Raw genomic sequence first — 288,358 nt, 5'->3', positions numbered from 1 at the left:
CCTCTTTTGCTGAATCGCGGTCCCTGCACGACGTGTGTTTGGTGCATCCCTGTTCGCGCGCGTCTGAAGGTGAGTGTCGAGCGCGCAGGCCTGTTCGATTTAAGTGTCATATCGACCTTCAGGGGCACGGAATCCTCGGTGTCCTGAGGGAAATTAATTGGGCTCTGTATGTACGCTACCCCCTCATATTCTTCCTGTTTAGGGGACCGCGAGGGCACCGTGTACAATGTGATATGCACGATGAACTCCAGGGCATGTCAGTGCATTCTCCCTGTCCGTGCGCCGCCAATTAACTATTTCAGGAACAAACTGTGAAAAGGTCCAAGTGCACGTGTAGAAGAAGTGCCTGCGCGAATTGCGTGCAGTTTAACTAGAGGTGTTATACATTTATTTTAGGGGACCTCAAGGTTTGTTAATACGCTGTGCGTGAAATTTAAGGTGGTGATAATCGGCAAGTTTGGAGTCCTGCCCAAGTGGGCTTTGGCTCACGTCTCATTGACGAAATGCCTAGATGTATCACGATATGAGGTTGATGAATCTGATAAATGTAGCGGGTGTCATTAATGGCGGGACAGGCATGTGTCACTTGATTAAAAAAGGGGGGCGGGGGGGACTAGGAGGTCATAGTGGCTACCGAGCATGTTTAGAGCTACATGGTTGTTGTAATTAGTGGTGAGTGTGTGTGATAAAAGTGGAAAAGAAGTTAATAAAAATGGAATGATAAGTGCACTAAGTGAGTTAAAAAAGGACCAAGTCGTAGGATGGTGAAACTAGATGTTAATCAGTAGTTGGGTTTATCTCAGGAAAGGTGAGTAGGGATGTTCACACGATAAGCTGGTGCTATGTCATAGATGTACACTAAGTGCCTCATCAGCATTGAGCCCAAAGGGGATCTTACTGTTGAGCTCTATGATGTATTTGGATTCAAGTCGTCTCAGTTTTTGTAGTCTGTTCCCTCTCCTGATGTTGGGTGCTACACTGTCCAACACAAAATAAGTGAGTTCCTCGCTTTTACCGCTGTGGTAAGCATTGATGTGAAGAGCCACAGGGTACGCTGGATCATCATTGACAATTGCCCTAAGGTGTTGGAGGATCCTCACATGGGCTGGATGTATGGTGCTCCCCACATAGATTAAATTGCAGGAGCATTTTAACACGTACACTGCGAAGTCTGTTTTGCAAGTGTAGTGTTTTCTGATTTTGAAAGGGGATTTCCTAAATGGGAATGCGACCGATTTAGTGTTAACACCATGTTGGCAGGCTTTGCACTTAGTGCACTTGTAGAAGCCAGGTTGGGAATGTAACCAGATCTTTCGGGTCGGAGCAGATGGTGCATAATTAACCAATTCTTGGCTCATTGAAGTTGCTCTTCTAAAGGTCAACTGTGGGAGTTTGGCACAACTCTGACCAATGACTGTGTCACTTTTGATCAGTGGCCAGTGTCTGTACAGGATTTTCCTAATGTTCTTATGGTGCATATTGTATCCTGTAATAAGTCTGGGCATATTGTTGATGACAGTTGTTCTGATGTCATTCGTAGCTTTGGGCTTTTTTTGGAGTAAGACCGACCTGTCTAGATGGTCACTTTTAAGTCTTGCTTTATTGAGGGTGGTAGAGCTGTAACCTCTTTCCGTGAGTCTGGCACAGAGGTTGTCTGTGCAGGAGTGGATGTATTTCTGTAAGCTGCAATTTCTCTTCATCCTTATGCATTCGGCATATGGGATGCTTTCTTTGAGGCTTGCGGGGTGGAAGCTTGTTGAGTGTAAGATGGTGTTCCCTGCAGTCTCTTTTCTGTGGGTGCGGGTCTGTATTTTCCCTCCCTCATGGAAAACCTCAACATCTAAGAAGGTGATTTTTTCTTTACTGGTCGTACAAGTGAATTTAAGATTCAGATTGTTATTGTTTATGGCATTGGAGAATTGGAGGGCGCTATCTTCTGTACCCCTCCACAAGATGAAGACGTCATCTATGTATCGCCTCTACAAGACAATGTTGTTAGTGAAGGCGTCAAGATGTTGGGTCATGAGTACTTGCTCCTCCCACCAGCCCATATGCAAATTAGCATAGCTGGGGGCGAAGCAAGTACCCATGGCCGTCCCCTGTGTTTGCTTGTACAGTAGCTTGTTGTACATGAAGGTGTTGTTCTCCAGGCACCATATATATATATATCAGGAAACAGTCGTCTCCACCAGGAAGACAACGAGGAACTCAGCGGGCAGTGGAAGGTAATTGTGAACAAAAATTCGTAAGGCATGCCGCGTTTCGGGATTCGTCCCTCATCAGATGCCTCTGCTCCCCTCCTGACTCCTTGCAGCAGTCCCTTTTGAATGTTGAATGCATCCTCCTCATTGGCGGAAAGATGGTGGACTGCAAGTACCAGCATCCCTAGTGGTGGGATGTTTGAACAGGCTGCCAGGATTTGGAAAAGTTCCGCTTGGTGCTGTAACAATTGACCCCCACTGCCCAACGCCTTCTGCAGCCTCCGTTGCGGGCAAATACGGTAAGCCCGTGGCAATACTCCGGGCTTCACAGCGAAGTCGCGGTCCCATCAGGGCCCAGTATAAGCCCTCCCATGGCTTGCAGCGCTCCAAGCACACCATTGCTACCGCAATACTCCTCCTGTGTGCCACAAAAGTGCTTGGCTCGTTGGGGCGGTTTACCTCCATTGCGCTGTGGTCGCGCAAAAAATATCAGGAAACAGTCGCCTCCACCAGGAAGACAACGAGGAACTCAACGGGCAGTGGAAGGTAATTGTGAACAAAAATTTGTAAGGCATGACACGTTTCGGGATTCGTCCCTCATCAGATGGCTGTGCTCCCCTCCTGACTCCTTGCAGCAGTCCCTTTTGAATGTTGAATGCATCCTCCTCATTGGGGGAAAGATGGTGGACTGCAAGTACCAGCATCCCTAGTGGTGGGATGTTTGAACAGGCTGCCAGGATTCTGAAAAGTTCCGCTTGTGGCTGTAACAATTGACCCCCACTGCCCAACACCTTCTGCAGCCTCCGTGCGGTAAAATACGGTAAGCCCGTGGCAATACTCCGGGCTTCACCGCGAAGTCGCGGTCCCATCATATATATACCCCTCTACTTAAACCTGGCACTAAAAAAAAAATACTAATTTTAATGGCTCCCGCAGAAATTGGTCCAAGTTCAAAAGTGAAATTTTTTCTAGGGCGCTCTATAAAACCCCACCTCTATAAAAACCCCACCATTACTCAATAGTGACGTTAATCTGGCTAACACTTTGATTACTGAGTGGATGATGGAAGCATTAGATGAAACGGCCCCTTGGACCTCCAAGACCCCTAAGCGAGGGCCTAAATCAGCAACTTGGTTCAATGAAGAACTCAGAGCGGCCAAACAGGGTTGTACGCGCTTAGAACGCAAATGGAGAATAGCTTTCTCCGTAGAAGCGAAAGAAGCTTATAATACTGCACAGAACAAATACCACTTTCTCCTGAAAAAGTCAAATTCTATATACTACAAAGAGAGGATTGATAGGGCAGAAAACTCCTCTAAAGAATTGTATGACACACTGAAAGAGATTTTGTCTCTTGAGAGGACACTTGCAACTCCTGTCAGCACTGAAGCGAGATGTAATGCAATTGCCGACTTCTTTCTAAAAAAAGTATCGATGATATACAACTCTTTCCCTGAGGAAGCTCGAAATTGCATCAGTGACCCTAAAGAGGTATCCAATGAATCTAGCACACCATCCTTGAGTGTGTTCATCGCTCCTCCCACATTGGAGCTCAAGGAAATAGCTCTAAAAATTGAATCTGACTCCCTGACCGATCCAGCAGCACCAAACAGGATAAAAGAGGGCATTGATGTGATAGTGCCTAAACTCCAGCAACTAATGGCCACATAGTTTAAGGGTGGAGAGGTTCCTAGGGCGTGGAAACATGCAACGGTCATACCCCTTAAGAAAAAGCCAGCAGCTAACCCTGAGCTATTAGATCATCTGCGTCCCATCTCTTTGGTCCCCTAAATATCCAAACTCACTGTTATGTTATATTATATTAAATTTGTACAGCGCACAGCTACTTAAAGTGTCCTGGCGCTTCACTGAAAAGGTTGTGAACAAACAATTGGTGGAACATATAAATTCACACAACCTTCTACATCCAACTAAATCTGGTTTCAGAGCATCCTATTCTACGGAATCGGCTCTCCACTTTGCAACAGAAACCATAAGAAGACAGGCAGATGCAGGTCAGATGGTTGCCCGAAGTGCCCTAAGTGCCGCCTTCGACACAATATTCCACAAGCTACTCCTTCAACATTTACAGGAGTGTGGACTGGACGAGGTAGCATTAAAATGGATGCGGTCTTTCTTGGAAGATCGTAGTTTCCAGGTTGAATAACACCCCCACCACTCCATCAAGGGGTCCCATAGGAATCGACTCTGAGCCCCACCCACTTTTATTTATTTATTGTACCTCTGGCAAGGATTATGGACATTTACAATATCGCCATGGTGTTGTACGCTGAGGATACACAGCTTGTGGTGACCCTTGTTCAAGACTCCGGTGAGTCAGCATCCCAGTTCTCATCCTGTCTCAAGGATCTAGCCGCATGGATATCAAACCAATGTCTTAAATTGAATGGGAGCAAGACAGAGGTTATGATTGTTGGGTAATCACACTATATCTTGGCCACAACCTGGTGGCCCCAGGTACTGGGGCCTATCCCAGAGCCCAAAATTGAAGTAAAAAACCTGGGTGTGTGGCTAGATACTTGAGTCACAAACTAGAAAGGTGGCGGGGAAATGCTTTGGCACACTGAGGATGCTAAAAAAAAAAAACTAGACTTTCTTACCATATCAGCCAGGAAAACCATAGTCCACACCTTGGTGACCGCGCAACTTGACTATTGGAATGTCCTGTACCTGGGTGCATCTAAAGTCTGCATAAGACGACTCCAGCACATTCAAAACACAGCCGCCTGCCTTGTTCTTAAGCTACCTAGGCGAGCATCATCAAATAAGCCTTTGATGCCCTGTAATGTAATGTAATGTAATACTACATTTCTATAGCGCACTATCACTCCAGGGAGCATCTTGGCGCTTTGGATCCGAGATTGATGTTAGGGTGATCCGCAACTGTACTGTCCAAAGAGCATTTAGCATTCATCAGTGCTTTGCATACTGTATCCGTGAGGGTGTACATCCAGGTCTTAAGAGATTTCCTGAAACACTGTTCTGATGAAATCTGACGAAGATGAAAGGGGAGTTTATTCCAAGCCCTAGAGCCAATCACTACCAGAGATTTCCCTCCCTTTGTAGCAAGCCTAAATTTAGGAATAGTAAGCAGGTTGGCAGTGGAGGACCTGAGGTTACGTGATGGACAGTAACGTGTAAAGCCTTTCTGGAGATATTTCGGTCCCTGCGAATGAAAGGCCCTAAAAGTAACAGTTAGGACTTTAAACAAAATGCGTTTATGGATGGGAAGCCAATGGAGGGCATCCAGCGCAGCAGAGGCAGAAGACTTCCTCGGCCATCTAAGCACCAGGCGGGCGACGCGTGCTGGACCATCTGTAGCCTTTGAAGGACCGCTTTACTCGACCCTGCATACAAGCTGTTACAATAGTCCAGTCTTGATGTTATTAATGCCACCACCACTGTACATCTGGCTGCCAGCGGAAGAAGATCGAAGAATTTCCTTAGGCCCTTTATGACGTTGAAGCAGGTGCCTGCCACCGCCAGCGCCTGTTGTTTGAATGGTAAGATCTCATCAAATTTGATCCCTAGATTCCGTACCACCGTAATAGTGTTCGGGGGGCTTCCGCATCCTCAGGCCACCATTGCTTGGGAGAGAAAAGATTATGAATTCCAAATGGCAGGATTTCTGTTTTACCTGAATTACATTTCAGGTGATTATTTCTCATCCAAGTGAAGGTGGCTGATAGACAGTTTTTGAGGTTTTGTTCTGCGTTTTCCATGTCCTCATCAAGGACTAGGATCAGCTGCGTATCATCAGCATACGCAATAGTGCTGATCTTAAAGGACTTGCATTGACGGCCTATTGAGAAGAAAATTTGTTTCAAAGCCTTGTGTTTCTGACCTAAGCGCCTACATGGGTTAGACCCTACCTACCTGCACAAGTTCCTCACTCCTCACAATCTTGATTGACAGCTAAGATCTACTGGAGTACAGTTACTCAAGAATCCCAGGACAAGGAAAGCGAGGATGGGTGCTTGATCCGTTGGCTATCTAGCAGCCAAGAACTGGAATACACTCCCTCTTCAGCTATGAGTGGAAACATCTGAACCAGTCTTTCCGAGAGGACTGAAACCTGGCTCTACAATCTATAGGCATAAGATTAACACACTCCTGCTTTTGTGCTTCTAGCGCAGGGATACACCTATTGAAGTAGCCAGGTACTCTATAAATGTATTATATATGGTAAAAGATGCAATAGACACGTTTCACGATTGTATACCCAATGAAATAAAGAAATTACACACTAAATCACGCAAACGGAATAAAACTAACTATGACCATCAACAAGCAAACTACATAGCGCTAATGAAAAAGCTCAGCGCAAACCCCAAAATAGTCGTGAAGACGGCGGACAAAGGTGGAAACCTTGTAATTTGGGCGAAAAGTGATTATGTTGTAGAAGGTTTGCGTCAGCTCAATGACACTTCCTGCTATAGCAAAGCTAATAAGAAAGAATACTTGAATGCTAAAATTTCATTGGAAAAACTTTTCAGCAAATATCGACGAGAAGGTTTGATCTCAGGAGAGGAATACAAATTTATGTATAAAGAATTCCCTGTCCTCCCTGTTTTCTACCTAATTCCCAAAATTCATAAAAACACCTTGCCTACTCCTGGAAGACCGATTATTTCGGCTATCAATAGTGCCGGAGAAAATGTGGGTCGCTACATTGGATGTATGACGTTACAACGCAGGCTATTACAACGCCTGCCTTTACAACGCGGTTTTTACATCGCATACCATTATAACGCATAGCGCTTTTGGGTGTTGGATAGTGAATAGTTTAATTTACTATTCCAACTCCAGCACCCGTGGACACTAGGAAAGGTTATTGGATAGTAAATTAACCTATTCCCTATCCTAGAGCGCCCCCCAGCGCAATGCGTTGTAATAGTTTGCGTTGTAATGACCGCGTTGTAATGGTAGTGCGTTGTAAAAGTTTCGTTGTAAGTGATGTTTACCCGCTACATTGACTATTTTTTACAAGAACTGGTCACCAAACTGCCTAGCTATGTGCGTGACACTGGTGACTTCCTGTCTAAAATCAAGGATTTAGAATGGCAAGAAGATATGTTGCTCATTACATTGGACGTAGAGTCCTTATATACAAGTATTGGACACACAGAGGTACTAAGGGCCACCAAACATTTTCTGGATACTCGTTCCGCTGTCTTGTATGAACATAACAAAGTCATTTTGGAATTAATGAATTGGTGTCTAAACAACAATTACTTTGCCTTCGGTAAAGAAATATGGAGACAATTACGTGGCGTGGCCATGGGGTCCTGCTTCTCCCCCAGCTACGCGTGCTTGCACGTGGGCTGGTGGGAGGAGTGGGTCCTTGGTGCTATGCATGCAGTATGGGTCAGAGAAAAGATTGTCAAATATCTAAGGTACATTGACGATATTTTTATTCTTTGGCAGGGCAGTGAGGAGGAGGCCAATTTGTTTATAAATGAAATCAATGCAAATTCCCTCAATCTCCATTTTACCTCGCACATCAGTCCTTGCCAAATAGAATTCTTAGATGTACTTATATATGTGGAAGCCAATCGATTAACATCTACCCTACATCGTAAACCCACATCTGGCAACACCTTATTACATGCCTCTAGTCTCCACCCCAAACACACTATACACAGTATCCCTCTTGGTGAAATCCTAAGAATTAAGCGTATTTGTAGCTCTACGTCTGATTTTGATAAATGTGTCAATGACCTTAGAACTCGCTTTCAGGAACGTGGATATTCCAATCGGACTTTCAACCAAGCTTTGGCTAAAGCAAGGTTGAGAAGCAGAGAGAGTCTATTACAGATGTCTGATCCTGACTCAGATAATGCTGAGTTTCCCATTCATTCCAATACACTTGCAAACACCTGTCCCAGATTCATCACTGCCTACAGCAGTGATGAGAAAGCCATCAAAAGGATTATCCACAAAAATTGGCCAATCATTCTAACAGATAACATCCTGAGCCCTACTTTACCAGAAAAACCAATCGTAACGTTCCGTAGGGCTAGAAATATGGGTGCATCTTTAGATGTTAGCAGCCCAGAATTAAAACAAAAGGATAACTGGTTAAAGGCCAAATCCGGTTTTCGCAAGTGTAGCCATTGCAGGGCATGTGAATTTGGTGAAAATAAGACACATTATCGTACACCATTCAGTCCCACAGAGATCCCAATAAAGGGTTGCTATGATTGCAAAACTGATTTTGCAGTCTATGTTCTGACGTGCACCTGTGGGCTACACTACATCGGTAGCACTAAAGCATAGGTGCACGTCAGAATCTTGCAACACCTCAGGGCAATACTGCATACTGATCCTTCCTACCCTGTAGCCCGCCTTTTGCAGCTAGACATAATAAGGATCTTAACTGCCTTAGGTACTTTGTGGTAGGATCAGTATTGCCCTTACGGAGAGGAGGCAACAGAGAGTTGTTGTTGCGACAACTCGAAACACGGTTTATCCTAGAGTTCGATAGCAAATGGCCGAATGGCCTCAACAACACTGAAGATTTTTATAATTTTCTGTAATGTCACTACAAATTCACATAATATCTCATAGGATCCGGTTGGCCCTTTTTTCACCCCCCTCTTCCAGTTGTAACTCTATGTCTGTGAACTCTGTAGAATATTCCACTGTCAGTTTCTGTAATACATATATATCTCTCTAACACAATGAGCAGTCAGGTTCCCTGTTGCTCATTCCTGCACCGAATGATAGAATTGTATCGATTACCACTACTTATGATAATCAATAGATAGTCAGGTTCCCTGTTATCTATCAGAGTCTGATATCCATAATTGTTTGCACTTTACATATGTATAATAATATGAATTTTATTTTATGCATGTGTCATATAACTTTGTGCAATTATTCAATTTGCGCCCCTCTTACCATTTTTAGATCAATGGTATACTTACTTCTCCCTCTCTTTAATCAAATGTTATCACTATTTAAATTATTTATACACTTACTGTTATATTCTTTTAGGAAAAATAATATTCTGATGAAATGATTGGTTTTAGAATTGCATTTTTAGATTGAATAATAGTTTCTGTTTGTATGACGGGTAACCTATTGTTTTTTCATAGTGCATTCTCTTACATTTACAATATAATGAATTTTACTGTCTTTTAGAATACACAGTTTGCACTTTATCTCTAGCCTCTTTGCACACTAGGCAGGGTTGTCCTAGCTTTTTTGGTTGTTAGTATTATAGCACTGTTCTGCCCTCTTTGTTGATACGATCTCAACTTTCCCACTTTTTTTATTATTGTCTATAATGATAGAAAGCAGACTTACATTATCATTAACTTTAAAGTGTACAACATTGTTTAGTGATTTTTGTTCTTACGAAACTGGATTTAACCGGATCACTACATCACTGTATGGAATTTATTCCGAGATATGCTTTCATGTATAATTATCAAATATATCGCTGTACACTTAATGCATTTATGCATAACATTATATGTGTTAGTTTAAATGATAAATATCTACTGTGATAGTCTGTTTTCCTTATCAGTTGGTCACATGACCATTTAGGAAAGAGGGCGGCAGGCGTGGCACTTAAGCACTTTAATTAGCACAAAAATTCAGCTAGACCCTGCATGTGAACAAGGGCTGCAAAGCCCGAAACGCGTCATGGTTGGTTGGCTCATGAAAAACTGAAAAAATTAAACTTACCTGAAAAGAAGTTGTGGTCTGTCTCCTGCTTCGCCGGTCCTGAGGGGATTGGAGGTGGTATTGCGGAGTTCCTGTTGATATATATATATATATATATTACCTACTTGCGGTCGCCAGTAGGTATATATAGTTAGGATTTTTTTCCTATGGGATTTTTGAAAATTCTATGTCGAATACCTTTGGCGTTTGAGGACGGAATTGGCAGAAATTTTCAGGAAAATGGAACATATTGTTTCTGAGCAGCCACTGAAAATTTGGGGGGGTTTTGTCAAGGGGGGGCCGAGAAAAAAGGGTGGTCCCAAAACGCGTTTTTCCCATGCAATTTTCCATAGGGCAGTTGGACTCACTTTTAGCTCGAACGGCTGAATGGATTTCCACGAAACTTGGCAAAATTGTAGATATTGTTTGCCCGATGTGCCTTTGCTAGGTCTCAATATATGTGCTCCAGTGGATGTTGATAAATGAATGTTAAAAAAAAAATATATATCTGTAACAGCGCTCCGGTTAGCCCCCGGTTCGCGTACCTGACGCGTAACGGAACTTCGCGAAGCGAAGCTGATTGGCTCTCCGGTGTCTGTCAACATTCTAAACAGTCCGGAGCGGCCGCCATCTTGTCTCTCGGTAGGATCGAGAGACAAGAGGTGAAGAAAAACGAAGGGGGAAATTAATGAAAGGGGGCAAGGTAGACCCCTCCTGACCCCCTAGGATTGATGAGGGGGCTATTAAAGGGTCCCGCGGGGCAAAAAAAAAAAACGGTAGCGTAACGGGAGTCCGCCATCTTGTGTTTCGGTTGAATTTAATCACAAGATGGAGGAAAAACAATGTGGGAAATAGGTATAAGGGGGCACGGGAGACGTATCCTGACCCCCTAGGTTTTCTAAGGGTGGCTAAGGAGGCTCATATATGTCGAAAAAGAAAAAAAATAAAAATTTTCGCGAGGTTAGCTGCCGGTACGCGAACCGGGTAGCGCTCTGGGAAGCAAACAAAAGTAAAAATTAGTGAAAAAAGGTACATTTGAAATTTTTAAAGAGTAATCATAGTTAAGGTAGCTCTGAAAAGAGCTTTTGGGTTCTGTGTAAGTTCTAGGTACTTATAAGTAGGTACCAATACATAGTCTTAAATTCAGGATGAAAATTCTGTTCCCCTCATCTGAGAAGTGAACTCCATCTCCTCTGTAGATATCTTGCATGTAGTAACGCAAGTTATTGTTGTAGATGGAGCCCATTCCATGGTCTCTCATGTAAGCTGAAACAGACTTATTTACATGCTTCCTTGATTTCTCAATTTGTGGATAAAATTGGTTGGACCACCTCCATTTCTGTCTTTGGCATATATTTGAATATACCAAGGCAGTTTGAGGAAAAAGTGCCATCAATTGCTCAAAGGTGTCCTTTAGAAGCATTTCCAGACCTACCCCAGTCAAAGTGCCCAAGTCATTTCCTCCACAGTGCACAATTAACAGGTATGGGTTTGGCAAATGCAAAAAGGTTTTCACCAATGGTATCAATTGGTGACATCTTAATCCTCTGTGGCCCATCCAGTTGATTTCCACATTTTGTAAATTGAGGTTGTGTACATTTCTATTATCAGCATACCTTTGAGCCCAGTGGATGTAACTATGTCCAATAATCCAGACAGAAAACATGGTGAGAGGATGTTCTGCTGCAGTCAGATGAAGTGTGGGAATGAAATGGCAGTTGAAACAGTAGGAGTTTGTTATGAAAAAAACTGTGGAGTTTCAGTGCTAATGATTCAGTAGCAGTGATTGGTGGATTATGATTGCTTAAATCAGAAAGTTAGGGTGCATGGATGAGTTCTTTGAAAGATGTAAATTGAATGGTTCAGAAAAAAATCATTTTAAATAACATTGCACTGGATAAGCAGGTGTACTGAGAGTTCAGAGTTCAGTTGAAACATTGTTGTGTGAGAGGTCTTTCAGGAGGTAGTTGCTATGGAAAAAAGGCAGAAAGGGCAGAGGGGGAAGGGTGTTCATTTGAAAAAAGTGAGGAAAGAGTTTTGATTGGCTGACATGAGGGATATGTGTGAAGAATTACAGGATTTCTGTGCCATTGCTGGTTGCAGACTCAGAAGATCATACCCTTTGCTCTGCTAAAGAAAGATTGGTGTGTGCCTGAGACTGTTTTCAAACTCAAAAAGCATTTGCTAAGGTGAGAAAAGATTCATTTACTTTAGATAGAGACTAGTATGGTTTATGGAGAAAATAAGGAAGCCAGCTGTGCATTTAAAATGTTGTTTTGTGTCAAGTGTATTCATTATATTTTCCAAAAAGAGTTTGCTTCTTTGACAAATTGTAATTGGAGAAAATGTGAAGTATTAGTACTGACAGAGTGTGCTTGTACATAAGAGCTGTGCTGTGTTTTCAAATTATGACCAGAAAATCGTTTTTTAAAAAAAAGAAATGCTTTTTACATTTTATGAGAAGGACAAAATGGTGTTTGCTTCTTTAAATAAATATTTCATTTCCCACCATGAATATGGGAGAATAATTTGCTTGTTTGTCGGTTTAAAAACACGTTTCTTGAAGTCATTTAGGTTTCACAATATGTTCTGCAAGAGTTTCATAGTCAACATGGGGGCAAATTTACAAAGCTTATGAGCCACATTCACGTCATTTTCTCCACGTTAAAAGTGACTTTAAAGGTGGTGCAAGGTCCTTGTAAATACGCCCTCATGAGTGCTTTGTAAATTTAAGTCATTTCCCCGTGGTGCAAGGTCCTTGTAAATACGCCCCCATGTGTGCTTGGCAAATTTAAGTACTGACAGGGTGTGCTTGTACATAGGAGCTGTGTTGTGTTTTCAAATTATGCCCAGAAAATCGTTTTTTTTTAAAAAGAAATGCTTTTTACATTTATGAGAAGGTCAAAATGGTGTCTGCTTCTTTAAATAAATATTTCACTTTCCACCATGAATATGGGAGAATAATTTGCTTGTTTGCCGGTTTAAAAACACGTTTCTTGAAGTCATTAAGGTGTCACAATATGTTCTGCAAGAGTTTCATAGTCAACATGGGGGCAAATTTACATAGCTTATGAGCCACATTCACGTCATTTTCCCCACGTTAAAAGTGACTTTAAAGGTGGTGCAAGGTCCTTGTAAATACGCCCTCATGAGTGCTTTGCAAATTTAAGTCATTTCCCCGTGGTGCAAGGTCCTTGTAAATACGCCCCCATGTGTGCTTGGCAAATTTAAGTACTGACAGGGTGTGCTTGTACATAGGAGCTGTGTTGTGTTTTCAAATTATGACCAGAAAATCGTTTTTAAAAAAAAAGAAATGCTTTTTACATTTATGAGAAGGACAAAATGGTGTTTGCTTCTTTAAATAAATATTTCATTTCCCACCATGAATAGTGGGAGAATAATTTGCTTGTTTGTCGGTTTAAAAACACGTTTCTTGAAGTCATTTAGGTTTCACAATATGTTCTGCAAGAGTTTCATAGTCAACATGGGGGCAAATTTACAAAGCTTATGAGCCACATTCACGTCATTTTCTCCACGTTAAAAGTGACTTTAAAGGTGGTGCAAGGTCCTTGTAAATACGCCCTCATGAGTGCTTTGTAAATTTTAGTCATTTCCCCGTGGTGCAAGGTCCTTGTAAATACGCCCCCATGTGTGCTTGGCAAATTTAAGTACTGACAGGGTGTGCTTGTACATAGGAGATGTGTTGTGTTTTCAAATTATGCCCAGAAAATCGTTTTTTAAAAAAAAGAAATGCTTTTTACATTTACGAGAAGGTCAAAATGGTGTCTGCTTCTTTAAATAAATATTTAACTTTCCACCATGAATATGGGAGAATAATTTGCTTGTTTGCCGGTTTAAAAACACGTTTCTTGAAGTCATTAAGGTGTCACAATATGTTCTGCAAGAGTTTCATAGTCAACATGGGGGCAAATTTACATAGCTTATGAGCCACATTCACGTCATTTTCCCCACGTTAAAAGTGATTTTAAAGGTGGTGCAAGGTCCTTGTAAATACGCCCTCTTGAGTGCTTTGCAAATTTAAGTCATTTCCCCGTGGTGCAAGGTCCTTGTAAATATGCCCCCATGTGTGCTTGGCAAATTTAAGTACTGACAGGGTGTGCTTGTACATAGGAGCTGTGTTGTCTTTTCAAATTATGACCAGAAAATCGGTTTTTTTAAAAAGAAATGCTTTTTACATTTATGAGAAGGACAAAATGGTGTCTGCTTCATTAAATAAATATTTCACTTCCCACCATGAATATGGGAGAATAATTTGCTTGTTTGTCGGTTTAAAAACACGTTACTTGAAGTCATTTAAGTTTCACAATATGTTCTGCAAGAGTTTCATAGTCAACATGGGGGCAAATTTACAAACGCTTATGAGCTACATTCACGTCATTTTCCCCATGTTAAAAGTGACTTTAAAGGTGGTGCAAGGTCCTTGTAAATAAGCCCTCATGAGTGCTTGGTAAATTTAAGTCATTTCTCCGTGGTGCAAGGCTCTTGTAAATACGCCCGCATGTGTGCTTGGCAAATTTAAGTACTGACAGGGTGTACTTGTACATAGGAGTTGTGCTGTGTTTTCAAATTATGACATGAAAATGGTTCATAAAGAAAAGGAATGCTTTTTACATTTATGACAATGACAAAAAGGTGTCTGCTTCTTTAAATAAATATATCACTTCTCACCATCAATCTGGGAGAATAATTTGCTTGTTTGTCGGTTAAAAAATCGTTACTTTAAGACATTTAGGTTTCACAATATGTAATGCTAGAGTTTCATAGTCACTATGATGATAATGATATACATTTAGAACTGTGTAGGAGGCATTGCTCTGTTGCATACAGTCCTCATCTTCTGCATACTCTTGGATATGCTAGACTACATCTGGACAATGAGATACCTAAGCTGAGGAAATACAGGTGATGTGATTGTGAAATGAGCAAAAATATTTGCACGTTTTTCAATTATATCACCTGTGTTTCCTAACATTACGAATCACATTGTGCAGATGAGGTTTAGGCCTTCCAGGGAGACAGAGGAGGTCTGGCCTTTGTTCAAGAGTGCAGTGGACATGACTCACTTCGTTGGTAGGCCTGCACATGTATTATCTCCTCTGTACTCTTCAACAAGCCTAAATTTCATCTGCAACCTTGAGTAGGCCTCACCTCAAACAAACCTCTGGATAGGCCACACCTTATCGGCATCCTGAACCAATCATTTAAAATGTTAGGGGCAGATTTATGATGGCCGTGCGCCTCTTTTGCGCCGCCGTTGCGTCACTTTTGTGACGCAGCGGCGGCGCAAAAGATGCGCCATGTTGCGACATATTTACAACTTGATGCATCTAGGCAGATGTGTCACGTTGTAAAGTCCTGCGCCACATGAAATCTGCGTCAGGTTTTATGTGGGCGTTTTGATGCAGGGTGGGCGTTCACTTGCATGAAAGCCCTGTAAAACTAGCACAGTGAAATTTACAAGATTTCACTGAGTCAGCTTTATGGCATTGTTGAATCAAATCCTTACGCCTGTTTGAAACAGGCGTAAGGAGTGACGCACCATGCAATGTGTGGCTTGCCCCTGTGCATTGCAGGAGTCATGTCGCGCTTGCGACGTGATTCCTGCAATTCGCCGCTTTTGCGGCACAGATGCGTTACGCATCTGTGCTGTTTTTGCCCCATGGTGCTCCGCATTGTAAATGTGGCACACCATGGGTGGCAGAGCAGCGGCGCACGTTAACTGGTGCATCCCTGGGGATGCGCCAGTTAACATAAATCTGCCCTTTTACATTTAAGTATGAGCAGGGGACACAGAGTCGGTGAGGCTTATCCAAGGTTAAGAAGAGAGTCCTGTTCACTGAAAACTTGGACATAGGCCTCACCTCCTCAGCATCGCTGGACATGGCTAAATAATATCTGCAAAATGTTACTCTTGTTAAACAATTTTACTATTATAGTCTCTGGGATTTGTCTCTTACTCTGCAACATCTCATTGTTGTTCTCTTTCTTTAAAGATAACGACAACATCAACCATGAGTGATAATGAGCAATCTGTTGATCTCGATCTTATCATTGAACTTGTCATGGAAACGTCAGTGGAAGTAGATCCCTTGGACGACTTATATCCTGTGGATGATGAAGAATATGATGAGGATGCCGATTTGTCAGAATTGTATGACATAGGGTGGGCAGCTGACCTGCTCGAGTGTATTGAACTATAAAGACTTTTAAAAATACATTTAAGTTACTGGAAATGAAAAGTAACCATGTTAACCGTTTTATTTAAATTTAAATACAACTTCAAAAACAGCTTGTGTGAAGTGTCTTTAATAAAATAGTGAAGTATGCTAATAAAATTAGTTCAGATTCACATATAAAAGAGCACAGGTCAAATGTAGAAGCATTCCATTTCTTTGCTACTATTTGTGAGTTTTAAATTTGTCAATGCACTACAAATTATTGTATGTAGAATTGACAACTAGTGTGTTAATTTTTTGACGACTGTTATTGATTTACTGTTTGGTAATAGTGGTTAATAACATTTTTTATTATATTTTACCACAGATTCAACTGCAGATCATTTCAAAATTAAAAAATGCTTTCAAGGCAAAGGAGGAGAAAGGCTACAAAACGTCAAACACAGCAGCTTAGTACATGCTTGCAGCAGTCCTCTACAATAAAAACTCGTCAAGTCACCAAAAAAGCTCCGGGTAAGACAACAAAATCTTTCCTAAGAAACATTTCCAGAAAAAAAAGTATCACAACAGAACATGTTTTAGTCCAGAAGAAGAAAGTCAATTTAAACAGGAAGGAAAGGCCCCTTAATAAAGTTAGTGGTAGAGCAGGAGAAAAATCTGTGAGTGCCGGTAGAAGGCACAATCAATTTAGGGACATTCGTAGACGAATGTTCCGCAACAGGATAATTGTAAATTTGATGAAAAATGTAAAGAAAGGTCAACAGAAACTGGCTTTTTATAAGAAAAAGTAAAATGTTGAGAAAATTATTGATCAGGCTGTGGAAATGAAGCGAAAGTTATTTATTTTGGTAATCAATAGAATTAGGAAACTAAACAAGGCAATTTATGAATTCAAAACAAATAGTAGATGGAAGAGAATAGTTAATCGTACAAATTTTTGTGAAGTATTTTCAGGAGAATGGATGCATAGTTCAAATTGTGAGGCATTTTTCAATGAGGAGAGTTACTTCCAGGACAATGATTTGGTGCATGCATTTGACACCAGTGGTCGAGCATATGAGGTGAAAGACGGTTGTCCAGTTGAAAAAGAAAAACTTGTGTCAACAGAGGCAGAAGAGGTGTTAGGTGAGGAAGTTTTAGGGAGACGTGCTAAGGGTCCAGTGTACACCTGGAAGTGTAGTAGTATTTGCAGTGTGCGACAGGATTCCATCAATTTGCTTTGTGATTTTGTACGGACATTTAATAAGAAAAGTTTAAAACAGAAAATGAAGTTGTTGCAGGAATTAGATCCATGCAGAGTGAGAGAAGTGACAGGTTTACATGGTCATTCACTGGCTTGTCTTTCCAGGAGAGTATGCCAGAGTGTTTTCATCATTTCAGGATGCTAGCAGTCCATCATAATAAAGTGAGGAAATTAGTGAGAATGTTGTATTTTGCTAGAGTCCAGCAATTAAGCTTAAACAATTAAGCAGTGCTCTTTTGCATGGTTCTGAAGTAGATGTGAAAAATATTTGTGAAGAAATTGAGTTTTGTTACTTTGCAAGTAAAGAGGAGAATGTTGAAATTGACCCAGAAGAAGAAGGTAATGTGGAAGAGAGTGTACAGATTTCCAGTACAGATAATTTTCAGAAAGAAATTGCCACGTTTCAGGTGAAATCAAGTGAGAGGCCTAATTTCACTTGTGTGTGTTGTCGACGCACTTATTATAAGAATCAGACTAAGTTAGTGGATTTATATACAAAAAGTGAAAAGGAAAATAATAGTGAATGGAAGGATTTCGCAACATACTTGATGGTAGAAAATTGTTTTGATTTGGGATCGGATCAACGTGTGTGTACTTATTGTTGTAACAAATTAAATGAAAACCGGGTGCCTGCTAGAGCGGTTCATAATAATCTGGAATTGGTTGACATTCCTTCTGAATTGAAGGATTTAAATACTTATGAATCTATTTTGATTCAAAGTGTCCATCCCTTTCAGGCTATTGTACGAATGGAGCCAAAGACAGGGAAATTGCCTCCATCAAATTTCAGAGAGGATTAAAGGGAAGAGTTGTTTATTTGCCTCTAGATTTGAAGAAAAACATTAATACAATTGGAGTAGAGAAAGTGGAGGAGGAACCTCTGGTTATCTTAGTTAATGGGGTTCCGACAAAGAGTAAGAAAATCTGGCAAGATTTAGTGGATGTTAGGAAAGTCAAAAAGGCAACATTGTATTTGATGAAAAACAATGAGTACTACAAGAATGCATGTGTTGCAGAAGAGGAAGTAAGTGAAGAAGAGGATAGCGATTTGTGTGCTGGACAAATTGAGAAAGTAGAAGCCTCTAAAAATAAAGAAATATATGAACATTATAGTGTTCATCCTTTGCATTCCAAGGAAGTCATGGGGAATGCTTTTGAGTTGTTTCAAATGAAACAAGCCAAAGGGAGTCCCATTAGTGTTTGGGAGGAAAGTTTGGAAGCTCGGTGTTTCCCACAGCTATTTCCAACAGGTCAAGGAGGAAGATATGATGAGCGACCTGATCAAATTCCTGCTTCTGAATACCGGACTTTACGATTGTATGCAGAAGATCCTAGGTTTCGTCAATGCATTCCCTATTTGTTTCATCTACTGTTTGAAAGTGATCTGTCTGGACTGTCATATGCAGTGAACCACATCTTGAAAAGTGGTGTACAGATACAAAATATCTCGGCAAGGGACTTTATGGATAAAGTCAATGTGCAAGACAGTATTTTGGATTCTCACCTTATTAATCTCATGGCATGTCAGCGTAGTACTAATGAGTACTGGTACCGTCGTCATGGTGATTTAAAATGTATGCTGAGGAACTTAGGAACTCCCACATGGTTCCTTACTCTCAGCTGTGCCGAGTATGGCTGGGAAGACTTACTTGAATTTCTACGAGAGGAAAATGGAAACATTGAAAATATCGAATTCAAGACACCCGGAGAACTGTGCTCTTTGGATCCAGTGAATGTATGCAGGTACTTCAATCATAGATTTGAAGCTATGATGTCTTTCATCATGAACAAGAAAAAGCCACCTCTTGGAGAGGTGTTGGATTTCTTCTGGAGAAAGGAGTATCAAGCAAGAGGTGCTCCTCATATACATATGCTGCTATGGATCAAAGATGCACCCAAATTTGGAACAGATCCGGATGACTTAGTGATGAGTTTCATAGAACAGTATTCTACATGTGCTGTTCCAAAGACAAAGGAAGACAAAAGCCTAAGAGAACAAGTTTTACGCTTTCAAAGCCATCGTTGTGGAAAGTACTGTCGTCGTAAATTCAGAAACAAGGACAAGTTCTACACAAAATGTCGTTTTGGATTTCCACGATCGGTGATATCTAAAGGAAGAGTGAACAGTTTGATGTCTTCGCTGCGACATAATGTGACGAGGAAATCACCCAAAAATACATACAATTTGAAAAGAAACGAAGAGTCCAAGTACATCAACGACTACAACCCAGTGATTTTGTCCATGTGGAATGCTAACATGGATATACAGTTTGTGGCTGATAACTGTATGGCTGTGGCTCGGTATGTGACATCTTACATCACAAAAAAAGAAAAGACAGAATTGAAGGATATGTGGGAGGACATTTCCCATGAAAAGAGCCTCAGTAAGAAGTTGTACAATTTCAGTCTGAAGATGTTGTCGCATCGAGAAATCGGAGCTTACGAATGTTCTGACCGGTTATCTTCAGCAAGTCTCTATGCCAAATCTAGGAGTATCATTTGGGCGAGTCTTGGTCTTGCTGCAACGCGTAATCGAGTTCTGAAACCTGTACGGGAAATTGAGTATTTGGCGGAAAAGGAGCCAAACAGTACAGATATTTTGAAGACCAACATGTTGGATACATATTATCTAAATAGAAGCAGTCACCTCGAGAATGTTTGTCTGTATGACGTTCTACAAAATTACATATTCAAGAGGAACATCAAAGAAGATATTGATAAAGGAGTGTATGCTGTAATTGGAAGTGAGGGATGTCTGGTCAAGCAAAGAAAATGCCAATTGGTAAATCATCGAAAATTGAGTGGCGAATCTCCTGAAAGAAAAGAGTTTTTCTATTTAGCTCTTTTGCAATTTTTCAAGCCTTGGCGTGCAGAAAAGGAACTGCTTGGAGATTTCCTCTGTTACGAAGACTCTTTCAATGCAGCCAAGGAGACCATAGAATGTCCTGTTTTTCCAAAATATCTAGAAATGTTGAATGCGGAAATTGAGCAGGAAGCAACAATTGCAGCCGAGATTGCTAGAGACAGTTCTCAGGACAGTCAGAGTTCTGTTTCATTGAGTCAGGATCCACTAGGAGGACCAGTTATCGAAAATTAAGCTGCCACTGCCATGATTGAAGTGGAAAGAGCCATGGCACATGCTCAGGAGGATGCGGTTAACTTAGAAGATTTGGAAAGACAACTCAACGATGAGCAGAGGAAAATATATGACGAAGTTACAAACCAAATTGATCATGGATTAAGTCATGAGAAGAAAGAGTGCTCATGTGCGTCGTTGAAGCCTGTCCGACTGTACGTGAGTGGAGAAGCAGGAAATGGAAAAAGTTTCCTAATTAAAGCAATTTCATGTTATCTGCAGAAAAGGACCGAGTAATCGCTGTCTTGTGTTGTCACCGCTCCAACTGGGCTGGCAGCACATAACATTAAAGGGATTACTTTACATCGTCTACTGATGCTGCCAGTGGAGCATGATAACAAATTACAATACCACAAGTTATCTGGAGATGCTTGTTGTGAAGTTTCCAGAGTCCTGAAGAAGATGAAACTTCTTATCATTGACGAAGTAAGCATGGTTTCTAATGTCATGCTTGCCTTTGTGCATTTGAGAATGCAGGAAGTTCTTAAAACATAGTATGATGTGTTATTTGGTGGCAAACACATCATTGTTTTCGGTGATCTTCTGCAGCTGACACCAGTGAAAGGACAACCAGTGTTTAAACTGCTTACGCATGAAGATACCAGGAAGTGCCTAGGGAGCATTGGCAACGTTAACATATGGTTAAACTTCAATTATGCTGAGCTGCGTGAAAATATGTGTCAGGCGAAGGATGAAGATTACAAGAATATTCTACAAGATGTTAGAATCGGGAAAGTGACAGAGCATGGGAAAGAAGCTTTACATGCACGATTACTGTCAAATTTGTATCCAGAAGAAGACATTCTGCCAGAGAATATTTTTCGGGAAATTACTGAGAAGAAATCTGGAATATGTTTGATGCCAACTCTTGCAGAATGTGCCATCTTCAACAACAAAATGTTGAATTTAGAAAAGCAAGAGATTGTGAAACTGGAAGCTATTGACAGAATAGAGCATATGGGAACAACAATTATTTTGTCTGAGAATTTGAAATCTAAATTGGATTCATTAGAGAAGACTATATCTAAAACTGCTGGTTTTGAAAAGACTCTGAATGTGTGCTTAAATTGCCGTATCATTTTGAGAAGGAATTTACATGTTGAAAGAGGTCTGGTAAATGGATCAATGGGTAATGTTGTTGATTTTGAGAAATACAGAAATAGAGATGGAATTGAATTTTTAAAAATTAAATTTGATGGCATTGAGGAAGTACAGCTAATTGGCCGTTGCTCTGCTAGGTTTTTGCTTGTAAAAGACTTATATGTTCGCCGTAAGCAGTTTCCTGTTTGCTTGGCATATGCGGTGACAATCCATAAATCGCAAGGTTTAAGTGTAGACACTGCATTGGTGAATATTGGCAGTTCTGTGTTCAAGGAGGGTATGGCATATGTGGCATTTTCACGAGTCAGAACTTTATCGGGATTGTACTTGATTGAGTGTGATGTCACAAACATTTGTGCGGATCTAGATTGTGTTAAGGAGTACAATAGGTTAAGAAGAGAGTATGCGCCACATTTGCCTCAATATCCTTTGTTTGAGAAACGTGTGGTAGGCCGGAAACGAAGAAATGTGACCAATAGTAGGGAGGTTGTAGCAAAAAGACGAAAAGTCGATGAACCCGAAATTATAAACAGAAAGAAAATGGATTCTGTTGAAGATGTTGTTGGTTTTCAATTTGAAAATAGTTCTGGTGTCAACTGCTATGCTAATGTAGTGGTTAATGTTGTCTTTTCTCTAGAAACTTTAAAAGAACAGATTGTGATCAATTCGGATCAAAGTTTTTGCTGTTTGTTGAATTCTGTGTTAGAGAAATGTAGCACTGATAGAACAAAAATAGAAAGTGTGTCTGAAATTCGAAATCTGTTAGACAAATGTTCAGGTCAAACGCAATTCTCTCAAAATATTGAGCAAGATTGTCAGGAGTTTTTAATGTATATGCTTGATGTATTGCAAGATGAAGGTGTAGATGTAGATCATCTGTTTGGACTTTCTTATCAATGGCAGCATGACTGCGAGAACTGTAGGGTATCAAGTACTACTAGTGTAGACTCAGAAAGATTTATATATTTAACTTTGCCAGACAGTAAATCAGTGTCCTTTAATAAGCTAGTAAAAGCAGCCGATCAAAACATGGAGTGTAGCCAATGTAAGTCTGCAATGCTGTCCACATTATTTATACGAAGATATGGCCAGTATGTCATTTTAATGTTCCAACGATGTAGGCCTGATGGAACAAAATTGACAACTTTAATTAAAAATTTTGTGGCTTCGCAGTTGTCAATATCAGGAAGGACTTTTGTAACTGCAGCAATTATATATCATGACGGTCCTTCAACAACATCAGGACATTACACAGCTTATTTGAAGTCTGGAAACGGCTGGTCATTCTGCAATGATTCTGTTTTAACTTTCAAAAAAAGATTGCCTTTTGACCTTAAAAATTCTTACCTGGTGTTTTTACAACCAAAATGTTAGGGAAGGAATCTCGGGATTTGCTCTGAGGAATTTCAAGAGGTTCTAATGGCTCCTACACTATTTGGCCTTGAGGATAAGTGTAGTACAGAGTGAAAAGTTATTTTTGAGTTTTAAGTAGTTCCTGAAAAAAAAAAGAAGGTTTCCTTACAGAAAGTGGTGGGCACGGATTAGTTAAAGGACAACAGAGTATTTCCCAAAGCAAACGGTGTTCTTACCATAACACTTGACGTCATGGAAAAATAACTGCACTTTGAATGAGTTCAGAAAAACTGTTTCTTTTAATAAGCTAATTCAAGCAGCCAATCAAAACATGGAGTAGAGGTAATGTAAGTCTGCAATGCTGTCCACATTATTTGTACAAACTTCTGGTTATGATGTCATTTTAAAATTCCAACTATATAAACCTGATGAAAGTAAGTTTTCCACTTTAATTACAAATGTTGTGGCTACACAGTCGTTGATTTTAGGAAGAACATTTGTAACTGCAGCTATTATATGACATGATGGTCCTTTGACAACATCCGCTTATTACACAGCTTATTTAAAATGTAAAAAAAGCTGGTGTTTCGGAAATGATTCCCATTTGACTATGAAACAAGGTTGCCTTTTGACTTAAAATATTCTTACTTTGTGTTTTCAGAAGAGAGAATTTAGGGTAGGTAACTGGCCTATAATGATTCTAGGAGTTGATATAATTTTATGTACTGTTTTAAATTGCTTTGTGATTAACAGTGATCAAGAGAATTAAATAATTGTAGTAGTCATAGAGGTAGTGTAAGTGTGCCTCATAGTAAGCATTATCAGTGTCATAGGAAATGTGGAACATGAGTGAGCAAGAAGGGTGAGATATTACTAGTACAGGATTGTGAAAGTGATCTTGGACGTTTTCTTTCTGAAAGTTGTGGAAAAAGAAAATGACGGGATTTGCTTAGAAGAATTCCAAGAGTTATAAATGGCTTTTACACTATTTGGCCTTGAGGAGAAGTGCGGTAGAGAGCGAGAAGTCATTTATTGTATGTAACATATTTGTCAAAACGATGGAGCTTTTCTTTCAGAAAGTGGCGGGCAGAAAATAATAACAGCACAACAGAGTATAACTGTTTATAGGACATCCTTCGACGTCATGGAAAGTAAGTTACTTTTGAGGAGTTCTGATTTCTGATTGGTTATGTTATATGGGTTTTTTAAACACAATCATTTTTTGTTTTTTTTTCCCGCTGTTATATGATGAATACCTTCAACTGTTTTTAGTGAAATTTGATATATTCTGAGAACAGCAAAAATAAACCATTTAACATGTATAATTAATTCTGTACTTTGTATTGTGAATTTTAATTTGTACTCGTCTTTTACTACCTTCTATCAATCCTCTTTACATACTCACATTGCCTTTTGTTTTATTCTCATTCACCCTTGTTCTCTAACTCCACTTATCTTTCAACCTTTGTTTCCCTATTCCAACTCTGCTTTTTTCTTTTCTCCCTTGCACCATTTTCCAGCTTTTAGACCCTCTGCTTCACTTGTCTTTTCCATCTTTCCTCCCTTTGTTTTCTAAATTAAATATTTTTGGGTTCTCTTTTTTTGGTGCAATCAGTTAGTATAACTCACCCTCACTCATTTATCTTTCTTTGTTGCCTCACTCAGTCTGTATCTAACACTCTTTCCTTCACTTCCTCTATGTCCTCTCTCGATTACTCACTTTTCCTTATTCACCCTTTCCTTATATAGTTTACCTTACTCACTTTCTTTTAGTAGCTTACACAACTTCAATTTAGTTTTCTCTTCTATCCTTCTTTTCTGTCACTGAAAGTATCTTCCTTTTTTTTCTCTCAGTAATTTACTCTATTACAATTTCTTTTTGTCTCTGTCTGTCTATCACCGTTTCTTTCTCTTTCTTTCTGCATGTTTATCTCTAACTTTATTTCTTTGTACAATTGGATGATTTTGAATCTTTTCCCTTGTCTTTTCTAATTTTTAAATACATGTTTTAATATTTTTCAAATTTTTGTTCTTTCTTTCACAGATTGAAAGTATAAAAATAACAAGTGACTAAGTTAACGACAATTATAAGGTAAGTGTTTTGTACTCTTTCCGTTACATCTCTAGCACATTTAACTTCTATTAGTTCCACTGCTTCATTTCTTTAACCCTCAGTTTCCTGCCTTTGCTACTTCCCTCATTCCTTTTTCTATTACTTACTTACTCTACTCCTTCCACTCCTTTTCTCAGTCCCTCTGTTCTCATAGTTCCTCACTCCTGTTCACTCAGTCCGTCTCTATTACTCTCACTGTCTCTGACTCATCACTCTTTCACTACTTGTTCATTATGCTTTCTCCCTGTAGTTCAAGCACTCTATATTATTTACATTTCTTTGCTGTTTCAATTATTCCTTTTCTGTCACTTCTTCTTTTCTGCTTTCTGTTTTTTCTCTCTGTTATTCCACATGTTTTAACCTTAGTCACTGTCATACATCTTGTTTTATTCCTATTTACTTTCGCTCACTGTTTTCTTAACACTTTCCCTCAGGGTTGTTCTTTTAGTCCGGTTCTATCCCTACCTCTCATTCCACATCCTTTACTGTTTTTCTTCTTAATTTGAACATTCACTCACATTCTCCAAGAAACTCTTGTTTATTATTCTTCTACTCTCCTTTTTTTCTTTCACTTCCTTATCTCAATTATACCCTCTTACATCTTTTCTTTGGTAAATAGATCTATTAAACAGTATCTCTGTGTTACTCCCTCTAGCTGTCTTTCTTTTAACATTACTCTCTGTTTCCTTCCCTTATACTCACGCTTCCTTTTTAAAAAAAAAAAAAATTCTGTTTAGCTTCCGGTACGCGAACCGGGTAGCGAACCGGGAAGCAAATCAAAAGAAATAGAGGTTGCCAGAGTGCTAAACATTCTAGCAATTTTTTATAAATGGGAGGTAGTTCTGAAAAGAACTTTTTTTTAAATTATTTTTGTTGTTTTATATTTTTTTTATTATTTTACTGAACATTTTTTTACTTTTTTTGTATTTTTTGAACGCTTTTATATTTTTTTTGTTTTTTTTGGGGGGGGAAACGAAAATCATTCATTATAAAGGGCTCAACAGGAGCAACAAAAAAAAAGATAATTTACTTTCTGGGGCGTTTTGTACATTTATGATTTTCAACAGCTCTGTTGATTAGTTTTATGCTTTTCTCCCCATAGCAAATTAATTTGCTGCAAAAAATGCAGACATGCTTCAGGTCCCCGAAGTTCATCTGGATGTTTGGGACCGTCTCCCTCGCCTCTGGTCCCGTCACTGCCTGTTCGGTTGATGTACTGGCCACAGGACGGGGGTTTTCCTGCAGGTCACGTACTTGCGCAGCACTATAATTTATAGGGTGCCACCTCTCCATGTGCCGATGCATGGTGTAATTCCCGAAGCTGTACTTTTTATTAGTCCCTCTGGACAGAACTTTGTCACAGATCAGACATGTGACGTAGCGGGCATTTACTTTTTTTTGGCCCCGGGGAAATGTGTAGAATTGCCAGATATAATTATCCTTCACATGGGACCTCCTTGGCTCTTCAGGCAAAAACTGCCTCCTCTCTTGCTCCTCTTCCTCTTCTTCCTCTTCTTCCTCCTCTTGATTAAGGATGACCTGAGGAGGTGGTCCATCCTTTTTTGGTGGTGGTGATGGTGGTGGATTGGCTCCAGCAGCTGCAGCTACAACACTTGCCATTTTAGAAAATATGGAATGTAGGTCTTCCTCTCACAAAGATGAAAGTCAGAGTGAGGAAAAAAGGTGGGGGCTTTCATCATTTGTGAAAAAAAAATGTAATGAACCAATGAAAAGTGTTATTTTCAGGTCACATGACCTGTTACGCTTACGTTACGCGTCCCGTTACGCGCCCGGTTCACTTCTGGGGTGTTGCGTTTCGCGCCTCGGGACGCGAACCGAAGCGTTTCCGGGTGCGCTAACGCGGCGCGTCATAAGACGCATTACGCGGCAACGCGATACGGCGCGCTTACGCGACGTGTCACGATGTTGTGTTCGATCGCGGGAGTTGCGCTAACGGAACTGTCACGGGGTACAATCCAGCCCCGTAACGGACTCTGCCTCTCGCTTACAGGAGAGGCCTGGTCCCTTTAAGAACGACAGGGGTTGCGCTGAGGAGGACTTCCCCCCAATGACGTGGATGACGTCCGGCCAATCGGAGAGCGACTGGGGAGGTGAAAGAGCCATAGGATACGATTCAGACAGGAAAGGGGGCAGCCTAATGACGTTCCGAAGACCCTTTTCTACAAACTGAAGGACGCAGCCGACCGTTGGCTTAAACCACAAGAAGGAAAACTAGATGAGGTGATGAACAAAATATACCTCGAACAATTTATCGAAGCCCTGCCCTATGGAACTCAAAGGTGGCTTAAGCAGCATGCCGGACTTACCTTAGAACACGCCATTGAAATGGCTAATTCCTATGCGCGGGCGCAAAATCGGCCAGTTGCAAGAGAACCAGAAAAACCCCACATCAGTAAGCTCCCGGTAAAACCAGAAAGAAAACCATTTAAACTCCCGCCTGAAACCTTCATAAAAGCCCGGCCGGTAAAACCAGAAACCCCTATTCCATCCGCTCCTCAGTGCTATGAATGCGGAGAATGGGGACACATCGCTAGGTTCTGCCGAAGAAAGAAAGAGAAAGAAGAAGAACCTATGGAGGTTGGATACCTGCCTCGTGCTATCATGTATGCACAGGAAACCGGTCCAGCCTTTTACGTAAGTGTTCTCCTTGATCAAAAAAAAATCAGAGCGTTATTGGATTCAGGGTGTCGCCACTCAGTTGTTAGGGCCGATACCCTGTCAGACTCCTCTAAGATATTAAATCGTTCAGTTAGGATCAAGTGTGTGCACGGGGACATAAGGACATATCCCTTAGCGAGCGTGAACATCGTCACAGAGAAAGGAACTCAGTTGAGATGCGAGGTAAGGGTGCTCCCACGGTTGCCTGAAGCCCTCATCCTAGGAACAGAAAACGCATGGTTCCACACCCTTATGTCTGAGGCCCTACAAAATAGCCACGCCTGCCCCATGAGCAAAAACGGTCTCCTAGTGGAAGAACCATGGGCCACTGATACCAACTTTCGTGCGGCCCAATTGAATGATGCTTCTTTGGCCACGGCATGGCGGAATGCCCAGGCAAACGCGGGGAGAGATCCGTTACGCTATCCCTGTATCATAGTAAAGGAGGGGCTGCTATACAGAAAAGCGGATGCACAGGCCTCTCCCCAGTTGATCGTGCCATCTTCGTTCCATGACCAAGTAATGTTTTTTGCCCATGCTCACCTTCTGGCTGGTCACTCTGGGGCAGAGAAAACCACCCTCTCCATTACACAACATTTCTATTGGCCAGGGGTATACGCACAGGTAAAGAGATATTGTCAGGAATGCCGCATTTGCCAAAAACGTAACCCGTATGTGCCACCCAGAGTTCCTTTGGTCCCTCTTCCTATCATAGGAACGCCTTTCGAGCGCATAGGGGTAGACATCATTGGTCCTCTTCCTAAGTCCCATCGGGGTTACCAGTATGTCATGGTTATCGTAGACTACGCTACCAGGTACCCTGAGGCATTTACTTTGCGGGCAGACACGACGAATGCCATCTCCCAGAAACTGATTGAACTATTTTCAAGGATGGGGTTCCCCAAAGACATCATAACCGACCAGGGGACCCCTTTTGTCTCTCGCTTGATGAAACAAGTTTGTTCCCTGTTACACGTAAAACATCTGCGTACCTCGGTTTACCACCCTCAAACCGATGGGCTAGTGGAACGCTATAACGGCTTGATCAAAACGAACTTGAGGAAGTTGTTGTCCGGGGATGGGAAGCAATGGGACCAATTACTTCCCCTGGCTTTATTCGTCCTAAGGAGTCAACACCAAAGTAGCATGGGGGCATCACCCTTTGAACTCCTGTTTGGACGAAAACCCCGTACACTTTTGGAAATAACCCGAGATAGTTGGGAAAAGGATGGGGCCCAGGATGCCCAAGACCTAATGGAATATGCCCAACACCTAAAAACTCGGTTACACAAACTACGGACCCTGTCCTATGACACCCTGGAAAAAGCCCAAACCAAACAAAATACCTTTTATGATAAGGGCAAGAAGTGGAGGGAATTGGCCGTAGGTGACTGGGCCCTTGTCCTTCTCCCTACTTCCACCCACAAACTGCGGAAGGAATGGCAGGGCCCGTTTCCTGTCACAAAGAAAATAGGGAGAACCACTTATACCCTGAAGCTGTCCCCCACGAGAACGCAGATATACCACATCAACATATTAAAGAAGTGGTTGGGACTCCCTCCTCGGGCACCTGCCTCTCTATCCATAGTCAGGACTGCCCCAACCACCTTGGAACAGGCAGTAGTAAACCCTGAACTCACCGAGACACAGAAAAAGGAGTTGTCAGAAGTCCTCCTTAGACATCGGTCCATCTTCTCTGATCAACCTGGCAGAACGACGTTAGCCACACATCACATACCCACTCAGGAAGGCGTAGTTATCAAACAAAAACCATACAGAGTACCGGAGGCCCGACGGGTGTTACTCAAGACGGAGGTGGAGAAAATGTTGGAAGCCGGTATCATAGTACCCTCCAACAGTAACTGGTCTTCCCCAGTGGTCCTAGTCCCAAAACCTGATGGCAGTACCCGGTTTTGTATCGATTTTTGGGCTGTCAATAAGGTCTCCAAACAAGACGGGTATCCCCTACCCAGGGTGGACGAGTTAATCGAGCGCCTTGGTGAGGCTCACTATATAACCACCATCGACCTCACCAAGGGCTATTGGCAGGTCCCTCTGTCACCTCAAGATCAGGAAAAGACAGCATTGATCACGCCTGACGGATTGTTCCACTTCACAGTGTTGCCATTCGGGTTACACGGAGCCCCAGCGACGTTCCAACGTCTCATGGACACCGTCCTTGCTCCTTACACCAAATTCGCGGCTGCCTATTTGGACGATATAGTGGTACACAGTCCCGACTGGGAGACCCATCTCAAACACTTAGACCACATCCTATTGGCGCTAGAGAAATCGGGTCTACACGTGAATTCAAAAAAATCTCGCATAGCCTTTAACCGCGTCAAGTATCTTGGATACGTATTGGGCAACGGGCAGTTGTACCCCCAAGAAGAGAAAGTTAAAGCTATAAGAGCACAACCATTTCCTGCCTCTAGAAGAGATCTCCGAGCTTTTCTCGGCCTTGTCGGTTATTACCGGCGGTTCATTCCCCACTTTGCTTCCATTTCAGCACCATTAACCGATCTGCTGAAGAAAACAGCGAGTTCCGTGAACTTTAGGAGTCCCTCTCCTCAGGTTTCTGCAGCCTTCCAAACCCTCAAAGACGTCATATCCTTAGCCCCCGTCCTGACTACCCCTGACTTTGACAAACCCTTTCTTCTACAAACTGATGCGTCAGGTGTTGGGATTGGGGCCATCTTGTCTCAATTGGATGGGGATGGCTTGGAGAAACCTATCCTGTACTTAAGCAGGAAACTCTTTCCGCGTGAGTCTGCGTACCCCACGATCGAGAAAGAGTGCCTCGCCGTGAAATGGAGCATTGAGAAATTGAGGTACTATCTTGAGGGTCGTCATTTCACGTTGGTCACGGACCATGCCCCTTTGACGTGGCTACACATGAACAAAGGCCGCAACGATCGCATTCTGCGGTGGTTCCTGTCCCTCCAACCCTTCGATTTCGAGGTCCTGCATAGGAAGGGTTCTGCTCACAATGAGTGATGTAATATGTGACGTCATCAGCAGTGCATTACACGCGCAAGTTATAGTGAGTCCAACTAACTATAACGTGGAATTTCATTGGTTTTATATCAGTAAAATTTCCACCTAACTACAACTGGTGTCAAACCTATGGTTTTTTCAGTGAATTTCATAGGTTTTGTAAATGCTACTTCCTAACTATAACGTGTGTAAAACCTATGGTTTTTTCAGTGAATTTCATAGGTTTTTTAAATGCTACCTCCTAACTATAACGTGTGTAAAACCTATGGTTTTTCAGTGAATTTTGAATGTTTTGTAAATGATAATTTTTAAATGTATTATTTGTTATATTTTTTTTACTGATTTACTACTAATGGCTAAACATTCTTTTCTCGGGGGGGGGCAACAGTTAATCGGGGTCATCAGTCATACTTCGTGTTATGGAGCTGGGGCCAATCGGGAGAAAACGGGGATGTTTTGGACATCCGTACTTGGGTGCAGAGGGGTGGGGTAATCTGGGCATTGTTTCTAACGAGCTGAGAACAGAAAGCCACTGACATATAGTCCTCCTGTAAGAAGGCCAGATTAGGGGACTTCAGTCGTCTAACCTGTCCTTTCCTTCATAGCCAATTCAAGTTCCATCATTTTACAGAAAGGAGAGGTAGTAATATGGCAAATTACACTTGTTTTGGTTTCTGTCAATTTGCCGAACACCTTTGTGTTCGAAAACCAATTAGGCTCGTGCCAGCGGGGCACGACGTTACCACACAAAGGAAGGGGGAACAGGGGGACTCTCAGAGAGAGAGAGAGTCGTCCGCATTTTAAATGAACTATTCGGTACACGTACAACATGAAGAGAGAGAAAAAGAGAGAGAGTGAGAGAGAAACGTGTACAATAATAGGCCATTTAATGCGCACACAACACGAAACAGTAGGGTCACGTTATATAGAAACATAGACTGAGGGACAACGTAAATCCATATACTACGTACACATGAATTCAGGCGGGGGGTACATGTATTATATACAGAACTCAAGACAACACATAGAACAGTACTTGGCCAAAGATATTTCCTCCTGCATGCTGCGCATCCTTAGTATCCTATTTAATTCGTTTCGCTGTCTTTTGCTGTTGGCCTCTGTTGCCAATACTTACACTTTCGTCGATTGTTCAGGAACTAACCTGGTCGGGCTAGTACTTACGGTGGAATCTTTGAATCGTTATTAGTGAATGGGTATCCAGGCTGAGGCAACGGGGGTGTTAGTCGGGGGAACAATGGGCAGTTTTGAGTTTCACGTCAATGAGGGTGTAAGTGGGAGGTGGTAAATCTTAGACATTTGATGGTTTTCCTAGTCTTCCAGGAGGAGGGTACTTTGGTAAACCTTACCCATGAATAGTCCTGAACCTTCCCCTATTTAGTTACCGTATGAACCTACTCGTAGGTGCACGTCATTCTTGGTTGCATTGTTCGTCGTGTATAGGTGCCATGCTCAGACCCCCTTTTTCCCCATTCCATCGGTCGTTCGTTCATCACTCAAGTCGTACGAAAACATCTCTCTTATCGAGTCAACGCGTGCAACGTATGTCCAGTCGGGTTACACACATCCGGTCATACACGCGTGCATTCATATCACCCATATTCATCATGTCCTCGGGGCAGTCCCCATGGTTAATGTATCATTTTTCCCCCCGGAACCCTGGCGTGTTGCTTAGGTCTTCTCCATACTTTAGTCGATGTTCCGATGTGACCTGCAGAAAGAAGGGGAAGAAGAAGGGGTGGGGGCAGCGTTTTAAAACACATCCGCGCGCATAAACCCAAAAGGCTTTTACTTACCACGTATTCGACCTATCTCCGCGGGGTGCAGTCCCTTCCATCTCGGCGTTTTAAGCCCAGAGGGAATGGTAGTGCGGGAGGCATAATCATTGATGGACTGCACATTGCATAGATTGCCCACGTGTGGTATTGCGGATCTTGTGTGGGGGGGTGTCGAAACAAAAGGGCAGTCAGTGTAAAGTGGGGTGAACTCGTGTTCTCCTTCGAGGAGGTGGGGTGGTCTACAGTGGTACCGGGTCTGGTTTAGGGGCATCTGAAACAATTTCCCTGAGATATGTGGCATACAAAGTAAACCAGAACACCGGGGCCTTTATCGATTGCCTTATGTTGCACAAAAGTAAAACAAACTTGGACCATTCACATTTTCAATATTTCTAGGTACTTTGCTTTTTAACCTTTCAGTAATCGACTTGCTTTATTTCGCCTGTATTTTACGTAGGTCGGAAACAATGGCTATGTATTTGAACTTACCAATCCAAGAGCTACGACTATATTTGTTTTTCACAAAATCTTTATTTAAAAAAATGTTGACGTACAAATGCAGGCCTGCAACCACGTGGGCCAGCCACGGAGCAGACTGGAACTGTACATGAGGACATATTTATCTGAGGAAAACATAACTGAGTCGGTGGTCGTTTTATTTCATCAAGGTACGATAAGTGCAAATAAAATCATATCGAGAATTCATTGTGGGCAAGTATCATCAGTGTCAAAAATTCGAACTTTCAATAATACTGTAATCAATGATGCGTCAGAACTTAATATCAATTCATTGTCCAAATGTTCAAGCAATACTCATCCCCTCCCGCCATGTGCTTCGAAAACTGCATACATATCTCATGATATCAAGTCTGAGCATCCGGAACACAACGGGGAATTGCGAGTTTCGTTTGTACCGGCGCCATTTTGGGTGGGGTCAGGCGGGTCCAAGTATAGTCAAAATGTCTCCCCCAACTCGGGGTTGGACCAGAATCTCTTTCAGCAGTCCAGAAGTTCCGCTAAGGGGCACCAGAAGGGACCAGTGACATGAACCATTAATCAAAGAAAAGGGAGAGGGCAACAATCTTTCCTACCGGGTCATACTGGTGTTCCACCGGAACTGATCAAATCAGTAGTCTGCAGGATTCTTGGTCATTCAAACTGAGGCTGGCGCCAGCATGAGGGCGCCGACGTCTTGTGACTGCGTCTTGGTCGTTCTGCGGGCGATCATGGCAGTCATTTCCCATTGGGGGGGCGGTTGGGGGCCCGCGGAGGTCGAGGGCCCTCCGCAACTCTCGTAGAATCTTCAAAGCTGAGGAGAACGCCTCTGGACAGGGGCCCATTTTCTGGTTGACAGGCGACCAGGCCAATCTTTTCACGCCAGGCCCATTCCTGCAAAGTCGACCGCCATTTTTAGGAGTTCTGCAGCTACCGGCAGTCACTGGGTCAAATGAGCAGACGGACTCCAGCCTGCTGGGTGAGGCGTTGTAGCACCGCCACAGTGGACGAGACCCTGCTGGGTGAGTGGAGCGTCTCTATACTGCAAGAGTGGACGAACCCTTTGCCGGGTGTGTGGACCGTCCCTATACTGCAAGAGTGGACGGACCCTTTGCCGGGTGTGTGGAGCGTTGGGGGTGCAGCTGAGGGGCCTCCACCTGGGGAGGCGGGAGAGGCTCGTCCGCACCGTCTCTCCCTCCCAGTGCACCCCACGGCGTCTCGCTGACATTTGTTATGGCCGGACCAGCCGATGAAGAAGAGGGGGGGGTCGGAGGCATATGCAAGACATCCCCCCTCCGTGGACCAGTACATTCCGGGTCGGGCCCATGCCTTCTCCGGCCGCTCTTTGCCACGGCCCCAGGAACGGGTCCCTTGGTTCATCCTGGGGACAGGCCTTGGCGCGTGGTGTCGCCTCCGGACTATTCGCGTAATGGTTCTCCACCCCAGGCCGCCGCCAACGGCTTTTGTAGACTTTCTGACGCCCAAAAACCTACTAGAAAGTAGCCCAAAGCAGCCCAACATTGCTACTTTGGGGAAGGAGGGACAGGAACGGCGTCAAGCAGACGGCGAAATGCATTGTGGGTTTGTTGTTGCAGCCCTTTGCCATGTAAATAGTTGTTTAATATATTTTTGTTCAAATAAAAACGTTTTAACCTGTTACTTTGCTATAGTGTTGTATATTTCTAATATTTGCCTAGGGTTTGTCGTTAATTTGGCGGGGTGATCGGTAGAGCCGAGCTGTCGCGCAGCCATCATGGCGTTGAGTTCGGCTTTCCTCACTAGTTTCATATTTCCTGAGGGGTTGTTCCTAATGCTTCCATTTCAGTGAGGTTGAAAAGAGATCTCATCAGTGGCCTACTGATTTTACTCGATTCCTTTTGTTTTTCGTAACGATTTTTATATTCTTTTATTTGCTAGCACGATACAGCGGCTAATCCGCATTTTCTTTATATATGTCCTTTTTATTAGGGGTGTCCTCCGGTGGAGATATTCGTTTGACGGAAGTCTCAATTATGCTGCTATCACTGCAACCAAAATTCAATGGCACAGATATCCAGTCAATACAGACTCATATATGTCTCTTCAGCCAATCATATTTCCTCCCGCAAAATTTTGTATTCAAATTTACATTTCAGTTGCTTGTCCCTCACAATATTTTCAATGTCACATAAAAGTCACCCATCACCCACTGCCATCTCTGGCTGTTTCCATGGTAACACCTCATTCTGCACCTGGCTGAAGGCACATGTCAAAAGTTCATATCTCAACGTTCTACAGCATGTAGTACTCCTCCTGCTACAGCATACAGAATGCATTCTATTACCTATAAAAAAGTGAAACACCCACGCTACAATCATATAGAATACTTCCTCTACAGAAGCCTGTGAATAACTTTAAAACATCAGCTTAACCTTTTTTTACTCTCTCATCATTGTCAAAAATTAAACACAGTACTTGTCATTTTTACATAGAATAATTTTTAGTGCATTGGCAAATTTAGTATTCACAAATAGTAGGAAAGAAATGGAATGCTTCTACATTTTACCTGTGCTGTTTTATATGTGAATCTGATCTAATTTTATGAGCATATTTGACTATTTTATTAAAGACACTACACATAACCTGTTTTTGAAGTTGTGTTTAATTTTAAATGAAACGGTTTACATTTTTACTTTTTATTTCCAGTAAATTTTAAAAATAAATGTTTATAGTTCCATAGGCTCAAGCAGGTCAGCTTCCCACCCTATGTCATACAATTCTGACAAATCGGCATCCTCATCATGTTCTTCATCATCCTCAGGATTTAAATCATCTAAGGGATCTACTTCCACTGACGTTTCAATGACAAGTTCAACGATAAGATCGAGATCAACGGATTGCTCATTATCACTCATGGTTGATGTTGTCGTTATCTTTAAAGAAAGAGAACAACAATAAGATGTTGCAGAGTAAGAGACAAATCTCAGAGATTATAATAGTAAAATTGTTTAACAAGAGTAACATTTTGCAGCTATTATTTAGCCATGTCCAGCGATGCTGAGGAGGTGAGGCCTATGTCCAAGTTTTCAGTGAACAGGGCTCATCTCTTTTTAACCTTGGATAAGCCTCACCAACTCTGTGTCCCCTGCTCATACTTAAATGTAAAGGGGCAGATTTATGTTAACTGGCGCATCCCCAGAGATGCACCAGTTAATGTGCACCGCTGCTCTGCCACCCATGGTGTGCCGCATTTACAATGTGGAGCACCATTGAGCAAAAACAGCACAGATGCGTCACGCATCTGTGCCGCAAAAGCAGCACATTGCAGGAATCACGTCGTAAGCGCGACATGTCTACTGCAATGCACAGGAGCAAGCCACACATTGCATGGTGCATCACTCCTTATGCCTGTTTCAAACAGGCGTAAGGATTTGATTCAGCAATGCTATAAAGCTGACTCAGTGAAATCTTCTAAATTTCACTGTGTTAGTTTTACAGGGCTTTCATGCAAATGAATGCCCACCCTGCAACAAAACGCCTATATGAAACCTGACGCAGGTTTCATGTGGCACAGGACTTTACAGCATGACACATCTGCCTAGATGCATCAAGTTGTAAATATGTCGCAACATAGCGCATCTTTTGCGCCGCCGCTACGTCACAAAAGTGACGCACAGCGGCGCAAAAGAGGCACACAGCTATCATAAATCTGTCCCTAACATTTTAAATGATTGATTCACGATGACGATAAGGTGTGGCCTATCCAGAGGTTTGTTTGAGGTGAGGCCTACTCAGGGTTGCAGATGAAATTTAGGCTTGTTGAAGAATACAGAGGAGATAATACATGTGCAGACCTACCAATGAAGTGAGTCATGTCCACTGCACTCTTGAACAAAGGTCAGACCTCTTCTGTGTCCGTGAACAGGCCTAAACCTCATCTGCACAATGTGATTCGTAAAGATATGAAACACAGGTGATGTAATTGAAAAATGTGGAATTTCTTTTCCTCATTTCACAATCACATCACCTGTGTTTCCTTTGCTTAGGTATCTCATTGTGCAGATGCAGTCTAGCATATCAAAGAGTACACAGAAGTTCAGCACTGTATACAACAATTTTGACATTTACAGAAGATTCAGCTTCTCCATGCCCCCTACACATTCCTAAATGTTTACAGTTTAAACAGACGGTATGTTGTTGGAGATGAAGTGAGGCCTGTCTTGCAACATGGTGCATCTTTTGCATCACTGCTGCTTTGGTTTCATGTCGCACAGGACTTTACAGCATGACACATCTGCCTAGATGCATCAAGTTGTAAATATGTCGCAACATAGCAAATCTTTTGCACCACCGCTGCGTCACAAAAGTGACGCACAGCGGCGCAAAAGAAGCACACACCTATCATAAATCTGTCCCTAACATTTTAAATGATTGATTCAGGATGACGATAAGGTGTGCCCTATCCAGAGGTTTGTTTGAGGTGAGGCCTCCATATTAATATATATCCTTAATATAATAATCCTCTAAGGATGCATACATATTTGCGTAGCGGCCCATGGCAGGAATTTGGCGTGCTCTGGCTCTGTTCCACTTCCAAACACCTTGATCCACCCCCCCCTATTCAGTGGGCTGCACGCTCCGCCCCACCCCGCCCAAACCCCCTGTTACAGAGCCCCCTACCTACGCTCCCTGCCCAGGGCTGCCATGACCCTATACCCGCCCCTGGAAAATGTATAAGACACAGCAACAGTAAAAATCAAAGAATAGGCAACATGCAGAAAAACTGCACAGTAGATAAAGAAACATATGTTTAAGATAACCCCATTGAAAAACATGTAGTAATTTTTTCAATCTGCCATGCATCTGGCCCTCCAGGACCGCTTTGGAAACTCCTGCTTTAAACCTTTACATTTCATTTTCACCACACACACGTTTTGTAAAAACCCATGTAACGGACAACAACTGCATACACAGAAAATGCAGAGCTGGCCTTACGCATATGCAAGCTGTACACCTGCACTGGATCACCAAACCCCAGGGGCCACCATGCCAATATATATCCTTAATATAATAATACTCTGACAATAGATACATGTTTCTGTGATGGCCCATGCCAAGAATTACGCATCCTCTGGCTCTGTTCCACTTCCAAACACCCTGACCACCCCCTCTTCACTGGGCTCCGCACTCCGCCCCGCCCGGACCCCCTGTTACAGGGCCCCCTACCTACGCTCCCTGCCCACGGCCACCATGACCCTAGATCCGCCCCTTGAAAATGTATAAGACACAGCAATAGTAAAACTCAAACAATAAGCAACATGCTGAAAAACTACACAGTAGATAATGAAACATATTTTTTAGATAACTCAATTGAAAAACATGTAGTAATTTTTTTAATCTACCATACATCTGGCCCTCCACGACCGCTTTGGAAACTCCTGCTTTAAACCTTTACATTTCATTTTTAAACCATACACACGTTTTTTTTCAAAGCTGCATATTAAACGCCTAAACATGTATTTAGTCGTCCACATGCAGGCACTTTCAATTACATGACTTATTTAAGTGGAATCCCTGTAATGTTGCATATCTTTCCAAAAATACACCAGTGCCTATTATTATAACGATTTTTCTTCATTCTTCATGAGTGATATTATTTTTTACATATAATGAAAATCATTATGACTTTTTAAACGACAAAGCGTACACGGTAAACATCACTCTGCATTTGCTTCCCTTTAAGAATGTAGTTTATCTACCCCACGCATGTGAACCTTGATGTTTTCATCTGGCAGCGAATTCCGGCCTTGAATCACAAGACATGAACAACAGCCTTATTGTCACACAAAGAAGTTAGCGTAGCATCTGTTCGCGAACATATCTTTCACTTAGCTAATATTCACAGACAACACCATTCCTTATAAAAGAGTGGCCTTCCTTTACAATTTACTGAGGTGACTCCCTTAATTTTAAACGCATCCTCCACTTCAAGACAGGCTATTTTTTTTATAACTACTAAGCAATGGTTTAGTGACCGGACTGCCAAAAATTATATCAAGTCATTCTGCTACTCTTCACTCCATGCTCTGCGACCTATTTCTGTGGACTTCCTGTTGAACTGCCAGTGCTGCGACGTTTGTGTTCCCATCTCGTTTATTTCAAAATGGATGTCCCTCCTGTCTTCGCAAACAAGCCGGAACACTTAGAACTATTTCGCCAGAAGATGCTTGACTACTACGGCATTTTAGCACTCTCGACTCTGAATACTTCATATCGATTATCATTTCGATATTCCTATTTCACCTGTGTACAGCCTGTATTTCATTGCCTGAGCTGTGATTTCATGTGGGCCCTGGACTTATGTCTCTGCAACTTGGTACCTCCTGAAGTGAATTACAATCATCTCATGAATCCGTTAATTGATCATGAACAGCTATGTTGCAACGGAGGGATTATGGCCTTTGCAGCGATACAAGGAGTTCTAGGTCATTGGAATATATTCGCAGCGGCGCAAGATTTCCTGACAGACAGCTACATTGAAAACCCACCGAGCTGTCCTCTGATGGTACTAGAGGCTCCGATAATAACAGATCATGAATGCTGCTTTCCTCTTTTCAATTGGATGGCTGACATGTTTTCGGATCATAACAGTGACTTCCTGTTACAAGCAGTTGCTGCCTACTTCGCCTATACAATACTTGGATGACTGTTATACAAGCCATTGACGTCCACATTTCGTTTTGCCTCCCTATCTTTTTCACGTTTTCTTGGATGAACAGACCTATTGGCTTTACTAACAGTGGACATTATGATTTCCTGCTGGTTAAATTTTGATCTTTTCTGTGGACTAAATTTTTTTTCTTCAGCTACTCGATTTTGAACTATATTTTTCATTAAAGTCTAATCTCAACAATTCTATTGTATATCTTATCTTATGTTCTTTCAAACGTACTCGAAGCAAAACTCGGTAATATATGCTACATGTGCCCTAATTAATGTGTAAATATAGAATGAGTTTTTCATAACTGTAAACACCATTTCGCATTTGAACTGCTTATTTCCGCCTCACACACCTCTGCTCGTTTAATTTTCCATAAACTAAAATATTTTTTAATACATAAGAGAAAAATATGTTCTTTCAATAATATTTCCATTGTTTTTCGTACTGTACTTCAAATGCAATACTGCAACCTTTAAAAGATATCTCAATACAGTAGTTCTTCTCAACACTGATTTGCGAACGATCCAACACATTACATACATGCACCTCTCGCCATTTTGTCGGTTTTGGCGCGTTTTTTTCCCTTACACAATAGCATAACAGAAACGTGATAGTGCTTCGCATGCAGAGAGCTCATTGATAAAGACATATTGTCTAACCACTAGCATTTTCATGTATCGTTCCTAAACTGAAAGGCCAGAGACCTTGTTCCATTTATTAACATATAATGAGCCTTATTTATGAAGGCCTTGCGCCGCCGGTGTGTCACTTTTTCCCATGTTAAAAGTGACGCACCGGCGGCGCAAGGCCTTCATAAATCTGCCCCAATATACTTCCTCATAAGAGTGTATAATTAATTTTGCTAAACCATATTCATTTTTCATCAACTATACCGTTTGTATTTTATGTACTAGTGGCTATACCGATTACTTTGTTTTTTGCAATGTCTGTACTCGTATTAGATAAGAAACTTGCCTTGAAAACAGTGCATTTCTGAATAAACATTTCAAATATACACGTTCTCTCTTTTAATCCATAATCTCAACTAAAATGATTGTATATTGAAACAGTATTCATGTGTTCCACGTAACTTCAGCTGTACTAACTTAATATTTTCTTTTGTCGACCTGATTTACTCATACTAGAACCCACAGGCCTATAACAGCCCGTGAACCCTTTCTTAGTAGGTCGCGCACCATGCAGACAGTTGTACCTCTGTAAAAAAATAATTTATTACTCTTACCAAGCACTACCGCAGTTCCGCTTCTCTCAGTGTTAATGACTGCTCCCACACTTCTACAGACCAGACGCTATGTCGTATTTCACTCCTTATCACGCTTTAATCTCCACAATAACAAACACTTCTCCGCCAGCCACCAGAGAACAGAGTGCAGATGCAGAGGCACTAAGTAGTGAAATACAACATACCCTCTGCTCTATGGAAGCAACCGAGCAGTAATTCTGAAAGAAAACATTCACTAGCGCTTCAAAAAAGCATTTCAATTATATAAATAGTTTTTTGAAAATGTTCCAACTACTTTGATGCGACTATCTGTGTGTGCCTCCACAGCAAAGTTCCTCAGCCCGGACTGAAGGCAGACACAGACAGACACACACACAATAAGATAACACAGGGCAACGGAGACGGAAAACAGAAGGGAGATGAAGATGCAGTCAAACAGCAGTAGTGAGAGAGATATTTTTATACTCCGTTTGGTACCTCAATTTACGAACACATTTACTGCACAAATCTGTGTACAACCTCATGGTCAGAACTTTTCATTTTATTTTACTCGACCACCTCCCCCTCTCACCCCACCAGTACAAGCCGCGGCCACAAACTACAATGTAATTTTGTCGTCTGTCAGAAAGTTTAAGAATTCATTAAGCATTACCACTTTTTCAAGACAGTATCACATGTAATATACCAACTTTTCATTTTATTTCACTCAACCACCTGCCCTTCTCACCCTACGCCCACCATCGCAGGCCGCGGCCACAAACCGCACTATAATTTTGTCGTGTGACAGAAAGTTTACGAATTCATTAACCATTAACATTTTTTCACGACGGTATCACATGTAATTTACCATTTCTCTCTCTATCTGCATTATCTGTCTCTCTGCTAATATCATTTTTTCACTTCATAAACAACTTCTCTCATTATATATAAAGGCTTCAAAATCACACAAATAATTACTCTTTATATTAAACATATTTTAAACTTCATATTTCACATTTAAATTAAAAATAGTTTTAGAAATACAACACATTATGACAGCCAAAAATGAGTTTAGTTTCAAACTATGAGGAAAATCAATCATTGTTTGTGAGTAAACCATATTTTACGGTACATGACAAAACAAACAGTTACAGACTTACCTTTACCAATGCTTTGTACGATGTACAACAGTGACAGTCACAAAATAGATATTCGTTTGACGGAAGTCTCAATTATGCTGCTATCACTGCAACCAAAATTCAATGGCACAGATATCCAGTCAATACAGACTCATATATGTCTCTTCAGCCAATCATATTTCCTCCCACAAAATTTTGTATTCAAATTTACATTTCAGTTGGTTGTCCCTCACAATATTTTCAATGTCACATAAAAGTCACCCATCACCCACTGCCATCTCTGGCTGTTTCCATGGTAACATCTCATTCTGCACCTGGCTGAAGGCACAGGTCAAAAGTTCATATCTCAACGTTCTACAGCAAACTAACAACACTGTTTTCCCTCCAGAAACACCTGCCTATCCACAGCTCTGTTACATGTCATTTTTTTCACACCCAATACTACTTTTTCTTTTACATAACATTAACATGCACCGTAGTCTTCAATCTTCACGTATTAGAATCAACCAATCATTTTTCCTTTTTCAACCACACCAAGCTTCATCCATTTTTTTATCCTGACTTTCAGCTTCTAACTGCCATTCCACTTCCAGAACCCATCGGAGTACGAGTGCATCTGCCTTGAAAATGAAGGTTTGGCTTTTAGGACACAGCTATATTCACTGGAGTGCAAAATATGCAGCAAGCAGACGAATTTCCAACCTTGATTTACCAAATGTGCAGATAACGTGGATTGGGCAAAGAGGATTAAGATGTCACCAATTAATACCATTGGTGAAAACTTTTATGCATCTCCCAGAACCAGACCTTATAATTGTGCACTGTGGTGGGAACGATCTAGGCACATTGACTGGGGTAGGTCTGGAAATGCTTCTAAAAGACACCTTTCGACAATTGATGACACTTTTTCCTCGAACTGCCTTGGTATATTCCAATATATGCCAAAGACAGAAATGGAATTGGTCCAATCAACATTGTGCACAAATTGAGAAAGCAAGGAGACATGTTAATAAATCTGTTTCTGCTTTCCTCAGAGATAATAGCATGGGTTCTATTTACCACAACAACTTGCGTTACCACATGCAAGACATCTATAGGACAGATGGTGTTCATTTCACGGATGAGGGAAACAGAATCTTCCTCTGCAACATCAGACTCTGCATCGGTACTTACTTATAAATGCAGAAAAAACTCAATTAACACAAGGGCTCTTTTCAGAGCCACCTTATATCAAAGCACTCAAACTTCTGATTTATCTCCATTTTCACACTCTTGTAAATAGGTGTGCACACCCGAGTGCGCGCACCCCGCAACTTAAAAAAAAAAAAGACATATATATATTTTCGCGTTTAAGGGCCTTACTGCACACCCTGAGAGAACCTACGCAGCAAAACAATCTCTACCTTCTCCCCTTTCCATGTTCCAACGCTTTGAAATGACAATATATTTACTCGCAGTGACAAAATGGCGGTCAACACTTCCTGATTACCTTCGAATCGAACGTTAACAGACGTCACGCAGCAAAAAATATTCCGCTCACGCGCAGCCGCTTGAGTGCGTGCACCCGTGCGTGCTTATAGATATATAATTGACTTTAACTTTAATTTTCTCAGCAACTACTGAACAGATTTACACCATTCCAAAAAAAGCGTAATCTGCGAGCCGGACTCTACAGTTTTGCCAAATTTCTTATAAATCCATTCACCCGTTCGACCTGTAGCCGTGTCTAAACGTCCTATGGAAAATAACATGGAGAAAACACGTTTTGGGACCCCCCTTTTATCTCAGCCCCCACTTCACCATTCCCCCCCCAAACTTTCAGGGAAGGAGCGCAGCGGACCGAGCCATCTTCTTTGAGAAATTCGCAAAGATTCATCCACCAGGGCCAAAGTTAATCCAAATAGAATGTTGAGGATTTCCTATGGAAACTAGGTCCTAACTATAACTACCTACTGGCGACCGCCAGTAGGTAATATATATATATATATATATATATATATATATATATATATATATATATATATATATATATATATATATATATATATATATATATATATATATATATACCGCGAAATGGTGGGAGCCAAAATCCTTGCAAAAGTATTTGGACGTGGGGCGCCGCATACCCAGGGGTTTGAGAATCATGATCGCTCCAACTGCGCCAATGCCCTTGCACCACTGAAGAATCCTCCCCGCAGTCCCAGCAGCAAGAAAGCCTTGTGGTTCACCATCGACCTCAAAAACTCCAAGCAATCCTGGCGCACCCTCGAGAAAGCCTGGCGTCCCGACCAATCGACAGAAAACATGACAGCCCTCAAGAACGCCATCCGCAAACACCACCAACTGATCCGCACCACCAAAAGAACTGCATTCAGAGAACGACTGGACAACAACGCCCACAACAACAAGGAACTCTTCAGCATCGTCAAAGAGCTCTCCAACCCCAGCGCCAGCAACAACGACATCACGCCCTCGCAAGACCTCTGCGACTCACTCTTCCACCGCAAGATCGCCGACATACACAACAGCTTCGGCGCCCAGACCACGCACCCAACCACTGAACCAACGCCCCCCACCACCACCCTTTGCACCTGGACACCACCCGCGTGATGAACACCATCCACTCCGGCTCCCCGGCCGACCCATGCCCACACCACATCTTTAACATAGCTGACTCCATCATCGCACCCCAACTCCGGAACGTCATCAACAACTCCTTCGCATCTGCCACATTTCCAGAGAGCTGGAAACATGCGGAGCTCAGCGCCCTCCTGAAGAAACCCACCGCAGACCCCACGGACCTCAAGAACTTTTGCCCCATCTCGCTCCTCCCTTTTCCCGCCAAAGTCATCGAGAAGACCGTCAACAAACAGCTAACCACCTTCCTCGAGATGAACGGATCCCATGACCCATCGCAGTCCGGCTTCTGAGCAAACCCCAGCACCGAGACCGCCCTCATCGCAGCTACAGACGACATCAGGACCCTGCTTGACAACGGGGAAACTGCTACCCTCATCCTTCTCGACCTATCAGCAGCATTCGACACAGTCTGCCTCCACCACGCCGGCGTGCCTCCACCACGCCGGGATCTAAGGAAAAGCTCTGGAATGGATCACCTCCTTCCTCTCCGACAGAACTCAGAGAGTCCGCCTCCCCCCCTTTCGCTCAGCGGCCACCAAGATCATCTGCAGCGTTCCTCAAGGCTCCTCACTCAGCCCCACCCTCTTCAACATCTACATGAGCCCCCTCGCAGCCATCGCATGCCAACACAATCTGAACATCATCTCCTACGCTGATGATACCCACCTGATCCTCTCCCTCACCAACTACCCCGCCACCGCCTGAGCCAACCTCCATGAAGGAATGAAAGACGTCGCGGAATGGATGAAGCTCAGCCGTCTGAAACCGAACTCAGACAAGACGGAAGTCCTCATCCTCTGACCATCACCCTCCACCTGGGACGACTCCTGGTGGCCCCCCGCACTGGGCACCGCCCCCAAGCCCACGGAGCACGCTTGCAACCTGGGCTTCATCCTGGACTCCTCCCTCACGATGACCAAGAGAGTCAACGCCGTCTCGTCATCCTGTTTCAACACCCTGCGCATGCTCTGAAAGATCTTCCGGTGGATCCCCACCGAAACCAGAAAGACGGTCACCCAGGCCCTCGTCACCAGCCGACTGGACTACGGGAATGCCCTCTATGCTGGAACCACAGCCAAACTACAGAAAAGATTGCAGCGCATACAGAACGCCTCTGCACTACTCATCCTGGACATCCCCCGTCACAGCCACATCTCTGCCCACCTGAGAGACCTGCACTGGCTCCCCGTCAGCAAGACGATCACATTCCGGCTCCTCACCCACGCACACAAGGCTCTCCATGACATGGGCCCCAAATACCTCAACAACCGCCTCAAGTTCTACACACCCACCCACCAGCTCCGATCCGCCAGCCTCGCCCTCGCCACTGTCCCTCGGATTCGCAGAACCACCACCGGAGGAAGATCCTTCTCCTACCTGGCAGCCAAGACATGGAACTCCCTCCCCTCCCACCTGCGGCTGACCCAGGACCATCTCTTCTTCAGGAAGCAACTCAAGACCTGGCTCTTAGAGCAGTAGCAGCACCCAACCCCCCTCTCAGCGCCTTGACACCCTAGCGGGTGAGTAGCGCGCTTCATTAATGCGATGATTGATTGATTGATTGATACGCCCAACCCCAATTTGATGGCAGATTGGGCCCAATGCAATTTGGACTCTTCTCGCAAACTAGTAGAGATACTAGTTAAATATGCAAAAAGCGATCTAGAGGACATGATTCCCAAATTTGAGGCTCTGAAAAGCGAAATCCAAGCACTAAATGACCCACAACAACAAAAAAATAAAATGGAAGATGAAATGATGCAAAGACTGCAAAAAGAGGAAGATAAGATAAAAGTCCACAAGACCTACAAATTTAGAAGGGATAAACAAGATTATGATAATGGACAAATATTTACTTTTTCTAGAAAATATGATACATTTCGTAACGCCACAGTGAAAAAAAGTAAACAGAATGAAAGTAGATCTACACAGGTCACTCAAGAGCCAGAAGGCTCATCGATATCGGAAATGAGTTCAGCTGCTGAGAGTGAATCAGACCCAGAAGGACGTGAGGAGCAAAATAAAGCTCACAATGGGTGAGAAACTGGAATATATTAGACGAAGTAGGCGGGAAACCCTTCGCCCCAGAGGCCATCGGTAAAAATCGGCGCAGAAGGAGGGCTGCCAAAAAACAGCAGGAGCAAAAGAGGAGGACGGGGTCGGGGGACATGGAAAAACAAACAAACCAAGCAAATATAAAACCCCTGAATAGCCAAGTAAATGCCAATACAATCCAATACAATCATCAATTTGGCTAAAATAGATTTATCTGCAGCGGAAACCCAATTACTCTCCTTAGGACTCTCGTACTGCCCGGAATCGAATTTCGAATACACGCAAACTAGGGCAGATGTCTACCAATATATACAGAGGCTCAAACTTAAAAAATTTCATAAATTGCAAACAAACACCAAAGTAGATGTGCGTCAACCATCACACAGGTCTAATACTCCTGGATTAGTAGCAGGAGATTATGACCTATTAACAGATCTTCAATTGCTGGTGAACTCAACTACACCATCTCAGACCGCCAATCCTCCCGAGGAAGGTGGGACTAGCATGGAAGGATTTCCACAAAGAAATGCGCAGGAGATGGTGACAGTGGGCAATAAGAAACCAGCAACCCCATTCAGAAATAAATCGAAATTCACCCCAGTAATGGCTAAAAACTCAAATGATGTTTTCAATGAAATGGTAGTGGCGCAAGTTAAGAAATTTAATGTGACAATCAATATGACCAAAAGAAAATTCACCAATCAGGAAGGAAGGTATGGAAAGCTAATGGATAAATTAAAGAAGGATAATAACATTGTGATTAGAAACTCCGACAAGGGGGGGGGACATAGTTCTTTGGCCGCTTTCGGAATACATGGCAGAAGCACACAGTGAACTAAACGAAATTGAATGTTATCATAGAAGTTCCCCTATCCAGTATAAAACTATGCAAGATCAGTTGCACAATAAATGACTTGCCTGAAGGAGTTTGGGACTATTGAGTCTATATGAATTCAAGTTTTTACAAAAGGAATATCCCAAAACACCCGTCATAGATTTTATACCGAAAATTCATAAAAACAAGGAACGACCGCCGGGCAGACCAATTATAGCAGCCTGCGATGGACCCTTGGAAAATCTATCCAAATATATAGATTTCTTTTTACAAGAGCATGTACAAGGGTTGGAATCTTATATCAAACATACAGGTGATTTTATATGTAAAATTGGTACACTAAAGTGGCAAGAAGGCTATCAGCTTATTACCTTAGACGTATCTTCGCTATACACCTGCATAAGGAACAGTGATGGTTTGAAAGCAGTGGAATATTTTTTATCAAAAAGACCTATTGAATTCACGCAACACAATAGAATGGTGATAGACATGTTGACTTTCTGTCTAGAACACAACTTCTTTCTTTTTAAAAAACAAATGTTCCGACAGGTCCAAGGTGTTGCGATGGGGGCTAGCTTCTCCCCCAGTTATGCCTGTATGTTTATGGGCTGGTGGGAGGAGATGGTCCTCAGGAGGCAATATCAGGACACATACAGAGAAAAGGTAGTGTCTTATTTAAGATATGTTGACGACCTAATTATTATCTGGAATGGGACAGTTAATGAAGCGGAGGATTTTATTAAATGTATCAATTCTAATGATGTGAACTTAAAATTCACATCTAGTATAAGTAACCTCAGTATCCCTTTCCTTGATGTAAAGGTTATTATACAGAACAGCAACATAAGTACATCTCTGTTCCGTAAGGAAACTGCGGGCAATACGTTGCTTCATACAACAAGCGCGCATCCACGGCACTTAATTCATAGCATTCCCTACGGGGAAATGCTTAGATTGCGGAGGATATGTCGCAGTGATGTGGATTTGGCTAAACCCCAACAAGAGAGTAAAACACGCTTTATTGACCATGGATACAGTGCTAAGATGATAGACATAGCAATCAGAAGTCTAGGTTAAAGGCAAGGGAGGATCTTTTTCAGGACAGGAAACTGTCAAAAAATACTCTAGAGAGCAGCATGTCAGGTTCTGGGGATCCTCCCAGATTAATCTTAACCTTTAGCAGACAACAAAAAGAATTACGCAAGATTATTCAGCGTAATTGGCACATAGTCAAAGACGACCCCACTATAGGCAGTTCACTCCCAGAATTTCCTTTAATAATATACAGGAAATCAACATCTATGGCCGATATTCTGGTCAAAAGTAGTCCAGAGTACAAGGAAGAAGCCGGATGGTTCACGGCCAGAAAGGGATTTTTCAAATGCTGGAACTGCAAGGCTTGTAGTCATGGGTGCAATAAAACTTCATTTCTGACAGCTTTTAGTGCAAAACGCCAAAAGATTAAGTATCACTTAACATGTAAAAGTGAATTTGTAGTGTACGTGCTAAAATGTAGCTGCAACTTAATGTATATAGGGAGTACTAAGTTGGCAGCGCATAAAATGGTGTTGCAACACAGCAGGGCTATAAACAACAATGACCCGAATTACCCAGTAGCGCGCCACTTTAAGGAACACCATGGGGGAAACACGAAGGAATTGAAGTATTATGTTATTGACACTGTCCCAATTCAAAGAAGAGGTAGAGACAGGGAAGGGACACTACGCCGTTTGGAAACCCACTATATATTGCAGCTCGATACAAAACAGCTGAACGGGCTTAATATTAGTGAGGATTTGTATACATATTTAGAATAAATAATTCTAGTTTCCCCTCTCTATGACAATAACTACTATCAACTTGTACTACATTTATTAGAGATAAACGGTTTCAAATCCATCCAATCCTGAATTACTTTTTGCACTATGATGCCATGGAATACTCAATGAAATAAATTTTAAAAAAAATATGAACACATTTTTTTCTACTTTGGGTTTTATAGAGATTTTTATGATGAATTAATTATATTTATATGAATTTTTACCATATGTATTTATTTATTACTAAATACTTAGATTGGATTTTAAAAGATTGTATTTATAATTGTGGGAATCATTTGTCAATTTCTATTTCTATATATCCTTCTACTGTAACCCCCATATTATGAAAATATGAGATTTTGCACAAACTGCTTTTTTGCACACAATTTTGCACATCATTTTGTTATATTAGCAATAATTTGAGTCAAAGGCAATGAAATTATGCTGGAGTTGAACAAAGTCTCAGGAATTGCTAAATAGGCACACCAGCACTTTCCTAATTTGTTAAGGTATTAATTTGTTAGTTTGCACATTGAGGAGTAAAACCAGGTTGTCTTACTCCCAGCACACTTTGCACTTTAGATAATATGTTTCCATTAGGGTAACATATAGGTTCCATTTTATCACTCTCAATTGTTTATGCTAGCAGGGACAAGAAGAATAAGAGGGCATTGGGGAATAATTAGGCATTTATGCAAGAGAAGGTCAAAATCAATAGATTCACAGATAACAGATATACATAGTGTGCTAATAGCAAGGATGTCACAGAGTATCAGGTTAGGACCTCTTTTGTCCTTTTACAAAATATTGTATTAAACATAGCAATGGATCTCGGTGATATACTGATAAAAATAAGCATTTGAGCCCTTATAAAGTATTTTTTCTAAATGTATTAAACATAAAAGCATAAAAGTGTATGTCTGTGAAGTATTGATACAAACAAACATCTGAGCCCGTAACTCAATATGTCTTCTATGTCCATGAATGCACTGTCACTTTAAAAATGGAGGTGGTACACGTTAATGCTGTCATGTGATCAAGGCAGGGATCTGCCGAAACGCGTCCTGATGGCGGCTGGTGGTGTTTCCAAATAAACTAAATTAACACCAAACCTGGGTCTACGCTCGTTTCTTCACTGGTTCGAGTAACTGTGCGAGGTGCGAGGTTCATGGCATATATATATATATATATATATATATATATATATATATATATATATATAAACACTGTGAGCAAGACCTGCGGTCGAAACGCGTAGGTGAATGGGGCTATGGGTGAATGGGGCTATGTGAGTCTCCTGAATAAAACCCTTATATAAAGCATTTTGGACGTGTGCAGACAATAATTTTTGCTTGGTGGAAGATATATATATATATATATATATGTATATATATATATATATATATAGATGAATGAGTACGTGCAGCAATCAAAAATATCAAAACCACAAAATAAACTTGGTAACGCGCGCAAGCACTTACACAGCGGCATAGGTAGACGTATGATGGACGGGGTGGACTCGAGACGGCATGTTGTGTCCAAGTATACACGCAGCCACGAGTGGGAAGGTGATACGAGCATGAAACAGGCAAACCAGATGACCTACTCGGTCAGGTCCTTTTATTAGGAACATCTATGGCCAAAACACGGGGAAACTGTAGCAAAGTGTGCCAAAGTTTTAGTATTTTTTCACTAGAATTCTAATAAATGCCTCCAATGGTACCTAAATGTTAGCTGTGATTTTCAACATGCTACATGACGAAAAGGTTGCAAATACCATTTTAGTACACATATTTGGGTGACTGTAATGTATTTATATTGTGTGTAAAATATTTCTGATGTAATGTTTGCCATATGTGGAAAAACTGTGAAAAGACTATCGTCACAATACAGGTTTTTGCCTTCAATGTAACCACGGCAACATCTGGTTTGAACCTGTATGCTAATTGACAAACACACCCATGGCACTCTTAGTATAAATTGAGAAACCAAATGTAGATGCAGATGTAGTGAACAAGGCGGCAACGCCGAAACGCGTCTGAGCAGATACTGATCTAATAAATCGAGTTTGGATTCAGATTCATGGTGTCAGCGCCTTCTTTAAACCGGACAAGTTTGGCAAGATTGAATATATATATATATATATATATATATTTATTTATAAACACACACACACATATATATTTATATACATATCTATATATATATATATATATCAAAACCAGTATATATATATACACACACATATGTGTGGGTATATGTGTGATAAAGTACCCCTGCTGTACATTATAAGGATTTTGCATGTCACTGAGGAGTTTGATAACCATAGACAGGAACAAGACCGAAGGGTTATTGAACTCCGTGGTGACTTGCCATATCCTTATCATGAATGGCAGGAGGGTATTTTATTCCATACTAGCAGCCCGCCCCGACGTTGTCCGAGGGCAATCAGGCTTCGGGCAGGCAGTCCGCCAAACTTTACCACACCTTCCTGTGCTCCAAACGGCCCGCTCCAGTCCACCAAAGTTTACCGCTCCTCCCCTTGCTTGACCCTCCGGGGGCAATCAGGCATCGCGCAGGCAGTCCGCCAAACTTTACCGCTCCTCCCCGCGCTCAAACGGCCTGCTCCGGTCCGCCAAAGTTTACCGCTCCTCCCTGCGCTTCTAAGTTAACCGCTCCTCCCCTTGCTTGACCTACCTCAGCCCGCTCCAGTACGCCAAAGTTCACCGCTCCTCCCCGCGCTCCTATCCTCCGCTCCTGTCCGCTGCTCCTCCAAGCGCTCCTGTCCGCCGCTCCTCCCCGCGCTCCTGATGATGTCAGCACGCATGTCGTTAGCGCACTCAGCCGGCGCTACTTCCAAGGGACTACTTTTTTTTGGATCGTATATTTTTTAAGGAACGTATATTTTTTTGTGGTATATAGCCTATGTCACTCTGCAGACCCTGACAATTCCAATGATGTATTGGGTGTTTGGATTGGCGATGTGGTTCCTGAGTTTACCCGCCTCAAAGGTTCACAGTTCTCGCTTTATAATAGTAGTATAGATAGTATAGTATGGATTTTTAGCAATTTTTTATATACATTTTTTTATCCATCTGCATAGCCTATGTCCTTCTGCTGCAACTGCCCTTTCCAACGCTGTATTGGGTGTTGTGATTGGTGCTGTGGTTACTGAGATTACCCGCCTCAAAGGTTTGGGCTCTCTCTTTATAATATTAGTATGGATAATACATTCACATACTATCACCTTTCCAAAAAAACACTTAAAACTGAGTTGTGTAGCTCTTTCATATGAAAGAGAGCGCATGTTTTCAAACATGAAGAAGAAAAATCAAACCTCTAGTGAAAAATGAAACACATGAAAAACCTCATAAATATTTGTTGCAAAAAGATATTAGAAACAGTTCTCTGCAAGTCCGTTTAAAAAAATGTGCAGTAGTTCAGAATCCGAAGAAACACATAGAAAGATTCTAAAGTTTCTACAATTATCTAAGAAAAGCAAAAAATATTCATGCTCTTTCTACTAGTTACTTTAAGCTAGAAAATAGAGCAGAAGGAAGAAAAGCAACACTTCATTTTCGTTGGTGTAAAAAGCTGATCCTTGACCTGACCTCCCTTTCATCTTGGCTGCTTTCTCTGGCAACAGGCATTGTGACATCAAAACTCAACTGTATATATCTGTGTGTGTGTGTGTGTGTGTGTGTGTGTGTGTGTGTGTGTGAGTGCATGTGCGTGTATGCTTTATTAATCTGCTAATATCACTTGCCCCCCAAGTAGGTGTTATCAACTCCCCCCTCCTCAGGGCGGTATGCTCGGGAATGTTCTGGTACTCTTTGAGCAATATCTCAGCTGTATAAAATCCACACAAATATTGTCTCAATTTACTTGGCAGCACCTGCTTCTCATCTTCTCATGTGGAAGCACATAGTTTTCCCCATTTTTTATTATAAGAAACTGACAGCTCTTGGTCCTCTATCCTCATCTCATTACTTCAAAACTTGATTGGCAGCTCATACTGCACCTTGCTTGTTGGCAGATTCTAAACCAATAAGTTTTCTCTGACAAATCTGACACTTCATTCTTTCTGGTGGCAACTCCTGTACTTTATCCATTTTGCTGGCAGCTGCCTTTTCTCATCTCCATAACTGTAGCTATCCAAAGCCAATGTTTTCATTGTGCCACATCTCCAGCCTAGTCCATACCTCTTGCACATGACGCCCTAATCTGAAAACCCTTCAACTTCACAATCTGGTTGGTTGGTTTCTGCATTCTATCGCCTTAACTGACAGCTCCTCTACCTTCCACAGAAACATCTACATTGCCACACACAAACTGCAGCTGTTGCTCCTCAATGACATAGGAATTATGACATGAAGGTGACCCATTCAGCTTCACCATAGTTCCTGCACCTAACCTCAGCATCACACCTCACTCAGCAGATATCATGCTACATTGACAGTAGGCAAGGGTGGATCTCACTCACTCATTTTTGCTTCATGGAATTCCGTGGTGTTCCAAACAAATTCAGCGAGATACCGTGGAACTCTACAAACGGGCATAACAATGCTTGTCCGCCCATTTGTGCTGCTCTTTCAGGCCAGTAGTGCATTCTGCAATGAAAAATCAGTTGAATGGCACCACACAGTCCGCATGGGCATAGCCATTTTGTTTTACCTGCTCTCTTTTGTGCATGGTGCTAAGCCTGTTTTTTTTTATCTTTACCAATCCTCCCCATCACACTCATCCACCCATCATTTACCTTCTTTTTACAGTGGGTGTCTTTCTCTGTATGAATGTTATGTTTTTATTTTATTTTTTGCTTTATCTGTGACTTTTTGTACATTTTAGTTTTTTCTTTCTTCCTTTTATTCCACTTCCTCTAGTTCTTCCTTTCTGCTTTGATGTTTTCTTTTTCCTACTTCTTTATTTATTAACCCCAGCACCATGTCAGAACAATAGGCATAAAGCGATGGTGCCATTGCAGCTGCAGCAAGTCTCTCACCTTGCGATTGCTGGCATCGCCAAGTGGTGCAACCCTGTCCAATTTTTTCGGAGGTGGAGGGTACGTCTGTGGGAGAGCCGGCTGCTGTGGTGGAAAGTGCTTCAGTGTGTGTGCCGTAGCACTGGGGTGCAGCGGCTAACACAGCAGCTGACACACCACTGGGCACACCATGAACAAGACCTGCTTGACCTGCTCGGTGTTGAGGTTTCAGGGCTTATTGAGTATTTATTTATTCTTCTTTTCTAGAACTGTTTTTTTTTTCCAAATAGCATGCTGCTCCCACTAAGGGGTCGATTACGATTCCGTCTGGAAAGGCTCTGAATGGGATTCGGATTCGGCGAATCCGATTCGGAACCTATGTTTCCGACCGAATCAGACACCTTTCTGGATGACCGATTACAATGCAAGGAAACTGTTTGGGCTGTCCAAATTGGTTCCAAACAGCATTCGGACAGCCAGAGTTATTTGGAGCCAAATTGTACAGCTCTATGGACATGTTTTCCAAATGAGTGATTACAATGACCGATACGGACATACATTCCGATTCAGTCTACCTGACACAAAAAGGCTGTCGGAATGTGACTTTGGGGGCCCGTAGCAGACCCCCCTTCACATGTAGGCCTTCGGTTGGGGACTGTTGGGGTAACTAAGGGACCCTTCTTACCTACCATGCACCGTGTGACAGGCACCATGTACCATGGGGTGCCTATCACAGGGTGCATGGTTTTCCCTAACCCTCCCTTTTTGCAATGGGAGCCTGTGTTCTCGTTTGGAAAATAGGCTCCCGTTAAAGTCAGTGCGAGTCCGACTGAACAATGTACGGAAGAATCGTAATAGGTTGGATCCGAATCGTAGATGACGAGTCTGTCGGAAATGATTCCGAAACCGATTCAGTAGGAGGAGTTTCCTGATGGCATCATAATTGACCCCTAAGAGGTAAGTTAAGTTTACATCACAAATAATATCTGATCTAGCTTGAGCTAGCCGGGTGCTACTTACTCATACTTGTCAGTACTTGCTTTGGCTGATTATTTAAGAAGTCATGCAGACTCCTCTGTCCTATCAGAGAGTTAGCATTCTCTCTGCCTTTCCTTATGTAGCTCATAAAGTTCCAGTGAGATGTAGTATCCATGCATTGAAATGGGACTCTGAGTTGGCCATCAAAAGAGTTGAGAAGTTTTTTGTTCTGAAGAAAAAAAGAGTTGAGAAGCAAAAATCCCTCGCTGTAATACTTTAGTAATTCAAAATGTAGTTTAGATTTAGGAAATTAAGAATAGGGCTGAGGTTTAGGAAATATTTAATAGGTCAACACTAGTGCCATAGGCGATCTTTTGGGGGGATTAACTGTACCTCTAATCTATTTTCCTATCGTCTTTATTTTTTTACATCAGCACCCAAGGGCAAGAGTCAATCACAAGAGGGTGAAGGGGCTACCATCACCATATCTTCAACGGGTGTAATCATCACCAGCACTGCAGCCGGTGGTTCTGCAGGCCCAAGTATGTACTTCTATTAATATTGTTTCATTAACTTTCAACTCTCCCAATTTTATGAATACGTTTGCCTTGTTTATTTTTTTCTTCTGTCTCATTTTTCTTAACTCCTCTATCCAATGTTTGTTAAACTTCTTGTAATCCCTGTATTGTCCTTTTTTCTGTATTTCATGTTTCTGTGGCTGACTTCCTCCTGTCTGTACTCTGTAGCTTTTGTCTGTCTTTTTAGTAAGCTTTCCCTCTCCCCATATATCTTGTGGTACTGCAAGACTAAGAGAACAGATTTTTGGTACTGGGAAGATTTCATGCTTCATTACACATGTTTGTTGAGAAGGCTTTCTTGCTCATGCTCAAACAGTGAAAACAAGGAGTGGCAATGGTCATGGACTTCCCCACTGTTGTGTTAGCATGCATTTAAATAGTATACCAGCAAAATCCATGACAGTGCAGCATGGCAGTAAAGTATGAGATCCCATTGCATTTGCCAACCAAAACCATATGTGCCTTATTGAAGATTCCACTCCTTCATTACACTTCAATGACTCAGAGTCATCAGAGCTCTTCCCCTCCATTCCAAAAAGTTTTTGGTTGGCGTTACTACCAGGCTTTTCTAACATCGTCAACCAACAAACCTCACAAAAGTGATAGTTTCAATAGAAGATTATGTTAACCGAACTGTAGTGAGATATTGCGGTTCTACTTTGTTCAAAAATAATAATAATTACTCAGGATGTAAATCTGGCATGTAAAATGTGTAATTATTTTTATAGCCATACAGACGACCAGTACTAGGACTAGCAGCGTCAGCAGTGTCAGTACGACAGATGCTGCCCAGGAGGCAGTTGGAGAGCGAGTCCTAGTGGTGTCAGGATTGGTTGGTGGTAAGTCACATTGCTTGCTTATTGATAAATTAAGTATACTGTATTATTTAAGTGAGGCAGATATCCCACCCATCATCATTCATCACCTCTCTGTCCATTGAATGTTGCCACTGTTGATGAAACTACAGCATATTTCATATTGGCATTGCAGTGCTGGCTGTGCCAAGTGTGTCTGCTTCAGTTACTGTGGAATTACAAAGTTTTCAATGCATTACACACCAAAAACAAGGTGTATTTCCCAGTGCCCACTCAGTCACCTCCTACTAGTACTTTACTCAATTTATCTTTCCTATGTTCTGTCCCAGCCTACCAAAATATTGAAAAATCCATTCTTGGCATGTGCCACATATTTCTGGCTAAGTGATTTATGTATATATATATATTTCATGGCTTCCATAACGGATTTACAGCTGTTCAAATTTTTCCCTTACATCATTCGTCAACCACAGTTACTGAGTAAGCTAAAGCTGAGCACATGATGATCAGTGACACCACACTATTCTATAGCAAAACCTCTACCTAGCCTACTCCCTCTAACTTACCCTGCAGTAGAGGAACTTTCCTTACTGCCAAGTGAAGGTATTTGTTTAAAATAATTGGTGGTGGACGGTGAGATCAGGGAGAAAAGTGGAAATAAGTACCTGATTGAAAATTTGGTGGATGGGATACTCCATGATGAATGTATGAAATAAAATCTATATCCCATTCCTTTCCCACTACTGCATAGCATCTTTTTTTCCACTGTATACTTACAGCAGACAAGATATCTGCATTTTATGCGTGACGTCTGTAACATAATATTATTATTATTCATCTGCCTTTTTGGAGTCAGGTGAGATTTGAAAGGCAGTCAGAGAAGAGCAGGGCCATTGGAAATGTAGTAAGAAAATAAATTGACTATTACAGCTGCCTCAGCTGCAGACTGTAGAGAGTAGCAAAGTACCCAAAACTAGCATGCCTCCATTAATTTTGCAAAACAGGAATACTATTAATTTTGCTGCATAATGCCTTACTCATTAATGAGGAGTAATTCATGTTTCTCTTTACACACAAAGTGCCTGATTATGATGTTGGGCAGACACCTATGTGGAGGCAGAACTGCCTGACTAGGAGTCGAAGGTCCTGCTGGCCACATCACGATGCAACCGCTTTCACGGCGGTCGCATTGTGTATCCTTTGTATTGCGGCATGTGCTGCTGCCTGCAATACAAAATAAACACATTTGGCATATCCCTGCACCATGTGGCAGGTACCATGCGGGCCCATATCGGAGTGCCAGGGTGGAAGGGGGGACCGCTACGGGCCCCCAAGTCCCTTCCCACCTGCCTTCTCATGGCGGGTTAACCACCATAAATGAGCCGGCGGAAAGGGACATTGTACTACCTACAGCAGTGCCTGAGCAGGCACCGCCACCATTTTAGGGATTGCAGTCCCTTCGATGGTTCGAAGGGCTCCTTGCGCAAGTCAGATCCGTGGAGTCAGTCTCTCTGACTGCTGAACATCTGCCCACCATCGCAATGCAGTGGGATGACCTACAGGGTCCAATGGCAATGAGACCACCACTGACAGCTAGATAGTGGAAGACCCACCATCATCGTAATCGACCCCAAAGTGTCTGTTTAGTTTTTTTAATAAGGAAATCTTTTTAAAGAAAAAAATCACTTAGTTTCAAACTGGTGGTATTCTGCCTTAATTCCTTGCAGTCAGCTCTTTTACGTGATGCATGTGTGGTGAAAATGTGGCCCTGTGACCAATCACATCTAAAAATGCCAATGGCCTAGGGGACCAGTAATGTACTGCTACTGTGCCACTTTATAAAGCACTGAGCATTATTTACATTTTTTCTTTTTTTTACTTTCTTGATATAGTGGCTGGTGGCTTTGGAAGTGGAGGAGGCAGAGGCTTCTGCCACTGCCCTGGGCCCCAGTACCTCCAGTCAGCCACCAGAGCCTCTATTAAGGCAGTGCCTTTGGCAACACTGTCGACAGCTGGGATCTACCACTGCTGCCTCCTCCTCATCATTATACCCAGACTTCTTCTAAAGCTGTATCCTACGTGAGCTGGTGCTGCTTCGCTGAGAGGTGGCATGCCTTCATGCCTGGATCTATGCCCTCTAATGCCCTTTTTTAAATATATTTGCTTGGGTGGGAGGGAATTTTGTTGTGGGTGGAGAGGGTGGGAATTGGGAAGCCAGTTGGACATCAATTTCTTATTTGCACATTCATTGGGGTGATTTATTTATTTGTTTGGGGAGTGGGCTGTGCCTGCTGTGGGTGGAGAGGGTGGGATTTATTGTTAAAAGAAATAAAGCAAAAAAGTTTATGCTGGAAATCTGTCTTTTGTGTTTTACTTTGCACTGCTGCCTTTTAGCGCTGCCTGTTTTTTTTATCCACTTATCAAAGTGTATACCAGTTAGTTATAGCTTACACCTAATACCCTCTGTAACTATATTGACCTCTAGGGGTTTTATGCATATGCCTATATTGCCTACAACAACCTATTCAAACAATGTAATCTTCAGTAGAAGTTAGTTACTAACTAAACTAGTTCACTTCACTCCATAGTTTGCTTACCTGAATAGATGAAGTGATGACTGCTACCTCTCTCAATCTTTCAAAATCTTTCAAAACCATATTGCAGGGTTTCCCAAGTGTCCTTCTTAATGGTGGTGGTAGTAGTAGCAACCTAGTGTGCTAACAGGGAAGACATCACAAGCGAGGTATCACTCCCACCTACGTGAACTCCAACTGTAGGATTAATCAGAAAGATTATCAATCACATGCAACTAGATTGAAAGAAAACACATAATTAGTGGGTTATGTATTTATATCATAACTTATTAACGACTGAGACCAGACTGCTGCCAAGACACAGAGAATTAATATTATAACACAAACTAGCAGTATTAGCGCTTACAAAATCTTCAAGTCAGGAGAAGTGGCCTCAGGAGGAATCAGGACAAGGCTAAGCATTTAGGCAACACAAGGCCTGAATAATCATGTTAACAAATGATGTTATTTATGTAAATTATTGATCCCTTTTATGCGCAGGTGGGTAAGTGAGGCTGGTGTGTGCTATTGTTCAGGTAATAGAATATCCCTCAGTGAGTTGATGTCGATTTCACCACATCCGCCTCACTAAGTGTGTGATCCATTTATGGTGTAAATTCATAAATCACACCTCAGTATATCTCACACAGTTATTAGCTGATTCCATTATATTACAAAGTGAGTGAAGTGAATCACACAGAGCTCAGTAGGCCTCTTAGAGTCATGTTTGTATCCCTGTGACATCAATAACTTCCTTCTTCTGGCTGTTGAGGTAGTCCCGTCCTGAGTCCTGACTCCGATTACTAAATCAGTCTGACTTCGTAGAGACCCAAATGAGATTGAGAGAGATAGACCGGTGGTGCACTGCTGGTGATGAACAAGAAGAAAAAAAATGAGAACTTTGTATAGATTTGTGTCGGCCAACTATACTGACTGAACTGGTCTCTGAAGAACTTGAGAAAAAAGTACAGCAAGGAGTGGATTCTGCGAGTAAATCTATCTGAGTGCAAAAGGCCCAATCACATTCAGGCAAAATCACCTATCAGACCCCAAACATTGCAAATCATCAAAATCAAGTTTTCAAATTAGTTGAACACCCTCCCTCACTGTCTGACACCACATGAATCATCCATCATCATGCACCATCACTCAAAAATATATCACTCATTGGTGCTATAATTACCTGTTCCAATCCAAGCATGTTATACTCAATTGTATCTCCTCTTATGATGGAAGTAAAACATCGGCAGTCTTGTAAATCAAATGATCTTTACTGGGGCACACCTGCTACAGAATGAAAAAAAGAGGGATAGGCATGAAACATAGGCAGCCATTGTGTCTGAGTCCTTGAAGAGAATGGGAAGGTTCTTCACTGCTCACTGGTCCAACTCCAATCTTGCCATACATGTGCCTAAAATTAAGTCAGACACAAACAAAATATGTAATGTTTCTCTAGCTATATCCATTGTTTTGGGCTAAGCAGTTCAACGATAATTAAAAAGGTCTATGGTGGCATACTCAGTCAGTGAAGTAGAGTTCATCTACCAGGTGGTTCTCTAAGAAGTTGGTCAACTAACGAATTTGAGACTGACCAATCACCCTCATCCTCCTCTGATGGTGTTACAGGAACAGTGTAATTGTGTGGCATGAAGTGTTGGTTCATTTTGATCATGGTCAATCTCTCAACGTTTTGAGATGAAAGACTAATCCTTCACACTGTGATAACTGCAGTAGCTGCGCTGCACACACACTCAGCAGACACACTGCTACCACAAAAGCCGGATACTTTATTGCCATCCTGCTGAGCTCTGGCCATTGGCGTATCTTTCTATACCAATAGACCAATGTGTTTTTATCCATGTAGATATTTTTTGGGTCATCCAGATAGCCCTGGAACATCCTCTGAATGGCCATTGGTGCTCCCATTAGCTCGATCTCTTTTGCCTTCGCCTCTGTATCTGATGTAAGCCCTGCCACTTGAAACCAAGCCATTGCAGAGGTTGGGTCTGATTCTTCTGTTCCTGTTGTTGTTGCTGTTGTTGCCGGAGTTCTTGTTGCTGGTGTTGGCTGCTGTGAGACAACAGCACTGTCCTCTCTGGAAGTGGAAGGCTGCACCCCAGGACTTCGGCCTGGGACTCCAATTTCCAGCTGCCCCTCTTCCATGTCTCTTTCTTGATCAACAATCCATGTCTTGGATAGTGAAATATCTCCTTCTAAAAAAGGAATGAAAGTGTCCAGTATTTTTTTGCACCCTGGGTCAAGTATTGTGGCACATATGTACTCTTTGGATGACATGATGTCTCTCTGCAACCTCTGGAACACCTTTTTAACTGGTTACGTAGCAGAAGCAAAAACCGGATAGCTTAGCTCATTGTACAGTCCTCCTTGTTCACTTCCCCGATGAAAACCTCAAAAGAAAGTAGCATCTTTGTCAGGCTTATGACTAGACCCCATTTGTCCACCTCTATGGTCATTCTTTTCCCAGTTGCATCCCCTCCTCTTTGAATGACATAGTCTTTGATCAGTTTTCACTGCTCAAACCGATGTTGCAATATGTAATAGGTCAAGACCCAATATGCAGGCATTTCCTGTATGAGGGCTTCAACTGGTACTCTATTAGCACACTGAATAACCCTCAACTGCTTCTAAGCTTTACAAAAATGGCTGAAATTAGGCAATTTCTTCTTCAGGTGGTCAGTATGTTGATGACTATGTCTTTTTTCTGGGGAGTGCTGCTACTGCTCGAAATGCCAGGTCTTGAGCAGTCTTCTGAAGGTCTGCAGCTCTTGGGTCTGCCATGGTGGATAGGCACGGTGTTCCAGGTTTTGGCGGCGAGGTGGGAGAACGATCTGCTGCCGGCGGTTGCTCTTCAAATGCGGGGGACTGTGGCGAGGGCGTGGTAGGCGGAGCGGAGCTGGCGGGTGGGGGTGTATAAACTGAGTCGTCTGTTGAGGTACGCTGGTCCAGTATTGTGGAGTGCCTTGTGTGCGTGAGTGAGGAGCTTGAAGGTTATCGCCTTGTTGACCCCTAGGTTGCTTGCGTGGTCAGTGCGTGTTGGAGCTGTTCCCAGTGTGGTCGGCCACCAGGAGTCGTCCCAGGCTGAGGGGGTGGATCCGAGGATGAGGACCTCCGTCTTGTCCGAGTTCAGCTTCAGTCATCTGTTCCTCATCCATTCAGCGACGGCCTTCATTCTTTCATGGAGGTTGGTTTTGGCAGTATTGGGGGCATTGCTGAGGGAGAGGATCAGCTGGGTGTCATCGGTGTAAGAGATCATGTTGAGGTCACGCAGTCGGACGACGTGGGCGAGTGGCGCCATGTAGATGTTGAACAGCGTTGGGCTGAGGGATGAACCCTGGGGTACGCCGCAAATGATCTTGGTGGCTTCGGAGCAGAAGGGGGAGGCAGACTCTCTGTGTTCTGCTGGAGAGGAAGGAGGCGGTCCAGTCCAGGGCCTTCTCTTGGATCCTTGCGTTGTGGAGGCGTGTTCGTAGTGTGCGGTGGCAGACTGTGTCGAAGGCGGCTGACAGGTCCAGGAGAATGAGGGCCGCAGTTTCTCCATTGTCTAGCATGGTCCTGATGTCATTGGTGGTGGTGATGAGGGCAGTTTAGGTGCTGTAGTTGCTGTGCAATCCGGACTGGGATGGGTCCAGGATGCTGTTCTCCTTGAGGTAGCGGGTTAGTTGTTTGTTGACGGTCTTCTTGATGACCTTCACCGGGAACCGGAGTAGGGAGATGGGCCGGAATTTCTTGAGGTCCTTGGGGTCCGCCTTGGGTTTCTTGAGCAAGGCGTTTATCCCAGCGTGCTTCCAGCTCTCCGGGAAAGTTGCTATCTCAAAGAAAATGTTGATGGCCTTTCAGGGATGGGGTGCGATGACGGTGCTGGCTTTGTTGAAGATGTGGTGTGGGCATGGGTCTAAAGGAGATCCTGAATGGATGCTGTTCATGATTCTGATGGTATCATGGTCATTTATGTTGGTCCAGGATAGCAGGCGGTTGGTGTGGATGATGGTTGTGGGGGCGGAGGTCTCAGTGGTTGTCGGGTGGTCATCGCGATGAAGCTGTGTTGGATGTCTGTGATCTTGCGATGGAAGAAGGTGGCCAGCGAGTCACACAGGTCTTGCGAAGGTGGGATGTCGTTGGTGTTGGAGCTGGGGTTGGAGAGTTCCTTCACGATGTTGAAGAGCTCTTTGCTGTTGTGTGCATTGTTGTCTATTAACAAAATGGGGGAACACAAAGAGTCGTGGACCTGGGTATCATACAATATTGAAAACAATGGTCCGTGACCTTTTCTTTAAGAGAACTAAATCAATCAGTACACAGTCAATATTTTCTAACATTTCAGAGCATGTCACTACGATCAACTCAAATCAATAAATGTCCAAACTACACAAAAGAGAAAGAGCAACAGCAACAATTGCAAAAAACTAATTTTTTAATTCATTCTATCTCAATCAGATGCGAAAAAAATCACATTTATTAATTGATAGAAACATATGGGTTACCCCACTAAAGTGTGCGATAGAAAGGGTGATTGGAACAGAGTGAAGTGATTAGAAAGAAGGAAATACAATTAGAGAATAACATAAAATCATTCATAATGCAGGGTCGATTGCACAGTACACCAACCTGCAGGAACCTGGCCTTAGAGCTCAATTATAAACACTTTTTTCAATAACTGGATATAACTTCCATTAATGTTTGCACAAGTTGAAGTGTACTAGGGTCCAGGTTTACAAAGTGAGAGCGTCGATGTTTCGACTCGTCTTAAATCCTATAGGTGAGTTGGACCTGGGCCATGCGAGTCTTCATCAGGACTAAAAACTATGATGGGGCAACCAAGGGTTCTTGATGACCCTGAAAAAGGAAAGTAAAAGTTCATGCTGTTGCAATAAAATGCGACTGAATTACTTCACGCAAAAAGGGGAAAAAGGGCTTACCCTGCAGGAAAGGGACCAAGTGGAATGTCTTCACTAGGTATCCTAATTGCTCAAGTTAACACCTAAAAATTTATAATAAGGTGTAATCAAAAGCTAGGTCTCGAGAAAATCAAGGGACCTTAATAAATTATATTTATCAACAATTACCTCGTTAAAGTTGTGTGAACGAATTCACTGGTATTCATGGAAGGGAAGGCATCAATCGCTTCACATTCAATTCATTTTAAAAAGTTATGCTACACCTAAAAGACATAGCAGAGTGTAAGCAGACATTCCATGCAATGTAATGTCTATCATAAAGGACTTATCATACTGCTGATATCCACTGCAGTTTACCTCGTAGTGATTCTCCTTTTGACTAAACGTAAATATCCTTTAGTCTATCAAATAATTTTCAAGGTATCACGAGGCTGTAACGATATCAAAATCAATAATGGGTGGTAAGCCATGGGTAAAATACTATTTGTGACTGTCTGTTATATACACACTATGTTTTGGCTTACCGAATCCATGGTTAATCGTTTGGTCTATAGAATAGGCGGCGTTAATCTCAGTCTATAGAGTAAGACTATATATATCGAGGTATCACGAGGCTGTAACAATATCAAGGTAAATAATAAATCATCAGCCTCACATAAAACTGTTCTCATAACATGCTTCTATGTGTGTTCTCATGGTGTTCTCTGCTTACCGAATCGATTCAGCTCCCGTGGTAATGGAAACCATCCAAAAAACGCTTGGCGTATCTGCTCCAGTTTCGAGTAAGCGTGTCTTAAGGTACCAGACAATAATGAACACAAAGAACGGACTCCAAACAACCCCGAGGCTCATATTATTCACTACTACTCGCCATCTCGTTTAATGATTAAAAAAGGGAGAGAGGGCGGAGTAGCGATAAACGTTTAAACAAACGTTTCAAAGATATTATTGTTGCCTCGGGTATTGTCCAACACGGAAATTCTATTATTACTACCGCCGGTAAAAGGTCTCAGATGGAGGTTGAGTATGTACATACTGAATTTTAATGGCTACAATTCCTAAAGTGCTCGTTTTCGTCAACAACTATAGAAATGCTAAAACTTGTTACCGAAAGCCCGACATTAACGGGCATGGATAGCAAAAACTGACTAAGTCCGCCGCCATCTTGGAGTGGAGCCCGTTATATTTTTAAAAACCTGATCTATCCCTAAATGTTAAATGCCGATTATGTATCTGGTCAGAATTTCTGTGAAGGAAAAGGGTCTTTAGTTACCCAGAAGGGGATAAATCAAATCTCATCTTGCCCATATCCTATATTGAAGCCAGATTAGAGTCTTGTTGTCAAGGTCCGGAAATGTCAGAAGTCATATTGCGGACATACCGAACACATATACAAATATACAGTGGTGGTAGATGAATGAAATAGGACACATATGTACAAAATCATTGCAAAAACAACATTAAGATTCATAGTATCTCCATCATACTACATAAACATCTGTGCAATACTAAGATTAACAATGATGCTTATAACTAAAATGTTCAATACATATACATATTCCTGTGCCCAATTATCCTATATGGAAACCTATTATGGCCTTAGCAGTGCCACCTGTCTATTAATCTCCTCTAATTCATTCAACCCTTTGTTCACTGTATTCAAAGCGTGTATCCATTTACATTCCCTCCTATTCAGAATGGCACTGAGATCTCCACCTCGCGGATTGGCCATCACCTTTTCAATGACCCACCATCTCAAGCTGTTACAATCATGTTCAATAGAGGTAAAGTGCTCCACTAGGGGTGCCCCTGGTGTCTTACACCTTATCCGGCTACAATGTTGTAAAATGTGACACTTTATTCGCTGGGTAGTCTGGCCTATGTACATAAATCCGCAAGGGCACACAATCGCATAAATTACCCCTGCGGTGTTACAGTTGCTACGTTGTTTCAGCATGTGCGTTTGGTTATTGTGTGTGAGCATAGTACATTCTATGGTCAAGAGGCATGCCTTGCACGTCCTACATTTGGTGTGCCCAATCACAGGAGGTAGCCCCCAGAGTGTCGTTTGACTCTTAGTTTTAGTAGTGGGGAGTAGAGATTTTATTAAGTGATCCCTGATGTTCATCCCCTTACGGAATGCATGCAACGGAGGAGGGATTCCGCCTAGCTCCTCACTGACTAAGTACCAGTGACGGTTGATGGATTTCTTTATAGCATTGCTCCTCGTATTAAATGTAGTTACACACACCAACCGATCTTCACTCTCTTTTTTAGATTTGGGCATAAGTAGATGTTCCCGGTGATTATGCCTTGCTCGCTTCCGAGCCTTTTTTAGAAGACGCATAGAGTAGCCTCTCTCACTCAATCTCACAATGAAGAGAGAGGACTCATCAAAATAATCCTCTTTTTTGGTACAATTTCTCCGCAACCTCAGGAATTGGCCAAATGGCAAATTGTCCCTGAGGTTACGGGGATGATGACTCGTGTACCTAAGAAGTGGCTCCCAGACTCTACCTTAATCTGGATGTCAAGAAAATGTATAGAGGTATTATCATATTCCAATGTAAACTTGATATCATCAGAACACGAATTAAGCCACTCATGGAATTTGGTCAAAGCTTCCGTATCTCCTTGCCAAATTAAAAGAACATCATCAATATATCGTGGCCATAAAGCAATATGGTTATGATACGGGTTATACTCATTAAGGACATATCGATGTTCATACTCACTCATATATATTATAGCTAGATTGGGGGCAAAACTTGCCCCCATCGCTACACCCTTTGTCTGCATATAATATTGATCTTGAAAGACAAAGAAATTCTGCGTCATAGCTAGAGTGAGCAGCTGAATGATGAAGTCAGTCGGAACCTTGTGTGGTGCAGGTCTCTGGTTCAAAACGTTCTCAATACATGTAAGGGCCGCTAGTTGCGGAATGTTTCTATAAAGGGCCGTGATGTCCATCGTGGCCAAAATACCTGAAGTAGATTCAAAAGGGCGTCCATCCACAAGCTGGATGGTATGCATCGTATCCCTTAAGTATGTAGAGGTCGATGTAGCAATAGGTTTTAAGAAAACATCTACATATTTACATAACGGTTCTAAAAGCGAACCGCACCCCGAAATGATGGATCTCCCAGGTGGGTCCTCCATCCGTTTGTGTACCTTCGGGAGCGTATATATTGTGGGCATACGAGGATGTTTATTATTCAAGTATTCATATTCATGCTTCACAATAATACCATCCTCTAGTGCTTGGCTTGTTATTCTATCTATGGGCGCACTGATTTTTTTGGTAGGATCTTTTTTGAGTAGGGCATAGTTTCCCTCTACAGCTAATTGTGACAGTATTTCACTTTTATACTTATCAGTATTTTGGACAACAATAGCTCTGCCCTTGTCCGCGGGCTTTATTACGATGTTCATGTTACCCTTCAAGGTTACCAGGGCTTCTTTTTCTTTTTTACCTATGTTATAGGGAACATATTGTCTGCCCGCCAATGCTTTTTCCACATCACGTAGTACTACTTGTTCGTATGCTACTATTTTGTGGTCCATCAAATGTTTTGGGGGATTGAACTTGGAAGGCGGTCTTAACCCACTCTCTGAAAAAACAGGTTTTTGGGGAATTTTTAGGAAATAGTGCTTAAGTCGCACTTTCCTGAAGAATTGCTGTAGTTCAACTTTCAGGTTAAAATTGTTTGCCATGGATGTTGGAACAAACGATAACCCTTTGGATAAGACTTGTGGTTCATTAGGGGTCAGTTCATAATCAGATATTGTGATGTATTCCTATAGGCTCTGTATCGATCCCCCTATTCCTGACCCTGTTCTGGTTAATAATTAACTAGCAGCCATCCCACGGTACAAAAAAACGTTATCTGATTAAGCCACACCACGGCACAGGAACGCGTTATCTGATTAGGTCATAACGCTTGCCATCTAATTAGGCAAGCACTATTCCTCCAGCCCCTGATAAGGCATACGGAGTACTCAAAACAAATCAAACCTGTGACAACCTGGGAAAATCCCTGCGGCCATTGTTTTGATTTCACAGAGAACTTCAGCAAAAGAATGTGCGAACAAGCCCGTTCGTATGACATCCTTATTGACGTATCCATGTCCATCCTTACGTCAATCTCGGCACCTTACAGGTATAAATATTACCGACATTGCCTTAAGCAAACACACGCAGTGGTGACGAGATCGGAGCTGCGAGACGTGCTGAGGAGCCCAGCAGAGAGCGAAGCCCACACGCGCTGCCCCGCCTTCCTGATGCGCTGAGAACGAGACGCTGCTTTTCTCCTGCCGAGAAATCCAGCTCCGGCACTTACAAGCAGCCTTCGCAGGCAGCTGGAATATCAAGACCAGAGACGAGAGATACCAGCCCTCAATCATTCTAGACCTCAGGTACAGAACTGAACAACCCCTTGCAGAGAATTCTTGAGTCAGTCCCTTGGCAAAACAAACTTAACTTAAACTGCTACTTATCTACTCCCACCCACGTATTAGGCTTAGGTCAGGTACACTGGGGTAGGCGTGGTTAGAAGCACCAGTTGAGTACGATTAGTCAAATGTATATATGTATGTATCTATTTTATCAGTTTTAAATATCATATGGCTTAGAAACCATATCAATGCTTCTGCAGTATTATTTTATACTTCTGCTTTTATTGTATGCACTTTACTTAACCATAAGTATTGCAATAATATCGATTCATTTCTCTTGTACGAGAAAAGAGACTGATCAATAAATACCATCTTTTATTGAACACGCCCGTCTCTTCCTTTTCTCTACAATCTGGTGAAACTAAGAATGCACGTACTGACTGAGTAAAATAAGTTGTCTTTTGTTTTCACACGACTCTAGAGATACACTCTTGATTAGGGGAGAGCAAAGTTGTCATGTTCTATGGTTGTCAGAAACTAAATCCCTTCTTGTCTATCCAGGGAGGTTAAACTCCTCCTTGCCTATTCGAGAAAGTTTCTAGTGAACTCTGAGCTAGCTGGCAAAACCAAAAACTTTAAGTCTAATATCGTCAGTGGAAGACCTAGTTAACCTCTGCCCTAGGTCTATACTATTGAAGATATTATTCCAATGCGCAGAGCCTATTGGGATAATAGGAACTACACTACATGGCGCCCAAACGTTTGGATAGGCGATAAAACTAACGCAAGACATTAGAGTAACTCAGTCGTGCTTTTTCACACAGAACCCCTTTTTTCCCATAATACTCTAAAGACGTCTGGAGTGGGTGAAAGGTCATATCCGCCAAACCTCGCAGGAGGAGACTCCTATGTATGGTTCTTGGTTTAGTCAACGTTGAAGGATACACTGTTCCAAAATATTGTGCATCTAATCTTTGTTTCCATAGAAACCTGATCTGCAAATAAATAAAATAATCTTCTTGACAATAGTATGTCAGAAACTGAAGAAGAAAGGGAGACAGCTAGAATAGCAGCTGAACTCCTAGCAGCAGACAATACTCTGCTGGAAAATGACCCAAATGCAATACTCATCCCGGTCAACATAAGGAAATCTATAACCTTAAAACTTATAGAAAATGGACTGATACCAAGAGGTGGTACAGTCATATTCATAATTGAGGCACACGAATATCGGCAGACAGAGGTATTCTATTCATGGATAAACTTTCCAGCAGCAAACGCTGTAACAAAAGAGTTCCACTATTATAAAATAGAGGAACCACCGGATATCTACACTCCTTTCGAGGAGGTGGAAATACCACTCAAATTCCAAGAGCACCTGCTCTTGTTTCATGGTGCCCTAAAACATAATAATCACATCACCAGGCTCGGTCCACTAGGTAGACCAGGAGCAACGTGGCCGGTCCTAGCCGGATATACACCACATCCAGACATTGAAGAAATGCCTGCAGCAGAGCTTTTAATACAGCTAAAACAACTAATCAAAATACATAGACAATTAGTCCAATATGTAATGCGGACTTCAACAGTCCAACCAGCAGTTAAAATTCCACAGCTGAACCCTCATCAGGGTAACACAAATAAAATTACACCACAGAACATACAGTCCTGTCTGGGTAAAGTACCCGCAAAACGGGAACAAATACCCTTCTGGCTAGCACAAAAAATCACTCAAATAGAGGCGGTGTTTCCAGACACCACCCCGGTAGAAAAACACAGGATTCTGACTATCTGTCTTCCAATGGGAATCGCACCACACGTGGAAGACTGTGACACTTGGGGTACAGTCTTTGCTTCCATATACACAAAAACACATGGTGTACCATCCATGTCAGTAATACCAGATGTGCTAAAACAAATTCAAGATGAATACGGTCCAGAACCCGCTTTAACTCTCGGTATGAAATTACTGAAGGACTTCAAGCAGGTCTCGACTATATTATTAGCCAACATAAAGGGAGAAGCAGCAAACGTGGCGATCCGCCAAAGGTTAAAAGAGGCAGATATAGCAGACCAACCAACTGAAATTGCCAGAATCATAGAGAAATCCTATGAAGAACTAGGAAGAGATAGTCTGGGTGGAATACCGGTAAAACCTCAACTGATTGAAAGTCCTGAAAAGATATTTATTAAAAATAATTTAAACACTCAAAAAAAGAGCTGGGATGGAAACAAACAATCCAATCCTAAAGAAAAAAGATTCCAGTCCAGAGGAAGGTCTCCTCGGCGGAGAGAAAGATCTCCGAACCAAGGACGCAGGTCTCCCCAAAGTGAGCCCTCTGGGAAAAAATACAACCTTAGAAATAGGGATAATATAAAGAAACCTGATAGATATCAAGATATTGATACACGTCCCTCTCAATCTTTTCAGACTTCCTCGCAGAAATCGGAAAGAAGAGGACGATCAGAACACAGGGAAGAGCACGTCAAGTCCAAAGACAAGCTCATCCAAATAAAAAGTTACAATTTCCAAAAAAGAAGGTAGCCAGTATTAAAGTAATCAAAGATGCCGAGAATACTGAGAACACAGCTGAAAAACGGAGAATGGGCTCAGACAATGCTAGACAGCGCAGCAGAAGTGAGCATAGCTCGCAAAGTCCTTATGAATCATCTGGAGACAGTGGACACGAATGAATACATTCAGGTGGAAACTGCAGACACCAGAGTTAGCAAACCTCACAAAATATATGAAATAACATTACGTATAGAGGGGGATAAGACTAGAAAAATAAGGAGACTATTCTGGGATAATCTCTCCCAGGGCTATGACATCCTTTTAGCTGAGAAAGACTGGCCACCAGAGTTTGTCAGGGAGTGTCCTCATGGCGAAGAAATAATTATGCCTGCCTTCTCAAATCATATTCCAATTCATAAAAAATATACACTTGCTAGAAAGTGGGCAGTAGCTCAAGCTCCTGCTTTATATAAAAATCATGTAGGATGGGATGAGGACTCTCCTCCTCACAAAATCCAGTTAAAATCACAACCTACTGCACAGAGGCAGTACCCAATTAAGCAAGAAGCTAAAAAACAGGTAAAAGAGATCCTAGATCAACTTGAATACCAGGGGGTGATTGAAACTTGCACCTCACAAATGAACAATCCTTTGTTTCCTGTCTCCAAACCAGACAACTCATATCGTCTAGTTTTGGATTACAGACACCTTAACTCATGTTGCAAAACATTTGCAGTACAAAACTCGCATAGTGCTGCACTAATGAATAACATAGTGCGCAAAAAATACAAAACAACATTAGACACCTCTAATGGATTCTTTTGTCAAAATATAGCACCAGAGAGCAGATATTTGACTGCGTTCTCGGAAAATGGCTTGCAAAAAAGCTTCTGCCGTTTACCCCAGGGGCACAAGAACAGCCCAGGATTATTCTCAAAGAGAGTAACAGAATTTCTACAAACATACGATGACGAGGCATTATCATATGTCGACGACATTTACCTAACAGATGATGACTTGGATACTCACTTGAAGAGAGTGAACACCATAATACTTGGGTTCGCAGCAGAGGGTTACAAATTCAACTTTAAAAAATCAAGAATTGCCCATCTAACAGTCCTGTTTTTAGGATATGAATTATCAAGTGAAGGCAAAAGCCTGGCTGACAATTTCCTAGAGAAATGTGCTGTACTCCAAGCTCCTAGAACACTAAAAAATGTACAATCAATTCTAGGCTTCCTAAATTTCGGAAGAACATACATTGCAAATTACGCAGAAAGGATCAAACCCCTTTATGATCTAATAAAACCAGATTTTAAAAGAATCAATTGGACTCAAAAACACACAGAAATTTTCAGATCTTTACAAACAGGCATGTTAATTAAAACAAAATTAGAAACACGTTACAACACACGCAATCTTGTGATTCGAGTCATCCCAGGAAGATGCGGATTCACATACCTGACCTCTAATGAGGGAGAAAAGGTACCAATTGCATACAAATCACACTTGTACACAGAAGCTGAAAAGAAATTCAGTATTAAAGAAAACATTGTTCATGCAGTTCAAACGGCTATAGCAAGAGAAAAAGACAACGCTGAAGACGTATCACAGTCAGAACAGCGGAGTCAGCCTTTGAGGCATTAACAACCCCATGTAATTTACCAACAACAACGTTGAATCCAGAATGGATACAATGGGTGAATTCAATTACAACGGACAGAGTAAAATACTACTTTGATCCAGAATTAAAGGAATTAAAATATCTAGAATATGAAATGACATACCCTCTGCCAATCGACATTCTGCCTTTACGACAGTACGCCTGTGTAATACATACAGACGGGCATGCTCAACCCTCAGTTTGGGGAGAGCTGGCTTACAAGGCCACATGCGAAATTGTAAAAGAAGTGTGGCGCGGAGGTAAATTAAGACCTCTACTTACAAAAACACACTCAGTGAAAAATAATTCAGAACAACAAACTGAAATAATAGCGTTAAAAATGGCGCTAGATAATGCCGATCGTGAATTCCCGACACTTATTGTGTGCGATTCGTATTACTGCGTCAAATCATACAATAACGATTTACAGAAATGGATTCAAAACGGTTACAAAGATGACACAGGTGCAACAATAAAGCAAAAAGTGCTTTGGGAACAAGTAGTTCTATTACAGAAAGAACTACCAAAAACTCACGTGATACACTCACTGAGTCATCAGCGTGATGGCGTTCACGTTGCAGGGAATTCATTGGCTGAGAAAGCCACAACGGCAGCAACTGAATCGGCTTCCGTAGTCAAGAAAAAGCATACAGTAAAACACATTGACGGTGAAACAGTGCTGGCGGTGAAAACGTCATCAAAAGGCGACTGCTCAGCACTACCGATCAACTATCCACTCAATTATACATACATAATCGATGCAAACTCAGTCCCTTTTGCTCGAATCCCTGGAGTGGGGGACAGAGTGATTCCAAACACGGACAGGAGAGGCTTGTTAATAGCAGACGCACATATGGGTGAAGGTCTCAGACACCTTAAACTAAAAGATTCTCTGGAAGAATTACAATCAGTGTACTGGTGGCCAGGTATGAGCCTGCATCATCACATCTTTGTAAAGAACTGCCCAGACTGCAATAGAGATCGCAGTGGCGAGAGAAACGGTATATTAGCATGGCGTTTCACTCCAGAATTGATCAACAATAAAAATTAATGCGTCCAATTAACATATAAAGACTAGTTTCCACTTGTGATGTAGACCCCAGCACTCGGCTGACGTCTGGACTGTTATAAAAAGATTTACGAGTCTATAATGGCATATACGCTAGAAGCATGCTACGTTTGGCTGAATGTTTTTTCTTCTTGCCCTAAAACATATGAAAAACATGGCCAAATGAGCATAGCATAGCGGGACTCTTCTCACTTCCTACCTGAGGGAATGGGATGGTGTAAAGAAAAAACCAAAGGCATAAAGCAATCTATAACAGCGAAGGTATTAGGTTCGGGAGCTGGGTGGGTCAAACATCTAATAAGTGTCCAACGTAGTCTAAATAACCTGCAAAGAAATTCTCTGAGGGGATTCAGTCCGTACGAATTATTGTTTGGAACTAGAATGATGATCTTAGATCTTGACAGTCAGACTTCAGTGGTTAAAGAAAAAAGCTTTGATATCAAAGATCGTTTGGCTATTTTACAGGACTTAAACGAAACAAGGAAAAACCTGAGCAACATAAAGTTGAAACAACAGCCAACGACCACTGAAGAAAAACCACCTGTCCCAGCAAGACCTGTCTGGATTCCAAAAGTTGGGGATCTAGTCAGAGTAAAGATCGCGGTAAAGAAGGAATTTGGGCCTTCTTACAGAAAAGCAGTTCCTGTCTTGTCTATCAACGGGACAAGATCAGTAGTACTACCGCCCCTTGCTGGTAAAAAGGAGAACAGGGTTGTATCAATCGACCTGATAAAACCACAATCATGTGGCCGATAACAAACAGTAGGCCAAGTGGACTCCCGATAAGTAGTAGAACACCAAGGTTTGCTACAAACACAGAGGTTCAATCTAAGAGGCTACTCACATTTGAAATGCCAACAGAACAACAACAAGGACTATGCAACAATGCTATGGAACTTAAACCTCTAAAAACCCAAATAAAAACATTTAGCAGAGACACACCAATCTACAATGAAGTAACAAATGACTATGCTGCTGCAACAAAACACACTAATAAAGCAAACAGCAATCCTGAAACAATAGGAACAATAGACAGAACGGCATCCGGTTACTTCATCAACTTCAATGATTCATCTGAAAACCTGAGTGAATCAAAGGAACAAACATCAACAAAAACCTTTAAAGACAAAGCTAAGGAACTTTTTCAACATTTGAAAGAAACCTATCTGATTTCTCCATGGATTGAATTCTGGGTGGCCTTAGGTGCAATAATCCTCATACTTTGGCTCATCATGGTACTATGTTTGGGACACTTCATTGAGGGAAAATATGCTAAAATGGACACAGCAAGCCAGAAAATCAACCTGGTCCTCAAACCACACACGTCTTCACACGTCGAGAAAAGAGAACTTTCTTCAGTCAACTTCACAGCCAATCCTATACCCGGTGGGGTAGCATGGGACAATACTGATTATGAAATCTATGGTCCGGTTGAAATCCTGGTGTATCCACATCAAATCAAGATCTCATTGAGTGACTTTGTAAAACCAAGCTCAGTTGCTGATGATTGGGACGTTGAAAGCATTAATAATATGATGTCTGACCTAGTGATGTCTGCTAAATTTACAAAACATGATTATTTGCAGGGTTCGTCTAATTATGATAAAATGTTCTGCTATAATCACTATAGTAATCATTATCTGCATAAATCTGCACAACCTAGAAATGTTTTTATAATCAATGGGAACACTGTGCAACCCCTCCAAAAGGTAGCTCAAGAACTTTTTATGACAAATATTCATATTTTTCAGGGTTCAACACAAGCAATGCAGAAACATTTTATTTCAAATTATCAAATAAGACAGGTACAAAGACCATGCTTACAAACACTAAATTGATATATTCAGACTTGTTTTTTGAGCAAATGAGTACATTTGGTGTTGATTACTGGGACAAAAATGTTGAAGTAAAAAGTGTTTGGGGTACAAAGGAATGGCAAGTACAAGGTATAGAATCATTGTTTAGAGCCTGCATGATCCCAGAACAAATTATATTTTTGAATGACACTGTTCAACAAACTACCTGTCTTGGCCTAGCCAAAATCAAAGACTTAAACAAACCGTCTATTCCAAAGCCATCAATGAACAGTAATAGCTCTATAGATGTTGAGATAGACGTAAACCATATATTAAGCCAAAACAGAACACATCCTGATTGGAAAAGTGGTTGATCTGGCCCACAGATACAAATAACTGTCAAGACAGATTCCTGAACAAAATCCAAGGGTTCACATTGACCAGGCCAGACCCTAGATATTCCCAAAGACAACACCCAGGGATAATTACCACGTACAGTGTGGGCAAGCTCTGCCTTAAATGGCTACAAACATCCACACTGGCAGAAATTAAGCAACACCTGACTTTACTTACTGATGGTGCTGACTTGCGTGATTTCATTATGGGACCGCGCAAACAGCGTCAAAAACGCTTCATAGCAGCCTCTGTATATGCAGCTTATAACGAAGCCTGGAAAATAACTCAAATTGAAACATCAGAGAGAATACGGGAAATTGACCGTATTAATTTGGAAAAATCACTTTCTGTAGTGGACAATGGGTTAATGACTCTGTCCTCCAGAATATACTCTTTGGACAGCATTGTGTCTTCAGCAATCGACATAATATCGCAAGACTTACTGTTGTTACAACACGGTCAGTCTCAATTGCGTTCTATTGTACAACTTGGCTGGACGTTACAAAATCTGCGTTCAGGCTATGTGCCTTGGCGTTTAATCAACACAACGTCACTGTTCAACATCTTTAACCTTACTGATAAACAAATCAGTATGGCACAGAAGGGTGCTGATTATACAATCCTGAGCATTGAGAAACTCGAGAGATTACCATTGACAATGTCAGAACGACCTGTCAGTGAATGGATAATACATGGAATAATTAATATTCCAATATCTACTTTCAGGTTTCAATATTGCCAAAAATATATACAGGCTGGCATGTACGAAAAATTGGGTAAAGGGTACATTAAGTCAACATGGAACTTGCCCTATTCACATGCTTGCTTGTGTCAGAAATAAAGGCCGGAAAGTGTTTCTTAGTGGCAATAATTGTGCCATGTCACTAAGCGGTACACTTCTGTGTAATGGTATTAGTTTACACGGAGCCTGTGAAAGGTCCTCAAATAACCTTTCATGTCACCAGCTAGGCACACCTGCGACACAAATAGAACCATTCTTTAGGAGACTATCGAACGGGAGTTACATTATAATCGTAGACCGCAGATGTTGTAGCTTGGTGCCCGGAATAGCTTATCTCATAACTACGACTGCGAAGGTTATGTGCTGTGAACGAGTATTGTTCCCCAGCGCAATGCCAGACAGGGAGGCAAGGTTATGGCCGAATTTGAAAATTGCTTCCATTCGAGTTGATACTTTAAGCAGAATGAAAACAGTGCTCCTTCAGACGCCGACCAGGCTCACGTCATCAACAGAAACGTATGATCTCCAAGTTGCAAGGACAACGGCAGAGATTCATTCATTGTTATCAACTAATTCCCCCATACATTTCGCAGAAATCCTGAACGAAATCTTAAATATTTCTGATACCAGTGGAGTCTCAAATGTATTTAAGACAGTGTTTTCGGGGGCTTTAACACCATTTAAAGCCATTCTGGGTATTTTTCCGGACTTTGTCCATTCCATCTTTGGTTGACTTCCTCTCCTTTTGGGACTAGTGGCAGGAATCCTATTTTTGATCCTGTTATTTCGCTATGGCAAACCGTGTCACAGACAAAACACCTGCGACAAGGGAAGAAACAATCCTAGCCATTGGATACCGGGACCGGATATCTAAAATCCTTGGACTGTCCCGGCTTAGAGACCTGAACATGACTTGGTTTCTTTCATTTAGACCAATGTGGCAAAGCTGTGTTTTACCTGTATTAAGGTGCTTGCTATGCGGAGAAGAATGCGTGTTGGACACCTGTCTGACGCTACAATCGGATGCGTCAATGGATGCAGAAACTTTGTTGGGTCCGGTCACGGCTCATGCATTGTGCTGTCCCCAGCGGGTACCAATCCTGATGACGGCATTCGTGGAGACTTCACCACTACAATTGAGGGGTAGTGAGGTTCAAGATGAAAGCAGCATCGATCAGGTACGACCTTCTGTCAGCTATGCTGATCGAAACATCAATGAAGGCAATCATGCTCATGAATGCATGGTAACATCTTTTTCTGAGTTAATGGAACTTTCACAGGAAGCTGTTGACAGTTTTTTCGAGAGTCTAAATGATATGATGTTCTCACCAGTGCAGAAATAATGACTTTTGAGCAGGCTAGCACACGGCGTTCCCAACACCCTGATTTGGCCTTCAACTTTGATAATAAAGTATTGTGAACAAGTTTTTCCAGTTTATGGACAGCGGAACATAATTTTTTCAGCGGCCCCAAAATATTTTGCAGTTTTTCGGGACACTTATCTTCTGCTTAAAGTAGAAACTATTCTTAGGGAACTACATTTCTATTTTAGGAACTTTAGAGACATTAGCTGCCCTCTGGCATGTTCATAAATATTTTATTTTGTGATGAAATGGTCTCGCATTTTTTTTCTCTTCTGTATTAAGAGCCATTTCATGTGTTAATTTTCATATTTTATTAATAATGAAGTATGAATATGCGTAATTTATTTAGCATTGTTATACTGCTTGAGTGCATATAATGCATATATATATCTTTTCGTATATTTCATGGTTTCAAAATGCATATGGATGTATTTTGGGATGGTACGGTATACACGTGCTCTACTAGTATATTTACTATGCCTAGATCTTGTAAATATGGACATAGTCTGCGTGGAGTGGGTGTGATGTATTCCTATAGGTTCTGTATCGATCCCCCTATTCCTGACCCTGTTCTGGTTAATAATTAACTAGCAGCCATCCCACGGTACAAAAAACCGTTATCTGATTAAGCCACACCACGGCACAGGAACGCGTTATCTGATTAGGTCATAACGCTTGCCATCTAATTAGGCAAGCACTATTCCTCCAGCCCCTGATAAGGCATACGGAGTTCTCAACACAAATCAAACCTATGACAACCTGGGAAAATCCCTGCGGCCATTGTTTTGATTTCACCGAGAACTTCAGCAAAAGAATGTGCGAACAAGCCCGTTCGTATGACATCCTTATTGACGTATCCATGTCCATCCTTACGTCAATCTCGGCACCTTACAAGTATAAATATTACCGACATTGCCTTAAGCAAACACACGCGGTGGTGACGAGATCGGAGCAGCGAGACGTGCTGAGGAGCCCAGCAGAGAGCGAAGCCCACACGCGCTGCCCCGCCTTCCTGACACGCTGAGAACGAGACGCTGCTTTTCTCCTGCCGAGAAATCCAGCTCCGGCGCTTCCAAGCAGCCCTCGCAGGCAGCTGGAATATCAAGACCAGAGACGAGAGATACCAGCCCTCAATCATTCTAGACCTCAGGTACAGAACTGAACAACCCCTTGCAGAGAATTCTTGAGTCAGTCCCTTGGCAAAACAAACTTAACTTAAACTGCTACTTATCTACTCCCGCCCACGTATTAGGCTTAGGTCAGGTACACTGGGGTAGGCGTGGTTAGAAGCACAAGTTGAGTACGATTAGTCAAATGTATATATGTATGTATCTATTTTATCAGTTTTAAATATCATATGGCTTAGAAACCATATCAATGCTTCTGCAGTATTATTTTATACTTCTGCTTTTATTGTATGCACTTTACTTAACCATAAGTATCGCAATAATATTGATTCATTTCTCTTGTACGAGAAAAGAGACTGATCAATAAATACCATCTTTTATTGAACACGCCCGTCTCTTCCTTTTCTCTACAATCTGGTGAAACTAAGAATGCACGTACTGACTGAGTAAAATAAGTTGTCTTTTGTTTTCACACGACTCTAGAGATACACTCTTGATTAGGGGAGAGCAAAGTTGTCATGTTCTATGGTTGTCAGAAACTAAATCCCTTCTTGTCTATCCAGGGAGGTTAAACACCTCCTTGCCTATTCGAGAAAGTTTCTAGTGAACTCTGAGCTAGCTGGCAAAACCAAAAACTTTAAGTCTAATATCGTCAGTGGAAGACCTAGTTAACCTCTGCCCTAGGTCTATACTATTGAAGATATTATTCCAATGCGCAGAGCCTATTGGGATAATAGGAACTACACTACAGTATGTTGATTATAGGACTCTCCGGTTTATGTACTACCATCTGTAGTGCTGGCGTCTCGTTTTGATTTTGCCATGGGAGTCCTGCTGGAATTATATCTGCTTCTTCCCTCTCCCTGTGTCCTGGTTCCAAGTCGCGGTTGTTGTCTAGGCGATCTTTGAAGGACGCCCTTTTGGCGGATCTGATGAGGTGATGGTGTCTGCGGGTGGCGTTCTTGTGGGCTGCGTAGCTATTCGGTTTTCGTTCACGGTGCCAGTTCTTTTCTAGCTTTCGGCAGGTTCGCTTGGAGGCCTGGAGGTCTTCAGTAAAACAGCTGGCTTTCTTGCTGGTGTGGCTGTTGGAGGGTCAAGGGTGTTGGGGCAGTCGTCAATCCACTGTTTGAGGTTGCGGGCGGCGGTGTCGGGGTCGGTGGGGTCTGCGGGTGGGCTCCGGGCGAGGGTGGTGGTTAGCTGGTCTTCGGTGACTTTGCTCCAGCAGCCGTGAGTGAACTGTTGGGTATGGTGGTGCATGGTGGGATTCTGGAAGGTGAAGTGGATGCAGCGATGGTCGGTCCACTGGAGTTCGGTGGTGTGGTTAAAGAAGACATGGGGGCTAGCAGAGAATATGGGGTCAAGCATGTGGCCGGCAGAGTAGGTGGGTGTTGTGACGAGTTGTAGAGTCTGAGTTTGGTGAGGTTATCGATCAAGGTGGTCGAGTTGGTGTTGTTGTTGTTCTCGAGTTGGAAGTTCAGGTCCCCGAGGAGGATGTAGTCCGTGGAGGAGAGGGTGTGTGTGCTGACGCAGTCGGCAAAGGAGACGCTGTACTGTGGTCGGGGTCCGGGGGGGTCTGTTCACAAGGGTTCCTCTGAGAGTGGTGTGGATCTGGAAGTGCAGGTGTTCGGCAGTGTTGAGGGTGTTGTCGGTGTTGGTCAAGATTCTGAGAGTGTTCCTGTGGATGGTGATTCCTACTCCTACTCCGTTGGTGCGGTCCCTGCGTGTGATCTTGTATCCTTCCGGGATGGCTATGGCGATGTCAGCCGCCGAGGAGGGGTTCAGCCAGGTGTCCATCAGGAAGGCAACATCAGGGGAGGTTGAGTCTAGTAGGTCCGAGCGTGTTTGCGGGCGGGGTGGGTGTTGAGAAGAATGAATCTGAGGTAGTTGCGTTCTTTACTGGTCGGTGGGTTGGCGGGTCGGATGCTGGTGAAGCTGCAGTTCCGGCAGGAGAACGGACCTTTGGTGCGCTTCGAGGCGGCCAGGCAGCAGGTGCGTGATAGTCCGGGGTTGAGTGCAAAGAGGGTGCTGGAGTTGTAGTGGAGACGGGCGTCATGGCATTCCGGGAGCCAGGGGTTCTGGCGCTGGGCGCGGTCCAGGCGTGTCCAGGCATGGACGGGCGCAGACCGTCTTGCCTTAGGCACCCATTCGGCGCGCCTAAGGCACATGGCTACTGTTGCATGACACTGAACACCCTAAAATGTTTTTTCAACGCTGAGACCTGTGGATAGCTATTGCTTAACCCCTGCAAAAGAGATCCAGTTTGCAGTGATACACATGTAAACAGTTGCTTGACAACTGCTCCACATGTCTGATGTTAGGTGGCTACTGTGAACAGTACTCTGCTGCAAAGTTTTTCCAACCAATTGCAGCACATCGTGATGGAGTGCTGGAAGAGCAACTCTGGCAAAATAAGTTTGGCTGGGAACCTTCCATTTCGGCAGAGGGCCACCACAAATTCTAAAATTCCACTTCTTCTACAAAAGAAAAAAAGAAGGAGGTCCAGCACTAACATTTTAGTCAGCTTCCCATTGTACAAACATGCCATTGGGTGATTGCATTCATAGGGCCCCTCCCTACTAAAGTTGCCCATAATAGTAGCCTACATTTATTTCTTTTCTGGTGCCACTGATGCAGGCGATATCCAGAGAGAACGAGGAGGTGGTAGGCTCAATGTGAGTCACTGAATGCTGTGGTGTCTCCATCTGACTCTTGTGCCATTTCGAGGTTGCTGAGGTGGGTGATAATAATACTTGTGCACTGCTGGGGACAGGGCTGCTTTGTGTAAAGCTAGCACCCTCTTCTTCCTCATCACCTCTCACCGTGATCGGAGCTGAGTCCCCTCTCTCATTACACCACCATCTGCAGCAATTTGTTCAAGGTGCACCACCTACTGGATTGCATGATGGTTTTTTGAATGGATCATTTGGCTTCCAGCACCATAGTGTGAACCAGGCCTACCTCAACAAACATTTGCATGGAAAACAGAGCATATTGCAATGTTATTCTACTGCTTGCTAATCATAAAGAAGTCCGAAACTGGGGAGGAGAACTGTTTTAGTGTGCCACTTGTGCCAATGCCCAAACAGCTGGAGGTAGGTAGGTGGGTGTCTAGACGATTTCCTCTCTGCAGTGTGTACTTCGACTGAGGTAGTGATAGATGCAGGTCTCAGTGGGGGCATTACAATTATGGAAGCTGGCAGTGGTGGTACCAGGGCCACATCCCTTGGAGCAGGTTGAATAGGAGGGATGATGTTGGTGTCCACTGAGCTAGCTTCCATGACAATGACTGGTTCGTCCTCTTCACCCCCTTCTATAATTGTAAGACTTTCAGGAACTTTCCTATTCCCCTGTCTATCGTGGCAGGTCACTGACTCAACCAGAGTCCAATCCATGTCCAGATCCTCATAAGGGGCTGAGAGAAATGGTGGAGCCTTTTCCTTTTTCTTGCTGGAGATTGGGAAGCCAATGGTTCAAGAAGAGGTACATCTTGCTAAGCAGGAAGCTCAACTTCCTGTTTTGCTCCTACTTCAGGAAGATCTGCTATTGCTAGCTGCAGCTCCTGTTGCCCACTTTGCTCAATTTCCTGGGACAATCCGGTACTAGTTTACAGCTGAGACAAATCCAATTCAAACTCATTGCTCCTTGCCATGATTGCAGTGGCTGCCTCACTGACAGACAAGACCTTGGGCTTAGGTGGGGTTTTGCTGTTGATGCAATAGTGCTGCTCCCAGCTTGCTGCCCAGAAGTCGATGCAGCAGGCAGTCGTTTCCAGAAAAAGGTTTGTGTCGGCAAGCAGGTGGTGGTAATCTGCTTCTTCTTCTCCTCCTCACTGTCCACTTTCTTGGTTACAACTTTCTTTGGAGTCAACAACAACAACAACAACAAATAATCTTTATTCGATTCCAAAATGAAATCATAAAAGTATACATAAATATAAAAAATACAAGCTACAATAAAAACAACGGTACATATTTACATGATACTCAATTCAATAAACATTTACTGCTGGTTTCTCATAACTAGAGCTGATCTAATAGGGGTAGGAGAGTTGGTAATTAATAAAATCCCTTCTTAACAGATAATTGCGTTCAACTTGTGATCTTGTTGAGGGGATGGGTGGAGTACTCGGGTAAAAATCATAAAGATCCCAAACAGAAATGGAGCCATCTTTCTCATAGGGCTTGGAGAATCGTAAATAGGGGACTGTGTGCCTGTCCCTAAATTTAACAAGAATTAGATCCCCGGGAATTTCTTTGGCTGATGACCCCAGCCAGCCCACCCTTCTGACGCTCAGGATACCCCCGTTTTTATTGGGTGGGAGGGGTCTATTTTTTGATAGCCAAAACCGGACTTTGTGAAATAGGTCCTGATGGCTTTCAGGTTTCCCGTGGGTAAGTGGAGGTACTCCTGCAAGAACAAGCACAAAGGGTGCTGCTTCTGGAGGCAAATTAATACAAGGTGCTCTATTAGGTTCCGCTCTAGTAGCAGAAGAATTAGGTAACACTGATTTACGAGGAATTGTAGTTGCAATTTGTGATTTTCTCTTAGGAGGTCGTATAGATGTATAGACGGTGTTAATAACGGTATTAGGTGAACTGTTGAGAGATTGACTTACAGTTGGGACAGTTTTTATAGTCAGAGGCACTTTGGGGACAGTAGGAAGAATGGAGCAGTTGGGTATAGCAGGTGGAGAAGAATTGCTTTTAATAATAGCCTCTAGGGTTGTCAGCCTATCCCCTAAGATGTTGATTTGGTCAAGCAGGGGTGATAACACGGATCTTAACATCAATTCAAGGTGGGGCAATAGTTGTAGATGGGAGGATGCTACTTCGTCCTCCAACGCTCCAGTGTGCGCCTTAGATGGGATTGAGTTAATGTCGAGCGATGGGGATTTAGTACAGTCTGTTTCGTCGTGCTTCCTTTTTGCGCAATGGCCCTGTGTAGGTCCAATTATTTGGCTGCTATCCTCCTCGGGTGGTTGGTGTGACTCAGAATGTTTATCTGCACGAGGGTCGATAGTAGAGCTTAGTACGGGGGTAGGGGCTATTACAGGAATAAAATTTGTCCCGCACAAAGTATTTAGTTCCTCCCAGTAAGACACTTTTTCTGTCCTGACAGAGGGTTGTGGGAGGGTTTGAATTGGATCTAGGAGTTGACGACAGTCATCGAGATCAGTATCACTAATATTGATGCGGGTCAGGTGGCTCTTAGTGGACGTGTCCAAATCCTGGCCCGGGCGACCTTTTTGAAAGAAGATTGGATAGGCCCCATTGGAAGACATAGTTTATGTAATATGGCTAAGTTGATTGAAACAAAATGCCCTAAGATTTTGTACAAGCGAGGAAGGGCACTGTACCTTCTTTAGGAAACATGCCAAGGGGTATGGCCCGTCCCCGTCCTTTTCGTGCCGCTGAGGGCCGTAGAGGGCCCGCCCTTTGCCCGGGCTTAGCCCCGGGCGCCGACCCGCGCGCGATCCCGCGACGCGGGGGCTCGCGCTGGCCTTAAGCGCACCTCCGGGGGCGGGACAGGATGCGCCCCTTCCCAGGCGCAAGTGGTGCTGGGAACTGTAGTTCCTGATCTCCTGCCTTGCCGCGATGGCCGGGAAGCGGCAGGCAAGAGAGAAGCAGAATGTCCGGTGGCGGCAGAAAAGCAGCGCTCGTGCTGCGGCAGTCCCAGGACCCAGATGGTGACCTCCCCAGGTCAGGTCAGTGGCAATAGTGAGTCCCAATGATGAGTCCCCCCTTTGGAGTCATCTTCAAGCTCTGTCAGTTAGCTGTGTCACTTAGGTGCACAAGTGGAAGAGAATGGAGGACTCATGTGTTGTGTTCAGGACACTTTGTGCCGGACCTCTGTCTGGAAGTACTGTGGGTGATGTCTCCTGTGTACCTTAAAGCAATCAAACAAGAAAAACTTTTAGTGTAAGAGACATTTTTGCAGTTTGAATTATTCATAGTACAGACAATATAATTTAGTGTGGTTACCTATTATTCTAAATAATTAACAATAGCGCATCCATTCGAAAGTAAAACCATACCAGCATCACATAATATTTCATTTTCAGTCAGGATAACAACTAGGCCTGGGCGGTAAATTTCGTTCCAGCAGCGAAATTTGCGGATTTTTGGCAATTCCAAGTTTTGCAGAGAAGACGGAATTGCCGAAAATTCCACAATTTGCGGCGTAGCGGAATTTTGCCCTTGCTCGCGCTTTCAAAATGCGTGTTCGCCCGTGGGGGAGCAACTCACCAGGATCCCTGTCATTCGGACGTGCCATCGGACATCCTCGTTCGTGAACAGGAAACACGCATTGCGACCGGGCGGGACAAGTGAAACAAGATGGCAGCATCCCCAAACAGGAAAAACGCATTGCGAACGAGCGGAACAAGCAATTCCCTCATAGAATTCTGCGTAGCTTGAGGAGATTTTTTACCGTTTCGCAGAACTTTGCGTAATGCGACTACGCAAATTCTGCCCACCCCTAATAACAACATACAGATGGAATTGTTTACTTTATGTGCATCTAAGGGGACACACCTATGGCACGCAGGGGGTCCAGGGTAAAATGTAATGATCCTTAAAAAGTAATGCTGGTGTGAGACTCTGGCAGGCATGGGGGTAGGGAAAATAAATAACCCTTACAAATGAATGCTGATGTGTACCTATGAAAGGCAGGAGGCCATGGGGAGAGTTAAATAGTCCTTTAAAAAAGTTAATGCTGGTATACGGCTGGGTGCCTATGGTAGGCAGGGGTGCAGGGGAAAATTATTAATGACAATACCTAAAAAATGAATGCTGGTGAACGGGAGGTGCCTATGGCAGGCAAGAGGTGGAGAGAGGGAAAATAATAAAACAATTTAAAAAAATTAAATCTTTAAAAAAATTAAAAACAATTCTACAAATTTTCTTTTAAATGTAAAGAAAAACGAAACTTGAAAAAAAATAGGAAAAAAGGTAAAAATAAATCAATAAATATATTAATAGCAATTAAAAAAAAATACAATTAACTGCTGGTGTACTAAGGGACTACGAGAAACCCACTGGGGGGCAAGGATGTGCAGGAGAAAAATAGAAAAAAATGCATGTAAAATTAGATTCTGTTCATATATGTATAAACTATAATGATCCTACAGCATATTAAACTGATATCAGGGAAAAGTAAAAAAAAAGTACAAAAAAGGCATAACCCTCTCCCATCAATCTTCCTATAAATGGCTTTCAAAACTGGACCATAGATTTACACACTGGCTGGATGCACAAAATGGCCTCCGGCCACATGGTCAACCAACAAAAACAAGAAAGGAGTCATGAACACAATAAAGAACACATGAAGACCTATGGAAAAAGGACACTGGCTGGCTGTATAAAATGGCCACCAGCCACATGGTCAAACAACAACAACAACAACAAGCAAGGAGGCATGGACAACAAAGAACACATGCAGGCCTATGGAAAAAGCAGACTAGCTGGCTAAAGAAAATGGCCATTGGCCAGATGGGCAAACAACAAACAAGAAAGCATGGACAACAAAGACGAATACATGCTGGCCCATGGCAAAAGCACACTTGCTGGCTACACAAAATGGCCACTGGCCACATGGTCAAACAACAACGACAAGAAAGGAAGCATGGACAACAAAGAACATATGCAAGCCTATGGCAAAAGGACACTGGCTGCTACACAAAATGGCCACCAGACACATGGTCTAAGAACAGCAACAAGAAGGTAAACATGGCCACAATAAAGAACACATACTGGCCTATGGCAAAAGCACACTGACTGGCTACACAAAATGGCTACCGTCCACATGGTAGTCAAACAACAGCAACAAGCAAGGAGGCATGGACACAACAAATAACACTTGCAGGCCTATGGCAAAAGCATACTAGCTGGCTTCACAATGTGGTCTCCAGCCACGTAGTGAAACAACAAGCAAGGAGGCATGGACAACAAAGAACACATGCAGGCCTATGGACCCTGACTGCACAAAATCGTGCCAGCCATGTGGCATGGAGATCAAAGACAAAAGGTGGCCTATGGCAACATACACACAATGGCCTGACAAAGGAGGCCTGGTAGCAAAAACTACCAATAATTCAGCAAAGCCCAAAACAAAAATTAAGTCAGCTATACAAAAATTTACAACATACACATCCCAAGGCATCAAACATTACTCCACCAAATTAGACTTCTTGCAGATAAAATCGAGACATACAAAAAAAAGAAAGCCCACATTTTTTATTGAATCCTATGCCATCCTTGGTCTAAATGATGTTTTAAAACAAGATATACCACACAAACAGTTGTTTAATGTATAACTAGTACTGGCTGAAGGGCAAATGGGCAGACTGAGCCATATAGTAAAATAAATTAATAGCAAAAATTAAACAAACATGGAGAAAATGTTCTGAACGGTGCAAACATTTTCCCTTACAAATGATAAAAAATTAAAGCAAAAAAACCTAGGCCCTTACGGAAACTCCATGCCACCCACCACAACCATAATCAAATTAAAAAAAATGTAATGAAAGTACAAAGGAATACTAGTGCATGCCCTCTATCAACACTCTTATACAAGCGTTTTTAACTTACTTGGGATGTCACATTAACAGGGTCCTTTTAATCCAATGGTATATATGCAGCAGGAATTGCAGACAAAGGGAGTGAGCCTGCCACCTCAAAAATATCCGAATGAAACGTGACCAGGAGATGGACAAAGCACCGGGAGGAGTCTGTTGGACCGGAAGAGGAGGTTGGAGTCTCTGGGGCATAAATATATATTTTCACACTAAAAAACAATCTGAGCGACCCGTTGGAGTAGAATATTTATTCAAAAATGTCTTTTCAATCGATTTAGCTGGATCTCGAGTAGAGAATCTGGTTGAGAAGCACCTGCGGCCACATGAACTCACCAGCACCAAGAAAATTGTGCCGCAAGGCTCTGTGGTGAACGGAAGCCGTGCTAGGGCCCAGCAAATCTCATCGCACTCGCCAGAATGTACCAAAAGAAGTCCTGTATGTGACAATGGAAATATAATTTCCTCATGCGCCAGAAGGCAGAATTTAGAGGGAACGTTATGTTGCACACGTAGTGTGGAGTTTCTGAATTCCACAAACTCTGAGAGCAGAATTATATTTCCGTCCAAGAATAATTTTCAGCCCTTGAATCTCTACCCTTTATCTCATGATGCCTGTTCATATAATCGTGGCAGATATTATAAATACACTCACCTCTTCTCCCTTACCTACACCCTACTGCACAATTTCTTCCTATGGAATAAAGCACTTGCACGTCTGTACTTCTCGTTGAGGCATCAGCATTTCCTCCTGAAACTCACGCATCTCTCTTCCTCTTCCTTTCCTTTGCAGTCCCTATTTTTCTCCTGACCATTATTTGATAACATGATCCATAACTAAAGCCGTGATAAAACACCCACATACCTCTATCCTAATATACCCAAATGTAATGTTCTTTTTGTTGAAGTGTGAGCATGGGTGTGCTACTGTTTCAAGAACATGACTAGCCAATATAAGGTGTTTGTCGAGTTCCCACTGCACAAAAGCAAAGTCTTGCTGCAGAATAAGCCCTGAATGTAACCCCTGCTTCTCACCGCCAAAGTGCATGCATAGTGGGTTGGGTTTAGTGCCAAGCCACAGACCACACCTGGCAGAGAAACCGCATAGTGGGCTTGTTCACAGTGCATTGGTCAGAGGGCATGCAAGCAAACCTAGACAATATACAGACAAATACCATGCACAGTTGGCTTTGACCACATGGCAGACTGGGAGTATTGGAATATAAATACATTGGGGTTTCACTTATTTTGTAACAAAAAAACTAAAAATACTCAAGAAAAGTTTGCTCAGAGTAAATTATGGTTTCAGAAGACTTTAAAATAGGTTTAAAAAGATTCAAACATTCTATTCAAAAACAGATAAGCTGGCAATATGGGCATGAAAGTAAATATAACTATTGAAATTGTCCGATAATGGTTAGCTAAACAAAACATAATCAAACTCTCATGTACTGCTGATGATCTCAAACATGATTTCAAAGAGGACATCACAAAAGTTGTCATTGAGGATATCCCATAGAACCTCGCCATTTACTTCATTGGTGAAATCACTTTGGGCATTCAGTACGGAGGTTAAAATGATAGACTATGGGGCCAATTTTCTTTCTAAATCCACTGTGTGTCATGTTTGCCATGTAGTAAAGAACTTGACCAGACCCTGCTTTTCAGCTAAGCCTTGAATTAAAGGCTGTGTGTGGTGAGTTAGGTCCACAACAAAATTAATTTCCAATGTACAATACAAAAGCCATGCACAGTAGGTTTATTTCACATTGGCAGAAGGTCCAATGCTTGGCTAAAAATGCAGTAAACTCTGCTGTACACAGCTGAAAGCTGTCTACAGTTGGAGGAGGCATGGTGTGCCCAGGGGTGGGAAGACGTATGATCCTTACCACAGAGCAGGTCCTGCAGCTAACACCAAAGTACATGGCTGAAACCTTTGAAGACTCTGACTCATCTTTTAGCTACTTTATCTTTTAACGTTTGGAATCAGTAACCACTGCCTCTTCACTCCACCATATATTTAACCACTTTTCTGGCACTTCTCAAAACGTGTCTTTTTACGCAGTAACTGATGATCTATCATAGCATCACATCTGTGCATTCACTGTTTTGGTTTTAGCATTATTTCCTGTATCATTAACCAGGTCATCCTTGTAGGTAACAATGTGCTCTGTAAATGGCATATCAATCAATTACATCACTGGTGATATCACATATTTCCTTATCATTAGCATCATTGATACAGAGGAAGTGTACTTTATATATATTTGTTTTTCACAAATCTTCTATTTCTACCCTCATTTAATCCCCAACCGTACTGGTCCCTTTACCATTCGATAATCAATCTCATTTACTTCAGAGGCAATAATCCTCTGATGAATCTTTCTCTACCGATAGGAGTGGTGGAAATTAGGTTGACTAAACTCACTGTTAGCTGTCCAGCGAGGACCATTAATTGACAGCTAAATCACAAATTTAAAGTCAAATGTAGATATACTACTCTCAAGACCATAATGTAAATAAAAAGAATAGCAACTGGCAATACCAACCTCCTGAAGAAGCTAAGGCGAACAGCCGCGGGCCGTGGAGGGAGTTACGGTGGGGCAGGGAGGCGGGGAGGGGGAGGGGCGGGGTGGAGGGTGCTAAAAGCAGGCATATGGATCATTGCAGGTAAGTACACAATTTAATTAATAAAACGAAATTCGTAGCGCGCACTGCATTGCAAAAAGCAATACTGTGCGCACTACGAATTTCGTTTTATTAATTAAATTGTGTACCTACCTGCAATGATCCATATGCCTGCTTTTAGCACCCTCCACCCTGCCCCTCCCCCTCCCCGCCTCCCTGCCCCACCGTAACTCCCTCCACGGCCCGCGGCTGAAGGCGAATAAGAATTATACAAACCAACAACTTTGCAGTTGCAACACAAAATAAAAGAAGTGACACCTGTTGTTCAGTCAGAGCTTGCTGATTCTTTCAACAATTTATTTAAATTATCATTATCAATAAAAGAATAAATCAACAAGACTCAATAACAAACTCAGGCAAGTTTAAGTTATGAATTATTGTATTAGTGATGCAAAGTTCATCATAATCATCAATTGTTTCACCCACTCAGTTAGAAATGTAACAGTTTTAATATGAATGCCTAGTATTTAAGCAGTCGCTAAATTAAAACTAGCCACAGGTTACAGAATCCATCCATCAAATAGGCAGAGGTAAACCTTGTCGACTGACAGCTTTATTCTAAAGGGCAGATGCATTTAGTTAGAGTCCTTTAGGAGTGAATCCATTAGCATGAAGCTTAAAAAAAGTTCAGAAGAAGTATAGTCTAAAGGCCACCGACTGTAGGAAAGAGCAGTCTAAAGTTAGTAAAAGTGCAAAAGTCGAATACCATCCAAATCTGTCTCAGTCTATAATGCCATAGAGCATTCTCCAAAAACAAGAAGCTTGTGTAGTACCTGCACAAAGGCGAAAGAAAATCTGCATCAATGAGAAGGAAAAAGATCTGCATTGCCCTTTCTTTGGGGTTTCTTCTTTATTAAATTCTTTAGTAAAGTCCTAGTGGTGTAACATCATACCACCATTGAAAGACCATCATATGGCTGTGTTCACATCATGTCACCTAAAAGATTGAAACATCGAGCTGGTTTCCAATGCCTGTCATGAGAAACAAAACTTAGAAATTCCACATAGGCCTAACGTTTCTAAAAACAAAATACAATATTACAGTACATGTATTATTATTATTATTATTATTTCTGAGCTTATACAGCACCTGGTTACACTAACCAGTGTGTCCCCGCACTTTTCTGTGGCCTCAGCATCCCCCCAACGCATCAATCCTGGTCCCAACCCCAGAGCTAATCCCTAGGGAACAGAAAAGTTTTTAATTCCTTCTAGAAAGCCACCTCCGAAGTCTCCAAACGGAGTCCGAGGGGTAGAGTATTCCATCTACGGTCTACCAGCAAGCGGAAGGATCTACCTCCCATTCAGGCCCTTCTGGTCTTAGGTATGTACAACAGACCAGCACCTTCAGATTGCAACAGCCGAGTAGGGGTATACGGAGTAAGCAAGTTGCACAGAAAGCGAGGGCCTTTCCCCTGCACAATCCTCTGGCTGACACAGAGAGATTTAAACTGAACACGCTCCCTGATCGGCAGCCAGTGTAAAGTCTCCAAGGCTTTTTTTGAGGGAGCTCTCTTGGATAGCATCAACACCAGGCGTGCGGCAGCATTCTGGATATGCTGTAATCTCTGAAGACACCTCACATTTGCTCCCAAATAGAGGACATTCCCATAGTCCAGCCTGGCAGTCGCCAAGGTATGGACCAGGGCTCTCCTAGCTGACACAGGGAGCAGATCAAGCGTCTTTCTGAGATTACGTAGAATGCCAAAGCATGTACCCGCCACACGACTGGTGTGATACTCATAAGAGATTTTAGAATGATCAGGGTAAAAATTCCTTTCCCCCAGGAACAGTTCAGGGTTCACATTAAAAAATACATCCAGGAACAATAGTGTACAGAATAAACAAGTTACATTACTCATATAAAGCATGATCCATTGTATTAAAATCAAGGGAAAGGTCAATATTTTGTGAAAAGCATCTCAAAATAAGTTAGCATTGCATGGTAGAATAAAATAAGCTTTAACTTTACCTTACTTATAATGAATTTAAACTAATTCACATAGAAATGTATGAATTTTCAAAAGTATTATTACATAATGTGACATTAAAGCATCTTATATATATGTGATGTTTATTGTATATGTGTATGTCTTTATCATGTTAATAGCAGCCCGTCCCGACGTTGTCCGGGTATGAAATAGAATGTGTGTAATGTGAGTATTTGGCAAGGGCAATTTATTTTAAAATCTCGCGGTAGACAACATTTTTTGTTTCATTAGAATAGGGACGGAGAAGGCCCAGCTGCAACCCTGGTTGATGTTAGCAGGTGCGTGTAATTGGTGTAGTGATCCGCCGCCTGAGCCCGGCTACAGCCCTGGTTGATGTTAGCAGGCGCGTGTAATGTGGTTGAATGAGAGAGTTATCAGCCGCGGGTAAATCCGTTTAATGAGAGAGTTGAGTGACAGCGAGTAGGAGAGGCTGCAGTAATTGGCCCCGCAGACACGCTCATTTGCGTGTTCCCCCGCTGGAGGCCCAGATGCAGGCCTGTTTGATGTTAGCAGGCGTGTGTTCCCCCGCTTGAGGCCCAGCTGCAGCCCTGGTTGATGTTATCAGGCGCATGTAATTAGTGTACAGATCCGCCGCCTGAGCCGGCTAGAGCCCTGGTTGATGGTAGTAGACGCGTGTAATTTCGTTGAATGAGAGAGTTCAGTAACAGCGCGCAGGAGAGGCTGCAGTATCGTTAATTACCAGGCCTCCAGATGAATGCGTTTGTCACACCCCCAGCACACGGCGACAGCAGACGATCTTCTGATTAATGTACGACCCACATGGCATGAAGGGCAAAACGTAGCACACGCCCCCATCGTTTCTCACGCCCCTAGCGTGCCCCTGGATGCGGCGCAATTGCGTTCACATGGCATGAAGGCCGGACACACGCCCCCAGCGTTTCTCATGCCCCCCGCGTGTCACGCCCCCTGCGTGCCCCTTGATGCTGCGCAGAAACGTAATTGGCGCTTGTATGTACGACTCACATGGCATGAAGGGCAGACACACGCCCCCAGCGTTTGTCACGCCCCCAGCATTTGCCACGCCCCCAGCACACGCCCACAGCCTACAATGTGATGGACGTACCACACGCCCCCAGCCCACGTCCACAGCACAATGCAGACACGCCCCCAAGGGACTACTTTGCTGGCACGGTTCTTTTACCTTTTAAATGTATAGAGGAGTTGGCCTAACGGCTAAGGCACACGACCTAGGACCTGGGGATCTGGGTTCGAGTCTTGGTAACGACGCCAAACATCCTGTGTTTCTGGGCAAATCACTTAATCTCCCCGTGCCTAACAAAAATAATGTGTGTCCTCATGTAACGTAACTGGTGCTATGTAAAGCGCTCTGATACCTGATTCAGTTCGGGTCAAGTTTGCGCTATATAAAACTCTGCAGAACAAAATATATATATGGTGGCCGTCTGCATAGCCTATGTCCTTCTGCTGCAACTGCCCTTTCCAACGCTGTATTGGGTGTTGTGATTGGTGCTGTGGTTATTGAGATTACCCGCCTCAAAGCTTGGGGCTCTCTCTTTATAATATTAGTATGGATATGTGTCTTGATAATGCATGCTGAGACCACAGTCTGTGTAATTAAGTTAGTTCACTAGTACTACACTAGATGTGCTTACTCATAATATATGTTTATTACACATTTTTCCTTCACGTAGAGGTGCTCACAACAATGAAATTGGAAGTACTAAACAAAAAATCTCCATTTAAATTTAGACAGAAATACTGACAGTGAACGCCTAATAGGTGGTACATTTATATTTTCCTTTGGCATGCAAATAGTGTGCGTTTAGTGTGGGCTAGTAGGAATGGTACCAGGGAACTAGTTTCCCGAGGTCCTGAAGAAAGGTGAGGGTTTTACAAGAAAACTGTGTTTTCTTCAGTGGAGAGTCGGTCAGCGTGACATAGCTGGGTTTCTTTTTTTTTTCAATGAGACTCCATTTCCTCTCTATATTTCAAAAGAGCCTGTAATGAAGTTACTGATCTTGGAACTTATCGCAAAAAATGGCTGTGATAGCAGTTCCAAATACAGTAAAAGGTTAGGAATTTGTTCTATCATATTCCTGGAACAGAACCACTTTAACCACTTTTGTCTCACTGTCAATCTGGAGAATGAATTGTTTTATCCCCTGTACACATTTCAGATGGACATACTTCAACATATTTTGCTAACGTTTTATCCGAGCCAAGCTATTGTACCCCTGGAACTACAAAATGCATATATTCAAATTCCTGTATGATCAGGTGATCAGGGACTCCTGGTTTTCAGTGTAGAACTTCTATCATAATGTCTTCCCTTCAGACTCAAGCCTTTGCCAAGGGCATTCACAAAGACATTCTGTCCTCCTGTAGCAATCAGGCACAAGAAGGATGTCTCCTTTTCTCCAACCTGGACACCTGGTTGGTGCCTACCTCCTGAGTATATACTGAGGGAATTACTGAGTATGAGATTGACTATGTACAGAGAGAATTCTCATTCTTCCCTGGCTCAGGACTTACAGTACATTGGAGCATGGTTCAGAATGGGCCTGGGTAGGGTTTTCCTGCCACTAGACGATGTTTAGAAATTAGGATTTAATCTTTTAAGGATCATGTCACAAGAAAGAAGCTCAGTTCTCTGTAGCATCAGCTACAGGGAACATGGCATCTGCTAATGATTTATTGGACAGAGCATTTGGGGATTCTGGTGAGATATATTCTCAAGTTGTGGTCACCTGTACAAGGAAAAATGGGGTATCCCCTTCCACTGTACAAATATATTCTGTCACAACTGGAACTGTCCCCAAATGCCCTATTGGGGGGTGGGGTGGACTCGCTCAGCAAATGTGATGTAATGCTCATGGCCTCACCCTTGATGTGACAGATGTAATAGCTAATGTTCTAGATAATCTTTCAGGGGAGATTACACATCACGGTACTCTTAACACTATGAAATAGATGAATATGAAGTTAGTATTATGTTGTGTTTTTAAACATTTACATACTTACTTATGCCTACTACCCTTCCTTGGGTATAGGCCATCAACAAGGACTCTCCAGCTATCTCTGTCCTCTGCTTTTCTTTCAGTCTGACTCCAACTATAACCCATCTCCTTGCAGTCAGCCTTGAGACCTTGGTGCCAAGTGTTTCTTGGCCTTCCTCTTTTCCTGTTCCCTTGAGGGTTCCAGGTTATGGCTTGCCTGGTGGTGTTTGGTATAGCTTGTGGAGGGTGTGACCTAGGCAGCCCCAGTGTCTCTTCAGTATTTCTTCATGAGCAACGGGTTGGAAAGTCTGCTATCACAGGTCACTGTTACTGATGGTGTTTGGCTAGCTGATTTGAAGGATGTTCCTCAGACAGGTGTTGATGAAGTTCTGGACTTTATTGGTGGTGGTCACTATTGTCCTCCAAGTTTGTGCTTCATAAAGAAGAACTGATTTAATGTTGGTGTTAAAAAGCTTGATCTTGGTTTGCAGTGTTAGGTCCTTGGAGCTCCAGGTCTTCTTTAGCTGAATGAAGGCAGCTCTTGATTTGCTGAGTCTTGTCTTGACATTGGCATCTGTGCCACCCTGCTGGTCTATCCCGGTAGGTGAAGGCCTTCAGCTCTTCCAGTGCATCTCATTCCAGAGTGACTGCAGTTGTGCTGGCCATGTTACCCACCCTTATGAATCTTGGTTTTTCCCCTGTGGATGTTGAGACCAAGTGGTGCTGATGTGGCAGCCATTTTGTCAGTCTTCGCTTGCATCTGCAGATTGGTATGCAAGAGTAGGGCCATGTTATCTGCAAAGCCCAGGTCGCCAAGCTGTGTCCAAGGTGTCCATTGGATCCCATTTCTTCTCCTTGTGCATGTCTTCATGATCCAGTTTATGGCCAACAGTAATCGAAAAGGCAAGAGCAAACAACCCAGGCAGACTCTGGGGCTCTCTTGGAAGGCTTCTGTGAGTTGTCCTCCATGGACAATCATGCATGCTCTTCCTTCGCAAGAGTTCTTGATGACTCAAGTTTATCTGGCATACTGTAGTAGCGCAGGAGTTTCCAAAGGGTCTCTCTTCATGCTGTTAAATACCTTCCCATAGTCAATGAAGTTAATATACAGGGGAGAGTTCCATTCCATCAACTGCTCAATGATGATGCACAATGTTGCAATGCAGGATCTAGATTTGCGGAAGCAAGCTTGCTGGTCTCGCAACCGAGCGTCTACTTGTTCCTTCATTCTGTTCAGGATGACTCATTTGAACACTTTGCCTTGGGTTTGACAGACAAGCTAACCCTCTGCAGTTTGCGCAGTTACTTAGGTCACCTCTCTTTGGGTTCTTGATGAGATAGCCCTCCTTCCAGTCTGATGGCACCATTTCCTCTTCCTAGATCCTTCCATACATGGGTTAGAGCATGTCTACTAATGTTTCAATGTCTGCCTTCTGCCCATCTGCAGGAATGTTGTCAGCCCATTTCTCAGGTGGTGTGCTGTAATTCTTCCTTGGTTGTTCTGCTGCAGACGATTGGCAAGTTCCTTGTCAGCTAGCTGTATGTCTACTGGAGACTGCAGCACGGGCTGTTTCAGCAGGTTTAAAAATGTATTGTTATTTAATTATGTTTCGATTTTAGGTGTTGTTGTTTATTGGTCTAAATATTGTGAGGTCAAATTTATTGCATTAGGTGCGAAGTTATGGTTTTCTTGGCTTGCCTGCTAGTTATGGATTATAGAACTATCTAGAACTTACAAATGTATGGATAAGCTAAAAATTGTAAGCCATGGTTTGCTTTGGAGTTAATTGAATGTATAAATGGTAATATCGTGCAAGCATTACATTTTTTTGCATCTAGGGGACTGCGCTGTATGTCACATGGCGAATGTTAAGAGAACCTTTGCTGCCTACCAGAAGGGTCAGCATGACATGAGAAATGCCCTCGCACACTCTACTTTTACAGTCTTTCACTCTGGGATGCAATATGTTTCGCTTAATAAAGTTAAATATTTTGACTGCACTTTATGAGGCTTTAATAAAAGCAAGAGGCTCAAAGTAACTCGGCAGAGTCTCTGTCGCAGAAAAGCTTTTAAAAATAGATAAGTTGAGAATGTGGCATTCTCACGCGTCTCCCGAGCCTTTGATTCGCCATTGTTGAGATTTCTCCAGACAGTTATTTGAGAGACACGTTATCTGAAGGGTCACTTAAGGGTCGTTAACCTTAAAACAAATGTAGCTCCTTTTGTGTGATTAAATGTGCGCGCGTGCCTTATAGATAGGGCCTTGGTCAGGAAAGCCTTGGCATATTCTATGCTAAGCAAGTTGAATTCTTTCCTCAGTAAGTATCAAAGAATTAGTTAATGTTAGCTTAACCGTATATTTACGGCTCACCTGCTGACACTGTGTGGTCTGCTTTCTAACAAAAACTGAACCCCAAAATCTCTCCAAACATATAATTGTTGCAAACTTATAATGTTATTTATTTCACGTGCACATTTTTTCCATTTTGATGAAGTTACAGTGTTATGTTTTGTACTCATCGATATTGTTGAAGTCGCCTCAGTTGTCTCTTGTAAGTTATTATGTTTACTGTAGAACACACTAATGCCCTGGGTAATGTCCACGATATATAAAACTGCTTAACTAGATAAAATAACTAACTATTCGGATCTATGCAGGAAATGGGACGGAAACATGACTGAGTAATATTCTTTGTGCAGAACTTAAGTAAACACTCTTCCAAAATCCAGCAAAATGTGCCTCCCTAAATTAATCTTGATATTTTTCATTGTCCCAGCGCATGGAAATAAAAACGGCATTTTCAAAGTGTAGAATTGATCCATGATCCTTGGCATTGAAGTGGATCACTTTTATAGTGAATGTAATCACGTGATCTGAAAAAAATGATGTCCCTGGGATTGCAAGACACCGAATGGCTGAAGTGGGCTGACTAATTGCCCCATACTGTATGCTGTGTTTGGAAGAAACAAAATGTGAAAGGCACTCATTTTGGGAACTGAAGACAAAGGTTTGGCTGCCTGCCAGAGCATATGGAATCAAAGGAATATACTGAGAAGGTTGTGAGGATTTTCGTTTACACCAACAGCATTAACAATAGCTGCATGCATAGCAGCAACCACAACTATGCAGATAAGAGCAGTGACAACAGCACTGGTGTAACGAAAGTTGAGGGGGCCCCCCTTCAAGGTACATGAAGGGGCCCCCACTCCATATTTAATATGGAGCTCTCAGGCCTGAGTACCGTGCTGAGGGCACCCCATGCAGCTTACGGTCCCCCCCTGCCCCGGGGGGCTGCGGGAGCCTGTGTTACGCCCCTGGACAACAGCTACCACATTGGCTGGTACCAGAGCAGTGACCACAGCTGCAGGTACCATAGTAGTGAGCATTGATGCCACCTCAGCAGAGACAGCAGCAGCTGCCACAACTGAAACCCAAGCAATTAATACTGCTTCCGCAGCAGCAGAAACCACAAAGGTGACCACAGCTGCAACCTTAGCAGTAACAAAACCAGTAGGGATCACAATAGGAACCCCGGTTGCCATCATGGCAGGGACAACAATAGCAACAGCAGTTGCCAGCAAAACGGGGGGAACAGCAACAACCACCTTTGTAACTTCAGAAAGATCATAACTGCTCCCACACAAGGCGAAACAGTAGCAACAACTGTCACAATAGCAGGGACCACAGCAGGATCAAATGCTGCCAACACAACAGAGGCCAAAGCTGCCACAATGACGGAGACCACAGGAGAAATCACAGCAATAACCTCAGCAGGAACAACAGCAGCAACTATTCACAACATCAGTGACCATCGTTACCACTATAGCTGTGACCACATTATGGATAGCTGTAATGTCCACACCTGCTACCATTTCAGAGATTGCCATAACAACACTTGCAAGCAAGGCAGAGATAACAACAGTGAGCATAGATTCAACAGGGACAACAGCACCTACCACAACCGCAAGATGTAGAGCACTGGCAATTGTCATTAGAGCAAGAACCAGAACAGCAACACAAGTTGCCACCACCTCAACAGCTCGAACAACAGCTGACACAATAACAGTCACAGCAGCTGCCACCGGACCAGCAACAGCAGACAATAGCCCAGCACAAACCACAGCAGCAGCCACAGTTATCAACATGGCAGGGGCAAATGTTCCAACAGCAGCTGCAAGCAAGGCATAGACACTAGCGGTGACCACAGTTGTAACCACATTTATGAAACACAGCACCAACAGCTGCTGTCACAACAGCAAGAATCACAGCTGCAACAATTTCTGCCTGCAGAAGGAGGACCATAGCAGAAACAACAGCTGTAACTACAGGCAATACTGAATTAGTAAAAAGCACGGCCACTACAGCACGAATCAGAATATTGACCAAAGCTGTACCCACTGTAGGGACCATAGCAACAACCAGTACTGCCACCATACAATATCAGGGAAACAGCTTCTACCACAGGAAAGACTACAGAGCAAAAACAACTGTGACCACAGCCACCACCACCACCACAGTAGCAGCAACAGCTGAAACGACAGTTGGAGGTGGAGCAGGAAACACAGCTGTGAAAATAGACAACATAACAGCTGTAACCAAAACAGAGACTGCAGTAGTGACCACAGCAGTAACCACATCAAGAACCACAGCTGAGCTGCCACTATGGAAAACATATAAGCAGTGAAATCTGGCTTGACTACAGAATAAGCTACAGCAAAGAGAAGAGAGGCCTCAACATTATGGATCATAGCAGTACCACATTTATAACTTCAGTGGAGACCACAGCAACAACCACATCCGCCACTGATTCAGAGACAGCAGCAGCAACGATAGCTGTCACAATGGCAGAGACCACAGGGTTTGAAACAGTCAGATCACAATGGGGACAAAAGCTGCACTGCAGCAGAAACAACATACAAAAAAATGACTGCAGCAAGTAATGGAGGATTACAAGGGGTTAATGGAGAAAAGGGAAAGGGAAATACAAATGGAAAGGGAAAAGGAAAGGAAAGTAAAGAAAATGAAAGGAAAGGGGAATGGGAAAGGGGAAAGTAAAAAGAAAAGAAATGCAAAGGCAAATGGCAAAAAGAAAAGGTAATGGAAAGGGGACCGGGAAAGAAGAAAAGCAAAAGGGGAATGAGGAAAGAGGCTTGTGGAAAAAAGAAGTGGAGAAGGAAAAAGAGGAAAAGGGGAAAAGAAAAGGAAAAGGGAATTATATTTACTTATTTTGTCTGGAATCTTCTTTCTTATAAATAAAGTGTGAAGGCCGATGAAAATGTGGTAAGCAAATGGACAACTGACTCTGTACTGAATGAGAAGGTATCTGACTTTAGGAATTTAACTAACAGGGCTGGTGCCCATGCATGAAAATTGAGGCCTAGTGGAAGTATGGCTTACCCTAACTTTGAAGAGATAAATATTTGTCGACTTTTGGAATTTCAGAAAGTCAATGTCCAATCTTAGACTCAACTATATAATGTTTTCTAGAATCAGTCTTGCACACGAATGGGCCTTCTTATGAAATCTTTGTAACAGACCCTAGTTATATTGCTAATAAGCTGTAACTGACAGACTCTGAGGGCCTCATTAACAATGATTTTGCATAGAGCTACGCTGCTAGTGTTTTTGCTGCGCTGCCCTTTTCCGAATCGAAAGGGCAGGAATGCACTGTATTTATGAGATAAAGTGCATTCCTATCCTTTCAGCTGGCACACAATATGGTGCCTAGCATCAACACAGGCACCCTTGCACCATACAGGAAGGATCCATGGAGGCATTTCCTCTGTCAATGTGTGCTGCAGAATGTAGCACACACGGATAGAGGAGAAAATAAGGAGAAAGAAACATGTTTCTCCTTGTTACGCCTGCCCTGGGGAGGAATACAGTTTTGACGCATTCTCAGGCCTACAGATCCTTGTAAATATGGGAACGCGTCAAACCCATGAGTTTTGTTTGGGAACACGCACTGCAATGCCCTTGGTACGCCTCCCTGACGCAGTGTAAGACAATGTAGCGACTTGCACTGCATTGCCTTACTCCACATCTGCGAGGACTAGAAAAGCCACACAAGGGGCTTTGTGTGGCCCCGTAAATATGGGTCTGCATTCTGCATCGCTAGAACATCATAAAAAGTGATGCACCGGCAGCACAAGGGGCTTGTTTATAAGCCTCTAAGCATCTGGTAGGATATAGATATCACTCTCAGTGAATATCTTAATGATCCTAAGATAAAGACAGCAGGACGAACAAGCCATCTAACCATGTAGTAATATGACCTGAATGGAAACTAACAAGCTGGGCACTCACCTTGGTTCAAATGCCATACATTAAAGAAAGTAGTTTGATTTGCATTTTTGAACAGATGAATGAGTAGGATCAAGTAATATATATTTTACTTTCTTCTTCCATAGATATTGCCTTGGTAGAATGCAAATAAATAGAAGGCACAATAACCTCCTTATTCATCAGTTTACTGAACAACATACACACTTGCAATTTGAAGGCCTTGCTGAGTTAAACATAATTATCTGTGCTTAGAGTAAAAAAATGTGAATTCCACCTTAACATCTAGGCCTGATTAACAAAACATCTTATGTGAATAGTTGTGTCTTACTCCGGGTGTAGGCAGGTAATGTATGTATGTATTAGTATTTGTAGAAGCACTCTACGTCATGGTGGGTATAGAGCTGATTCAAAATTGTGTACATCAAATGGGGATTTGGATTTTTAATTAAACACTTACTCTACACATACATACATTCATACCTAGGCACAGGGAGATTAAATGATTTAGCAAGAATCGGGCAATTAGCACTCAAATACTAAAGCTAGGATTGGAATCTAGGTCATCATTTTTCAAAGCTGGCAGTTTACCCACTCAACTATAAATCTAACCATGAATTCTGAACAGTAGACATACCTATTTTTTGTCGTCAGTTCTTGAGAAAGCCTGTCAATTTCTGCCCAAAATGTTTCCGTCAACTTCAGGTCGGATGAAGAGGCATACAATAGTCCGTAGAACACAACAGTGATTGAACAATCATAATAAGAGAACATTTAAAAATCCTTTTTACAAGTATAGACGTAGGATAGGTGAATTCACCAATGCCATAATACCCTATACAAAGTTCTTAAGAAACCAAAAATGGAATAGGAAATTGATCCTGTGATGATCTCAACTGAAGACCCTCTAAACTGTTTTGGAGAGTGGAAACGTGCTGTTTGAAAAGATCTTCAACAAGCGTTGAGGCAAGTATTAGGATTGATGTCTGGGTTGACCACTTATCCTGTTTATATAATGTTATGTTATGTTATATACCTCTCTTTTATAGCGCACGGCTACCCCGAAGGGTGTCCCGGCGCTTTGGCAAAGAGGCCTGAAGACCAAAAAAATACAATACAGCAACTCACAGTGGTCTTAAAAATTATGAAGAAAAGAGCATAGTCTTTAGCTCCTTTCTAAAAGAAAGGAGACTATTGGCTTTATGAAGAGTGATAGGAAGCTCATTCCAGCGGCATGCCGCCAAATACTGGAAGGACCGTCCTCCCATCCGGGCACGTCTAATAGACGGTACATCCGCTTTAGCCAATTCAGCTGATCGCAACATCCTCCGCGGCGCATAAAAAACCATGCGCTTCCTGAAGTAGTTAGGGCCCACTAAGTGAGAAGCTTTAAAAGCCAAAGTAAGGATTTTAAAGATAATTCTTTTAGAGATGGGCAGCCAATGCAGCCTTTTTAGCAGCTCTGAGGCTCTTGCTCTCCGTGGCAGGCCAAAGATGGCTCTTGCCGCAGAATTCTGCACTATTTGCAGTCTGGCCAACAAATATTTGGGCAATCCTGCATATAGCGCATTGGCGTAGTCGAGTCGGGACCCTACTAACGCCTGGACCATAATTATTTTATACTGCAAGGAGAGCAGTGGGAGAAATTTTCTGAGCATCTTTAGGATGCCGAAACATTTCCCTGACAACCCAATGATGTGGGGTCTAAAAGAGAGGTCGTCGTCGCACACTACCCCAAGATTCTTGGCTTGGGACGACGCCTTCTCCGGTGGGAACATGTCCTGGGGCCACCACGATTTCCAACAGGGATCGGGGGCACAACCAAAGAAGAGCAACTCAGACTTATCTGAGTTGCATTTCAGGCTGTGCCGCCGAAACCATGCAAAGACCGCACTCAGACAGCCTTTGATCCTGTCGCCGTCAAAAACCTCTCCCTTCCTGCAAGTGAACAGGAGCTGGGTGTCATCAGCGTAGGATATGATCTGGGCCAAAAGCCTCCGCTACCTCTGCCAGAGGGGCCATATAGATATTAAAAAGGGTGGGGCTCAGAATGGACCCTTGAGGAACCCCCACCTCTAGCGGTGGCATTTCAGCGGAGAACGGAGGTGCCCAGATCACCCGTCGACGACCCGATAGAAAGGATTGAAACCAATCCAACACCGTCCCACGTAGTCCGATCTCCCAGAGTCTAAAAAGGAGACCGTCATGTGGGACGGTGTCGAAAGCCGCCGACAGGTCCAGCATGACTAACATAGCCTTCCCCCCGCGATCGAGAGTTACTCTGATAGCTTCGGTTACCTCCAGGAGGGCTGTCTCCGTGCTATAATTAGCACGGAAACCAGATTGAGAATCATGAAGGATGTTGTTGCACTCGATAAAGTTGGTAATCGTATGCTGTACATGTTTCTCAACCACCTTAGCCAGAGCAGGAAGCAGGGCGATTGGTCTATAGTTAGCATGCATCAGGGGATCTAATAGAGGTTTTTTGAGTAGCGGCAGAATCAATGCGTGTTTCCATGCCTGTGGCACCATTCCCGAACTCAGGGAGAGATTAAGCAGGGGGTTCAGCAAGGAGTTAACTGCAGAAGCCACTCTACCCAAACATTTTGCCGGACATGAATCCAGCGGTGAACCAGACTGAAGCCGGGACAGCAAATCATGGGATGTGGCACAGGACATCGGTGGAAAGGCCGATAGTATGGGCCCTGTCTCTTCCCCTAGTGACTATCACAAGGCTTGAGTTCGGCAGTGCCGGAGGGACACAGACTTGCTCCTACCATGCCTCCATCTTGGCCACGCCCCCTACATGTTAATTTTAAAGACTTAATAACAAAGGTGGAAAACATAATAAAACTGATAGCTGCTGTAAGCTTCAGACAAATGCTGGAAATTATATTTCCAGTGGTGAAATTTATGAAAGACCTCATTATTAAAGGATTCTAATAGGACAAAATGTTTTCCACCTTTGTTATTAAGTCTTTAAAATTAACATGTAGGGGGCGTGGCCAAGATGGAGGCATGGTAGGAGCAAGCCTGTGTCCCTCCGGCACTGCCGAACTCAAGCCTTGTGATAGTACCAATCCCCGGAGCCATCCAGCCCTGATATGTGCAGTGGAGCCCACAGGGGTGTGAAGGGTACCTGCACGATACTCATGGATTGCTTTAGAGGCTGCGCCACGGACCTTGAGCCTTACGAGCTGTGCGGCCTACCTGTGGCTGAGCTGAGCCTTGTGGAGCGTGGGCCCCATTGAGCCCGGGAGCTGCGGCCAAGAGACTGCTCCACACTCTGAGAGGCAGGCCCAGTGGTGTGTAAGAGGTGGACGGTTGAGACACGGAGGCCGTGGGGCAGAGAAGGTGCTCGACGAGAACCGCTGTCTGGCCAGACTGCGCAGCCTCTGCTGAGCGTGGCCTGGGCTTTGGAGCTGTGCCTGGGTACGGCCCTGCCCCGCGAACGGACCCTTTGTGAAAGCACTGCAGCCTGGTACCAGCGGGGGCGGCGCGGTGGGACCCAGGGCGCACGACCTTCAGTGATCTCGGCTGTGCGTGACCTGGGTGTTGAAACTGTGCCTGAGCCTGGTCCTGCTCTGTGAGCGGACCCTACATGAACACTCTGCAGCCTGGTACAACCGCAGCCTTCAAGGACATGTGGCCATTTGAGCCTGAATTTGGGGCTCCTGTCAGGGCTGGCCCTGCCTTTGCGGGTTCGTTGTGGAGGCACCGGGAGATGCTGTGCAGCTGTGGGTGAGGTGAGAAGCGGTGGAGCTGTGCTGGGGCTACGCTTCTTCGGTCCGCAGTCCGGCGGACGTTGTATGCCCCCAGGCGGCTACTGAGGCCTGGAGCTCTCCCCAGGGCCTTGGAGCGGGCGGTCCTCTGCAGAGCCTTGGACGGAGGCTGGTGGCCTTGTGGGGAGCAGTTAGGAGCGAGAAAGGCTGGGCCTGGGTCACGACTGGCAGATCTGAAAGGAGTTAGCCCACTAAGAGGTGAGGAGAAGTGAGTGGTGATTGGGGCCTTATCGGTCTGCATTTCGGCGGACAGTGGGAGAGCAACGCTACTGGTGAGGAGGGAACTGTACTTTGACACAGAGTGGCGTTTTGCGCCCAAAGTGAAGAAGTAGCCATTTCAGGAGTAGATGCTAACTTGCACCTGACGGGACCACGGTGCGACTTTGATGCAGCTTGTAGGAGGACAGGCTTTGGTATTGTTGTCCACTGGGGCTGAGGTCGCCTACAGTGGCTGGGTTGTGTGCGAGGCTCCGGGGAGTAGACTTCTGCCCGCGGAACATCTGTGTGACAGTGAATCCTAGTGATATCGAAACAGTATCTGGCCGACTGGGTATTCCTCGCACTGACCTAACACAGAGTGCTTGTCTGGCGGGCTGCTTGGTGTGCCCAGTGGCATCTCCATTGACCCCATTCCCCAGGGTAGCTTCACTGGTCGGCAAGTGCGCAATGGTGACAGCAAGAGCACGCAAAGAGAAGTCCTTAAAGGAGCTACTTCTGAAACAGCCCGGTCAATCCACCACTCAGGGCGAGAAGGGTGCTGGCCACCTGGAAGGCAAGGACTCCCCCGCAACCAAGGTCTTTATGGTAGAACTATTCTCGGCCATAAAAGAGGACATCCAGGAACTAAAGTCCCAGTTAGCAGCGGATCTCAAAGAGGTACGGTGCAATGTGGATGAAATAGGTGAGAGAGTGGTGACTCTGGAGGAGCATGACGTCAGCAAGGATGAAGAGCTGCACCTCCTGCGGCAGGACATTGTGCACCTTCGGGAGCAGAACATTGATCTCCAGTCACATGCGGAAGACCTGGAGAACCGCTCTAGGTGGATCAACATGAGGATCAGGGCCATTCCCTGGAAGGAGGAAGACGATAATCTCCAAGCTTGTGTTCTCGCTTTGTTTCAGCAAATTCTCGGGGATGAGGAAGGATCGGACATCCAGATGGACCGGGTCCATTGTGTGGGCCTCCCCGTGGCAAAAAAAAGCCTCCTCCGGACATACTTGTGTGCATCCACGATTTTCAGTTAAAGGAATGCATCATCCTGTGGGCCTGTGAGGCGCAGCCTGTGCTTTTTCGCAGCCATCAACCTGCTATTTTTCAGGACCTAGCAGCCTCAAACCCTGGTTAAACAGCGAGCATTTAAACCTGTGACCAGCTATCTCCGCGAGAAGAACATTCGTTATTCCTGGGGCCACCCGTTTCGAATAATATTCAAACATCAAGGAAAACTCCTACAACTCCGATCCCTAGAAGAAGCGCTGGAGTCCCTGGGCATCGATGGTGACTCGCCAGCAGAGGGCGCTGATCAGCAGGGCCCTCGGCGGGTTCGCCGCACCTCTGGTTGGCAGTGAGTGGGGAAGGAGTCGCCCATTCAGAAGCATGTCCAGGTCGCACAAGAGAAAGAGAGAGAAGCGGTGCTGCAGTGAGCCCTGTACCCCCGTGACACTGCCTGTGGATGGCCCGTTGAGGTATGCTGAGGGAGGCACCGGAGGGACCAATGGGTCTGCTCGGCTCGATGAGTGGGTCGTCCCCTGGGTACCTGTGGATTTTGGCTCCTTGTTACACACTGGTCCTTGGTTCCAGCCACGATTCCCCAGACTTTACTTAATATGACGAACTTGGTTTATGCTTTTCTTGTCTGCTTTTTCTTTTCAGTTCTGATATGTTTACTGCTTTCTGGGGCTGGGGTTTATTTGGGGTTTAATTTGGGGTCTCCACATCAGTTCTTAGGACAGAAGTGTGCCCGTCAGGTCAATACAGGGCTTCTTGCGAAGGTATTTCATACATGAGATGGGGGTTGCGAATTTGCATAGTGTCCTTCTGGTGGCCCAATGGGTAGAGATTTGAAGATAGTCAGTTCGAATGTTCGGGGGCTGAATAATCCTGTGAAGAGCGCTGCTGTGCTCTCCCTCCTGGAATATTCTGATAGTGATATCTGCCTCCTACAGGAGACTCATCTTCTATCCAAAGACACTGCACTCATGTGAGATAGGCGCTTGCCGCAGCAATTTTGGTCCGCTGGACCGTCCAATAAGAATGGAGTGGCTATCTTAGTGAGCGTGCACTGCCCATGTAAAGTGTTGTCAACTGTGACAGAAATAAAGGGCAGGTCGTTGGTCATCAGGGTACAATGGGGAGAATCGCACCTTACGCTAGGCTCCTTATACGCCCCTAACAACAAGCAAGAACCCTTCCTGATATCCTGCCTATCAGAAGTCCTCACCTCTCCGGATGCTGCGGTTCTGGTGGGGGGAAATTTCAATCTTGTGATGAATGCGGAACTAGACAGATCGGGGCAGCGATCACACCAGACAGGGGCTCTAACGTTGGTGGGGAGGAATGGTTGGGTGACAGTGGTTTTCATGATGTGTGGCGGGCGCAGCATCCAGGTGAGCAAGACTATACGTATTTCTCCGCGGCACATAAAACCTATGCACGTCTAGATCGCTTCTTAGCAACTACTACTCTAATGAATTGCCTACGCTCCTCGGAGATAGCTCCACACTCTCTCTCTGACCATGCCTTTTTTTCTGTCCTTCTGCCTGCACATCGATCGCGTACTCTCCCCCTCAACTGGAGACTGCGCAACAGCTTGCTTCACTCCGAGGCGGAGATTCAGCGGGTGCGCGATTCTATAGTTTTCAGGTGAATGATGATCGGGCAGTTCACTTTCAGCGGTGTGGGAGGCTCTGAAACTGGTGGTGCGGGACGAGTTTATAGCAATAGCGGCCACATACAATACCATGCGTAGGGACAAGCGCGCGAAGCTGGAGAGGGAAGTGGGCAAGCCGGAGGCGATCCACAAGCATACAGGGGCCCTGCGAGTGTGGCGCGATCTAGAGAATCACAAATGATTGCTAAAACATCTATATGTAGATAGAGCGGAACACACCCTTCTGCGGCTGCGTCATAAAATCTTCCTTAGCAGTGACAAATGTGGGAAGATGTTGGCCAGCAGGTTACGAGTTCAGACGCAGGCGTCCTTAATCCAGTCAGTGCAGGATCAGTCTGGCATAGATCAGACTGCTGACGACCAAATTGTTGATACATTTCGCAGATTTTATCACCTACTTTATACAGAGCGAAATCCACCCTCACAGGAGGATACCTCAATATATCTGGATACTTGCAATATAACTCCTCTCCCTACATCCGTTTCAGAAGACCTAGACTCAGTAATCCGCATTGAAGAGGTGATTTCGGCCATCTCCAGATTGAAGGTAGCCAAACCGCCGGGTCCGCACGGCTTCTCCGCCATTTTTTACAAAACATTTTGTGTGAAACTGGCTCCCTTTCTGACCCGGCTGTTTAACTCATTTCTTGACACGGGAGAGGTGACGCCCTCGATGTCGGAGGCCGCAATTTCAGTTAATTTGAAGCCTGGGAAGGATGTGCGGTTATGTGGGTCCTACTTCCCCATTTTGGTTCCTAATGTCAACGCGAAGTTATTTGCAAGTATTTTGGCATTGCGCCTTAGCCCCCTCATTACCGATATGGTTGATCCCGATCAGTCGGATTTCATTCCCTCTCTACAGGGGGGAGACAACTCCAAGAGATTGTTGCACCTTGTCGATAGTATTCACCGCTCGCGGAAGCTGGCCTTTCTGTTGTCCATAGACGCCTCTGATCATGTTAGTTGGGAGAATCTGTTTGCGGTTCTGCAGGTGTACAGGCTTGGTGTTAACTTTCTCTGGTGGATACGAGGCCTTTATCTGGATTAATGGCTGCAGGTTAGCCCCTTCACAATTGCCCGGGGTACACGGCAGGGATTCCCCCTGTCCCCACTTCTATTTACCCTCTACATGGAGCCCTTTGCACAGCAGATACGGCGAACCCTAGTGTGGTAGGCCTCAAATTCGGGGCTGATGAGCATAAACTAAGCTTGTATGCAGACAACGTGATCCTTTTGCCTACCCAGCCACGGATGTCCCTTCGAGCTTTGCTGGACGAACTTGAGGCCTTTGGGGACATATCAGGCTTTAAGGTACATGTCCCGAAATCACAGATCCTGAACCTTTCCGTTCCCGCAGAGGATGTGGAGGTGTTGCAGTGAGACTTTACATTCCAGTGGGCACAGAAGGATGTAGCATACCTAGGGTTCAAGATTGCGCAGACTATTGCTAAGACGGTGGCCCTGAATTACTCCTCGCTGTTGGAACAGACGACCAAGGCGCTGGATGGCTGGTCACTACTCAAGCTTGCATGGTTTGGGAGGATAGCGGCAGTGAAAATGACGGTGCTACCTCGCATCTTGTAAATTTTTCAGATGCTTACGCTGGCGCCACCCCCGGGACACTTAAGATGTTGCAATCCCTCATTACTAGGTTTATTTGGGAGAGGAAGAAGCCTTGCCTCCCCCTGACACAAATGACGACCCCAAAAGCACAGGGCGGCCTGGGACTCCCGCTCGTTGGGGGCTATTATCAAGCGGCATGTTTACACTGAATTACTTGAATCCTCCGAGTCGTACGATGCACAAGGGGTTCCACCTCCTGATAGTCCCACGGTCTGAGTGCAACAACAAACTCGTTGGGGAGATCAAGTGAGGGGAGGAAATGATGGGGACAGCAGGGAGGGAGACCTGTAACGAGAGCAACTCACTATTAGTAATCAACTACCAATACCAAGGATTATACAGGATGTTATCTACATATGTTACTAAGCCTGTCGCCATTACCTGTAAAGTAAAATAACGACTCATAGTTTCATGAACAGATGTTCAGCGTGAAGCACAACCACAAGTAACCTATGGGTGGAACACATAATCAGATAACAATGCTCAAACAATGCTCACTCAAGTTCTGTGATCCATGTAACAAGCACAACACACCAATAGAACTTTAGTGATTTTTAAACAGGGGTAGGTGAAGAGCTGCCATCTGGAATGCTCAACAATTCCCTGTAAGCAAAACAAAAAGGAAACAGGCCAAGGCAATGGCAAAAGTCACTTAAGGCATTGAAGTGCATTTCATGAAAAAAGGTTCCAATACTTTTTGCACCCTCAGTATAGCAAGTAATTTCTTATCACACAAAGTATAGTTGAGTAAAACAAATAGGATCCCTGTCTGGTTCAAAAGAAAATGTTTGCACTAGATGTACAGGGTTAATGTTCCCAACCCAGCAACTTGGAGTTGAGACTCTCGGCAAACTCAGGAAGCTTGAATTACACCACAAGAACAGATATGCTTGCCGGCAGCCGCTTCCATGCAGATAGCCGGTTCCAAGAAGACCAGAGTGTGCAGTGTTAATCCTAACACTGTGCAGAAACAAACCCTGCTGTTCGGAAGAAAAACGGGACTTAGGAGTCCCTCTGCTAGCCCCGCAAGAGCCGGAAGAAAGCTCAACCAACGGGGCTACACACAAAGACGAAGTCCGATCCCCACTACTCAGCGGGGGGAGGCGGTACTCCCAACAAGGAAAAAAATAAAGAAAACATGTTCGGTGCCCAAGGCACCCCTACCAGCCCTCCTGGTGTCTTCACAAGAAACTGGCGAAGTTACTGGAATGAACGCACCCAACCAGGGCCCTGAAGCCCACGTAAGCTTGCTTCCGGAAGCGTGGTGACGTCATGCACGTCACCTGCTCAGTGCCTCATGGGAAGTGTAGTTCTTCCTGAGGCCTTCACCGATACTCGGCTGATTGTTCTAGACAGTGTTCTCTGGCGGCCACCGTGATGCGCCACAACATACACTATTTAGTGGATTGGAACAGATCTTTGTCCAGCAAACACTGGAATTTTATGGATCAGTCTGTAGAGGGGTGAACATCTGGTGGGAGCTGTGCTTGCCCCATAAACACAGAGCGTGGGGGCTATACTCCTCTTCGGTAACCTCGCCTATTTTTAAGGTGAGGGATCATGTAGGTCTACAGAAGGGGTGGACGTCATTCCCCTCACCAATGACACCCATCGTCGACAACCCAGACTTCCCCCCGGGCCAGGTATCATCCGTGTTTCAGAGGTGGCGGCAGGAGGGGCGTAAGAGGGTTGGATCCCTTTTCGATAATGAGGGCCTGATTACCTTTCCGCAACTGCGAAAGGATTATCATTTGTTACCCACGGATGCATTTCCCTACAGTCAGATCCCTAACTGTGTTACTAAGCCCGCTAACTATTCTTGTATGTCCTGCCTCCTTAAAGCATTTGAACATTGGCTAGTATGAAAAGCGGACAACTGCAGACTTATATCGGAATTGTATGTCATGCTCATAGCGCGCCCCGAGAGTCCTCGTACTAAAGCTCAGGTGCGTTGGGAGACTGAATTGGGCAGGCCCCTGACACCCAAGGAATGGGAGAATGAACTAAAGAGGACACATCATACTGCACATAATACATCTGGGGCAGAATCTGCTTTCAAGGTAATTACATATTGGTACTACACACCTGCTCGGGTGCACTGCTGGGACAAAAGCAAATCTGATCTCTGCTGGTGGGGGTGTGGTGCTACAGGCACGCTGGTTCACCTATTGTGGCTCTGTCCGAAATTGGTACGCTAATGGACGGCGGTCCTTGATGATATTGATGATGGGTTCCAGATAGCGCTGCCTCGATCCCCAGAATATACGCTGCTAGGTCTTTCCCATCCTAAAGCCTTCCCACTGAAATCTATCAGAGACAGAAAGATTGCATTAGCGTTGCTTGCTGCGCGGCAGGTCATATTGACGAAGTGGGGCACTCCCACCGTTCCTGAGCTGCTGGATTGGATACACCGCTTGTGGCAGTTCTGGCCATGGAGTGCATGTCGCTCAGTGTGGAAGGAAGAGACAAAGAATTTGCAAAACTATGGGCCCCTTACTTGAGAATACTCAAGTGCTGACCTCTCCACAGTACTGACTTCCAGGGTTGGACGTTGGGTGTTGAGTGTTTGCTGTTGGCTTCGGAGCCGGAGCCAGTGCTTTTTTGCAGTGCCTTTTTTGCAGCAGAGATGGCGGGGACGGTGGAGACTGCACCGGCAATCAGAGAGCACACCGGAGAGGTGCGGCCAGCTACAGGGCCAGCTACAGAGCGTTACAGGGCACTACAGGCAGAATTGCTACGTGAGGCGGAGCCGTTCTTTATTCATTTCTGGACCACTCCGGTCCGCCGCTTGCAAGCTTGGCGGTCGAGGCTCGAGGATTGAGGCTTTGCAGCTGCTGCCTGGAGAAGCCTGGAGAGGCAGCGGTCTTCTGTGGCGTTTCCTGCGGCGACTGGAGATTGCAATTGGCTCCTCTGTATCTCCACCCTCACATCCTCTAACATCCTCTCACATCCCAGGTGCCGAGCTGAACCAACCCCTCGATCAATCAATCTGGAGTGCGATTTGGGGACCACAGGAGAGCGGTGAGGGGCAGCAGGGGATGAGCTTGGAGCTAGGGCAGAACCTGCTCATGGCTGCATGCACTTTAAAGTTCCCCCGCTCAGTCCACTCTACCTCCTTGGCTGCTTGGCCACACACTTGGCTACGCACTGCTCTAGCACTGTTCTATCACGTGCTGCTCTGCCATGTCCCTCCTGTTCCCAGACAGGCCACCCCAACTTGTCTTAAACCAGCCGCCTCTGCTGCCTCTTCTGCCTTTGTTGCCTGTTCGCTTGGGTGTTTACAAACTGAGTTCACATTAGTGGCAGCCTAGTGGCAGAATTTGGCAGATTTGCACCAGTGTTTGGGATGCCAGGGCTTGGAATGAAAAATGGAAAGTGAAAAGTGAAAGTGACTACCAAAGATACTTTAATAAGCTAAGAGAAAAAGAGAGAGTGGTTATCTCAAAGGTGTTGTGTGAATCGGGCACGGCAAGTAGCTGCAAATTCCATCTCAATTTCATCTAAACCATTTTAACTTCACTCCTCCTGCTTGTTGGCTGCCTTGCTCCACTGCGAGCTCGGTCCACCTGTAATTTTCACACTACTCACACGCGGCTCATACGGACATCCTGAACGGCCAAGACTGGTCTCTTAGCTCTTTCTTTCCCTTCTCCGGCCAAAACTGTGATGTATTCCTATAGGTTCTGAATCGATCCCCCTATTCCTGACCCTATTCTGGTTAGCAAACTAACAAGTTAACTAAGTAATCAGCCCATGAGGCAGAAAACCCCCATGATGCAGATACCGTTATCTGACGCAGTCACACTACGGCACAGGAACGTGTTATCTGATTAGGTCATAACGCTTGCGATCTAATTAGACAAGCGATATTCCTCCAGCCCCTGATAAGGCATACAGAGTTCTCATAACAAATCAAACCTATGACAACCTGGGCAAAACCCTGCGGCCATTGTTTTGATTTCACCGAGAACTTCAGTAAAAGAATGTGCTAACGAGCAAGTCGTATGACATCCTTATTGACGTATCTATGTCCATCCTTACGTCAATCTCGGCACCTTAAAGGTATAAATATTACCGATATTGCCCTATGCAAACACACGCGTGGTGACGAGATGGAGCAGCCATACTTGCCGAAGCGAAGAGCAGAGCAGACCCCGCTGGCGCAGCCCCGCCTTTCTGACGCGCTGAGAGAAGCTGCTTTCTCCTGCCGAGAAATCCAGCACCGGCGTTTCTGGGTAGCCCTCGCAGGCAGCCTGGAATATCGAGACCAGAGACGAGAGATACCATCCCTCATTCAACCTAGATTCCAGGTACAGAACTGAATAACCCCTCACAGAGAATTCTTTAGGTATTCACTTGGCAAAAACAAACTTAACTTAAACTGTAACTATCTATTCCCGCCCACGCATTAGACTTAGGTCAGGTACACGGGGTAGGCGTATCTAGAAACACCAGTTGAGTACGTTTAGTCAAATGTATATGTGTATGTAATATATTTTATTCATTTTAAACATCTTATGGCTTAGAAACCATATCAATGTTTTTACAGTATTATTTTATACTGCTGCTTTTAATGTATGCACTTTACTTAACTATAAGTATTGCAATAATATCGATCCATTTCTCTTGTATGAGAAAAGAGACTGATCAATAAATAACACCTTTTTATTGAACACGCCCGTCTCTTCCTTTTCTCTACAATCTGATGAGACTAAGAATGCACGTACTGACTGAGTAAAATAAATTGCCTTTTGTTCACACGACTCTCGAGATATACTCTTGATTAGGGGAGAGCAAAGTTGTCATGTTCTATGGTTGTCAGAAACTAAATCCCTTCTTGTCTAATCAGGGAAGTTAAGTCCTCCTTGAACATTCGAGAAAGTTTCTAGTGAACTCTGAGCTAAGCTGGCAAACCCAAAACTTTAAGTCTAGTATCGACAGTAGTAGACCTAGTTAACGTCTGGTCTAGGCCTTTACTGCTGTAGGTATTATTCCAATGCGCAGAGCCTATTGGGATGATAGGAACTACACTACATGGCGCCCAACGCGTTTGGAAAGGGCGATAAAACTAACGTAAGACATTTAGAGTAACTCAGTCGTGCTTTCTCATTCAGACCCCTTTTCCCAAATACTCCAAAGACGTCTGGAGTGGGAGAAAGGTTATATCCGCCAGACCTCGCAGGAGGGAACTCCTATGTATGGTTCTTGGTACAAGTCAACGTTGAAGGATACACTGTTCCAAAATATTGTGCATCTAATCTTTCGTTTCCATAAGAAACCTGATCTGCAAACAAAAGAAATAACCATCCTGTCGGTAAAATGGACAGTGATGAAGAAAGAGAGGCAGTTAGATTAGCAACTGAACTCGCAGCAGCTGATGCTACCATGCAAGATGCAGACCCGGAGATAATACTCATCCCGGTCATCAAAAGGAAATCTATAACTTTAAAACTTATAGAAAATGGACTGACACCTAGGGGTGGTACAGTCATATTCGTAATTGAGGCACACGAATATCGGCAGACAGAGGTATACTATTCATGGATACATTTTCCGGCAGCAAATGCTGTAACAAAGTACTTCCACTATTACAAAATAGAGGAACCTCCTGAAACGTACACTCCTTTCGAGGAGGTGGAAGTACCACTCAAATTTCAAGAGCATTTGCTCTTATTTGATGGCGCCCTAAAACATAATAATCACATCACCAGGCTCGGTCCTTTAGGTAGACCAGGAGCAACGTGGCCGGTCCTAGCCGGATACACACCACATCCAGTCATCGATGGGATGTCTGCACCAAACCTTTTAACACAGTTAAAACAACTAATAAAAATACACAGACAATTAGTCCAATATGTGATGCGGACTTCAACAATTCAGCCAGCGATTAAACTCCCACAGCTGACCCCTCACCAGGGGAACACAAATAAAATTACACCACAGAACATCCAGTCCTGCCTAGGTAAAGTACAGGCTAAACGGGAACAAATACCATTCTGGCTAGCGCAGAAAATCACCCAAATAGAGGCGGTGTTTCCAGACACCACCCCGCTAGAAAAGCACAGGATTCTGACTATCTGTCTTCCAATGGGAATCGCACCACACATTGAGGACTGTGACACTTGGGGTACAGTCTTTGCTTCCATCTACACAAAAACGCACGGTGTTCCATCCATTTTGGTAATACCAGATGTGCTAAAACAAATTCAAGATGAATATGGTCCTGAACCCGCTTTAACTCTTGGTATGAAATTACTAAAAGACTTCAAGCAGGTCTCGGCTATATTATAAAGGGAGAAGCAGCAAATGTGGCGATCCGCCAGAGGTTAAAGGAGACAGATATAGCAGACCAACCAGCTGAAATTGCCAGAATCATAGAAAAATCCTATGAGGAACTAGGTAGAGATAGTTTAGGTGGAATACCAGTAAAACCGCAACTGATTGAAAGTCCTGAAAAAATATTTTTTAATAATAATTCTACATCACCAAAAAAAAACTGGGATGGAAACAAACAATCCAATCCTAAAGAAAAGAAATTCCAGTCCCGAGGAAGGTCTCCTAGGCGAAGAGAAAAATCTCCGAACCAAAGACACAGGTCACCTCAGAGTGACCCCTCTGGGAAAAGATATAACCTTAGAAATAGGGATAATATTAAAGAGCCTGATAGATATCAAGACATTGATACACGTCCCTCTCAATCTTTTCAGACTTCCTCGCAGAAATCGGAAAGAAGAGGACGATCAGAACAAAGAGAAGAGCACACCAAGTCCAAAGACAAGGAACCTGCTCAGCTAAAAAAGAAATTACAATTTCCAAAAAAGAAGGTAGCCAGTATCAAGGTAGTTAACAATGCCGAGAATACTGAGGACACAACTGAAAAACGGAGAATGGGCTCAGACAATGCTAGACAGCGCAGCAGAAGTGAGCATAGCTCGCAAAGTCCTTATGAATCATCTGGAGACAGTGGACACGAATGAATATCTTCAAGTGGAAACTGCGGACACCAGAGTTAGCAAACCTCACAAAATATACGAAATAACATTGCGTATAGAGGGAGATAAGACTAGGAAAATAAGGGGACTATTTTGGGATAATCTCTCCAAGGGCTATGATATCCTTCTAGCTGAAAAAGACTGGCCACCAGAGTTTGTCAGGGAGTGCCCTCATGGCGAAGAAGTAATTATGCCTGCCTTCTCAAATCATATCCCAATTCATAAAAAATACACACTTGCCAGAAAGTGGGCAGTAGCTCTAGCTCCTGCTTTATATAAAAATCACGTGGGATGGGATGAGGACTCTCCTCCTCACAAAATCCAGTTAAAATCACAACCTACTGCACAAAGGCAGTACCCAATTAAGCAAGAAGCTAAAAAACAGGTAAATGAAATACTAGATCAGCTAGAATACCAGGGGGTTATTGAAACTTGCACCTCACAAATGAACAACCCTTTGTTTCCGGTCTCCAAACCAGACAATTCATATCGTCTAGTTTTGGATTACCGACACCTTAACACATGTTGCAAGACCTTTGCAGTGCAAAACTCACATAGTGCTGCACTAATGAATAACATAGTGCGCAAAAAATACAAAACAACATTGGACATCTCTAATGGATTCTTTTGTCAAAACATAGCACCAGAGAGCAGATATTTAACTGCATTCTCAATAAATGGCACTCAAAAACAATTCTGTCGGTTAGCCCAGGGGTACAAGAACAGCCCGGGAGTATTCTCAGCGAGAGTAACAGAATTACTACAACTATATGACGATGAAGCATTATCTTATGTCAATGACATTTATTTAACAGATGATGACTTGGAGACTCACTTGAAAAGAGTGAACACCATAATACTTGGGTTCGCTGCAGAGGGCTACAAATTCAACTTTAAAAAATCCAGAATTGCCCATCTGACAGTCCTGTTCTTAGGATATGAATTATCAAGTGAAGGTAAAAGCCTGGCTGACAATTTCCTAGAGAAATGTGCCGTAATCCAATCACCTAGAACACTAAAAAAACTACAGTCGATTCTAGGCTTCCTAAACTTCGGAAGAACATACATTGCAAATTACGCAGAAAGGGTCAAACCCCTTTATGATCTGATAAAACCAGATTTTAAAAGATCTAATTGGACTCAAATACACACAGAAATTTTGAGATCTCTACAAACAGACATGCTAATTAAAACAAAATTAGAAACACGTGATAACACACGCAATCTTGTGATTCGAGTCATCCCAGGGAGATGCGGATTCACATACCTGACCTCTAATGAGGGAGAAAAGGTACCAATTGCATTCAAATCACACTTGTACACTAAGGCTGAAATGAAATTCAGCCCGACGGAAAAAATTCTTACAGCAACACAGACAGCTATAGCAAAAGAACGAGCCCTGGCACAAGGTAAACGAATAATAATCGTGACCCCAATACCAGCCCTAGAGGCGGTAACAAAGGCAAGCATTCCAAATGCTAAAGCACTCCATCCGAGATGGATACAATGGGCTAATTCTCTTGCTGCAACAGACGTGGCGTACGAATTTGATCCTTGCTTAAAAACACAAGAATTTCTCCAATATGAATTTGAATGTCCTCCGCCGACCGAAATTCTGCCTCTAGACCACTACGGCTGTATAATATATACAGACGGATCAGCACAACCCGCAGTGGGGGGTAAGCAAGCTTACAGTGCTGCGTGCGTGATCGTTAAAGGTCGCTGGCACGAAGGAAAATTTAAACCAGCAATCACTAAAACACAATCTTTAGGAGATTGTACAGCTCAGCGAGCTGAACTACTGGCGTTCTAGATGGCGCTTGAAAATACCGATCGAGAATTCCCCACACTCATAGTGTGCGATTCGTATTATTGCGTTCAGTCTTACAATGAATACTTGCAGATCTGGCTTCAAAATGGTTTCAAGGATGCGAAAGGTGGCACAATCAAGCATAAAATGCTCTGGGAACAAGTAGTTCTTTTACAAAAAGAACTACCAAAGACTCACGTGATACATACGCTGAGTCATCAACGTGATGGCGTTCACGTTGCAGGGAATTCATTGGCTGATGAGGCCGCGAAGGCAGCTGTGCAAACGGCTTCCGTAGCTGCCATCACCCGGTCAAAAACAAAAATAGACAGCGAAATATTACAAGCTGTCAGCGCTTCAGAAAGGGATCCGATAGAAACACTCCCGAAAGGCTTTCCAGTAAAATACTCATACATAACTGATGCAAACAATGTTCCTTTTGCTCGAATCCCTGGAGTGGGGGATAGGGCAATTCCAAACATGGAACATAGGTTAGGACTAATAATAGCGGCACACGAAGGGCTTGCTTCTATTCATGCTGGCGTCTCAGCCACAGTATCATTATTAAAACAGAGATACTGGTGGCCACAAATGAGAAGACAAACAAGGAACTATGTTCTAGAATGTGAAATATGTCATAAAATGAAAGTATCAACGGTGAGACGTCCAGCGCAGACGCCCCTTCTAATCTCGGATAAACCATTAGCCTGTGTTTATCTAGATCACTGCGGTCCCTTACAAAGGGACGGTAACTATAAATATATCTTGGTCGCAGTGGATTCATGCACGAGATTCATATGGATGTGGCCCCAGCGAACGGCTGACGCCAGAACTGTTATAAAAGATTTGCGAGTCTTTATCGGCACATACGCAATTGGCATGCTACATTCGGACCATGGTCCTGCTTTTAGCTCTAGAGCTTATAAGGAGGCCATGGTCAGCATGGGCGTGGCATTGCGGTACTCTTGTCCATTTCACCCTGAGGGGAACGGAATTGTTGAAAGAAAAAACCGTGACATAAAGCAATCTATAACGGCAAAGGTATTAGGTTCGGGAGCTGGGTGGGTCAAACATATAATAAGTGTCCAACGTAGTCTAAATAACTTGCCAAGAAATTCTCTGAAGGGATTCAGTGCGTACGAATTATTATTTGGAACTAGGATGTTGATCTCCTACATTGATAGTCAGACTTCAGTGGTAGAAGAAAAAAGCTTTAATATCAAAGACCGTTTGGCTATTTTGCAGGACTTAAACAAAACAAGAAAAGACCTGAGCAACATAAAGTTGAAACAACAGCCAACAACCACTGAAGAACCACCACCTGTCCCAGCAAGACCTGTCTGGATTCCAAAAGTCGGGGATCTAGTCAGGGAGAAGATCGCGGTAAAGAAGGAATTTGGGCCTTCTTACAGAAAAGCAGTTCCTGTCTTGTCTGTCAACGGGACAAGATCAGTTGTGCTACCGCCACTTGCTGGAAAAAAGGAGAACCGAGTTGTATCCATCGTCCTGGTAAAACCACAACATGTGGCCGATAACAAACAGTAGGCCAAGTGGACTCCCAATAAGTAGCAGAACACCAAGGTTTGCTACCAGTACAGAGGTCCTAACGAAGAGGCTCATCACATTCGAAACGCCTACAGAAGAACAACAAGGACTATGCAGCAATGCAATAGAACTCAGACCTCTGAAAACCCAAATAAAAACATTTAGCAGAGACACACCAATCTATAATGAAGTACCAAGTGAAAATGCAAGAAACAGAAATCCTGAACCAATTGGAACAATTGACAGAACTGCATCCGGCTACTTCATAAACTTCGATGATTCCTCTGAAGGCTTCAGTGAATCAAAGACACAGCCATCATCAAAAACCTTTAAAGATAAAGCTAAAGAACTTTTGAAACAACTGAAAGAAACATATCTGATTTCCCCATGGATTGAATTTTGGGTGGGTTTTGGTGCATTTATCCTCATACTTTGGCTCATCATGATACTAACTTTGGGCAGCTTCATTGAGGGAAAATATGCTAAAATGGACACAGCAAGTCAGAAAATCAACTTGATCCTCAAACCACACACATCTTCACACGTCGAGAAAAGAGAACTTTCTTCAGCCAACTTCACAGCCAATCCTATACCGGGTGGGGTAGCATGGGACAACACTGACTATGAAATTTATGGTCCGGTCGAAATCCTGAAATATCCACACCAAATTAAGATCTCCTTGAGTGACTTTGCAAAACCAAGCTCATTTGCTGATGATTGGGACTTCGAAAGCATTAATAATATGATGTCTGACTTAGTAATGTCTGCTAAATTTACCAAACATGATTATTTGCAGGGTTCTACAAATTATGATAGTATGTACTGTTATAACCACTATGGTAACCATTTTTTACATAGGTCTGCACAACCTAGACATGCTTTAAATTATAATCAATGGGAACATTGTGCAACACCTCCAAAAGGAAGCTCAAGGACCTTCTATGACAAATATTCATACTTTTCAGGTTTTAACACAAGTAATGCTGAAGCATTCTATTTTAAATTGTCAAACAAGACAGGGACAAAGACCATGATAACCAACACAAAATTGATATATTCAGACTCATTCTTTAAACAAATGAATACTTTTGGTTTTGATTATTGGGACAAAAATGTTGAATTGAAAAGTGTTTGGGGTACAAAAGATTGGCAAGTGCAGGGCATAGAATCTTTGTTTAGAGCCTGCATGATCCCAGAACAAATGATATTTTTAAATGACACTGTTCAACAAACGACCTGTCTTGGCCTAGCCAAAATCAAAGATTTAAATAAACCGTCTATTCCAAAGCCAACAATGTTTAGCAACACTTCCACAGATGAAGAGATAGACGTAAACAATATATTAAACCAAAACAGAACACATCCTGATTGGAAACAGGGGTTGATCTGGCCCACAGATACTAATAACTGTCAAGACAGATTCCTGAACAAAACACAGGGGTTCAAAATGACCAGGCCAGACCCTAGATATCCCCAAAGACATCACCCAGGGATAATAACCACCTACAGTGTGGGCAAATTATGCCTCCAATGGCTACAAACTTCCACACTGGCAGAAATTAAGCAACACCTAACTTTACTTACTGATGGTGCTGACTTGCGTGATTTCATAATGGGACCACGCAAACAGCGTCAAAAACGTTTCATAGCAGCCTCTGTATATGCAGCATACAATGAGGCCTGGAAGGTTACTCAAATTGAAACAGCAGAGAGAATACGGGAAATTGACCGTGTTAATTTGGAAAAATCACTTTCTGTAGTGGACAATGGGTTAATGACTCTGTCCTCCAGAATTTTCTCTTTGGACAGCATTGTGTCTTCAGCAATCGACATATTGTCGCAAGACTTACTGTTATTACAACACGGTCAGTCACAATTGCGCTCTATTGTACAGCTTGGCTGGACGTTACAAAACCTGCGTTCAGGCTATGTGCCTTGGCGTTTAATCAACACAACGTCACTATTCCAAATCTTTAACCTTACTGATAGACAAATCAGTATGGCACAAAAGGGTGCTGATTATACAATCTTGAGCATTGAAAAACTAGAAAGATTACCAGTGACAATGTCAGAACGACTTGTCAGTGAATGGATAATACATGGGATAATAAATATTCCAATCTCAACCTTCAGGTTTCAATACTGCCAAAAATATATACAGGCTGGCATGTACGAAAAATTGGGAAAGGGGTACCTTAAAACAACATGGAACCTGCCCTATTCACATGCATGTGTCAGTAATAAAGGACAGAAAGTGTTTCTTAGTGGCAACAATTGTGCGATGTCACTAAGTGGCACACTTCTGTGTAACGGTATTAGTTTGCATGGAGCCTGTGAAGGGAATTCATACAACCTTTCATGTCACCAGCAAGGCGCACCTGCAACAGAAATAGAACCATTCTTTCAAAGACTCTATAATGGGAGTTACATTCTAATTGTAGACCGCAGATGTTGTAGTCTTATGCCCGGGACTCCTTATCTCGTAACTACGACTGCGAAGGTCAAGTGCTGTGGACGCTCGTTGTTCCCCAGCTCCTTTCCAGACAGGGAGGCAAGGGCATGGCCCAATTTGAAAATTACTTCTATTCGAATAGATACTTTAAGCAGAATGAAAACAGTGCTTCTTCAGACGCCTACAAGGCTCACGTCATCAAAAGAAACATATGATCTACAAGTCGCAAGGACGACTGCAGAGATACATTCATTGTTATCAACTAATTCCCCCATACATTTCGCGGAAATTCTAAACGAAATCTTAAATATTTCTGATACCAATGGGGTCTCAAAGGTATTTAAGACAGTATTTTCGATGGCATTAACACCATTCAAAGCCATACTGGGTATTTTTCCAGATTTCGTCCATTCGATTTTTGGCGGACTTCCACTGATCTTGGGACTAATTGCAGGAATCCTATTCTTGGTCCTTATTTTTCGGTATGGCAACCCATGTCACAGACAAAACTCTTGCGACAAGGGAAGAAACAATCCTAGCCATTGGATACCGGGACCGGATATCAAAAATCCTGGGACTCTCCCGGCTTAGAGACCTGAACATGACTTGGTTTCTATCATTTCGACCAATGTGGCAAAGATGTGTTTTACCTGTATTAAGATGTCTGCTATGCGGAGAAGAATGCGTGTTAGACACCTGTCTGACGCTACAATCGGATGCGCCAATGGATGCAGAAACATTGTTGAGCCCGATCAAGGTTCACGCTTTGTGCTGCCCTCAAAGGCTACCAATCCTGATGACGGCATTCGTGGAAGCTTCACCACTACGATTGATGGGTAGTGAAGTTCAAGATGAAAGCAGCATCAATCAGGTACGACCTTCTGTCAGCAATGCAAATCAGAATGTCAATGGAGAAAATCATGCGCACGAATGCATGGTTACACCTATTTCCGAGTTAGTGGAACTTTCCCAGGAAGCTGTTGACAGCTTTTTCGAAAGCCTAAATGATATGATGTTCTCACCAGAGCAGAAATAGAGACTTTTGAGCAAGCTCGCACACGGCGTTCCCTGAATTCGGCCTTCAACTTTAAAAATAAAGTCACATGAACAATTTTCCCTCCAGTTCACGGACAGCAAGTTTTTCAGCAGCCCCAAAATATTTTTGCATATTTTCCGGGACACTATCTTCTGCTTAAAGTAAGAACTATTCTTAGAGAACTAAGGTTTCTAAATTTTAGATAGTTTATAGACATTAGCTGCCCGCTGGTATGTTCACATATATATATTTTATTCTGTGATGGAATGGTCTCGAACTTTTTTTCTGTATTAAGAGCCATTTCATGTGTAAATTCTCATATACCGAATAGCAATAATGTATACAAATGCGATTACTTTGGCATTATTCTACAGCTTGAGTGCATACAATATATATGACTGCAATATTTTTCCGTATATTTGAAAATTTCCAAATACGTTTATATATTTTGGGGTGGTAAGGTATACACTATACTCTATAGTATGTTGTACTATGTTATACTATGCATAGATTAGTAAATATGACCATAGTTAGCGTGGAGTGGGTGTGATGTATTCCTATAGGTTCTGAATCGATCCCCCTATTCCTGACCCTATTCTGGTTAGCAAACTAACAAGTTAACTAAGTAATCAGCCCATGAGGCAGAAAACCCCCATGATGCAGATACCGTTATCTGACGCAGTCACACTACGGCACAGGAACGTGTTATCTGATTAGGTCATAACGCTTGCGATCTAATTAGACAAGCGATATTCCTCCAGCCCCTGATAAGGCATACGGAGTTCTCATAACAAATCAAACCTATGACAACCTGGGCAAAACCCTGCGGCCATTGTTTTGATTTCACCGAGAACTTCAGTAAAAGAATGTGCTAACGAGCAAGTCGTATGACATCCTTATTGACGTATCTATGTCCATCCTTACGTCAATCTCGGCACCTTAAAGGTATAAATATTACCGATATTGCCCTATGCAAACACACGCGTGGTGACGAGACGGAGCAGCCATACTTGCCGAAGCGAAGAGCAGAGCAGACCCCGCTGGCGCAGCCTGATGGAGCGAGATAGAAAACAAAATTTTGTTTAAACTCGCAAAGTCACATTTCCATAACATGAATAAAATTATTAATGATTTGTGATATGTCGTGTTAATACAACTTAGATTAAACTTTACACGTGGGGGGACTAACATGTGTGCTCATAAACGTGCATATTTGTTGCATCTTTTTGTTCGTGTAAAATAATAAAATAATTTATTGTTTTTGTTTTTGTCATTACTAACTGCTGCAAACTTAAAATAAGCATGTGCTTGTTTTGCTTTTCCTTGTCTGTGTGATGTCATTTCTACTATTCTAGATGCATATGGGTCTCATAGAAAAACGGAGACTGGTAAATATAAACGCTGCTTTATTTGTTTGCATTGGCTAGGTAACATTTTGATTAATCGGGTGGGTTAATTAATTAGTATACCATGGGGTGGATACAGAATATACTTTATTTCTTACATTAATACTTTTCTTGTGTTTGTTTTATACTAGAAATCATAAGTTGCCTGCTTTTGAGGCCTAGCTATTTGAGCCGCAGAAAAAGAGCTGATCTATAATTCTGCAGAGGTCACGAGACGCCCATTCTGAATTAAAACGTTTATTGAAGCTGCATTCACAAAGCAAAAACTGATGAGCTGACATCATTCTGTCGGACATGGCCAAGGTCGAAAGTGAACTTTTTGTCAGTCCTTAACTTGGCATCCGCGGAAGTTGCACTGAAAGGCTATGGAAGCTGCGAAGATGACTTAATACAAAGTTGCAATCGCAGGAAGCTTCTGGCTTCATGTGGAAGAGACAATGGTCTTTGTAAGACATGATTTTGTGGAACTTTTTAAGAATCGGGTGACATGTCACTTGTCACTCTTAGCCAATGGGACGTCGTAGATTTCTGAAAACTTTCCTTTGCTAGTTTAGTTAGCGTAGAAAGGTATAAAAAGTCATGCCCTTAGGGTTGGGCTGGCTGCTGCTTTCTGACTTTCCGATGAGGGTGATGTGCTGCTGGACTTTGCGTGGAGCACGTAAGAATCCTCAAAGATCTTTACTTTAATTTCTGTCTATTTAGCTGAGTTAGGGAAATAGGTTTTAGAAATGTTAAACTTTATATAATTTCTTTAAATTGATTCAATTGCTTAAATTGTATTTTTCCATATTTCTTACCATCATGCTTGCTTTATTGCAAATAAATTTCATTTATAAAATTTACAACATATATACCATAATTTAGAAAATAAAATCTTACTTTTGACAAACAAGCTGGTCTTGAATATTTAGAAGTATAGGTTACCTTTAGCTAGATCACGTCGCCTATGGTGGTCGTTTAAATGGTTGGATTTTATTCTAATGACAATATTCTTTCTGCAAATGTATAAATATGTATATAGGGTGTAGATAATGTGTATATAGATTTATTCTGACCACCTGATTCAGTAGGCCCAAAAATATATCAGGTTCATAAATGGGTCCATATTTAGTATAGAATTTTGTTTATAGGTTATGAAGTTGGGTAGCGTAGTTTATGATATATTTTCTATAGCCCGCTGGATCAAGCCCCGCCTTTCTGACGCGCTGAGAGAAGCTGCTTTCTCCTGCCGAGAAATCCAGCACCGGCGTTTCTGGGTAGCCCTCGCAGGCAGCCTGGAATATCGAGACCAGAGACGAGAGATACCATCCCTCATTCAACCTAGATTCCAGGTACAGAACTGAATAACCCCTCACAGAGAATTCTTTAGGTATTCACTTGGCAAAAACAAACTTAACTTAAACTGTAACTATCTATTCCCGCCCACGCATTAGACTTAGGTCAGGTACACGGGGTAGGCGTATCTAGAAACACCAGTTGAGTACGTTTAGTCAAATGTATATGTGTATGTAATATATTTTATTCATTTTAAACATCTTATGGCTTAGAAACCATATCAATGTTTTTACAGTATTATTTTATACTGCTGCTTTTAATGTATGCACTTTACTTAGCTATAAGTATTGCAATAATATCGATCCATTTCTCTTGTATGAGAAAAGAGACTGATCAATAAATAACACCTTTTTATTGAACACGCCCGTCTCTTCCTTTTCTCTACAATCTGATGAGACTAAGAATGCACGTACTGACTGAGTAAAATAAATTGCCTTTTGTTCACACGACTCTCGAGATATACTCTTGATTAGGGGAGAGCAAAGTTGTCATGTTCTATGGTTGTCAGAAACTAAATCCCTTCTTGTCTAATCAGGGAAGTTAAGTCCTCCTTGAACATTCGAGAAAGTTTCTAGTGAACTCTGAGCTAAGCTGGCAAACCCAAAACTTTAAGTCTAGTATCGACAGTAGTAGACCTAGTTAACGTCTGGTCTAGGCCTTTACTGCTGTAGGTATTATTCCAATGCGCAGAGCCTATTGGGATGATAGGAACTACACTACAAAACAAAGGATGCAAAAAGGCAAGCTGAGGTCTACAGCCCCACAAAAGAAAAAGAAATGGAGAGAAAAACTAGAGACATCAACCGAGGACACAGACGATATTAAACCTGTCGCCAAGTGTTTCTGGCAGCACTACAGTCAGTACGTCCCAACTACATTCGAAGGGAGCAGGCGCAGCGGACTGAAACCCACTCACCAACCAACCAAAAATAACTACAAAATGTGCCTGCCTAAAAGACACAGGGTTTGCAGTCTTTTCGAGCAATATAAAAATCATGAGACTACTCATTCTTCTGAGCCCCACAGTGACTATCAGCAAGGGAAGCTCCGTCGGCAACAACGAGATAGGCAAATCTCAAAATAATCAAGTGATAGCCACCAGCAAATTTGACAAGCCTTACCATCACAGGAGGGTGGAGACCCTAATTCAGCGCTGGGATACCTCAGGGTGACTACGCGCTCTATAAACTTTTTTAATAATAATAATAATAATAATTCATCCACGCAGAGCAGCATAGGGGTCTTCGCAGTTATGTCTCTGGGAAGTCCCATCAGTAAGACCACCCCAACTCAATCAGTGCCCAGGTGCGACTCCGCAGCCACTTCTGTCGCCAGACCAAATCCTATCTTCAATAACATCGATCCCTCAACAGAACCTAACGCAGAGACAACAAGCGATCCTGCAGCTATCAACACTATCCCCCCCGACGTCAGTTTGAACAAAATGAGTAATTATACCGAACTACCAACAAATCCTGCCAAAAAGGAGAGTTCAACCGATATGACGGAGGAGGGAGAGGCTCGGGACACAGGGTTGCTGAAATGTTCTCTGATGATACAGCCGACTAAAGGGGACACACCGATGAGCAATGTCCAGTTTACAGAGTTGAAATGTTTACTCATATTTAATAAAACGAGACGTCCATTATAAATATATTGCACGCAGGGGCACCTATAATGAGAAGGTTATTGTTCATGAAAAGCAAAGTTTGGTTGCCGGTACGCGACTGCATACATGTTACTTGTGCTTCTTTGTATTATACATGCATCCTCATGTTGCTGCCGGCCCTAAGGGTTGTAGGCTAAGCTATATGTACTGCATTGTGGAACATTAATATACGTCTTTAAAAAAAAAAAAAAAATGACGGAGGAGGGAGAAGTCACCTCAGCTGTCATACCATCTGTACCACAAGGACAATCACCTCCTTGGGGGTGCGGAGGAAGAGAAGCTGCCCAACGCGTACAAAATATCTCGAGAGGGTCTGCGCCTTTGCTATACACGGAGGAAACATGTACTGTGGAAAGAGATCTTTCCTTTTTAGAATCAAAAGAATCGTAAAAAATGCTGTTTTCATACAGCAAAGACACCCCTGGCCATCCTCGGCCATCATCACCTCCAAAGGAGTAGAGGAAGGAGGATTTTACACAAGAGAAGGCATGGGCCACAGCTCTGGACAGCCTACAAAGGTCAGCCAATGCAATGACCTATCAAGCCAACAAAATGGACATACAAATCAGCCTCTTGAACACACTGTCTGTGTACGTAGTCAAAAAAAGATAAGATTACAAATTTGAACAACTTGATCAGATGGGCCCAAGCGGCAGTAGACTACCCGCAACAATAATATGATTGTTCACCAATAATCGAGAAACTGAGCATGCTCCCAGTCATGATGGAAAAATTATTGGTAGACCTAAAAGAAGTCACAAACACAAAGCCATTCCCCACAAGCAATAGTGATGGTGACTCATGTCCTGTAAACAAAGTAAAAGCGGCAGCAAATTCAGGGGCGCGAGGGGCAGAAGTTACGGCCTCGTCTTCACCCCAGAATATATATCGGCCACTGGTAGCTCAATGTGCGACCAACAAATATCCCCACTTGCGGGCAAAGCAAAGTTCACTACACCACCTCTAACTGGACAGTACATGGAAGACCAGATTTGCAAGGGGAAAAGACAAAGGAAGCGAAAAGGCTGTAAAAAGATTTGCAGGTCTAAACAAGATCTGAGCCTCTACCCGCTGTTTAACACCTACAGACGAGCAGCAGCTACAGAGCATTATGACTCAAAAAGAAATGACAAGCCGAAAAAACTCATTTGGCGTCTGCAAAAGGCAGAGGGTGAAAGATCCACCGGACCCACAGATCTACTAATCAGCACCAATTCATTGAATCAGGCTCAAATCAGTAGCTCACATCAAAATCATCCGGGCAATTTTACTACACCGGCAAAGGATAAAGGAGGCAAAGTACCAACCCCCTGTGGCCCAAATCAAAAGAGCCCTAGTGAACGGAATAGGGCACCTCTCACACCTATTCACAAAGCAATGGACGTGCAAACATCAGGACCGCCGACAGGAATAGATCAAACGCTTCGGGCCCAAAGACCAGAGCCACATTCAAGGCTGCCTATGGTCCCTTACCATGATGATCCAACATTTACGCTTTTTTATCCAGAGTACAAGTCCAAAGGAAGCTGTTATATACTAAACTGCGGGAACATCATTAAATTGATTGAAGCAATAGGCCTGTCAAATGTCATAACCTCATCGATATTACATCAATAGAATTTATCTCACAGGGCCAGGGTCAAATAAACTAAACTTCAAAGGTGACGTGGAGCTCGACAGAGGCAATTAATAAGATCTTACAGCACACAGATACCTTCAAGCAGTGGGGTATACTCATACTACCCGGCATGGAACCAGGCTACCCACATGTTCTGCAGGAAATCCGATGCTCTGAGCGTCCACGCACCGAAAAAAGAGCAGTTTATTCAGTCTTGAGGAGTGCCAGTAACAAAACTCCCACTTCCGACCCTAAAGTAAAAAAAGCAAGAGAGGACCAGAGAACACTCAATAGGGATCTGGAAGAGGCCGGAAATGGTCATTGCTGGCGGGCTCTTTAAACTCAACCAGACTGCTTAGCTGACATTACAACAGCCAAATGGGTCACGACACTTGCCCATTGAGGATTTGCTCTTGGAACATTAATGGGGTATCAAATAAACTGGGGGACAAAGCAACAATCTCCTATTTACGATCATTTGTGATAATACTACTACAAGAGACATGGCTCGTGGAGCCGCAGCAAATAGAAGGGTTCAAAACTCACCACATTCCAGCCCTGAATCTGAAAGCTTCGGGAAGAGGCAGCGGTGGTTTAGAAATAAATATATATCAATAAAAATGCAATTGCTTCATGGGATCTTGGGAGCTCATCCCATTTCCTCCAGTCTGTGGGAATATCTTTTAGGACAAACAAAGGCCAGCCCAGGTTCATCACTCTAATGAACGCTTATGTTCGTCGAAAGTCAGTGTTGAGACAATCGTTTTCAGATGAGGTGACAGTGTCAGTGTTAAAAACGTAATCTGGACATAAAACTATCTGGTGACTTTAACATGTGTCTAATGTCTGACCTACAGAAAAACGAGGTAACTAAATCACAGCAAAGTATTTGGGTCAACCCTTCCTTGAATTTTGGATTGTCCACAAAAATTGCTGGTTCGTTGCGCACTTGAAGGCTAGTGGGTATGATATTTTCTTGGAGATACTTGATCAGTAGGTGTCCATGTAATCTGGTTCTTACCAGTTTCTTTTCTAGTCTCTCAAGTTTGTTTATCTTTTCGTTGAGAGAAAAATCTATTGTAGTGGTACTGGATGATAAAAAGGTTGAACCTGAGTCCCTTTCAATCAGACTTTTGATATATTCTTCTGTATAAGATACAGTTTACATGGACACCTACTGACCAAGTATCTCAAGAAAATATCATACCCACTGGCCTTCAAGTGCGCAACGAACCAGCAATTTTTGTGGACAATCCAAAATTCAAGGAAGGGTTTAGTTTTGTTGCAAATAATTGCTCATGCCACTGGATGGTGTTGGGGGTGGAGACTGCTCTGGAACAGGTCTACAACCTTATGAAATAAATAAGTGAACTCAGACAAGAGATCAGTGGGGACTCTGCTATTGCTAATGCTAAGGACACCTTGGAACGACTTGAAAAGACTCTCAAGGATTTCGACGTTGAGACCCAAGCCAAAAAATTGGACAAACTAGCAAAAGACGTACGTTACTGCGATAAGAAAAGGGCATACCTCTACCTACAGGAAGACTATTACAAACAAGACCAACAGGGACGATATTCCAACAGGACATACAGGTGGTAAATAATAAAAAGAACCCTATCATCAACTTGTCTTCACATACCCTATCCGAGGAGGAGACCAGTATCCTAAGCAAAGGACTATCTTATGTGCCCACATCAAATGTCAATCGCTTCAGCATAAAGACTGACCTACATAGGTTCTTCCATAAGATCCGTCTAAGACACTTCTTAAACATTCCCTACCGATAGGATCTACATCTCATACGGGATTGCGCCCACCATCTACTTTCACACCAGCAGCCAACTCTGTGTCACACAAGATACTGACATACGAAAGTATTATTCTACGGGATGTCATGAAAACCGGGTCCAAAGGCAGGTGGCGGGATCACCATTATCCTTCGATCCCATTGGAGGATCACTTCTAGAAAACTTACCAACCTTGGGTCTATCGAAGCTATGTATTTTTCCATTCTGGATGCCTCCACGCTTATTCTAGCTGGTGTCTTGCTATATAATCCCCCTAGCGCCTCACCATCTCCTATCACGGAACTCCTTGCCTCTATTGCAGTTCTCTCCCTTAAACATCCCCATTTTATTGTTCTTTTTAACACTCATGTGGACGTCACCGCGTGCACGAAGGCTAGATTTCTCCTTTAGATACCATGCATGGCCTCAACATGTGACAGCGGGTACAGGGCCCTACACACCACGCAGGCCATACCCTTGATCTGATATTTTCCAATCATTCCGGTCTCACAACCTTCTCTCTGATACCCCTCACTTGGTCTGACCATTACCTGATACCTTTCAGGTTGACTATCCCCCAGCTGTCAGATATGCCAACTAAAGCCAGAGACTTGGGAAGAAAATGGCACAAGGTCACCTGCGATGCCCTTGAACCTAGGCTGCCCAAATCATTTAGACAGACATTCAATGATCTGAATACTGACGTTTCTAGCTTTAACACCAACCTTTCCTCTGCCATTGACGCCATCGCCCCTCTAAGACCCATATCTTCATTTAGAACGAAGCCCTCGGCACCTTGGTTTTCTGCGGTCCTACGCATAGACAAAAGTAATTGTAAAAAACTGGAACGCAATTGGAGACAAACGTATGATACCGTCGCCAAAGCCACCTATAGAACTGCATTAAAAAATGTCATAAACTTAAGCGTGCCACTATGAGGGAATATTTTGTTATCAAAATGAATGCAGCTGAGAGCCCTTCCAAAATGTTATTTAAAATTGTGAAGGAATTTGCCAAACCATCAGCCTTGTCTTGTCCGATCCCGCCTAGTCAAATCCTCTGTGATGGTCTTTCGAATTTCTTCTATGACAAAATTGCTGATATTTCTGCCTCTTTCACTCCTTCCTCAGCATCACCTTTGTCAGTCCCCAGGGTCTCTGTTGAGGAAGCGTTTGTATCTTTCAAAACCGTGTCCATGGAGACTGGACTGACTAGGCTTCGATTATGTAAGTCTGGGTCACCTTTCGACCCTGTCCCCGCCCAGGTGCTTAGCATTTTGGCCCCCCTCCTGGTGGGCTTATTACTTTCCATCTGGAATACATCGAGGTATCCAAGACTATTCGTGAATGCGTGGATGTAGGCGAGGAGGCCATGTTGGTACTCCTCGACTTATCCGCGGCATTCAACACCGTCTCTCATACCATCCTGCTGGATTGACTATCCAGCTTTGGGATACGGGATACCCCTTTAGCCTGGATTAGGTCTTTTCTGACTGGCAGAACGCAGCGGGTCCACCTTCGAACTTTTGTTTCCGAGGATAAACCGCTTACCTGTGGCGTATCACAGGGTTCTGCACTAAGTCCTCTCTTTTTCAATGTTTACCTTTCTTCTCTGGCTGAGGTTGTTGAATCCTGGGGGGTCAGAGTGATCTCTGACGCTGATGACACTCAGCTGGTGTTTTCCTTTAGAGATCACTCTGATGGCTCCTTTGCCAACTTTAGACGCTGCCTCATGAACATCTCCTCCTGGAGGACTCTCAACACCCCTAAGCTGATCACCGATAAAACTGAGGTGTTTTTCTTCAACCAGAGCACCTTACTTCCTCCTATCTTGTGGTGGCCATCGGAACTTAATCCTCCCCCGGTCCCAGTTAAATCAGCATGAAACCTGCGCTTTTATTTTGACAATAAACTGTCCTGTGAGACACAAATCAGCTGTGGTAAGCTCTGCTTGATTAGGAAAATTCTTCCCTTTCTCCCCCTTGACTCACGCAGAACTGTTATCCATGCTTTAATCACCTCACACTTGGACTATTCCAACAGCCTGTATGCTGGAGCTCCAGCATACCTGATTAAACGACTACAATTGGTGCAGAATGCCACAGCTAGGCTGGTCTGTAACATTCCCTATCGCCACACAATCACCCCGCATCTGAGGAAACTTCATTGGCTGTGAGTCATTTATCGCATCCAATTCAAATCCTTAGTGCTGGCTTTTAGGGCACTTAATGGCCTTGGCCTGGCCTTTCTCAGACGCAGACTAAAGTCAGTTCAATCTGCTCGTGCTCTGATATATAACCATCTTTGCCTTTCTATTCTCCTCGCTTTCGCCGTTCTAGGACAGGGGGCAGAGCCTTCGCTGTGGTGACGGCCAAACTGTGGAACAGCCTCCCACTGTGTCTTCAGCTGATCACATCTGAACCAGCATTCCGACGCAAACTGAAAACATGTCTTTTTTCCAACCTGTAGCCACGCTTCGCCAGACTCCTTTGTTGCCGCCTCAGTCCGTAGCGCCGGGACACCCCCGTCGGGGGTAGCAGCGCATTTTACAAACTTCTAATAATAATAATAATAATTGCATTCAATTATTGTTGAATAAATACCCTAATGCATTGAGGTCAACTACTGACCAGGAAGTAAGTCTTTGACCATCCAGATGAGAGTTCTGGTTGGCAAGACCGAATAGCAAATATTTGGGGCATAGGGAGCCTTATGTTTAGTAAATGTATGCAGTCTGACCAGGGGGTGTAACTCCACTTTGACCAGCTGGGACATCCCTCTGGGCAAATAAGCTGAGGGAAGAACAAAGTTGTATGCATCAGTCAGAGCTAAGGGCGTAATAATCATCCCAGTGCCTTCCAATGTTACTCCGGCCAAACACCTGGACAGCCAGTTTGGCTGCCAGATAAGAGGCTTTGAAATGTGGAGCACCCAGACCTCGCTGGTTGGTGGAAGCGCAGCATTAACAAGGCTACTCTACGATTTCCATTAAACCATATCAAGACACCTAACATGAAATCCTGTTAGGTGACTTGATATGGTCTAATGGACCATGGTCTGATATGGTCTCTGTAACATTACCATTTTAGAGATGGCATTACGGCCCCTGGTAAAGAGTAGAAGGGTATTCCAGATGTGCATATGGGACCTCAAGGAGATCACAGCCCTTATCAGATTCCCATCCTGAAGTTCCTCGCTCGCATGAAAGATGTTATTACCCAGTTATCTGAATGTGGCACTTTCCTATCACAGCAAATCGTCTCCCAGTGAGGCAACCAGAGGGGCTGCATCCTGACATAAAGGTAAAAGGCAAGACTTGCCCTACCTAACCACAAGGCCGGAGGCATTGCCAAACTCCTCAAGAACCCATGCTATTGATTCAAACCCCTCTAGAGCATCCTTCATGAGGAGAACATCGTCGGCATAAAGGGAGATGACCTGAAAGCCATTAGAGAGGGGAAAGCTTCAGGTCTTACCCTCCTGTCGCAGCCTGAAAGCCTGGGGCTCCATGAGCAGTGCAAGTAGCAGTGGGGAGAGCTGGCAGCCCTGAAAATGTCCCCTACCAATCCCAATCAGGTCAGATGCACATCCCTCAAATCTGATCCTTCCTACCATAGTCATGCAGAACAGGCATACCATTTGGGCAGAAGCCAATATTTATTTGGGACTGGGCCCAATCAAGCTTATCAAACGCTTTTTCTAGATTAAGAATGAATGCCTCCCAGTACGGCCAGTGTCTTGGTGCTGTGTTCATGATCCTGAACAACCTCATTGTGTGAGAAGTTAATCTTCCCAGTATGAAAGCATATTGATCCAGATGAACCAAACAAGAGCCGGTCAGCTAAGACTTTACTAAATATTATATAGTGTGCATTTAGTATAACAATTGGCCTGTAGGGTGCTGGAAATTAGGGGGTCCTTAATAGTATTCAGAATAGAAACGAAAGTAGTAACCTCCCTTAATGAAGGCAGAAGGAATCCGGCATCTAAGGCCTCTTTATACAGCTGGGACAACTTGTGGGTGCGACAGGTCGAACAGTTTTCAGAGAATTTGATGGGTAGGCCATTGAGGCCCAGAGTCATACCTGAAGCCAGATTTTTGAGTGCAGCTTTTATTTCTTGTGGAGTAATGGTACCTTCCATCTTCTTGCGGCAATCAGCCAGGACTCTAAGAAGTTTGATGCAGCAAGAAATATATGTGACATCAAGGGCTGCCCGACAAGAGGCACTTATATAGGAGATCTTTTTATCAGTACGCCGTTTGACAGATCCTGTGTTGCAAAATAAACAGAGTTGAACAATTCATCACAAAAGCACGGAACAGAGCATCTTCATTGATCATCGGACTGAGAGACTGTTCTGGCATTGTAAGCTGACCAATTCAGGCACCAAAGTTCTTTGTCAAGAATGCCTCCTCCTCATGAAGGTTACTCAAGGTTGCCCTCACAGAGGAGTCCATCACCACCCTCTGCTCAGTAGTCATGTAAGAGCGTTCCACCTTAAGTAATTTCTGCTCCAAGGATCTGTGCTCACCCACCACCACCTGAATACAATGGCCTGCACTACTACCTCAGTCTGAAGATGCAGCTGGGTCAGTGAAGAAGTGCAATTTCTGGTCATGGATAATCTTGAGACGAGCTGGGAATGAATACGGAATTCCATGTTAACTGAGTCACCTAGAGACACGCTGGGGTTGCACTGCTATGTTATAGTCAGGAACAGCCTTATTCTGGCAGTTTTCCTTTTTGTGGGATTAAACCTGGTGAGCCATCTATGACACTGCATCCCAGTCTTGGTAGTGCATGATCCGGACCACAAGTGGGCTAGTTGGAGCTCCAGGAGGTGGATGGACAGCAAGGACAGCATGGATGCTGGTGTAAATTCTTGGAACCAGGGTTCAAAGAAGTCTAAAGGGCCTGAGCCCTCTGCACCCTGATGTATGCAGATGACCCTGATATTATTGCCCTACGAACACCCCTCAGCACCCTCCTCTCTGTGCTTCAAGAGGTGAACCCTATCTGGAAGGGACTGCACCCGATTGCGGCAGTCCAATGCGGCAGATTGGAGCTCTGTGATTGTCTTTTCTGTTTGGGACACTCAGTTCACCAACATTTAATGATGGTCAAGAAGGATGCTGTAGATAGTGATAGTGTAAATTTTAGATTCCAGTAGGGTTTTAGTGATTTCAATGACATTCAATATTAGGTCAGGTGTGCTGTGGTCGGAGGGTGGATTGAAGCGAGGTTTGCAACGGGGAGCATTTCAGGCAGAAGAGTGGTAGGTTTAGTCTGCCTCATGCACCTCATGTTGGTAGATGCCAAAGGTGCAGGGATCACAGACCCAGGGGCCGGGGTAAGAGGAAGGCACAACTGGATGGCCGAATCAGAGGAGTAGTGCCTCCAGAGCCAGCATCCACAGAGAAAAATGTGGTCCCAAATGATGGATAGCAGCTGCAAATGGATCACTGAAAAGGAAGGCCAATGTACTGTGATGCGAGGTCAAGCAGGGGTAGAACAAGCAGTCTGACCCAGACTCGGCAAGGGAATTATTCTCAGATAGCTTAATCCGTCATGTCCCACCCCAGTGCAGCAATCACAGCACAGGCCATACAGTAATACCCCTGACCAGTCAATACGTTCTGGTACTTACCTAGGTCCCCAACTGCACTACTGGACTCTACAAATTATGGGTATGGTTGTCACCTCCCTACCCCCCGGCTACAGCATTGAATCCACACCAAATGTTATATTTTTGGATTGGGGGGTGTAACCCCCCGGCCGTATTTTTTAAAAATCAAAAAAACATCTTTAAAACAATATGTACAATATTTACGCAGAAAGTACAGATACATTTATAGACAAATGTTGTTACAGGGCTAACCTTAACAGAGTCTAATACACAAGACGATCCTACCGTAAATCTAACAATGCATACATTTACTTTCTGTGTGTCCCATCTAAAGCCTACGGCAAGATCCATGACTGGCAGCTCCCCTGATCCCATTGTTCTACCAATACTACTCCCAGAGTAAGGTTGCGCAGGGGGTACAGCTTATCGGATGGACACTTTGTCCCGGGCCCCTCCTACGCCCTGTGCCTTAAACTCCATTACGGGGGCTGTAGACTTCTGCATACTGGTGCCTTGATGCCCGTGCGGGGTGGCCCCAGGCCCACTGGGAAGGATGACTCCCCAGGCCCCCGCACCCAGACAGCCTACTTACCAGCTGTCACTACCCCTGGAGTTACATGGTGCTGACCGCTAAGGACCAAAGACTATGTTTACCAATCATGACCTTACCGCCTGACCAGAGACGCACAACTAAACATGACAATATTTACCTGAAACAGAATCTCAAATACTACACTTTTAATATGTGTTAATTTCAACAAATACATTCAAAACTTCTGCTACCTGAAAATGAAAAAGGTTAAGGAAACACAAGCAAAACACCGATACATTCACAAAACAAGCCCTTCCAAACTCTGCCTTAGGGGGTGGGAAAGGAAAATGGTTACGGGCCCTCAGCTGGCCCAGTGGACAATCCTGTGGGGAGCAAGAACAAGAGTCTGTTCCCCACTGCTCCCTTATAACGGGGCGCCCAGGCTGACTGGTCCAGGCCTGTCTGCCTCGACACAGGCTGGACGTTTGGACCAGAAGCACAGAAGTGCTTCCAGTTCAAACGTTCCGCCTTTTGCTGATTGGTAGCCAGACAGGTGGGAGCGCCGCATTACTGACTGACGCGGCCTCCGCCCCTCCCTCTCCTAAACCCCATAATGGCATCGCGGGCTATGCTAGACCTCGCCTTCCCCAGTACTTGGGCAGCAACCTCATAAAGGGTCCAAAAGGCCCTTAGTGGCCGAGAAGAATTAGGAAATTAGGATGCAATTGTCCACAGAGAATCACCACACACTCTGCTCATTCACCCCATCACCTCCCAAGAGGTGGCTGTGTACTCACGCAGGACAATGAGCTATGCACCCTTAGGTGAGAACCAAGTGCAATAATGCCCTCCAATGTGCCAACTACCACCCCGGGGTCTCTTGTGGATTGGGCCACAGCACTGTGTGATCCCAGAAGAGGGAGGGGGAAACAATGGGTCAGTGTTGTCACAGCCACCACGGAGGCCCAAGGAAGACCCCAGGACCCTTGAGCACCCGGAGTACTTCACTCCTCACCAGAGGGCTGCAGGGAGGGTCACTGGCCTCAACTGTCGAAGCCAGACACAGATATAGCGACGAGTCCTTCAGAACTCCTTGCACCACTTTGGTGCACTTCACGGCCTGCCGATAGGCTGGGCTGCAGGGGAGGCCCCCAGGGTTTCAGCACTCTATGTCCAGCGTGCACAATGAAATCATCAGATTTGCCTCGGGTGGGTCCCTGGGAAGATGCAACCCTGATGAAAGTCAGTGAGAGGGGCTCCTCACATCAGGATTTCGACGGATGAACACGCCAAAGGCGCCTGGAGCCTATCACCGCATGTTAAGTTGCTAGCAACGCCCCTCCCACAATGAATTTGTTGAATGAACCCTGCTGTTTTAATTGCTTCGCGGCACTCTCCACAATTATACAGTATCAGAATATTACATCGAGGCCTTAAAGAAAATGAGTAAACTCAGGTCATTAATACTCCGCTCAAAAGATTTACTGAAAACATATATAGTTTTTTACGGGATCAGATTAGAGTGGGAAACAGTGACGTATAAATTGAAAATGTTTGGGGAAAAAAGAAGTGTCTAGATCAGGGGTACTCAAAGTACGGCCCGCGGGCCAGTAGCGGCCCGGCAAGCCTTCCCTGGCGGCCCGTGAAGCTTGAGACACATCGCACCTGTGTGTGCTGTGTGTGTGTTTTTTTTTGTACTTCAGCAAACACCTCGCTGAGCAGCAGTGCGAGTCAGAGACACTGCTCTGTGGGGGCCCGGGCGATTCCAGCCACAGTCAAGAGTGGAGCTGCAGGGGCGCTAAGAGGTGAACAAAGCCTCATTAACAAACAAATGGTTTTTTAAAGACGTGTTAAGTACTGGGGTGCCCGGGAGGCTGTGTCAGCCAGGCTGACACACAGGGGAGAGGGGGAGGGGGGTGGGAGGGGGGAGGTGAGAGGACAGCAGGAACTGAGAGCTGGGTGAGGTGGGAGGGCAGCGCAGGGAGTGAGAGCCCGGGTGAGGGAGGTGGAGGGCAGAGCAGGGAGGAGTGAGAGCCCGGGTGAGGGTGGTGGAGGGCAGCGCAGGGAGTGAGAGCCTGGGTGAGGGAGGCGGAGGGCAGCAGGGAGTGAGGCCTGGGTGAGGGAGGTGGAAGGCAGCAGGGAGTGAGAGCCTGGGTGAGGGAGGTGGAGGGCAGAGCAGGGAGTGAGAGCCCGGGTGAGGGAGGTGGAGGGCAGAGCAGGGAGGAGTAAGAGCCCGGGTGAGGGAGGTGGAGGGCAGAGCAGAGAGGAGTGAGAGCCCGGGTGAGGGAGGTGGAGGGCAGAGCAGGGAGTGAGAGCCCGGGTGAGGGAGGTGGAGGGCAGAGCAGGGAGGAGTGAGAGCCTGGGTGAGGGAGGTGGAGGGCAGAGCAGGGAGTGAGAGCCCGGGTGAGGGAGGTGGAGGGCAGAGCAGGGAGGAGTGAGAGCCCGGGTGAGGGAGGTGGAGGGCAAAGGAGGGCGTGAGAGCCGGGTGAGGGAGGTGGAGGGCAGAGCAGGGAGGAGTGAGAGCCTGGGTGAGGGAGGTGGAGGGTAGAGCAGGGAGTGAGAGCCCGGGTGAGGGAGGTTGAGGGCAGAGCAGGGAGTGAGAGCCCGGGTGAGGGAGGTGGAGGGCAGAGCAGGGAGTGAGAGCCCGGGTGAGGGAGGTGGAGGGCAGAGCAGGGAGGAGTGAGAGCCTGGGTGAGGGAGGTGGAGGGCAGAGCAGGGAGTGAGAGCCCGGGTGAGGGAGGTGGAGGGCAGAGCAGGGAGGAGTGAGAGCCTGGGTGAGGGAGGTGGAGGGCAGAGCAGGGAGTGAGAGCCCGGGTGAGGGAGGTGGAGGGCAGAGCAGGGAGGAGTGAGAGCCTGGGTGAGGGAGGTGGAGGGTAGAGCAGGGAGTGAGAGCCCGGGTGAGGGAGGTGGAGGGCAGAGCAGGGAGGAGTGAGAGCCCGGGTGAGGGAGGTGGAGGGTAGAGCAGGGAGTGAGAGCCCGGGTGAGGGAGGTGGAGGGTAGAGCAGGGAGTGAGAGCCCGGGTGAGGGAGGTGGAGGGCAGAGCAGGGAGGAGTGAGAGCCCGGGTGAGAGAGGTGGAGGGCAGAGCAGGGAGGAGTGAGAGCCCGGGTGAGGGAGGTGGAGGGCAAAGGAGGGAGTGAGAGCCGGGTGAGGTGACAGAGGGCAGCAGGGAGTAAGAGCCGGGTGTTGTGAGACAGATAGAGACAGATAAATACATATAGAGACAGATAGAGGCAGAGACAGAGACAGGGACAGACGGAGCTAGATAGGGTCAGAGACAGGGACAGACGGAGACAGACAGCGATAGAGACAGACAGCGATAGAGACAGACAGCGATAGAGACAGACAGAGACAGAGAGAGAGAGACGGAGAGAGAGAGACAGAGAGAGACAGAGGGAGAGAGGGAGACAGACATAGGAAGGGATGGAGACAGACAGAGGGAGACAGACAGAGGGAGAGAGGGAGACAGACAGCGGGAGGCAGAGGGAGAGAGGGAGACAGACATAGAAAGGGATGGAGACAGACTGAGAGAGACAGACTGAGAGAGACAGACAGAGGGAGACAGACAGAGGGAGACAGACAGAGGGAGAGGGAGACAGAGGGAGAGAGAGAGACAGACAAAGGGAGGGAGACAGACAGAGGGAGGGAGACAGACAGAGGGAGGGAGACAGACAGAGGGAGGGAGACAGACAAAGGGAGGGAGACGGACAGAGGGAGGGAGACAGAGGGAGGGAGGGAGACAGAGGGAGGGAGGCAGAGGGAGGGAGACAGAGGGAGGGAGACAGACAGAGGGAGTGTGACAGAACGACAGAGGGAGGGAGACAGACAGAGGGAGGGAGGGAGACTGAGGGAGGGAGGGAGACGGAGGGAGGGAGGGAGACTGACAGAGAGCAGACGGAGGGAGGGAGACAGAGGGAGATGGACAGTGGGACACAGAGGGAGACAGATGGAGGGAGACGGACAGAGGGAAGGAAAGAGAGGGAGGGAGACAGAGAGAAAAAGAGAGGTAAGACAGAGAGACAGAGGGAGAGAGAGAGAGAGATAGGAGGGAGGGAGAGATAGGGAGAGATAGGGAGAGAGAGAGAGAGAAAGAGAGATGTGTGTGTATGCTGGTCTGTTGGCTCAGTGGATGAACGCGTCAGCTGCAGGTGCCTGTGTCCAACTTCATGGTCACAGTTTTTTTCTTTCTAGCCCCGCCCCCTCCCCCAGTGACCCCGCCCCCACCGGTGCGGCCCTCGGCCACAAACCACACTGTAAATTTGGCCCCCGAGAGAAAGTTTGTGAGTACCCATGGTCTAGATACACAAATGCAGTGACATACAACTGCTTAGGAGATTCAAAATCATTGGGTCTGATTGGCCCGCTCAAATGCCGCTCATGCTCGATGAAGTCATTTTTTTTTACACTTGAGAAAAATAGTAGCAGTTCACCCTCAACATTTGTTAAAGTGGCTTAACCCTAATGATGACTCATGAGATATGAGTGAAGTGTGAAAAGGCAATGGAGCTGGGATCGAGGGTGGGTGCATGTGGCGGTGTGGCACAGTGGAAGGATATGGACAAACATTCGAATGCAACAGGGGCCTCCTATAGACTCCTTGCATTCCCTTCACATTCCTTTTAGTCCAGATTACAGCTTGAGAATGGGAGTTCTAGAATGAAAAAGTAAATTTCCAGGATGCCAATGTAGTAATTTGTTGCAGCAGCTGAGCAAAATGCTACAAATGATGTAAAAGTGAAAATCTCCATGGGAGTTAAAATGGAAGACATGAACGGCAGGATGTGACAATGTTTGTCTTTCCTTTGCATACTTTTATTGATTTTTTTTTATTTTGCAATAAACCATAATTAATGCCGGTCTTCACCCCTAAGACAGGAACTAGTACACCAATTTGAGTTAATCAATTTATATTATGCAGGCATATAACTAAACAAATGCTGTAGACAGAGCTTGCTTGCAATAATATTTATGTATCACACTTTTAGCTCGTGCAGGAAAATGTGTGACCTCTTACATTTTGTTTTGACATTCGAATTTAGCATCCAGTATATTTGACATATTTGATGGATGCTTATTAGCATGCTGTTTAAACAGGAAATGCTTAGAAACGGCATATTTCTTTAAAAAAAGACTACATCAGAGTTACATTAATGCTCCCACTTCAGCCATCAAAAGCAAACTGAATAGGAAAAGCTACTCTTGAATGAAGTTAAAATGGTTTCATGTTTATCCCTTGTGATTCACCAGATAGCCTTACTAGTATCCCATGGGTATCATAGAGTTTGCCTTTCTATGGACATGTACTCTTTTCATATCTGAAACACATTGGACTACTAGTCGAAATGTATTATTTCTTTTGATCGAACGTGTGTTAGAAAACAATTTATACTAAAATAAGAATATTTACATTGTTATCGTCCTCATGAACAGTGGGCAATTTTTGTCCGTTTCTAACTACCAAAACACTCGTATTAAATTGTATCACTTAGCACGAAGTCAGGCGTTCAGATGCAGACGGGATTCTTGATTACATAGAATAAATACATAGTTTGTCCCGATGGAATTTCGAACTGATAGTTCTGCATTACGTAGATTAAATGGTCCAATTTTGGTTGCCATTTTTACACAAAATGACAATTGTACTAAGAGCAATTTAATTAAATGAGCAGTGCACGCGTTAGTTGGTTAAAATATCAGTGAAATGAACAGGGATAATTGCAAGGACACCTCTGTAATCAATGTGTTTTAGAAAAATCATTGCACAATTTCTATAAATAAACTATAAAACTTTTTGCTGTGCCTTGATGACTGCTGCAAGATGGTGTGGCACTCTGCAGACCCATGAAGAGCATGGAACTCAGCCTGTTTGTGATGAGGCCTGAACTCTCTTCCAGAGAGAGGCACGTGTTTGAGTGGCGGTGGGGCCGGTAACTTCTTCGGGTTCCTCACTCCCCTCCTGCAGAGACTGGACAAGGGATCAGGCCGTAATTGACTGTCCCTGAAGAAGGAACAGTTACATTGGTGAGGCACCCCAGGGACTGAAAAGGGAGAAAAAGGAGCTGGTCAGGGACCCCGCTGTACTGATCAAGTGGCCCGAATGCCTGACCCGGGAAGGGCTGTGAGGAATCAGCCAGCAGGGGGATGAACATGTTAAACGGTGGCACTTGGGGTAATTGTGATGGCCTGGCCAAGCTTGCCAAGGGGCATATCAACAATAGACGGTGATAAATATCGCAAAGTGCTCTTACCACTTTTTTATTTATCGCTGTCTATCGCAGGAATGTATCGCCCGGTTAGCGCGTTATTAACAACGCGTTATTAAAAACGCGTTCCTCCAGGGCGATAAAATTCCAGCGATAGGGGGAAATGGCAATAGCAACGCTGGAAAACCAGTGTTGATCTCCTGAATACGGCGATAACCTTGCTGATACGACCCTGTGGTCGTAGCACCATAATCCACCCCCAATGTAAATCATATATAACTCATGTTTTTTGCAGAAGTCTGGAAGCAGCGTTAAGGGCGAGTTAGCGCTGAAAAGAATATTGCTACGCCAGACGGGGCTGCGTTGTAACTATTGTAAATATCGCAAAGCCCCATTAGCGATATTTCACAATGAAGTTTCACGAGGCACGCCCACCTTGCATCTCATTAGAGATGCGAGGCGAGGTGGCAAGAAACTGGCGCTAATGCAAGGAAACACGCGCTAGCGTGTCCTTGTAGATAGAGCAATAATATTATTGCCGCTTTTCGCCCGGAAACGGACGCTAAAGCAGCGATAATATTATTACCAGCCCTTGCTAATATGCCCCAAGTGAGTCCTTGAGGACAGCCGGTGCTCTGCCTCCTCCACTTACCTGCCATACTGCTACAGCAGCCCAGTGCACTAAGTACTGGTTCCTTTTGTTAGTCCTCTTTCCCTCTCTCCTCACCTGCATATAATGATGACCTGGCACCCCTGACATGGGTTGCATGAACATGTGCTCCCTTCCCCACATCCTGTGCACCTCCGATTGACAGTGCCACCTGTGCAGACCACATTGGGAGGAGCAGTGCGGCTCTTCCCCTCCCTCCCACATTTCTTGCAAACTTCATTACGGCGCCATGTCCAGTGGGGTAGTTCCTATCATCCTCCTCAACAGCTTTGAACTGCTTCATAGGGCCCTCCCCATCCCTGCTGAGGGTGGTGAGACAAAATATTGAGTTAAATATTTCGACTGCCCATAATATCGAGTGAAAAATATTGTGGAGTGGAAATATCGAGTGCAAGAATATCGCTGTCAAGAATATTGATTTTAAGGTAAGTAATATCGATTTTTTAAATATAGAAGTCATTAATATAATTTGTAAAAATCTAGTTGTTTAAAATATCATTTTTTTCTTATTGTTATGTTTTTTAGTTTATGTTTTAAATGTATATGACATAATATTTTTGTTTAATTATTGTTTCAGACTCCTGGCATGGCTGCGATAGAACACCCATCATGGCCCCCATTACATAACTGGCACAATCGTCAATTCTCAGGAAGTGAACAACCTTGCTGTCGGCTCTTATTATGGCGCACTGCATGCAGCGCTGGTTACGAATGATGCTGCCATGAACTTAACATTCCTAGACGCACTGCAGCTCCCACAGATGTGGTATCTCACCATGCAGACTTGGTAGCACAACTTTCAAAAGACTACATTTTCCAGGTGATTTAGCAGATGGCACAAGGTAAGACCCCGGGGGTGGATGGTCGGTCCACGGAGTTCTACGCCAATTTTGCATCGCAGTTCACCCAGCGACTACTCCACGTCTATGAATCAGCATACAAGTCAGGAATACTCCCTCAATCTCTGAGAGAGGCAGTGCTGGGAGTCCTCCCCAAATTGGACCGAGATCTACTGCTGTCATGGTCCTATTCTAATGTAGTAGGGGCGGTGTTGGCCAATAGGCTGATACCTGCAGCCAAACACTTAATTGACCGCAATGAAACTGGTTTCATACCTGGTAGGAACACATTCCTCAAACTACACTACCTTTTCCTGTTAATAGATTGGACAAGGACATTCCGAGCAACTCCCTGGGTCACTTCTCTTGATATTGAAAAAGCGTTGGCACCCTGGTGTGGGCTTACCTGAAGGAGTTTCTCAGCAAGCTGGTTGTGGGACCACGGTTCTTGACCTAGGTCTTGCTGCTCTATAATACACTTCTGGCTAGAGTGAAACAGTATCTATTATATTGGCACTCAGTAAGGTTGTCCCCAACTCCGATAATCTTTGCACTAGCCATGGAACCCCTGGCTTGAGCGCTCCGCATTGGGGCCCCAAACTGGGGTTTCAGGATCAGAAATAGCTGGTATATAATCTCGCTATATGCAGACAGGCAGCAGGTGTACCTTTGAGATGAGGCGGACAACATACCATGCCTCATGGACCTCCTATAGCTTTTTGGGGAGGCATCCGGTCGCAAGGTAAACTGGGACAAATCCCGACTCTTCCCCCTACCTATGACTATGGACGAGCAAAGCTGGGGACATCCCATCCCTCCCCTTCCCTGGATTTGTGACACCTTTAAATACCCGGGGTTTGAGTGTATCATACAGACAAAGATCTGATAGACGGTAACATTGGGAGGGCACTGACAGCGGTATGTAATTCCAAGCCCGTTTGGATGGGACTTCTACTATCTCCTATGGGCCGCATAGCCATCTCCAAAATATTGGTGCTTCTGAGACTGCTCAATTTCTTTTCCACCATCCCTGTCCTGTTCACCAAATGGTCCTTTATAGGTCTCTGTTCACTTTTAACTAGACATATATGGGGCAAGGGGAGACGCAGGGTGGCAGTCACCAACCTGTATGCTCCACTTACTGAGAGTGGTTTAGGGGCCCCTAATTAAGAATATCACAACTATGCTGCAGCCAGCTACAGTGGGCAGCGTGCTAGCTAGCTGGATCTGCTATGTCAGAGCTGGAGCAGTGCCTGAGGAGATCATCCCCTCCTGAAGTGTTGCGATGGTTGCTGGGAACTGAGACAGTGATTTCTAAAGGGGACTATAACATTCTTATGTGGGTGGCCTGGGCCTGCTGGAACATCTTCACAACCAAGAGTCACACATGTGCACCCTATGCAACAAATGTGCCCCTATGGGCGATGCCAAGTTGAACTGCACTCCGTTTACATCAGGAAGTGACCCAGAGGACGAAGGTGGGCCTTACTACATGGGGGGATCTTTTCAAAGATAAGGTTTTATACATGCTTGAGGGCCTCCTAGGGGATTATGGTATTCCCCGGGTTCCTTCCTGATCTATGCTGCCCTCACACAACACCTACACCAAGTCTGGAATAGGACACATGATGAGCCTGAGACCTTACACTTTTTGCAGACATTACTTGCACATGTAGGGGCCACACAGGCCAGCACTTGTCGGTATGGCACCTAGGCACATTGATAGTGCCACACCACAACAGACGCTGAAAACTTATTGGGTGATAATGCTGGGCACACCACTGGCAGACAGGCAATGGGCACAGCGCATTGGTGTGGTCACAATTATCTCTACCAACACTAGATTTAGGTATACCTGGTTTAACTATTTACACCACCCGTATCTCACCCCCAAATTATTAAATCAAATGTATCCTGGCGCCTGAAATGCCAGTCCCCATTGCGCAGATACCAAGACAAATTTCAATACATGTGGTGTGTGAATGTCCCTCCATCAGTACATATTGGGATGAGGTACTAACTCACACTTCAGAGGCACTAGGTTCACATCTGCCAACAGACACACTACATTGTTTGTTGGGGCTTACCACTCGCACCACTGAATGCAAACCTCTCAACAAATCTCTAGACTTGGCTCTAGTTCAAGCCAAACTTCAGATAGCCATGAGTTGGAGGTCTCCCCTTCCTCCCCCTATACAGCTATGGCTCTCCGACTTATGCTCTGGACTACTAGCAGAGCGGGGGGTGCTGCGCTAACTGAGGGCAGATCACGGTGGACTGGCCGATCCCTCAGACTGGGCACAGTACCTATCTATCAGTGTTGGAGGCCAAGTCCGATGAGAGGCCACCCCGAAGACTTGGGCCTTTGGTATCTCCTTACACTCTGCACGAGCTGTGGATGGCTCCGTGGGGTGCTGCGAATCTAGATTAGGACCTCAAATGTCCTAGGAGAGGGCATTGTTTCCAGCTCTCAGGTGGCACACTTTGGCGGTTCTGTTTTGCCTATTTCCGCTTCCCACCTGCCTTTCTACTACCAGCCCCCCCCTCACTGCCCCCCAATCCCCTTATGCCCCGTGGGTCCCCCATACTGGCATTCCTCCATTCGCATGTTGGGGTTAGGGGTATCTCCTCCTCCACCCTGCCTGGATTGGACCTATACGTGCACACCTTTGCTTGGTTGAGCTAGTTTCTCTTCTTTTTCTAGGCATGTACATCGAAGGATGTCGGGCACCTCACAGCGGCAACCGCACACTTTTGAGCAAGGTACATTCCACAGAGATAGTTCAACTTAGTTTTCAACTTTGATATGATGGGGGCCATGCTCGGTCCACTCTCTGACAAGGCAATGTGGTATCTTATCTACCTATGTAAAATTTGTTTTGCTGATTAAATTCCAAGAAGGACTTATAAAATAAAAAGTATGCTAGTGCACCGGTTTTCCTACCTTACCTCCCAGTGTGGACCGACTCTACTGTCTTTTGTGGTTCATTCATTTTCCTGGCCTGTTTCTGAAGACTCTTTTAGATCAAAGATCTCTCCTGATGTGGCCACTGAAGCGGCTCAGTAACTGCAAAGACTGTTTTTATTTAGTTTTGCTTTTGAGTCTTTTGCTGATTTTTGTAAGTGACCTCCTGCCATTTATGGTTTGTTCCTCATGAGCCTCCTCATTTTGATCTATTCTTAGCAAGTTTATACCTTCTACGTGGCAGGCTTCCTTGAGGTATTTGGCAGTCCATTGCTTCACCTCCCAGTTGAAGTTAACACAAAAAGGGTGCCCCTATCTTTATTTGCTCCCCTTCAATTTGAGGAGAGACGTTGCTTGGCAGAAGGCTTTCTGCTTTTGTAGTGTGACGATGAACAGGCCTTGGAATATTTATATTACACTTCCACTGAAGGAGATTTGGCCCTTCTTCTGAGACACCACCATCACGTGTTCATTGCCTTCAAAATAATGTAGGAATGATATTATGACTGGTGAACCTCTTACTCCCATGCCACCTGTTCTGGGAACTCTATCAATTTGGCTTGCTTCATATTCTTTCAAGCATCGCATCCATTGGTTCTGCACATGTTTTTTTTATGTCCTTGCCTTCCACTGTTTTGGTAAAACAGTTTTCCTGTTTCTCTTGAAAAGGTGATAATTTGTTTGTTCAGGATTATAATTCAAGCTCTTAGGGCCAGATATACAACGTGCAAAATAGCGCTTCGCAAATTGCGACTCATTTGCGACTCTCAATTTGCGAGGATCTATTTGGCATGTACAACAATGTGTTTAACACTGTTTGCAATTCCCAATGGGGTCGCAAATTGCGAGGCTCATGAATATTAATGAGCCTCTCACAATGTGCGACCCCTTCGGGAATGACAGGCCCTCCCAGGGATGGTGGCCTGCTGGTCTCAGCAGACCACCATGTCTAGGACTGCTTTTAAATAAAGAAGTTTTTATTTAAATGCAGCCGGTTTTCCTTAAAGGAAAACGGGATGCATAAAAAAAAAAATGAAACGTTTTCGTTTCATTTTTGAAGGGCAGGTAGTGGTCCCTGGGACCCCTGCCTGCTCTTAAAAAATATTTTTAGAGACAGTCACAAAGTTGAAGGACTGCATTACCACCCTCTTGAAGAGGGTGGTAATTTTTAAGTGTTTTGCAACCACAATTGCGGTCGCAAAACATTCATACATGGGGTTGCGGTCACTATTAGGAAGGGAATGCCCCTTCCTAATAGTGACTGGTAATTCCTAAATAGCGAGTCGCAATTAAATTGCGACTCGCTATTTAGGTATTGTACATAGCCCTTTCACATTTTGCATGCGCAAACGGGTCACAAACCCGTTTGCGCATGCAAAATAGGGTCGTACATCTGACCCTTAGTTACAAGACTATTTCGTCATGGGAATTTTCTAGGTTGTTCTCTCTACTTCGATTTCTTGCCTTGCTTTCTGTAGGTCCTGGTTCAGATCTGTTCCTAATTTAGTTTTTATATCTAAGAAGTCTTGCTTCATAAAAGCTTTGGATGGTTTCTCTTTTGTTCCTTCCTGTTGCAATTTCAGGGTCTATGGTTCTGCACACTACAAAACTCACCGACTGTGTCTGAACATGGTAGTATTAGTGTGACTGTTTTCCAAAAGTATGCTAGTTCTTGTTACTGGTTTGTATGTGTTAAGCCAAATATCAAAACTTGCAGTGCAACGATTTCTCTTTTGATGACCTAGGGTTTATTTTCCATAGTGATGAACCCATAGGTGCCAGGGGGGTTCCCTTTATCTTTCCCTCTGTTTGTTCAGTACCTGCCCCATTAGTGCACTCAGGATTCAGCTGTGGGCAGTGGGTGTTTTGTTCTCTTTAGTGCTTGAATCTTTCTGGGGTCTCACCTCTGGCCTACTGGTGTGTCCCTGAACTTAGAGTAGTCTTTACTTTTGTCCACTCAATTGGTTAGGCCTGTCGCTATTGACCTCTGATTTTGTATAATTTTCTTTACTAGTTTCCATCCCCTTTCATGGGGCCTAATGTTTCCTTTGGAGGCTCCACTGTCTAATCCTTGGACTTTTTGCTTCACTGTGCATGGGGCAATCTACTACCTCCATCTTTGCCCTTTCTCACTGCCGGTGTCACCTTCTATTCTGCACTCCTAGCTTCTTACTTATTGAGGCAAGGCCAAAGTCTCAACAACCCAACTCCTCACTTCGGCAGCTGTGCTGCATCCAGGCCTCTCTTTAGCCCTCTGTCTGCGGCTCAGTGTTCCTTTCAATTTGATTCCAGCACAAGACAGTGCCAGACTTTAGTAGTCCAGCAATGGACCACCCTTGCTGTGTCTTCATAAATTCCAATGATTTCACAGCCAGCAGTAACAGCAGAGACGTTTTAATGCATGGGCAAAGTGGGGTCTGGCCCAGGGCTCCAGCCTTTCAGGGGGCCCCCTGACAGAGTGAGCTCCTTCTCCAGAGTTTTGCCGGAATGACCTTGAATATTTCTTAAATAGATTGTTTTAAATACTGTTTTCCTTTAATTTATTTTCTATGTACCTGATGTGTGAGAGTCCAATACAGCCATTTTGCAGATAAATGTTGTGTTTATGTTTCATGCAATATACATTAAAAAAGTTTATTTTAGATCAAAACAAGGTCTAACATATAAGAAATGGGAGGGCTTCACAGAGATTATTTGCAGTAATATTGGTGAGCTGCTGCTATGTTACAATATTGAAATCACACATAACTATCCCGTAATATTAGATATAAACACATTTAGGGCCGTACTTCTGAGAAGTGATGCATCGCTGTGTGAAAACAGGGATGCGACACTTATTAGTGCGCCCTCCTTGTGACATGAAGTACCATGCTGCAAGGAGTTACTGACGTATCTGTAGGCGCAAAAGTGATGCATTGCAGGGGTATGTCTGAAAATAGATGCAACTCCAGCAATGTTTCCTTTCACATGGGGCAAGCCCCATGTAAAAGGGTCTGCATCAGTCTTACGCCTGCTGTGAGGCAGGTGTAAGATATTGACGCAATGGCATCCTGGAAGTGGCGCACTGAGTTCTCATAGATTTCAATGGGCCACTTCTACGAGGCTTTTTGCAGGGGAACACCCACCCTGCATACATTATACCTGGCGCAGGTATAATGTGGTGCAGGGGTTTACAAAGTGACGCATCTGCCTAGATGTGTCACTTTGTAAATAGAGCGCAACATGGCAAATCTTTTACGCTGCTGGTGCGTCACAAAAAGTGACACACCGGTGGCGTGAAAGTGAAGCAAGGCCTCATAAATAAGGACCTTAGAATTTGGACGGGTGTTCCTTTGCACTGTCAGGGACCTAATGAAATGAAATAAAATAGTGTATTTAATAAAGGCATGCTGCCGCTCAGACTAGAGTGTCCTGGTGCGTGACAGTGGGAGGAAAACGTGAGTAAAAGACCCATTAGTTAATAAAAAGCCAGGTTTTTAAGTTCTTCCTGAAAGAGAGTAGGTCTGTGGTTAGGTTAAGCGACTTAGGGAGTCTTTTCCTCAATTTTGCACCTAGAAAGCCGAGGGATCTGCCCCCAGTGCGGGCACAGCATATTTTAGGCATGATGGCCAGGTTGGCATTGGAGGATATTAAGGGGTTTAGATGTTGTGACTTAAGGATAGGGGTCATACTAGATCTGGGTTTAGGTCTCAGGTTGGCTCTGGCTGCCACATTTTGTACCACTTGTAGGCGCTGGATAAGGGATTTGGGAAGATCGAGGTACAAGCTGTTGACATAGTCAAGCTTTCATATCAGCAGAGCCTGCACCGCCGTCTTTCTGCTCTCAAGCGGTAACAGTGGCAGGATTTTTTTTGCATCCGGAGTATGCCATGGTAAGCGCCAGTTAGGTTTTGGATTTGAAAGCGCAAAGAGAGTGTCTTGCCTATGACAATTCCTAGGTTTTTTACTTCTTCCGTTTCCGCGGGAGGGGCGGCGGATCTTTTGGCCACCAAGAGCGCCAGTCAGGCATATCTGGATTACCAAAGAAAACAACTTCAGTTTTGTCAGGATTGCACAACAGCTGATTGATCTTAAACCCGTTAAAAACCTTTGTGAGGAAAGACCTAATCATTGCCCTATCAAAGTCGGTTCTTTTTTCACATGTAGAAATCAGCTGAGTGTCAACAGCATAGGAAACAATTTTGGTGCCCTCTTACTATACCAGAAATGCAAGGGGGGATAGATATATAATAAAAAGGGTAGGACAGAGAATGGAGCCCTGAGGGACACCTACATTCATGGCTGGAACCGGGGATGAGAAAGTGGGAGCCAGATGTCCTGAGATCTATTTGTCAAGAAGGATGATATCCATGTTAAGGCTGTCCCCCCAGGCTGATGTTAGCAAGCCTCTCCAGGAGCGTCTCATGTGGGATCGTATCAAAGGCTGCCAACAGATCGAGCAGTATCAGAACAGCCATGTCTCCCTGGTCCAGCTTACCCTTGAGAAATTCAGTCACTCCCAGCAGCGTGGACTTTGTACTGTAGTTAGCCTTAAAACCGGATTGGGGCTCATGAAGGAGCTTCCCATCTTCAATGTGTTTTTGGAGGGCCTTGTTTACAGGCTTCTCTCAAACTTTGGAGAGGGCCGAAAGAAGGGAGATTGGCCTGTAGTTAGCAGGGTCCTTCGGTTTAGCGTTAGGCTTTTTTTATCCGTGGAAGAATCTTAGCATTTTTCCATCATTTCGGCATGTTACCTGAGGAGAGGGAAGCATTATAGAGCTGGTTTACCGGGGGGTTTGTGGTGGGAGCTAATAGGGTCAGGATATTCGCTGGACATAAGTTAGTAGGAGAGTCAGACTTAATGCTTTGGAGAAGGGCCAGTTACTCTTCAAGCTGAAACTCAGGAAAAGCTAGTAAAGATGGAGGATCCAAGAGGTGAAATTTGCTATTAGAACTAAGGTAAAAGGTCAGTTCTTCCTCTGAGATGTTAGTGAAGGCTTGTTGGATCACAGAGATATTCTTGTGGAAGAATTGAGCTATTTGCTTAGACCATTCTTCTTTGCATGGCCCTTCCTTTGTGCCGGCTTTCGGGGCTGTAAAGCATTCAACTATGCTAAAGATTTCCTTTCTCTTATTTTGGGCATTTTCTATCTTAGTTTGAAAGAAGTTTTTCCTGGCTGCCTTCACGAGAACTTAATGAGCTTTTAAGGTGTCTTTATTCACCTTCCTGTCCTCAGGTAGATAAGATATATGCCATTTCATTCCATTTTTCTACAATTTCTTTTGCTAGATCTGAAGGAATTGTTAAACCATGGAGCTGGTGGGGTCGACCTCTTTGAGGAGTAGGAAACAACTGGTACCGCTGCACCAATGTTGGTTCAGAGCCAAGAATCTATTAAGAGGGTGTCCGAGTTGGGTCAGCCAGACAGCTCTGGCAAATTTTAATAGGAGGTGGTCAGACGAGGTAATGGGTAGAGGTAGGTTTACTGGCATTTAAAAGTTGTGAAAGATTTGGTCTAGGGTATGGCCCTTCTCATGGTGGCCGAAGAAATAGATGGAAACATGTTGCAGGACTGCAGCGTCTCCAACAAGGAAATTGTCTGAGTGACTTTTCCATTGCCCATATGTATATTGAAATCTCCCATAATAAGGCAGTTTTATTTTAAGGTCAGGGAGGTGGTGGCTGTATGAAGCGTAGTAATAAAATTTCCAATTGCACCAGGAGGTCTGTGAATCAGAAAAAACAGCTATGTTATTATTGGTGGATAAGGTACTGTGGAAGTCTAAGGACTGTGCGCCCTCAATGTTTTCCATCGGGATGGGAGAGCAGTCTAGTTTTTGATTGTAAATTATGGCGACAACGCCCCCCCTTCCCACACGGTCGGTCCCTCCTAAGGATTTCATAACCCATAGGGATGGCCAAGGTGATAGTAGTGTTGGAGGCTTCGGACAGCCGGGTCTCAGTGACATAAAAAAGATCAGGTTGTTTGTCTAAATGTAGATCATAAATGTGGGGTTCATACTTTTGCATAGAGCGATAATTTAAAAGGGTGGCCTTTAAGTCCTCTGTTTTCGCATTGTTTTTACACTTAATTGTGCGTGGGAGGATGTTGGGTGTGAGTTTCCTGGGCTGGAGGAGAGACCAGTTGCACTTATTGCATCGAAAGTCTACCTCCAAGCTCAGATCAGTTACTGTACACTATCATAATGGTAGCCACCTAAGGCTAAGCAGTTTTTCTCTATTGTAATATAGTGGAAGAAACTCACAGGAGAGAAACTGGGCAGCATGGCCAGCGCCGGGCGCTGACCCGACACTGACGGGCGCAGACGGGCTTGCCTTTGGCGCACCCGTTGCGTGCGTCCGTTTGCATCTGGAATATATAGGTTAATGCCTATGATGCAAACTGGATCGCTAACGCAGCTGAGGAAGCAAGAACTGCGTGGGCGGAAGTGAGGAGCCCGATATTAGCCCTCTGCACAATCGGTGTATCAGCCGCTGCGGACCAGGACAGGAGGAAAAGCGAGATGCGAATCGGAGCACCAAAGGAGGTGTAGGCAAGTAGAATCAAGTAAAGTGAAGTGCGTGTAATTAGGAGTAAATGTTAAAAAGCACAGAGTAATTCAGCCACACATATACAATTTAAAAAGTATTAAAAACCTAGTAGCAGAGCAGGAAACACTAGATCCTAACGCTGTCAGCTGCGCGCGTCGTTTGCATTGGGAGTATATAGGTTAAGCCTCAGATGCAAACTGGATCGCTAACGCAGCTGAGGAAGCGGAAACTGCATGGGCGGAAGTGAGGAGCCCGATAGTGGCCCCAGCCCTCTGCACAATTGGCTTATCAGCCACGGCGGACCAGGACTGGAGGAAAAGCGAGATACAAATCAGAGCAGCTAAAGAGGTGTAAGCAAGCAGAATTAAGTAAAGTGCAATGCGCGTAAGAAGCAAAATTGTTAAAAAGCACAGAGTAATTCAGCCACAAATATACAATTTAAAAAGTATTGAAAACCTTGTAGCAGGGAAGGAAATAATAAATCCTACCGCTGTCAGCTGCGGGCGTCCGTTTACATCGGGAATTTAAAGGCTAATGCCTATGATGCAAACTGGATTGCTGACGCAGCTGAGGAAGCGGAAACGGCGTGGGAAACGTGGGCTCAAATTGGATCAAAAATTCAAAGCTGTTCTGAAAAGGAAACCCCAAAATATGTTTGGCCCAGGGCCCCCAAAATCCTTAAGATGTCCCTGAGTAACAGCCTACTATCTTGCCTTGCCTCATCTGCTTCGATCCACTCGGAGATGTTGTGTGCCTCCTCTGTCCAGCAGTGGGTCCCACTGGGGCACCGGAGCAGTTTCTTCCCTGTGACAGGTGCACAGGCTGTAGACTACAAGTCCAGCACCATTTTAGGCCAGGTTGTGTTCTTTAAAGAGAATCTCTAGATGTAATGTTTGCCTACGTTTTTTCATCTGTTTGTAGCTGAAGGCACATACTGCTCATATGAAAGTTGTGTTAGAATGGAAGTTTTCCGAGAAGGATCTCTACCCCAACATCCTCTTTCGATAAAATAAACTTGTGTTTTTTTCAGAATGAGTGTCTAATATTAACTATAAGCACACCTACCTGAATAATTCCACTTCCCTGGAAGGAGATTTTTTTAGGTCTCATTAGAGACAGTTTAGGTCTCTTCTAGAGCTCATTTTCTCAGAATAAAATAATTAAAAAAGCAGAAAAAGAAAGGCTTTGGCTCCACTGGTTCCCAACATTTCTTTTTAATTACCGATTGAATGAGCAACAGGTTCATTAGCCCACCTATGAAGAGTGCTTGTTATATCCCATAGGAATTGCCTTTGCGTGGTTTGGGTGGGAAGGCTGTAAGGGTGTTATGTTATGTTATATTGATTTGTAAAGCACATAGCTACTCAGCAGAGTATCCCGGCACTAGGCAGTGGGGGAACAGACAGGCAGGCCGCAGGTTTAGCTGTTGAAATGCAGGTCCTTAATTTTCTCTTGAATATATCCAGTCTATGTCGGAGTTCTGGTGAGAGTCTAGTCCCAAAAAATTGTCCTAGATAGGAAAAGGATCTCCCACCAATTCTGAGGCGACTAATGTGGGTATCTTTGCCAGGAGCAGGGGTGTATGTGCTGATTCTCTCATTGAGATAGGATGCACCCATCCCCTGCAAGGCCTTGTGCATGAGGATCATGGCCTTAAAGACCACCCTCTTTTTCACCTCTTTTTCACCAGGAGCCAATGAAGGGCCCTCAGGTGAGGGGTCATGTGGGACCTAGGAGGGAGTCTGAGTAGCAGTGTTGCTGTGGAGTTCTGAACCACCTGTAGTCTGTTTAGGAGATAGTCAGGGACCAAGAGGTACGGAACGTTCCCATAGTCAAGCCTTTACGTAATCAGGGCCTACACTACCTTTCTGCTTGCAGACTCAGATAGCAGAGGTAGAATTGTTTTCAGCATTCAAAGCACGCTGGAGCATGACCCAACTAGGGCTTGAATCTGCAGTAAGAAGGAGAGGGAGCTGTCTATTATGAACCCAAGATACTTTACGCTGTTTTGTGGGAGGACTGGATGCGGCAAGTTGTTCGGCCAGCAGGCTTCCACGAAGTTGTGGGGGACATCTCTGAAGGTCACGATCTGTGTTTTGTGTGGGTTCCATCTCAGCTGCTGCAAATCCAGCCACTGAAACACCTTGGTGAGACAGCGTGAGATCAAGTCCCCATCTAAGTCCTTGCTTTGTCGCATGCAAACAAAAGCTGCGTGTCATCTACGTAAGAGATGACTTTTGCACCAAGGGATTATGCAAGGATTGCAAGGGGCATCAAATATTCATTAAACAGAGTAGGACTGAGAGCAGTGCCTTGTGGAACGGTAAACAGCATTCATGACAAAACTTTTTTCACGCATGGAATCGCAATGCGGTCGTTACAATGACCGCGTTGTGATTTTGCATACCATTACTCCGTAAGTTGGAACAACGACTTGCGGAGGGGGGGGAGGTGTTGGATTTAAAATCCAACACCTTCCCTAGTGTCCGCACAGACTGGAGTTGGAATAGTAAATTCTACTATTCCACCATCCAGCGCCCCCCCTCCGAAAGTCGTTGTTCCGACTTGAAAAGTAATGGTATGCGGAATCACAACGCGGTCGTTGTAAGGACCGCGTTGTGATTCCATGCGGGAAAAATGACTGCGGGACAAAGGCCTATATTCGTGTGGAACAGCCACAGTCTGGGGTCTGGCTTGTGCGGTGTAAGGCGGTATCCAGACTTCCTGGGTACATCTGTCCAGAAATAAGGATAACCTATTTAAGGCCAAGTATCTGATCCCTATCTCATGAAGGTGCTCAAGCAGCTTAAGGTGGGGCACTGTGTCAAACACCATTGTGTGTTCAAGCAGTATCAGCATGGCTCCTCCTCCCTCGTCTTGAATGCTTCGAAAATGCTCTATCACTACATTCTTAACAATTTAACATAAAACAGAGAAAGATTTATATTGTTTAGCCCTTTAAAAATTTCATATAAAGGAGTTTTACATTGTGAATGCACTGAGAAAGACATTCCGCAAAATTCTTACATTGTGAATTCTGTGACAAGTACAACAGGAAGAGTTTTTACAATATGCATTACAAGACAAACACTCTAGGAATAGGCTTTCCAATGTTTAACAGGGTTAGACCTTACATAGATGCATACTTTAGGATGGGCTTTAGGTGTGGCATGTCCTAATAGTGAATTACAGCCATTTTTGATTTTCACTATTACACGGCTACCTGTTCTCCATAGGCCAGAATGGGCTGTTAGATTTTTACATGTTTATAATCCTAACAGACTCAAAGAACATGGTAGAAATTCGAGTTAAGTATACCTGGACTCAGAATAATAAAATACATCTTTTAGTGAAGTTTATTTTAATATTCTGTGTTTGCAAATACCCCTTTTAGAAAGTAGGTATTTGCTTGCCTAACTTTTCAAGCCTGCCTCTGCTAGGTTGTGTATTACTTTGTCTGGTTTTGTGAGTGACAGGGCTGGGGGATTCCAAGAGACAGGATGAGTCAGCCCAGTGGTGAATAGAGAGATCTGCATCTAGATGGGCGGGAGGAGTTGCACCTGGGACCTGAATAGGACTGTGCCCACCCCCCACAGTGCTGGCTCCACCCCCTGTGGTGCGTCTGAAGCCTCTGCCCTGCACAATGAAAGAAGAGAAGGAAGACTGTCAACAAAGTGCTCCAGGGCTGTACTTTCCTTCCACAATGCTGGTTCCACCTCCTATGGGGCGTCTGATGTTCCTGCCCTGCTTCGTGAAAGGAAAGGAGAAGTCTGGTAAACAGAGTGCTTCAGAACTGGTTTGAACTGGGCACATGCCCCAGTCCTCTCGGAGAACAAAGGATTTTGGGGTATAAATATTGAGACCCTGATCCCATGAAATTAGATCACTTCTGGACTGATAAGACGCAACCTCTGCTGAGGAGAAGGAACCTGAAGAAACTGAGGAGAGACTATTCCCAAGCTGAAGTGCTGCTTGGGGGATTGGCCTGCAGTGGTTGCCTGACTGCCAAAGAGAGGAGAAAGAACTTTGTGGACTTTTCTTTCAACTTGTGGAAAGATCTCCGAAGGCTTGGAAGAGAGCTTGCCCCCTGACCGAAGTCCCAGGACCAGTGGACTTCACCAGCCTTTGTGAATTGCTGCTGGAAACAAGTGGCTACAGAGGCAGGGAGCTGTGACTGACTCTCATGACTGGCCCGGTGTCCTGTAGGTACCGCATCAAGCAAAGTCTGCCTCGAACAACGCAAGCTCTGCGGTCACCGACTCCGTCCTGACGCCGTCACCGACTGGTGGACACCGCCACGTGCAACGCCTCGCCACACCGACTCGTACTGGTCTGACCAAAGAGGTATCTGCTGCTGACTCCGAGTCCTGTGACCGCAACGGAGCTGGACACCGCCTCGCACGCTTCGCGACGCACCGCCCGACTCACACCGCTGTCCGGACTGATCAACGCCAGCTCCCGAACTCCGGCTCATTCGCTGCACCGCAAGCTGCAAGCACCGCATTGAAGCACCGTCTCACCCTGCAACGCAGCCTTGGGTCCACCGACTCTGTCAACAGGCTGCTGCCTGCACCGCATCGAGGGACAACGCGTCCTGCAATGCTTCCTTTCAGCACCGCGACGATCATCGGAACCAGCTCACACATCCGTGCCGGCCGCCCCAAGTACAGGTACTGTGACTGAGTCAAGTGGTGCCACCTCTTCCAGTACGCCTCATGCAATTTCGAGGCGTTTTCTAGTACGATGGTGTCACAATACACCTTAAGTTATATTGTAACCTAAAACGGATGCCACCGCTACTTTTTGAAGCAATTTAACCAGGACGTCTGTGGTCGTTCACCTTGTTTCATATATTTCTTCTTGCCCGACTATGGATTAATCTTAGTTAATCACTGAGCTTAAATACAACTGGTTTCTCCAGCCAATTTAATATGGTGTCATTCATGTAGATTTTACCAGGATAATTCTACATTATTTGCATATTAGAGCTTATGGTTGGGGAGTCTCACTGTACACTTATCCAGCTGCAAACTTTATATCTACGGCATCGGGCAATCTGGACTAAAGCTTTTTCTGGAGCCTCGTGGTTTACTGTTTCTTTTACGTGATTTGACAACACACGTGCTGCAATTTCCTACTTCATTAGCCTTGAGAAAGTCATTGTACCAATTTAGAGTACGGACGAAACACGTGTCGGCTGTCTTTTTATCGATTTGGAAAATAATTTTTAAGAATTAATAAAGAAAAAAAAGATACAAAATATGGACTCTACTGATCTATTTGTCCTGTACCTTATGAGAATTTGCTGACCTCACTTGGATTAAGAGCTGTCTAGACTTTATATTACATTAGTCTTATATATACATATATTGTAGGATTGTGCTCTCCTGACCACTCTTGCCTTGACATTTGAGTGGGCCCGTACCGACGCGGTCCGCTGGATTTGCTAGACTCTGTGTTATTTTCAACAACGCTGTAGCCCGCCTGGGCTACCGACTCACACAGAACCTTGATTTAAGCCTTTTTAACAAGAACTCTTGAAATCTAATAGTACTGTGGATTCTTTTTTGTCGTTTATTGGTCTTGTGGTAACTCTATATAAAATATACTTATTTTTTATGTAAAACCTTGTGTGGTGTCCATTTGTAGTGTTGTTACTGGGTTACTGCATGTGGTTACAAATGCTTAACTTGCAATGCCTCTGAGATAAAGCCTTGCTGCTCATGCCAAGCTACCAAGTGGGTGAGCAGGGGTTATTTTAAGAGTGTAATCCCCCTTACTCTGACTAGAGGAGAGGGTCCCTATTTATCACAAGTACCTACCTGTGCCATTCTAACATTGGTATCAGCGGAAGGGATTCCGAATATGCATTTGTGACTCATGTACAGTGATTAGTGAACACTACTTAGTGAGTGCAGACCATAACGCAACCACGTACTTGTGATACTTGTTTTTGCCAGAGTTCTCAATTTTTTAAAATCATGCCTGATTCAACCAGAATGAAAAAGGCAGCAACCATGGCATTTATTGACTGTGATTGGGAAGAAGAGAAACTGGAAAGCTACACCATCAAACAGCTCAGTAGCTTCTGCAAAAAGTTTTAAATTTCCGTGACCAGACTCTCCAGAAGGGAGCAGTTCCAAAAGGTGCTGAGGGCCTGGGTCAAGGCAAAAAATGCCCCTGGAAATGAGATTAAATTTGAGGATGCAGAGCAGCAGCTGGAGGGACCACTGGGTCCAGAAGGGAGGGGTGCAACCTCCCCGTTGGGTGGCAGTGTTTCTGTCCGAGGTCTGTCCCCAGAAGAGTTGGCAGAGAGGAAAGAAAATAGGATGCATGAAATGGAGATGGCCAAGCTCCAATTGAATGGGCAACTGGAGCTAGAAGGAAAGAAGATGGCTCTAGAGGTGGAGCTAGAAAGCAAGAAATGGCTCTAGAGGAAAAGAAAATGCAGTTTCAGCATGACTTGATAATGAGGAAGCTTGATTTGGAGCTCGAGAGGCTTGAGGCCATGAGTGCTTCAGCCCAGCAACAAGAAATGTGTGTAGCTCAGAGATCGAGCTTTGCTGAGTTGGAGGTGGCTCAGATGGTGGCAGCAAAATTTAATTTTCTAGTGCTTAGAGTGTAGTACACACACCCAGAGATATGGCACCTAACTTGGAGGGGGTTAACATACCCCAGGTGGTTCAAGGACATGAGGTAGCTCCAGTAGTGCTCAGTGACCCTGAGGGGAATAGGGTAACTGGCGTAGGGGTTCATGGTTCTAGTGGTAGGAGGGACACTCTACTGACTCTAGATGAGAGGTGCAGGGAGAGGGGTTCCCCCAAAGTTGAAGTCCTGGTATGTGAGTATGAAGACCACCCAGAAGAGTGTTAGTTGTGTGACAGAGACAGTCAGATACTGTCTTGCCAATCTCAGGAGAATGGTGTGGAGTACGTGTTTGAGGCACTGGATGGGGAGGTGAAAAATAGTTGGGTTAACCCCTATAGGTGGCTGTGTGATCAAATTGTGGGAGAACATATTGTAAGTCCCTGTTTTCCAGAGCTATGCCAACACCTGTTGGAGTGTGAGTTCTCTGACCCCAGGGAGCTCACATTGGAGGCTGAACCGTTGGTGGATTCCAGAGGGTCTGGAGAAGCATTGGGGAGTGATTCCAACAAGAGTGGCTCAGGTAACTTCCAGTCCTGTGTGATAGAAGAGGTTCAGTGTAGCCCAGCTAGGTCCCAGTGTAGTAGAAGGGGTGTAGGGGCTCACGTCCTGTCTCAGAGGAGGAGGAGTGAGTGTGGGTTCTGTCCCGAGGTACCCGAAACCCAGTCTCAGGGCCTGGATGGTTTCTTAAGGGATCATCAGGTCGGGGCCTAGGCTGTACTTGTAGGCCATTTGATGAGGATCTCACAGTGCCTAGAGAACGTGGAGCCTCTGCAAGCAGAGCTCCAGTAGTTCTGGTGTCTGGCAGTACCGCTCCAGTTGGGAGGATGCAGAAGTCCAGATGGAGGGGCGAGAGGGGGAAAGAGTCCCCAGTGGAAGAACCAGTGGGTCAGGGGCCAGCCAGAAGGGCTGCGTCACCAGTGACTGACCATGGTGACACCACTTCTGTCCTGGGGGATCTTCGCGCACTGTCAGATGGACAGGGGACGAGAGATCTGTGCCAGGCAGACTATCACACAACACAGGAATTATGTGTTACCCTCAGGAGGGGCATGCGTGCTCCCAAGGAAGTCCTGGTGGGCCAGGCAAGTGTTCAACTGCAGGGTTTGGTCCCTGAGTTAGGAAGCCAGGTACAGGGGTTACCTGACCTGGAGGGAGGGACAACTGTAAACAGTGTCCAGACCTCCAGTTGGCAGGGTGCCGTGCTCTGGAAGGGGGTGCAGAGGGAGGGAGTCCTTGCTTCTTACCCCGGTGCAGGCTGAGGGTCTAGACCCTGGGTTGGAGGGCCATGTTCAGGATGTCCCCCCTTGAAGGACTGGACTTTTAACAGTACCAGCGGTGCCAGGGAACAACACCTATAACCTTCATGGGATACCTGTTTCGGCGCACAATTTACAGAGACACGGGACACTTCCTTCGGCGTCAAAGATTCAAGGTTTATTTACTGCAGGGAACACAGAAGTCACGACAAGTACAACACGTGCAACTTGGGGAGACTGCTTCAAATTGGTTCTGTGGAGCGCTCCTTTTATACAGAATTTACTCATAGGACAACATGGTACACAAAAGTTTACAACCTGGTTCCCATAATTATCCCTCAGAGGGGTCGCTTTGGTCACTTTGATACACATAAGGTCCGGAACATAAGTGCGGAAACATTTGGCGGTTCCCAACTGTAAAAACCCATCTTCCCAACATTAGTGAATTCCAATCGGCAGTAAAACAGATCGAAATAGGGACAAAGACAGGTGCAGAGGAAGATGGAGACAGTGGGGAGATCGAAAAGGGTGTAAAAGGGGAGGTATCGGGAAACATGAGATACAGGCATCAAAGGGACGTGCCTAATGAGATGCACGGCTGAGACAATAAACCGGCACGGCAAGATGAGCCTCAAGCGGGGCCATCTGCCTTACAGTATCATCCCCCTCATCGTAAAAGATATTTACAAAGAACATGTGTCTTCCACAAATATCTTGAGAGTCCCAGGGTAACGAAGCGGACAGTGTCCGTTCGCTGGCTACTTGAGGGCAAGAGACAAAATGGATGCCGTATCTAAGATGGAACCCGTGGGTACAGATGAAAAACCCACATATTAAACGAACGGTTTAAGTTAGCACAGCGAAACTGCGCATACTTACTAAACTCGTCATTTGCGGTTCTTAGATACCAGACTCGACCATATTCGTGCGAGTCGAAAACATCACTTACAATTGTCACGGAACCTCAGACGCTCCTTTTGCCCTCATGTAGGCAAGCACTAGTCGGAATCATATTCGATATTCATCAGACCCTCGAGATGTTGCTGTAGCATAGCTCTGTCCAACCGAGACCCTTTGGTAACAGGTGGCTGTCTTATACACGTTGTAGCACAGAGGCCACATAAGGCAGGACCGCACTGCACGCAAAGGCAACACGTGAACAGGAACGCTACAACAACTCCAATGATCATCAGAATCTTCCAACCCCAAGTCGACATCAGGCCCCAAATCCATCCAAGTAGCGTCCAATCCCCTACATCCACGTGTATGGATTCGGAGATCTTATGCAACTTCGAGATGGCTTGATAGACAGTCGGAGCGTTATCAGGAATGAAAATACAGCAGCTCGAATGGATCACCTTACATACCCCACCTCGATCTGCTAAGATCACGTCTAAAACCATACGGTTTTGTAACGTCATAAGTCTATCCGCCTGAAGTTCTGTGGTGATATTACCAAGGGCACTGGCAGTAATATTAGCTGTCGATTCTACCACTCGAGTCAACTGTCTCAGGTTCCTACTATTAACCATAGGTCCCCAAAATGGGAGGAAACCCTTGAAAAAGTCTCCTGCCTCTTGACCGGCAGTATCCTCTTCGCTAATTACGCCTCTCACAACTCTAGTTTTGTGATAATCTGCATCTACAGTAAACGTCGGAGGCAACAAGTTTGCGATAAAACATGAGCCCATGAAGTCAGAGGGCAACCATGCATACTCACGATCATGACAAATAAAGTATGTACCCTTGGCAGCCAAAAACACAGGGGACGAGACCATTGGCAAAATATAATTTTCAGTGCAAGCACTCTCTCCAAGTCGGGTTTTCGATCTACGGCCGCGACCTATTAAACAAAAATTACCAATGTGGGGTACGACCTATATCGGAGGCGAGCTTTTAAGCTGTTTTTCACCAGTGAACACACTATATTCGCCTCTACTTAGGACCCTATAGGCTTGTACCTCTTCTTCAGGGATAAGCGAGGGATCATAGATATCACTATCTAAATCCTCTATTGCTATAGACAAAGGTTTTTGGTACGAGGTAGGACCAGAGTAGGGGGAACGTGGTTCTCGAATGGGGTGGAAACCCAGTGCGCTTCGAAACATTGTTTGAAATGCTCGAGCAGACCCTTGGGAGCTATACGGTAACACCAGATATGGAATTCCCTTATCCGTAGTATGCGGCATCAACCCACACACCCAACAATTAGTAGTGTTAACCACTAACTGATGCTGATGAAGGAGCTGAATAAAGGAATTGTTGCTGAATTCTGCACGTCTAGCCTGCTCGTGTTCAGGTAAAATGTGAAAAGAATGAGGAGAAACAGTGGAGATGAGTTTAAGGTCAGAGGTAGGAGTAGGTATGGTAGAAGGCAAGAAGTAAGACATCGTGTAATATACTCCACCCGCCAAAAACGCAGAGACAGTCACAAACAGTACGAATATTTGGAACACAAAACATTTGGTACGACTGAGTTGCTGCAGCTTGAATCTTTGTGCTTGAGCTCTTTCCAAGTCCATCAGCTTCGAAAATGCCATTCCCTATGACCGTCCGCAACGTTTCTTGACGCACTTCGTTCTGTGTAGCAATAGTCAATTCCTAGGAGTTCCCAGGAACCGACGGTCTTTAACCTAGCGTCAAGACCTACTAACCAGAAGGAAGTACGCGCGCGGCCCTACGGCCTTTATTTCACAAATATATGTATATATGCGAAATCAATGTCTCTTAGCTGTGGAAACAAAAAGTGTAAGGAACGAAGCTCAATGAATATGTACAAAATAATTACAATAGTATGAGTGTTCAAACTGATCATGGAAAACGGGATAATGCACTTGTCAAGGGACAGAACGGGGTTTTTTATTAGTCTTTAGTGCTGGATCGCAAAAAATATCGGGTTTTCCCAGGACGTGTCTGTTCGTTAAACAAAAGATCCGTTGAAGGGACAACGCCCTGTTGATCAGCTGAATGTTCTGGTCTTGAGTCTTCTGATGACAAGTGTTCAACAATGCCTTTTTGCTGCACTGAGGATTCTCCGACAGGTTGTGCGTCGCTGAAAGGTACAAACGTCGGCAATCCTTCGGTTTCAGTTGATGCAATGCCTTTCCTCACCCACGAGTCTGCTGGCAACGGGATGGGGACTTTCTTGATATGGGTGGCATGCACCCAATTCTTCCGCCCCTCAAGACGAACTGCAGTTCTCGTGGCAAGGAGGACCTGATAGGGTCCAGTGAACCTGGGATCCAAATTGTTCTTGCGCGAAAAATTTCGCGTTACCACCCAATCTCCGGGCTGGAGCTGGTGGCCTGGACCCTCCGTCTGCGTCGGCAATGCTTCGTGAACCTGTTGGTGAATTAACCTCAGTTTAGCAGTCAAGTCATGAAGATAATCGATCAACAGTGGATACTCAAGATCACAAAAGGCACCCGGTCTAGGGACCCCCCAAACATTGGCAGGACGACCGAACACTATTTCATAGGGGCTGAGCCCTACTCGGGAGTGTACAGTTGCCCTTGTTGACAGCAATGCTAAGGGTAAAGCGTCAGGCCATGAAAGACCTGTCGTAGCCTGAATCTTTGCTAGTTTTAGTTTAAGGGTGCCATTGTACCCTTCAACCAAACCAGCTGACTGAGGATGATTGGCACTATGGAATTTCTGATTAATTCCAAGGCCCTTGCACACACTCTTCATCACACTCCCCACAAACTCACTTCCGTTGTCTGACCACACAATTCTAGGCATTCCATACCGAGGAAAGTATTCCTTCAGTAGGATTTTCGCAGTGGATAAAGCAGTATTGTCTTTGAGAGGATAGGCCTCAATCCATCGGGAGAATGCGCAAACAACAACTAAAACGTATTTTAAGTTATTGCATCGCTCCATATGGATGAAGTCCAATTGGATCACCTCAAAGGGACATGAAGGGGGAGCAAAACTACCAGGAGGAGTTGGGGTTCCCTTACCAGGATTGTACAACATACATACCATACAATTCTTAACCAAACGTTCAGCACATTTCGTAATACCATCATTCTTCCACACAGGAAACAGCAATTTACAGATACCTTTCGCGCTAATATGTGCTAACCCATGTGCCATAGTCACAACAGCCAGCACATACGCATCAGGCAACATCCATCTTTTCTGTTCCGACAAGTCAATCCAACAACCATTCGCATCCAACTTTCCCGTACTTTCTTTCCACTTCGTCTTTTCAGTCTCGGTGGCCTCATTCTGAATTGCTTTCACACTCTCGATAGTGTTTTCATACATACTTGATTCTGCAGGCCACCTAACCGAACTCGTCACATACATTCGAGTGCTAAGGTTCCAGGCAGTCTCCTTAGCAGTCTCATCCGCAAACGCATTACCACGACCAACATCATCCGTCACCTTACGATGCGCACTACATTTAACAATCGCCACTTGCTTAGGCAACGTAAGTGCATCCAAAAGATCATTCACGAGCTGGCCATGCTGAATCTTCGTACCATGTGACGTAAGGAATCCTCTCTCTCTCCACAGTCGTCCAAAACTATGTGCCACACCAAACGCATACTGACTATCTGTAAACACATTCACCCGTTTATCTTTAGACAACACACACGCTCTCGTCAAAGCAATTAACTCAGCAGCCTGAGCCGAATTCTGACTTAACCTTGCATTTTCCACAATCGTTCTCAATGTAACTACAGCATACGCAGTTGTTACATCACCATTCGGTAACTTGAAACAGGAACCATCCACATATAAAGTACCATCGGGATCTGTCAATGGAGTATCTTTTAGGTCAATACGACCCTTAGTTTCCTCTTCAGTTTTGAGATAGCAGTCATGCACTGCTTCATCACTTGATTCTGTGTCGATCGGCAGCAATGTTGCTGGATTCAACACATTACATCGTTTTATCCGTATATGACTGGCCAGCAACGTCAATTCATAACCAGACAATCTTGCACTCGTTAGATGTTGAGTTTTCGTTCGATTCAATAGAGTGTCGACTGCATGCGGAACCATTACCGTGAGCATATTATCCATGACTAGACCTGCGGACTGTCGAATGGACGCCGCAGCTGCCGCTGTTGCCCTTAAACAACTTGGCAAGGCTCTTGCTACTGGGTCTAAAGTCGAAGAAAAATAGGCACATGGGCGTTGCTTACCACCAAAAGGTTGTGTCAAAACACTCAACGCGCAACCATCCCTCTCGTGAACGTATAGTGTAAACGGCTTACTGTAGTCAGTAGTGCCCAACACAGGAGCCGAACACAACGCATCACGCAATTCAGAAAAACTTTTCTGACATTCTTCAGACCAAGGTACTGGGGATGAAACGTCTTTGCATGTAAGGGCTATCAATGGTTTCGCCGCCAACAATGAAAAATTTGGAATCCATTGTCTGCAGTAGGACGTAATACCTAAAAAGGCGCGAACATCTCTTTGGGTTTTTGGCACAGTCATTCGGGAAATCGCTGCAATTCTTTCTGGGGTCAACCTTCTCCCTTCTTTTGACAATAAGTGACCTAGATAGGTAACTTCTTGACAACAATACTGTAGTTTTGAAGGCGATACCTTGTGGTGTAAGTCATGTAGATAATGCAATAATGATACTGTAGCCGTTTTGCAAATGGCCTCCGTATCAGCTGCCACTAAAAGATCGTCAACGTATTGAATCAAAGCTGCACCTTTAGGTAATACAAAGGCATCAAGCTGACCTTTAAGTGCTTGGCTGTAGATTGACGGACTCTCACAGTAGCCCTGTGGAGCGCGTTTTATCCTAAAACTGCGACCTCCCAATGAAAATCCGAATAGGTCTCTGCTTTCCTCTGCAATCGGGATGCTAAAGAAAGCATTCTTTAGATCGATCACTGTGAACCAGGAAGCAGATGCCGGAATCATTGTTAATAAAGCCGTAATGTCAGGGACCACGGGAAATTGTGGAACCACTATTTTATTTACCTCTCTCAAATCTATAACGAAACGATATACAGGAGGTTTGGTTGGGTCAGTTCGTTTCAGAATTGGCAATACAGGGCTATTACATACATTTCCACGAGTTTCTTCAACAACACCCTTTCCAATGAGATCATAAACAATTGCTAACAGCGCTCGTTCGCCCTCAAGAGAAATACGATATTGAGGTAAACGCGGTAATCGCGCATTTTGTTTCAATTGAATCACATAGGGTGGAATGTCTAACAGGCCCACGTCATTGGGACCTGTGGCCCATAAGGACGCAGGGAGGGAACTCAATTCCGGTGGGAATTTATCGACCGATAAATACATGGGAGAGATCACTCTCCGTCCCAATGTAAGCTCCACTCCTTCGGGGGAACAATACAATGTTGCATATAATCGTTTCAACAAATCCAGGCCCAAAAGATTTTCACCACAACCTGTAGAGAGAATCAGTGGAGCGGTTAGCTCACGAGGTCCAATCATAAGAGGTAAAGGGTTAGAGACTGGGTTACTAACAGGAGCGCCAGAGAATCCAACGGAAACATTCGTTAAGCCAGACAAAGGTGCGCCAGGGAGTTTTGAATGCATGATGGAACTTTTCGTCGCACCAGTGTCTAACAGAAAAGGCTCAACTACACCTGATGTAGCCACTGCAACGTAAGGCCCACTCTGATCGACCGGAACTGACACTACTCCCTCTCTTTGTCGTTGGCTGTCCTAGTAATGGTCATTTACAACAGTTTCATGCTCTGCATAATAATCATCCACATTATACTGTGCAGATCGAACTGACCCCGCATTTCGCTGGTCAAAATAGTTATTTACATCCGATTGATTTTGATGACGATCAATCTGATTGTGGAATGAACCACGACCTCTACCACGTGGTGCCTGTTGAGGACCACCACCACGGTTTCCACGTGTCGATACACCATTCAGACGGTCTCGTAAGGCAAGACAATCATATTTTAGGTGTCCCTCTTTCCTACAATATGCGCACTGATTATACCCAAGTGAAAATCTGGAATCAAAGTTGTCAGAGCGCCACTGTGTCCTATCGGGCTGTGCTCGTGGTCGATACTGCTGTTGCGAATCATTTTGGTTTGATCGTGGAGGGTATGCTTGCTGCAACAAAACCTTCGTTTTGAGTTCTTTCGTTTTCTTTTCTACACGATCACTTTCTTCCTTTTCCCTATTCTCATAATACTGGGCCGTTGCTAGTATTTGCGCAGGGGTTGAAACTGCCCACGCACTTTCTGAATTCTTTAGTTTGTTGCTTAGCTCAGGCAGCAAATTCGACACGAATTTGTCAACGAATAATCGCTGGCCTCCCTCAGCGCCCATGTCCTGGCCGCTGTGGTCGACAAACGCTTCCTCAAACCTTGTAAAGAAATCTGAGACACTCTCGTCTTTCTTTTGCTTACAAGCTGATAACTTATCCCAGTTCACCTTCATCGCTGGCATGAGAGTTTTCATGAGCGTAATTATTTTCTGAGGCAAATCCAAGATCAACTGTTCAGGCTTGGCCCCACCAACTTGTAAGGCATCAGCTGCTAGCAGTGCAGCCCAATCACCCCCTAATTCAACTGCGTGATTGGCTTGACGAATTTTAGCCCAAACTGGTTGCGGTACAACATTGCCAAACAACATGTCGATGTCGGCAATATTCATAATAGTAGCTTCCACCAGTTGTGATAACTCCTTATAATAACCAGCCGGATTTTTACGCGGATCGGGTAAGGATTGCTTCACTTGCAAAACTTCTGATCGTTTCCATGGAAGATGTATCCACACTCTTCGAAAATGCGGTAGCACCACAGGGTTTGCATTAGGATCACCAGGCACCCACAGTGGCGGAACCTCTCTCATAGGATACTGACCAGGAACCGCTTTCCAGTTCTCAGTGGTATCATCTAATGATATCCGAGAATGTGCTGTGGGTCTGAATGCTAATAAGCGTTCCACGGCACGTCGTACATCGTCTCCTATAATCATACCGTTCGAAAAGTGACTCTGAAGTTCAATTATGTCGGACGGTACATTATCTATATCATCATTATACCATTCTTCCCTCAAAAAGTTACACATCTCCTCAAATACGAATCTCTGCGTAGGCTCATTAAACTGAGAAAACGTATCAAAGACTACACGTGGAGTGTAATTAGCAGGATGTCTTATCCACCTATGTGCCATTGTTACTAACGTCTCTTTCTCCCTACCACTAGGGATCTGACTCCGTCTCTGAGGAGTTTCAGACGAATCAGACAAAAATAACGGACCAGAAAGAGGTGAATAAAGAGAAGCAACAGAGTTAGGAACACGCTTACGAACAGAAGGGGAAAGAAAAACAGGGGCAACAACACTGGAGGTGAAAGAAGGCATAGTAGAAACGGACAAGGTAGTTGGAGTAGCAGAAACAACAGTCTGCGAAGGTACAGGTACAGGAGCAGTAGGAACAAGAACAGGTGGTGAAACAAACGTAGGGTTAACAGCGGGCTGACCCGCAGCCGCTGGAGCAACAAGAGGTACAACAGGAGGTACTACAGGAGCAACTACAGGAGCAGTAGCACCCTGTACATAAGGAGGTGGTGATTTCATCAAATATGACAGCAAGCAATCCTCCTTCAAATCTTCTTCTTTCTTTTCTAGATTATTCGGAAAAACTGGGTAACATTTATCTATTTTCATGTGATGCAATCTAGTAGCGATTTCCATGTCTTTTTCTTCTTTGTCTTGTCTACATTCTTTTATAGTTTGCATTACAGGAACGAACTCTTGTTTTTGATTCTTTTTAAGTTGTTTGATTTCTTTCTGCTTGGCCTCTTTACGCCATATCCGAAAGGAATCAAACATAGCTGGCCTAGCTTTCTTTAAAAATAATTTAGCCTCAAGATTATCTAAAATCGAAAGTTCAAAAGTTCCATGTGGTGGCCATCTAAGATCACCGTCTTTCTTTGTATAGCGGACCCAGTAATCATTATATATTATAGGACCTACCCCATGTCGACTATAAAGATCATGTATCGGAGTTTCAACTGGAGGTATCGGACATGAGTCCTCCAACCGGGAATCCATTGCGCAACATTTGAAAATACGAAACAAATCACTATGGCTAGGCATCGTGCACACTAACCTAGTATCAAACTTCAAGGATTACCGAAGCAATAAAACCTCGTGTAAGTCAAAACCCTCGGTTTTTGGCAATTGCAACTGTCAAATAATACTAAGGACCAATACTAAGAACCACAAATGCAATGGAACCATGCAATACAACAAAGCCTTAAGGCTATCACAAAGCTCGGAGAGCTAACCACAAAGCCTGAGGAGGCTATTACAAAGCTCAGTGAGCTATTACCACAAAGCCTTAAAGGCTAACCACAAAGCTTTCAAAAGCTAGAACAACCACTAAGGACTGGGAGCGACCCACAAATACTTAACTCAGAACTTCAATGGCGTCACCAGGAAGGCCCGTCTATCGTCTCGCTTGTACATAAGGTCTACGCCGGGCGTCGAAGACAGGTCGACAGTCAGGGCATCGGTCCGTCGCAGCCGTCAGGAGGCGGGAATCTTCGCAGGGAAAAACTTCGGGCCACTTATTTCGACAACAGGATCGATGAAGCGGGGTGCACCTTCCCTCGGAAATTTCACACGAAGTTCCTCACGATCATCAGGCTTTTGGACCGGTACCGCTGAAGTCGCCCCACGTTGGGCGCCAACTGAAGGACTGGACTTTTAACAGTACCAGCGGTGCCAGGGAACAACACCTATAACCTTCATGGGATACCTGTTTCGGCGCACAATTTACAGAGACACGGGACACTTCCTTCGGCGTCAAAGATTCAAGGTTTATTTACTGCAGGGAACACAAAAGTCACGACAAGTACAACACGTGCAACTTGGGGAGACTGCTTCAAATTGGTTCTGTGGAGCGCTCCTTTTATACAGAATTTACTCATAGGACAACATGGTACACAAAAGTTTACAACCTGGTTCCCATAATTATCCCTCAGAGGGGTCGCTTTGGTCACTTTGATACACATAAGGTCCGGAACATAAGTGCGGAAACATTTGGCGGTTCCCAACTGTAAAAACCCATCTTCCCAACATTAGTGAATTCCAATCGGCAGTAAAACAGATCGAAATAGGGACAAAGACAGGTGCAGAGGAAGATGGAGACAGTGGGGAGATCGAAAAGGGTGTAAAAGGGGAGGTATCGGGAAACATGAGATACAGGCATCAAAGGGACGTGCCTAATGAGATGCACGGCTGAGACAATAAACCGGCACGGCAAGATGAGCCTCAAGCGGGGCCATCTGCCTTACAGTATCATCCCCCTCATCGTAAAAGATATTTACAAAGAACATGTGTCTTCCACAAATATCTTGAGAGTCCCAGGGTAACGAAGCGGACAGTGTCCGTTCGCTGGCTACTTGAGGGCAAGAGACAAAATGGATGCCGTATCTAAGATGGAACCCGTGGGTACAGATGAAAAACCCACATATTAAACGAACGGTTTAAGTTAGCACAGCGAAACTGCGCATACTTACTAAACTCGTCATTTGCGGTTCTTAGATACCAGACTCGACCATATTCGTGCGAGTCGAAAACATCACTTACAATTGTCACGGAACCTCACCCTGGCCTGGTTGCCCAGTTGTAGGATAGAACCCCTGAACTGGTGGGCGAATTGTGCAGGACACCTGCCACAGGTGCCCTGACAATTCTGGAAGGGGGTCAGCTCCAGGTGGGAGGGTACAACGCCCTAAGGAGGAGGACCGGGTGTGGGAGAGCCCCCCCAGTCTCTGGTCCAGCCACCAGGTACAGGCCTGGGGCTGGTGGGGCAGTGCCAGGATGTTATACCTGATCTGACAGGAGGGAGAGTGGACAAAGGGTGCCAAGCACCTGGGGCTACTGCCCCCTGTTCTCGAATGCCACAGAGGTTTGAGAGCCCTGAGAGGCATAAGGCCTGGGTCTCATCCCTGACTACCGTCAGTGGCCACTGTGACTTGCAGTCTGTCTGTTGGGACACACCTGTGAGCAAGTTAAGGTTAGATGCTGCACAGGTGGTGTCCACAGGTGAAGCAAAGGGTTCCCCAGGGATTAGCTTGGTGGGCCCTGAGAGTATGGCCAGAGGAATTGAAATGGGTTCAGATTGGCGTAGAACTGGAATTTGTCCCTGCTGTTGTGGGCCAGGTCCATGTTCTATCGCCCAAAGCAGGGAAGCCCATCAAGGTAGTGATTGGTCTACCATGCGTTTTGGCTAGAAGGGGGTTGTGTTGGACTTGGCCCTTTTTGCAGGGTCATCCCTGAACTTTTTGCCTCCCTCCTATATTTTTTCTGACCTGTGTTGGCTATTTTATCACTCTGGGCACTTTACTACTGCTGATCAGTGCTAAGGTGCATATGCTCTCCCTATTGTAAATTAATGTATGTATTAATTGGTGATTCCATGATTGACTATTTGGTTTACTTGTCAGACCCTAGTAGAGTGCACTGAGTGTACCCAGGGCGTGTAATTCCAAATGCTGCTAGTGGACTTGCTGCCACCCACAGGAGCGGCCTTGTAAAACGTGTCTAAGGTCTGCTATTGCAGAGCCTGTGTGCAGTCTGGTACAGTCATGCTGACTGGGCAGGTGCACCCACTTGCCAGTCCCTAAACCTTCCCTTGACTTCATATTAGTCACCCCTATGGTAGGCCCAAGGGCAGGGTGCATTGTAAGTATAAGGTAGGACAAGCCCCGGTGTGTGTGGCATGTCCTGATAGTGAATTACAGCCATTTTTGTTTTTCACTATTGCAAGGCTACCTGTTCTCTATAGGCCAGAATGGGCTGTTAGATTATTACGTTTATAATCCTAACAGACTCAGAGAACATGGTAGAAATTTGAGTTTAGTATGCCTGGACTCAGAATAATAAAATACATCTTTTAGTGAAGTTTATTTTAATATTCTGTGTTTGCAAATACCACTTTTAGAAAGTAGGTATTTGCTTGCCTAACCTTTCAAACCTGCCTCTGCTAGGTTGTGTATTCCTTTGTCTGGTTTTGTGAGTGACAGGGCTGGGGGATTCCAAGTGACAGGATGAGTCAGCCCAGTGGTTAATAGAGAGATCTGCATCTAGATGGGAGGGAGGAGTTGCACCTGGGACCTGAATAGGACTGTGCCCGCCCCCCACAGTGCTGGCTCTACCTCCTGAGGTGGCTCTGATGTCTCTGCCCTGCACACTGAAAGAAGAGAAGGAAGACTGTCAACAACGTGTTCCAGGGCTGTACTTTCCTTCCACAATGCTGGCTCCACCTTCTGTGGGGCGTCTGATGTTCTTGCCCTGCACTGTGAAAGGAAAGGAGAAGTCTGGTAAACAGAGTGCTTCAGAACTGGTTTGGACTGGGCACAGGCCCCTCTCCCCTCAGAGAACAAAGGATTTTGGGGTATAAATATTGGGACCCTAATCCCATGAACTTAGATCACTTCGGGACTTACAAGATGAAACCTCTGCTGAGGAGAAGGAACCTGAAGAAACTGAGGAGAGACTATTCCCAAGCTGAAGTGCTGCTTGAAGGATTGGCCTGCAGTGGTTGCCTGACTGCCAAAGAGAGGAGAAAGAACTTTGTGGACTTTTCTTTCAATCTGTGCAAAGATCTCTAAGGGCTTGGAAGAGAGCTTGCCCCCTGACCGAAGTCCCAGGACCAGTTGACTTCACCAGCCTTTTTGAATTGCTGCTGGAAACAAGTGGCTACAGAGGCAGGGAGCTGTGACCGACTCTCACGACCGGCCAGGTGTCCTGTAGGCACCGCATCAAGCAACGTCGGCCTCGAACAACGCAAGCTCTGCGCTCACCGACTCCGTCCTGACGCCGTCACCGAGCCATAGCCTGCACCGCGACTGGTGGACACCGCCACATGCAACGCCTCGCCACCAGGGGCGGTGGGTGAGATCTGAAAGTGGTGGGGCGCAAAAAGTGATTTGCATACAGTACCGTAGCGAACGAGCGCAGCGAGCGAGCCCGAACCCCAAAAGGGGGGTTTGGGGTGATTATCCCCCCCCAAGAAAATTTTGAAAAAAAAGAAGAAAAATCATGCATTTCCAAGCAAATTTGAGAAAGCAGGAAGGTTAATAAAGCAATTGTGAAAGTGCAGTTATTATATTGTTAGTTGTCCTAACATAGGTACCTGCTTATTCAGTATCACTGCAACCTACTCAAACTGCATTTGAAATTCATAATGCTACTCAAAATCCATGAATACATACGTTTTCTTGTCACACTATGCCCACGCTGGCAAAATATCCAGCGCTGTTTTGGTTTCGGATATTTGCCCTGTACAAGATCACATCTTAGTTTAGTAACGCGCTTAAAAATAGGTTTAAAAAAACTATTTGTATTTATTTATTCTATTCATGGACATAGTGGAGAAGCGTGGCTCAGTGGTTAGAGGCGGCAGACCCAGAAGCTGAGATCGGCTGTGGACCAGGGTTCGATTCCCCGCCACGGCGGGTCTCGGGCTCAAAAAATTCCACGGACTCGACAAATCTCGCTCCGGTGCCTACTCGACTCACGGGGTCACACTCTGCGACTCTGGGCAATAGCTTGCTTAATCTCCACAACGGCCCCTCGCGGCGGGATGCCTGGCTTTCACCTTGTGGATACCCTGCCGGGGTATCTCAGAGGGGAATACCAGGACGGGTTCCCTAAGCAAGCGCCTTGAGACCTTTGGGAGATACGTGCGCTATATAAGTCAAATACATTTACATTTACATAGCACAGACATGAGATTGTCATTAAGCCTCAGTCTCTTTATCCTTCATGAGCAGTGTGACACCCTGGTCAATGTCATAAAACAGACATAGTACCTGTGATGGGTATATGGAACCAAGTCAGAAAATCATCCACAAGGTGTCTGTGGGCCTCTGCATTTCCCTACACACAGAGAGCCCAACACACACACAGGTACTTCATGAAAAGATGGGTGAAGCTCCGTTGCATTTTAAAACAGCAGGATCGTGGTAAAGTATATCTCAATTTGAGTTCCCCATTTCCCGATCTTGTCTTTAATTTGCTTGCATCTATCTATGCTCTGTTTCGTGTTGTGAAATGAAGTAATTCACAGAGCTCTCAATTAATGCAAATGTCTACTGTGGTCTGCATGTACTCCCCCAGGGCAATCCGGTGGGTTGCAGAAGCTTTTGTTTTTATGATCAGTTTTAATGTGTCTCCCAAAAGCGTTTACCCTTTGAATCACTTTAGTGAATCACCCTTTATAGTGTTTTTTAAAGTTAACTGCATGGTACAAGTGTATGCAAGCGAAAACATTTCTTCAGCCCACTGCCATAAATCCTCACAATACAGGTGGTCATTGAGCCAAAACCGTTTTCATGTTTCCCAAAGCTTACATGTTCTGTCAGGAAGTGACATCACCTCATTGCAGCCAACATCAATAAAGAAGTAACAATAGCTACCCTTTGTTTTTCTTTTAAATCCAAGGATCAGCCTGGAGTAAGCTAGCTGTAGTTTCTCAGGAAATCCTAACTGTTCAAGTAGCATACAATAATTAGGACCTCATCACGCAGAGAAGCAGTTTGCCATTAGGTTCACAAATCTGATTGCAAGTCATGTTTGTGAAAATTGAGTTATGACATTGAAGGAGTATGGTGGAGGTAGAGAATGGCATTTTGTGACATGACTGAGATCGTAAACTCTATTGTAAAGCTGGAGCGATATTGGTACCACAAATGAGTTACATGTATACACACAGTACTTCTCTAACATATCTGTAAATGGGAGTCGGAGTAAAGGAATGTGATCTCCTAACATAGATACAGTCACCACCCACCCGATGAAAAATTGTTGTCACACGGTACTGAAAGTACACATGTTCAAACTGCCTCCTCATCCTCATAGGCAGTACATAGCACATGAAAAGGGAGTAAAGCCATGAAATGTCCCTAGTTCTGATTCAAAGCATTACCACAACTAAAACAGTAAAGCAAGGGACCACTCTTTCAGCAATGGTACCTCTTCGAAGCCCTGCCCATACATGAATCCCAAACAAACAGAAACACGTGCAGGACTAATGATATGCAAAGGCATCATAATCAGTTACTTAAATTAACTCAGCTGTCTTCTGCATAAGAAGTATCCCATTCATACAGTTTCAGCATAAAACAAATAACAATGTGGTTGCAGCCATCCGCAGGGTCCCATTGTTGACACTATGCCATAGTACAAGATATGTTTTACTTCCAATAGTAATTCCTCTATTGTCGACTTTAGGAAGACTTTTTTTGTACTCGCTGTAAAAAGCACACGCTGTGATCTGGCCACCACTACCAGGATCTAAGACAAATCGCCAGGTTTCTATTGACTGTTTTCAGCCTCACAGTAAGGCCGAATCTGTTCAGTCAACCTCTGTTCATGCCTAGTCTGCAGCTGACTCCTATTCAGGACATTTCACCTGAACTGAGAGCGTCCAACCAACTCCGCCCAACCTGGACAAATGCACAAAGTTCACAGAATCTGTTCCACAAATGCCTCATTCTGTCCCAACAACCCCACCACTTCAATGCAACAAGATTAGCACCATCAAAAACTGCATCAAAAAGTATTTGAATTAATTCACCTTGGATGTATTGATAAGAGGCTATTTGAAAATAAAATCTCATTCTCTGGTTTATTTATAACATTGGGGATTGTTACACGGGCACTGCCTGCCAGATCATCAAACTCCATTTACAGTCATTGTGAAGCATCACCAGAATTTACCCTCTTTCCGCTTTTTGAGAAGCACATCTAATGTGAGTCTTACCGCAAATCCACTAAAGGATGGCATCAACTGAGCTAAAATCAACTTTCAGATTCTAGACTCGGGGACTATGCAAGTACCACACTATTTTCTTCTTAATTTAGATGCTAAACCCTCTCCAGGATCCCATGTAAGCCCATGAGAAAGTGTTACCATTAAACTAGTGATGTCTGATCTAAAAGCATATGCATCGTTTGAAGACCATGATATTTATATGGGTATGGATAATTACAAAATCAAGTAGTGTTACCAATATTACAGTAATTGGCATATTCATCAGTTTCATTCCACATATGAGAAGAACAATTGCACTCAACCGGAACACTGCACAAAACCGCAAGTAAACAGTGCAGAATTATTTAAGGAAAGGTTTGGTTATGGCTATCATTTTCGACAATGTAAACACGCAGATTATAATATGCAGGTCACTGATGTTTTGCCCATTCTACTTATTACAAAATATAATATGATTTATTCAAGCACATTTATTGATTTCAATGCAACTTCTGTTTGTACATTTTAGGTTGCCACGATTCCTCTTAGAAGTAGACAGGGAACACAATTTTGGAATAGAAGCGACGGAAACACTATCCCCATGAGTAATTACATATTCTTAAATTATACTATTCAATAAAATGCAACATTAAACCACAATCAAACGTGCACATTCCTTTCAAGCACCTCAAAGGCACTATTCCCACCTCTATGATTGGCACAGTGATTGAGATATATTGAACAAAGTACTTAAGGAATTAGTTGATAATGGTGATTTAATCAGTTCAGGTTACGCTTCAAAAGACACGGCCCATTTGGCTCATGCAGAATGTGCACCCAGTGAAGGTATACTTCCCGGTCCTTTAGTTAACAGACCAGTTGCTAAATACATCCCTAAAATGTTGGTATATTTTGCAAGCTATGGCCTGTCGCTTCAGACACGTTCAATTACATTTATCGACTTTCTCACGGAACAGCTCACTAACAACAAGGACATAAACACGCATAACCTTCGAACCCTTAGGTCAAGGGTATAACCCCAGTAGACAGTGTTTGACGGTGCTCCAGTGATTAGACTCAATCAGGTTCGCCAAAGTTTTCCAAACATCTACCGAGTAAGGAGACAAGGACAGAGAGGTCCAGAACATATGGAGTAAATCCGCTTCTCGTGTTTGGCAACAGGGACAGTGGGGGGAGATAGTGGGAAACATAGAATGCAATTTATGTGGTGTGAGATAAGCTCTATGCAGAATTGCGAATTGGACACATTTCAAGCGAGAGTTGTGGGAAACTATGCAGGGGTACTCAATGACGAACTGCCATTCTTTATCATGGAGGACAAGAGATGGGTCCGGCTTCCACTTAGTGTGCAGAGTGGTTAATAGGCAACAAGATGGGAGTGCAAGCTCCTGTACAGGCATTTCACCAAGTGCTGACCGTGGCCCGTGATAGGCATTGTTTGTATAAACTAATGTCTTTCTGGTTTGGAGCCTAGTGGGACCCAGTGTACACTAACATATCGGAGGATACGAGCATGTGTCAAAAAGAGCATCTCCGGTAGGCCACAATTCTGTGCAAAGTCCTCGTGAGTCATCAGATGTGATCCGTAAAAAGGTCTCCACCCGTCGGAGCCCCTGCCTGTTCCCATTGGACTAATCTAATAGATGTTAATAGGCCCAAAGAAGTGAGGAGGACTCTGAGTGGGAAACTCAGAGTGTAGTGTGGAAGCAAGACAGTACAACGTCTTAAGGAGGGCTGGCAGGGTTCTGTTCCGTGTTATAGTCCCTCTGGCAGCATAATACCATACTCATGGGACAATCTCAGACAGGCAGTGGGGTGGGACACTTCCACTCACATCACGCAGCAGTTTGCCGCAGTGTGGGCTTCGTAGCGGCGATTAGGTGTAGCCATACGCTGTCATTAGGGCGCCCCATCACACACCTCGGTCCTGGAGCTGGGTGTCAGGCTCAGTGCCCCGTGGGGCACAGGCCAACCCTTGATTGGGTAGCCGGAGCTTCATCCAGCCCCCAATGTCAGTGCCACAGGATAGGGTCGTCCAAGCGACACCTGGGCCTTACCGAATGGTGGCTGCGATGTCTACTGCCGGGTTTCGCCAGACACTCCCCAACGCGTCTCTCCAGCCACCGAAGTGCGACTGCCACCTTCAGCGGTAAGCCATGCCCCCTCACCTTTCCATCGTACTTGATCAAATAATTAAATCACCTCTTAACAACCCTCTGGACTAATATCATGAATCCCCCCGTGGCAGAATGTGCAGTCCCAGAATGTCTAGAAGCAGGACAGGTCAGACCGCTCATCAAAAACCTGGGAACAAACCCTTTAAACTTCAGCAACTTTCACCTAGTCTGAAACAAAAACGTGCCACACTACTTCACTTCTGCCTGCCATAATGCACTGTGGCCTTAACTGTACCGTGACAACGGTGAGGCGGGAGTCACACACGGTCTGCTCTGCTGCCTGGTGAGCTCCAGACTAGACGACGTCACAGCGGCGGGCCTCCCGAAATCACACAGTGATTGGCCTGCACTGGACCAGCCAATCCTGGCGCTGCATGCAGCGCCAGGATTGGCTAGGGGGGCACATTTGCTGCTCGCCCTGTCACCCCTTGTAAACCCGGGCTACGGCAGGCTAAGAGCTGCCCCTGGGTCCTGCTGGGGAACTTGCAGTGCGCATGCTTGGGAAAGTTTGAACCAAAGTTGCACTTGCGCACTACGGTCTGTCTGCTGCAGCCTGAGTGTACTGTCACTCAAACTGCAGCAGGCCACACCCCCTGCGTATTCCGAAATCGTCGGGTGTGTCCCGGCGGCTGACTCGGCGGCTGACTCTAATGTACACACTTCTCCTACAGACTACAGAGTCATTTTACATTTTATTGTAAGGATTGCAGGCAGCCGCGATGCGGGTCCATGGGCTGGTGGGGCTACGCCCCTACGCCCCAATGAACGCACCGCGGCTGCTCGCCACACCGACTCGTACTGCCCTGACCGAAGAGGTCCCTGCTGCTGACTCCGAGCCGGAGTTGGACCGGAGTTGGACACCGCCTCGCACTCTTCGCGATGCACTCGCACCGCTGCCCGGACTGATCAACGCCAGCTCCCGAACTCCGGCTCGTTCGCCGCACCGCAAGCTGCAAGCACCGCATCGAAGCACTGTCTCGCCCTGCAACGCAGCCTTGGATCCACCGATTCTGTCAACAGGTCGCTGCCTGCACCGCATCGAGGGACAATGCGTCCTGAAACGCTTCCTCTAGGCACCGCGATGATCACCGGATCCGGCTCGCACCTCCGTGCTGGTCGCCCCAAGTAAAGGTACTGTGACTGAGTCTGTCGACATTTGAGTGGACCCGTACCGATGCGGTCCATTGGATTTGCTAGACTCTGTGTTATTTTCAACAACACTGTAGCCCGCCCCCGGCTACCAACTCACACAGAACCTTGATTTAAGCCTTTTTAACAAGAACTCTTGAAATCTAATAGTACTGTGGATTCTTTTTGTTGTTTATTGGTCTTGTGGTAACTCTTTATAAAATATACTTATTTTTTATATAAAACCTTGTGTGGTGTCCATTTGTAGTGTTGTCACTGGGTTACTGTATGTGGTCACAAACCAATCAATCAATCAATAAATCAATCAGCAATTTGTATAGCGTGCTACTCACCCAGTAGGGTCTCAAGGCGCTGGGGGTCCTTTACTGCTCGAAAAGCCAGGTCTTGAGTTGTTTCCTGAAGTAGAGGTGGTCATGGGTCAGCCGTAGGTGGATGGGGAAGGAGTTCCACGTCTTGGCCTCCAGGTAGGAGAAGGATCTTCCTCCAGCGGTGGCTCTGCGGATGCGTGGTACGGCGGCGAGGCTGGCCGATCATAGCTGGCGGGTGGGTGTATAGAAAGTGAGGCTGCTGTTGAGGTACTTCGGGCCCATGTCGTGGAGAGCCTTGTGTGCGTGGGTGAGGAGTCTGAACGTGATCCTCTTGTTGACGGGGAGCCAGTGCAGGTCTCTCAGGTGGGTCGAGATGTGGCTGTGGCGAGGGATGTCCAGAATGAGTCGTGCGGAGGCGTTCTGTATGCGCTGGAGTCTTTTCTGTAGTTTGGCAGTGGTTCCCGCGTAGAGGGTGTTCCCTTAGTCCAGTCGGCTGGTGACGAGTGCCTGGGTGACTGTATTCCTGGTTTCGGTGGGGATCCATCGGAAGATCTTACGGAGCATGCGCAGGGTGTTGAAGCACGATGACGACACGGCGTTGACTTGTCTGGTCATCGTGAGGGAGGAGTCCAGGATGAAGCCCAGGTTTCGTGCGTGGTCCGTTGGCTTGGGGGTGGTGCCCAGGGCAGGGGGCCACCAGGAGTCGTCCCAGGCGGAGGGCGATGATCCCAGGATGAGGACTTCCGTCTTGTCTGAGTTCAGTTTCAGGCGGGTGTTCTTCATCCACTCGGCGACGTTTTTCATCCCTTCGTGTAGGCTGGCTCTGGCGGTGGCGGGGTCGTTGGTGAGGGAGAGGATCAGCTGGGTGTCGTCGGTGTAGGAGATGATGTTGAGGTTGTATTGGCGTGCGATGGCTGAGAGGGGGCTCATGTAGACGTTGAAGAGGGTGGGGCTGAGTGGGGATCCTTGTGGTACGCCACAGATGACTTCGGTGGCCTCGGATCTGAACGGGGGGAGGCAGACTCTCTGGGTTCGTCCAGCGAGGAACGAGATGATCCACTCCAGAGCCTTCCCTTGGATACCGATGTTGCTGAGGCGCTGTACTAGGGTGCAGTGGCAGACAGTGTCGAACGCCGCAGATAGGTCCAGGAGGATGAGGGCCGCTGTTTCACCGTTGTCGAGCAGGGATCTGATGTCGTCGGTGGCTGCGATGAGTGCGGTCTCGGTGCTGTGGTTGGCTCGGAAGCCGGACTGCGAAGGGTTGAGGGATCCGTTTGTCTCGAGGAAGGCAGCGAGCTGTCTGTTGATGGTCTTCTCGATGACTTTTGGCAGGAAAAGGGAGGAGCGAGATGGGGCGAAGGTTCTTGAGGTCGGTGGGGTCCGCTGTTGGTTTCTTCAGGAGGGCGCTGAGCGCGGCGTGCTTCCAGCTCTCCGGGAAGGTGGTGGCGTTGAAGGAGATGTTGATGATGTCCCGGAGTTGGGGTGCGATGATGGAGTCGGCCTTGTTGAAGACGTGGTGGGGGCAGGGGTCGGTTGGTGATCCGGAGTGGATGATGTTCATCGTGCGGGTGGTGTCTTCGGTGCTGACCGGGGTCCAGTTGCAGAGGGTGGTGGTGGGGGGCTTTGGTTCGGTGGTTGGGTGCGTGGTCTGTGCGCCGAAGCTGTTGTGTATGTCGGCGATCTTGCGGTGGAAGAAGGTGGCGAGTGAGTCTCAGAGGTCTTGCGAGGGTGTGATGTCGTTGTTTCCGGCGTTGGGGTTGGAGAACTCTTTGACGATGCTGAAGAGTTCCTTGCTGTTGTGGGTGTTGTTGTCCAGTTGTTCTAGGAATGTTGTCCTTTTGGTGGTGCGGATCAGCTGGTGGTGTTTGCAGGTGGCGTTCTTGAGGGCAGTCATGTTTTCTGTCGTCTGGTCATGGCGCCAGGCTTTTTCGAGGGTGTGGCAGTTTTTCTTGGATGTTTTGAGTTCGTCGGTGTACCAGGAGGCTTTCTTGCTGCCGGGTCTGCTGGGAGGGTTCTTCAGTGGAGCGAGGTCGTCGGCGCAGTTGGTGAGCCACTGTGTGAAGGTGTGTGCTGCTTCATTGTGGTCCGTTGCGCGGGCGGGAGGGTTCAGGCTGAGGGAGGTGGTGAGCTGGTCGGCGGTGATCTTGCTCCAGCTCCTGCGAGGAACCTGTTGCGGGTGGTGGTGGGTCGTGGTTCTTCTGAAGCTGAAGTGGACGCAGCTGTGATCCGTCCAATGTAGTCCGGTGGAGTGGCTGAAGGAGATGTGCTTGCTGGAGGAGAAGACGGGATCAAGCGTGTGGCCGGCATAGTAGGTGGGGGTGTCACCAGTTGCTTGAGTCCGAGGTTGGCGAGGTTTCCAGCAGGGTGGTGGTGTTGCAGTCCTTGGTGTTCTCCAGGTGGAAGTTGAGGTCCCCTAGGAGGATGTAGTCAGCGGAGGGGAGGGCTTGCGGGCTGATGAAGTCTGCGATGTCTTCGCTGAATTGGGTGAGTGGTCCCGGGGGTCTGTAGATGAGGGTGCCTCTGAGGGTGGTCCTGGGGTCGGTGTGTATCTGGAAGTGGAGGTGCTCGGCGGCGGTGAAGGTGTTGTTGGAGTCGGTCGTGATGCGGATGGTGTTCCTGTGGACGATGGCGATGCCTCCTCCGGTCTGGTTGATGCGGTCCCTCCGGGTGATCTTGTATCCGTCCGGGATGGCTATGGCGATGTCGGGCACTGAGGAGGCATTCATCCAGGTTTCTGTGAGGAAGGCGACGTCTGGTGATGTTGTGTTGAGCAGGTTCCAGAGTTCAACGGTGTGTCTGTGGACGGAGCGGGTGTTGAGCAGGATGCACTTGAGGTGGTTGTTGCTGGTGCCTGGTCTTTTGGGTGCGGTGCAGGTCCGGAGGCAGGTGAATTTGCAGGCTTGACAGCTGAAGGGTCCGTGGGTGCGTTTCGGGGTGGCTCGGTAGCAGGCGGGGTTCCGGTCGGGTTTGAGTGCGTTGAGGGTGGCGGTGTCGTAGGTCTGTCGTGTGGGCTGGCATCGTCGGGGGCCAGGGGTCCTGGTGCTGGGTGCGGTCCAGGCGCGGACGGGCACAGACGGGCTTGCCTTTGGCGCATCTTCGGCGCACAATCGTCGCGCCCGCTGCACGTGAACGCTGCGCGTACGCGCGGGTTCCATTTAAGGCCAAGTGGGAGGGAGGAGCAGCTGGGAGGCGGGAGCGGGGGGGCCAATGGGGTTGACAGAAAAGAAAAGGGGCGGGGCGCAAGGGAGCGGCGGGAAGCGGGGAGCAGAGGGGGGATCACACCAGGGGAACAGTGACAAAAATACAAGGCGCAATAACCCTACTTTACAAAAAAGAAGCACTAAACAGTAAATGAACAGTAGAAATACAGAACACTGAAAACTGGGCACAGAGGGGCAAAAAAGCGGAAAAAAACGGGCGAAAAGAGCGAGCAGCAGCGAGGGGGCACCTGAGGTCAGGGATGGACCTGTGGTGCTGGGGGAGACCCGCGCCTGCAGCTGGTGGGCCGTGCGGCGTGGGGGTTTCCTGGGTCAGGTCAATGCTTAACTTACAAAGCCTCTGAGATAAAGCCTTGCTGCTCGTGCCAAGCTACCAAGGGGGTGAGCAGGGGTTATTTTAGGAGTGTGATCCCCCTTACTCTGACTAGAGGAGAGGGTCCCTATTTGTCACAAGTACCTACCTGTGCCAACTAGAGACCCCCAATTCTAACACATAGGTGATATGGAACAGCAATTACTGGATTCATGTTAACTATGACAATGTCATGAATAATTATGTATACACAAGCCTGTTTAGAAGTCTCTAGAGAATCCATGTATTCGACCATGTCCATCATATTATCATGTTTATGATAAAGAGCAAAGAGACAAATGCAACTTTTGTGATTTTCATGAATGGAAGTACCAATGTTTCTGGCAGTATTCTTGACCAACTTGAGGGAGGTGTGATGCACACAAATAGATACCTTTTGTTCTATATTTTTAGGAAATATAGAGTGTTTTTTGATTCCCCTTGATCCTCGGTTTCATGACTGTTTTCAAACTTTGGGCCTCATTTACGAGGTATTGGCTCAGGGTAGTGCTGCATGGACTCTTGCTACGCTGTGCTGCAGCAAAAGGAAAGGGCAAGAATGCGCTGTATCTATGAGATATGGTGCAGTGCTGTCTTTTTCCCCTGCACAGGCACACAATGGGCTGCCATGTACCAACGCAGGCACCCTTGTGCCATGGTGTAAGGGTGTCTGTGTTGTAGAGGTGATTGTTTTTGTGCAGGAAGGGGTAACTTCCTGCACAAAAACAATCACAACAAGTGTTTGGTTTTCCTCTTTCTATTTGTGCTGCAGGATGCAGCACACATAGCAAGAGGAAACAATTAGGAGAAATAAGGATATTTCTCCTCGTTGCGCCTCCCTAATGCCCCCCCTGGGGTGGCGTTAAAATCTGATGCCTTCTCAGGTTTACAGCTCCTCGTAAATCTGGGAATGCTTCAGATTCCATGGATATTGCATGGAAACACCCACAACAACACCCATGAAATGCCCCTTTCACGAAGTGGTCTTCATGAAAGGGGCACATATTTACAAGGCCATGAAAAGCCAGACAAAGTGGCTTTGCATGATCTTGTAAATATGCTGCAGCACATTGTTCTACCAGAGCTTGAAAAAAGTGACGCTCCGGCGGCCCAAATGTGCCATTAGGGGCTTCGTAAATGAGGCGCAAAAAGTGCAAAAGAAACAGTGATTGTGTCATAATTTACCAATATACACGAATAGATCATAAGGCCTGCATAGACCACAACCCCAGTGAAACACATATTGCTACTTGGTATTTGCTGAATCAAGGCTTTAACATGGCTGGGTAATAACGAACCCAGAAAAAATGCTTTTTCCAAAGGGTCAGAGTTGGGCAACTGATAATTCCCTCACCGGGTGCTCCACCACAATTTTCTTCACGTACATATCAGCAGATCAAACCTGCCAATAAATTCCAGCTAGAAAATGACACTTAAATTCCACAGCATATAGATTTGGCTGCTGAAAGTGACCCTTTTGCAAGGACTAATTTATAATACGTGATAGTTATCAATTCATGAATTTCAATCACCTGGGGTATCTGAGTTTATCCCCAACTCCTCTGGGACACTTGCAGTCAAGGCCTAAATCTTCAGTACGCCTGTTAAATAAATGTCAGCGGTGTTATATTTTCCTTGATGTTTTCTGTGTTTTCTGCGAGCAAATACTTTGCTCTAGGGTTGAGCTAACAAATAGCCTTATATGCATTAAATGAAAAGCAGAGTGGTTTAGTAGGTGTATAACAAGACAAAAGAAGTCCATGACTGAAGAAAGTCTGACGCATAAGAGCACAAACAATCCAGAAGGACTTTGCCCCATATTTGTTACACTTCATAGAAGTCCTTTTTTTTATATCCATCTTAACATTTTATAATAGAAGAGGCTATTGCGTATATTTTCCCCAGTTTCGCAAATTAACAGAGAAAAAGACATGAGAGAATTTATTCCGTCTATATACATTTCGCAGATCAAAGGGAGAGACGCAAATCATTCAGTTCGGCAAAAGTCTTTGACATTAAAAAAAATGCCTCACGAGCACTTTCCATGCATGGCTCATACGAACCCTCCACTCCCCCAGTGCAAAATTGAATTGACTTCATTTTAGTAAGATTTTCCATAACGTATGTTATCCTATGTTCCTGCGGTATGATTCCCAAGTCAGAAAAACGTAAATGTCAACTTTAGGTACATTATTAAGTATTTCATGCCTGTGGATTTTTTGGATCGAAAATTACCATCCTAATGAATCCTGTGGAAAATCCAGGGGACACATTCTGTTCTATCTGCCTTGTAAAGATTTATGGTAGTCAATAGTTTACGGTAACTAATGCTTTATTTCAATGAATGATCAACTAGTTAAGAAATGCAACTATAAATGTAGGTGCTTTTTGTGATCGCCTGTGATTCGCTACAAGCACAGGCATGATGTCCTGGAAGGAACAGCACATCACTATCCCTGTGTTTGTATTCCCAAAAGGAATTTTTTTTTTTTAAAGCAGCCTATGTTCCTTTGAATCACATTTCTTACTGGACTTTCATATCTCATCAAAATACAGAACAATTATATGGACATAACGCCTTGAAAATAGGCACTGAATATACCTGCAACACAGAACAATAATGTACTATATATTTTGAGAGCACATTAACATACAGGTTGTATAGTCAATGCCGGCATTGCCCAGAAACAACCTCCTACGAGTAAATGACATCCTTTACAGTTAGAAAAGGTTCCCCAATCGTTAAGGTTTATCCCAGGGCCCAACCGCTGTTTAATCGATCAAGCACTAGAAGTCTGTTTCAAGTGGGCTTAAAATGATAGGACAGAGTATAGAGAGAAGAAAGGGGTTGCAAAAGGTTGGGATGGGGAAGGGTGACTATCATGGAAAGGGTTTCACGTCAACATGGTAATCATCCATGAGATGTTAAACAATGAGTGGTACTCAAGTGAAACTTTCCCCAGATCTTCTAATACTGTATGAGTCTATTGTTGAGTTTGTAGATCAATTTTTCAAAGGAAGCCGCCTCATGCATGTGTTCCAAACAGGTCTGGAAGAGGGGAGCCCTATCAGACTTCTAGAGATGTAGAATAAAAAACTTGGCCACCCCTATTACCGTAGAGAACCATCTACTCTCAGCTTGGTAGGAAAGGGTGTCATGTAGTATCGCCAACATGGCTGTCAGAGGTGTATTTACTGAGAGGTCTATTTTCATGCAGTCCCAAACTAGGGTCCAGTAAGTGCTAACAATGAGCAGCCCCACAGAATATGGACTATGTTGTTCTGTTGTGCTCCATACCTCCATCACTTAGAGTGAGAGCTATGTTTCACCTACCATAGTTTTGTAGTAACTATATCTCAAATGCAAATAGAACAATTGAAGGACAGAATGTTGAACAATGTCAATCCTTCACCCAACAGAGATTTGGGCCTAAATCCATCATTTCTTTGCTCCCCATGCCATACCAGTTTAAACCCAGCCATATGCAAATCAGTCTTGACCCTGCTCCCCATGGGAACAGCCAAACCTGGACTGGAAACAATCATCCTGCAACCAGATTTGGATTATGACCCCTCATCAGCCAGGCTAGCTTGACTCAAGTGGCAGGGAGAGTAAGGGACCCACGTTTGGGCATATCTATCCCACTCTGAGTGACAAATACAAAAAGAAAAATTGATGGAGAGAATGTTGAACAATGTCACACATTCATCCCAGTACAGAGATATGGGCCTAAATCCATTGTTCTTTTTGCTCCCATGCCATTCCAGTTTAAACCCAGCCTTTTGTCTATCAGGCTTGACCCTGCTACCCATGGAAACAGTCCAGCCCGAAATGCTAGGCCATGTCCTCTCTGGGCCAGAAACAAGCATCCGGGGACTGGTTTTGGCGTATCACCCCTCGTCAGCCAGGCTAGCTTGGCTCCAGTGGCATGGAGAGCAAGGGACCTACGTTTTGGCATATCCAACCCACTCTGGGTGGCAAATATAAAAAGAACAATTGATGGACAGAATGTTGAACAATGTCAAACATTCACCCCAGTACAGAGATCTGGGACTAAATCCATAGTGTTTTTTGCTCCCCATGCCATTCCAGTTTAAACACAGCCATATGCAAATCAGCCTTGACCCTTCTCCCCATGGGAACAGTCCAGGCCAAACTGTATAGCCAGGCCCTCCCTGAACCGGAGACAAGCATCCTTGGACGGGGTTCACGGACTGGGGGTGAGTGGTTGAAAAGTTTCAGCACTCCATTCCTCATCATGTTGCATTTGCTATGTTCGTCCTCAGTGGCCAAGGGTATGACCAGATGTGGGTCCCTTACTCACTGTGCCACTGGATTTAAGCTAGCCCGACTGATGAGGGATGATACCCTGAAACTGGGCCTGGGATGCTTGCTTGCGGTCCAGGGAGGACCTGGCTTGGCAGTTTGGGTCAGACTGTTTCCATGAGGAGCAGGGTTAATGCATATGGTTGGGTCCAAACTGGGGAGGCATAGTGAGCAAAAGAATGATGGATTAAACCCAGATCTCTTGACTCGGGGTGAGTGGTTGAAAAGTTTCAGCAGTCCGTCCATCATCTTGTTGTGTTACTATATTTCATGGGGGATTCCCTAAGCACTCTATTTGAGGTTTCTAATAAGTCATCCCATTTGTTTTCCTAAAACTGAATCCATAATCTGTAATCCCACCACTTTCGTAAAGCAACAGAATATTCAGACAGAAGTCAGGAAACAATGAGGGTAGAGTAGATGACTGATTTGGTGCACCAAAACTTCTTCCAAGTATACAGATAGTGTACTATGACCACGCATGTGATGCATTAAATTGTTCGAGGAGTTTAGACAATGTATGAGATAATTGAAGGTTTCACATCTTTGTGAGGGTAGGAGTTCATATTCTTGGCAGAGCATCCCAAATGATTTCAGTGAGTTTTGCACGATTAGGTCATCTAAGTGTTTTACGTTATGCACGTTTCAGATTGACCAGTTGGGCTCATCTCCATCTATATGGATATCTGCATTGCGCCAAATGGGCAATCCTGAGCACATTCATGCTCATTTTAAAGCGTATGTGGGACCATTTCTAGGCATATTTTGAGAGAGATATAATGGGGTTATTATTTAGGTCAGAATCTCCATGCTCAAAGATGAGATGACAGTGCAGAAAGCAGCTACGGATGCACACATGATACAAAAGAGCGATATCTCATGGAAGCTCGAGGACATGGAAAATCGCCTCCGCTGCAACAATTTAATAATTTTTGGTGTACCTGAAGGGGCTGAAGGCTCAGATCCCCGTAAGTTTGTGATAAAACTCTTTACAGAAGCCTTTCCGGAATTGATGCAATGGATTTGGGACACAGATACAATGCGCCCATCAGTTCTCTTTCCACTTAAAGAATCAGGCGGGATCAAAGCAAGCCACTACAAGACCTAGAGCAATATTAATATGTCTATCCAATTTTCTATCCAGACAGGCTCTATATGACTTGGCTAGGCCAGATAGACAGAGAAAATGGGTTGGGTGTGAGTTTTTTGTCCGCCCCGACTACTGTCATGCTACTGTGGAAAAAAGATCGCAGCTCAGGCAGTTAATTAATCCTTTTCAGGGCAAAGGCGCACAAGCTTTTCTACTAAATCCGGGTGCTACTAGGAGGCTCTCTATCACTGTAGACCGTTGGGTCTATTAGCCTCCATATGTGGGAAGACAGGGGTGGCTTCCGCTGGAAGAGGAGGCAATCAAGGGAGGGTGGATTGGGTTTCGGGTTTGGGGTGGGGGTGGCTACCACGGGGGTGAGGTAGGGAGAATAACAATTGTAAATAAGCCAATAGCTTGCATAGAATTAATGAACGGAAAGGTGATGATATTATGGGAGAGAGGGTGCATCTGCAGCTGTGCTGAACCAGATTAAAGATGGCTGCTCTATCTGCTTAATCTGTTTGCACCTTAATGAAAAGGGTAAACGGCAAAGTGGGCTTGAGAAATTAGAAATATCTCCCCTGATGTGGTTTGTCTCCAAGAGACGCATGTCTCATGGAATAAACATAATATATTAAAGGAGATGGGGTATGAGCTTTTGATCTGTTCGTCACAAGGTACTACTACCAGAGGTGTGGGCTATTCTTTCTAAGAACAATATACTAACATTAAGTAAAAGTCTAGCAGATAAGTATGGCCGTTGGGGTATGATCGAGTGTGGAGTGGCTAACGAGAAATTTACAATATGCTCCGTATATGGTTCTAATAATGATAAACCTCAGATTATTGAATACCTGAATACAGAACTGGCTACTTGGGCGTCGCCCTTGATACTGGCCGGGGATTTTAATATCTAACTGGGGGAAGTGACCCAGGGGCCAGAGGGAGATAAATATTATGGCAGGAAACCTAACCTTAAAACAGCTTATCTATGAACATGGTCTAGTTGATGTATGGCCTAGGTTGAGACACCTAGATCCAGGATATACACATTATTCCTGCCCACATCAAAAGTTCGTTTTTTGTCACTAATAAGACTGATCTAGTAGATGCATATATACAGATTACCCCCCCCCCCCCCGAATAACCTCGGATCATAACCCTGTTCTTTTAAAACGTATTATGCATGGCCTGGTACTTTCTCAGGGGACATTTTCCTTTGAAAGGAAACTATTATTAAATGAGAAATTTGTTGGTCATATACGACAATTGTTAACTCAGTGTATGGCCATAAATCAGAATTCAACTAAATATGGTATAGTCTGGGATGCTATGAAAGCAAGGCTAAGGGGAGAGATATTGAGCTTGGGCTACATGTTCAAGAACAACTCAGGCAGGGTCTACTGGGTTTTTATGATAATCTGCAGCATGCAGAATATGCCCTGATACAGGCGGTCCAGGGAAAACTAGATACCGCACAGGCACAGATGGAAGTTGCGTTCTGTAAAGCCAGGATAAATGAGGAGTGGGCTAGAGACATAGAACAGAAATATCATCTCTTCAAGAAAGAGTGCTATGAGTTTGGGGAGGCTATTGGTAGATGTTTGGCCAAGAAAATTAGATGCAAGGAGGTCAAAAACTCCATCACAGCAATTGAAGACCTGACTGGTAACATAGTTGAAACACCAGAGGAGATCATGGAGGTATTTCTGTTTTTTTACGAGGGGTTATATTCTGAGAATAATACTAATCATGAGAGACGGGAAGAGCTCTATATAGATCCGCACAGGAAAATGTTAAATGAAAAGGAGCAGAGAGCTCTGGAGGAACTGATTACTTTAGAAGAGCTCATTGAAGCTGTGGGTTCACTAGCAACAGAGAAGGCTTCCGGTCCTGATAGGCATCCGCTAGAAATATGTAAAATCTTGTTAGCAGAGAAAACATCAGATATGCTGGCAGTATTTCAGGAAGCAGAGAGGGGGGCGCCCCTTTATCATAGGATGCAGCCAATACAATTATTTTCCATAAAAAGGTTAAACCACCCACTTTATCAGGGTTGTTCCGGTCAATTTCACTTGTAAACTGCAATGGGAAGATCTACACAAAAATACTGGCCAGACGACTCTCTCAAGTGATTACGCCCTTAGTCTCGATCCACAAGCATGGATTCATACCAGGCAGAGGCACGGTCAACCATATAAGCAGAGTTACTGCATTATTAGACTCTGCCAATATACGGAAAGCACCATGTGGTGTAATCCTATTAGATACAGAGAAAGCATTTGACCGTGTCTCCTGGAAATTCTTATGAACGACAATGCGGTGGCAAGGCTTTTGACCTGGTTTTACCCGGGCAGTTAGAACCATGTATAGATCTCCAGTTGCGTGTGTCTGTGCACTGGGGCGGGAATCAAACCCCGTTTCTATATCAAGGGGCACCCAACAGGGTTGCTCCTGGTCCCCTCTGCTGTTTGCTTTCTATATCACACTTTCCTGAACTGTTGGAATATAGCTTAAACACATCTCTACCAAGTCCAGGGCAGGAACAGGTTGATATACTAGCTTATGACTCTGGTAGAGACAGAACGACTAGCATCAATATATGGGAGGAGCTCTGGCTAGAAGCTAAACCTAGCCAAGACACAAGTTATTTGTACAGAACAAGTATCTTTTAATGATCCTAGAGTCGCAAAGGAAGCAACGTATCTTGTGGTGCGTTTAAATGCATGTCTGGACACAAATGTTCTATCTAACCGGGACCCCCATGCTACGTAAGATCAAAAAGGAACTAGACAGAATGAAAGGTCTACATTTATTGATGCTGGGATGATTATAACATTTTAAAAATGAACGTTTTTCCAAGGGTTCTATATTTTTTGAGGGCAGTCCCATTGGAACTTGCAGGGAAACAAATATAGAAATTGCAATCTATATGCAGCAGTTTCTTGTGGGCCCAGGGCAAACCCCATAGAGCTATGAAGTTCATGACTCTTTCACAAATACGAGGGGGCTGGGCAGTTCCCAACTTCCAGCTCTATTACTGAGCATGTATACTACAACGTATGGGAATCTTATTAGTATGGGAAGGAGAGGACAGGTTGGACAGTGTGGACGAATTCCCACTTTTTTTCATATATTATTGGGCCCTAAAACTGAGAGATTTTTTTGTAAGACACTGGAGCCCAGTTATGTCTAGTCTAGTCTGGACACTTGTATTGCGCACATATCACGTCCAAGGGAGTCTCATGGCGCAAGCAGACAATCCTGAAAAAGGAGGTGGGCCAAGAATATATCTAACAAAAAAGCCAGGTTTTTAGTTTTTTTCGAAAGTTCATATGTTCTACAATTGTACGAAGGCTTAGAGGTAGTTTGTTTCAAAGGGATGGTGCCATAAAAGAAAAGGCACGACCACCATTTCTGGCAGTTTGAACTCTGAGAGGCGTGAGCAGTAACTTAGTGCTCGATCTTAGCTGTCTGCCAGGCATATACCATGTAAGTATTTGGCTCCAGTATTTTGGTCCCCGTCCGTACATGTGTTTGTGAACCAGGACAAAGGGTCTTGAAAATAGTTCTTTTTTTTAAAATAGTTCTTTTTTTTACAGGGAGCCAATGTAGGATTTTCAGACACGGCAATGAGGAGGATCTTCTGGGTAGGCCTAAGATCAGACGAGCAGCGGTATTTTGTAAGACCTGCAGTTTCCTAATATGGCACTCGTTAATGGCAAGGAGAAGTGAATTGCCATAGTCTAGTCTATTTACAATTAGGCCCTGAACCAGAATTGTACGTGCTTCGGCCGGTATCCATTTAAAGACCCTGCGTAGACTCCGCATAATTCCGAAACAGGTGCCCATAGTATGGTTAACTTGGTCCCTCATGGATAGCTTGTTGTCCATGTGGAACCCTAAATTGCGGACTGATTCCTTTGGGACAGGACACTCCCCCAGCTCCGTAGGCCACCAGTCCTGGGTCCAGTATTCATTTGCTCTCCCAAATAACATGACCTCAGATTTAGTGCCATTAAGCTGAAGGTGGTTTTGGCCCATCCAGTTTTTTACCTCTACCATACAATTTCTGAAACGCCTTTTAGTCTCGTTAGCGTCAGGACCAAGTGTGACCAGTATTTGCGTATCATCCGCGTATGACAACACGTCAAAACTGCATGCCCTGATCACTTTGGCCAAGGGGGCCATGTAAACATTAAAAAGCGAGGGGCTCAGAATAGAGCCCTGAGGCACACCTCTTGTAACGGGCCGGGTGCTGGCCAAGGTTTTATCTACATGTACTGTAGTCGTCCGGTTCGTCAAATAACTGACAAACCATGTCAAAACCTGCCCTCTGACACCACACTCCCACAGCCTTCTAATCAAGATCTGGTGGGAGATGGTGTCAAAGGTGGCCGACAGATCTAAAAGGACAAGAATAGAAGATTGACGTTTGTCCAGGGCAAGCCTAATGTTGTCAGCAACCTCGATCAGTGCAGTTTCCGTGCTGTGGGCAGCGCGGAAACCTGATTGTGATGGATCGAGTAGGTCATTCGTCTCCAAGTAGTTAACCAGTTGTTCATTTACAAATGCTTCCAGCACTTTCCCTGAGTATGGCAGCAAGGAAATGGGACGATAGTTCATAAAAGCATTTGCATCTGCGCCAGGTTTTTTTAATATAGGTTTGACTCTTGCAGCCTTCCAAATTTTTGGGACCTCCGCTTCTTTCAGTGATTTATTTAAGAGGCCGGAAAGGGAATCCACTAGCACTGGGGCAAGGATGGCAAATAGTTTGGAAGTTAATTGATCACTGGGGGAGCCTGATTTAATTTTCCGTCCTTCTAGCATGGTTTTTTCATTGTCAAACAGTTCAAAGGTGGCCCATCTCGAGGAGGAATCATTTATACATAGAGATTCATTTATATCTAGGTCCTGTTCTAAATACTGAAAGGATGCATTATCCAATTCGAAGGAGTTGCATATGTTTGTAATTTTATCATCTAGGAATTTAGAGAGTTCTTCCGCCCATTCTCCAGTATTCGGTGTTAATTGTGGACTTTTAATGGAAGTAAATTCCTTTAAGATATGATGAAGCTCCTTAGATGCATTCTCAGCTTTAATTATCCGTTCAGCTAAGTGCGTTCTCTTTACTGTTCTTATTTCCCTCATATATTTAGTGTGTAGGGTTTTGTAAGTTTTACGGTCATTTAAATTTTTACTTTTCCGCCAAGTTTTCTCAGCATTTCTTGTCAAGGTTTTGAGCTCTTTTAATTGGTCTGTAAACCAGGGAGAGAATTTCTCCCTGCAATTGACCGTTCGTAAAGGGGCGATATTGTCCAGTGCCTTGCCGACGGCAGACTCCAGATGCATAGCTGCTAGATTGACATTTGCCTTTGGGTCTATTTGATCTATCTTAAAATTATCAGAGAAAGCAGCAAGAGTGATCTTTTTCATGTTTCTGCATGCTTTTTTGTCTTTATTACTGATCGTTTTCAGTATACAGTTATTTAAGGCGAATTTCACCAAGTAATGGTCAGTCCACAGTAATGGAGTAGGGGGGGGCCGTCAAGATATTGGGAGAGTTAGTAAATAGGAGATCCAGCGTGTGGCCAGCTTGGTGGGTGGGACCTGTAATCTTTTGAATCAGATTGAGAGTACTCATAGAAGAGATTAGTTTTTCTGTCTCAGCATTTGACTGGTTACCAGCGTGATAATTAAAATCACCCAGTAACAGAAAACTGTCCGCAGTCAGTACATGAGGGGCTATAGTTTCTAATAAGGTATTGGCAAAATCTCCATTATTCCCCGGGGGTCGATATAATAATGCCCCTTTCCATACTTCTTTTCCCAGACTATTCACTCTAAAAACTGTGATCTCTGACTCATTAACCACAAGGCTTTCTATAATATGAACATTCATATTCTCCTTTGCTGCTATCAATACTCCTCCACCCCTTCCCCCTATTCTATCAGACTTAACTATAGCATACTGCTGAGGAAAGGCTATATGAAGGTCGGGAATAGCATGCTCATGTAGCCATGTCTCAGATATAAAACACAGATCTGGCTTTTCAGAGTCAAGAAGGCACCATATCTCCGGAGCGTGTCTTGGGATAGATCTCGCATTGAAGTATATAGCCGTACATTTTGCCTGTGCTGGGCTAGTGGAAAAGGTCCGAGCTTCACCCCTTTCAATCCGTCTCTCCACTGATGGCTCTATATTAAAAACACAAAAAGCCTTCCGAATGTCTGCTAATAGTGTCTCTGATGCCACAATAAAGGGAGAGTTTAATTCTAATAGTTTGTTCCGTGCATACCTGATGAGAGGTGATGTAGTGGCAGCCATTTTCGAAGGGTGATGATGACTGGGGAAGGTAAACCACCCGAATTACAATATTGGTGTGGCAGCTGGCAGCGTTCTGGTGCGGACGAGCGCAGACGGGCTTGTCTTCGGCGCGCCGCTGGCACGCCGCTGCGCGCGTCCGCGCCTCCCTCCAAGTTAAGTAGGGAAGGGGGCGTATCAGCTAGAGCGCTGACAGTCACTTCCGTGTTGGAATGCGGAAGTGAGTATGATGCCTGTGCGACCCTCCGCAACAAACGGCATACGCCGCGGCGGACCGGGGTCTAGGCAAGGTGAGTGCACTTGCTAAATCAGTGACATAAACAATTTAAAAATAGATTCAACAAACGTTGCAGCGCAACTAAAATTCCTGAAACATAAGCGATTTAAAAGTCAGTGCAGAATTCAACTAGAAACACCAGAAATGGCGTAAATTCAAATTAAGACACTAGAAGATAGACAGCCTTTTCCAAATGCGGCTCGCCCTCTTAATCAGGACCCGTTTTAAGGAGGTCCAGGCAGCCCACAAGGCTTGGCTTCAGATTCGGAGATATCTGCAGATTGGCAGGGTCAATTTTTATACCCCCACGGATGCAACAACTTTACTTCCCTCAATCTTCTCTGATACTATTATGCATAGATGGAGAAGCAACGGTATTCAGATTTTAGGTGACTTAGTAGATAATAGTGGAGTTAGGGCATACTCAGCATTAATGATTAAATATGATCTTCCTAAAGCTGATTTTTTAAAATACCTGCAGATTCGTGATTATTTGCTAAAAAGAGGGGATTTTGAGGGTTGGCACAGAAAAACAACCTGCTAGAAGTAGTGAGGGGCCGGGGAAGGATTGGTAATTTATATCAAACCCTTATCGCTATGCAAAATGATGATCTAGAGATACAGAATGTTAAATGGAACACCAGGCTATCTCTTGGAGGAAATATTTTACAAGAGTCTGTCGTAGTTGCCGAAAAACTTTTAATCTCCTCCGGTCTTAAGGCACAACAATATAAGACTATGTGCAATCTATATTATACTCCTGCAAAAATTGCACGTTGGGGTAGTTTAAACAAAGATAAATGTACTCGGTGGGGGATGATGGATCAGGCGGATATAGTACATATGTTCTCTATATGTCCAGATCTGAAACAATTAATTAATAAGATGCAGACCTTGCTGACGGAAGTCACAGGGGTACAGATTGTGATAACCCCTAAAGTTATGTTGCTGCTGGGAGTTTTAGAGGATGGTATGCTATCACAGGAAATGTATGAATTTCGATATTTAACATATATTGCGGTTGCAGTGGCTAGATTATGCATAGCATCATTATGGCGGCAGAAAGAGCCCCCTACCTTCGAAATGTGGAGAGGAAGGTTATATGCTATAGGTACACTTAAAACTAGTTTATATGCTGTTAAAGGGCTACAGAAATGGAGCCTGGGTATCAATATCTGGGAGCCCTTATAGAACATCTAACACCATTAACAAGTTAAAGATAATCTCTGTGCTGTTGCTATGTGATTCTATTAATATATCTATTTACCCTCTGTAATAATCTCTATGATCTCAATTTTAATAGCTATAGGAGGTAGTATATGATCCTTATGTTACAACTACGGGGATATTGATTATTTTATGTTTGGATGGATCAAACTGGTTTATGTTCTCCTTTCCTGTATTTTTTCATCTATGTAATTTGGTATTTGCTATTGGCTGTTGGCTAAAAAAAACAGTATTGTATTAGGTCACCAATGGTATAAATAGTCAAGGCATGCCACTCAATATAGACCTATGGTGGGGTGGCTCTGTGTGTGAGTAAAAAGTATGCGCTATAAGCCAGTTGATGTGCCAGCCAAGAACTTTCCATGTGTGGTAGGCAGAGATCCCCCCTTTCCTTTGGAGGGTTACAGCTTGGATCCTTTTTGTCTGGGCTTCTTGCCATTCCAAATAAACCTAAAGATTGTCTTTCCTAATTCAGTGAGATGGGGTCTTGGACATGCCCCAGGGAGCATTCCAAACAACTAGTGAAATCTCTGTGCTATATTCATTTTATGATTTTTACCATTTCCCACAAAAAGAGATTTAGGATTGACTATCTCAGGAGATCCATTCTCAGTGTAGCCTTCAAAGGGGAGAAATTGTCCAGGAGCATGTTGTCCAGACTGTGGTTGATGTATACTCCCAGGTATTTTAGTTTACAGGGCATCCACCAAAACAGTACTGTTCCCATCGAGGTCTTCGTAGTAGCAAATGTCAGTTGAAGGGCTTCACATTAAGACCAGTTGATCTTATAACCGGAGAATGATAAGAACAGGTCTATTTGGTCCACCAGCGATACCACCGATTGTAAGGCTTTTGAGATAGTTAATATATTGTCTGCCTAGGACAAAGCTTTAAGCTGTACGGCTATTGTCATTAGACCTTTAATTTGTTTGACCCATCTTATTGCTTTCGCTAAAGGTTCTGGAGCCAGGAGGAACTATAAAGACAAGAAGGGACAGCCATATCTGGTTAACTGATGAATTTGAAAGATGGAGGAAGAGTAGCCACTGCAGGTGATCAAAGCCATTGGAATGTGAATAGGTGCAGGCAAAAATATATTTCTGGTCATGGAGTTGGCAGAATTTGGGTAAATCCATGTTACGCATGTAGCACAGAGTTCCTGTCAAAGTCTGTCATCCGGCATGTAGCAGAATTATATTCACATTGGTGCATGTGAGGCTCTGTAAATGAGCAAGAATTAGATCTGCCGCACGCTAGCACGATGTCCGGTTGCTGTGAAGCCTTCCAGCGCCAGTTTGTGACACCGCCGATCTACTCGAGAAGCAGCTAAATCATCTAAAAAATATCTTTCCAAGTTGATATTCTGCTTGAATGGACAGCTCATGTTGTTTTTTGAGTGCAAAAAGCATTTATTTATTTAACTTTTTTTTCAGTATGAAAGAAGTGCACCAGAGACTCAAAGTTCCTTTTCCTGTAATGAAGGATCCTCCCAGAGCTTTGTCCATCTCCTGGTCACATTTTATCTGGATCTCAAGGTGAAAGGATCACTCTCTTTGTCTAGAATTCCTGCTCCATTTATACTATTGGATTTTAAAGACTTTGTCTTTGTGACATCACAACAAGTAAGTTCAAAAACATTTGGATAAAGGTGTTGTTTGATAGAGGGCATGCACCAGTATTTGTATTTGTACTTTGTTTAACATTTCTCAATGTGATTGTGACTGTGGTGGGTGTCCTGGAGTTGCAGTAGGGGCCTAGTATTTTGTTTTGCATTTTATTTAGTATCTTTTGTAAGGAAAAAGGGTTGTACTGTTCAGTTAATTTTCTCCATGTTTGTTAATTTTTCACTATTCATTTCTTTTACCATGTGGCCTAGTCTGCCCATGGGCTATCCAGCCAATACCCGTCATTGGGTACATGAACAACTGTTCCTATGGTGTATGTAGTTTTAAAACATCATTTAGGCCAGGGATGGCATTGGAATAAATTAACAATTTGCTTTTTATTGTATTTCATGTTTTCTTTTCATCCAAAAGTGTATTTCAGTGGGGTAATATTTGATGGCTTTGGAGGATGTGTGTTGTTGTAAATTTTTATAGCTGACTTAATTTTCATTTTTGACATTGATGAATTAATGGTAGTATTTTCTACATTATTTACCACGTCTCCTTTATCTGGCCAGTATGTGTGTGTCTTTGCCATAGGCCACCATTTAGTGTTTGTTCTCTATGCCATGTGGCTGCTGGCCATATTGTGCAGGCAGTTTCCATAGGCCTGCATGTGTTCTTGTTATTCATGCCTCCTTGCTTACTGCTGTTTGACCATGTTGCCTGTGCCATTTTGTGGAGCCAGCCAGTGTGATTTTGACATAGGCCTGTATGTGTTCTTTGGTTTCGATGCATCCTTGCTTGTAGTTGTTGTTTGACCATTTGGCCAGCAGTCATTTTGTGGAGCCAGTCAGTGTGCTTTTGCCATAGGCCAGCATGTGTTTTTGTTGACCATGCCTTCATGCTTGTTGTTGTTTGACCATGTGGCTGGTGGCCATTTGTGCCAGTTTGGGAAAAATCCTCTTTTTCCAGTTTTCAAAGTCATTTTCTAGGGACATTAATAGAAGAGGGCCATGCTTTTTTTCATTTTTTAAAATCTTTATTTCTCTGATATCAGTTTAATGAGCTTGAGGATCACTGTAGTATATGTATATGAATAGTGTTTATATAATAGTATATTATTCCATTTTCTCCCGCACCTCCTTGCCTCCCAAATGTTATCTCTTAGTTACTAGTGATACACCAGCAATTCTTTTTTTTAACATTTTCCCTCCACCCCCTACCTGCCGTAGGTCTCTTAGGCCAGAAGGCGCAGTTTACCATTCATTTTGTAAGGATGGTCATGGTGAGACCAGCATTCATTTTGTAAGGATTGTCATTACTCATGTTCCCCTGCACTCCCGGCTTGCCATACCAGCATTCTTATTTTAAGGATTATTCAATTTTTCCATGCTTCACACAGGTGTCTCTCCTTAGATGCACATAGAGCAAACAGTTACAACTGTATGTTGTTATCTTGATTGATATATTATGTTATGGCATGGATTGGAATGGATACACCATTGTTGTTAATAATTTGGGGTAACTTCACTGAATTAAATTGTCTGTACTATGAATAATCCAAACTGCAAAAGTATTATGTTTCACTAAATGTTTTTCTTGTTTCTTTGTTTTAGGTGCACAAGAGACATCACCCACAGTACTGCCAGATAGAAGGCTGGCAAAAAGCCACATTACCATACCATGTGAGTCCTCCTCTGCTTCTGCAGCTTAGTGACAACTGACAGATGGCTCCAATAATGGTCCTGCCAAGAACATGGGTAGTGAGGAGGAGAAGAAGAATCAGATTGCCACCACTGGCTTGCTTCCCTACTCCTTTTTCAGGAAACTTTGTGTGCCTGCCACACCGTCCTCTGGGCAGCAAGCGGGGATCAGCACTCCCATATCTATGCCGGCACCACACCAATCTAAGCCCGAGGTCTTGTATCTCAGCAAAGCTGCTACTGCAATCATGGCGATGAGCACCAAGTCTTCAATTGGATTTGTCTCAGCTGCAAACTAGTTCCTAATTGTTGAAAGAAACTGATCCAAGTGCACACAGGAGTCGCAAGCAGCACTACTTCTTCCTCAAGTAGGAGCAGAACAGGAGGTAGAGCTTCCTGCTGAGACTGATGAACCTCTTCTTGAACCATTGGCTTCCTGATCTCCAGCAAGAAAAAGAAAGGGTACTCCACCATCTTCTCCAGCCCCCTTCTGATGAGCTGGATATTGGCTGGACCCTGACTGAGTCCGAGACCCGCCACGAGAGACAAGGGAAAAGTGAAGTTCCTGAAAGCTTAACAATTATGAAAAGGGACAGTGATAAGGGCACGCCAGTGATTGTTAGTATGGAACCCGGCTCAGAGGACACCGATATTACGCCCCCTATTCAACAAGCTCAGAGGGATGTGCAACTGGTTCCACCACCACCACCACCGGCTTCCATATTGGTGAGGCCTTGGCTGAAACCTGCATCCACCACTAGCACAGTCGAAGTACGCACTTCAGAGTGGTAATTGATACACCCACCTGCCTACAGCTCTTCAGGCAGTGGCACACTAAAAATTTTCTCCTCCCAGATTGTGACTTCTCTATGATTAGCAAGCTGGAGGATAACATCGCAATAGTCTTCATTTGCCACACAAATGTTCATTGAGGTAAGCCTGATTCACTCTATGTGTGTATACTTGTAAAGCGCACTGCCGCCCCATCTCGGGGCATCCTGGCGCTGTATACCGCTGTGGAACCCATCCTGACTTTCCCTGTGAGATGACCTCTCCAGGGCACCCTCAAGGTGAAGCCAGGCATCCCAGCGCTGTTGGGGCCATTGGGGAGATTAAGCAAGCTATTGCCCAGAGTTGCAGAGTGGGACCCATGATTAGAGTAGGCACCGAGGTGAGAATTATCAAGTCCGCAGACATTGAGCCCAAGACTCTGCTTCGTTGGGAATTGAACCCCGGTCCCGGGCCTGATCTCTGCTTCAGGGTCTGCTGCTTCTAACCAGTGAGCCACACTTCTCCTCTATGGTACTAGAGACCAAATGAAAAAACATCACACAACACATCACACAATCGGGTGGGAGGAGCACCTTAAAAAATACCTGATGTTGGTGGTGGTGGTGATGAGAGAGGGTAATCAGCTCCGATCACAGTGATAGGAGGTGATGAGAAAAAGAGGATGACAATTTTATTACACAAAATAGTCCTGGCCCCTCCAGTGTTCACCCCAGCACTACCCTGATCAGCAACATCCAAATGGCACAAGAGTGAAATGCAGAAACAACCGCATACAGCGATGATTATTCAAAGACACATATTGAGTCTACCACCTCCTGGTTCTCTCTGGACGTTGCCTGCACCAGTGGCACCACAAAAGGAGACAACCCAAGCTTCTATTACAGGCATGTTTTGGAATGGGGGGGGCTATGTACTCAACCACCCAATGGCACTTGTGCACAACAGGAATCTGGATCAAATATTAGTGATGGACCTCTTCCCTTTATCTATTGTGGAAGGAGGGATATTTTTAGAATTTCTGGTGACCATTTGCCTGATATGGAAGGTTCACAGCTGAAACTATTTTGCCAGCATAGCTATTCCAGTGCTCCATCATGATGTGCTGCAATTGGTTGAACAAGCTTTGCGACAGAGTACTGTTTACACTAGTCACCTGATGACAGAAATGTGAACCAGTTGTCAAGCAACTGATTACATGTATATCACTGCACACTGGATGTCTTTTATGGGTGTTAGGCAACAGGTATCTGCAGGTCTCAGCACAGAAGAAACGTTTAAGGTTGTTCAGTGGCATGCAACAGTAGAGTTGTTAGCCATGGAAAAATCCCATACAGCTGCAAACATCTTGAAAGACTTTAAAAGCAAGGTGTTTGAATGGCTGTGACCCAGAGGTCTCGGAATTGAATTTGATGCAACAGACAATGGCAGGAATATAGTTAAAGCAGGGGCAGACGGTGGCTATTTCAGGGTCCTGTGTTAGGCACATTATATCAATCTGATTGTGCAGGACTCTCTAAAAAAAGAAGGCAAAGTCAGCAACATACTGACAACCTGCAGAAGAAGCTGCACTCCTTTCAGTCATTCTTTTAAAGCCTGGAAGCAATTGAAGACCTTTCAGCAGGCTAATAGAGAATCAGTTGAAGCCCCCATACAGGAGGTGCCAATATGTTGGAACTCAACCTATTATATGGTACCATGTCTGCTTGAGCAGTACAGACCAATCACTGACTATTTCCTTCAGAGAGGAGTAGATGCAACTGGGAAAAGCATGACCATAAAGGTACACAAACGGGGCCTAGTCAAATACCTGACAAAATATGACTTCTTTTTGAGGTTTTAACATGGGAAGTCAGCAAGGACAGCAAAGAGGACAGCACGATGAGCCAAGCGATCCCATTGTTTCATCTGCTACAGGACCAGTTAAAAAAGGTGATGCAAAGGTGCTCCGGTGTGAACAAAGAAGCCTATGAGTTGGTTGAGAGCGTAGTTATTTGTTTGGTTGTTAATGCAAGGCTACAAAGAGAGATCATGTTGTCCAAAGAGTACATTTGTGCCGCGATACTGGACACTTTCATTCCTTTTCAGAAGGCGATGTTTCCCTATACAAGATGTGGATTGTTGAGCAAGTGAGGGATCTGGAAGAAGAACAGCTGGAAATTAGAGTCCTGGTAGACTTTCTGACACGCAGCATTCAACCTCGTGTGAGGGCAGTGCTTTTGTCTCACAGCAGCCAACACCAGCAACAATATTACCGCAACAGAAGAATCAGACTCAACCTCTGCAGTGACTTGGTTTCAAGTGGCACAGCATAAGTCAAGTGCAGAGGCAAAGAAAAAAGAGGTTGAGCAAGTTGCAGCACCAATGACCATTCAGAGGATATTTCAAGGATATCTGGATGACCCAAAAGAGGTCTATGTGGATCAAAACCCATTGGTCTATTGGTATGGGAAGATGCACCAATGATCATAGCTCCAAAGGCAGGCAATAAAGTATCTGGCTTGTCCAGTATCCAGTGTGTCTGTGGAGCTTGAGTTCAGTGCAGCTGGATCAGTTATCACAGTTAGGAATAGTCTCTTGCCTCAAACCATGGAGAAAGTGACCATGATTAAAATGACCCAACACTTCATACTGTTTCTGAAACACCACAGAAGGAGGATGAGGGCAATTGGCAGACTTAAGTGTGCAGCTGAACAACATATGGGTGAACCCCCAGAGCTTCAGAACAATCTCTACTTTCCTGACTGAGTAGTCCACCAAGGAACTTTCTGATTATCTTTGAACTGCTTTGCAAAAAAAGGAAATGGATGACAATTGTTTACCACAGTGCTTGGATTGGAACAGGTAACATTTGCACAAGTGATCTATTTTGAGTGAGTGTGAGTGATGATAATTCATGTGGTGGCAGACAGTGAGAGTGTTCAGCTAATTTGTAAACTTGATTTTGATGATTTGCAATGTTTAGGGGTTGATGGGTGATTTCGCCTGAAGGTGATTGTCCCTTTCACAATTAGCTAGATTTACTTGCATGGTCCACTCCCTGCTGTTTTTTTTTTTAGATTCTTCAGAGACTAGACCAGTCAGTTTATTAACAAATACAAGTCTACACAAAATGCTCCAATTATTTTGCCCTTCTTGTTCATCATCAGCAGTGCACTACAGGTCTATCTCTGTCAATCTCATTTGGGTCGGGAGTCGGATTGATTTGTTACTCAGAGTCAGAGTTCGGATTCAGGGCTCAACTACCTCAACCGCCAGAAGATGTCAATTATCTACTTCAAAGGGAAACCAGTATGATAATGATTAAGAGGCCTACTCAGCCCTGTAGACTGGAGAGAGGTGTGTTGAATTGAGAAATGTGGAGCAGCCAATGTTCTGGCTTGAATGTCAAGCTTCTCTTTTATGTGGTTGTAGTTGGGGGATGTAACTGGAGACAGGTATGTGGGTGTCAGTGACATCATCACACATTGGATACACTCGGATATATGTTATGCCATTTATGTGATTGATCAGCCTGGTGCATGCAGCTACTTGTCTGGGATTGGTTGTAAAAGTGTAAAAGTGCTCTCAGTTATTTGCATATGAGTCATTATGCCTCTTGGTCCATTCCTCATGAAGCTTAAATTCTGTTCTGGCTTCTCCTTGACTTCAGAATATTATTATTGTTTTACAATCCACAGACCTTCTCTTCTTCTACTCTAAAGGCGAAAGTTCCATAACACTCCTGCTCAGTGCTTACCTTCCTGGATTGGTTCAGCCAGACACCCAAGATGGACATCTCGAGAAGAATGCAGACGCACCACTCAATTTGGCATTTATATACATTATCATTTTTCTTTTACCAGTCATAATGTTTAGAACTGTGTGGGTGACCGAACATTTTGATATATAATAACTTGTCTATGTGGGGCTCAAGGCTGTTTGTAGTGTTTTTAATTGAACTGTGTCCTTCATTTCCATCCACAACAGATTTGATGATGTGCTCCTCATTGACCTGATGAATTTTGTTGTTGTGCAGTGCTTATCGTCATAATACCTTTTCCCAACTTCCCATTCCCATCCATTCATCAAACCCCTAAACCTCTTCCACCCAGGTTGTATGATTTATTGAGGTGCAACTTTATTTACATCATTAATGGATCACACAGTTGGTGGGGCAGATGTGGTGAAAGCAAAACCAACTCACTGCATGAGCTTCTTACCTGAAGGCTAGACCATGCCAGTCCAACTTACCCACCCACTTACAACAGGATTAGATACATCATTCATCAACATGATTATTCAGGTCTTGTGTTGCTTAAATGCTTACCCTTCACCCGAGTCCACTTCTGATTCGAGCATTGTGTAAGTTTAGCTTTGAATTGTTTGAATACATTAAATACTAGCTCCCCATTGCTCAGAAGTTACTACTGCTAGGTTTTATAATATTAGATCTTTGTGGTGGTCTGGTCTCAGTCTTTGATAAATTAAGACAATAAATAATCCACTAACTCTGAGTTTTCTTCAATCTAGTTGCCTGAGATGGATAATCCAGAATAATTCTACAGTTGGAGTTCACCTAGGTGGGACCTCGCCTGTGATGTCTTCCCTGTTAGCCTGCTAGCCCACTACCATTACCATCTCCATTATGATGGAATGTTGGGAAACCCTGCAGTAAGGTTTTGGAAGATTGAGAGAAGTAGCATTCATCACTTCATCTAATCAGGTAAGAGAACTAAGAAGAGTGTGAAGTTTAGTCAGTAACTTCTTCTGAAGAAATTTTTTTATGTATGTTTTAAGAAATAGGCATACCCCTCTAATGGTCAAAATAGTTACATAGGGTAGTAGGACAAGGGTATAACTAACTGACATACACATTAATAAGTAGCTGGGTGCTGCAAAAGTGGCACAAATTAAGCCCCTCAAGCAATAACACAGACTGGGTCAGTTTTGATCCTATTCTGGTAGTGGGGTAATGTTTGCGTATAAGTAAAATAAGTAACCTAGCAAATAAAAATATGGTAAGGGACTTCAGAATCAGCTAGGGAAAGTCTAGCGGGCGAAGTTGATATATAGTATGTGACTGTTCAGAGGGCAGCTTTTGGTAAAGAAAATGGCTGGGCTAAAGCAGTGCAAAGACAAAAGACAGATTGCAAGTGATATGAAACAAAAACATGACCCATTTTTTTATACAAAGGAAACCCACCCTAGGGAAACCACAACAGGCCCACCCTGGTCCCTAAACAAAGAAATCTCACCCCAATGTCCCAAGCATCAATATCCAAAAGTAAGCCCAAAATCCCTTTACCACCTGCTTTTCCCAATTCCTTCTCTCCTCACCCACAGAAAAAGTCCCTCCCATCAAAAAAGTATATTGAAGAAAGGGTTTCAGAGGGCACCTAGACGGGCGCTAGGGTGTGCCACCTATAGAGTTAGGTTCTGCTGCCCCACACACATCAGCGCCAGCTTTTTGGGAAACATCCTTTACAACGCAACCATTACATCGCACTACACTTACAACACAGTCATTACATCGCAACATCATTTACAACACATGTCACTACAATGCAGGCATTACAACGCATGACACTACATCGCATCACACTACATAGTATGTCACTACAATGCAGGCATTACAAGGCATACCATTACAACGCATACCATTACAATGCATAGTACGCCTACATTATCCAAAAATGACCCTGCTATTGCACCCCCTGGAGTTAGAATAGTAATTTTTACCCCTACACTAGTCAACACTTACCATGCTGTTGCATCCCCTGGAGTTAGAATAGTAATTTTTATTTCTACACTATCCAATGCTTACCCTACTGTTGCACCCCCTGGCGTTAGAATAGTAATTTTTACCCCTATACTATCCAATACTTACCTTACATGCAATGTAATGGTATGAGTTGTAATGGTGTGCATTGTAAAGGTATAATGCGATGAAAAGGGAATGCGTTGTAAAGGTAGTTTCTAAAAATGTGATGTAGTGTCATGCGATGTAATGGAGTGCGTTGTAAAGGATTTTACGATGTAAAAACTGTGTTGTAAAGGCATGCATTGTAAATGTATGCATTGTAACGTCATACATTCCTGTTTTTTATGAGGAGGGTGGTGTGACATCAGTGGTGGATCCCTGCTGCAGCACTGCTGATGGTATGGCTGTGATGGAGGGGAGGCCGGCTGTCTCATAATATTTTTGGAAATATGCAGTGATTTCCGTTGAGTGGGTTATCAGGCCTTTCCTGGAGCTACAAAGGGCTGAGATTGTATGAAGAGATTCAGCTTGTTGGAGTTGAAAGAAGGACATTTTCACCTTTGTATGTAAGTCCTTGAGATCTGTCTTGGCGGGTGGTAATCTTTTAGAGTACTATGTGTCTGAAATGCCAGTGTCAGGAAGCAGACTGTTGATTCTAGTCTAATACTGTTGTCTTTTGTACTTCTCTTTGCACATATCATCTCCTTCATCGGGAGTCTACGGATGCACATTTTACCTGCCCCGCAGTAAGCGTGCAGATACAACTGTCTGTTGTTTTCAATAATTTGATTATGGTGGGAGCGTAAAGGTGCTCGGTTGTGAGGATCTCTGAACCCCGAGACCCCCTAGGAAGTTGTCAGGTATACTTCCAGCTGTATGTCAATGAGATCATACTCTGAGACACTGTAGGGTATTATAGCAGCCTGTATAAGGTATGTAACTAGCAGTGGTGTTATGAGGAAGCAATGTATCTATGTACATAGATTGTTTGAGTAAGAGGTGAAGGCGTAATACCTCTTAAGGATGACATAGACGCCAGAGTTCCAGGGTCTCCAATCAGATCCATTAGCATATGTCTGCACTTTTTATGGGGTAAGTTGGGGGTACCTGAGCTATCTGATATAGGGCCGGCCCTTCATGATGTTCCAGTCCCCACCAACATTACTTTGGTTCGACCAAAGATGATCAATAGCCTATGCAAGTGAGATTTAAAATCCGCTTTGTTCTATGTTGGGGCGTATATCGACACTACAATTAGTTATGTGCTTTGTATTTTGAGTTTTTCAAACACATACCACCTTTCTGAGTCTACCCACTTTTGCAGTGCTTTGCATGAGAGTGGTTTATGAAAAAGTATCCCCCCTCCTTTTTACAGGGGTGGACCCTGGGTAGATTTCGATACATGGGTGGCTGCTTTGGCGCTTGTCTGGATGACTTCTTCCACCCAGTCCCTGGAGCTCTTACCCCTCTTCTAGGGTCATGTACGTGTCTTGGACCAGTGAGACATTGTGCCTATGATACCCTATTACGTTTAATGTAGTGCCTCAGGCTATTAACATTAAAAGAGGTGATTTTCAGTGGTTTCGCATTGCCTGCAGGGCATTTCTGTGCATGTTGTGTTGTCATGTTGTGGCTAAATTGGGCTGAGTATCAGTAGGAAGCTAGGCACTTGTGGTCTCTGTGGTGGTTTATCTCTGATATTAAAAAGAGCATGAATGGGTCTGAGAGGACCACTTAGCTCGGGAGTGTAGGAAACTGTTATGGGGTTGTGGAGTCTTGTGGGCAGGAGTCTCTGCGTATTACTGAAAGTGGAACAGAGAAGCCTTCACCTAGTAAGAGGTGGGGGAAAGAGATTAAGGAACATAATAATCATCTAGCAGGTGGGTGTCTAGGGAAAGCTGCCAAAGACTGTAATCTGAAAACTCTTTAAACTTGAACTGCGGGTTGATGATGCAGCCAGCGCATCAAGGCCCCAGACATAAAAACTGACAAATACGGTTACCGAGCCCCCAGAGATTAAAATGTCCTACGTCTCGAGACAATGCACAAAGAAAGGGGAGAGAACCCCCTATTAAAGCGGCACAGAAAGCAGGTATAACAAGAATGAAATGCAGAAAATACAATACTGTATTGTGTTGTGTTTCACCACATAGAAGTTGCGTAATCAAGTGTCACCAGAGTCCTGGCGGGTTCCTAAATAGCGACATACCCGGCAACCATTCCAACACCATATCAATGTATTCTCTGCAGTTGTATATTAGAAAATGTAGCATGTCTCATAAGTTGTCTATGGGAAGGTGTGAAATGGTGGTTTCCCCTCCCATGCCTTCAGAGGATATCTAGATTTGCATCTCATTGACGAGGTATGTCAGTGGCACTGTTTACTACTGTTTGACTACTTCTGCGTCAACCTTTCCTATCGGGGAACCCAGCATGCACTATATACTGAGTACACTTATCACCTTATGTTACTAATACACAGAGAGGCACAAGCTCCGTACCTTATGCCAGAAGGCTAGCACGGCACATATCATTAAAGGACAACATGTTCGTATACAAAGCACTAGGCTCTCACAACAAGCTCCTGTGTGCCTGAAATGTTGCAGGAAAGAGGGCCAGAATGTTTTAATAACTTATATCACGTACCACAGAGACGAAACATGGGCCTTACTTTGTTATTGCACAAATGGCTTTTCAAGATCTCTGTAAAATACTAGTGAGAAAGATTTCCAGACTTGTAAAAGCAGTGGCTCTTCTCTTAAAACATGTCCACGGCTTGCTAGAGCAGCTTGAACTGACACAAAAGAGTCATATTGTTAAAGGTGGCAACATAAATAAAGAGACTTCTGTGATTGTTTTACAGGGTTGCATATGACATTGTCAAAGGAATGCAACCATTTGCAGATGGCGATGAGATAATATGACAGTAAATACGGCATTCTACTTGCATGTATCTCTGGTTTTATTTAAAAATGAGGTGCGAGTGGAAAGAAAGTGCAACAAGCTGATTTTCCTTGTCTCTGCGGTGGCTGAGGAAGTAGCTGTGATTTCTGGCAGACCTGACACAGCCAGCAGGCCACCGGGGCTAAGAGGCTACCACACAAGTTATCGGTTTCCTTTTGAAAAAAAAAAACCAACAACTGTGTGCTGCTGTCCTCGACTCGGGATATTTTGAGTACACTTTAATGTGGAGAGAGCAGATAATATTGAGACTCTGTGATGTGACTCTGGTATTTTCTGTAATTTGAGTATGATAAACATTTTGTGCTGGATTCTCCTAGCAGAAAGAATCGTCTGTGACTCCAAAGGAGTAGAAATCTTGAATTCCCTATCCAGGAGCCCTGGATAGCCAGCTCCCAATTAGAATTCAAGAAATAATTCTTCTTTGAGAAATCTCTGCTTTAGGAGGCACCTTAATAATCCCTCTCTCTTCTAGGAGCCTAACTGAATCTGTCTTTCTCTGTGACCTATTTTGGAATTTAAATTGCAAATACTTGCATACTTGAGCATACATCTCACAACCTAACACTGTCGATGTAAACTGAAATGTTTTATTTGTAAATAATATAGCATGTAATAGTTTAAAAATCATTTGCCTTAGGATTTGATGCTTTTTTCTCGGGTCGTAAAACGGAGGCAATATTTGAGCAGCATATGCAATGCGACCCCAGATTTACTAAACCACCACAGCTCAGAAAAAGCAGAATTTGTGAAACCTCTGTGTATTAATAATAATGAGGGAAGGATAACACTTGTGAATCTCTTTGAATGTCTACCAATGCAGTGAATTAGGCATGCAAGCAGCAGCCTCTCAGCATTCACAAAATGCCAATATGACAGTCTTTGGTCCTTAACCCCTTAGCTGCGGCGGCTATTCCGCTGCAGCGCTAAGGGGGAGGCGGGGCCGCGCGGCGCTCCCGTACTCGTGACGGAACCGCTCCGTCACGGCCCTCGGGTGATCTGTGCTTGTGACGGAACGGTTCCGTCACGGCCCCGCCTGCTCTTTAGAACGTCAGCGCAGGCGCGGAATTCGCGCCGCGCAGGCGCGGCGAGCGGGCCGTGACGGAACTGTTCCATCACCAGCACAGCCCACCCGAGGCTCGTGACGGAACGGTTCTGTCAGGAGCACACAAAGGGTTAAAGGGACCGGAGCTACCAGGTACAAAAAAATGTGTCATTCTGCAAATGGACTTCATTGGGAGCATGCAGTCATCCCCTAGACCACTATTTGCCAGGGTTAAATACGGCCCGGGCATGCTAAAAAAAAGTGGCCCACATTTGCATATTGCCTTTCCGCAAAAAACTGCTTGTCAAAGTTTTATAAAAAGAAGGGGGAGGTCTCTGACAGAGGCATGTTTTCTTAACTCCACTTAGATTTAAAAAATGCACGGATTAGTTCACACTGGTGAAACACACCTGAAAACAAGTGAGGCCACTTCTGCTCAGGTCCTCTGCCCCCACTCAATATGAATTTGTTAATGGGCCGGCCCAGCGAGAGAAAGGAAGGGACACCTCTGCATGTTGATAAAAGGGAGGTAGTGGACTCCCATATGCCTCCAGAAAGGCCACGCAGGCATCAACGAAGCCACTGGCAGCATCCGAACAACACAGACACCGCCCAAAGCAGGCCCCCAGGCTGCCCAGAAAACCAGCCCACAGCTGAAACTCAGATACCAGCCCATCAGCAATTGCCCGAGTGCCCGCATTACCAATCCGACCCTGCTATGTGCTTCCCTGATGGGCCCAGCTGTGGTTTACACAGTTAAAGCTGTCTGTCATAGACAACTTCATCTTTAGCATCCCTTCTGCCTTGTTTGAGGTGTCAGTAACCTATTAATGCTTTATGACCACAGTTGTCTTTGTGATTACAACTGTGGTTGAAAGGCTTGTAACACACAATTTAAGTTACAATTTAAGAGGTCATGTCTCTTTCATGTCCGCTAATCTTTATGAGTCGAAAAGACAAGTAATGTGTATCCTGCAATTTGGAAAGACATTTCTGACAAGCATTGTACATTTAGTGCATTACAACTTGCCTTTTTGTGGTCTCTAAGCCTACAATTTTGCAAATCGCAGGCTTCATAAAACCAAAACGCCTTTGCATAATGGGTTCTGAATATTTCTCTTTGTTTCTCCGTAACCCAAAGGCACAAACATCTTTATTGTTTAACCTTTGATTAACACACACCGTAACAATGTTGCTACAATTACAGAAACATATAAAATATAGTGGAAGATTAAAACCCCAAATGTATAAAATTCACAGTCTTACTGGAGACAAAAGTCTACGTAAATCATTTATGGAGAATAATACCACCAAAACATCGCAGTTTCAAATAATTAAAAGGCAATGAAATCCCCATTACATGTCAGTAAGTAGTCAGCATTAAAGTGCCATAGTGCTGTAAGTGCTCAGATCAATAATAAGAAAAAAATGTCATGCAAAATCAATTTTGCCAGTAAACATTGTTGATGATATTAGTGCCTTTATACCTAGACCAGCCTGTGGTCTTGTGCACCACCACCCAGCAGGAAGTTGCCCAACGGGCCATTTGAATGTGGACTGAATTGCTTTTTCATGTAGTGTCAAATAGTTCATCATCTTAAAGTTAAGCTGAGTCTGTTTATTTTCGCCGTCCTGCAGGACCGAATGCCCCTGGCATTAAAAAAAAAAAAAAAAAACAAGGCCATATACAGATTAAATTAATAAAATCCTCTTTAACAGAGCCGCACAGTCTGCATAGGACCACTGTATTTCCAGGATGGCTGGTCTGCCAAGGATGGTAATGTGCCAAATCAAATTGCCTTAAATTCTCTCATTATAAGTGCCAAAAATGTCACAATTAAATACCGCTGCCCTGTTTCTCCCCCAAAAACAATGCCTCTTGGGGTCAATTCACAGCCCTCAATGACACTGCCATCCTCAGTACAGTCACGTCCCTGAAACCTTCAAATCACTTAAATTACCCCCTCTCTCCCAACTTCTTTAAAGAAATGATAGGATCACTAGCCCCACTCTGGTCCAAGATCATCAATGGTTCTCTTCTTCAAGGTGAGATCCGGGGCTGCTAGAAGGCGGGCCTAGTTCTCCCTATTCTCAAAATACCCACGCCGGACCCTGAAGACATGAATAACTATCAACCAATCACAAACCTCCCTACCCTGGCAAAACTCCTTGAGAAATATGTACATGAACAACTGCGCAAACACATTGACCGATTCCAACTTCTTGACCAATTCCAATCGAGCTTCCGCTCTGGCCACAGCACTGAAATGGCCTTCACTCATATAGTGGACGATGCTCGCACTCTGCTGGACCAGAATGAAGCTTGCCTACTAAAAATACTCGATCTCTCCTCTACATTTGATACGGTCAAACATGACAACCTGCTTAACATCTTGAAGCAGGATGTGACTCTCAGGAACTGTCCTAAAATGGTTTGCCTCTTTTCTCAGAAACAGAACGCAAAGAGCCAGATCCAGTCAAAATCTATCTAACTCCAGTCCCTGCACGCTAGGTGTTCCCCAAGGGTCCTCACTCTCCCCCATGCTCTTCAACCTTCATTGAACTACTGACTGTTATCCTCAAAGCATCCAATATCACATTTATGTGGATGACAGCCAACTGTACATAAAAATATCTCCACCCAAAGATATCAAGTCACTCAACAGATCCCTGCACAAAACCATAAATTGGCTAACCTCTAACCATCTCAAAATAAACACCCTTAAAACTGAATTCCTCCTCATTACACCTGTTAGATCTGGGGGTCTCTAGTTGGCAGAGGTAGGTACCAATGTTCAAATAGGGACCCTTGCTTCTAGCCAGGGTAAGGGGGATACAGTTTTTAGATTATCCCTGTTCACTCCCTTGGTATCGTGGCACAAGAAGACAGGCTTATCAAAGGCAATGTGTAAAGTATTTGTACCAACACTCACAGAGTAACACAGTGAAAACACCACAAATGGACTCCACACCAGTTTAGAAAAATAAAGTATCTTTATCTAAACTACACAAGACCAAAACGACAAAAATCCAATATGCACAGATCAAGAATATGATTTTAAAAGAGTTCTAGGGTTTGTGTTAAAATAATCCACAGTTGCGTCACGTTTAGCCCAAAGTACCTGTTGATGAGACAAAGGTTGCAAATGGAAGCTGCAGCATTGAAAAACAAGCAATGCGTCACTCCTGAGACCCTGGGGGGGCCATGCGACAGCCCCACTGTACGCAGCAGACGTGTTGTTATGAATCCGGTCTGTATGGGGAGGGATGCAATACCTTATATGGATTCCGTTGCACAGGTTCGGTAGGAAGTGTCTCGCACAGGCACGATGTGTCGATATCCGGGACGGCAATGATCTCAGGTGCGGCGGCGATGCGCAACGCAGCCTAAATCTTCTCCTCTCAAAGTCCCTCAATGCGATGGCTCTGCGACGTGATGCGGTCCACTAACAAGCGGTGCAGCAATCTCACCCAGCGACGACAGGCACTGCGACGATCTTTATCCTCGCGGCAGCTGGAATTTCCTCGCACTGTCAGGGATGCTCTCCGCAAGCGAGCGATGCGTGAAAATTGCAGATTGTCGTAGTCACTCCTTGTCCAGCTTCCCAAACAGAAGGCACAACTTCCAGAGGCACCATAATTGGACCAAGCCTTCTAGGAAGGGCAGAACCCATACAGCAGAGTTCAGGGGAAAGCTGTGGGTGAAGTCCTTTTGTTCCTGGGACTTCTTAACAGGGAGCCAGCTCATCTCAGGCCCTTGGAGATCTCTTCAAGCAAGGGGACAAGGCAACAGCAAAGTCCTCCCCCTCTCCTTAACAGCAAAGCAACTGCAGGTCAGCCCACAAGTACACAGCAGGACAGTCCTTCCTCTTCAGTCTTCAAGCTTTCTCCCTGGCTGAGGTTCCTTCTTGATTCCAGGATGATCTAAAATTCAGTGGTCTAGGGTCCTGTACTTATACCCCTAAAAGTCTTTGTTCCCTTTGTGCAAGAGGGCTCTGAGCCCGCTCTAAACCAGTTCTGGAGAACTCTGTTTACATGACTCCTTCTTTCCTTCCACAGTGCAGAGCAGAAAGATAAGACGCCCCACAGGAGGTGGAGCCAGCATTGTGGAGGGAAAGCACAGTCCTGGAGCACTTTGTTGACATTATTCCTTCTCTCCTTTCACAGTGCAGGGTCGAGACATCAGACGCACCACAGGGGGTGGAGCCAGCACTGTGGGGGACAGGCACAGTCCTATTCAGGTCCCATGTGCAACTCCTCCCTCCCTTCTAGATGCAGATCTAGAAGGACCACTAGGCGGACTCATTCTGTCTCCTGGAATCCCCCAGCCCTGTCACTCACAAACCAGACAGGCAATTCACAAACAGCCAAAGGCACACAGAAAGGTCAGACAAGAAAGCAGCCACTTTCTAAAAGTGCCGCTTTCAAACACAGGATTTAGAAACCATCCTTCTTAAAAGATGTGTTATTAAATTCTGAGTTCAGGGATACCAGACTTCAATTTTCTATCTTGCTCCTATGAAAAGATATGCAGGTATCCATTATACACAGCATTCCCTAATTATAGCCTATGGTCAAGATAGCCTTTCAATAGTGAAAAATGAAAACGGCTGTAATTCACTACCAGAGCATGTCACCCACACTAGTACACGCTCAACCTTTCACATACACTGCACCTTGCCCAGGGGTTACCTTGGGCCTTCCATAGGGGTGTCCAATGTGTACAGAAAGGGAAGGGTTAGGCCTGGCCAATGTGGACACTGGTCAGGTCAGCATGGCAGTTAGCAACTGCACACAGGCACTGCGGTGGCAGGCCTAAGACACCATTTTAGGGCTACTCATGTGGGTGGCACAATCGGTGCTGCAGGCCCACTAGTAGCATTTGAATCACCAGCCCTGTCACACTCAGTGTACTTTACTGGGGACTTCCTGGTAACAAAAGTATGCCATTCATGGATAACCAATCACAATAACAATTTATACAGAGAGCATATGCACTTTAGCACTGTTCAGCAGTGGTAAAGTGCCCAGAGTCCTATTTCCAACAACCACAGGTCAGGAAAAATAAAGGAGGAAGAAGCAAAAAGTTTGGGGATAACCCCGCAAAAAGGGCCATTTCCAACAACACCCACTAGGCAAACTCCCACTGTTGTGAAATATCTAAGAAACCTCACCACTCTCAACAGCACACCACACATCATTGATTCCATGAAATCACTGGGAGTTGTGGATAGATAAGACCCTGAACATGCAAGATCATTTCAGAGCAACTACCAAAGGAGCAAACTGAGAACTGAGCAGCCTAAGAAAACTTAAACCCTACCTTCCACAAGATGACTTCAAATCGGCGGTGCAAGCACTAGTATTCTCAAGACTTGAATGTAACAGGGCTACTCTATGCGGACTTCCAAAACTCAGTCTACCCCCCCTCAGAACATCCCTGAATGATGCGACTAGACTTGTCACTGGTTCCAAGAAATCCAGCCACATCTCACTGGACCTGAAATCGCTCTACTGGCTTCCATTTGAGGCAAGAATCAAGCTAAAAATTGCATGCATGACCCATAGAGCACTACACTTCAATACCCCTCTCTACCTGACAAATAAGCTCAAACTATCGAGTGGCTCCCGGCCCTCAAGGAGCACCTGCACACTGCTCCTTAAGCCGAAGAAATTAAAAAAAATTAAAACCTACAAGCGTACATTCTCTGGCATTGCCCCGAGAATCTGGAACTCCCTACCTGCGGAAACAAGATTGATTTCTTCAACAGTTGCCTTCAAAAGGGAAGTGAAAGCTCTACTGATGAACACTGCACTGATCTAGAAGCTTTTCCCCTTTTGTCGCCTATCTTGTTTAGCTGATTTAGCTACTACCGGGCTTCTGTTACGCACCAGTGTCACCCGCCCATATGTCATTTTTGTTCCTGATGTATATTGCTTTACGTTTCTCCCGCAACTATCTACCTATGTCTTCCGCACACATTTTTGTTCCTGATGTAGATTGCTTTACTTTTCTCCCGCAACTATCTAACTATGTCTTCCACAACCCGTATGTAAAGCGCTCTGATACCTGCTAGGGTCATGTACGCGCTATACAAAACTTTAAATAAATATATGAGGCCAGTTTCAGTTTGTCTTAAGATTGAAGGACCATGCAGGCATGTGCACAGCTAGTTAATCTGTTTTTATCATCAATATCAGAGTGCATTTTCGCAGCTTGATTTATTGCTTGCCTGAAGACTGGGAAGGACAGGTTTAAGTTCCATAGCTCTGTTGTCTTTGTTAATTTAATTGATGAACACAAATATTCACAGTGAGTAGACTGAGGATCCGTTTTCAATCACAACCATAGCAAGGTATTTAAGAAACATCCATGATCAGACCTGTTTTTATACCAGGTTTATATTGTGGAGTAGCTTCTCCCTGGGGTTTGCTGCATGAGACCAAATTCCAAGCAAACTTGCGCTGGAGAGGCGTTCTGTCAAGTCTGAATATCCGCTTGAAAGCATTCACTTGCAATCCATCCAAAAGCAGTGCATCTTTCCCATGCATGACAGCACTGACATAAGCCCCAGTTGATAGCAATTTGGTTGCTATGACCACCAGTAGTGTCTTGAAGGAAGGACTGTCCAGATTCTTAGCCAGTGTACAAAACGCAGAAATCGGGGTATTTCCTTTCTTGGTGATGTATTACTTGTGCTCTTGTAAATGTAATCTACTATTTGTGTACACTCCTAGATACTTGCAGCTACTGACCTCCTCTAGGACATCATTGTCCAGCTTAATTTTGAGGGGTGACCCAGGTTGGTTCCTAATAGTTAATATTTTAAGTGTGTGAACAGTAACAGATTCTTTTTTAATTCAATGAGCGATCTTTCGTGTCCAACTTATGTTAAGCTAAGCAATACTATGTCATCCACATGAGAGAAGTTTGTCAAACTTAAAGAGCCCATGCGCGGTAGATGAGAATTTAACTGATTGAGTCCTGGGGATTGATCAGCCATGGATAAATTGAACAGTAATGGGGTTAAAATGCAGCCTTGATTGAGGCTTATGTCCGTGGGGTTTTTGTTTGATAATCTGGTACCGTCCTCAACTTTAACTTGGATCCAAGTGCATGTGTATAGTTGTTCAATAGCACATAGTATTCTAGCTGGGAGGCCCCACTCCCTTAGGTTTCTCCACAAAAGTACCCAATCTACACAATCGAAAGCTGTTTTAAAGTCTATGAAGTAAAGAAACAGCTTTCTGTTTAGAAGCATGCACTTGTCTGCTATTAGGAAAACGACTAGCCTATTCGTAGTTGTTCCAACCCCTCTTTGAAACCCTGTTTGGTTGGATGTAATGAGGATGTTTACATTTGACGTGGCGCAAAGCATTTTGCATCAGAATCTATTAACACTATGGGCCCCATTAAAATGGCGGGTGCTTTGTCCGCCCGCCATCCTGACGTAAAACGGGACCGCCCGCCATAAGGGCAGAGGTCCTGTGGGGGCCATTAGGATGCACCAGCCACATTATCAGGCACATCCCGCATTTTTAACATTGCGGCGGGTGGTGCAGAAAGCACCACCCGCCGCAATGCTAAAAATGCACATTGCGCACTTCAATGCACAATGTGACAGGCGCTGTGCGGTGTACAGTGAAGTGCAGGGGGGACCATAGGTACCCCCCATGTGCACCCACCACCCCCTGGAGTCCCTGGGGGCCCACAACGGGTTGCCGCCACGGAAAAGCATGTTCCCGCGCACATCCTAATATGGATGGCGGTGTCTAACAGACTCCGCCACCATATGAAACCCTTTTCCGCCCGAAAGAAGCGGCGGACGGTCTTTCTGTCCGCATAGTAATATGGCAGGGGGAAATGGGTGGCGGGGGGAAATGGGTGGCGGGCGGGGAAGGATGTTGGGCGGATCGCCACCGCCTGCATGGTGGTGGCGATCCGCCCGACATCCTAATGGGGCCCATTGAGTCTATAATTTGCAGGGTTAGATCAGTCTCCTCCCTTAAAGGCCAGATTTATTATCGACCTTCTCCAGCTTATTGGGATCAAGCTTGTTAGTGCAACATCCTTCCATAGTGCTGATAACGAGTTTGCCCGATATTCAGTAAATAAATACCCTGCAGGAATTCCGTTCGGCTCCAGCGATCTCTTAGGCCTGCAATTATTAATTTCACTACGTTACTAGGTAAATAGTGATGGACATCTTACCCAGATGAACTGACCGGAGTGATGCACAGTTACAATAACCCATTCTTTTGATAATATCTTTTGTTGCAATTGGCTCAATATTGCAGCAGCTTTCTTTATTCATTGATTTATCCATGTTGAACCTTTCCTTAGTAAAATGGTGCATACATTTGTCCCAAACTATTTATTTATTTTCTTTATTTAAAAAGGTTTGATATAGCGTTACTGGACCCAAGAGTATCAGAGTGCTTTACAGAATAGGTACGGTAACCACATCAAGAAAAAAATTAAATTGTGCATTTGACTCACATAGGATAGGGCAATTCAGATTAGTCGAGGGAAAGGAGGAGAGAGTGTAACTAAGAGTTAAATAGGGAGACGTGGAAGGTTGAAAAATAGGAGAGAGATGGGAAGAAGGAGAGGGGGCGAAACAATAGGAAAAGGACTAATGAGGGAGCGAGTCGAGGAGAGTACCAAGTAAGGACAGTGTCATTACAGCAACGTTAGGTACCCCAGTATTTGTTGAGAAGAAGCATCTTGAGTCTTTTTTTGAAGTTAGGGTAGGAGGGGTTGCAGCGAAGATCTTTGGGGAGAGAGTTCCAAATCGTAGGGGCATTACCGGAGAATGCACGTGATTGGGTCTTCTTACATTTGAGTCTCGGGGGGATGAGGACAAGGGCGTTAGTGCTTCTCAAGGACCTGGAGCAACCAGCTTTTTTCAGTTTGTCAGAGAGGTAGGAGGGGGTGTTTTGGTGAAGGGCTTTGTGAGTGATACATGCCATCTTGAAGGTGGATCTACCTTCGATTGGGAGCCAATTGAGGTTTTTGAGGACAGGAGAGATGTGATCAAATCATTTACAGTCAGAGATAAGCCTGGCAGCCAGGTTGACAACATATTTTATCGGGGCAAGGTGGATTTTAGGGGTGCCTACAAGGGTGGCGTTTCCATAGTCAATTCTGGAGAGTACAAGAGATTGGACAATCATTTTGAAGTCATCAGCTGGAATAAATGGTTTGATTTTTCTAAGGTGGAGAAGGGTGAAGAGAGCACCTTTAGCAGCATTTTTAATATGGGGGATGAGAGTAAGATTCTGATCAATGCTGATACCCAGGGATTTGACAGAGTTAGAGGTGGAGAGGGAGCAATTGAGTGCTTTGATAACATTGACCCAGAGTTGTATAGGCAAAGCACTGTTTTTGGGAGTGAAAAGGATGATTTCAGTTTTTTGGGGATTCAGTTTGAGATGATTAAGATGGAACCAAGCTTGGACTTTGTTCAAGGTATCATTGAGGTGAAGGATGTCATGGTGGGATTTGATCTTGTAGTATAGTTGCGTGTCGTCATAGAGGTGGTAACTGATATTGGCTTGTTTGAGAATGATGGTGAGTGGTTCCATGAACAGATTGAATAGGGTTGAGGAAAGGATAGAACCTTGAGGGACACCAAGTGAGACAGGTTGGGGTTTGGAGAGGCAGTGACTGAGTTTAATTTGTTGGGATCTGTTTTGAAGATAAGAGGAGAACCATTGGTGAACAGTGCCCTCCAACCCAAAGCGGTCTTTAAGAGTATTAAGAAGGGTGGGATGGTGGACAGTTTCGAAGGCAGCAGAGAGGTCAAGGAGGATGAGGAGGGAGGATTCGCCTTTGTCAAGAGAGCGATGAATATCATCAGTAATACTGAGCATAGAAGATTCAGTGCTGCATCCTTTTCTAAAACCAGATTGGAAAACGTCAAGGAGATTGAAGGAAAAGATATGGTTGTCTAATTAAGATAGGGCACATTTTTCAAGGGCTTTAGAGAGGAAGGGAAGGTTAGAGATAGGGTGTAGATTGTTAAGGTCATTAGGGTCAGCGGTGGGGTTTTTAAGGATGGGGAGATTTGACCTAGTTAAAGGGATGCGGGGACACAACCAGTGGCAAAGGAGGAATTGATGATATTGGTCCAAATGGGGGCAATGATGTGTTTGAGTTCCTGAACCAACTGGGCGGGAAGAGGATCTTTGGTGTGTGAGGATGGTTTGAGTTTAGAGATGATGTTGAGGACGGTAGATACAGAAACTGGACTGAATTCACTCCAGAAGGCATTGTTTGTAGCATGGGTGTTCTTAGGAATAGAGTCAGGGTGGGGTAGAGTAGGGAGGGGTAGAGAGGGGTCCTGACATGAAGGGGAAGAGGAAAAAGGTGCAGTAGGAATGTTAGGAAGGTGGTATTGGCTGATGGGAGATTGGACTGGGAGAGAAGGATAGTTCCATTGAGTTGACTTTATTAGAGAATTAGCTGGCAATTTCTTCGCATCTTTCAATAGTGGCTAGTATTTTAGGGGGACCAAAGGAGGTTTGTTTTTTAACAATGCTAAAGAGTTCTCTGGGACGATTTCTAGGTTCTAGACACAAACACGGTCAATGCACCTATCAGTCAGGTGCACAGCCCATTCCTTGATAGAAAGACATATACCCTCACCGTGCACTGGATTCTTTTTTTTTATTCTTTTTTTTTATATTAAGAGCAGGAAGAAAAACACTATTCATTACATCATAATGCATACAAAAGGAATTAATTTTCTGAATTAACATCAAGAGATTAAAAAACATTATGGAAAGATGGTTAAAAAACAGAATTCTGTAACAGCTTATAATCCTTGGTAGCCTGTTTCTTTCATGATTCGTCCCCATAGATCTAAAAAGAAAATAACACAACCCTATTAGAAGCATTTTGTAAAGTACCTGTGCAACTAGGAAAGACTATTTCAGTACCAAGCAAAAGACAATACAAAAATCCATCATTTTTTAAAGTGCATGTGCAGCTGGGGTTAAGTATTACATAAATACAAAGAAGAAGCCAATACAAATGTCCAGGAACTCTATAAAGGGCAAGTGCAACAATCAACATCAATTTGACTAAAAATGGTACTGTAATTTGTTGCCAGTTACAGAGAATTCTTCAAACCTACTCTAACTCAGCTATACAAAATTTCTGCCAGACAGCTCTAAATCTTACTGTAGCTCCTACTCGTTTTGTGTAGGCCTCCTACACATTTTACTGATCCATTGGTAAACCCTAGGTTGTTTACTAGTTTTCCAGTTTTGCAGCACTAAGGACCTGGCAACTACTATAGAGATTATTACAAAATACTGTTGATATTTCGTAAAGCATTGCACCTCTGGCGAGACACCAAATAAAACCAGCCTAGGTGATGATGAATCAAAAATTGAGAAATCATAACAAAAACCTCCTTCCAAAATTGCTGCAATTTACTGCATCCATAACATGTATGAACCCATCCTCCTTCATCCCAATCATTGCATCTAAAACATTGATTCAAACAAGTAGGAAACATTTTATGCAGTCTCTGAGGAGTATAATATGCTAGCCACCTGGATAGAAAATTAATTCTTTTAGAATTCATCCCTCGCAATGCTTTATTCAAGAATTCACTTAATTGTTGACATTCTTTCATATTAAACTTACAGCCTGTCTCTGAGTGAATTTTCTGAAGTTTTTTCACAATAATCTCTTCATTTTGAGCTTGCTGATGTAGAAGCTGATATCAAACTCCCACACCCGTGACTTTATTTGACATTTGCTTAGTTATTTGAAGCGCGGTTTTGGTCAGCATAGTATAGTTATTTTCGAGAAATTTCACAAGCTATAAGATAACTTTAAAAAAAAGCAGTATTTAAGGTGCCGAACTGTAACCTTATCGAGTCCCAAGAAATTAATGTTTGGTGGTTATAAAAATCACCAAGAAGGCCAAACCCTAATTCTTTCCATTCTTGGTAGAGTCCTTTTGACATCATTAAACCTCCAACCACACCATCTGGAATGGGGGTATAAGCATGATATGCTGGAATATTTCTTGAATTAAAAAAAAACGTAATCCTAGTTACCAATGCTACATTAATCTTATACCTGTTGTTTTTTGGGCAGTTTTGCAGATCTCAGAAAAATGGGTATTTTTGTGGCGCTTTCTTTCAACATTTGTATTGGAAAACATTTATTGGAGAAAAATTATCAAAAACCGAATTATCTTCTCCTGAAAGTAAGTTAAGCAGGGAAGCCTGATAATAAGTAGGAAAATGTGGGAGCGCTAATCCCCCATATGCTACATCCAGCTGTAGTGTGGTTAGCTTAACCCTGGGGTGCTTGTTATTCCATAAAAACTTCCGAATCATTCCGTCCAGTTCTTTAAAATAGGCACTTGGAATTTTCATGAGGAGATTGCTAAAAAGAAACTGAAACTGCTGCAGCACCGACATTTTGACCATTGAGACTCGGCCTATCAGTGATAAATTCAGCAAGGTCCGCTTTCCCAATACGTTTTTAACTTTTCCTAACATGGTGGTATAATTCAGGGAAAAGAGTTGATCTTAGTTGTTTGTGAAATAAATGACTAAGTATCTGCTTGGATGTGAGCCTCGACTATTTATCAACGCAAGAAGATCAGATGGAACTGAATTAAATGTAAGAACCACTGTTTTTGCTTGATTGACTTTATACCCACCTACCCTTGTAAATTTGTGGATTTCCTCCATTGCCTGCTGTATGCAGGACTTTTCAGCTTTGAGATATAAAATTACATCGTGTGCATACAATTTAATTTTAGGCACATTTTCAATGGGAGGCACAATCAACAAATTATTACGGAGCTTGAGAGCAAGGAGTTGTATAAACAGAGAGAACAAAAGAGGGGACAAAGGACAACCCTGTTGCATCCCTTGTTTAATACTCACACTCCCTGCCTCAGTACCATTGATGACAACTTTAATTTCCGCCTGGCTATATAGCTTTTTTTAGCATTTGTATTAACTGGGCAGAAAAACCAAACTTATTTAAAATCGCAAATAAAGCACACCAATTCACCAAATCAAAAGCTTGCATGATAAAGTATGTATTAGTGGCCATTAGCCAACCCGGAAGGAAAACATGTTGATCCGAGTAAACTACTTGTTGGGCGCACGGAGCAATCCTTCTAGCCCAGATCTTCATGAACAGTTTGTAGTCTGTTTTTACCAGACTGATTGGGCGATAGGAATTGCATCACAGGGATCTTTATCCTTTTTGAGAAAAATTACAAGAACCGACTCCTTAAAACTAGTAGGGGTATCCATCCCATCCTTGATTTGATTAAACATTTTTCTCAAAAAAGGGAGCAATTCTTCCTGAAATACCTTCAACCGGCAGCCAATCTGATCCGCTAGCCTTTGTGTTAGACATACTCTCTAATACTTCACAAATTTCAGAGTTTTCTATTGTTTTATTCAGCATCTCAGTGTGCTGCTGGGATATCTGGGGTAACTCCAGTGATTCTAGATAGGACTGAAATTCTGAGCCCTCAACTACTAATGTGTCTGCATAAATGTGTTTAAAATGGGAGAGGAATACCTCAGATATTGCCTGTTTATCCTTTTCTAGCAAACTAGTGAAGGATTTCTAATCTGGCTAATGGTCTGCGCCGCTTTCATACTTTTCGTAAACCAAGCCAGGAATCTGCCAATTTGCTGACTTTCCTCATAAACCTTTTATTGGTAGGCCTTGTTACCTGTAATATGTTCTAGCAAAAACAAATTCTTAAAAGCGATCTTTTGCTTTTATCAATTCTTGCTGTAATATTTTAAAAGTATATTCTGGAATCGCTATCGAATCTAGGTTTTGTCTCGCCTCCTCCACTGTGAGCTGTAATTCCGAGATCTTTTGTCTGTGTTGCTTATTTAACCTGAGCTTATAGGCTATCGTCTGTCCTCTGAAGGTGGCTTTGAATGCCTCCCAAACCACAAATATTGGGGCAGTATTTATGTTCAACTGGAAAAGTTCCAGAATAAACATTTTAGTCTTTGCCACCCAAGTGTCTCAGTTTTAGTATGAAGGAAACTACAGAGTGATTGGAAAACGAATTATCCACTATCTCTGATTTGCCGTTGGTCAACAACTTATCAAAAAGAAAAAAGTCCAAACGAGAAGCAGTTATATACCTTGAGGAATAACATGTAAATCGAGCGAAACCGGGATGTCTCTGCCTACAAGGGTCAGTAAATGCGAAATCAGTTAACAGACTTTTTATTAGTTTCACAGTCTTGGGTTTTAACTGCCGTTTTGTCTTATTTTAGGTATCTACTGCCAAATTCTGTATATAATTAAAAGCCCCTCCCAAATTCAGTATACCTTCCGCGGTTACTGCAAGTTGATAAATCTGCTCAAGCGCCACAATATCGTCATCTATGGGGCCGTAATAATTAACTAAATTTAGCTCAATCCCATCCATTTTAACCTTCAACGCTAGCCATCTCCCTTTTCCACTGTGCATAACCTCCTCAACCTGCCAATCGAATGTATTTGATAGGAGGATTCCCACCCCACGGTCCACTAAATTAGCTGACGAAAAATACGCAGATGAATACTACTTAGGTAGCGCTATTTTTGGAGTTTCGGTCCTAACATGCATTTCTTTTTTTGCTAATCATTTTATTGATTTTCCGAAGAAAGCATACAGCACTCACCTATCGCCCCCATCCATTTACCCCACACCTTACGGTATTTCTTGGGACAACTTCTGGCCCCATACACAGAACGTTCCTGTGCAGCGCACCGGTCCACCCCTCTGCGCCAACATGACAGAGCAGGGGTCATCTGATTCAGCCAGCACTGTGCAATGTGTCTCTTTGCCACCACCAGGGCTGTGCTCAGAGAGAGTTTACCTGCACGAGAGCCGTCCAATCCCTCGGTAATGCCCAGGAGTATATTGGTGGGATTAAAAGGCACCTCCCACACTAAACCTCTTTGATTTCCCCAAGCACTGATTCCCAAATATGTGTGATGGGTGAGCATGACCATACAAGTGAAAGAAGTCCGCTTGAGGGTGTGAACATCACGGAGAGGATGCCTCAGGGTGAAGGCCTGTTCGGTGGAGGCGCAGCGGCGTGAGATAGGCAGTGTGTGATTAGTATACTTGTACCAATCGGAGCCTCGCTGAGACAGTAATTAACTTAGGGGCCATTAGGGTGTCGCGCCAGTCAGAGTCATCTAAGGACTCGATCCAGCCCTCCCACCTGACTCTGAGCTGTGAGAGTGTGTTGGGGGTATGGTTTGTGAGAGAACAATAGATACAGGTGATTCCCCCTTCCCAAGTCACAAGTCAGAACCTGGGCCTCCGGCGGGCTGTAGTCAGGCAGAGTCGTGCCCTCCGGGACGTGTGACTGGATGGCATGACGCAGCTGTAGATATCGATAGAACTGCGAAGGGTGTAAAGAGAACGTATGTTGTAGGTCTTGAAAAGTGCAGACGTGTCCCCTCTTCCAGACATCCCCCAACTGTGATATCCCGATCAGATCCCATGCCCTGAAGCCGGATAACCCCACCACCTCTCGGAGCAGGGCGCCCCGCCAGAGCGGAGTGCATTGGGTCAGTTTCCCGGTCCAGTGAATGTGGCATAGGGAGGCCCACCAGGCCAGGAGGACCCCGCACGTGATCTCTGGTAGTACTCCGGGGATGGTGTTACCGTACAGCATCCCCTGAATACTGGGCAGACCCAGGGTGTGAATCTCCAGCAAGTAGGCCGGGTCCTACCATCCCCCATTGAACCAGTCATGCACTGCAAGAAGGCGGGTCCCCAGATAATAAAGATATAGGGTTGTCATCCCCAGACCGCCATCATAAAGCGGGACCCGACACTATGCGAGGGCAAATCGGGGCTCTGACCCCCCCAGAGAAATTTGACAGCTAGGCTATCCATTTCTCTTAACCATGCACAGGAGAAGAGAAGGAGCATATTCTGGAGCATATATAGGAACCTGGGCAATATCTTCATCTTAAATAAGGCTATTTTGCACATAGGGTCAGGAGCAACGACTGCCACCAGAGGAGATCGGCCCGGGCCTTCTTCACTACTGGGGTTACGTTAAGCGCCCAGGTTAGATCAGGGAGGGGGGCACCCAGATCACAAGATACTTTCCGCCGGAGGGGTACCGAGGACTGCCAGTGGAAGCACACCCGTGAAAGGTGAAGGGGGACCAGGACAGATTTGGCAGGGTTTAGCAGAGGCCAGAGATTAGCTCAAAAAGGGTCAGCATTCGGAGGCACCGTGTGGGCTCAGCCAGGGACAGAAGGTAATCATTGACGTAGAGGGCAATTTTGTCCTCTCCAAGTCCGGGCCATCTCCACCCCTGGCTGAGTTCATCAGAGCGCACCAGACACGCCAGAGGTTCCATTGTGAGGGCAAAGAGGAGAAGTGACAGAGGGCACCGATAGGGAAGGGTGTGGACATGGCTCGGTTGACCAGTACTCAAGCCCTCGGGTGCGGGTACAAAGTTTTCACAAGCTGGCGGAAGCACTCCCCAAAGCCCATTTCTGTCAAGACCGCCTCCAAATATTGCCAATCAACTGAGTCAAAGGCACTGTCGATTCGCTAGGGTGAGAAGGAGGCGCCTGAGGCAGTGACGGGTACCCCGTAGGGCATGAAGCCGCATTGGTCGGGATGAACCAGTTTGGCCAATTGTGGATGCACACGGTTAGCCAGGACAGTAGCAGAGATCTTGAGCTCCGTATTAATAAGTGAGATGGGCCTGTAATCGGCACAGTGCTCTGAGGGAGGATGAGACTTAGGGATCACCACAATGGTGGCCATGTCGGTTTCAAAGCAAAAAGAGCCCTTGTCGGTCGCCTCCTCACACAGCTCCAGCAGATGGGACACCACAGTAGCCCGCAAAGAATCCTTGAGGAAATCCATCCGGACCTGGAGTCTTGCCAGACGGCATGTGGGAGATTACTTCATTGACCTCCTCGGGAGTAAACGGGAGGTCCAGCACCTCGGCCTCAGTCTCGCTAAGGTGCGAAAGAGAGATTCTCTTGCGGTGGAGCAGGTCGGGGAGTGACCGCTTCCCATTTTTGTCCCCTACCCAAACACGCACGCCACCGAAGACCTCTAAAGCAGCTTTGCAGCCTCCATGGAAGTCAGCCTGATCTCACCCGGTAAGAATGTCAATCTCCTTTCTTGGGCCTCAGTCCTCTCCTAGGGCAGACGCCCCTCTATGAGAGTAGCCTGAGCCTCCAGGAGGGTAATCCGGGATTCCTGCTCGGTGCGGTGGAGTTTGAGCTGACTCTTGCCTGCATCCCACAGGGTAGCAGGGGAGGAAATGGATCCTTGGTTAGTGGAAAAAAGTGCCGGAGCTCATTGCCCACCGATTTGCGGAAGCCTTTGTCCTGGAGAAACCAGGCATTCAGCAGGCATATTGGTCTCAAGGTGCTCAGCAAATCCCCCACCCGCAACGCCAACAGAGAGTGGTCAGAAATACCCCGAGGGAGTATGGTTATCTCCCTGAGTGTGCGACAGTTGAGAGCCGGGAGGAAGATGTTGTTGATCCGGGCGTGAGTGTGGTGGGATGCTGATGTGTGAGTATATTGACTGGTTGTGGGGTACCAGAGTCTCCAGGCGTCACAGAGTCCCTGAGCAGCCGCCCAGCTAGATTAGTGCTTGGCCTGGGAGGTCCTAGAGGTCAAGGGGGCATCTGTTACACCGCAAGTTTGATCCATAACTGCGTTGAAGTCACCCCGTATAATAGTCATCCCCGGAGGCAGGGCGGCGATCAACTCCGTGAGCTGCCTAAGTGTGGGGCCCATCAGAGACGGTGGGGAGTAAATCGAACGCAGGTTGAGTGCTTGGTCCCCCACAGCCCCTTCCAGGACAACAAAGTAACCCATAGGATCAGTCACGACCCTGTGTAAGACGAATGGAAGGGAGCGATGCACAAGAATGGCTACACCCCTCGACCCCATGTGAAGCAAGAGTGCCAAACCCCACCATAACCAAACCTCACCAGGAATGGGCAATTTTTGCCTACGAGATGGGTTTCTTGAAGGATCAGTATGTCAACTGTGTGGCATTGGGCGTACTGCAGGACCGCTGTGTGCTTGACACTGTCCAGTAGCCCATTGACATTCCAGGACATTACTTGGAGTTACCCTATTTCGATGTGTGCGTCAGTCATGGGGGTATAAGTGCAAAAGGGGACGTCCCACACGTGCAGCGGGTACCGGCAGATTGGAAGGTCCACGCAGGGCATTCGGATAGTCATCAGGAGGCTGATGGCATAGGTGGTCGCAGTGATGGTGGTCAGCGATGTGGGTGTGGTGAGGAGCACATAGCTGTGAAGAGCCAGGATTGTGGGCTCTACAGAGTGTGCAGTAGTAGTGTGTTTGAGCTAGACTGTGCGTGTAGAGGAAAAGGAACAAACAAAAACTGGGACAACGGCCCTCCCTCCCAATCCAGTGTAGTGTAGTTCCTATATACCCAATAGGCTCTGCGCATTGGAATAATATATCCTAATGATTTGACATAGGACTTAAGTCAATAGGTCTCTATCGAATATACTAAACTTAATAGTGAGGGCTAGCTAGCTCAGAGGTCACTAGAAACTTTCTCGAACACACAAGAAGGGATTCGTTTCTGACAACCGCATAAACATGACAACTTTGTTTTCCCAAGAATAAGAACATATCTCTCAGAGTCGTGGAAACAATAGATAAGTATTTCACTCAGTCAGTCGTGCATGCTTTGTTTCTACAGAGTTGCAGAGAAATAGTGAGACAGGCGTTTTCAATAAAAGGTTTATTAAACAGTATTCTTTCTCATGCAAGAGAGGTGAACTGCTACAATTGTTAGACATAATGCAAAGTATAATGCGTACAGCGAGAATAGTATTATAAAAATAATACTGTAATAGCATTGTATGGTTTCTAAGCCATATAAAAATACATACATAAATAACATAGACTAAAATACTCAACTGGTGCTTCTGAAATACGGCTACCCCAATGTACCTAACCTAGGTCTAGTACGTGGGAAAAAGTAAGTATGGTCTTTTGCAAAGGTTTAGAATGAAGGAGGTCTGGTATCTCTGTTTCGGGACTTGATTTCCCAACACCCCGCAAGGGGAGTCAGAAACACTGGAAACACTGGAGCTGGATCTCTCAGCAGAGGAGGATGGCTTCCTGATCAGTGCATCAGCTGGAGAGTCGGCTTCCTTCGGCACTTGCTGTAGGGAGCTGCATCGGGCAAGTAGGTCATCGAACTGCTCCGAACCACTGTGCTTTTGCCATAGCAAGTGAAGGTATATTTATACTTTGAAGGTGTTTAGGAATGCCATGTTTGACATAAAGTCGGGCATATGAACATCATGAAAGAATCCCTAAGGAATAGATGTTCATTGTAAAACTAACTGAGTTCTTGGAGAAATCAATATTCAAGCAAGGGGAAGTCCCTAACGGCTTAAGCTGGTTTTCCAATAAATTATTGTGACGTTTGGTGAACGGATGGAAGTAGCCAGGCCTGTATTTGGGTAGCATGGGCTATGCCTAAATAAGGGCTTGATTTCTATACTTATATAAGGGCAACATGAATTGTACCTATATAAGGGCATGAATCTGGAAAATCCATTTGGAATCTAAAACGCCATACAACACCAGCCCCCTCCCCCTCCCTATACTTCAGGAGCAGAAGCATCTGTCGACCCTAACTGAGAAACCGGAGAAGAAAAACCAAACTAGAACGTTTGGAACTAGGAGAAGTGGAGGACCCCGCCTCATAGCAGGATGTTCTATAGAAGTAACCATCTCAAAACAAGTTAGCGATAAGTCAATTGTAGCTCAAACAGCGGCAAGACCTGTCAATGTCAGGGAATACAGCAGATTCAGAGTGTCCCAACAGGGAGGCCCGGGATTCGGGAGAGGTCCGTGTTCGTGTGCACTGATAGGGATGGCTGAGGTGAAGCACTCCCAGGCTCAGAGCAGTGGGAAGAGCAGGCGCACTGCGGTGCCGGGAGGTCATCTGGAGGAGCCCCAGCTGCAGAAATATGAGAGGGACCTGTTTGCGAGGCTGACCAGGCCTGTCGTGGACTCCACCTCCTGCGTAAGTGGGTACGTTGCGGTCGCGGGCCAGGACAATCCAAGTTGGGGCCATCCCTGCAGCTCCACTGAGAATTGTTATAGGCCAGAAGCTGGAGGGACTGCTTCTCTGTTGCCCATGTCCAGGCCTCCTCAGGAGTGTCAAATAATAGGAACTTGTCCTGGAAGACCACTCGCAGGCGAGCCGGAAAGAGTAGCCGGTTTGGGATGTGCAGGGCACGTAACTTCTGCTTCACCTCACCGAAGGAGCGCCGCTGGTTCTGGACCCCGCGGGTGTTGTTGGGGAAGACCATAATCCCTGGTTCTGGTACATGAGGCGCTGCTGCTTTCTCGCCTCCACCAAGATGGAGTCCCGGTTCTTATAGTTAAGGATCTTTATGATGATCGGCCTGTGGGGTGCACCCGGTGGTGGCTTGGGTGCGAGAGATCAGTAGGCCCTCTCGATAGCAAACCATGGGGAGAGGGAGCCCTCAGACATCCACGATAGCAGCCAATGCTCGAAAAAAGTCAGACCGACAGCCCTGTTCCAACCCTTCTGGGAACACCACCAAACAGAGGTTGTTATGCCGGGACCTGTATTTGGCATCCTCGGCCCGCCTGTGGAGCTCCCGGGTATGAGCCTGGAGACGTGCGACTTGTTCTTTGAGTTGGTGGACGTCATCTTCCACCGTGGACACACGAGACTCGATCTCTTTGATCCAGTCCACAGCGTTGCGGAGATCTTGTCGGATGAGGTTCAATTCAATGAGGACTTCCTCAATCGTACCCTCCACCGAGATTTGAGAAGTCTGAATGGCCTGAAGGATGGTCGATAAGTCTGCCTGGGAGGGGACATCTTTCCCAGCAGTGCCCCCTGTCACTCCAGTGTCCGCAAGGTGAATTGGTCAATCTTGAACTGTGTGGCTGGGGTTTTTGGCCCCCGGTCCCTTCCTATGATTACCACCCCACCAGACCAGAGGCCCGCATCAGCTCCCATGCATAGGTAGGGGTGGAGGAGGACAAAGGCATCCGGCTGGATGCGCCTCGGGCGGGCTGCAGCAGAGAGGAAGAAGGGAATGATGGAGGGAGGATAGGGGGGGTGCCACCCACTCAACCCTCCGCAGTCCGATTGACAGCCAAACCCCCTAACAGGAGTAGCCTTCCTGCTGCCGATGCCATGGTCAGTCTCAGTCCATTCAGGGCCCGCAACCGGCTGTGGCAGGCAGCTTATAGGCGGTGTCCCCGGGCTTCCCTGCGTCTCCATTGCGTCTTCTTCTGGGAACTGTGCATACGCGGGTGTAAAGACGTAAAGTGTTAAAAAAGCAGGTGGGAGGCAGGTGGCATGTAACGGAGCTATGCGGGGAGTGCGGAGATTAGTTCCATCTTCGTGCCTCTCCGCGTAGACCCCTTACCCAATTTTCATCCACCCTTAATTTGATCCATCCTTATTAACCTATCCCCGCTTTGCCTAATCTGAAATTTCCTTCAATAAACCTCACCTTTCTTTGAACATCACTTCCTATCCTACCCATACTCTGCAATCTCTTCAGAACTTGTATGCATAACCGATATGATTCATTTTTCTCTTGCTCATTTTTACTGTCAAACTCCCACCCACACCCCTCCACCCCCTCCCCCTGAAACGTGGAAAACCCCTCTAGCCACGCTAGCCACATTTCATCCCACCCTACACGCTTGTTGGGTGTCATGAAATTACACCCTTGGTGACCTTTACCGCCCCTTGCTCCCCCCAGCAATACAAAAAATGTTAACTTCCACCCCTAAATCATTTTCATTTACTTGAAGAGATTTCTTTCAGTAAGCTCTGGGCATCTTCTAGATTTGAGAAAAGATGAAACTTCCCTTTCACCAGATCATGGAGCTTAGATTGTCTGCTATTGAGGCCTGGGCACCCTGACCCTTAAACAGGTATAGCATCTTTACAAATTCCTTTCGTCTACGCACTGCAGCAGCTGACATGTCAGAAAATATGCGATATTTAACAGACTCATTTATAGAGAATTGTCTTTGCTGTATAGCCCTCGCCAAAATTCTCTCTTTAACGCGAAAGTCTGCAAAATTCAATAAAATTGTTCAAGGTATCTTTGAATTCGGCAAAAGGTGAGCGGGAACTCGATGTGCCATTATAGTTGTTAAATCGCCATTAAATTTTGGAAGGACTTTTTGTTTAATGAACGTATCAGCCCATTGGAGAGTCTGAGCCCCCTCAATCCCTTCAGGGACCCCCTCAATTCGAAGATTCGATCTTCTAGAGTGGTTCTTGAGTTCCTCAAGTTTGTTCTCTAGAAAGGTTTTACTTTTCACTGCTTCACTCGTCTTCAAACACATGTCGCTCATCAGTTCTTCTAGCAGCACAATTCTTGTTTCCGCCTCCTGCAGTCTGGCTAGAAAACATGCAACAGCTTCTACAATTTTACCAAGCCGCGGATGGAGGGAAGCAATCTCAAGTTCTTGTGTTTTTTTCAACTCCCTAATCTCTTCCAGGATAAGATACAGCATATCCTTTATCTCCATCTATTGCGAAAAACTCCATTCTGTCAAGGGATTACTGCTGTCCTGAGAGGCATTTCCATTAGGCTTTTGATTTCCAGTTAGTAAGCCCTCCACCTCCGGACCACTTTCACCTGACAGTTCACTCTGTATTTGAGGCAGGAGTAGAACCTGTGGCTGTTTTTGAGCCTCTACTGATGATGTACTTGTGTCTTCAAACGTAAACAGCACTGGCTGAGTGTGATTCTGCATCATTCATGCTATTAAGGTTGGTAATGCTACTGGGTCGTTCAAAGAGTTGCCCTGGCTTAGTGTTGCCGGACCCCCTTCGAAGAAGAGGGTGGAGCTTGCCCAAACATTTGAGCTTGTGATGGAGACAGCAGGGCCTGTGATACAACCTTTAACGATTTCCCCGATGTTTCTTGAGACTTCGTTGAAAGGTTATGGGGAGCCGAGTAGAGATGCTTTTATCTTTAAAAAGTGGAAAATCATTAGCACCTTGTTGTTCCCTCACTGACGCAGGTGTGTTTTTCATAGATTTTTTAACCTCAATTGGCTCACCATCTAGTTGAGCCAGAGACAAATGTTGTTCTTCTTCTGAGCTTTCAAAGCTAGGGTTCAGACCGGGAAGATTTATGCTAGGTTCAGTTCTGGCTACTAACGCGTTGGCTTTTGCCTGAGCTAAACAAGCTTTAGCTTTTAAAATGGCTGCGGAGTTGACCTTGGCTACAGCATTCAACTGCTTCAGATGCCTCCCTATCTCCCTCGCTGTTTTCTGGGCTAAGACGAAGTGCCTACCTGCCAGTGTCAGACTGCTTCCTGGTCCCAAAAGTCCAGTGCACCACTTCCTTTTTAAACACCACTTAGTCCAGTCCCTCCTACCTCCTTCCTCCTGGTTCCAGCCACAGGCTCTGCATCTCCTTCACTTTTGCCTCTCCAATCACCTGCAGCCTGCTTCCGTGAAATCTCAAGGCGGTTTCCCAGGCGATAAACCCTGTTGTTTGATTCTCAGCACCCTTCACGCTTCAGCCCCATGCCACTGCCGCTCCTGTTACAATGATGCCAGTCTGAGAGAAAAGAAAAAGAAAAGAGACTGACAGCTGCGATTTGATTCAGACGCTGCACCTCTTCACACTCCTCCGCCTAAAATCTGAAACCAGCAGCTTGTAGCCTCTCCATTGATCTTCCGACTACCTCTGGAAAAAGAGAACAAAGTCACAGTGAGATCCAGCATACCGCAGCTCAGCTGCATGGGTCCGCCGACGTAGGCTCCGTATTTTTGTGCTTTTGCATTTCGTGCCTTTTAAATTTTGTAGGGGCCGCCAGCCGGACCTCCGCGTTTACCAAGCTGTGTCCCCAAAACGCTGAGACTCCATTGTTGGGGGCGGGGCCGCGTCACCTGTGGCTATCCGGAGACGTGGGGCTCCGTAGATATCCCTTCCACGCTTGTTCACTGGATTCTTGAAGCGTGTACCATCAGTAAACATCTTAGTCAGGTGGATGACCCAAGCTTTCTCTGACACACTTGATTTGTTGTTGGACTAATAGACCTGCCAATACCATTTATAATCTCCCAAAATGATCTAAAATAGCAGCTTTGTCCAAAATGCATCGATTTTTGTTTTCTGATCGTCCCAAAGTTGTTTTTTAAATTGTGTTCTCAAGTTTTTTTATTTACTCCCATCCAGGCGTAGGGGTGTTGGACTTTTTTTGAATTCCTAACTGTCTTTTAAATTCTCCTTTTAAGGCTTGGCATTTGTTGGAAAGGCCTTCTACCCAAAAACTGCTTGCCACCTAGGGCTATTTACAGGAGGAGTGTGCAGTAGCAATCTCGTGAATTCTGTGCATGCAGCCATTTGACTACGCAAAAAACAACAGTTGATCGACAGAATGGAGAACAATGTCATACATTCACCGCAGTACAGAGATCTGGGCCTAAATCCATCGTTTTTTTGCACTCCACACCACCCCAGTTCCGACATGGCCATATGCAAATCAGCCTTGACCCTATGCCTCATTGGAACAGTCCAGCCGGAACTGCCAAGCCATGTCTTCCCTGGACCGGAATCAAGCATCCTAGGACCGGTTTCTGGCTATCAGCCATCATCAGCCAGGATAGCTTGACTCCAGTGGTGTGGAGAGCATGGGACTCACGTCTGAGCATACCCATCCCACTCGGATAACAAATGCAAAAACAACAGTTGATGGACAGAATGCAGAAAAATGTCATACATTTCCTAGGAAGCTTCTTTCCGGTCCAGGAATGACATGGCTTCTCAGTTCGGCTGGACTGTTCCCATGAGGCGCAGGGTCAGATGAATTTGCATATGGCCATGTCTGAACTGGGGTGGCAGAGTGGGCTAAAGAATGGTGATGGACCAAACCCTGATCTCTTGACTGGGTGTGAGTGTTTGATTGGTTCAGATGCTCCGTCCATCACCACCCCCTTTTGTACCGCTTTGTTCACCATAAGTTGGCATGGTATGCTCAGACGTGAGTCCCTTGCTCACTTTGCCACTGGATTCAAGCAAGCCTGGCTGATGACGGCTGAAATGCCAGAAACCGGTCCTAGGAAGCTTGTTTCCGGTCCAGGGATGACATGGCTTGGCAGTTTGGGCTGGACTGTTCCCATGAGGCACAAGGTCAGACTGATTTGCATATGGCCATGTCTGAACTGGGGTGGCAGAGTGGGCTAAAGAACGGTGATGGATCAAACCCTGATCTCTCTACTGGGTGTGAGTGTTTGATTGGTTCAGATGCTCCGTCCATCACCACCCCCTTTAGTACCGCTTTGTTCACCATAAGTTGGCATGGTATGCTCAGACGTGAGTTCCTTGCTCACTTTGCCACTGGATTCAAGCAAGCCTGGCTGATGACGGCTGAAATGCCAGAAACCGGTCCTAGGAAGCTTGTTTCCGGTCCAGGGATGACATGGCTTGGCAGTTTGGGCTGGACTGTTCCCATGAGGCACTGGGTCAGACTGATTTGCATATGGCCATGTCTGAACTGGGGTGGCAGAGTGGGCTAAAAAACGGTGATGGATCAAACCCTGATCTCTTGACTGGGTGTGAGTGTTTGATTGGTTCAGATGCTCCGTCCATCACCACCCCCTTTAGTACCGCTTTGTTCACCATAAGTTGGCATGGTATGCTCAGACGTGAGTTCCTTGCTCACTTTGCCACTGGATTCAAGCAAGCCTGGCTGATGACGGCTGAAATGCCAGAAACCGGTCCTAGGAAGCTTGTTTCCGGTCCAGGGATGACATGGCTTGGCAGTTTGGGCTGGACTGTTCCCATGAGGCACTGGGTCAGACTGATTTGCATATGGCCATGTCTGAACTGGGGTGGCAGAGTGGGCTAAAAAACGGTGATGGATCAAACCCTGATCTCTTGACTGGGTGTGAGTGTTTGATTGGTTCAGATGCTCCGTCCATCACCACCCCCTTTTGTACCGCTTTGTTTGCCATAAGTTGGCAGGGTATGCTCAGACGTGAGTCCCTTGCTCACTTTGCCACTGGATTCAAGCAAGCCTGGCTGATGACGGCTGAAATGCCAGAAACCGGTCCTAGGAAGCTTGTTTCCAGTCCAGGGATAACATTGGCTTGGCAGTTCGGGCTGGACTGTTCCCATGAGGCACAGGGTCAGACTGATTTGCATATGGCCATGTCTGAACTGGGGTGGCAGAGTGGGCTAAAGAACGGTGATGGATCAAACCCTGATCTCTCTACTGAGTGTGAGTGTTTGATTGGTTCAGATACTCTGTCCATCACCACCCCCTTTTGTACCGCTTTGTTCACCATAAGTTGGCATGGTATGCTCAGACGTGAGTCCCTTGCTCACTTTGCCACTGGATTCAAGCAAGCCTGGCTGATGACGGCTGAAATGCCAGAAACCGGTCCTAGGAAGCTTGTTTCCAGTCCAGGGATAACATTGGCTTGGCAGTTCGGGCTGGACTGTTCCCATGAGGCACAGGGTCAGACTGATTTGCATATGGCCATGTCTGAACTGGGGTGGCAGAGTGGGCTAAAGAACGGTGATGGATCAAACCCTGATCTCTCTACTGGGTGTGAGTGTTTGATTGGTTCAGATGCTCCGTCCATCACCATCCCCTTTTGTACCGCTTTGTTCACCATAAGTTGGCATGGTATGCTCAGACGTGAGTCCCTTGCTCACTTTGCCGCTGGATTCAAGCAAGCCTGGCTGATGACGGCTGAAATGCCAGAAACCGGTCCTAGGAAGCTTGTTTCCAGTCCAGGGATAACATTGGCTTGGCAGTTCGGGCTGGACTGTTCCCATGAGGCACAGGGTCAGACTGATTTGCATATGGCCATGTCTGAACTGGGGTGGCAGAGTGGGCTAAAGAACGGTGATGGATCAAACCCTGATCTCTAATGGGTGTGAGTGTTTGATTGGTTCAGATGCTCCGTCCATCACCACCCCCTTTTGTACCGCTTTGTTCACCATAAGTTAGCATGGTATGCTCAGACGTGAGCCCCTTGCTCACTTTGCCACTGGATTCAAGCAAGCCTGGCTGATGACGGCTGAAATGCCAGAAACCAGTCCTAGGAAGCTTGTTTCCGGTCCAGGTAACACATGGCTTGGCAGTTCGGGCGGGACTGTTCCCATGAGGCACAGGGTCAGACTGATTTGCATATGGCCATGTCTGAACTGGGGTGGCAGAGTGGGCTAAAAAACGGTGATGGATCAAACCCTGATCTCTTGACTGGGTGTGAGTGTTTGATTGGTTCAGATGCTCCGTCCACCACCACCCCCTTTTGTACCGCTTTGTTCGCCATAAGTTGGTAGGGTATGCTCAGACATGAGTCCCTTGCTCACTTTGCCACTGGATTCAAGCAAGCCTGGCTGATGGCGGCTGAAATGCCAGAAACCGGTCCTAGGAAGCTTGTTTCCGGTCCAGGGATGACATGGCTTGGCAGTTTGGGCTGGACTGTTCCCATGAGGCACAGGGTCAGACTGATTTGCATATGGCCATGTCTGAACTGGGGTGGCAGAGTGGGCTAAAGAACGGTGATGGATCAAACCCTGATCTCTCTACTGGGTGTGAGTGTTTGATTGGTTCAGATGCTCCGTCCATCACCACCCCCTTTTGTACCGCTTTGTTCACCATAAGTTGGCATGGTATGCTCAGACGTGAGTCCCTTGCTCACTTTGCCACTGGATTCAAGCAAGCCTGGCTGATGACGGCTGAAATGCCAGAAACCGGTCCTAGGAAGCTTGTTTCCAGTCCAGGGATAACATTGGCTTGGCAGTTCGGGCTGGACTGTTCCCATGAGGCACAGGGTCAGACTGATTTGCATATGGCCATGTCTGAACTGGGGTGGCAGAGTGGGCTAAAGAACGGTGATGGATCAAACCCTGATCTCTCTACTGGGTGTGAGTGTTTGATTGGTTCAGATGCTCCGTCCATCACCACCCCCTTTTGTACCGCTTTGTTCACCATAAGTTGGCATGGTATGCTCAGACGTGAGTCCCTTGCTCACTTTGCCACTGGATTCAAGCAAGCCTGGCTGATGACGGCTGAAATGCCAGAAACCGGTCCTAGGAAGCTTGTTTCCGGTCCAGGGATGACATGGCTTGGCAGTTCGGGCTGGACTGTTCCCATGAGGCACAGGGTCAGACTGATTTGCATATGGCCATGTCTGAACTGTAGTGGCAGAGTGGGCTAAAGAACGGTGATGGATCAAACCCTGATCTCTTGACTGGGTTTGAGTGTTTGATTGGTTCAGATGCTCCGTCCATCACCACCCCCTTTTGTACCGCCTTTTTCACCATAAGTTGGCAGAGTATGCTCAGACGTGAGTCCCTTGTTCACTTTGCCACTGGATTCAAGCAAGCCTGGCTGATAACGGCTGAAATGCCATTAACCGGTCCTAGGAAGCTTGTTTCCGGTCCAAGGATGACATGGCTTGGCAGTTCGGGCTGGACTGTTCCCATGAAGCACAGGATCAGACTGATTTGCATATGCCCATGTCTGAACTGGGGTGGCAGAGTGGGCTAAAGAACGGTGATGGATCAAACCCTGATCTCTTGACTGGGTGTGAGTGTTTGATTGGTTCAGATGCTCCGTCCACCACCACCCCCTTTTGTTCCGCCATTTGACTACGTTCAGGAATGATACTAGGCTCCAGAATCTCTTTACCCAGGCTGACCAAGCGAGTTAAAGAGTTGTGCATCCACCTTAAGCATTTTAGTTTGATTGTTTTTAATTAGCCGACTTCTTTTGGGGGTTGAATTTGCCTCAAAAGGTTTATACTCTGCTCAAGACTGGTAAGAATGGTCCCTTTATGTGGAATTTTCGAATGCAAATATATTCAAGTATGGAAAAAGTGGCAAAGAAAGCATTTTTTCCATAGTCTTTTCCTGAACCTGAGTTAGCACCATGCTATGTGTACCTCAGGGAAACGTCATCCTGGGATCTGCCATTTGCTACTTTCATGCCTAGATATTCCAAGGCAGTGACTAGTATTTGTCCTTTAAAATCAAGGCATTTTGATGAAAGGCCGCACTGTGGCTGAAGCACCCAAATTGCGTTTTCTGTAGCTATATGCTCATCTTCGTCTGGAGTGTGAATTAGATTTGAGATGAAATACAGTCACAATTATCTCCCATGTTGGGTTCGTAAACTTTACTTCTGTTATCACAGATATTAATTTTGTGAATAGAGCGACCTTTTCCAGTGCATTAGGGTGTGCATAGATACTAAAGTGCAGCAGTACTATTGCTGCCAGTCGTTCATACCAGGTAACTTAATTTTTTGTAAGCAAGGGACCAAGGAAGATAACTGCTCTGAGTTGATGTTTAATGCTAAAATAATACTTCAACTGCAAGGCCCACCCTTTGCTTTCACAAATCAATGTGATCTTGTGACCTTAATATGATGAAATGTCTAGCCTACCAAGTGCATAGACTCAGTTAGCCAAGTCTCTTGTCAAGCGATGATATCATATTTCCCCCAGTTTGATGGGGGACACTTCTAGAAGTATAGGTTTTGCACCCTCAATGTTCCAGGAAAGGAGGTTTAGCAACACATCCTTGGGCTCGCTATACCATTGTAATGAAAGTCACTCTTTTCTTGGTGCATTTAAGGCTAAGGCTACCCAATTCCAGTGGTCCAGGTTGAAATCAGTCAACTGTTTCCTGTTTTTATGATCCATTTTAATCATTGTACCACAGATGCACTGTAGGACTGAACACACAGGAGTTGTTCCCAGTTATATGCTTGGTTTACTGACCAGCATCAACAGAGGAAGAGTGTAACTTGGCTTTGAGTGTCTTGATAATATTATGCCCCATGTATCAAATTGCTGACTGACAGTCAGACTTGAAAGTGTAATTTCTTTGGTTATCTCCGTAACCAATACTGATGCCTCTTAGGCATCATTCTGGCTAAATAACACTCTTTCAAAAATAAAAAAGGTCTGGCTTTGACAACCTGATGCATTGGTTAATTATTATTATTTTTTCTCTTTTTTTTACTGTAATGGTTAGAAATGGGATTCCTGGATGGCAGAGGTATGCACCCAGGCCAGGCAGGAACCACCATCCTAGTGAGGGTAAATTAGATACAATACGGACCGCCAGACTCGTGGGTGCATGGCGGTCTCCAGACCGCCCTATTACAATTGGGGCTGTAGGACTGCCAAAGCCACGTTACAGCCACAAGGGAACTGCTATTCCCTAGTGGTATTTCGGCGGTCAGGAGGCTGCAATATGCTTGGCAGGACCGCTGCAGGACCGCTGTTGCATATTACAAGTTTCCTCTCTGCTGGCGGAGAGGAAACATAGGTAGGCCTGCACGGCCCCCTGTGCCTCCTCCGCATGGGGATGCATGCAGAGGGGTGCAACATGTGGTCCCCTGTGTGCATGCACCACAGTTCCTGCAACGGAAGGCCCGGTTTCGGCATTCCCACTGGGGTGCCCATTTTCTGAGACACCACTGTGGGAACACTAAAAACAAGCCTGCCTGACAGGAGGAAACTCCTAATCTAGTGGGCGGTCTGACCACGGCTATGGAGGTGCGGCAGCTGGCAGACCCAGAGCCACACTGCCAAAGTCATAATCAGGCCATAAAAGTTATCTTGTGCTCACCTTCTGGTAGCTTGGTATAGAGCAGTCAGTCTAAAATAAAGAGGCAATGTGTAAAGTATCTGTGCAACACATGCACAGTAACACAATGAATATACTACAGAAGGACACCACACAGGTTTTGAAAAATATATAATTATATGATAAACAAAACAAGACCAAAATGACAAAATCCAATATATAGAAGCTGAGATATTGAATTTTAAAAGAATAAATGCAATAAAAGTACTTAGAAGCTAGTAGCACTAAATAGATTAAGTTAGGTTGCGCTGGACATGGGTAAGCCCGGGCGGAGTTGGTGGAGTGCCACTACATGGACTTCAATGGAGATGGAAAAGACTCTGCCCCTCCCTCCCTAATTTAATTATAACCAAAAAAAGGCACGTACCCTACCTTACTGCACGCACAAGACGGACAACGTAGGGGTTTGTGTGGACGAGGATGGCGAGGAGGAGGAGGAGAGAGACCACAGCGAGGAGGAGGCAGCCTGGAGATGCCACAGCAGGTAAGTGCCTTTCTCTTTTGTTATTATTAAATTAGGGAGGTGGAGGAGCTGGCTAACACCAGTCCGCTACAGAGTCAGAGTTTTGCCTGAACGCTGTGTTCTCAATGGAGCACGGAGTAGGCAAAACTCTGTAAACTCCGCTGGTAGAGCTGAGTTCTCCGCCCGGGGTTGGCAAGGGCACAGTCAAAATTCAGTCCTACCTCATGGAATTGCAGGCTGACTACAGGACTCACCAGACCCTGATGAACAAAGTACATTTCCTGCTCCAAAGCAATGAGATGAGTCGATCTTCTCTACAATGGAAAGCAATGCGTCAGTGCTTAAGACGGGTGCCAGAGTTGAGAGGCATCGAGCAAAGAGCTGGTTTCTGCCACAGAGTAGAGGGGATGCATTGATCTCACCAAACTGAAGCAGTGGCGATACACTGTCCAATGCATCAATCTCAGGAGACCAAGCGCTGCTCGTGATGTAATGTGCCACTTTTGCTTCTGCAACCGGGTCAATGCCCGGGTTCTGTTCCACCAGACAGGAGATGCGTTGAAGGAGATGCGTGGAAGGGGCCCAGTAACTGTCACCCTTCCAGTGAGCCAGGCACAGGAGCACTGGTAGAGACTTTGATTTTCCCGAGTTTCAAGCAACAGGAGGAAAGCCAACAAGTGTTCAGCTCTCCTTCAGCAGAGTCAGAGAGCAGCTGGCAGCAGGGCAACACAAGAGAAGAGCAGGCCTTCCAAGTCTGGAGTCCAATGGTGAGTACTTTAAGCAGCACTACAGTCCTTCTGACAGAGGTTCAAGAGCTAGTAGTGTCTCATTTTTGGGTTTCAGAGACAGCGTCACACTAGGTCCATGGTGTATCTAATTTACCCTCACTCGCCTTTGATGTAGGGGTGACTTCGAAGCAGCTCTTTGAAGTGCACAAGTATCCCTTTCAACCCACTCCTGTCTGCCAGGCTATCTGTGGGAGGTAATCCTTTGTGTGGGGACAGGACATTGCCTATTCATGTGAAGAGTCAGCCCCTCCCTTCCATCCTGCCAGGCAAGGCCATCAGAATGCACATGTATGTAGATTGGTACTCAGACACAACTATCCTTACTATGTTTTGGCTGTCTAGAGAGACTGCACAAGGTGTATCTGTCACCCACTCCAGACATGTATTGGAGACATGCTGTCAGGTACTCACAGCAGTAAGTGCAGAGAAATGCCAATTCTTTTAAAGTGTCATTTCTAAAACAGTTATGTTAAATCCAACTTCACCAGTAAGGAGGATTTAACATTACCATTGCAAACACATGAAACATGAAAAAGCTACTCCTTTTCAGATCAGGATTTACATCTTAAAAGTGTCTGAAGGAATTCTCACTGCTAGTCTATGAGTAGGCCTTGCGGTAGTGGAAACTGAAATAGGCTTTCACTACCACGTCATGCAAATCATAAAAGTACATGTCCTAGCTTTTACGTACATAGCAGCATGCCCTAAGGGTTAGCTAGGGCCTAACCTAGGGGTGACCTATATCTGATGAAAGGGGAGTTTAGGCTTGGCAAGTAGTTTTAAATGCTAAGTTGGAGTAGCAGTAAACTGCACACAGGCACTGTAGTGGCATACCTGAGACAGATTTGAAAGGTACAATCAGTGCTTCAGTCCACTGGTAGCATTTATTTATTGATTTTATTTTTTTTATAGCACTTATAAGGCGCACAGCTACCCACAAAGGGTTTCCCGGCGCCGAAACAGCAAAGACACAGGACACAACTAGAGAGAAAATCAGATCCGAAGGCAAATTATTTATCAAACAGCCAGGTTTTCACACTTTTTCTGAAACTCCTATAGTTTTCTTCTTTGCGTATTTGAGTGGGCAGTGTGTTCCAAAGAGTTGGACCCAGAACTGAAAAGGATCTCCCGCCCATTCTAGCCCGTTTATACCTTGGTACCGCAAAGTTCGCTGATGTAACTGAGCGCAGATTGCGGTTGGGTAGGTAAGGCTTGGCAAGATCTTGAAGATACTTGGGAGCAATCCCGGCTTTGATTTTGAAAAGATAGCTCAGGGTTTTAAAGCGGATCCGATTTTCGACCCTGAGCCAGTGCAGGTCCCTGAGATGTTTAGTAATCCTGGCATATCTCGGGATTCTGCAAAGCAGTCTGGCCGCAGTATTTTGTACCAGTTGTAAGCGTCTTATTACTGCTTTGTTTGCACCCAGGTACAAGATGTTACGGTAGTCAAGCCGAGATGTCACTAAGGCATTGACTACAGTCTTCTGGGTGGTCAGTGGTATCATCCAGACAATTTTGCGTAGCCATCTGAGAATAGTGAAGCATATGCCAGCCACTTTAATTGCTTGCTGCACCATAGATAGGCTGTCATCAATGATGACCCCAAGATTTCTGACCTGAGTAGCTGGGGTCGGAAGCTTGCCTAGTGAGGTCGGCCAATGGGAATCACTCCAAAGATCTTTACTGTTCCCTAGGAGGAGGATCTCTGTTTTTTCCCCATTTAATTTAAGTTGGTTGGCCGACATCCAGCAGAAAATTTCATGGAGGCCTGATTTAAGTGCAGAAGAGTCAGACGAGTCAGATTTAGATAGTGAAAACAAAATCTGAGAATCGTCTGCATAAGTCATCAAAACCAGACCAAAGTTCTCTGCAAGGTAGGCTAGTGGGCGGAGGTACAAATTAAACAAAAGGGGACTCAGGATGGATCCCTGTGGTACCCCATGGGGAGAATAAAAAACATCCGAGCAAGCCTCAGAGGAGGTGATCTGGAAGGTCCGTAGGGATAGGTATGATTTGATCCATTCTAATGCCTTGCCCTCGACACCACTCTCCCCCAACCTGATGAGCAGTTTGGAGTGAGAGATGGTGTCGAAGGCCGCGCTTAGGTCCAACAGGACCAGGGCCACCGTTTGGCCATCATCTCTAAGCTCTCTGATTTTTTCCGTGATTCCAAGCAGGGCGGTTTCAGTGGAGTAGCCACTCCTGAAACCGGACTGAGACGGGTGAAGTAATTCATTATTTTCCACATATTTGGAGAGAGCTTCATGAATATGCCTCTCCAGCATTTTGGAAAAAGCAGGAAGCAATGATATTGGTCGATAATTGGCCAATATCGTAGGGTCGGCGGCTGGCTTTTTCAGCAAAGGGCTAACTATGGCATGTTTCCATGAAGCAGGAACTGAGGCCTGTTTCATAGACGCATTAAGAATCTCCATAATGGGCGTCAGTGTGGAGTCTTCCAGTTGGCTAATGATGCTGATTGGAATAAGATCACGGGGAGAACCCGATTTGATAGATTTGAGAATTTTCCTCAGTTTATCCGATGTGATGGGAGGCATTTAATGTACCGTTCCTGGGTATATGGTATACCACCTTAGAAGGGACTTAACAACTAAATTAAATATGTCAATCAGGTATACACCAAACACACACATGTTTAGGGAAGAAGCACATGCAATTTAGAACTGGTTAGCAATAGTCAAGTGCTCAGATTCCTAAGGCCAACAAATCGATTCTGCAAAAAGGCGAAAGGCAAAAAGTTTGGTGTGGCCATTCAAAGAGGGCCATTTTCCCACAATAAAATAAAAGATGAAAAAATGCAGCAGTCATTTGCTTGCGAGAAAGAAAATCAATTAAAAAAGTTTCCCTTACGTAGAATTTTCATAGAAGAATTAGCTGACAGTTGTATTTACAGCAAGTTTAGAAAATCTATTTAAGTTTAATATAAATCAGTGAAAATGTGCTTCTTCTTGGTACAAAGAATGAAGTACTATAGACTTTGAATTACTATAACTGGAAGACATAATTGGAACATACTTTGACAAAGTAATGCATTTGACCACTAGCTTTGGCACTAAAGTACACTTCTTTTTTTTTTAGGCAGTTGTGCACATACTATCAGGAAATACATTGCATTGCTCACAGTATAAGAAAGGCAATGACTCAACTGGTTTGACCCACTGCTACATGCTATGGTGGGCAGAAGGAAAATGTAAGAACCAGAGAAATGAATGAATAGGGCTAAACCCTCTATTTTTATATATTTGTATGTATTTCTTATTTTTACATTATTTTGATTGTAGGTGGCTGGTGGGACAGGTACAGCTTTCTGTAATGTAAACTGTGACAATGGGGCAACATCTCACCCCAATCCAATCGCACAGCTTAGTTGTGCCAACCTCTGCAATTACTTCAAAAACATACTCCGTATTTCAACTATCTGTTCATTCATTCTGCTCGTTATTTTTTATTTCATCTTGCTTAAATTCCACCAGCGGAGTGAATATGCAATTTCCCAAATTTCTGATGCTCCCACTGTGCCCATCCGGACCTCTCAGAAAGAACACGACTTAAGCATTTCTTCATTTAGGGCAGTATTTATTCGTCATAACCCAATGCATTTCGTGCTTGTAGGCACTTCTTCAGGGGTCAGTACAATCAATGAAAAACGGTCTCTGATTAATTTAAATCATTATCATTGTGTTCTCAGAACTATTCAGTTACATTGCGCGCAAAACTGTCATTTTATGTACAAACACGAAACCTATCCTGTACCAGCAGCATCTTTTTACTTAACATGAACCATCGCGTTCACACACCCCATTCACTCGTGCTCACACCCCCAATTACCTTCAAACTACCACAACCCTTATCCTTCCCCGTATGTTTTCACTTTGCATTCGCTGTTTGTATCGCTGGACAACTGATCCTGGTTTGCTTTATTAATTAAACCCTTTATCGGACATGTTATACTTAATCAAATGCATGCATTTTTAAAAAAGGTTCTTTCTAAGAATCTATCTATGTCTCTAGCTAAAGGATTACTCCCCTCGCAATAATTCATACTGCTGACAGAACACATACCTGCCCTTGGACTGCTAAAAACACACGTTACATCCTCCGTGCTTCCTAAACCCGATCTTAGCTGCGCCCCACCCTTCCTCTCTCAAAATGCCCTTCTTGCTCCCCGCCCACTTGTTGTGCTAGTTACGAATTTCCCGCTTTTTCTGCGTCATGACTTTTCCCACCCACTGCTGATCCATCAGATGAACTGCATTCCCCATAAGGCATTTTAATGTAACCCGAACATCATGTTAAAGTCTCGTGAATATAAAACCATTTAAATATTATGAACACAACTATTACGTATTTTGCAATGTCCATTTCCTGAAATAATGAATTCCGTCCATAATGAAGTCACGATGTCATCCCAAAGCGGGTGGAATCTGTGTTTCCTTTTAAGGAATCAAACCATTTTAAACCACGTGGGTGCTATCCTGATGCTGGGCTTTCTGTATAAATCAATTACTGTAGGAACAGGATGCATCCTGTTCCTACAGTAACAGCTTTCTGTAAAGCAGGTTTAAAATAACTAAAACTGAAATGAGTAGTGAAGAGACAATCTGAAAATGGACCAAGCCTGCCCTGATCTAAACAACAAAAATACAAATAAAAAAATCTTCATACTAGAGAGATAATTTGAAAAATCAATTGCCATTGGAAATTAGAAACCAAACTTGCTTCCTTACCGAAAGGTAGCTTTTGTTGAGGGTACTTTGTGGGTGTTTTTGTACTTTTTTCACTTTGACATGTATACATTTCTGTAACTACCCACTTGGTAGCTTAAAGCAGACATGTGGCTAAACATTTAAGTCTGGGACTTGTGCCCAGTTCACCATGACCTAATACACTGTATTTTACATAAATGTCCTAGTCTCCTGGCTGCTCACACTCATGTTCAAGTTCATTTCTTGGACAGGACAAGTGATTTTCCTTCAAAGTTACTGGGACTGTCCCATGGGCAATAAGGAGAACTTCTGAAGCTGATTTATGTCCACAGTGTCAGCAGGAGTGAAATCTTCTGATAGCACCAAAAGAAGCAGATCTAATGTGCTTGTAAAGCTGCCTTTGGGAGTGTGTGTTCAGTTTACTGGATCAGGCGCTTTTGCTTTATACAATGTAAAATGTAGAAAAAAAGCACAAAAAAATTATAGAAAGAATGTATGTAAGAACATTCTGACCAGTGTGAACTGAGCCACAACTTCATATGAATCACTTTCTAAAAATGGATTGCGGTTTCATTGGTCGTCGATGGAGGTTTGAATAATATTCATGTTATTGACCCTTAAAGTTAGCAAGCAAAGAAACTTTTCTCAAAGGGGTAACAGTGCACTACAGGAATAATCCCATGTGAGACTAAGACGCGAGCACAATTCCTGAGCAACATAAATATGAACACCTTGAAAACATTGTACAGCTTATAACCCTCAAGTAAAGCTAGGGCAGAAAGGCCCCTATAATGACTGAGATGTTAAATTCTTATATGTGCTATAACTTAGTTCATATCAAAGTTCCAAGTGTTAGACTCGTAGCATATTGAGACTGTGTGCACTAGGACCCTCATGGTTCTGGGGCAGACTATAGACAGGAACTGTGTAATAGGCTGGGAGGTGTTTGGAAGTGGTCAATACAAAGTATGATTTAATGGGGAGTGTATGCGTGTCTGATGAAGAATATAGTAAGGTTTGACCACAGCTCCTGTGTGGGTAATCTGCATGCTCGACGGCTGGGGAAGATGCTACATCTGGTGACGAGTAGGGAATACATGCCCAGAAGAAAACGAGACAGAGTTTGTTGAAAGACTTGATACACTCATTGAGCATTGCAAGTTCTGTGACTTCACCATCAAAGGAGCCATGCGTCTTAGAATCATCAGTGGCTGCCTCTCTCATTTGTTTAGATGGCACATGTTGAGAGAAGCACACAATTTAGAAAAAACTGCAGGTGTGCTGCAAGAGCAGAAGAATGAGCAGACCGACATATTGCTGATATGGCAGGAGGAATGGCCCACAATGAATCTACCCTGAATGTGAAAAGCAAGCACAAGCAAAAAAAAGATGGAAGAAAATAAAAGTTTTGCTTCCAGTGTAGATTTTCAATTCCTCATGAAGGTGAATGTTCAGTCATTGGGCAGGTCTGCAAAAGTTTGGGAAAGGGAACTGTTTCATAACTGTGTGCTAATCAAAGGACAAATCAAGTGTGTCATGATGGAAAGATAATATGGACATGGGAACATTCCAGAAGGACTCTCGCCATGACCACAAAACCAAAAAGCAACATCATCTACGACAAGCAGAAACAGGTCCGGATCAATTGTTGTCACTATCGAGTACCAATGAAGATGGGTGTGCACTGATGGCATCTACCAAAATGCGGCATTCGCATGTAGGATTAGATGCTTGTAAAAAGACCAAAGTTCAAAGGATAGTCAGCACACTAAACAAACTTCATTTGGACACTCCAAAAATCCCATTGAAAGTGAACGATCACCCAATAACTTTCATCATAGACAGTTGTGCATTGATTTATATCATGCTCGTGGAAATGTTTAACAGCTCGTCTCCTATGCCTCGCCTTACCCCATCAGGCACAAAAGGTATATGCCTGGGCCAAGTCTGAACCATTACAAAGCCAAGGGTCATTCACAGTGACAATGCATCACAAAAAAGACATTGGTGAAAACCCCCATTCATGTTCTACGAGGGACTTTGTTGAGTGCCCATTTGCTAATTTTTGCCACCTCTGCTGACATGGGATTGATATCCCTCAATTACAACCTCTGTACTAAGTCGGAGGTCACAAGCCGATTCCCATAATTGTTCCATAGCCTGGGAAAACTCAAGAAAATGAAGTACAGGTTCATATCATTGAGCACATTCACGCTGTTGCTGAGCAGCATCATGGAGCTGCTTTTCCTCTGCAAGAAGCTGTGGTGTAGAAGGAACTGGATGCCCTTCAAAAGCATGACATAATTTAATGCTCTACAGATTCCACAGCATGTGTATCGCCCGCAGCAGTAGTGCCAAATAAAAGACAGTAGCAAGTCATTACGCATCTCCATTGACATGTGCCAAGCAAACAAATCCATTGAGAGGGAAAGACACCCTGGTCCTAACATAGCGGGTATGATCATGCAATTGAACGGAGCCAAAGTATTTTATCGTCTTGACCTGATTAAAGGATATCCTCAGTATGAACCAGAGGAGAACTGCATGTACAACACTATGTTTTTAACTCACGTTGGTGTGTTCAGGTATAAGAGACTAAGGGCCTGATTTAGATCCTGGTGGACAGGTTACTCCGTCAAAACGGTGACCGATATTCTGTCAGCTGAAATATATTTCCCATAGGATATAACGGGATTTATATTACTGTGGACGGGATATCCATCACTGTTGTGATGGAGAAACCCGTCCGCCAAGAACTAAATCAGGGCCTGAGTTTCGGAGTATCTTTGGCTGCTGAAATATGTCACAATGTCATTCAGCGAGTAATTAAACCTGATGCACATGCTTTTAATTACAGCGATGACACACTGTTTTTTGGGAAAACACAACAAGAATACGACAAAGCTCTCAACCAAGTGTGCCAGTTACTTACTGATGCAGGCCTCACTCTGAATGCTGCAAAGTGCAGATCTCACAAAACCAAACTCAAATGTTTTGGGGTCTTATTCTCAGCATTGTCATCCACTTACTCCCCACCGAGGATGTTACCATGCCATGATCCTTTCTAGGCATGGCTAGCTATTGCTAAAAATACATTCACAACTTTGCTACAGTGAGTACCCCCTTAAGAAACTTGATAAAGCAGAAGCTACCATTCCAAAGGTCTCCCGAATGTGACAAGAGTTTCACAGACATTCAATATGTAACTGAGAACGCAACTGAAATAGCGTTCTTTGACCCTAAGTTACATATCGAAATAACAGTTGGTAAAAGCCAGGTAAGGCTGGGGGCAATCCATGCTCAACACATTGGCAATCCAAGTGCGCAGAGGAACATTGTTGCCAATGCTAGGCGGATTATGTGTAAGACAGAACATGCATACTCTCAGCAGGAGAAGGAGAGTCTGGCTGTGGCATGGGCCTGCAAACATTTTCATGTATTCCTCTATGGAAAACGATTTACTATTCCCACAGACTGCCAGGCCTTACTCACAATTTTCAGAAAAACCGAAGGCCAAGATGCCTCCTTGCATTGAGAGGTGGCGATTAAAAATCTAAAAATATTACCATGAGATTGTGAACAAACAGGGAAAAGAACAAAACCCAGCAGATTACTTTTCATAAGTGCGACTACTTCGCCACATTTCGCCATCCATGGCACCTGAAGCATACTTCAAAATTCATTGTGAGATTTGGCACTCCAGCAGCTCTTTAAGTGGAACAAATCATTGCTGCCACCAACACTGATAAAGACATGATCATCATCATAGACATTATTGCTACGCAATCATGGAGAAGAAGTACCTGGCTTCTTGATGATGATGTTGAATTTCAAAAAATCTGAAATGTGCAGGATGAGCTATCAGTCATCCAGGAAGGCATGGTCCTAAGAAGCTCGAGAATCTTCATACCTGAAAGTCTTAAACAGCAAGCCACCAAAAGAGCCCTATGAGATCGAGTATGGTTCCCTTGGCTGGATGAACTGTTTGAGAAGGAGCTGAAGGTGTGCCATATTTGCAGTTGTTTATCTCCAAAGGTGACTCAGCATTTGGTGACAACGTCTGACCTTCCTGCCCATTCTTGGGTGAGGGTTGCTGTTGACTTCTATGGGCCTTTAAGAAATGGACACCAACTCATGGTAGTCATCGACGAATATTCATGTTTTCCTTTGGTGGAAAGCCTAGCTTCAACAACTCAAGACAAAGATATGGAGTGACTTGATGACATCTTTGCAACATGGGGCATCCCTGAAATTCTCAAATCTGACAATGGCCTGCCCTTTAATTGCAGAGAGTCATTCAATGAGAGTCCATGGAAGGAATCAAACTGAACTAAGCCTTCTGTCAGACCCTCCTGGCCTATTGATCAACTCCTCACTCCACAACTGATGGGAGTACAGCCATCTTGCTATTTGGGAGAGCCATCAGAACAAAACTACCTCTATGGACCGCACCCTGACCAGGTGCTAGACACCGGTGTAACTCAGGAAATGAAGATGAAAGCCTATGCAGACCAGCGGTGCCCTGCCCAGGAAACAGTCTTTGATGAAGGAGACTTGGGACTGGTTAAACAGAGATGAAAATGGAAAACAGATACTCCTTTTGCCACTGATCCTCTACAGGTTCTGGCATGTAAAGGACATATGGTGACAGCAGGTCACCCTGTACAAACTAACACGTGTGACACATCACATTTTGAACATCTATCGTGACACTTGTCGAGTTCTGAAACCACGTGTGGTGTAGCCCAGCCAGCAGGTCCAGCTCAAGCGCCTGAGCCTAAGTCACCATTGCCTGATCAGGGTGGACCTCAATTGTCTCAGATCACCCGAGCTGGCAGACAAGACTGAGCACCTCGCTGACTAATTGAAGAGGTGTGCTTTTTATTGTTGTTTGCCACTTTTTATTTAACAGGGAGGTGATGTAGCATATTGAGACTGTGCAGGTTAGATGTAGCATATTGATACTGTGAGCACACGGATCCTCAAAGTTCTGGGACAGACAGACTCTAGGTGGGAACTGCGCAATAGGAGGGGAGGTGTCCGTGTGTGGTCAATAAAAAGTATGATGTAATGTTCACAGTAAGAGTGTATGCTGAAGAATAAAGTATGATTCAGAAAAGGGGGTGGTGATGAACAGAGTGTCTGAATTAAGCAGACCACTCTTACCCAGTCCAAAGATCAGGGCTTGATCCATCACCGTTATTTAGCTCAATGCCCCATCCCAGCTCAGAACCTGGCTGTATGCCAATTAGTCTGTCCCTGGCCCAGTGCATCATGGGAACAGGGCAGACCAAACTACCAAGCCAATTCTTCACCAGAAAGGAGACAAGCTTCCGGGGACCGGTTTCTGCCATTTCAGGCGTCGTCGGCCCGGCTTGCTTGAATCCTGATGGAGCAGTGAGCAAGGGACTCATGTCTGAGTATACCCTTCCACGCTTATGGTGGACAAAATGATTCAGAAAAGGGGGTGGTGATGAACAGAGTGTCTGAATTAAGCAGACCACTCTTACCCAGTCCAAAGATCAGGGCTTGATCCATCACCGTTATTTAGCTCACTGCCCCATCCCAGCTCAGAACCTGGCTGTATGCAAATTAGTCTGTCCCTGGCCCAGTGCATCATGGGAACAGGGCAGACCAAACTACCAAGCCAATTCTTCACCAGAAAGGAGACAAGCTTCCGGGGACCGGTTTCTGCCATTTCAGGCGTCGTCGGCCCGGCTTGCTTGAATCCTGATGGAGCAGTGAGCAAGGGACTCATGTCTGAGTATACCCTTCCACGCTTATGGTGGACAAAATGATTCAGAAAAGGGGGTGGTGATGAACAGAGTGTCTGAATTAAGCAGACCACTCTTACCCAGTCCAAAGATCAGGGCTTGATCCATCACCATTATTTAGCTCACTGCCCCATCCCAGCTCAGAACCTGGCTGTATGCAAATTAGTCTGTCCCTGGCCCAGTGCATCATGGGAACAGGGCAGACCAAACTACCAAGCCAATTCTTCACCAGAAAGGAGACAAGCTTCCGGGGACCGGTTTCTGCCATTTCAGGCGTCGTCGGCCCGGCTTGCTTGAATCCTGATGGAGCAGTGAGCAAGGGACTCATGTCTGAGTATACCCTTCCACGCTTATGGTGGACAAAATGATTCAGAAAAGGGGGTGGTGATGAACAGAGTGTCTGAATTAAGCAGACCACTCTTACCCAGTCCAAAGATCAGGGCTTGATCCATCACCGTTATTTAGCTCACTGCCCCATCCCAGCTCAGAACCTGGCTGTATGCAAATTAGTCTGTCCCTGGCCCAGTGCATCATGGGAACAGGGCAGACCAAACTACCAAGCCAATTCTTCACCAGAAAGGAGACAAGCAAAGTATGGTTTGATTGCAGCTCCTGTGTGGCATATTTCATCTGCATGCTCAGGACTGAGGAAGACACTAGAACAGTGATTACCATTCCCCGTGAATTTTTTTCCTTATTACATTTTGGCCAGAAAAACATGTCATAAAAGAAAGAAAGCAGAAACAGGCTTCAAAATTCAGAATGAAGGACAATAATTCCCAAACGGAAAAGCATCAAACGTTAGTCCATTGTGAGACAGAAAACCTACAAAATGGAACGATCCAAGCATGACTGACAAGATGCATTTGGCTCACATAGTTTGTCCTGCACACTCGACTTACACTCTTAACATTTCTTCCCACTACTTCCCGCAGTTGCTGCATTTGTTCCTTTCTTGCTTCCTTGTTGCAAACCTGACATTTTAGGACTGTGAGTGCCTATCCCTCCATCTTATGGAGATTATTAGTTAATTCAAGAGACTAGTTTCTCATTTCTTCCTTACAATCTACTGTCAAATCAAAGCTTTGAGATGGTCTTAATGCATCATAATGCACTATTCAAACAATGAACATAACCTAAGATCCTTTGGTCTGTTTATGTTAGTGATTTCATTTGAGGTGGCCAAGGTGTACTATTGCCTGTTTCTCTGTTGGAACGTCTGCATGGAAGGCTGTAAGTGTATTAATCAGCGTATGCATACATTTCTATATGTATGCCGGCTTTATTCATAAATCTATGCATGCGGCATCTATGTAAATATATATTTGGATGTTGTGTTTCTTATTGCGAGCACTATTCAAAAGTGAGAGGTGTGCATTATGCCAATGCTTGTTTTTCTTTTGCTTCCCACTCAAACTGTACATTACTTAAAATCCTCTAATCTTTTGAGTAGGTGAACCATGGTTGAGTGGTCAGCGATGAGCTTCTTAAAGAAGTTCACAAACTCTGACACTGACTATTTGTAATATTCACTATTTGCACTAATACCCAAATGCACCTTAGATTAGTTCATCACATTTTGCCCTTAAGAATTTATACATGCGAGGAATTGAACTTGCTGTAAGTGAAACTGACAATTGGCACATAGGTAAACAACAAAAAGCAAAGCTGAGATCTATTGACTTTAACAAAAAGGTATCCAAGAAACCAGCAACTTAAACACAATTCCAGAATGGAACAACCTTTACAACAAAGGTTTTACAACGCGGTACTGTTACCACGCAACTTTTACATCGCAAGTCGTAACAACGACTTGCGCTGGGGGGCGCTCCAGGATAGTAAATAGTTTAATTTACTATCCAACTCCTTCCCTACTATCCACGGGGACTGGAGTTGGAATAGTAAATTAAAATATTTACTATCCAGCGCCCCCCATCGCAAGTCGTTGTAACGACTTGCGTTGTAAAAGTTGCGTAGTAACGGCACGCGTTGTAAAAGTACACGTTGTAACGTCGTACATCCTTCCAGAATATGTCTCTTTTCAGTCATACACATATGAAATAATATTCCTACTAGGCACTTAACAGTGCTAACATAATTATTTTCTGTTGATGTTCTAACTTTGTAGAGCAATTTGGTAGAGGAAAGATTTTTCTTAAATTATTAGTGTCAATCAAATTGAGGCTTTTCTCAAAATTAACTAATGCTTCAAGAAATGCATATAATAGGACTGATAAACCTCTAACCCAGTAAGCACAGAAAATGATAGCTATCAATGTATTGCTATAGGATCCTAGAAGTAGACATATGACCGCATTTAGAGTTTGGTGGAGAGGGTACTCCACCATGGACAGGACAATCTGTCCCAAGCATGGCAGAGTATTTATTAATTATTTGGTCCTCATTCGCCAATAAATAGAACAGAGCTGCTGGAATCACTCCTGTGGCCTCCCTCTCGATAGCACCAACTGGAGCGCTCTGTAGCTGATTGGAGGTGCTTTACACAAATCCTCACTGTGTAAATGTTCTGAGACCTGGGCACCCTACAGAACCAGGGAAGTAAAGTATGTCGAATGTAAAGGCTTAATCATTGGACCAAGTTGTTCATTGATCGCGAGAGCTAAGCCAAGCCTCACACAGGCACCAAAAATCTAGCCTATTATCCCTATTGTTCTTAGAAAAAAATGTCTCCAATTTAACTCTATCTAATTTCATCGTGTATTTAATAGAGATAATCCACTCTAGAAAGGAAGGGGGAATATCTTGTATCCACTTTTTACAGACTTCTCTTCTTGCCAACAGGATCAAATATAAGCATAACTTATTTTTCCATCTGGGGAGCATCTCATATTCTGCTAATAGGCCAAAAAACACTAAAAGTTGGTTTACCTGAATGTTAAGACCCAACATATCTCCAATACCTTTTATTACCTCTACCCAAAAAAGATAGAGCATTGGAAACTCCAGGAACATATGGATATCATCCACTTCGGCAAGATGGCACTTGGGGCATTTAGGTATTGGACCTTTTGAGAACGTTGCGAGTTTATGGGGAGACCAGTACACCCTGTGAATACAGAAAATATGATTCCTTTTCAAATACGCAGGCTGCACCGTAGCATACAAAATGTCAAGAGATACTTGCCATATATCATTAAGATGGACGCCAGGCAAGCTCTCTCCCCACACCTCTGGTGGTAGATTACGTTCTCCTTCCTCCAGGTCCAACATTAACCAATAAATGGTCGATAGCTCCATCTTCTTCCCAGTCTTTTTCCAGAGAGCATTTTCTAGTTCGTTTACTTTGTCCACATCTGTCCCAATGTTCTGATGCCAGCTTCTTAATTGCCAGTATTTACATTTTGAGAGCCTATTATCAGTAAGAAAAGACAGACCTTCCCATGATAGCAAAACTCTCCTGAAACGAATTGCCCCCAGCACCGAATACCAGCATCTTTCGGCGGAGTAGACAAAGAGTCTCTAGTACATTCAGGTGATCCTGGAGCGTTCCAGATAGGGGCAAGAGCACTAAAGTAACTGATCTTCAACACTTTTCTGACCTTTGCCCAGGTACCAGCAAATTCCCGTAGTATCTTTAATCGCACTTTTTAAAAAAATCTTGGATTCCCATATTTATATAAAAAAAAACTTGATTTCCGTTTTCAACATCTACAAGCATTGCCTTAAACATTACTCCTACATCTGACTCATCTGGGATACCCAGAAGAAGTTTCCCTCCACTCAAAGAGAAGGTTCTAGTATATAAAACTAAATCTGGTAGGCACAGCCCCCCTTCTTCCTACGCAATTTCTTCCACAAAATTCTAATTGCTTTAGAGGCCCAAATAAAGTTGTTAAATTTAGACTGAAGAGATCTTAAGCTTTTTTCGTCAAATGCCAGAGGGATATTCTGTAATACAAAGATTAACTTAGGCAGAAGCATGATTTTTATTAAATTAACTCTGCCAACCAGAGTTAGAGGCAAGTACGCCCATGCCGTCAGGGAATATTTTATTTCCTTAGCAATCCTTTGGAGATATAAATCTAGAATCTCAGCGATATTTTGGCTAATCTGTATTCCTAGATATCTAATCATCCTCTTTATTGGATGGGAACAAGTACTCAGGTTCCATACCATACACTCAGTTTTTGTGGCGTTGATTTCATATCCTGAGATGTTACCAAACCTATTTGCTTCATCATATACCAGTGGGATTGAGACATTGGGGTCTAGGGTAAAAATCATTAAATCATCAGCGTATAACGCCACCTTTTTGTCCCAATCCTTGAATTTGAAAGATTTTATGCCTGAGTTTGATCTAATTTTTTCAGCAAGGAACTTGATGTATAGATTAAAAAGCATTGGGATAAAGGACACCCCTGCCTAGTGCCTCTCTGGATTTTAACAGGAGCGGACAACTTCCCATTCACTAAAATTCTTGTTGTGGGTGATTGGTATAATAATGAGACAGACCTACAAAATGTTTTCCCTAAGTTGTACTCTTTTAATGTATATTCTAGAAAGACCCCAATTGACTCTATCAAAAGCTTTTGTAGCGTCTAATGTTATTATGGCTAATGGGCATTTATAAACAGTAGCTATATCTATTGCCCCTATCAAATTATATATAAGTTCAACTATGCCTCTACCTTTAATAAATGCCTTTTGGTCCCTATGCAGAAGATCCTCTGCTACCCCATTTAACCTCTCTGCCAATATTCTTGCGTAGATCTTATAATCAATATTGTGCAGAGAGATGGGTTGGTATGAATCACAAGATCTTGGTGACTTAGATGGTTTAAGGATTAGGGAGACCGTGGCTTCATTCCATGAGGGAGGAATGTCACCTCCTTTTTCAAAGATATGGGCAAAAAGTGTAGTCAGTACTGGAGTGAGAACATCCCTTAAAGCTTTCTAGAGTTCCGCAGGTAGCCCATCCGGCTCTGCGGCCTTCCCTTTTTTGCCCAGATCAATAGCTTTCACTACCTCTGAACTGGAGATCAGAAGATCCATATTCTGAGCCTTAACATCGGGGATCTTATTGATGGGGGTGTAGCCCAGCCAATCTTTAACCTCACTTGGTTGAACATTCAGGTCCTCTCGATATACTTAATCAAAATGAAGCTGAAAGGCCTTAGTGATTTAGTCTGGGGTCTCAAGTGTAGCTCCTGGAACGGAGGAATTTAGCTGACTAATAATTCCTCGAGCCAGATCTTGCTTGGTCTTCCATACCAGGAGCATCCTGCAACTCTCCCCGTATTCAAAATGAGCTAATTTGCTAGCTTGCCATTTTCTTTTCAGCCTTAAATCCAGGACTGCTGCTAGGTCTGATCTTAGAGCTTGTAGCTTCTCTGACCAAATAGGGTCTAAGGAAACACTCTGCTGAGTATTAATAGTATTCCCAAATGTTTGGATCTCTTTTTCTATTCCCTCAACTTCCATCTTATATTTTTCTGTCTGGCAAATTGAATGGCAGTAATTTGACCCCTTAAGAACTATTGCATGCATCCCATACTATGTGTATCGGGGCACTGACCACATTAGTTTGAAAGAAGGCCTCTGTTTCTGTTTTTAGCTTATCAATTAGTTTTTCCTCCAGAAAGATGGCACACTCCACCGTCCACCTTCTGGAGGTTGGCCCTACTGGTGAGATAATAGTTAGAGAGACAGCTGAATGGTCAGAGAAATGTTCCCCTACATTCTTAACATCCTGAACCCATTCTTTTAGACTAATGCTCAGGAGAAAATAATCTATTCTTGACTTGTGATTATATTTCTTATTATGAAAGGTATATCCTCTATATCCTCTTGTCTTACCCATTTTGTTTCTCCAAACATCATACCAGGCAAGATGCTTCATTGTGTTCTTAATCAGGGCCGCCATTTTGTGATTACAGATGGCCCTGCTTCTCTGCGATTTGTCAAGAGACTGATCCAGTAGCACATTGAAATCCCCAGCCTATATCAATGGGTCGGTATGATTTAGAAGCTCCGATAACAAACCGCAGAAGGGTCCCGGGTCATCTGTGTTCGGGCCATAATAACCCACCCCTGTGAACTTTGAATGTATGGAATTGAATACTGGCAATAAACCATCACCCCATTTTATCCACTGAGGTAGATTCAAGAGAAATGGCTGAGGTTTTCTTTAAAATTATAGCAACACCCTTGGTTGAGTGCTGCTGTGAGGTACAAACAATACTTTGGACCCAACTCCTAGCTATACAAATGGATTTTAACTCACTCCCCAACAAGTGCGTCTCCTGCAAGATAAGAATCTGCTCTGGCGTATCTCCTAAATATTGGAATATTTTTTCCATTCTGTATTTCATCCTTAAACCGTTAAGATTCCAGGAGAGCACCTTTAACCTAAAATTCTGTTCAGCCATAGGGCAGGCTATTCTTTTGACCTCTGCTCCTACTAAGAACTTCTATTACAATGAATTGGCGATTTGGACCTAACCTTTTTATTTTTATTTTCTCCCACTGCTCCCCACCCTGTGCTCCCCCTCCACCCCTCTAGTGAGAACCCCCCCCCGAAGAACCCACCTTTACCTCCCCCATGGCCACTACCTAGGCCTTTGTGGCACCTCTTCTTAGGCCAGGAGCTTATTTACTATTTACCTATACTTTTACGAACACCTGAAACCTGAGTGCTACTGTTTTTCCATTCCTTGCTCTCCTCCTTAGATGGAGTGCAAAAAAGACTCAGCCTCTTCAACTCTCCTGAAGACCTTCATGCTGTTGTTATGCATTACTTTCAGGGAGGCTGGGAATTTTAATTGTGCGGTAGCCCCCAATTTTTTGAACGGTTCCAATAATTTGCCCAGTTCCCATTGCCTTGAAGCCGTAATAGTCGAGACGTCTGCTCTAATCTGGAACGTAATGTCATCTACTATCAGAGAGTTTAATTTGAGCGCTTTGTTAAGTATTTCCTCTTTCAGGGTATACGTAAAAAAATGCACTAACATTTTCCTCGGCCTTGTTTTGTTAGGGTTGAGCCTGAATGGATCCCTGTGTACTCTCTGCATGTCTGCTATTAGAGCCTCCTCCGAGCACTCGACTTGAGTAGCCCGCTTTATCAATTTCGCTACGTACCCTTTTGTTTTAGTCCCTTCTACTCCTTCTGGTACTTTGAGCAAACGTATATTATTCCTCCTCTGATAATTTTCCAATGACTCCAGCTTATCTTGTGTTTCTATATCTATCTATACCCTTTCAATGCCGCTATGTTTTTTTTGTTCTCTTCCATCTGGCTAGTTAGTTCAGCTACAGAGAGTTCTAAAGCCATTGTCCTTGTAGCAAGCGAGTCAATTTTGGTTTCTAGTTTTTCACATGATTTTTTAATGTCTACTTGATTGCTTTCTGAAGTAGAGAATCTCTCTTTCATTTCCTTTAGAAGAGTCTGTAGCAAATCACACAATGAGCTTTGCTGGTTTCCATTCCCAAGATCGTCTTCTGAGAAGCCTGCATATAAGCACTGTCCTGCGCTTCCATATTGAGTTGAGACTGCTCTTTATTGGAGAAAGCCTGTTCGGCCACAGTGCCCCGACCTCCCACTGTTTCAATCACAGTAATGTTGGGCTCGTCTGCCATCTTTAATATTGAGGGTTCGACCTCGTCCATGAGGGGGAGAAATCTATTGCAGGTAGGAAATTTAGAAAGCGGACCACTTTATTCCAATCTATCAGACTGGTCAGGGGGTTTTAAAACTAGCGTGCTTGGGGTAATTTTGAAGTAACTCCTTAATGAGGGGGTTAGCTTGTGTGGATTTTTAACCACAGAGGCACTCTTTTTTTTATTAGTAGCTCTGACTTTTACTGCATTTAAATCTTTTGTACTTTTATTCTGCACTACAGCTTTTTTACTTGTTTTGTAATGCTGCTTGTCTGAAATTTGTATTTTTTCTGTGCCCCCCCTCCTTGAGAGTCAACCATCAATTAACTTAACCTAGTGCTCCTAAGCGAGTACCTGGTCTGCCCCCAACCTGAGTTTGCTGACATAAAGCCTCCCTGCTACTCAGACTTACTCCTATTACCAAACTGAGGCACTCGAGAAACTGCAGAAACACTAGACCGCTTCACGACCTCCCACAGCCCCTCTATAGCTCTCCTTACTTGCTCTCCCACTTTGCTGGGTGGCTGTGTCTGCTCTGATGCTTAGGTGGCTGTGCTGCCACTTCCTCTCCCTCCCTGGAAGGGAAGCACTGCAAAAGCTCTCCTCCCCGACCCAGTTTCTGGGTGGCGTGCGCCCATTGCAGCTTCCACACTGCATGCGGGCTCAGGAGGCCCCCCGCCACTCCTTCCGTGGGAACCCCACCAGCCCGGTGTCTTAACAGAGCCGGCGCCACCAAAGCCACGGTCGCCACCCCCACGTCTATCAGGGCACTCTGCCCCCCCCTCCACTCCTATCGCCACACCACAGGAAACAGAAGCCGGAGAAAGTCCCAGAGGCTCGAATTGCCAACCACTCGGCCGAGTACGGCAGGACCCGCGGTGCAAGACGCCTGCTCAGCCCAACCAAGCTCGAGTCCAAAAATCCTCACTGCTTCGTCGAAGAATCGCACCCAGTAAGTACGGTTGAAAAATTTACAAGTATTTGGTGTCCAGCTCAAATCTCCGGCAAAATCGGCATTCAGTTACTCAATCTCATTAGATTTCACTTCTGACCTTCAGGTGCCTCCGCGACCCACTACGCATCGGCCGCCATGTTCTTCCCCAGACTGTCATTTTATTGCAGGCAGAGCCCCTGCTGGGTCTGTTAGTGGAAACCTTACCCTGACGACCTGATGCACTTGGAGCCATCAGTGTAAGTGTATCAGACTGTCGACCCTATTTCGAGCAGACAGTATGATGCACATTTTGTTTCTCTTTGGAAATGTCAGTAAAAGCGTTTCAAACTTTAAGAGCAAATATGAAAATGACCCCCAAACTCAGGGAAAAAACTTCAGGAGTTTGTTTAGTAAACAAAAAAGTTTGCTGAGTGGCTGCATTAAATGTAGTAGCTGCTCGGCAAATTTTGGATAACCTTAGAGGAGTTGCTGTGGTGGCTGTTCCTCTAAAGGTGGTGAGGTCGCTGCAGGCAGAGATCTCCATTACGGCAGGCAGTATAGTCTGCCTGCCTGGGAAGCTAAGGCCATTACCTCCACTTCCCTGCTCGGCAGGAGGCTGCCCTCCAAACTCAGCCCCATAATCCTTAACTTAACCAGCAAACATGAGAGTGAACATATGGTCTTCCACATTGCAAATTCTCTGTGTACGTTACATTTAGATTTTCAACTAGTAAAATAATAATTGTTTAGGTTTATTCTAAAGTGATGCACAGGTTCATTTCTTTGTCCAAGCAGACTGGGTGTGGCCAGCCTGGGGATCTAGACTTATGTCCTCCATTGGTGGATGAATTCCTCCTAATAATTGTCTGTCAATTTTAAGCGCTAGTCTGCTTTCACAAAATATAGGACACTACAACTCCCATTCTGCAGTGTTACAGTACTTCAGAAGCTCTGGATTGGAATCTGTATATACCTTCATTTTTGTTGCTATTTTGTAAATGCCACACACCTAGAAATATTATCTTTCACAATGCATTGTTCGTGTGAATTTAAAGACCTACTATGGTAATCAGTGCCTGATTCTGTGTTGCTGGATACTATGCAAATAGAAACTACATATTCCTTAAGCACTGTTTATTTCTCCTAAAAACTGGGAAAAGGACTCTTCTTTTTCAAACTGCAATATGGTGTCACCTTACAACTAAAAACAATACACACTATAGTTCTCATGGTGTATAGCATTGACAAATCAGTACATGCAAGGAAAAATAGTTAGGCGGAGCCACCAATCAATGTTTAAGTCTCAGTGCACAGATGCTCTTAATTGGCTCATTAAGAGTGTGTGATGCCAAGCTATGAAAAGATGCTCATAGTGTGTTCATTGACACATTGCAATGAATAACGATCAATCAGGATTAACTGAGGCGCAGTCAAAATAGGAGTTTCCTGAAAGTGAAACAACATCAGTATCTTAACTGTATTTTTTGTAGCTGTTGATTTGAGTAATTTAAATATATATCTAAAAGTGATAATAAATCATTGGTATTTATATAAATAAACATAAGTGGCCCTGGATTTCCCATCTTTACTTGAATAGTGGAAACTACTGTGTTATACTGCATCTGGAGTCACCCTCCACATCACCTCCTTTGAGGTGGCTGCTCAACCAAGTAAACCCAAAGAGTCATGGAGGTTTGGGAGGCCAACTTTCTGTTCCAAGCTGAGTAGATAATTCAAGGATTTAAGGGGAACCCTTCCATCATCTTACCTTTGATGTTGCTAGACTGCTCATGAAACTGCACGGATCAAGGATAATGGAAAATCCTGACAAGCACCAGTGCTGCTTCTTATAGAGATATCAATGAAGTAAATTGAAGTAATGCTACAGAACTGGACATAAACCCTTGCTGAAACTCTCTTGGCTCCTTTCATCTGAAATATTGGCAAAAACTGTTGTAAATCTCCTTCCCAGCATGAATTTTATCATGTGAAATGGACTCAATGGCTGTACACAATCCACCAGGCACTAGTATTTGTTGGATGTTGCACAGAGAATTCGCCCTTGGGATCTGATCTATGATGGGAGGCACACTCTTCAATGGCCACGGACATCCGTTCCAGTGCCAAACATGAAGTTTGCAGCTTCAAAAAGATCAGATAATCTGTCTGTACCAATACTATGAATGCTTTCTCAAACCTGCTGCTGTTCATTCACTGACTAAGCAGAATACAAAACAAATAGGGTGTAACTGAATTTTTTTCTTGACACCAGTACTGGCAGCGAAACAAATAAAACAACTCAGAGAATAACCCAGGGGAGGCAGTGCTGAGTTCTTGAACAATAATGAAGGTGTGGTTATAAAGTTTCAAGTTTATAGGAATTCTGGTAATACATAAGATTTCAAATGATCAATCGACTGCCGTTATCAATTTGACAGGACAATGCTAAAGTCCACCGATATGCAGCAGAACAGCGCTATTAAGAATCAAACGATCAGGGGGCGTGGCTTGGAAGCCGAGGGAAATGTCCGCCGCCCATTGGAGCTCCGTGACGGGGTAATGCACCAGAATCCCTCCGGGCTGCTATTTCTGCCCTTTGGATCCCTCGAACGCATCCTCATGCATTGGAATCCATCCTGCATCGCTGGGAGTGGCTGCAAAGTCTGGGGGTAAGCGCAAATAGCATTTATCCGTGGTTTCTTTTCGCTCGCGGCTTAATGAAAAGCTGCGGCAGCCATTTTGTTTATTCCGTCTTTCCTGTGTTTTCAATGAAGAATTTTCTCCTCAAAATCTGATGCTCATATGACTAAAGTCTACGCATACTCAGTTTTTCTGTGGCCTTGGACTTTATCTTGGTACATCGTACGTTTCCAGTGCATTTCTCCCTTATTTTTGATGGCAATGCCTGTACTAATAGTAATAGTGCTCAACATAGTAAAAATATGCCATTACAAGACCATAATCCTTTCAGCATACTACAAGATAATATGGAGGAGGCTTTTACTGACTCTGCCAGTTCTAAACTCTTGTCTTCTACTACGCCGCATTCCAGTCCTAAAACAGGCTCTAAAATACCTTCTGCATCCTTTTCTTCTTCTGGTAAACGAACAAAGGTTAATCCTCCTCCTCCTACCAATACTTCTTCCACAATTTCCATGGAACTCTTACTAGAGGAAATACGCTCCCTCAAGCTGTACATGGCAGAGACTAACTCCCGTCTCCAGAGCCTTGAGGATAACTGGTCACACACTGAGCAAAAAGTTGATGATCTTGAAAACCGCGTGGAATCTATTCAAGCTATCACGGATCAAGTTCCTGGTATGCGAAGAGACATTCTACATCTTACACAACAAGTTGAAAATTTGGAAACCCGCAACAGGCGTAATAACTTAAGCATTATGGTCTTGCGGTAGGTCTTGAAGGTTCTGATCCTTTATCCTTTTTTCAAACCTTCATGCCAATGCTACTCGGTTTTCCTGATAAGTCTCCTCTAAACATCCAACAAGCTCATCGCTTAGGGCAAAGTCCCTGTTTTTCTCCTTCTGCATCCTCAACCATGAAACCTAGGGAGTTATTTTGTACTTTTTAGAATACACGGATTTGCTCAAAGTCCTTCACGCTGCCAAACAAAAAGGGAAATCTCTTGGAATGGCTCTAACAATTTCCTTGCTCAAGACTACTGCAGATCGTCGGAAGAAATTCCTGGATATGAGATCTGCACTTCGTAATCGAATGCTCGTTATGGCTTATTTCACCCTTGTTTGTTCAAGGTGACATAATAACAAAACAACAAATTATGAAGATCCTGCGCTTCTTCAACACTTCTTGAACACTTGCAGAGATGAATCCAAGGACATTCCTCAACCATAAGTTAATATAGTTTGTTGATAACTGTTTTAGTCTCCCATCTGATGTATTTGGTTTTGTTGTAATATTTCTTGTTAACATTTTTCTTTTCCTTTCTTATTAGATGCGGTTTTGTGATCTTTCACCTCATGTCCCTTCGTTATTCCTGGAGGTCGTTTTTCCTCATGCCTTTGTCCGTCCCGGGGTCCCCCGTCTGGTGCGCTGCTGCCTTCCTTATGTGACTTCACCCCCCGCTCTCATTGTCTACTTGTGGTATGTCATTTTTGCTATTTCTCATTGTTTTTTTGTAGTATGTCTTTTTGATATTTGTTTCTATTATCAAGTGTTGGACTTGTATTGTATTTTTGTTTTGTGTTTTGTTCTCCCTTTCCTGTCCCTCTCCTTCACCCTTTTTTCTTCTCACATTTATATAACTTACAATAACTTACCTGAACATCTCTCTCCTTACTTGTTTGTGTTCTTTGTCCTTTTCCTTCTCTTCCTCTTTCTCTTCCTGATTTCTTGTTTCATCTTAATTACTGGTCTTCTCTTGTATCTTCTCTTTGCAACTCTCATTTCTCATTTCATATTCATTTATTGTTCTATTCTCTATTTTTCTATATCTCTATTTACTATTTCTTTATCACAATTCTTCAAATTTATAATCTGACATGTGATGTATCATTATTCACATATATATATAAGTATTGTTCTCACATTGTTCTACTTTAAAGTATCTATTAAATGTTGTTAAATATCATATCTTGGAATGTTAAGGGTTTGGGTTCTCCCATCAAACAGCAATGAGTTCTATCACATATTGCAAGTTTAAATGGTGATATTGCTTTACTACAAGAAATTCATGTAACTGATAATGAGGTAACTAAACTACAACGTATCTGGGTAGGACATGTTTTTGCATCACCAGGTTCAAGAACGCGCAATGGCGTTCCCATTCTCTGCCATAAATGTTTAGATGTCCAACTCATAAGTCAAGATAATGATTCTGATGGTAGATGGATTGCAGTGTCTTTATTGATTAACAAGATTCCTTTAACCATTTTTAATATTTATGCACCCACTAACCAAGATAAATTGTCCTGGCCCCAAATTCTATCCTCCTTGATGCAATACACTGACGAATATTTAATTTTGGGTGGTGACTTTTATAGATAGAAAATCTAATTCTAGATTCTCTTCTTCTTCCATGCATACACAATTTACCCCCCACTATCTCTCAAAGGTCTCTTGTAGACTCCTGGAGACTTTGTCATCCTACGTTACAAGAATACACTTATTACCCACCTGCACACTCCTCTCAATCCCGGATAGACGACATCTTTATTTCCAAAGCCCTAACTCAACACATTTCCCACTCTGACAATGGTTCTCTCTTATTTTCTGATCATGCCCTAGTCTTTCTCAGTCTGGAGTTGCTAACACACACTAAAGGTGCTAGACAATGGAGATTCAATAATTCTCTTCTATTAGATTCTAAATTTACTTCAGCCTTTCTTGATTTTGCAACCTTATTTTTAGAAGAAAATGAATCCCCTCAGATATCTCCTCAAATTGTATGGGACTCTTTCAAAGCTGCCTCTAGAGATTTCATTATTACTTTCATTGCCCAAAAACGACGAGCAGCCTCTCAATCCATACAACTGATCAATTCTCAAATTAAAAGATTAGAACATTCGTATTATCTTTCTAAGAACCAGTCTGATTTGATTGAACATATTAAAGCCAAACTCTCTTTTAATAAACTTTCTACAGATTCTGCGAATTTGTATTTATTTAAGTCTAGTGCTAAATACTACACTGCACAAAATAAGGGGCCGATTAGGATGGCGGACGGACTTGCGTCCGTCCGCCACCCTTGAGGAGGAGGGAACGTCCGCAGGGGCTGCGGCGTTCCCTCCGTGCTGATTAGGATGTGACCGCCAGGGTGGCGGTCACATCCTCTATATTTAACATTGCGGCGGGTGCAGCTTCAAGCTGCACACGCCGCAATGTTAAAAAAGCATGTTTTACATTTACATGCACAAAGCGGCCGGCACCGCACGGTGCCTGCTGCTTTGTGCACGCAAATGCAGGGGGGTACCATAGGTACCCCCCATGTGCACCCCCCACCCCCCATTCACCCAGGGGGCCCGCAACGGGCCCCCAAAGTGAATGTCCGTATGCTTTTCCATGGCGGAAAAGCCGCCGTGGAAAAGCATGTATTCACGAACATCCTAATATGGCGGACGGTGTCTCATAGACACCGCCTGCCATGTTATAGCTTTTCCGCCACGGTCGGAAGCCGACCGCGGCGGAAAAGCGGCGGACGGAATTCCAGACCCACCAGCCATCCTAATTTGGCGGTGGGTCTTTGGAGGCTCCGCAGCGGTTTTTCCGCATCCTCCAGGCCGGCGGACACTTCCGCCGGCCCGGAGGATGCGGAAAAACCGCCATCCTAATCGGCCCCTAAATCTGGCAATCTTCTTGCTAATTATCTTAAAGGTAAAAAGGAATGCACTAAGATTAAATTTATTGTATCTTCTTCTAATACTACAGTCCATAAAGATGAAGATATTTTATTAGCATTCACTAACTTTTATCAAAAACTTTATACTCCTGAATCCTCCCCTCAACAGACTGACATTGCTCAATATTTATCGTCCATTACTCCACCCTCCTCTCCGGATGTTGATTTCTCCTTTAGAAGCCTATATACAATCTAAAGACATTCTTAAAGCCATTCAAGTACTCAAGAAAGGAAAAGTTCCTGGGCCTGATGGATTCACCATAGAATTCTACACACACTTTTCTAATCTACTCATTCACAAATTACATATATTATTTGTATTATTCATATCATCCCAGAAATCTGAATGTTAATTCCAAGAAGCTTTGATTTGTCTTCTCCCTAAGGAACATAAAGATCATACATTATGTAAAAATTATAGACCCATTTCTGTATTTAACCTGGACTATAAAATATTTGCAAAAATTCTTGCGCTCCGTTTGGATAACATCTTGCCAAAATTAATTGAAAAAGAACAATGTGGTTTTATTAAGGGCCACCATCTATTTGATAATATTTGTTTCTTTTTCAATGTTCTTAGTAAATCCCAATCTCATAAACAATCTCTAGCAGCTGTTGCACTAGATGCTGAAAAAGCTTTTGACAGGCTTAATTGGCAGGCACTCGTCTGGTTTGGTTTTGGTCCTAAATTTCTTTCTTATATTTAATTATTATATTCTTTTCCTAGATCTTTTATTCTAGCTAATGGCCTTGTTTATTCCTCATTTCCACTAAGCATGGGCCTAAAATCCGTTCCGTTCGCGGAATTTGCGGATTTTCTGCAATTTCGCGGTCCGCGAATCTCGCGAAATTGCAGACAAATCCGCAAAATTGCGTTCGGGACGGATTTTCAAAAACTGAAGTACATGAAGCACTTACAGGGTTACAGCAGGTGCCCAAGTTGAAGCTAATTTTTTTGTAACCATTTACAAAATGGTTACAAAGAAATTAACTTCATCTTGGGCACCTGCTGTAACCCTGTAAGTGCTTCCTGAGCGGCGCCTCCAGAGTTGTTGCCTGCTTGCAACTATTCTCTGACCCTGCTCTGACCCTCGAAGCAGGGTCAGAGAATAGTTACAAGTATGGCACAATGCTCCAGGCTGTCACAAAAATTAAACCACAACAGGAAGCACTTACAGATAAGGAAGCAGGTGCCGGACTTGAAGCTCAAATTCAGTAACACATTAACCAGCCCCCGGTTGAGGCTGGGCAGGTGTGCTTTCTCCCCATAATCTACAGTGGTGAACCAGAGGGTGCTGTGATGAACCAGAAGGTGCAGTTGTGAACCAGAGGGTGATGTGATGAAGCAGAGGGTGGCAGTGGTGAACCAGAGGCTGGCAGGGGTGAACCAGAGGGTGGCAGTGGTGAACCAGAGGGTAGCAGTTATGAACCAGAGGGTGGCAGTGATAAACAAGAGGGTGACAGTGTTGAACCAGAGGGTGACAGTGGTGAACCAGATGGTGCTGTGATGAACCAGATGGTGGCAGGGGTGAACCAGAGGGTGTCAGTGGTGAACCAGAGGGTGGCAGTGGTGAAACAGAGGGTGCTGTGATGAACCAGAGGATGGCAGTGGTGAACCAGAGGGTGGCAGTGGTAAACAAGAGGGTGGCAGTGATGAACCAGAGGGTGGCAGTGGTGAACCAGATGGTAGCAGTGATGAACCATAGGGTGGCAGTGATAAACCAGAGGGTGACAGTGGTGAACCAGAGGGTGACAGTGGTGAACCAGATGGTGCTGTGATGAACCAGATGGTGGCAGGGGTGAACCAGAGGGTGTCAGTGGTGAACCAGAGGGTGGCAGTGGTGAAACAGAGGGTGCTGCGATGAACCAGAGGATGGCAGTGGTGAACCAGATGGTGGCAGTGGTGAACTACAGGGTGGCAGTGATGAACCAAAGGGTGGCAGGGGTGTACCAGAGGGTGTCAGTGGTGAACCAGAGGGTGGCAGTGGTGAAACAGAGGGTGCTGTGATGAACCAGAGGATGGCAGTGGTGAACCAGAGGGTGGCAGTGTTGAACTAGAGGGTGGCAGTGATGAACCAGAGGGTGGCAGTGGTGAACCAGATGGTAGCAGTGATGAACCATAGGGTGTCAGTGATAAACCAGAGGGTGACAGTGGTGAAACAGAGGGTGACAGTGGTGAACCAGATGGTGCTGTGATGAACCAGATGGTGGCAGGGGTGAACCAGAGGGTGTCAGTGGTGAACCAGATGGTGGCAGTGGTGAAACAGAGCATGCTGTGATGAACCAGAGGATGGCAGTGGTGAACCAGAGGGTGGCAGTGGTGAACTAGAGGGTAGCAGTGATGAACCAGAGGGTGGCAGTGGTGAACCAGAGGGTAGCAGTGATGAACCAGAGGGTGACAGTGATGAACTATAGGGTGGCAGTGATGAACCAGAGAGTGGCAGTGGTGAGCCAGAGGGTGGCAGTGGTGAACCAGAGGGTGCTGTGATGAACCAGAGGGTGGCAGTGATGAACCAGAGGGTAGCAGTGGTGAACCAGAGGGAGCTGTGATGAACCAGAGGGTGGCACTGATGAACCAGAGGGTGGCAGTGGTGAAACAGAGGGTGCTGTGATGAACCAGAGGATGAAAGTGATCAACCAGAGGGTGGCAGTCGTGAACCAGAGGGTGGCAGTGATGAACCAGAGGGTGACAGTGATGAACCAGAGGGTGACACTGGTGAACCAGAGGGTGCTGTGATGAACCAGAGGGTGGCAGTGATGAACCAGAGGGTGACAGTGATGATCCAGAGGGTGGCAGAGGCAAACCAGAGGGTGGCAGTGATGAACCACAGGGTGGCAGTGATGATCCAGAGGGTGGCAGTGGCCAGCCAAAGGGTGGCAGTAATGAATCAGAGGGTGGCAGTGATGAACCAGAGGGTGGCAGTGATGAACCAGAGGGTGGCAGTGGTGTACCAGAGGGTGCAGTGATAAACCAGAGGGTGGCAGTGATGAACCAGAGGGTGACAGTGATGAACCAGAGGGTGGCAGGGGTGAACCAGAGGGTGGCAGTGATGAACCAGAGGGTGACAGTGATGAACCAGAGGGTGGCAGTGGAGAACCAGAGGGTGGCAGTGATGAACCAGAGGGTGACAGTGATGAACCAGAGGGTGGCAGTGGTGAACCAGAGGGTGGCAGTGGTGAACTAGAGGGCGGCAGTGATGAACCAGAGGGTGACATTGATGAACTAGACGGTGGCAGTGGTGAACCAGAGGGTGGCAGTGATGAACCAGAGGGTGACAGTGATGAACCAGAGGGTGACAGTGGTGAACCAGAGGGTGGCAGTGGTGAACCAGAAGGTGGTAGTGATGAACCATAGGGTGGCAGTGGTGAACCAGAGGGTGGCAGTGATGAACCAGAGGGTGACAGTAATGAACCAGAGGGTGGCAGTGCTGAACCAGAGGGGGACCGTGATGAACCGGAGGGTGACAGTGGTGAACCAGAGGGGGGCAGTGGTGAACCAGAGGGTGGCAGTGATGAACCAGAGGGTGGCAGTGATGAACCAGAGGGTGCTGTGATGAACTAGAGGGTGGCAGTGATGAACCAGAGGGTGACCATGATGAACCAGAGGGTGGCAGTGGTGAACCAGAGGGTGGCAGTGGTGAACCAGAGGGTGGCAGTGATGAACCAGAGGGTGGCAGTGGTGAACCAGAGGGTGGCAGTGATGAACCAGAGGGTGGCAGTGATGAACCAGAGGGTGGCGCTGCTAAACTGCCAGGGAGCCCTGTGGGTGTGAGTCCCTGCGCTGCTGAGCTGCCCAGGGGTTGTGAGCCCACGCGCTACTGAACTGCCCCGGGGCCCAGTGGGTGTGAGCTTCCGTGCTGCTGAACTGCCCCGGAGCCCTCTCAGTGTGAAAATCATTCATGCTCAATTGCCTGGGAGCCCTCTGGGTGTGAGCACACATTGTGCTAAGTGTCCCCCTGCCCCCAGTACATATATACCTGTACCGCACAGCACCATTATGCATTGCACAATGAAGTCTGGTGCCTGGATGCTCCTGATCCGTGTAGGTGGTACCACCATCTGGTGCAGTCAAAATGTAAAGTCATAACTTGCTACACAGCACCAATAAACACGTGTCCCCCCTGGCACCGGTATGCGCATGTACCAGGTGTGGAGCACCCGCATGCCACTGAACCATACTGTCCAGCGCCAGCATATGCCTGTACGGGGCAGTTTAGTATGAGATGAGACATTGTTCACCAGCAGCAGCTGCATGCGCCAGTACCCACTGTACAGGATCAGAATGGCTTTGTACCTACACGCGCAGCAGAGCTATCTTGGACATCTGAAGGATTCTGGGGTCCTGTGTCAAACGTATTTTCGCATCCATGAGTTTCCCGAGCGCCATCCCCGTGTAGCTCCTGTGACCAGGAGGATGCTTTCTCCTCATCTGCTGCTCTGCTCAGTCTCTGACCCTTTATAAACAAGATGCCTGTGAACTCGCATAGAAGCCCCGCCCGGCTGGCCCCATCCATCACACAGTAGCGGTATGAAACGTCTTCCCGCCCGTCCCCACTATAATGGCCAGCTCACTCAAGGGACCGTGGCACTTTTGGTGCGCTGGCAAAGTTACAGGCACATGTGGTCACATATTTGTGCAAATGGCACAAAAATCAGCGAGTTCGCGGGAAAATTCGCGAACTCGCTGACATTTTTTGCAATTTCGCACGAATTCGCGGACCGCGAATTCTCAAATTTCGCCCATACTTAATTTCCACTCTTTAGAGGGGTCCAACAAGGTTGTCCCCTTTCTCCTCTTTTATTTATATTGGCATTAGAACCCTTTCTAACAAAAATTTGCATGAATAAAGATATCATGGGGTTTCCATATGGTGAGAGACATTTAAAAATTTCAGCATATGCTGACGATATTCTTTTATTTATTTCTAATCCCCAAACTTGTATACCAACTTTTTTATCAGAAGTCTCAGCTTTAGCCTCAGTTTCAGGATATAAACTCAATGTTGACAAATGTGAAATCCTTCCTTTAAACAAGCACTGTTTTAGGCTGATTTTTTGACTTCCTCCTTTCCCTGGAGCCCAACAAAGATTAAATACCTAGGCTTATGGTTCATGCCCTCTTTTAGAGATACTGTATCATTAAACTTGAGAAACCTACAATTACATTTAACTAACTCTACAACATGCTGGCACCTCTTATTTTTATCTTGGTGGGGTAGATTAGATTCTATAAAAATGATGTTAGTTCCAACAATCCTATTTTTCTTATCTAATCCAATAATCTTCTACTTTATTATCTGAAAATACGAATGATTCCACCTCCCAGCCTTTATGGGTAGAGATTGAAAACTCTTTTTTCTACCCCTTTGAAGAATTTTTTTCTATATCTCATACTCCCAAAAAATGTTCTCTTCCCATTCTTAAAAATACCCGTAAAATCTTTAATCCTATCATATCAGATGGCCAAAATGACCGAACTTGATTTCTTCAGTCCCCAATTTGGTATAATAAACATATTAAAATTCAAAATAGGACTCTTTTTTGGAAAAATTGGATAGATCTTTGTCTTAAATGGACTTATCAGAGTTTTCAAGGTGATACTTGTATCCCCTTTTCTATAATACAATCCCGTTTTTCTCTTCCTTCCTCATTTAGCTCCAAATATACTTTGTTGATCACAACCGCTCAAAAATCCTACGATCCCCTCACAAATTCCTCTGCACATACTAAATCTTCACCCATCTCACTCACCTTTTTAAAATCTCCTTCTTCTGCATCTCAAATGTATAACAAATTAAGAAATTCTGTTACTATACATGATCAATCTAACGAAGAAATCAACTGGGAATCGGATCTACATGAATAATTTCCTATTTCAACATGGGACAAACTTTGGATCAAAATAAGGAAATCCTCTAGGGCAGCGAATACTACACAAACTTTATTTTTTACATACAATAGACTTTTAATTACTCCAAATAAACTTCATCACATTGAACCCAAGACTCCCTCTACTTGTTGGTCGGGCCCGACCCCTGTAGCTGACCTTAAACATATGTTATTCACATGTCCCACTATTCATGCTTTTTGGATTAGAGCGTGGCAACAAATTAACAAAATGTTCCATACACATATCCCTTTTTCATATATATTTCTAGGTAGCATCTCAGAAGTATGGTCTTCCTCTTCTATTAATGTCATCATTGTTGATCTGCTTATAGCTGTAGCATTTCAGCAAATCACTAAGTCTTGGAAAAATGCTTCAAATGTATCTTTTCAAGCCTGGTGGTATGGAGTTTGTTATAATCACAGACTAGATAGGGCCTATGTTCACCCCATTTCACTTGCTATTAAGAAAGATTTATTGCAGTTATCTATTACTTATTTCTTAAACATTTTCATCTGTGTTTTAATTCTGTCTTATACTTTGATTCAGTTTATAGTTTATAAGCTAATAATATAGAATTTAATGTAACACAAATGTTGTACTGTAATTATATGACCAGTCATATCTTTTGATACATCCTTTCCCTTCTCCCCCTTCCCTGTACCCCTTCCCCTTTTTCTTTTTCCTCTTTCTTCGTGAATTATTCATATTGCTATACAATTATATAACATGTTTTATTGCTGCTATACCCTATTGTTAGACGCAATAAAGTTTCTTTTAAAACTTAATAAAGAATGAAACGATCATACTATGTACTTGAGTTGCATTGGACTAAACTTCTTCATCCTGTCAACTAAGTGGAACGACGCCAAATGATCCCCCGCCTGCAGTATATGATGAGGGGCTCATAAGGCTCCAATATCTCAAGGATATTATTTGGCCTTGAAGTGAATGCCTCCTCCCGGGCCAGAGGGGCTGCAGTGGCCTTACACCCTTGACACAAAGCAAAAGGGATCAGTGTGACCCCTTTGCTGAGGGTTTGGTAATAGCCATAGGAAGCCACATAATCAGCAACATTAAAGTAAAAAAACATTGTACATTTTCTTTATTTCAGCTCTGTGTAAAAATGGCTTCCTTGAACCTTTGCTTTTTAAGCCATTGTAGGTGCTGTGAGGTCCCGCTTTGGAGGATGAAACCTGAGACCCCCCACCCACGTGTAATCCAGAATGGCAGTGGTTGGTTGTGAGACTTTGTTCCATGATAAATGGTACAGTTTGAAAAAAAGGTACTCTGTAGACAGCGGTCCGGGTATGAAACGAATGTCCACTCTGCGTCATTATTTTTATATGTAGAAATGTATAAAATCCGTTCCAGGTCTGCTTGTCCTGTCCTTCATGTTAAATTTGACTATAAAATCGTGTTTCTATATTTCTTATTACAGGCGATTGACAAGACGTAGCTGCCTAACTGCGATAACTTATTACAGCTGAGTTATTAAGTTCTAACACCTCCTGCCGAACCAGAAGCATAGGTGCATGGAAGCTCATGAAGCATACCTACAGCTGCAGTTTAAATAAGACAGAAACCCTAAAAGTGGCATTTCATTCTCACGGTCTGTTTTTCTAAAACAACAGTGAAGAACAGAAAGGAGCTATTTATGGCAACATGTTGGTTTTCTGCACCCCAAAAGTTCATTATAGGAAAAATAGAATATCTCTGCTATTTTCTATACATTCTCATCCACCAGCTGTTTTTAAATTTGACTTACATTAGACTGATTATAATATCCTTTTGCATTAAATTACTAACTGTTTTTGATGTGCTTTATTTCACATTAAAGTCCACTTTTAATCTTCCTGTCTGTAATCAAGCTTCCTTTTTTATATGAAAGAGAAAAACAGCAAGAATTTAGGGGCTAGATGTACAAATTCTTTTTGCCGCTGCGAACAGTCTGATTCACAGAATGAGGCTATTTGCAAATGCAAAAAGGATTTTTCAAATGTATCAATCCAAACTTCTGATTCGGTATCACTCTACCGAATTGCAATTTGGGTTTGCGACCTCATAACAATTCTGTATTTGGAAGGAGCATGTTTAATGCATCCCTTCCAAATACCAAATCATAGTTGTATGTACTAATGTTTTGCAACTGAAATGCTGTCACAAAACATTCATACTTTCTCCCCAACTCAAAGTTGTTGGAATCCCATTTGCAAATCCCCGTTGAGAATGTTTAAAAAATATTTTTAAGATCAGCCAGTGGTCCCACGAACCACTGCCTACTGCTATAAAATAAAAATGAATCATAGGTCGCTTCACAATTTACCACACTGGTCGAAAAAATACTGGGTGCAAATTGCAACCAGTATTTTGTGACCAGTTGTATGTACATCTAGTCACAAGTGGCTTGCAGCAAGAGTAATGGTGCAACCTACATAATAAGTGGTAATATAAGGATCAAAGTACCTTCTGCTGTACATTTTAAGAATATTGCAAGTCAACTCGAAGTTTTACGACCTTTAAAGGGACTTGGCTTTCGGCCTCATTCCTCTGTATGATCTTGGAACTCCTAGGTGGCTTACAATATCCCTAAAATATACAGTGGGGGTGCTTTATCCCATATATCATTGTCTATTTATGACAACACTACTCAGTGGTAATAAGAAATTAATATTGCTATTCTCCTGTTATAAACACTTTAGTCTATGGAATTTCAAAGATCACAGTGATACAATACATTACTAATACTGAACCAGTATCCTAGTTCACATTTATTAGCCCACGCTCTAGGGCTCATTGTGCAAATAGGAGAAAACAATCTCTGTTTTTACGATTCCGTTTTGACTACACTGCTCTGCTTCCATACAATGTGAAATGCAGGTCACTGCTTTTCACCTCTTTCTTCCAAACAATTTTCCCCACATTTCCACAGCCATCAAAAGAACGATGGATTTAACCCAGATACTCTTGACTGGGGTGAATGTATGATTTATTAAGGAAACCGTCCATCATTTGTTTGCGTAGCACTTTTCACTAGGACTGGGCGTAGTTTGTGAAGTAGCGCTTCGCGAAGCTATGCAAAGTGCACTTCGCACTACGCGAGCTACACGTAGCACTACGCGAACTGCGTAGTAGCATGTTCGCACTGTGCAAGATGCCGTTTTCAATGATTGCACAGTGCAGACCAGCATCCGGCACTGTGCAATCATTGAAAACGGCATCTTGCACAGTGCGAGCTGTAGTTTTCTGCCGTTCGAGAAGATTTTTACTCGAGCAGCAGCTTTCTCAACGCAAATTGGTAGTTTCTCATCGTGAGCGATCGCGAGCCTACGCGACCACTCGCAATGAGAAACCTGACCTCCCCGCATTGAGAATCTCGCCGGGAGGTTTATTTTCCATGCTCGCAATCAGCAACTTGATGTTGCTGATCACGAACGAGGAAAAAGTCTCGCCGGGATGTAATTTTCCTTGCTCGCGGTCGCCAACTTGACGTTGAGGACCGCGAGCAAGCAACAAATGACGGCTGCACTATGCTACACGTGTTTGCACTTGCTACGTGCAGTTCGTGTAGTGCGAAGTAGCGCAAACTTCGCAAACTATGCGAGCGTAGCGTAGTGCTTTGCCCGGGCCTAATTTTCACCCTGAGTGGAATGGGTATGCCCAGATGTTGGTCTCTTGCTCACTGTGCCACTGGATTCAAGCTAGCCTGGCTGATGAAGGGTAATACCCAGGAACCTGTCCCAGGATGCTTGTTTCCGGTACAGGAAGGACCTGGCTTGGCAGTTCGGTCTGGACTGTTCCCATGAGGCACAGGGTCAAGACTGATTTGCATATGGCTGAGTCTAAACTGTGGTGGCATGGTGAGCAAAATAATAATGGATTCAACCCAGATCGCTTGACTGGGGGTGGATGTATGATTTATTTAGCATTCTGCCCATCATTTGTTTGCGTAGCACTTTTCATCCTAAGTCGGATGGGTATGCCCAGGCATGGGTCCCTTGCTCACTGTGCCTCTGGATTCAAGCTAGCCTGGCTGATGAAGGGTAATACCCAGAATCCGGTCCCAGGATGCTTGTTTCCGGTCCAGGGAGGACCTGGCTTGGAGTAAGGTCTGGACTGTTCCTATAAGGCACAGGGTCAAGATTGATTTACATATGGCTGGGTCTAAACTGGGGTGGCATGGTAATCAAATGAACAAATGGATTTAACCGAGATCTCTTGACCTGGGGTGCATATATGATTTATTCAGCACTCCGTTCAACATTTGTTTGCATAGCACTTTTCACCCTAAGGGGCCCATTAGGATGGCGGGCTGATCGCCCGCGCCAGGCTGGCGGTAGCCACCGCCGGCCTGGCGGGGGCGATCCGCCCACCATCCTACCCTGAATGACCCCCTGCCATATTAGCATGGCGGGGGTTACCGCGTTGGACGGAAAGACCGTCCGCCTCTTTTCCGCCCCGGTCACCTTGGGGCCGAGCGGAAAAGGGTTTATATGGTGGCGGTGTCTATTAGACAGCCATATTATGATGGGCATTTGTGAATGCATTTCCGTGGCGGCAATGCCGCCACAGGAAGGCATGCGGAGCCCCCCTGCGGGGGGGCGTCGCGGGCCCCCAGGGACTCCGGGGGTGGTGGGTGCACATGGGGGGTACCTATGGTACCTCCTTGCATTTCAATGCACAACATGCATTTTTAGTATTGTGGCGGGTGGTGCTTTCAGCACCGCCCGCTGCAATGCTAAAAATGCGGGAAGCGCCCACCACTGTGGCGGGCGCATCCTAATATGTACAACAGGACCCCCACCCCTATGGCGGGTGGTCCCATTCACCGGTAGGAGGACGGGCATCCTAATGGGGGCCTAAGCGTGATGGGTATGCCCAGACGTGTGTCCATTGCTCACTGTGCCACTGGATTCAAGCTAGCCGGGCTGATGAAGGGTAATACCCAGAATCTGGTCCCGGGATACTTGCTTCCAGTCCAGGGGGGACCTGGCATGGCAGTTCGGTTTGGACTGTTCCCATGAGCCACAGGGTCAAGACTGATTTGCATATGCCTGGGTCTAAACTGGGGTGGCATGGTGAGTAAAAGAATGATGGATTTAACTCAGATCTCTTGACTGGGGGCTAAAGTATGATTTATTCAGCATTCCGTCCATCACTTGTTTGCGTAGCACTTTTCTCCCTATTTGAGATGGGTATGCCCAGACATGGGTCCCTTGCTCACTTTGCACTGGATTCAAGCTAGCCTGGCTGATGAAGGGTAATAATGAGAAACCAGTTCTAGGATGCTTGTTTCTGACCAAGGGAGGACCTGGCTTGGCAGTTTGTTCTGGACTGTTACCATGAGGCACAGAGTCAAGACTGATTTGCATATGGCTGGGTCTAAACTCGGGTTGCATGTTGAGCAAAAGAACAATGGATTTAACCCAGATAGCTTGACTGGGTGTGAAAGTATGATTTATTCAGAATTCCATCCATCATTTATTTGCATAGCACTTTTCACCCTATGTGGGATGGGTGTGCCCAGACGTGGGTCCATTGCTCGTTGTGCCACTGGATTCAAGTTAGCCCAGCTGATGAAGGGTAATACCCAGTAACCAGTCCCAGGATGCTTGTTTCCGGTCCAGGGAGGACCTGGCTTGGCAGTTCGGTCTGGACTGCTCCCATGAGGCACAGGGTTAAGACTGATTTGCATATGGCTGGGTCTAAACTGGGGTGGCACGGTGAGCAACAGAATGATGGATTTAACCCAGATCTCTTGACTGGGGGTGAATGTATGATTTATTCAGCATTCCGTCCATCATTTGTTGTTGCATAGCAATTAGATTATAAGGAGACATTTATGGCAGGCAGTTTATTCATTTATTGTAAGTTCTTTGCAAGAAAACAAACATCCACCTGTTTGTTCTCACACATTCTGAAATACAGCTGCTTTTGAAAGTAACATATTGAACTGCTTACATACCATTTTGCAACCAAATTCAAGCTGCATGTTAACTGTTTATTTTCACATTTATTTATCATGCTTACAACTATAGTCATCTCTTGTAAGAAGGAACTTAGACCAGTGGGGCAATGAAGGGTTGAAAGGAGTGTGATACATTTTCCAAAGACTTTTTTAAAAACGGTTATAGCCAAAATGGCTGAATTAATTACACTAAATTTGCCAGGAAGCTAGATCGTGGTACAGAAAGCATGCTTTTTGTGACCTGGTGTAGGTTTAGTCAGTAGTTTTTGAGAAATTAAGATTAAAATATATTTGTATATCTGAACAGTTGGGTTTGCAAACATTGAGCCATCTGATTAGATGAGGGGGCTGTTTTTCCCGTCGGTCTTCACTCTTCTGCAGGAGCTCATGCTCTGATTGGCTGGCCACAACATGAAGAGAAATGTTGCGACAGCCATTTCAGGATAAGGGGGACTCGCTCCCTCTGACCTAAATATTTTTTAATTATGTATAAGGGGGCAGGGTAGTGGTACTCCCTGGACCATGTGGGGGGTCCTCCCCAAATGGAAAACAAAAATGTGTGGTGGTTTTTGAGACCGGCCACAGTAAAAACAACATATATTTTTTTTAAGATGTGCATTGCCGGGTTAGGCCAGACCCTGCGGTTAATCCCATGCAATGTACAGTCGAAGGCTGTGCGGGGTAGATGGGGAGTTGTCTGCCCGCAGGAGTTTATTTTAAAAGGGGATGGATCCATGCACTCCCTTCCCTAGCTGGTATCTGACCCCGGAACACAATCCCGGAGGCTAGGCTTTGTGCCCAACCCCACGCTGCACATAGACAAATGTCCTACTCTGCCTGGGATTGGCATGAAATATGGTAATAAAATATTCCTTTGCATAAAAAACCAACTAGAAATGCACTGAAAAAGGTTATAGTGACTTTATAGTTAGCAATTGTATTTATATCTCACTTTTCATTTAAAAAAAACCTTAGAACTTCACTGGAAAAATACAAAGGTTGAAGTAACGTTGTAGGTAGGTGAACATTTCAGTGACAATGCAATTTTTTCAACTAAAAAAATCATGAAATTTATCTCAAGTAAATTGCGCCCTCATCATGCACTGCTAATTAACTCCCATATTACTTCATTCATGAGATGTACTATGACATGTTGTATGACATGGTTGATAACATCACTGCAAGATCTGAAATGACATCATTGATGAAAACAATGTGTACAGTGGGTGTATAAGTTCTAGTTACTTTAGGGCAGGAGTTATTGATATAAATATAACTGATGAACTTCAGTGGGTTTCGGATATAAATGTAAATATCTACATATATATATATATATTTTTTTTTTAATAAATATATATGTACATGTATGTATAATTAAGTTTCTAGCAATTGACGGTATGGGTTTTAATGCGTATTGTATATTATGAAACTTTAACTATGTATGATACTGCTCTTCATATTTATTGTTTTTAATCATCATGAAATATGGATTTTAACCAGCATGTATAAATCATAAAAATTGTTGTCATTCTCTAATTGATTACATGATGAAAGCCGATACATATCACAATGGCCATTTGTATTTTAATAGCCAAAAACTTCTTCTTGCATTCATGCAGATATAGTCAAAAGTGCAACAACGTTTTTAGTATAACAAATGTCCAATTGTTATAAATGTTTTCATAAATGTGCACATGATATAAATTGTAACAAAGAAAGAGCCAAATGCGCTAACAGTATGTCTTCTATGTCTGATGTTATCACATGACACGGGAGCACTGTGGTAAATGAATGATGCAGAGTCCACTTTGTAAGTTAAGATCCTTTATTGCAGGTTCCTTCCAAGACAGGTAGACAGGTCAAGATCAGAAGTAAAACCCCACCAGGACCCAGCTGTTAGCAGCTCAGCCTGAGATGACCAACTGACACAGTAAGTTAGAGAGAGGCACTGTGAGCCAGAGGGACACCCAGGCATTCTATGATGTCACAGATATCATAGTACAGTCTATCCAGAGAAGAACAGTGGAGAGGACATTTACTACACATCCTCTTCCCTTATGGAATAAGAACAGAATAAAGAAACGCTAGGCAAAATACCTCAAATGCAACATCAGCAGGAAAGTACAAAATTGAGATGAACCAGATGTAATAATGTACGACATGAGATAACGTTAGCATGAGGTATCACTAGCAGAGAAAAGAACAAATAAAACTAAATTATTTTCACTATATGCCTCATCCCCCTCCCTTAACGAAACAGCATGGTTTCGAAAAAAACAAGACCAACAGCTAAATTAGCTGGTGACACTCATAACCTCCCCATACATGGGTACACCACCGGGTAAACACCCTAGAAACTAAGATGAGTGTAGACTGAGATGCTTGAGAGAGACACAACAGGGGTACGAATCACTCAAGATAAGCCTAAGAGAGGAAAAAAACAAATTACCCCTGATAAAGACATGCTGACACTAAATGTATGATAAATTCACGGCCCAAAATCATACCAACATGAAACCCTGGCCACGAGTTGCAAGAAGGTAGACTTCGACCAGAACATAGTGCACAAACAATCTCCACCAAAAGCAGGAGACAGCGCAGAGTATGGGGAATGGACTACCCACCAACCCTCAACCTCCCCTGAAAAGGGTATACCGCAGGACAATAACCCTGGAAAGAAAATGGGCATGGACTACCCACAGACACCCAACCTACCCTGGAAAGGGTACACCGCAGGACAGTAATCCTGGGAACTAAAAATGGAGCATGGACTACCCACAAACACTCAACCTCCCGTGAGAAGGGTACACCGCAGGACAGTGATCCTGGGAAGAAAAATGGGGCATGGACTACCCGCAAATACTCAACCTCCCCTGAAAAAGGGTACACCACAGGGTAAGGACAATAACCCTGAGAAGAAAAATGGGCATGGACTACCCACAACACACAACAATGGGGCATGGACTACCCAAAACACTCAACCACCCCTGAAAAGGGTACACCGCAGGACAGTAATCCTGGGAACCAAAAGTGGGGCATTGACTACCCACAAATACCCCCATGGATTGGGATCCATGCAAACAGCCTGGAAAACCAAGATGACAATGTTATGTTATGTTATGTTATGTTATGTTATGTTATGTTATGTTATGTTAAACACACTTCTATAGCGCGCAGCTGCCCCAGCCAAGGGGCGTCCCGGCGCTTCAAGAAGGATACCCAGACACAACACAGCAATACGAGAGCGGAAGCACACAGATTTGAAACTTTATGAACTATGAGGGAATAAATGCGTTTTGATAGCCCTCCTGAATTTCAGCAGCTCATCTATTTCACGGATGTGGGAGGGAAGAGAATTCCACAGTTTTGCAGCCAAGACCCGGAAAGAGCGACCTCCCGCTCTACATAGTCTGAAACGAGGGACCACAACCAGATTTTGGCCAAGGGATCTCAAGGGGCGCGAGGGCACATAAGGCCTCAGAAGATTATCAAGAATCTGGGGGGAGACCAACTTGGGGATCTTGAAGGAAAGGCACAGAGTCTTAAAATGAATCCTCTGTGCCATAGGCAGCCAGTGTAGGGAGCGGATGGTACTCTCTGCAGAACAGAACCTTGGTAACCCTACCAGGGCTCTGGCTGCAGCATTCTGGATACGTTGCATCCGGGCGATTTCAGCCTGGTTGGCTCCCAACAACAGTGAGCTGGCATAATCAAGCCGAGATAATATAGATGCTTGTATAATCAACTGCCTAGTCGAAGCATCAAAGAACCTCAAAATGGGTCTCAGCCCTCGTAGGATACCAAAACAGGTGGCCGCTACTCTTTTTGTGTGGCCACAAAAACTGAGGGCAGGATCTAACCAAACCCCCAAGTTCTTGACCTCTGAGACTGGAGTCGGGGTTACACCCAGCTCAGAAGGCCATCACAAGTCGCCCCAAAGATCCGTTCGCTTACCCACTATCATGACCTCCGTTTTTTAGCATTGAGCTGGAGACAGTTGGAATTCATCCAGCTAGCTACTGCCAAGAGTCCATCCCAAAATTTGGGGGCGTCAAGGTCGGAGTCCCCACTCAAGGCGACCGCCAGCTGCGTGTCGTCAGAATAGGAGACCATAGTCATGCCCCACTGCTTGACGACAGCAGCCAGCGGCCTCACATATAGATTGAATAATGTGGGGCCCAACGATGAACCCTGAGGCACACCCAGCTCCAGGGGATAGAAATTGGATGCAAACGGCGGAGTGGCAACCTCGAAGGTCCTGTCAGCAAGGAAGGAACGGAACCAATTGAGAGCAGTGCCTTCAACACCAGCCTCTTGAAGACGTTGGAGTAAGATCCTGTGCGAGACCGTGTCAAACGCGGCACTAAGGTCGAGTAGTACAAGTGCCGCAGTCTGAACTGAGTCGAGCACGGAACGAAGATGTTCCGTCATTGAGAGCAAGGCTGTTTCAGTGCTGTGACCAGCACGGAACCCATTCTGGGAAGGATCCAGAATGCAAGCCTTCGCAAGATGTTCAGACAACACCTCATTTACGTGGGCCTCCACAATTTTGGCGGCCCAGGGAAGGAGAGAAATTGGGCGGTAGCTCTCAAATTTAAGGGGGTCCAACGTCGGCTTTTTGAGTATAGGTGTCACAACAGCCTGTTTCCACTTACTAGGGACAGCACCCGAGGCAAGAGAGAGGTTGATGAGATGGCGCACAGGAGGGAGCCAGACAGCAGCAAATTCTCTAAACTGGGCAGGCCTCAAGGGATCATCTGGCGAGCCCGATTTAATTCTAGCTGCCAATTTATGAAATGTCTCCGTCGACAGACTGGGCAGTGAACTAACGCTCCATCAATGCCCGATAAAGGACTAGGAAGCTCAGCAACCTGCTCAATGATGGGAAAAGCACGGTAAATAGCTTGAACCTTTTCAATAAAAAAGGCAGACAGATTTTCACAGTGATCCACAGAGCAGATTTCTGCCGCGGTAGCTTTTTTGGCCGTCAGGTCCTTAAGGACTTTAAAAATTAGCTTGGACGGATTGGGACTATTTCTAAATTCCTGGGAGTAGTAAGCAGCGCCAGCTCTACACACCGCTCTGTGATATAATTTAATTTTAGAGAAATAGACAGTTTTTTTCCCAGCCTCATAGGATTTCCGCCAGTCCCTTTCTTCCTGTTTACAAGCTTTTTTTAGCGGCACCAGGGAACTGTCGTACCATGGGCTGGGTTCTCTGGAACGGCATTTTGTCCAGGCAGCGGGAATCAGAGCATCTAAAGCGCGAGAAACCCAATCACAAAATGCGTCATACCCCGATTCTACACTAAGGTACGAACCTAGTGGGTTGACCTCCAGGATATGATGAAAGTCCTCCAATTTGAGTTTCTTCCAGTGGCGTTTAAACACTACTCTATCCAAGGGTTTAAATGGGAGCTCTTTAGTCACAAGAGAAATTTTCACTAAGAAATGATCAGTCCAAGCAACTGGACTGGGCCTGGCTACCTTAGCCTCAGTTAGGTTCGTAAAAAAAGATCCAGAATGTGTCCCCCCACATGAGTGGGGAAGATGACCAATTGATTGAGCTGGAGAGCCTCCAAGTCAGCCAGAGTACTACTGATAGTAGACAAATGGCCGCAATCAAAATGAAGATTGAGGTCACCAAGAATGCAAAAATTAGCGCAGCCCAAGGCCAGAGAGCTGGCACATTCCGGAAGAGCCTTTCTAAAAGCCGTGTCACAGCCAGGAGGGCGATAAATTGGAAGACCGGACAAAGTAAACTGATGACTGATAGAAATCCTAAAAAAGCGCTTTCACACCCTACTAAATCCACCACCCTCCATTCACATGGGTAGAACGACATTACGGCTACGGCAATGCCACCACCCCTAGAAGCCCGATTGTGTGTAAAGATGGAATATTCAGAGGGAAGTACAAGATTCACGACTGCCGTGTCAGCTTCTTGGAGCCATGTTTCCGTCATGAAAAAAACATCTTTATGAGATCATGAAGATCTGCGTGAT

The sequence above is a fragment of the Lissotriton helveticus genome, chromosome 7 (genome assembly GCF_964261635.1).
Source record: "Lissotriton helveticus chromosome 7, aLisHel1.1, whole genome shotgun sequence".
In the NCBI taxonomy this organism is placed as follows: domain Eukaryota; kingdom Metazoa; phylum Chordata; class Amphibia; order Caudata; family Salamandridae; genus Lissotriton; species Lissotriton helveticus.
The sequence above is the reverse complement of the archived record's forward strand: the minus strand, read 5'-3'. Positions refer to the sequence as shown.